Source organism: Erythranthe guttata, chromosome 5, assembly GCF_056151865.1.
Source record: "Erythranthe guttata isolate IM_541 chromosome 5, IM_541, whole genome shotgun sequence".
NCBI classification, from domain to species: Eukaryota; Viridiplantae; Streptophyta; class Magnoliopsida; order Lamiales; family Phrymaceae; genus Erythranthe; species Erythranthe guttata.
This window is the reverse complement of record NC_142537.1, coordinates 17,234,367-17,458,680: the sequence shown is the minus strand read 5'-3', so window position 1 is coordinate 17,458,680 and position 224,314 is coordinate 17,234,367. Positions and strand designations below refer to the sequence as shown.

At 35.6% G+C, this 224,314-nt stretch overlaps 28 protein-coding genes, 3 long non-coding RNA genes, 1 other non-coding gene and 1 pseudogene across 44 annotated transcripts; 15 read left to right on the top strand and 18 right to left on the bottom strand.

Annotated features, from left to right (window-relative positions):
• Positions 1 to 23,884: 23,884 nt before the first annotated feature.
• Positions 23,885 to 24,553, bottom strand: LOC148770800 (DDB1- and CUL4-associated factor homolog 1-like). The gene has a single exon (XM_088818070.1). It carries the CDS (start codon positions 24,425 to 24,427, stop codon positions 23,963 to 23,965), a length of 465 nt encoding a protein of 154 aa, XP_088674196.1. The 5' UTR covers positions 24,428 to 24,553; the 3' UTR covers positions 23,885 to 23,962.
• A 28-nt stretch (positions 24,554 to 24,581) lies between these two features.
• On the bottom strand, positions 24,582 to 29,910 carry LOC105966994 (DDB1- and CUL4-associated factor homolog 1). Its single transcript, XM_088818051.1, has 11 exons — positions 29,561 to 29,910; positions 28,939 to 29,026; positions 28,712 to 28,828; positions 28,429 to 28,619; positions 28,175 to 28,297; positions 27,702 to 28,092; positions 26,987 to 27,469; positions 26,719 to 26,889; positions 26,253 to 26,624; positions 25,930 to 26,048; positions 24,582 to 25,848 (listed from the first exon to the last, which is right to left on the bottom strand). Exons 1-11 carry the CDS (start codon positions 29,803 to 29,805, stop codon positions 24,621 to 24,623), a joined length of 3,528 nt encoding a protein of 1,175 aa, XP_088674177.1. The 5' UTR covers positions 29,806 to 29,910; the 3' UTR covers positions 24,582 to 24,620.
• Positions 29,911 to 33,264: 3,354 nt separating this feature from the next.
• On the bottom strand, positions 33,265 to 38,193 carry LOC105967102 (DDB1- and CUL4-associated factor homolog 1-like). Its single transcript, XM_088818069.1, has 12 exons — positions 38,125 to 38,193; positions 37,952 to 38,034; positions 37,356 to 37,625; positions 37,100 to 37,222; positions 36,629 to 37,019; positions 35,935 to 36,078; positions 35,258 to 35,728; positions 34,995 to 35,165; positions 34,709 to 34,892; positions 34,251 to 34,355; positions 33,995 to 34,174; positions 33,265 to 33,911 (listed from the first exon to the last, which is right to left on the bottom strand). The coding sequence occupies exons 3-11, from the start codon at positions 37,481 to 37,483 to the stop codon at positions 34,008 to 34,010; spliced, it is 1,884 nt and encodes a 627-aa protein (XP_088674195.1). The 5' UTR covers positions 37,484 to 37,625; positions 37,952 to 38,034; positions 38,125 to 38,193; the 3' UTR covers positions 33,265 to 33,911; positions 33,995 to 34,007.
• Positions 38,194 to 38,568: 375 nt separating this feature from the next.
• Positions 38,569 to 42,260, bottom strand: LOC148770799 (uncharacterized). Of its 2 annotated transcripts, none has more exons than XR_016031176.1 (6): positions 41,833 to 42,260; positions 40,822 to 40,903; positions 40,595 to 40,711; positions 40,124 to 40,201; positions 39,563 to 39,671; positions 38,569 to 39,477 (listed from the first exon to the last, which is right to left on the bottom strand). It is a non-coding gene; the product is annotated as an uncharacterized LOC148770799 (long non-coding RNA). The 2 variants fall into 2 exon arrangements; XR_016031175.1 differs by adding an exon at positions 41,245 to 41,341 and having other exon boundaries at positions 38,569 to 39,671; positions 41,833 to 42,258.
• A 1,349-nt stretch (positions 42,261 to 43,609) lies between these two features.
• Positions 43,610 to 52,081, top strand: SKB1 (SHK1 binding protein 1). Its single transcript, XM_012991811.2, has 23 exons — positions 43,610 to 43,897; positions 45,534 to 45,651; positions 45,952 to 46,061; positions 46,264 to 46,353; positions 46,478 to 46,543; positions 46,824 to 46,915; positions 47,009 to 47,084; positions 47,200 to 47,286; positions 47,702 to 47,774; positions 47,915 to 48,006; positions 48,154 to 48,189; positions 48,317 to 48,385; positions 48,928 to 48,996; positions 49,133 to 49,186; positions 49,306 to 49,380; positions 49,590 to 49,682; positions 49,789 to 49,892; positions 50,329 to 50,377; positions 50,472 to 50,558; positions 50,671 to 50,776; positions 51,329 to 51,416; positions 51,563 to 51,656; positions 51,769 to 52,081. Exons 1-23 carry the CDS (start codon positions 43,760 to 43,762, stop codon positions 51,850 to 51,852), a joined length of 1,950 nt encoding a protein of 649 aa, XP_012847265.1. The 5' UTR covers positions 43,610 to 43,759; the 3' UTR covers positions 51,853 to 52,081.
• A 682-nt stretch (positions 52,082 to 52,763) lies between these two features.
• On the top strand, positions 52,764 to 56,455 carry LOC105967116 (pre-mRNA-splicing factor). Its single transcript, XM_012991693.2, has 3 exons — positions 52,764 to 53,376; positions 53,624 to 55,977; positions 56,141 to 56,455. The coding sequence occupies exons 1-2, from the start codon at positions 53,030 to 53,032 to the stop codon at positions 55,944 to 55,946; spliced, it is 2,670 nt and encodes an 889-aa protein (XP_012847147.2). The 5' UTR covers positions 52,764 to 53,029; the 3' UTR covers positions 55,947 to 55,977; positions 56,141 to 56,455.
• A 462-nt stretch (positions 56,456 to 56,917) lies between these two features.
• LOC105967117 (axoneme-associated protein MST101(2) protein) lies at positions 56,918 to 59,760 on the bottom strand. Its single transcript, XM_012991694.2, has 5 exons — positions 59,545 to 59,760; positions 58,311 to 58,431; positions 57,618 to 57,688; positions 57,441 to 57,527; positions 56,918 to 57,328 (listed from the first exon to the last, which is right to left on the bottom strand). Exons 2-5 carry the CDS (start codon positions 58,417 to 58,419, stop codon positions 57,050 to 57,052), a joined length of 546 nt encoding a protein of 181 aa, XP_012847148.2. The 5' UTR covers positions 58,420 to 58,431; positions 59,545 to 59,760; the 3' UTR covers positions 56,918 to 57,049.
• Positions 59,761 to 60,976: 1,216 nt separating this feature from the next.
• LOC105966993 (uncharacterized protein At4g15970) lies at positions 60,977 to 63,946 on the top strand. The gene is made up of 3 exons (XM_088818283.1): positions 60,977 to 61,374; positions 62,020 to 62,394; positions 63,250 to 63,946. The coding sequence occupies exons 1-3, from the start codon at positions 61,090 to 61,092 to the stop codon at positions 63,736 to 63,738; spliced, it is 1,149 nt and encodes a 382-aa protein (XP_088674409.1). The 5' UTR covers positions 60,977 to 61,089; the 3' UTR covers positions 63,739 to 63,946.
• Positions 63,947 to 64,646: 700 nt separating this feature from the next.
• LOC105966992 (uncharacterized protein At4g15970) lies at positions 64,647 to 67,005 on the top strand. Its single transcript, XR_016031170.1, has 3 exons — positions 64,647 to 64,931; positions 65,689 to 66,045; positions 66,517 to 67,005. It is a non-coding gene; the product is annotated as an uncharacterized protein At4g15970 (transcript).
• Positions 67,006 to 72,952: 5,947 nt separating this feature from the next.
• On the bottom strand, positions 72,953 to 76,823 carry LOC105967221 (Nucleotidylyl transferase superfamily protein). The gene is made up of 11 exons (XM_012991819.2): positions 76,369 to 76,823; positions 76,030 to 76,215; positions 75,266 to 75,317; positions 75,096 to 75,161; positions 74,787 to 74,873; positions 74,355 to 74,447; positions 73,907 to 73,987; positions 73,750 to 73,821; positions 73,465 to 73,533; positions 73,272 to 73,382; positions 72,953 to 73,147 (listed from the first exon to the last, which is right to left on the bottom strand). The coding sequence occupies exons 1-11, from the start codon at positions 76,692 to 76,694 to the stop codon at positions 73,097 to 73,099; spliced, it is 1,194 nt and encodes a 397-aa protein (XP_012847273.2). The 5' UTR covers positions 76,695 to 76,823; the 3' UTR covers positions 72,953 to 73,096.
• Positions 76,824 to 77,926: 1,103 nt separating this feature from the next.
• LOC105967258 (eukaryotic initiation factor 4A-3) lies at positions 77,927 to 81,451 on the bottom strand. The gene is made up of 8 exons (XM_012991860.2): positions 81,006 to 81,451; positions 80,160 to 80,400; positions 79,915 to 79,995; positions 79,670 to 79,777; positions 79,264 to 79,383; positions 78,841 to 79,008; positions 78,342 to 78,428; positions 77,927 to 78,230 (listed from the first exon to the last, which is right to left on the bottom strand). Exons 1-8 carry the CDS (start codon positions 81,317 to 81,319, stop codon positions 78,117 to 78,119), a joined length of 1,233 nt encoding a protein of 410 aa, XP_012847314.1. The 5' UTR covers positions 81,320 to 81,451; the 3' UTR covers positions 77,927 to 78,116.
• A 7,260-nt stretch (positions 81,452 to 88,711) lies between these two features.
• Positions 88,712 to 90,375, top strand: LOC105966991 (F-box/kelch-repeat protein SKIP25). The gene has a single exon (XM_088818061.1). The coding sequence runs from the start codon at positions 89,008 to 89,010 to the stop codon at positions 90,235 to 90,237; it is 1,230 nt and encodes a 409-aa protein (XP_088674187.1). The 5' UTR covers positions 88,712 to 89,007; the 3' UTR covers positions 90,238 to 90,375.
• A 9,978-nt stretch (positions 90,376 to 100,353) lies between these two features.
• Positions 100,354 to 102,588, top strand: LOC105967063 (trihelix transcription factor GT-3b). The gene is made up of 2 exons (XM_012991626.2): positions 100,354 to 100,939; positions 101,878 to 102,588. Exons 1-2 carry the CDS (start codon positions 100,505 to 100,507, stop codon positions 102,442 to 102,444), a joined length of 1,002 nt encoding a protein of 333 aa, XP_012847080.2. The 5' UTR covers positions 100,354 to 100,504; the 3' UTR covers positions 102,445 to 102,588.
• A 484-nt stretch (positions 102,589 to 103,072) lies between these two features.
• On the top strand, positions 103,073 to 113,053 carry LOC105967145 (LRR receptor-like serine/threonine-protein kinase FEI 2). The gene is made up of 15 exons (XM_088818046.1): positions 103,073 to 103,152; positions 104,307 to 104,557; positions 106,453 to 106,684; positions 106,973 to 107,108; positions 107,328 to 107,399; positions 107,481 to 107,552; positions 108,277 to 108,348; positions 108,794 to 108,865; positions 108,946 to 109,017; positions 109,899 to 109,990; positions 110,817 to 110,978; positions 111,076 to 111,408; positions 111,605 to 111,850; positions 112,078 to 112,211; positions 112,403 to 113,053. Exons 3-15 carry the CDS (start codon positions 106,591 to 106,593, stop codon positions 112,619 to 112,621), a joined length of 1,776 nt encoding a protein of 591 aa, XP_088674172.1. The 5' UTR covers positions 103,073 to 103,152; positions 104,307 to 104,557; positions 106,453 to 106,590; the 3' UTR covers positions 112,622 to 113,053.
• A 512-nt stretch (positions 113,054 to 113,565) lies between these two features.
• On the bottom strand, positions 113,566 to 116,679 carry LOC105967212 (putrescine-binding periplasmic protein-like protein). Its single transcript, XM_012991808.2, has 7 exons — positions 116,329 to 116,679; positions 115,831 to 115,988; positions 115,468 to 115,716; positions 115,157 to 115,291; positions 114,890 to 115,072; positions 114,573 to 114,734; positions 113,566 to 114,120 (listed from the first exon to the last, which is right to left on the bottom strand). The coding sequence occupies exons 1-7, from the start codon at positions 116,627 to 116,629 to the stop codon at positions 113,695 to 113,697; spliced, it is 1,614 nt and encodes a 537-aa protein (XP_012847262.2). The 5' UTR covers positions 116,630 to 116,679; the 3' UTR covers positions 113,566 to 113,694.
• A 383-nt stretch (positions 116,680 to 117,062) lies between these two features.
• On the bottom strand, positions 117,063 to 118,697 carry LOC105966989 (aspartic proteinase CDR1). Its single transcript, XM_012991555.2, has one exon. The coding sequence runs from the start codon at positions 118,634 to 118,636 to the stop codon at positions 117,254 to 117,256; it is 1,383 nt and encodes a 460-aa protein (XP_012847009.2). The 5' UTR covers positions 118,637 to 118,697; the 3' UTR covers positions 117,063 to 117,253.
• Positions 118,698 to 122,056: 3,359 nt separating this feature from the next.
• On the bottom strand, positions 122,057 to 123,161 carry LOC105967107 (vitellogenin-2 protein). The gene has a single exon (XM_012991682.2). The coding sequence runs from the start codon at positions 123,043 to 123,045 to the stop codon at positions 122,251 to 122,253; it is 795 nt and encodes a 264-aa protein (XP_012847136.2). The 5' UTR covers positions 123,046 to 123,161; the 3' UTR covers positions 122,057 to 122,250.
• A 3,710-nt stretch (positions 123,162 to 126,871) lies between these two features.
• LOC105966988 (UDP-Glycosyltransferase superfamily protein) lies at positions 126,872 to 128,768 on the top strand. Its single transcript, XM_012991554.2, has one exon. The coding sequence runs from the start codon at positions 126,956 to 126,958 to the stop codon at positions 128,615 to 128,617; it is 1,662 nt and encodes a 553-aa protein (XP_012847008.2). The 5' UTR covers positions 126,872 to 126,955; the 3' UTR covers positions 128,618 to 128,768.
• Positions 128,769 to 129,136: 368 nt separating this feature from the next.
• LOC105967106 (protein NUCLEAR FUSION DEFECTIVE 4) lies at positions 129,137 to 133,675 on the bottom strand. The gene is made up of 3 exons (XM_012991681.2): positions 133,149 to 133,675; positions 130,083 to 130,996; positions 129,137 to 129,846 (listed from the first exon to the last, which is right to left on the bottom strand). The coding sequence occupies exons 1-3, from the start codon at positions 133,455 to 133,457 to the stop codon at positions 129,369 to 129,371; spliced, it is 1,701 nt and encodes a 566-aa protein (XP_012847135.2). The 5' UTR covers positions 133,458 to 133,675; the 3' UTR covers positions 129,137 to 129,368.
• A 1,998-nt stretch (positions 133,676 to 135,673) lies between these two features.
• On the top strand, positions 135,674 to 141,021 carry LOC105967173 (Tetratricopeptide repeat (TPR)-like superfamily protein). The gene is made up of 4 exons (XM_012991759.2): positions 135,674 to 138,606; positions 138,699 to 138,778; positions 139,389 to 139,512; positions 140,410 to 141,021. The coding sequence occupies exon 1, from the start codon at positions 136,044 to 136,046 to the stop codon at positions 138,585 to 138,587; it is 2,544 nt and encodes an 847-aa protein (XP_012847213.2). The 5' UTR covers positions 135,674 to 136,043; the 3' UTR covers positions 138,588 to 138,606; positions 138,699 to 138,778; positions 139,389 to 139,512; positions 140,410 to 141,021.
• On the bottom strand, positions 139,327 to 140,720 carry LOC148770798 (coniferyl alcohol acyltransferase-like; annotated as a pseudogene).
• Positions 141,022 to 141,515: 494 nt separating the features above from the next.
• Positions 141,516 to 142,169, top strand: LOC105967078 (late embryogenesis abundant protein 18). The gene is made up of 2 exons (XM_012991639.2): positions 141,516 to 141,662; positions 141,750 to 142,169. The coding sequence occupies exons 1-2, from the start codon at positions 141,576 to 141,578 to the stop codon at positions 142,011 to 142,013; spliced, it is 351 nt and encodes a 116-aa protein (XP_012847093.2). The 5' UTR covers positions 141,516 to 141,575; the 3' UTR covers positions 142,014 to 142,169.
• Positions 142,170 to 154,370: 12,201 nt separating this feature from the next.
• LOC105967186 (pectin acetylesterase 8) lies at positions 154,371 to 157,426 on the top strand. Its single transcript, XM_012991775.2, has 13 exons — positions 154,371 to 154,577; positions 154,727 to 154,836; positions 154,955 to 155,037; positions 155,239 to 155,368; positions 155,469 to 155,548; positions 155,643 to 155,729; positions 155,810 to 155,934; positions 156,060 to 156,120; positions 156,240 to 156,293; positions 156,411 to 156,488; positions 156,606 to 156,711; positions 156,859 to 157,004; positions 157,108 to 157,426. The coding sequence occupies exons 2-13, from the start codon at positions 154,731 to 154,733 to the stop codon at positions 157,234 to 157,236; spliced, it is 1,185 nt and encodes a 394-aa protein (XP_012847229.2). The 5' UTR covers positions 154,371 to 154,577; positions 154,727 to 154,730; the 3' UTR covers positions 157,237 to 157,426.
• A 1,163-nt stretch (positions 157,427 to 158,589) lies between these two features.
• LOC105966987 (pectin acetylesterase 8) lies at positions 158,590 to 162,659 on the top strand. The gene is made up of 12 exons (XM_088817991.1): positions 158,590 to 158,708; positions 158,793 to 158,875; positions 159,592 to 159,721; positions 159,798 to 159,877; positions 160,257 to 160,343; positions 160,439 to 160,563; positions 160,769 to 160,829; positions 160,924 to 160,977; positions 161,104 to 161,181; positions 161,430 to 161,535; positions 161,628 to 161,773; positions 162,396 to 162,659. Exons 1-12 carry the CDS (start codon positions 158,591 to 158,593, stop codon positions 162,522 to 162,524), a joined length of 1,197 nt encoding a protein of 398 aa, XP_088674117.1. The 5' UTR covers position 158,590; the 3' UTR covers positions 162,525 to 162,659.
• Positions 161,271 to 164,300, bottom strand: LOC105967275 (Profilin family protein). 5 transcript variants are annotated; one of them, XM_088817995.1, is made up of 7 exons: positions 163,991 to 164,300; positions 163,800 to 163,901; positions 163,624 to 163,693; positions 163,188 to 163,297; positions 162,996 to 163,110; positions 162,740 to 162,844; positions 161,271 to 161,527 (listed from the first exon to the last, which is right to left on the bottom strand). In XM_088817995.1, exons 2-6 carry the CDS (start codon positions 163,861 to 163,863, stop codon positions 162,760 to 162,762), a joined length of 444 nt encoding a protein of 147 aa, XP_088674121.1. In that variant the 5' UTR covers positions 163,864 to 163,901; positions 163,991 to 164,300; the 3' UTR covers positions 161,271 to 161,527; positions 162,740 to 162,759. The 5 variants fall into 5 exon arrangements, with proteins under 5 accessions (XP_088674121.1, XP_088674120.1, XP_088674118.1 ...); XM_088817994.1 differs by lacking the exon at positions 161,271 to 161,527 and having other exon boundaries at positions 162,637 to 162,844; positions 164,117 to 164,298; XM_088817992.1 differs by lacking the exon at positions 161,271 to 161,527 and having other exon boundaries at positions 162,637 to 162,844; positions 163,982 to 164,297.
• A 7,117-nt stretch (positions 164,301 to 171,417) lies between these two features.
• On the bottom strand, positions 171,418 to 174,146 carry LOC105967074 (coiled-coil protein). Its single transcript, XM_088817983.1, has 4 exons — positions 173,915 to 174,146; positions 173,176 to 173,497; positions 172,342 to 172,521; positions 171,418 to 172,173 (listed from the first exon to the last, which is right to left on the bottom strand). Exons 2-4 carry the CDS (start codon positions 173,410 to 173,412, stop codon positions 171,586 to 171,588), a joined length of 1,005 nt encoding a protein of 334 aa, XP_088674109.1. The 5' UTR covers positions 173,413 to 173,497; positions 173,915 to 174,146; the 3' UTR covers positions 171,418 to 171,585.
• Positions 174,147 to 175,428: 1,282 nt separating this feature from the next.
• LOC105966986 (uncharacterized) lies at positions 175,429 to 176,137 on the top strand. Its single transcript, XM_012991552.2, has one exon. It carries the CDS (start codon positions 175,526 to 175,528, stop codon positions 176,120 to 176,122), a length of 597 nt encoding a protein of 198 aa, XP_012847006.2. The 5' UTR covers positions 175,429 to 175,525; the 3' UTR covers positions 176,123 to 176,137.
• Positions 176,138 to 177,464: 1,327 nt separating this feature from the next.
• LOC148770797 (uncharacterized) lies at positions 177,465 to 178,508 on the bottom strand. The gene is made up of 2 exons (XR_016031292.1): positions 178,169 to 178,508; positions 177,465 to 177,838 (listed from the first exon to the last, which is right to left on the bottom strand). It is a non-coding gene; the product is annotated as an uncharacterized LOC148770797 (long non-coding RNA).
• A 6,687-nt stretch (positions 178,509 to 185,195) lies between these two features.
• LOC105961801 (uncharacterized) lies at positions 185,196 to 186,908 on the top strand (the record flags this gene model as incomplete). Its single annotated transcript, XM_012986066.2, has 1 exon — positions 185,196 to 186,908. A coding segment is annotated over exon 1 (1,641 nt), but the record flags the coding sequence as incomplete, so codon positions are not given.
• A 16,294-nt stretch (positions 186,909 to 203,202) lies between these two features.
• Positions 203,203 to 207,678, bottom strand: LOC105976399 (uncharacterized). Of its 8 annotated transcripts, none has more exons than XR_016031160.1 (9): positions 207,475 to 207,667; positions 206,328 to 206,487; positions 205,864 to 206,095; positions 205,381 to 205,416; positions 205,168 to 205,269; positions 204,878 to 205,021; positions 204,315 to 204,374; positions 203,841 to 203,915; positions 203,203 to 203,420 (listed from the first exon to the last, which is right to left on the bottom strand). It is a non-coding gene; the product is annotated as an uncharacterized LOC105976399 (long non-coding RNA). The 8 variants fall into 8 exon arrangements; XR_016031161.1 differs by having other exon boundaries at positions 203,203 to 203,417; XR_016031166.1 differs by lacking the exon at positions 203,841 to 203,915 and having other exon boundaries at positions 203,203 to 203,417; positions 205,864 to 206,111; positions 207,475 to 207,678.
• A 4,185-nt stretch (positions 207,679 to 211,863) lies between these two features.
• Positions 211,864 to 216,446, top strand: LOC105967177 (Long-chain fatty alcohol dehydrogenase family protein). The gene is made up of 3 exons (XM_012991764.2): positions 211,864 to 212,164; positions 212,464 to 212,733; positions 214,402 to 216,446. The coding sequence occupies exons 1-3, from the start codon at positions 211,982 to 211,984 to the stop codon at positions 216,238 to 216,240; spliced, it is 2,292 nt and encodes a 763-aa protein (XP_012847218.2). The 5' UTR covers positions 211,864 to 211,981; the 3' UTR covers positions 216,241 to 216,446.
• Positions 216,447 to 217,506: 1,060 nt separating this feature from the next.
• On the bottom strand, positions 217,507 to 217,970 carry LOC105967072 (peamaclein). Its single transcript, XM_012991635.2, has 2 exons — positions 217,818 to 217,970; positions 217,507 to 217,721 (listed from the first exon to the last, which is right to left on the bottom strand). Exons 1-2 carry the CDS (start codon positions 217,900 to 217,902, stop codon positions 217,537 to 217,539), a joined length of 270 nt encoding a protein of 89 aa, XP_012847089.2. The 5' UTR covers positions 217,903 to 217,970; the 3' UTR covers positions 217,507 to 217,536.
• Positions 217,971 to 218,660: 690 nt separating this feature from the next.
• LOC105967256 (peamaclein-like) lies at positions 218,661 to 219,455 on the bottom strand. The gene is made up of 2 exons (XM_088817930.1): positions 219,295 to 219,455; positions 218,661 to 218,977 (listed from the first exon to the last, which is right to left on the bottom strand). Exons 1-2 carry the CDS (start codon positions 219,368 to 219,370, stop codon positions 218,793 to 218,795), a joined length of 261 nt encoding a protein of 86 aa, XP_088674056.1. The 5' UTR covers positions 219,371 to 219,455; the 3' UTR covers positions 218,661 to 218,792.
• Positions 219,456 to 224,314: the final 4,859 nt, after the last annotated feature.

Sequence of the window (224,314 nt, the reverse complement as noted above, 5' to 3'; positions counted from 1 at the left end):
ATGTAATCACTAATTATTATTAACATCAATATTTTAAAAAGGGGAAAGTACAATTTGCACCCCTGAACTATGGGTCATGTCACAAACACCCCCTAAACCACAAAATGTAACAAATCAACCCTTCCGTTTCAAATCCGTTTGTATATGCTGATGGGCCTGTTGACTTTTACTTTTTTAATAACTTTTATTGTTGTTGAATTTCTTTTGACTATTTTACCCCTTGGTATGATGTGCTTGTATGCATGTGTATATAATATATCTATACCTATATATACCTGTTTGATTTCCATTTTAACTTTAAAAACTAAATAAAACCATTAACAATGAAAAATCGATTGAATTCTAATTTTCGCCCAAATTAAAAAAAAAAATCAAAAACAAAAACTTCTGAAAATTATTGGGCTAATTTCGCTAGCACTACAATTGAACAGATGCATCTCAAAGTCGAAGTAGGAACATTTAGAAAGAGATTTTGCAGAAAGAAAGAGAAGATTCACAATTAATCTTAGATAATGGTGAATGAGGAGAGAGAGAGAGAGAGGACTGGTGTAGGAACTTCATTGGGTGAAGACAGTGGTTCCATGCTCGACGAGTGTGTAGTCGATTTGGCAGTTGAAGATGTGATTGAACAGTCGGCGCGTGTGACGGAGTTTTGGCTGCTACCAGTGGCGAATCCAGGATTTTTGCCAAGGGTGTTCGGAATTAAATATAGTAAAAAAGGTAAAAGTTTACGGGGGTTCGGGGGCAGCGCCCCCGATTTTTTTTTTAATACTATGCACATTAAATAATAAAAATATGTAATATTTTCAAATTTAAAGGGATTATTTTACAAATTTTGGGCTGATTTAGGAAATATTTAGACATAAAATTGGTGAAAATATTTAAGGAGTGGTAAGCATATTAAAGTTGCAAGTGACAAAATGTGTATTTCATTAGCAGATTTTGAATTTAAAAAAAAAATATAGTTGTAAATTTAGAAAATAATTGTAATAATGCATATATGTATATATATATAATTAAGAATTTTGGAATAATTTAGATTATATAAAATATTAAAGGAATGGTAAATAAATTAAAGTTGCAAATAGCAAAATATATGTTTTATTAGGAGATTTTGATTTTTTTGAAATATTCAAAAATACCCACATATTCAAAAATTTTGGAAAACAATTGAAATATTATTGGAGATTTTGATTTTTTGAAATATTCAAAAATACCCACATATTCAAAAAATTTGAAAACAATTGAAATATTATATGTATTAGAAATTAAAAAAAAACAAGCATATATATATAAAATTAAGAATTTTGGAATAATTTAGATTATATAAAATATTATAAGAATTTTGGAATAATGTAGATTATATAAAATATTAAAGGAATGGAAATTAAAGTTGAAAATAGCAAAATATATGTTTTATTAGGAGATTTTGATTTTTTGAAATATTATATGTATTAGAAATACAAAAAAACTTTGAAATATTCCAAATAAAAGGGTTCAATCTGAGTCTCGAACTCTGCACCTCTCTGTATTTGAAGGGAGATCCCTACCAGTTCAGCTACAAGATCTCTTCAGCAATTTTTACATTTACAGTTATATAATATATAAATATATAGGGAATATTTTTTTTTCAAAATCAAGGGTGTGCAGTTGCACACCCTAGGACCACAGTGGATACGCCACTGGCTGCTACGGCAGGGGCCGACAATGGTGTGTAATCGGACATATGGATGGAGAACGAGACATCAACAGCCTCAAATCCTTGCTTGCACAATTAATTGAGGGATAATTTCTGTTCTTTTGGCCAATTAATTGAGGTTTGTCCCAAATCCTTGAATTTTGCGAACCCATGAACTGTACGTGGTTTTGCTCTTCTGATTTTTACAGACTAGATTATAAAGATTTGTTTTTTTGGAGAGAGGGAGAAGAAGTTCTGAAGTTAAGATTGTGTGATGGAGTGAAAGATGGTTTTCCTCAGAGGGGTTTTGAGGGGCACAAAGGTAAATGACTTAATTTGCTGAACAAAAAATCGTAAATGACTCAAAACTTAACGGTGTTATTGTTTTCAACGTTGACCCAAAATATCATGGGCTATTTCGTTACGTTTTGTAGTTCAAGGGGGTGTTTGAGACAAGCCATATAGTTCAGGGGTGCAAACTGTACTTTCCCCTTATAAAAATAACGAGTCTTATTATATAGGGGCTATTTGACAAACACCTTTATTCAATTTTAACTTTATAATAAATCCATTTTTAATAATTGATATTTGACATAAGTCCATTTAACTTAAATTATCTGAAATGCCCCTAGCATACTCTCTCTCCAAAATAACTCCTCATATTCATTGAAATCCACAACAAATCCTATCATACTATTATATATGATTTAGTTTTTTTATTATTCTACTTAAAAAAAAGTTTTTTTATTCTTTTTTTTTGTTTTTTTATTACAATGTTAAAACAAAATATTGTTTTTATTTAATTTCAATATTGTTATTTTATTTTTTATTTTTTACACCGGGTTTAAAAAATATGAATTTTAACGTCTAATTTTTTTTATTTTTTTTCTTTTATATATTTTTTTTATTTTTTCCACCAAGTTACGAAAATTAAAATCCATTATTTCATCCAAAACTAATCCAAATTTATCGAAAAATACTGTCAAAATTATTGTAAACTTCACTGTAAAATCAACGTAATTGACTTTAATATTAACATAATCCACAACAAACTTATTGAAATTCACTAAAAACATACTTAATTCACTACTAATACAACACAAAACTAAAAAACAAAAAAAACGTAAATTCACTATTCGAAAATCCACTATTTGAAACGTAAACCACTACTATGTCCAGGAAGAAGTGCAAGACCAGTACACCACCAACAAAGCCGACGAGGGTCACTAAATCAATATGAATAAGAAAAAAAAGTTAATTAGCAAATGAAAACCAATTTCCAAATAAAACCTTGGTGTCACACCATCTTGGTAATTATGGAAACTTTCATAAACAATTTTTTTTCAACCTACTAATATTGCATCAATTTGTTGAAACGAAAAATAATTGAGCGAACAACAATGAAAACCACTATGCATAAACAACTATATAAACATGAAAACCACTCTGTATAAATAGCTATATAAACATGAAAACCACTTTATATACTTATCAAAATTCACTACAAATTCATCGAAAACCACTTTGTATATACTTATCGAAATCCAATATGCATAAACCACGATATAAACATGAAAGCCACTCTGTATACATAGCTATATAAACATGAAAACCACTTTATATACTTATCAAAATTCACTACAAATTCATCGAAAACCAATTTGTATATACTTATCAAAATCCACTATGCATAAACAATTATATAAACATGAAAACCAATCTGTATAAATAGCTATATAAACATGAAAACCACTTTATATACTTATCAAAATTTACTACAAATTCATCGAAAACCACTTTATATACACTTATCGAAATCCACTATAAATTTATTGAAATCGACTATGAAATTAACGAAGTACACTATACAATGCAACAGAAGAACAATAACACAGACATATAAGATTTATGTTTTGGTTTAATGTTTAGAAGAACAATAATAAAAACAAAAGTCCACTAAAAAATGAACAATAAAGTCCATGATTTATCCACAAATTGCCAATTAAAGTTGTTTTTATATTACTATGTTGTTTTTCCGATGACATTATTCATTATATATCAATTTATGTTTTCTAAAGTAAATTAAGATCGTAAAAACAATAAAAAAATAATGAATGAATAGTTGTCTACATTATTTAAACAATAAAACATTAACCAAATTCAAAATATCCTTTTTCAAAAATAAAAAAAAAACAAATCCAGATCCAAAAGCCCTTCAGCTTAATTGAACCAAATACATAAAACAAAACAGAAGAAAAAATTGATAATAATTAACCAAAAAATATAATAATTGTTACCTTCTTATCAAGTTGTGTAAACGTTGATTAAATAATCTAATGATTGTTACCTTCGTTGAAAGAAGGCTGAAATTGCTCGGATTGAAGCCCCTCGCGACAGATTTGATTTGACGAAAGAGATATGAGAGCGATCTATGAGTTGTGGATGTCGTTTTCTACGGCCAAATCGATCTGAAAAATTGCAGCGGCAGAGGCGAACGTGATGGAGAAGAGAAAATAAAAGAGAGAAAAGTTGGGCGGTGAAAAGAAAAGTCAGAGAAAGATAAAAGATCGTGGTTTTTTCTTAAAGAGAGAAAAAAAACATGGACCCATCTTAATTGTACAATGGATATGAGGGGGGTTTGTCAAATAATCCCTATTATATAAATGTTGTGTCAAAAAAAGTCATACTATTGTTCAAAATGAAATTTTTTCTCCTTTAGCCCATTATTTATAGTCCAAACTCATAATTCAAGACATGAACTCAATTGCAAGTAGAAAATCAAATAATTATCTCCAGCCCACTATTAAGTTAATCAAAGCATATTGATGGAGTGGCGACGGAGGTGGAACTGTGCGGAACCAAGCTTTTCTGAACCGGAACGACGTGGGGATCTAAACACGCATCTATAACATAATCTACAATGAATTTTGGTGTTTCAAGGTCGTTTAGGTCCTCAAAACAATGTTGTTGTTGTTTTAAGAAAGTTTTAAATAATTCATAATTAATTTTAGAAAATTCGAATTTGAAATCCTCAAACTGTATTATTTCCAAATTGCAATATTCTATTGGATTTAGAATTATTTCATTTTTACCTTTTTTGGTGATATTTCGTTTTCCTAGTTTAATTAGGGAATTTAAGCTTTTATTAGTATATATAGTTGCTGTAGGGATTATTTTTCATCATCGTTTATTATAATATTATTTTTAGAGTGGTCACAATTTTCTGGTGGATTACAGAGCTCTTGTGTTATTTCGTATTAATTCGTTGCAATTAATTTGTTATTGTGCCTGCGTTCTGCATCATCATGTATAAATAGATTATTTGTCGGTATTGTTAATTAATTCATTCTTTAATTATTTTACGCAATTTAAGACTCTTATTTATTTTCTCCTAAATATGTGGCTCACTTAGACATCGAAGGAACCAAAAGCTCCAACGCCCTCACGTGTGTGTATTAAATGCTCCAATTTTTCCAAACAAAAAAAAGATTCTCTGAGAAGTGTCATAGATTCGAAGAACATAATTAAGGTGATTCGTATATTTTTAACTGTTGGTGTTTGGGCCCAGATGGTTAACTTAAAACCAGCCCAAGCCCACTTCCAAATGGCAGCCCACTCTCAAAAGGAATCAGCCCATCACCACTTTGAGTACAGGTTTTATTATGACCGTTAGATTATCAAATCTAATCTCAGCCACACATTCCACCATATAAAACCCTCTTCTCTCTCATTCAGCAAAACCTAATTTCTCTCCTTTCTTTCTCCGCCGCTTCTTCTCTCGGTGGTTTTCTTCTGGTCCGTCTTTCATGGCGGATCTGATCTGCTCTGCGATTTCTTCGCTTCTTGTTGCTCGTTTGAGGGCCTATTTATTCTTCTGGCCCCAAAAAGTGAGAGGTACGAAAAAACCAATTATTTACTTCCTTTTCTTCCCAAAATTCTGCTGTGTTTGAGAATCTTTGGGCTGTGTGTCTAGAATCGGGTTGTGGGTTTTTTCTCGGATACAGTCTGTGTGAGTATCTGTTCTTTGAGATTTGGGTTTCTGAGTGAGGGTTCGGGTGAATACGGGTCTTGACGGAAGGTGGCTGTTCGTGGTGGTGTGGCTCGATTCCTGGAGTGCTGGAGGCACCTGGACAGGGACTTGGACGAGAACAGCCTTGAGGACTGAGCCGGAAAGGACCGTCGTCTTCCCTGATTCGCAAGTCGAATCAGTTGGGTTAGCACGAATATTTATTATAATTTATTGTAATTTCTATTTGTGTTTATTATTTTATTTTCGTAGGAATATCTGTACTCCCTAATCCCATTTCCCATAGGTATTTATTTGTTATTAAATAATTATTATTTGGTCTGTAATAATTATCGAGTTCAACGGGTACCCAACAGTGGTACCAGAGCATTAAATTGTTGTACCCGTTGAACTGGCGTACAAAACCCTACCATGGGTTTTGCTCAGGTATTGTATTCTAAACCCCCTATGGTTGGTTTTAATTTTCCTGTTTATTTTTTGGTTGCGTTTCTGGATCTGTGTGTCCAGTTTTATTAATTGCTGGATCTGTGTGTCCATTAATTGTTGGATCTGTGTGTCCATTAAGTGCTGGATCTGTGTGTCCATTTGTGTTAATTTAGCTGAATCTGTGATTCAATCTGTGTGTGCTAAATTCTCGTTTATTTATTCCGCTGCTTACTTGAATTGTCTTCACGATACCAAATCTAGATTTATTTTTCGATTTAGTTTAACCTCTCTCTCTACACAAAAACCCAGCTTGCGGGAACCGCTAGTGCTTCCTGATCTGGTTGGGGTAGTTGAGGGAGGACTGCTAGGTTTTCGTCACTTGCTTTACGTCAACTTTGGTATCGTTTATTTGCGCAATCGTAATTTTTTATCCTGCTGTGTGTTCTGGATAATGGCTTCTATGACTGCTTATTCTGTGGCTCCTTTTGATGGAAAAGGTGATTTTTCAATCTGGCAACAAAAAATGAAAAGTATTTTAATTCAACAAAAATGCTTTAAAGCTATTTCTTTAGAAGATGTTTTTATGGCTAATGCCAGACGTGAAGAATTTGATGAACTTGCTTATGCCTCTATTATTCTGAATTTGAGTGATTCTGTGATTAGAAAGGTAGGAAAGCATGAATCTGCTAGAGAACTATGGGATAAGTTGGAGGAACTTTATACTGAAACTTCCTTGCCCTCAAAATTGTTTTTGCTCGAAAAATTTTTCAGATTTAAACTTGACTTGAACAAAGAGATTGATGTCAACATCGATCAATTTACAAAACTTGTTCAAGATATTAAACTGACTGGAGATAAAAATATTGATGATTATACTCCAATTGTTCTTTTAAATGCCATACCAGAGTCATACAATGATTTAAAATCTGCCATTAAATATGGTAGGGACTCTGTGACTCTTGATGTTGTTATAAATGCTTTGAAAAGTAAGGAGTTGGATTTAAAAGTGAACAAGAGCAATAAATCTTTTGGTGAGGTGAACTTTGTGAAAGGAAAGCAACAAAATCGTTTTCAAAACAAAAACCCGGCTTTCAATCAAAATGCGCAAAGTTCTTCAAATTTTCAAAACAAGAAAAAGGGCAAGTGGAATGGAAAGTATAATGTGAAACCAAATACTCCTAGGAAGTGTTATAATTGTGGTGATCCGAACCATTTTTCTAATGTGTGCCCTAAACCTAGGAGAGATCAGAAAATTGCTAATGTGAATCAAGTTTCTGATAATATGGGTGATGTTTTTATGCTAAGTGGTATGCATGCTTCTGTGAATTCTGTGTTAGCCTCTCTTAGTGAGAATGAATGGCTTCTTGATTCTGCATGTTCATATCATATGACTCCACGTAGGGAAGTTTTTTCTGACTATGTGCAAATGAAAAACTGTGGTGTTACTTTAGCTGATGGCACTAGAATAGTTGTGAATGGTATTGGAACTGTATGCTTAAAATTTGTTTCGGGCTATGTGTTAACCTTGAAAAACGTGAGGCATGTTCCTACTTTAAGTCATAATTTGATTTCGTGTGCTGTACTTGAAGATGATGGTTTCCGTGGGGATTGGGGTGATGGTTGCATGAATATTATGAAGGGTAGCCGTTATTTGTTTAAGGCTTTGAGAATGGGAAATATGTATGTTTGTTCTGCTGAATCTTCTGCATCTGTGAATGTTGTCCAAAATGATTTATCTGAATTATGGCATAAACGGCTAGGTCACATGAGTAATAAAGGGCTTAGTATATTGCATAAAAATCAGTATTTTGGAAATGATAAAGTGTCTTCTGTGACTCTATGTGATTCATGCATTTTAGGTAAACAAACGCATGTTCCTTTTCCTGAAAATCCTTCTCCCAATCCATCTAGATGCACGGAAATCCTAGAATATATTCATGCTGATGTGTGGGGTCCTGCCAGTGTTCCTACACATGGTGGGAACCGTTATTTTCTGTCTATTATTGATGATTATTCTCGTAAAGTGTTTGTTTTCCTGTTAAAGCAAAAATCTGATGTCTTTGATAAATTTAAAACGTGGAAAATGCTGATTGAAAATCAAACAGGTAAACGTATAAAAACACTTAGGACAGATAACGGAACTGAGTTTTGCAACCTAGAATTCGATAATCTGTGTGCTGAATCTGGAATTAGGAGGCATAAATCTGTTGTGCACACCCCACAACAAAATGGTGTGGCCGAACGAATGAACAGAACCCTTCTCGAAAGAGTAAGGGCTATGTTAACTAGTTCTGGACTGCCAAAGTTGTTTTGGGGTGAAGCAATTTTGACTGCTACTTATTTGATTAATCGTTCTCCATCTGTGCCATTAAATGGCGACTTACCTGAATCTGTGTGGTGTGGTAAGAAAGTAGATTTGTCAAACTTGCATGTTTTTGGTTGCGCTGCTTTTGTTCACCATAAAGGTGACAAACTTGAACCCCGTTCCGTGAAATGTGTTTTCTTAGGTTACCCCGATGGGGTTAAGGGGTATAGGCTTTGGTTGAAAGGGGAATTTGGTTACAAAACCATAATTAGTAGGGATGTTATTTTTAATGAATCTGAATTTCCTTGTCTTGCTGTCCCTAATGTGGTTATTCCTCAATCTACTCCAAATGAGGTGGAGCAATTGCCTATTAAATCTGATGATGTGAGTGATTCTGAATTATCTGAAAATCTGCAAGATCAAACTGTCGAAACTGATTTGCCTAACGTGGATGATTTGTCTGATTATCAACTTGCTAGGGATAGACCTAGACGTGAGCATGTTAGGAAACCTAAACACTTTGATGATTTTCACCTTGCTTCACATGTTTTTAATGTGTTTGAATCACTTGATGGAAATGAGCCTAAGTCGTATAAAGATGCCTTAAAATCTGATAAATCTACCGAATGGTTAAATGCTATGAATGATGAAATGAACTCGTTGCATGTTAACCATACTTGGGAACTTGTGCCTAAACCTGCTAATTGTTCTGTGGTAGATTGCAAATGGCTGTTTAAGGTCAAAAGTGAAGTAGATTCGATTAGGTATAAAGCTAGGCTTGTGGCCAAGGGCTTTACTCAAAAAGAGGGTGTTGACTACACCGAAATTTTTGCCCCTGTTGTTAAATTCACTACTGTGCGTATTATGCTTGCTTTAGTTGCTCATTTTAATTGGGAATTGAAGCAAATGGATGTTAAAACTGCGTTTTTGCATGGTGAATTGGATGAAACGATCTATATGAAACAGCCCGAGGGCTTTATAGATCCTAATAAAGGTGAACATGTGTGTTTGCTTAAAAAGTCTTTGTATGGCTTGAAACAATCTCCTAGGCAATGGAATAAGAAATTTGACTCTTGCATGCTTTCTTTGAATTTTAAACGAAGCGACTTCGATCCTTGCCTTTATTTTATGGAGAATGCTCGTATCCCTATGTTTCTGTTAATTTATGTTGATGATATGCTCCTAATTAGTCCTTGCTTGAAATCCATTGATTATATCAAAAAGTGTCTAAGTGAACAATTTGATATGAAGTATTTAGGAGATGCCAAGAAGATTCTTGGAATTAATATTGATAGGGATCGTAGTAATAACACCTTGTTTCTTAATCAAATTTCTTATGTTGAAAAGATCTTGGAAAAATTCTCAATGAATTCTGCTAAATCTGCTTCTGTGCCATTAGCTGCCCATTTTTTGCTAAGTAAGACTCAGTCTCCTTCTACTGAATCTGAAATAAATGATATGCAATATGTGCCTTACTCCAATGCTATTGGATCTGTTATGTATCTTATGGTTTGTACTCGGCCTGATATTGCGTATGCGGTTAGTTGTTTAAGTAGATATATGTCTAATCCCGGTATGCCGCATTGGGAAGTGCTTAAATGGCTTCTTCGTTATTTGAAAGGTTCATTGAACTTGGGATTAAATTTCTCCAAATCTAATAATGGTGTTGAATTAATCGGATATGTGGATTCTAATTTTGCTAATGATAGAGATAATAGGAAATCTACTACTTCGTATGTTTTCACTTTGTGTGGCTCTTGCATTAGTTGGAAATCTCAGTTGCAACGTATAGTAGCTTTATCTACTACTGAAGCAGAGTACATTGCTGCAACCGAGGCTATGAAAGAAGCCATTTGGCTTAAAGGGCTTCTTAAGGAAATTGGTTTCTTAAATGGAGAAGTAGTTGTCTATTCAGACAGCCAATCAGGTATTCAATTGTGTAAGAACCCGGTTTTCCACGAGAGAACTAAACACATACAAATTAAGTACCACTTTATTCGTAACATTGTGGATCGTGGCAAAATTAGACTTGAAAAGATCCCATCCGAATTTAATCCGGCTGATATGGGTACTAAATGCCTACCCATCGAAAAATTTAGGTCTTGTTTGAAGAATCTAAATTTCGAGACGAAAGGTTGATTTACATTATGTATTTCATTTTTTATTGCTTTCGTAGTTTAATTTTATTTTATGCAAATAAATTATGTACTAACTCTTTCTGTTGAGTGCAGGTACATTTACCCGGCAATGATGACCTCAGTTGCTGTTCCGATGACCCATCTGGTCCAGGTGGAGATTGTTGGTGTTTGGGCCCAGATGGTTAACTTAAAACCAGCCCAAGCCCACTTCCAAATGGCAGCCCACTCTCAAAAGGAATCAGCCCATCACCACTTTGAGTACAGGTTTTATTATGACCGTTAGATTATCAAATCTAATCTCAGCCACACATTCCACCATATAAAACCCTCTTCTCTCTCATTCAGCAAAACCTAATTTCTCTCCTTTCTTTCTCCGCCGCTTCTTCTCTCGGTGGTTTTCTTCTGGTCCGTCTTTCATGGCGGATCTGATCTGCTCTGCGATTTCTTCGCTTCTTGTTGCTCGTTTGAGGGCCTATTTATTCTTCTGGCCCCAAAAAGTGAGAGGTACGAAAAAACCAATTATTTACTTCCTTTTCTTCCCAAAATTCTGCTGTGTTTGAGAATCTTTGGGCTGTGTGTCTAAAATCGGGTTGTGGGTTTTTTCTCGGATACAGTCTGTGTGAGTATCTGTTCTTTGAGATTTGGGTTTCTGAGTGAGGGTTCGGGTGAATACGGGTCTTGACGGAAGGTGGCTGTTCGTGGTGGTGTGGCTCGATTCCTGGAGTGTTGGAGGCACCTGGACAGGGACTTGGACGAGAACAGCCTTGAGGACTGAGCCGGAAAGGACCGTCGTCTTCCCTGATTCGCAAGTCGAATCAGTTGGGTTAGCACGAATATTTATTATAATTTATTGTAATTTCTATTTGTGTTTATTATTTTATTTTCGTAGGAATATCTGTACTCCCTAATCCCATTTCCCATAGGTATTTATTTGTTATTAAATAATTATTATTTGGTCTGTAATAATTATCGAGTTCAACGGGTACCCAACATTAACCGAACGAGCTCCAATTAAATGACCTCAATCCACTAAATAATTCAGGTCTACACAAAAAATAACAATTAAGTCCCCCAACCTCCGATGAGTGGAATATAATCAAAAATATAGAGACGAGCATAATATTTTTATTAACCAATTCATAACGTATACATAAAATGTCAATCCAATTTTGATTTACAAACATATTTCAGAAAATAAGTAAACAACAACAACATTTTCTCTATATATGTTTCAAAATTTTGAAACTCCCTCTCTATAAAATAAATAAGGGTTAAATACAAAAACACCCATGTACTATGAATTTTGTATCGTATACCCCCCTATACTACACATAAATACAAACACTCTCCCCCTCACATTACATTTTTTACAAAATATGACGAAAATACCCCTACTCAAGCATGCATATATATATATATATATATATATATATATATTATATATATATACATATATATCTATACCTAATTGGGCCGACCCAATGGACCCCAATTTATTTAATAATTAGGCCCAATACACGAAAGTATTCGGGCCCATTACACGAAAACCCAAGCACCTTCAAAGTAAGGCTTGGGCCCAACAAAATAAGCCCAACTCAATCAACGACATATAAATAGAAGTTTTATTCATTTGTAAAGGTACGTTCTCATTATTGATAATCCACCACGAGTTTATTCTCTCTATTCTCTCTACGATCCGTACATCTGACTTGAGCGTCGGAGGGGTTTCCGCCGGATCAACCCCCGGCTTAGTTCACGTGTGCTTATTTTGTAGGGACCTCAGGATCATCGAGTGGTCAAGCTACTGATCCGCTTTGCTCTCCCAACTCATTTTTCCATACCCCTTAGGTGAGCTATATTTTAGCTTCATCATTTTGGCGCCGTCTGTGGGAACGATGCAAACCAGATCACGTAGCCAACAAGATCCTCCTGAGGCATCAGCTCGGAGAGAAAACGACACAGCTAATAACCTCCCCACCCGTGGAGGATCTGGCATCCCACCTCCTCCACGCGCCGCGGAGCAACTTCCTCCACGTACTGCAGATCCACCTCGCGAGGTTCAGGTGATCCCCCCTCGGGACCCACCACTCGCCGATCCACCTCTCCCTGCTCCTCGAACGGTTCAAATAACCGAGGACGCGCTCCAACGTATGATAGCGGAAGCTTCTACTCGCGCCGCCACGGAGGCTGTAACTCAATACATCGCCACGATGGGAGCAAACGCTCCCAATGCGATACCAGCACCAGCTCCACCTGTAGCGCCACCCGTGGCCCCACAGCCAATAGCGAATCAAATAAGTGTCTCCTCCTCTACCTCGGATCCACGATCCCGAGTGCAATTATCTACCAACCACCGAGGAGCACAGCCCAGACAGCGACGTCCACGCTCACCCCCACGGGGGAATGCGTCACCACCAAGAGTCCCTCTCTTTAATGAGGGAGAAGGCGAAGTAAACAGCAGAATGTCTCGCCAAAACCTTTTCTCCCAACCAAATAATCAAAGGGATGAAAGAATGCCTCCCCCAACAAGACGCAGTCCCTTCACCATAGACATTCTCAACGAGATTTTACCTCAAGGGGTAAAGATCTCGGGGTTACCACAATTTGAAGGGACCACCGACCCACAGGAACATATAGAGAAATTCAGTGCCATGGCAGATTTATATGGCCCAACAGATGCCGCGATGTGCAAAATGTTCCGCACCACTCTCTCCAAGAGGGCAATGAATTGGTTCAACTCCCTGCCCATAGGGTCGATTGACACCTTCGCTCGGTTGTCGACCCGCTTCACCAACCAATTCGCCATCAACAAACAATATGCCAAGACTCCAGCTCATCTTTTCTCTATAGTACAGAGAGATAACGAGACGCTCCGCAACTACATTAAGCGTTTCGTAGAAGCCGTCCACGAGGTCCCCAGTGTAGGACAAGACATGCTCTCCGGGATCATGCAGCAGAACTTGAAACCGGGTAGATTCAAAGAATCTATCGCCGGAGGACCTCCAGGCAACCTAGAAGAGTTGCTGAATCGAGCCGAAAAATACGTCCGGATAGAGGAAGCCTCTACCCATGCTCCTCCTAAAAGAAAAAGGGAAGACGACCGTCAGGACAATAGGAGGCGCGACGATCGACGTCCACCACTACCACCTCAAGGCCAACCCTCTTCCTCCTACAATAGGTTCACTCCGTTGAACACTCGCCTCACGGAAATCCTTCACGTGATAGAGCAGAAAGGTTTAGCAGAACCTCCACGTCCTATGCAGCCAAACGCAAAGCGAGAAAAATCGGATCGCTATTGTCGATTCCATAAGGACAGAGGGCATACTACGGAAGAGTGTGCACAACTTAAAATGGCGATTGAGAGGCTGATCAAACAGGGCCATTTAGGCGAATACGTCGATAAGCCGCGAAATAAACGCCGTGATGATCCTCCACGCCGAGATAATAACCGAGATCAACAACAAAGACGAGAAGATGGGAGTCACCGACGTGACCTAGATAACAATGATAACCAACCTACCCGAAGAATCATCTCCTTCATCTCCGGAGGACCGGCGGGAGGCGATTCACATAATGCAAGACGCACACTCGCTCGATCAGCGCGCATGAATCAAGAACGCGCTTCTCCATCCGAACGCGTATATCAAATACGAAGACCTGATCACAGCATAGTCTTCAACTCCTCCGACCTCGAAGGTCCAGAGGAAGACCATGTCGACGCATTAGTGGTAACAACAACGGTGGCCAACTTCTTGGTCAAGAAAATATTAGTAGATGGTGGGAGCTCAGCTGACATCATGTACCTCCATGCTTTTAAGCAGCTAGGCATAGATAATGCCCGTTTTAGTCCCATCTCCACACCCCTGAAAGGGTTCACAGGAGAAGGCATTTTGTCAATGGGAGAAGTGGAGCTGCCTGTTTCTTTAGGGGAAGACCCCTGTCGAATCACGAAACTAATCAAGTTCCTCGTCGTCGACAGGCCATCACCCTACAACATCATTCTGGGGAGGCCAGCCATCCACACATTCAAGTCAGTACCTTCCTCCTACCATCAGAAATGGAAGTTCCCTACTCCCTATGGAATGGGAGAAGTGCTTGGAGATAGACGTCTCGCTCGAGAATGCTATGCAAGGGCCTTACGAGAACCCTCAAAGAAGCCTAAACCGCCCGGAAAGGGAGACGATACCCAAAAATCCGACAAACGGAAGTGGGTCAATGCAATCATTGAGGACAATAAAGAAATCCTCATCAGTGTACCAGACGATAGCATCAAGCTAGCGGCTGTCGAAGAGCTTAAGCTCATAGAGCTCACACCTGGAGATGATTCCAAACTCCTACGCATCGGATCTGATTTAGATCCTGAGACGGAGCAGCAGCTAATCAACTTCCTGCGACACAATGGAGATGTGCTCGCATGGAAAGCCCAAGATTTGTCGGGCATTCCCCCTCAGGTAGCCCTACATCGACTTAACGTCGACAAGAGGATGAAGCCAGTCAAACAGAGGAAACGAACGTTTGGACCCGAACGCAACAAGCATATCAAAGCAGAAGTGGCTAAACTTCTAGAGGCAGGTCATATACGACCAGTTCAGTACCCTGAATGGCTGTCGAACGTAGTGCTCGTTCCTAAACCCGGAGGAAAATGGAGATTATGCGTAGACTTCACTGACCTCAACAAAGCATGTCCTAAGGACCCATTTCCTCTACCCAGAATCGATCAGCTCATCGATTCGACCTCGGGGTGCGAACTCCTCAGCTTCCTCGATGCATATAAGGGATATAACCAGATCTTACTTGCACCAGAAGATCAAGAGAAGGCTAGTTTCATCACTGACCAAGGCATCTACTGCTATCAAGTCATGCCTTTCGGGTTAAAAAACGCAGGAGCCACCTACCAGCGTCTAGTGAACAAAATGTTCGCAGATCAAATCGGTAAAAATATGGAGGTGTATATCGACGACATGCTCGTCAAAAGTGTCAAGGTCTCGGACCACCTAATTGATCTGGATCAGTGTTTCGCCACCCTGCGAAAATATAAGATGAAGCTCAACCCCCTCAAATGTTCATTCGGAGTTAAGGGAGGCAAATTTTTGGGTTATATGATTTCGCAGCGAGGAATCGAAGCTAATCCCGCTAAAATCGAAGCAATCACCTCCATGGCTCCGCCAACATCGATCAAGAAAGTTCAACAACTCAACGGCTGTTTAGCATCCCTGAATAGATTCATTTCAAGATCAGCGGACAAGGCTCTCCCATTTTTCAAGATTCTAAGGGGAGGAAAAAAGTTCGAGTGGGATGAGGCATGTCAAAAAGCCTTCACTGAGCTAAAGTCATACCTCGCTTCACCACCCTTGCTCACAAAACCTCAGCCGGGAGACACACTCATGCTGTACTTAGCTACCTCGGCTGATGCCATCAGCGCGGTCCTCATCCGAGATGGAGGAAGAGGTCACCAACCCATATACTACATAAGTCGCGCTCTTCAAGGGGCCGAGCAACGCTATACCAATATGGAGAAGCTCGCTCTCGCCCTCATCAACGCAGCCCGGAAGCTTCGACCTTACTTCCAGTCACATCAAGTAGTGGTTCTCACCAATTATCCACTGAAGCAAATACTAAGGAGTCCCGAAACGTCCGGACGATTAGCAAAATGGGCTATAGAGCTAAGTGAATACGGAGTAGAATTCAAACCCCGCCCAGCTATCAAAGCGCAAATACTGGCTGACTTTCTAGTCAAAATGACTTCAATGGAAGAAAACACCTCTCTACCTACTTGGTCTGTCAGCGTGGATGGATCTTCCACTGCCACAGGAGGAGGAGCGGGTATCGTCCTAACGAGCCCTGATGGAGATGAGTTCGAATATGCTCAACGATTCGAATTCACAACCTCAAACAACGTCGCTGAATACGAAGCACTGATAGCGGGAATTCGCCTCGCCCTAGCAGCCGGAGCACGCAAGCTCCTAATCCAAAGCGACTCTCAGCTCGTCGTTAACCAAGTACTTGGAGTTTACGAGGCCAAAGAAGACATCTTGGCCAAATACTTAGCTCTCGCGCACACCCTCTTATCTAAATTCGAGAGTTATGAGATAAAGCAAGTACCTCGCTCCAATAACGTCCATGCAGACAAATTAGCTAGGCTAGGAAGCTCCATGGCCAGCATCGGAAGTCGGAAGGTGACGCTCCTCACCTCACCTCAGCCAGAGATAAATTCGCCTACTGAAATACACTACACCGAGGAGGATGAACCATGCTGGTTCACTCCAATCCTGAATTATCTCAAGAAGGGAGAACTTCCAGCGGAATCCACCGAAGCACGAAAGTTAAAAACGAGAGCCGCTCGCTTCGTCATAGTGGGAGAAGAATTATACAAACGAGGGTTCTCATTCCCTTACCTCAAGTGCCTCGACCCGACCACAGCGGATTACGTACTTAGAGAAGTACACGAAGGCATCTGCGGAAATCACTTAAGCGGGAGAACTTTAGCTCTCAAACTACTGAGGCAAGGCTACTATTGGCCAACGATGCATGAAGACGCGAAGAAGTTAGTCCGGAAGTGTAAACCCTGCCAAGAGCATGCAAATATCACTCACCTACCAGCGGCATTAATGCAACCAATTGACAGCCCCATCCCTTTCGCCCAATGGGGGATGGACTTAGTTGGACCATTCCCACCCGCCACAGGAGGACGTAAGTACCTCATTGTAGCAGTGGACTACTTCACCAAATGGGTGGAGGCGGAACCCTTAGCACGTATCCGAGAAGAAGAAGTCATCCAATTCCTATGGAAGAACATCGTCTGTCGCTTCGGAATCCCACGTTCCATCATCTCCGATAATGGAACCCAATTCTGCGGTGACAAAGTAAAAACTTGGTGCCTCGGCCTAGACATCAAGCAGTTCTTCACATCCGTAGCAAATCCACAAGCTAACGGCCAGACGGAGGTCACGAATCGCACTATACTCCAACACCTTAAGACAAGGCTTGGGAGTGCCAAAGGGAAGTGGGTGGACGAGTTGCCTAACGCACTATGGGCTTATCGCACAACCCCACGAGCAGCAACCGGAGAGTCGCCTTTCAACCTAGCTTTCGGAACAGAAGCTATAACACCCGTTGAAATAGGTGAACCATCTTGGAGAATCACCAACTACGATCCAACAGCTAATGAAGAAGCTATGCGAGGAAGCCTAGACCTTGTAGATGAGCTACGAGAGATCGCATACATCCGGCAACAGATGTACAAATCACGCATGGCCAAGGCATATAACTCAAAGGTCCGTCCCCGCTCTTTTCAAGTTGGAGATTTAGTCCTCCGGAAAGCTGAAGCCTCTCACCCCATCGGCAAGCTCGACCCAAAGTGGGAAGGACCATATAAAATCACAAAAGTAGTCAACACTGGAGCATATCGCCTAGAGAACATTGATGGACACCCTATACCCAGAACATGGAATATAGGGAACCTCAAACGGTTCTACGCCTAAGGTATACACCTGCCTTACTCCAGATCAGTTGAGGTCACCATCCATACCCCTTCTATATGAAAGTTACTTACAAATTGTCATATCTGCAGGCTCCGCGACCTTCCACGTAACTCGTCTTATAAGCTGTTTCTACATGGTTAGAATATTTCTACTATACAACTAGGTACGTTAACATCCCACCTAAACTGGGGGGCTAGTAATTTTTACTTACATCAGCGAGTCATAATTACATCCCACCATCTTATTACAGATTGAGAGCCAATTACGAGGGGATGCATATTACTCAATCAACGGCCCAAAGAGCGAGAACACTCCAAACCACATCGCCAAGGGTAACTATACTTCCACTAGCATTCAGCACACGGATGATCTTATTTACTCCTACTAACGTGAAAAAATAATTCCACTAGCAGGCATGATCACATAGTAACTCGCAGCAACTCACGAGTTGATTTCATATCCCGAAGTGCGAGGAAGAAAAAACATCCCCGTAATATGGTACGTAGATCGGCAATGCACATCCCCTCAGCTTCAATTACTAAGTCTTCAATACAAATGCTTAGACAAAATTCTTTTTTCTCAATTATATTTGACAGGCATAGAAACGCCAAAGGAATTCATTTTACCATCAGCACAGCAAAACGAACGAGTACAAGCAAGACGTGGAAGAAGAAGAACAAGTGTAGTACAATCACTTGGAACAATTTTTATCAAGTCAATTTTTCTTTTTTCTTTCTCGCTCCACCAGTAGTTATTTACCTTTGCCTCACGTAGGCCCATCGCATTAGTCATTTACTTACATTCGCCTCACATAGGCATGTAACAATTCTCCTTTGCTATCGTTGAATAAATAACACTTTTTCGCTTTACTATCTACGCATTTACGTCTATACAAATTATCTCTTACCATGAGTTCAAGTCAAAACCACCCCACAAACACTTAGAGAGATTTAGATAATCCGTATAGCCTGGCCAGCTGGATTATCTAGGTCCCTTTAGCTGTTTCACGAGGTGCTACATTTAAAACGTGGCCACGGACAAAAATATCATAGACCCAAGTGGTCCAAACAAAGGGCACGACCCCTAACAAAAACCTTGGGAGATTGATCCCCTCCTCAAGTACATCGCGTATAATGCTAATGTAAACACATAGAAGCAACGCATTAATTCTCGACAATGTCAAAATAAATAAATCGAAATATAAAACTTCAACGTCAAACGAGGAAGAAATTCAAATAAAATAGTAGTGGACATACCCAACTACATCAGCGATAAAAACAAACTAAGAAATCCATAGCAAAAATTTAAAAAAAAAAAAGGGGGGAAAAATTAACTACTCTAGCAAATAAATCTAAACTCCCCTACCGCGAGCGGAAGACGTACCCACAGTGGAGTCATCCGCAACCATGTCATCCACGAGCTCTGTGCCCGTCACATTGACATCTACCTCATCCTCCTCTTCATCGGATATGCCAGCTTCCATCCCACGAATCACTTCCTCGCTGATACCACCCGCATCGCGCAGATATTTGCGACAAGCACGCACTAATGGCTTATATACCACAGCCAATGCATGCTCCTCAATCATAGCAACACACTCATCACTACCTCGGAAATTAGCCTTGGTCTCCTCCACAATGGAATCTTTATAAGCCGCACCGCCTGATGTGGTGAGGAACCTTTTCCCCGTCGCCTTCTCGATTTCATATTTCTCTTTGAGCTGATCGTAGCATTCGTTCAACTTATGAACATCATCTTTATAAGCCTTCGCATCACCACGGATAACCTCGAGCTCCTCCGTCCTCTCAGCAAGCTCCTCTGTCCTCCGAGCAAGCTCTTCAGAGCGTAGAGCGAGATCGGACCGCGCTTCCTCCAACTGACTTAGAAGCTCATCCTCACGTGCTTGACTTCGAACCCGATCCCCTTCCTTACTAGCTTCCGCATTCCTACCGTGCTCCACGAGGTATCTCCAAGTCGCTACCAACTAAAAAAAAAAAATTTTACACAAGGAAGAGAGGGAGTAACGCCAAATCTTGTTTTAAGTAAACAAAGACTCACCCGACAGATGTCCCCACCGGCTAACTCCAACATGTGAGAAGGACCCTTACCAGACATCCGAGCACGATCATACTCCCGAACAAATCCCTCGGTACTCAACAAGGGCAAATCATGGTCCGACACATCCCAATACGACTCCTTACCGTCGCGATTCACACCATAGGTAAACAATTGTTTCCCTCCTCCACCATGGAAAGCATAAGTCTCCTCTGGATCTACCCGTGGACGCTTAGGCACAGCCACATACTCAGTATCCACCCTCTTTCCCTTGCCACGATCCCTCTTCGGTGGACGCTCTTCCACTACGCCAGCACTGCTACGATCATCTGCTACTACTCGAGGACTTTCTACATGAACCTCCTCGCGAGGCAAACCATTCGAAGAACCTCCCAACTTAGAGGGAACCTTCTTCGATACCTTTTTCGACGTCCCATTCGCCTTCGCTCGAAGTGCCGCAAAGGTGATACCACCATCTACAAAAGATAACAAACACATAAAAAACATGAGGTATACATGACCAAAGAACTACAAAAAAAAAAAAAAAAAAAAAAAAAAAAAAAAAAAAAAAAAAAACAAAACAAAAAAACAATTCAAAGCAACAAAAGGATATACGATGCTGACCCTCCACCGTCGGTATCAAACTCCTCGGATCAAATTCCACATCGCACAACCCAGATTCCTCAATCCTCTTCGCCATATTTGCAGTTATCGCGAAACTCTCACACGTAGGATTCCAAACTACGGGAACGTCAAAAGTGGGAGCCCTCACGTAAAAGAAATAGGTCTTCCATTTCCCCAAAGATAGCTTCACACTCTTCACGAATTGGTAATGAACGCGAGGATGAAAGCAAAAGAAAGGCATCTTAGTGGGCCGATGTAACGTAAATAACGCCTTGAATAAACTCACAGACACAGGCAGACCTACTCGAACCACCCTAAAATGAAATGCCTGGAACATCAGAACAGCAGTGGGCGTTAGCTGACTGTACCCAATCTTGAATTCCTCGCAAACCTTCAACAAGGTAGGATGCGGTGTAATCTGAGATGTGCACATCAAGTACCCCAAAAATACCGTATGAAACCCATCGGGTGGCGAATATAAGCGATCGCCCTTCCTAGGCAACAACAACTCCACATTACTCGGCGCTCCAGATAAACGACGAATAGAATGCAACTGCTCTTCAGTCAATACACTGTCAAAATCAACTAAGTCCAAATTAATTAGCTTCTTTTTCTTTTGCCTTCTACTATCAACTTCAACATCACCCGGCGGAATATCATCTTCCTCCTCCTCCTCGACCATCGGCTCAACTTCACTACTTGACACCGGATGTTCACTCGCCAAAGGAGCTTCATTCGAATCATCGCTATCACTCCCAAAATCCACGACTTGACGCATATAATGACGTCTACTAGAACCCACTTCATCAACAGTAGGGCAAATATTAATATTGTTACGCACTTCTACATCGTCACTCCACGATTCAATGATTTCTCGCCGACCAAAACTTCCACCGTTTAAAACACCACGCGAATCAGCACCCCCGGATAATTGCCCGTCAATTTCGCCCGAATCGGGCTCAGAACCGGGCTGTAACGCGCCCTCACGCGCGCGCGTGGCCCCAAAAGGGGCAGATCCACGCGCGCGCGCGTCACCAGCCTGCCCAGCACCACGTGCAGCACTCCCATTGGCCCCCGCGCGCGCGTCCCCTTCACCCAACCCACCAGACGCGCGCGCGCGTCTCTGCAAACCGCCCCCAATCACGCGCCCACCGCCGCCAAGTGGACCAATGGTGCGCGCGCGTCCATCCAACTCGCCAACCGACGCGCGCGCCCCTCTTTCTCTCTCCTCCACCGACGCGCGCGTGCGTCTATCGGGAGGCGTGCCCGACGCGCGTCCCACCACAGCTGCTGGCCCACGTGGCCTGCCAACCCTCCCTCTCTCCTCCTCGATCCGGGTGCAAGCCGCCGGCTCCGTGGCTTCACTCGGCTTCCCACCCGCCTGGGAGTGCGCGCCCCCTCTCACACACATCCGCCCGGCAGCTTGGCTCGAGCCAACGCCCGAAGCCAAGCTTGCTACAAACCCCCTGTTATTTGATACTCGTGAATTTCCTGCTGCAGATCCAATTTCTACACCCAATGGTACAAGTTTCTCGCGTTCCATACTCACCGTACCAAAAGTTTTCTTACCCCCTTCCACCGGATCTCGAAGTTTAATTCGTAAAGATTTCGAATTACCCGAGTTCGACATGAGATAAAAAATTTCTCCGAAGAAATAATCAAGCAACAAAAAATTTCTACTCTACCGATATAAAATAAAAGAACAGAAAGCAGAAGAAGACCTAAGGTTAAAGATACATACCCATATCTATTACGCAAGAGTTGAAGTAAATTCTTTCCACCACAAAAGGAGTATATTTATTTGGCCCCTGGTATATTATTTAAAACCCTTAAATATATACCTCGCTGCCAAATAAATACAATTATTCCTTATTCAAATTAAGGAATTAATTCACCACCAACGGAAACAATTCACTCCACGACGCAATTAACTCTCGACACGACCCGGGTCCCTCTACACAAGTCTCCGTCTCGAATCGAGAGTTGGGGGGCTTAATGATATACCTAATTGGGCCGACCCAATGGACCCCAATTTATTTAATAATTAGGCCCAATACACGAAAGTATTCGGGCCCATTACACGAAAACCCAAGCACCTTCAAAGTAAGGCTTGGGCCCAACAAAATAAGCCCAACTCAATCAACGACATATAAATAGAAGTTTTATTCATTTGTAAAGGTACGTTCTCATTATTGATAATCCACCACGAGTTTATTCTCTCTATTCTCTCTACGATCCGTACATCTGACTTGAGCGTCGGAGGGGTTTCCGCCGGATCAACCCCCGGCTTAGTTCACGTGTGCTTATTTTGTAGGGACCTCAGGATCATCGAGTGGTCAAGCTACTGATCCGCTTTGCTCTCCCAACTCATTTTTCCATACCCCTTAGGTGAGCTATATTTTAGCTTCATCAATATCTATATACATATACATATGTATATAGGTATATATGTATATATATATATATACACATGTATATGTATATATATACATATATATATATATATATATATATATATATATATATATATATATATATATATATATATATATATATATATAGTTTGAGCCATTTTCCACTATATATTTTACCATTTTCAGTCAACTTTACGTGGGAAAATTTTGGTATTTATATTTTTTTCTCCAAAACATTTAATTGCTTAGATTTTTTTTAATTTTATGAATAAAACCTTTTATTTTTGTCATTTTTGAGTTTCTTCATTTTTTTTCTTAAATGTCTTCCGGTAGTTCAAACATCCTAAGATTACAAACATCTTTACAACTATGATTGTTGAGAATATGAACTACCGGAAGACATTTAAGAAAAAAATGAAGAAATTCAAAATGACAAAAATAAAAGGTTTTATTTAGAAAAAAAAAATATAGTAGAAAATGAATAAAAGGTTTTATTTAAAGAAAAAAATAAAAATATCAACATTTCACAATTAAAATTGACCGAAAATGTTAAAAAATATAGTAGAAAATGGCTCTAACAATTAACAAACCCTTATATTTATAGGCTTAGCAGGGGTATTTTCGTCATATTTTGAAAAAAATACAACATTAGGGGGGTTTTTGTATTTATGGGTGTACATGGGGTATATGATACAAAGTCCATAGTACAGGGGTGTTTTTTATTTAACTCAATAAATAATAAATAAATAACCCTATAATCTAATTTTGGCCTTTATATTTTCCACCACTGATATCACGCCACCTGTCCTCAGAATTAATCTTCGTCTCCAGAGCTGCTTTCTGATTCATCATTATCACTCTCAACTTCCTCCTCCTCCTCGGTAACATCCCAATCAGTATCCTCATCTTCCTCTTCGCCGCCGTCACTCCACCGCTCTCTGTCGCCGTCGTTCCGATTCAGATGCATCTCCAGAAGCGAGGACGCAACTTCTCTCTCCTCGCTACTCAACGCCGCCGCAGATCCGCCGCCGACCCGCTCCGGCCGGCCGATTTCGTAAACCCTAGCCGTAGACCGGCGGTCAATTATGCTGTTCATGGCAACCACGCCGACGTAGGAATCCGTCGGCTCCGTCGCGAAATCCAGCACGCAGCGCTCCGCCGGAATCGTCGCGATGTCGGAGTAGCTCATGGCGTCGACCGTGCGGAAAGCGGAGACGAAATCGTTCCTCATCCGGCGAGCGTCGAACGCTGACGTCACATAATCGATGTTCCTCCTCATGATTGCGTAGATGACGTCACCACCGGAATTGAATTTAATCGTCGTCCGATCCAGTGACGGTACACTTCTGAGAAGCTTATAGTTTCGTAGATCCCACACCTCCGAGTTTATAATTACCTTTTCAGATCAATTGTTTCCTTTAATTAATTTACATTTCATAAATTCCAAACAAAAAAAAATTATTTAATTTAATTTATCTAATATGTACCTCATTTCCAGCAGGATGAAAGCCACCACCACCAAAATCAGTGTACCGCTCAAAGTGGTGAATCGGTTTTACATCTCTGCAATCCCACAAAGCTCCATCCCAAAGAAGCATAGATTTCGTTGCGGCGAAGTGAATTTGTGAATTCGCATTTGCCTGATCATCTAAATATCTTGTGTTGTCATCTTTGAGCATCAGGTTCAGCTTACACGTCTCGATATCGAACAAATAAATCTTGCGCTGAAAAGTCTCCATCGGTACTGCACCGAATAAGGCACCGCAGTTACTGAACTGCGCGCGTCTGATTCTTCCAAACAAATGCACCGGACCATGTGAAAGTGAAGATCTGCTCCATAAGCAAACGTGATCCGAGCTCGACGAAAGAAGAAGTTGAGCCCCGTTTTTATAATGAGACTGCAAAAGAGTCAATTGAGATCGGTGACTGGCGGAACTCTCCGCCACGCTTTTGCTTCCACCGTTGTAATCGAAAATTTTCACTTTACGAGAAGATCCACCCGTCGCAATTTGAGAAGAATCTCCGAGGAAAGCCATACTAGTTAGAAGGGGCTTTGATTCGTCGCCGAAAGTTTTTCTCAGTCTGAATCTACTGTACTTAAATTTTCGATCGTTGCGGTTTGCATCAAACCCTTCACAAAGACTTGTGTATTCACGTGCGCCGATCCTTCCTGTCACATTATACGAAGAATCGGGACACTGTTTTGACTCCAGGCAGGAATGATGGTGCAAGAGTGAAAGTGGGGGCAATGTCGTAATTGGAGCTGAGCATCGTTCGTGTTGCTGCTTCAGATATTGAATGACGAGTGAATGTAACGTGATTCTCTCATGGGTAAAATCGTAATTTGACTTGACTCGTCTTTCTTGTGGTGCAGTCTCGTTCAGCTTTCGCTTCATCGGTACAACTGAAGTGGATGATAATGGCAGTTCTTGTGCATTTTTGGAAGACGAAATACATCTTTGTGAACTGTCCTTCAGTTTGATTTTGAGCTTTGATTTACCATGTGAACTGTTTTTGGATTTCTCGGAAAAGAATCCACCGGGAGAAACTCGAGAAGGCCATTGCATTTGTATAACTTCCGTAGATTTCGGGGCAGATGGCGATAAGTTAGCGTCTTCGAGAAGTGCAGCTGCACTATCTGCTAGGCCCACTTCTTGAAGATACTCATGCATGAGGAGCAGAAGTTCTCTGACATATATTCACATCATTTCAGACAAGGTATTATAGAAGATTGTTTTCTTCTGTATATATAGAAAGAGCTGAATACTTTCGATCGGTTACCTATTATTGTAAGTGATGGGAGTTGCAGCAGCAATGGCGGCTCTTTCGATGCAACTAGCAGTTGTCCTTACAGCATCGTTCGCCGCTAAAGTGCTTGCCTTTGCGCAATTAGTTACCACCTTCAGATTAATGAACAACTTTATCAGTATGAATGTAGTCTTCAGTAATGTATATATATATAAGTAATGCTTACCGCGATTAGCTCAACAGTTACTTGGGCAAGCTCTGCCTCCCACGTATTATGCTCACCACTAGAGCTTTGTTTTCCGGAATCTCGAGTAAGTTCCGATACTTTTTCCGCTACCTGAAATAGACAGTCAAAAACAGAAACTTTGTACAACTTTTTTTTTTTTTTTTTGTGAAATCGAATAAAAGTTTATATTCGAGTGACAATGATTACTGACCCCAAGCTTTAGTAATATATCCGCGATTTCATTATCTCTGGCTAAACCAAGAAAGACTCGGCATATCAGAACACGGAGGGATTTAAATTTCCGGGGTTGAAGAAGCTGAATAAGAGCTTTTATTCCCTTGTTTGCATGAACAGCTTTTCGAGCTTGTCGATATTCTTGTTCTAGCTTCTCTCGTTCAGAGGAAGCTTGCTGATGTGGCACGATGGCTGCATTTGATTCGTCGGTCATCGATTGAGGAGGGCAGAGGAGATTTATCAACAGATGTAGCGCCGGCTCAGCACCCTTGAACATATTTGTCACAAGAAATGTGCAGTTATTGGGATATTAATTAGCAAATCCAAAAAAAAAAAGGAATGTAATAATAATAAATAAATACCTCTGGTTTAACGTCGGCAGGGGTCATTATTGCATCCAAAATAACAGCCATGCCGACTCGACCATCGCTTACTGTTGCGTTTATTATTATTTCACGGCTGTATGGAATTAAAGTTACAATATGCAATACACCGAGTACGTGTGGAAGCAAATCTTGTAACCTATATGTGTTCTGTAAAACAAAAAAAGAAAATTATATATATACATACTGAAAGAATAAATATACATGCAGAAAATGGAAATTTCAACAATACTAATTAAAATCAGACCTGGCACATCTCCAACACGGTAATATGACCTTTCAAACGTAAGAATTCGTCGACGGCGTGCCAGCTCGTCGCCCTTGCAAAAGCGGGCCCCACTTTCTGATCCTTTTGTATTTTACGAAACACAACGTCCAGTGCCTCGTTGCTTAAGTCGAGTTGTCTATACGAAACCCTAACTTTCGAGACGTGTGAAATGGAATCGACAAACAAGTGGAGGTGCGCTTTCATGTACCGGTGCAGTGCAGTGCAAGTACAGTGGGCTTTGTTCTTATTGGAAGCATACTCTTGCAGATGACAAAGAAGCTTTCGCAAACCATCCTTTCTGTCGAATGCTTCGACGAACGCACGGAAAGAAAAAGCGGACGAGATGAATAAACCGGCATTTTGGCTCGATAAATCATTCCGACACTCAAGAAGCTCCAAAGCCAACTCGACAACTGTTTCGATGACGTTTGAAGGAAGATCGCACACGTGTTCCATTATGCCCTGCAAAAAAGAAACATAAAAACATAGTATGGTGTCAAATATTTGCTCACAGATCAAGAAAACCAATAGATACACATGATTACAAAAAAAAAAAAGAAAAAACAAACTTAGAAAATTACGAAAATACCGTTGTTAAATAATTAAGAGTGATAAAGGGCAAAAATGAAAAAAAAAAATGATCTTGAATATACTAAAAACCGGAGATATAAAAAAATTATGCGAAAACAATTACCTTAAACTTATTAATGGCGAATAAGAGCAAAGAGAGACTGAAAAATGTTTGCTTATTTCTCGGAACGTCAACAACTCTCTGCATGCCACCACGGTCAACGAATAACGTTACAAATTTTCGATGAGCCGCAAAGTGACCAACTACCTTCAAAACATCGAGCAAGTATAGTATACTTCTCGATAACGGTACACCCTCGCCAATTTTCACAGATTTCCTTAATAACTCAATGGAAATATCAACCGCCTTCTCATGAAGAAGAGGTTCGATACTCTCGATACGCTTCCCCATAACCGTCAGACACTTAACACATGCTTTCTCCCTTAGCTGTGTAAGTGAATCGAAGCTTGCTATGTAAACTTCACCGATATCGGTTTTCGGCATAGTTAACTTCCTACAAAACGCGAAAAAAAAAATAGTCGATAAGAATCTAGATATATATATTGAGTGAATAAATTAAATGATCATGTATGTACCATATGAGAGCAGCATCAAATGCAGTCTTTTTTACTTCGCCCAAAACCCCACTTCGTAAATATTGCATTAGCATAACCGGCAATCCGTACGTTGTTAAGGCATCTTTCATTCGTAGGCACCCACTAAAAATTTCGATAAAACAAAAATGTTAGAAAAAAACCCACATAACAAGACTATACAAATAGTGAAAAATATAAATTATATATAGAAAAAATTAATAAATAAAATTAAATTAAAGGGATTAAGAACATACAAAGTCAAGCATACGGAAAGAAGAGCAACGGAGTATGTGTGCAATATTTCGACATCTAATATTTGCCGTATCGTTTCAATATTCTCCAATTTGAGATGAGCACCGGAATTTCTTTGTGGCTCGTTCATCGACCAGCCTAAGAAATTATCAACAACGTCGTCTTCGAATATATGCGGTTTCTGTATCCCTTTCTGTGTAAAAATGAATATAAACATGTTAAATAAATAAATGATTAATGGAGTGTATAATATAGCAGCTAAAAATTGTGGCAATAAATACGTACCATCCAAACCAGCGAGCAATTGAAAATAAGGCGTACAGTAGCCGCGTTTACGGATTTAGAATATCTTCTATCGGTCAGAAACTTGAAAGATATCAATCGAAAAAACACGTCGTTCTTCTGCATGCGATAAAAAAAAATTAATTAGCAACTAATTAAGGGCGTTTTGGGATTAAAGAGTAAAACCTGCAGTAGGTATATTTAGCAAAGGAAAAAAAAACGAAAAGTACCCGAATAAGATTCCAAATGCATCCAAGATTATCATGAGAAGAGCTGTTGCCATTATTTGTCGAGGAACGATCTGCGTCTGTCATGTAACTATATATCCGGAAAAAAAAAACGAAAATGTACAGTTAGCCAAAAAAATGTTTGAAGAACGGTAATTAATTAGGTCACTTCTGAATTAAAGCCCTAAAACCTAAAACGAATAGAAACACGGCGTCGACTATATTCACTACTTGAAATGGAAATAAATCGAGAAAGTATAGAAACGATCGATCGGCTTAAGAATAAATGCAATATTAAATTACATCATCTTTTTAAAATAAATTCATTAAATTCTTTACTTATCCTTAATTATAGTTGGCGCGATTTATTCGGTATTCCGTTTACCGTTAGCGATTAGATTTAGCTTCGAGTATAAAATGCATCATAAAATAATAAAGAACTAGCTAGATCTGAGTTTCTCAGCTTCTCTTCTTGAAAATGAATAAATCATAAATAAACATATACATATATATATAGTTATAAATAAATAAATAAATGAAAGATCCAAATAAAGATTAAAAAAAAATACAATGAATTAATATAAATCTGAGGATGAAGTTGCACATAGAGCAACAAAAGTGGTACCTTGCATCAAGAGACTCAATTATGGTGGAAAGAGCATGAAGCACAATTGGGTTAGGGTTTTCTGCATTTTCTGTTATTTTATCCATTAACGACTTTGCTCTACTCATCACACCCTCGATTTCCTCCCACCCACCCACTCCATTCTCCGCCAGCTCAGCCACCTTCACCTCCACGCCGGCGCCGGCGCCGGCGGTGGCGCCGGAGGAGGACTGTGGCACAGCCTCGAATTCCCTGGCAGCATCCATTAATTTAATGCTAGTAATTACTATTTACTACTCACAGAAAAATTGTGTATTAAATTCTAGTCTATCTCTCCGAATACGCTTACAGCTGTGTGTGTGTGTGATTTTAGAGTGCTGATTTGGTCGTATTTATAGGTGTTTCCGACGGTGGGGGGTGGGGCGGGGGTGGGTGGGGGGTGGCGTGTAGAATTACTGCACAATTTTTTCTTTTATATTTCATATTACATTTGGCGCTCTGTGGGCGATGATTACAATGCTGATTTTGTGGGTCCCACCTGAACAATTTTTGTTTTTTTTTTTTCTCTTTTTTTAAACAGTAAAAGTAGTATTAAAAATGTTATTTAACAGTCTATTCTATGTTTGAGGATTGGATAAAGTTTTGAGACAAAAATATACTACTATTTAATATTTATAGTAATTAAACTATTTTTTACAAAATTAATCTGGCTTGATTTAGGCACGATCTTATATTATTTGCATAATGTTTGAATAATATTTTGTGATTTATATATTTTTTAATTCATTAATCTGGTTTGATACTGGGAATTGATTTATTATATTATGATACATTATTACGTAGGAAGTTTAGTCAATTTATACTAGATTTTTTAAATCAACACTTTGAGTCAATGTAATCAATCTTATTAATAAATAATAGGGTTAAATACAAAAACACCCATGTACTATGAACTTTGTATCATATACCCCTGTACTACACATAAATACAAAAACCTCCTTCACATTACATTTTTTTCAAAATATGACGAAAATACCCCTACTCAAGCGTGCGCGCGCGCACACACACACACACACACACACACACACACACACACACACACACATATATATATATATATATTTTGAGTCATTCTCCAATATATATCATTTTCAGTGAATTTTAAGTGGAAATATTTGGTATTTATATTTTTTTTTTCTCCAAAACATTTAATTTCTTATATTTTTTTAATTTTCTAAATAAAACCTTTTATTTTTGTCATTTTGATTTGCTTCATTTTTTTTTCTTAAATATCTTCCGATAGTTCAAACATCCTAAGATTACAAACATGTTTACAATCTTATTACTGTTGAGGATTTGAACTACCGGAAGACATTTAAGAAAAAAATGAGGAAATTCAAAATAACAAAAATAAAAGGTTTCATTCAAAAATCTAAGTAATTAATTTTTTTAGAAAAAAATAAAAATATCAAAATTTACCAAGTAAAATTGACCGAAAATGTTAAAAAATACAGTGGAAAATGACTCAAATAAACCATTATATTTATAGGCTTAACAGGGGTATTTTCGTCATATTTTGGAAAAAATATAACAACATGGGGGTTTTGTATTTATGAGTAGTATAGGGATGTATATGATACAAAGTCCATAGTACATGGGTGTTTTTGTATTTAACCCTAAATAATAATAGCATCAGATTAATAACATATTTTAGGGGCTATTAGTGAGAACTCCATCTAGCATTATTATAATGAACATGCCATGTCTAGCTCATTTTCCTTTATTAGTGAGAGTTCCATATTTTTTTTATTCTCAAATTTACCCTTCCTCTATTCACTACCTATTATACCATACTTTGATGCATTGTTTATTTTTATATTTTAATTCTAATTTTTTTATTTCTTATTTAAAAAAACTATTTTTAATAAATTTTTATTATTTTTTTTAATATTTTTTTTAGTGTATTTTGTGTCTTCAGTTAAAATAACTATATTTCAATAAAACAACTATTATTAAAACAACTACGGTTAAAAACAACTATATTAAACAACTGTTATTAAAATAGTTATGATTAAAACAATTATATATCTCCAACAACTCTCATTTATCAAAAAATCAACTATTTGTTAAATTAACTATTTATTAATATCAACTAAAAGGTAGTAAAAACAACTATACTGTTGTACAAAAACAACTATATTACTGTACGAAAACAACTATATGTCTGTAAATAACACCAACACAATTTCAACAAAAACAAACATTCATTATACTATTTGAACACAAAATTAGCCTTCAATATAAGAATTCAACCAAAATCTCCAACTAAGAAAATTGAGATTCGAGAATTGGGTTAAAAGAAAATCAGAGAAGAAGAACTACAACAATCAAATAATGTTGGCGGTGGTCTCAATTGAAATTTCAGACGCAATATCAACCCTAGCGCCGTTGTGTAGTCTCGTCATTCCTCCCTACCGAAATCCCTAACGCCGTCCTTGACGAGAGAATTCCATAGGTGGAGACTGCCTTCTTTTCGCGACGGTGCAGATAGGAACGCTGATGGGAGAGAGTAGACGACGGCGGAGACAATTGATCTACTGCCGTTGAAGTCGTATTGCCTCTCTAGATCATCGAGAATTGTAGCGGCGGCGGGATCGCAGATCCGAAGTCGGAGACGAGCAGTGACGATAGAGAGGGATGTACAACCAAATTTGTCGCAAGGTTCTGATGTTGTAGTGACGACGGCGCTGTGAAATCGGAGATGGTGGGGGCGGTGGCGACGTCGGGTGAGGCTGAATTTGTGGAAGATGGGGATCTGCGTGAAGAGAGAAAGAAGGGAGGCTAAGAGAGAGTGAAAAGAGAAATAAAATAATAGGTTGAAACAATTAGGTTAGTTTGAATAAGTGTGGGATAATATGGGCATAACAATTAATAATTTAATAAATAGATTTAATTATGATATGGGGGATTATGATTATGACTAATAAAGTAAAAGGGCGTGAATCCCCTCTAATATATCATAATGTATTGGGTTTTTTCACTAATAATCTCCATATTTTACTTCAGATGACATCAGCATATGACATCACCATCCCCCAATTTACAAGTCATCATGTGCAAATGGCCCAATTCAGTAGTTAATTGATAATAGTAATGGGCCCAATTAATAACTATTTCCACCTACCAATTAGTAGCCCAAATAAGTTGATTAGTAAAATTTAATTTCGCTCAAATTTAAAATTCAATGCCGACCCGACGTTTGTGGATCGGTTGATGGTTTACAACCGAATTTTTGGTTCCGAAATAAGTGGATTGGTTGATGGTTGACAACCGAATTTTTTGTTCCGAAATAAGTTGCTGGATTGGTATATCCATCACCTAGTTCACTTTCAAAAATTAAAATTTAGAGTAAAAGTATGCAAATTATGTCCAGTGTACCGTGCCATCATCTTTTATCAGTTCAAAATAATTAATTGTAAAAAAAAAAAAAAAACAGTTCTAAAATTAAAATTAATTCTAAACATGCACATGTCATAATATCATAGTTTCATACACCCATAATCAATCATCACTTCATAACAATTAAAAACAAATTAACGAAATTAATATTAAATTATAAATTATAATAATAAAATAATAAAATATTAATATAATTGATTCATCGATAATTATCGGTCAATCGACTTTTCGTGATATTAGAAACCATGAACCACCACAATTATATATTGGGTTGGTTGAAATTTTCGACCGATCTAACGCATTGTTTAAAAAACAATATTCGTACACAAAATACACATGTCATACTCAAAATATGGACATACAGTGTGCAGTTTGCTCACGAAATATATGCACAAACATAGCGCACATGAAACACACACAAGGCACACAATTTTTTTGTGTGAAAAATATTTGGATTTTGTCCAAAAAGGCGAAAACAATCCACAAGGAGAAATTCGAGATGACGATTGCATTTGTACTTGCACAGATTTTGTCGGAACATCTGGAAACTATGTTCAAAACGGAAACTATATAAGAATTAATAATAACTTGTAAGCAAAGTAATTGTGGACATGAATAAATTGTTTGAAGCGGATAACGACCTCAAGCTTTGATAATATACGTGCAATGGAATTATCTTAGGCTAAACGGAGGAGGACTCGGCATGTAAGAACACGGCGACGCACAAGATCGGCTTGGGATGCGGCTATCCGACGTTGGAGACGCCGAAGAAGAATCTTTATACCGTTATTTGCACGGATAGCTTCTCTTGCTAGACAACAGCCTTGTTCCATGTCGTCTATTGCCCGATCTTTAAAACCGTCTTTCGGAATGAATGGAGGAGGGCAAACCAGATTTACCAACATGTGCAATGCTGACATTTTCACGAGAGGTATGATTGGGAAATCGAAAAAATATATTTATAAATAGAAATGGAATCAAGTTTGCGGATAATACCTCCGGTTCAAAATTAGCTGGTGTATTTATTACATCCAAAACTACAGATATACCAGCTCGGCCATTGCTTAACGTTGCATTTATGATATCTTTTCGAATACACTGAATCAAAGTCAGTATACGCAATACTTCGATGATATATTGAAGAGAACCTTGTAGAGTACGTGTTAATTGTGAGGCCTACAAAACAAATAAATATATTAGGGAAACATGCGATATATACAGAAAGAGAAATTTCAATGATATTGAATCACACTTGGCACAACTCCAACAAAGTAATATGACCATTTGAACTTATGAATTTGTAGACAGTGGGCCAACGACAGTAGATAAATGTGGCACACGCGTATCCTATTGCACCCTGCATAAACATTAGTATGGTGTCAATAATATTATAAGAATAAAAATTAATCTTGAACATACTAAAAATCGGGAAAATATGTGAAAGCACAATAACCTGAACTGAAACAATTGTGACAACAAACTTCATTGGCACTCTTTTTCTAATTAATTATATGTACTTAAAACACAGATTTCATACTCAAATTATGCACATATACTGCACACGAAAGAAATGCGCACACATTTCGCACATACAATGCACTCACTTAGATTTACATTTCGCACATACAATGCATTCCCATATATATACACATACTGAACGAATAAATATACATGCAGAAAATGGAAATTTCAACGATACTAAAATCAGACCTGACACATCTCCAACATGGTAATATGACCTTTCAAACGTAAGAATTCGTCGATATCCTTGTTCTAGCTTCTCTAGTTCAGAGGAAGCTTGCTGATGTGGCACGATGGCTGCATTTGATTCGTCGGTCATCGATTGAGGAGGGCAGACGAGATTTATCAACAGATGTAGCGCCGGCTCAACACCCTTGAACATATTTGTCACAAGAAATGTGCAGTTATTGGGAAATTAATTAGCAAACCGAAAAAAAAAGGAATATAATAATAATTAAGAATCGAGATCATATACCTCTGGTTTAACGTCGGCTGGGGTCATTATTGCATCCAAAATAACAGCCATGCCGACTCGACCATCGCTTACTGTTGCGTTTATTATTATTTCACGGCTGTATGGAATTAAAGTTACGATATGCAATACACCGAGTACGTGTGGAAGCGAATCTTGTAACCTATATATGTTCTGTAAAACAAAAAAATAAAATTATATATATACATACTGAAAGAATAAATATACATGCAGAAAATGGAAATTTCAACAAACTAAAATCAGACCTGGCACATCTCCAACAAGGTAATATGACCTTTCAAACGTAAGAATTCGTCGACGGCATGCCAGCTCGTCGCCCTTGCAAAAGCGGGTCCCACTTTCTGATCCTTTTGTATTTTACGAAATACAACGTCCACGGCCTCGTTACTTAAGTCGAGTTGTCTATACGAAACCCTAACTTTCGAGACGTGCAAAATGGAATCCACAAACAAGTGGAGGTGTGCTTTCATGTACCGGTGCAGTGCAATGCATGTGCAGTGGGCTTTCTTCTGATTGGAAACATACTCTTGCAGATAACAAAGAAGCTTTCGGAAACCATCCTTTCTGACGAACGCACGGAAAGAAAAAGCGGACGAAATAAATGAACCGGCATTCTTGCTCGATAAATCGTCCCGACACTCGAGAAGCTCCAAAGCCAACTCCACAACTCTTTCGATGACGTTTGAAGGAAGATCGCACACGTGTTCCATTATGCCCTGCAAAAAAAAAACATAAAACATAGTATGTTATCAAACATTTGCCCACAGATCAAGAAAACCAATAGATACACATGATAACAAAAATTTAAAAAACCAAAAAAAAGAAAAAAAAAAAAAACTTATTAAATTACTAAAATATCATTGTTAATTAATTAACAGTGATAGAGGGCAAAATTGAAAAAAAGTTATGTGAAAATAATTACCTTAAACGAACAAATTGCGAATAAGAGCAAAGAGATACTGAAAAACGTTCCCTTATTCCTCGGAACGTCAACGAGCGTTTGCATGCCACCACAGTGCACGAATAATGTCACAAATTTTCGATGAGCCGCAAATTGACCAAGTACCTTCAAAATATCGAACAAATATAGCATACTTCTCGAAAACGGTACACCCTCGATATTTTTACTACATTTATTTAATAATACAATAGTAATATCAACCGCCTTCTCATGAACAAGAGGTTCGATACTCTCGATACGCTTCCCCATAACCATCAGACACTTAACACAGGCTTTCTCCCTTAGCTGCGTAAGTGAGTCGAAGCTCACCACGATCAACAAATAGAACGGCAAACTTCCTTGGTATTATATTACTAACTAGTTATGTTTACTTATTAATAGTATTTTTTTATAGATAAATTACACATTTCATACCCAAAATATGCACATACATGGCAATCTGTGCACGAAATAAACACACAAATTGCGCACACAAAAACACATGCAAACACACTGCGCACACAAAAAACACATGCACACATAAATGCTTGAGTGTGAAAATTTTAAATTTGTCCAAAAACAATCAATAACGAACTAATTAAAAGAAACACATGCACTTCACAGCCTCCTTCAACTTGCGTTTCAACGGCGATATAAATTAAAAGAAAATGATTACCTTAAACTTACTAATTGTGAATAAGAGCAAAGAGAGACTGAAAAAGGTTTGCTTATTTCTCGGAACGTCAACAACTCTCTGCATGCCACCACGGTCAACGAATAACGTTACAAATTTTCGATGAGCCGCAAAGTGACCGACTATCTTCAAAACATCGAGCAAGTATAGCATACTTCTCGATAACGGTACACCCTCGCCAATTTTAACAGATTTCCTTAGTAACTCAATGGAAATATCAACCGCCTTCTCATGAAGAAGAGGTTCGATACTCTCGATACGCTTCCGCATAACCATCAGACACTTAACACAGGCTTTCTCCCTTAGCTGTGTAAGTGAATCGAAGCTCGCTACGTAAACTTCGCCGATATCGGTTTTCGGCATAGTTAACTTCCTACAAAACGCGAAAAAAATAGTCGAATAAGTATCTAGATATATCAAGTTAATTAATAAATTAAATGATCATGTATGTACCATATGAGAGCAGCATCAAATGCAGTCTTTTTTAGTTCGCCCAAAACCCCACTTCGTAAATATCGCATTAGCATAACCGGCAATCCGTACGTCGTTAAGGCATCTTTCATTCGTAGGCAACCACTAAAAAGTTCGATATTAAAATGTTAGGAAAAAACCCACATAACAAGACTATACAAATAGTGAAAAATATAATTTATATACACAAAAAAAAAAAACTAATTAATAAATAAAATAAAAGGGTTTAAGAACATACAAAGTCAAGCATACTGAAAGAAGTCCAACGGAGTATGTGTGCAATATTTCGACATCTAATATTTTCCGTATCGTTTCAATATTCTCCAATTTGAGATGAGCACCGGAATTTCTTTGTGGCTCGTCCATCGCCCAGACTAAGAAATTATCGACATAACCACCAGACACTTGACACAGGATTTCTCCCTTAGCTGCGTAAGTGAATCGAAGCTCACTATGTAAACTTCGCCAATATCTTCATTGGTTTCGGGCACACGTGTCCCATTGTCCGCTGCAAAGAACACCGTACGGTGTCAAATAGAACATCAAACTTCATTGGTATTGTATTGATAAATAATTATATATACTCATTAATAATATTTTATAGATAAATTACACATTTCATACTCAAAATATGCACATACATGGCAGTCTGTCCACGAAATAAACACACAAACCGCGCACACAAAAACACATGCACACAAAAATGCTTGAGTGTGAAAATTTTAGATTTGTCCGTAAATAATCCATAAGGAACTAATTAAAAGAAACACATGCACTTCAAAGCCTCCTTCAACTTGTGTTTCATCGGCGATATAATTAAAAGAAAATGATTACCTTTGAACGTACTAATTGTGAATAAGAGCAAAGAGAGACTGAAAAACGTTCGCTTATTCCTCGGAACGTCAATAAGTGTCTGCCTGCCACCGCGGTCAATGAATAACGTTACAAATTTTCGATGAGCCGCAAAGTGACCGAATACCTTCAAAAATCGAGCAAATATAGCATACTTCTCGATAATGGTACACCCTCGCCAATTTTAACAGATTTCCTTAGTAACTCAATGGAAATATCAACCGCCTTCTCATGAAGAAGAGGTTCGATACTCTTGATACGCTTCCCCATAACCATCAGGCACTTAACGCATGCTTTCTCCCTTAGCTGCATAAGTGAATCGAAGCTCACTATGTAAACTTCGCCAATATCTTCATTGGTTTCGGGCACACGTGTCCCATTGTCCGCTGCAAAAGAACATCGTATGGTGTCAAAAATATTAAAAACAAATCTTGAAAATCCTAAAAATCAGAGAATAGGTGAAAACACTTATGAATAAGCATGAAGAGAGAAAGTGTTTGAGCAGTTCTTGGAACAACAAGTAGTCTCTGCATGCCACCACGATCAACAAATAGAACGGCAAACTTCCTTGGTATTGTATTTCTAGCTAATTATATGTACTCATTAATAGTATTTTTTATAGATAAATTACACATTTCATACTCTAAATATGCAAATATACTGCACGCGAAAGAAATGCCACATAATGCACTCGCCTAGATTTGAGTGTGAAGAATGTTCAAATTTATTCGAAAAGAATCCACTTTTAGATGGAGCATCCATTCCATAGGCAAACGTGATCCGAGCTAGAAGAAAGCAGAAGTTGGGCCCCAGTTCGATAATGAGACTGCAGAAGTGTCACACGAGATCGATGAGTAATAGAACTCTCCGTCACACTTTTGCTGTCACCGTTATAATCGAACACTTTCACTTTCCGAGAATATCCACACACGGCAATTTGAGAAGAATCTATGAGGAAAGCGATACTAGTTAAAAGTGGCTTTAATTCGTCACTGAAACTTGTCCTGAGTCTAAATCTACTATACAAAAAAATTTGATCTTTGTGGTTTACATCGAACCCTTCACCGTAAAGACTTGTAAATTCAAGTGTGTCGATCCTTGCTGTCACATTAGATCAAGAATCGGGGATCTGTTTGGCTCGGGGCAGACATTAGGGTGCAAGAGCAAAAGCGGGGGTAAAGTCATAACTGGAACTGATCTTTGGTGGTGTTCCTGCTTCGAATACTGAATGACGAGAGAATGTAATGTAATTTTCTCGGGGGTAAAGTCGTAATTGGAGTTGAGTCTTCTTTCTGATGGTGATAACTCCACAGTCTCCTTTAACTTGCTTTTCATTGGCAATACTGAAGTGGATGATAATGGTGGCTCTTGTGCATTTTCCGAAGCTAAAAGGTATCTTTCTGAACTGTCCTTTAATTTTATTTTAATCTTTTTGTGACCACATGAAGAATGTTTGAATTTATCCAAAAATAATCCACAAGGAGCACGTTGAGATGGCCATTGAATCTCTACATTTATAGATAACATTTAACGCTTATTTATTGATAGTATTTAAAATAAGATACACATTTCATACTCAAAATATGCACATACGCTGCACATGAAAGAAATGCACAGACGTTGCGCTCACTTTCTGAAGTGCGGCTGCACTTTCTGCTAGACCAGTGCTTGAAGATAGTCATGCATAAGGAGCATAAGTTCTCTGACATTTACATGGAGGTACAAATAATTCAAACAAGCATTATAGAATATACCAAACTGATGTATAAGCAGAAAACCTCCTTCTGTGTATATCAAGAACCAGAATTTTCCAGTTATCATATTTGGTACGACCAATTTGGTGCTCTTAAATTGTACTGAACAACAAACTGTGAGGGCTCAAAAGGAAGGTATATATCTTATATAAGAAGCCATATGTGAGCTCCAACATCAAATTGGGCAGCCGATAAAGAATTATCCAGAAAAAAAGAAAAGTAATGTACCAACTTTTTTCATTTGTATGGATCTTCATGACATCTTATTCAAGACGAATGATTAAACAAATTGTTTTTTAGATTATCGACTTTTGGCTATAACAGTTGAAGTGTTGAAGAACCAAAACATAAGACACTGAGATATAAGAAGAATTGAACAAATAAGTGAAAACACAATTACCTGAAACGAACCAACTGTGAATAAGCAGGAAGAGAGACTAAGCAATGGTTGAGCATTTCTTGGAACATCAAGCAGTCTCTACATGCCATCACGATCCACAAATATCTTCATCAGTTTCAGATACTATAATAGTCTTTGACTGCTCCAGATCGCTAAGAATATTATTTAATTAAATTCCTAAAAACAGCAAAAATGTCACATGGGAATCTAGATCAAGTTAATAAATGATAATGGATTAAGTATGTAATAACAAATAAAAGTAGTGATCATGGAAATTTGTAATAACAAAATGTTACGACATGCAGGAGGGTAAATACATGCCAAGACTTGAACAGAAAAGAAAATGGAAAAACGAGCCCGTTGAGAAATAAATAGTAAATAAGAAAATAAATGGAACTTATGACAGTATAAGCAGCTGAAATCGTGGTAATAATACATTGATAAAAATATTTGTGCCAGCTGTATACACACCTCCCAAATTAGCGAACAATCGAAGAGAAACACTGTAGTAGCTGTCTTAGCTGATACATAATATCTAGTATCAGTTAAGAACTTCAAAGATATCAATCGAAGGAATCCATCATACTCCTGCATAAAGATAGACAATAATCAAAAGTTTAGCACCTCTGTGCACCTGAGAGGATTTGGGAAAGAGTAAAACCTGTTGGCATATTTAGCAAAGGAAAAAAATCAAGTACCTGAATAAGATTCCCAATAAGCCCAAGGTCATTAGAAGACCTGTAATTGTTTGTCGAGGAATGATCTTCGTCTTTCATGTATCTAAATATCCACGAAAAAAGAAAGATATAAATACATATACATATATGAAAACAGTTACTAAAAGTAACTCTTGTATAAAACTAAAAACAAACAAAAGTTTGAAGAAGCATAAATACCATGAATTCATTTTTTTGTATTACAAAAAAGAGAGAAGGACAATTGTCGAGTGAGGAATGGATTAGGGAAGTCATGTGTGCAATTACGTAAGTCAATAAAAGACATGTAAAGATAAAGAGATATAGCTTAAGCTTAGTATATCATAAATCACGAACGTAGAATCATTACATTTGGCAAGTCTGTCCTTCGCGCCCCTATATAGGAGCTGAAAGTAGCGTACTTACTCATTCAATGACCTTTCTATATTCACTCTGTGGTTCTTTTCTTTTTCCCCCGTTTTCCTCTTGGCAGTTCAAGCGTAAAGGGTAAAGCCCTAAAAACCTAAATCAAATAGAAACTTTAAATGGAAATAATCGAGAAAAAACAGAAACTCTCCATAAAAAACATCAGCACGTGTACCGATGCGCACCTATGTGAACAAGACACGTGCACGAGAGACAACTTCCAAATGTGCGAAAAACAATCTAAGAGAATACATTAACTACAGTTCCGTTACGAATATCCTTAATTTGAGTTACCGATTTATTCGATTTTCCATTTACAGTTAGTCATTAGATTAGCTGCAGGAAATGACAGCAAACTGCATCACTTAATAACCAAATAAACGCTCAAATCACACTTGAGATCCTTATATAAATGCATCGTAATAAGCTCCGATTTTTCTGTTCTTAAATCTTCCCAATTTTGAAAATGGTTTCTCGAGTGATCCTTCCACTTTGATTGAAAATGAATAAATAATAGATAAATACACAGTTAATGAAACCTAATAAACACGATCCAAATGATAACAATTAAAAACCACCATGAATTACCTGGATGCGATTTGCAACGGGGCTAGGGTTCTTGGGATTCGACGAGATCTTGTCCATCAACGACTAAGTTTTAGCCATCAATGCATCAATTTCAACCGCGGACCCTCTCGATTCTCTCTCCGCAGCTCAGCCACCTCCGCCGCGGCGTCAATGGCGGACGGTTTGAGCTCGAATACCCTACCAGCATCCATTAATGCTAGTTACTCATAAAAAAATAAACGTATCAAAGTCAAATTGTGCAATAAATTTTAGTTTCTCTCCAAATACGTTTTAAGCGGGGAAATGAATCTGGCTGGTGTGTGTATTTAGTGTTTTTTTTATCATATTTATACGTGTTTCGGGCTAGGGGTAGGGGAGCGTCTAAAATGTACAATTGGTATAAGCGGAAGGTACTGCTACTTTTTTTCTTCTTCTTCTTAATTTCACTTGACTCCCCTTTCTTATCTGAGCCTTCAATTACTCCCCCTTGAGTTCAATTTCCTATCAATTATGCCCTCATTAAGCATGTACAATATTTATTACAACTACGAAATATTAAGAACTCGTTTGGTTACCGTTATAAGATTTTATGGACTAAATAGTATGGGCTAGTAATATGTTCGATTGGCAAAATTTAATATTTTTCAAACTCACTACTAAAATTATTAAAATTCGCTGTTAAATGTTATTATTTCATTAAATTAGTAATATCCTCCCTCTGAGATTAATTTCATACGAGTGACTAAACAAGTAAAAAATATTTTAAATTACATGTTAATTTTATTAACTTAAAGGTTTTATAAACAAATTACGTATAATATTTAATACAAGATCTAATACAATGAACTGAACGTCTTACTAAGTAAATAATTAATTACTCAACAAAGGGTTAATTCAATTTCATCTAAACCAATCTAATTCGATATAGGTAACCGAACGAGCCCTAATCTAATTTAACTTTTTATTCTTTACATGTAACGAGTTCGTGTTTGTTTTGCTTTAAAAAATTGAAAATTTCTCAAATAATTTCTAAAGTTTATCTCTCTTGAATACATGATTTGACTACTAAGGTAAAAAGATTTGACTGCTACAGTAAAAAAAACCTTCATAAAAAATTAAACAAACATCACTTTATTTATCAAATTATTCATTTAAAAATACATTTTTTCAAACAAGTTTAGACATGATTTGACTGCTGCATAGTATTTTATCTAAATCTCATGTCATAGAGTTAAAGGATACATGCTTCCCACACATATCTTAAATCCTTATTATTTTATTTAAGATTTATAAAACTTCGTCTATGATAACATCAACGGCTCCGCGGAAAACAAATATAGTGTATCTCGGTCTTCACGACATGAAATCTTGGCTTCGGTTATTGCTTTTGGGTGTGGCTGTAATTACAAATACCACAGGATCCTTAAAGTTATTTTAATATACATTAGGGTTGTAGGTGTAATTTATCCTATAAAACAATATAAAACTGAATACCACACCGAATTAACACTTCGTTAATCGGCATATATGAATTTTCGTTTGGTTTGATTCAATCGGTTTACCGACCAAATGAACACCCCTAGGTAAATTTAACATCGTAAGAGTGGATGCGTAAGACAATACATAATGGAGGGGATGATTATAATTATGTAAACAAGAGGTTTTTTTCGTAATTACACCTTACCTAAGGGATGACCGTAATTTGCAATATTATTTATTATTATTATTTAGGAAAAAAAAGCAAAAAAAGAGGGAAATGATCGAAAGGAGATGAATAATTCAGTTGAGCAGGTAACTCAAAAACCCTAGCCACCATTCACCGCCCCGCATATATTTGAACTGGAAAACCCCTCTTTAAACCCTTCTCTCTCTGTCAATTTATCACATTAAAAAACGAACCTTCTTTTCCAGACTCAGTAACAAAAATCCGCCATTCTAGAGAGAGAAAATGCCGCTGGGAGAGAGACACAGCGGAGACAAGAGCGAGTCTCGGTACTGCGGCGTGGAGACGGATTTCGACGATGACATGCCGAACCTCCTCTCCCTCAACATCCATGGCGGCTTCGATTTCGTCGTTGCTACTCTGGTTAGTAATCTCTGCATTTCCTTGTTGGTTCTTTTACCGTGGTTTAAATTTGTATGTCATACTTCATTGGCTAGATTAGTTCGGAGTATTTCTAGTTTTTTTCATGCCAGGTATTTTTTTTTTTCTCAATTATGCGAGCAATTTAAAAAAAAAAAACAATCAACTCAAAATACTGGTAAAAATGTTAGTGAACACTTGCTATAAGTTCATGTCAATTTGATTTGGCCGGAAGTTAGTTGTTTATGCATTCATGAATGTACCTATTTTATGACTGTATACAGGGGTGATCAATTAGTCAATCATGAATTATTTTTTGTGTGGCTAATGATCAGTAAATTACCTTATAGATTCATGTACTAAACAGTCTCTGGTTACATGAATTTGGTGCATATGTTCGTGCTTAAATGTGCAATCGTCTTTTCTTAAATTTTATTCTTCATTGTGCATGTTTGAGAAGGGTGTTTCAAATTGATTACGATGATCAAACCTTGGAGTTGAGAGTTACACTCAACTTACATACTAAGGTGGCGATGATGGGCCTTTGATTAGATTATTACTGTAGTACTAAAATGATCTGTTTTCATAAATGATGTTGTCGAAACTCAATGTTTAATATTCTATGACAATTTATCAGTCAACTTAAAACAAAGTATTAGATGACCAATTTTTAGGAAATTGAACTATCTGATTTTGATCTCATTAGGACTTTACGTTTTTTTGGTTTCATAAGAAAGAAAATGTTTCTTTTTCTCATGCAAAAAATTGTAGAATGTTTCTGGTGGCCAATTAGCCAGTCATACATCAGCCGAAAGGCTGCCGATCTGTGTGAATGGTCAGTATGCACACCTAAATTAATATGTTGATAGCCTCCTATTAAGAGACTGTAATTTCTCATTGAGGTTATTAACTACAACTGACTTGTAAGAACTAAAGAATAGTTATTGATTTTTCCTATGCAACTTGTACATGTGACCTCATTATTGTATCTTCTAAATAGTGAATTACTTCATTCCTTTCTTTTTAAGGGACGTTTGAGCAAAGAAAAAAAATCATATTATGTGTCATTCTACAAATTCAATGTTAAACAAATTTGTTTTGTCCAAATGGGTAATTTTGCAAATACTCTTAAGGAATTTCCCCCCTAAAATCAAGGCTATTTCATAGCTTCCTTAATTGATGTGCATATACCTCAAACGTCACCTAAAAAGAAATAGAGACGACATTATGAAGGTTTATATATTTCTTCTAATATTACTGATTTGACTGATATCATCACCATAATTAGTATTAGTCGTAACGTGAGACCTTGAGAGAAGCGAATAATATCATATTTGTGTGAAAAAATAATCTTTAATGTTTTATGTCTTAATATTGATTTTTTGCCAGTAGCTTTGTGGTCAATATCGTAATCATGATTTGTGTTTAATATATAGTTGGTTCTTACGATAGCGTACAAAGTAATGGGTTGAGATTCTATCTGCAATGTCCATGGCAAAAAAAAATTTGTGTTTGTCTAAATTGCCTGCATATCATTTATGGATCATTAATGTTGACCATGAAGCAAGCTTGGTGTTAACGGGAATCTTACTATTCTTTCTTTTGAGCAACTTGCGCTTATTTAAATTTCATGATGCAGATGGATCCTAATTATAGGCCCAGTCTAGTCGATGAATGCACTAGCAGATCAACTGCTCTGCCATTTGCTGGTTCAGACTTAGTCCTAACCCCTTCCCAATGGAGCAGTCACGTCGTTGGTTCGTACCTCTTACCTGACTGCTATTGTTCACCATTCCAAATCCTAAACTTTGTAATTAAACCACCCTATATTTGTTCCTTCTTATTCATTGTAGTAAATAATCTCATATATAACATTTTGGCTTTATTTGATCCTCGAACTTTAGTAAGATGATTAAGTGTTCAATTTGAAAATTTTAACCCTTTCTTTTAATAATGCTTCAATTGGCGATCAACTGGAATTTCATTAGATACCTGTCCCCAGTTTGAGTTTATGTTTTCGGATAAAACTCCATCGACTAACTTTTCTTGTTATCCAGGCAAAGTTAGTTCGTGGATTGACTTGGATTCTGAAGACGAGACACTCCGAAAGGACTCTGAAATTGCTTTGAAACAAGAAATAGCCTGGGCTTCTCATCTATCTTTGCAGGTGAATTAAGACTTAGGAATCGTTTCCCTGTTCTGTGAACAATGTTGCCCTTCACATTATTGTGAATGCTGGACTGTATTACGTCCACCTGCATGCTAATTATTCATATGTTTCAGGCCTTTATAAGTGTTCCATCGATAACATACTTTCTTATCGTGCATTTTACCAGTCAGCATACTTAATCTACGTTTTTCGCTTGCAGGCTTGCCTTCTGCCTACTCCCAATAGAACTTCTTGTGCTAATTATGCAAAATGTTTGAACCAGATATTACAGAACTTAGCCAGCATGCAGGTACAGTTCGAACAATGTCCCAAATTTATGTCAATAATCTGTATGAGTTTCTTGTATTGATTATTATATGAGTTATGCGTATGCCCTTTTCCCTTTGTTCTTATCATTTGCGTCCATGTTAAAGTTGTGGCTTAGGATTCCATTGGAGAAGTCTGAGGATGACACAGACTCCAAGAACCCAGATTTCATGGTGAGTAATGATCATTTTACCTGACTTTCATATCACAATGGCTTCCAGTTGGATATTTATATTTCCGACGAATGAGGACGAATGAGTTCGAGTCTCTACACCGTTTGTTTTTATCCTTTTCATTTTCGATTTCAGATAACCAATTTAATTTAGCTCTTTGTTTTAGGTTGTGCTAATTGAACTCTAATCTGACAATAAACCCTTTCTCATCTTTTACGAGTTTTGCAGTTGTGCTTCAACTTGGTCTTTAATCTTGCGTGATGTTTTTTTTACTCTATAGGTTGATAGGCAGATTGATTCATGGGAAATGTGGAATTCGTTTCGGCTTCTTTGCGAACATCATAACCAGCTTTCAGTTGCACTTGATATCCAGTGAGCTTACAGTATCATTTGATTGCCAGCAACTCCTCAGTTTATTATTTATATTCTTGGCGGCTGACAAGTCTTTGTTCTTATTTTGATCAGGTCCTCATTACCTTCAGCTTCTTCAGTTGCACGTTGGTTTGGAGAGCCTGTCAGGGCAGGGATAATCAATACTAATGTATGTATAACTGTAAACTGTACATATTCTACTGCTGTAACTATAAACCTAATATGTTCGCGTCTAAATTGATGTACACAATTTTTTGCTTATTTATGAGTTGTTGTTTTGCCAGTCTTTTCTAACCAATGCACGGGGCTATCCTTGTTTGTCGAAGAGGCACCAGAGATTAACTACTGCATTTTTCAACCACTCTATTCAGGTAGTGTGGTGAAACATTCTCTTAATTTTAATTTTACATCCTTTTAGGATGTCAATGTTCTCTGGCACTTAGTGAGCTACTACTAAAACCATTTTCTTATAGATGCATGGTCTTTTTTGTATTTACTAAAAATGTTGTAACTTGAATTTGCGATCGTTACTAAGGGATTTGGTAAAAGTTAGTGTGATTTTGTTAATTTGATTTTTTTACTGTTCCTCGGCCATGGTCATGTCGCACATATCTCTATTTAGTTTTCTCACGTGGTCTAAGAAAATGAGTAATCTTAATGCTGTCCTCAGCAACTAATCATATGTCAATATGTCATTTAATATTAGTGATTGTGAATTTGGAGTATTTTAACATCTTAATTTGGTACTTTGAGTCTATGTACCTTATTCCTGCTGGTATTATACAGATAGTGATATCTGGCCAACCAGTACACAGTGCAGTGGGTGCTTCGGGATCACGTGCTGATAATAACGTTAAAGGTAAGGTTTTACGAGTTAATTTGAATTTCTCTTTAGTGTGACACGAATTATTTCAGTCAATTGATTTTGTTATTTGAGATGCGTTCTTCTACCAACTTTTTATTATTTCCTATTTATGTTAACGACGAGTTTTTGTTCAGATGGGTTGAAACACCCCCTAAAATCTTACTTAGATTATGTTGCTTATCTGTACCAAAGCATGGATCCCCTTCCCGAACAAGAGCGCTTTGAGGTAGGTACCTCACATCCCAAGCTTCAAAAGTGGAAAAAAGGAAAAAAGAAAAAGAAAAAAAGAAAGAGAAAACACTTGCTGATTGTGTTTCCTAATATTTGTATTCTGTTATTATTTTTGTTTAACTTCTTAATTATGATGTACCAGCTTGGCTATAGAGACTATCTGCAATCACCCTTGCAGGTGAGTTTCTATGTTACTTCAACTTTTTATCACCACTATTCTTCCACCTCGGGATAATTTTTCTTCTTTCCTTTGTAAAGCATGTTCCCCTAACTCACCTATAATTATCTTTTCATCAACTTTGAAGCCTCTCATGGACAACTTGGAGGCCCAAACATATGAAACATTTGAAAAGGACACTGTAAAATATAGCCAGGTATGCCGTAATCTTTGATAAATTTCAACTATTACATGTTGGTGAACTTGGTAGTCATTTATTATATACCGGAATGTGAGTAAATAGTCAAAAGGCCAAAACAGTCTTCCCCTTACAAAAACATCTTCTCTGTTGAGGTACATGTGTTTGCATGCACGCCTGCCGTAATATTGGAAATCTTTACATTTTGGTGAACTTTGTTTATGTACAACGTTTACTGTGTGTATCTGGCGAAGTATTTATTTTATGGATGTCCAGCGCACCAGAATGTGGGTAAACTGTGAAACAGCAAAAGTCTTCATCTTCTTCTGAGACAACTTAATCTGTCAAGGCATTGGATTTAGCATTATTTGATTCATCAAATGATAATCTCTCTTTTCGTTCCCAGTGGAAACATAGTTTTTGATTTCCATTTTCCATATTCTACCTAGTCCTATTCTTTGTTAAAATTGAAGTTGAAAGCAACATAATTTACTCATCCATGTTTGAAGTTTAGTGCTTTACTAGTTTATGGATTTTACATTTGTCATCATATCATGCAGTACCAAAGAGCAGTTGCTAAGGCTTTGGTTGACAGGGTCCCAGATGAAAATGCTTCTACAGTGACGACTGTAAGTTTTTTAATTTATGTGTATAAGCATTTACATTCTCTTAGATAACTGCCAGTATCATATCTATTGGACTAAGCTGGACCGTGTTATGACATAAGCTGGACCTTGTTATGACATGATCTTTTATCTGTTCTAGGTATTGATGGTTGTGGGTGCTGGACGAGGGCCTCTTGTCAGAGCATCATTGCAGGTCTTTTCTTTTGCCATCTGCCAAGAGAATATGTGGGATCAAGAAAAGAAGTTTCAGTCTGAAGCAGACCCAAAACCTTATCTTTTATCTTCTCATTTTATTTATTTTTTAATTGATAGGCTGCTGAAGAAACTGAACGCAAATTAAAAATTTATGCTGTAGAGAAAAATCCAAATGCAGTTGTTACACTTCATGTAAGTTGTAGAATTTCTTGTCTTTGTCATCTTTTTATTATATTATTATATTTTTTTTATTTTTTTTAATAATTTTATTACTGGTTTGGAGTTTTAAGTGTTGTGTCAAACTATGAAGGTTTATTTAATAAGCTGGATTTAACGTTTATGTCTATTTGTGCTATGTGTAAGTTACTAAATCAACTTATAATTTAATGTCTTTAAAACAGAGTTTGGTCAAGCTAGAGGGCTGGGAAAAAACAGTCACGATTGTTTCCAGTGATATGCGGAATTGGGATGCTCCGGAGAAAGCTGACATATTGGTACCTCTCTAATTGTGCAGTTAATCGCAAAGAAAGAAGCAAATGAGATGTTACATTATTCTGGAAAATGTAATTGTTAATATTCTCATATTTCAATTTAATGTAGGTTAGCGAGTTGCTGGGTTCTTTTGGTGACAACGAGCTCTCACCTGAGTGTCTTGATGGAGCCCAAAGATTTTTGAAGGAAGATGGAATCTCAATCCCATCATCGTAAGTAGGCTTCCTTCTCCCACCTTTTGTTTTTGAAGGGCAATTAGCTGTTGGTACAGATGCTCTACTTACGCAGTTATTCTGTGTTGTTTAATGCCTGTTAAAGTCTAGTCCTGGTTTTTTAGCATTTTTTTTAATGCTTATTAAGTATTGTTAGTGTCCAATATGAATAGGTATTATATGCCCATTGTTCACTTAAGAAATGTTTTGTTCTTGGAAGCAAATTCCTGAGAATGTCTTCTAGCAAAACTTGTGCAACATGCTTTTCCATATTTAAAGGCCAACTGCAGGGATATATTTGCAGCAAATATCTCTCGAGTGTATTCTATATTGTGTTGTCTTCAATTTGAGACATATTTGTAGAAAAACAACCTAAAAGTATATTATGGATTTAATAGCAACCGTTACTAATTCCTCTTTTCTTTGGAGTTGGCAGGTATACGAGTTTCATTCAACCAGTGACTGCCTGCAAACTTTACAATGATGTAAAATCCCGAGCACTCCGATTCTCCTTAATTTGTTTTAACTTCCTAAAAGTCAATCACTTACATTTCAATCTTTGTTTTGGGGATGACACAGATCAAGTCACATAAAGATCTCGTTCACTTCGAAACCCCTTATGTGGTGAAGCTGCATCGCGTGGCTAGACTTGCACCTACTCAGCCAGTTAGTTACTTCTCCTGCATCCATATTGTTATTTGTTCAGTGGAAACATTTTTTTCTCTCCTTTATTTCGTAGACTGATTCTACTACTTTACTTTTCGTTTTCCTTAAATAGGTCTTCACATTTACCCATCCAGAATTCTCAACAAAGGCAAGCAATCAGCGCTATAAAAAGCTTCGTTTTGATATACAGAGTGACACTGGCTCATCCTTGATTCATGGTATGTGATTCTGAAGCCTTGCTATTGCTCTATATTTGCTGAATCACAACATTACATGTTTTTCTCCAACTATTGCGACTTGAAAATGACGATAACAAAGAAATGATTTTATATTGCTCGATCAAGTTCTCAACATTTTCATCTCCAAGAGAAAATAGTTACTTGTTGCTAAATTTAACTGTTAGCTTTAACACATAAGTGTTGTTATATTGGCTAATTCATTCTGGGAGATGAGATGACAGAGATATAAACAGAGAATACTATGGAAACAAATATGAAAGTATAGCATATTTTTATCTAATTATTGTATATATCTATCAAATGTCTTCACAAAAAGCATGTGGAATATTTTCGGTTAGCTTTTGTTCTTGTTCATCCGCATGAAAGCTGAGATTTGGATAGTGCTTTTTATGAATCCATCGAGAAAAGAATCCCTTGGTGAAGAGGTAAAATCACAGGGAAGGGAAATACCGAAAGGAGGTATATTCGCGAGGGAAAATGGGTACATAAAAACATACTTAAGTTTTGATCTCTAGTTTTGCTCTTGTGCAGGATTTGGAGGTTATTTTGATGCAATACTTTACAAAGATGTACATCTTGGAATTGAACCATCAACAGCTACCCCAAACATGTTTAGCTGGTACACGGTCCTTACAAATATATTTTAGCTACAATTATGTAGCAAATGTATACATAGATTGTGAGCTTAGGCTGTTTTTTCTTTGTTTATATTTTGTCTCTGAACTAAAGATATAATTGCTTTTTTTCATTTTTACGTATAAACAGGTTCCCAATATTTTTTCCATTGAGGACACCGATATGTATTCAGCCCGGTACTCCTTTAGAAGTTCATTTTTGGCGTTGTTCTGGTTCTACCAAGGTATCTTACCCCTCTCGTGTTTTTTTTTTTGCTGGTTTAACTATCATCTTCATTTCGTATTTTTAACAATATTAGAACTGAATATTTTTGGGTTGAAATGATGATGTAACAGGTTTGGTATGAGTGGTGTGTTGCTTCTCCAACCGCTTCACCGATGCACAACACCAACGGGCGTTCATACTGGGTTGGACTTTAAGGTTTTTTTTCTTCTTTTTTTTTTTTCTTTTTTTATTTTTAATTTATTTTTCTTTTTCTCGAAGTATTGGATTTGATATGTACACAGACTGAAGACAAATTTCATTTGTTGTATACTACATCACATAGTTGATTATTTGTATGCCCTTTTTACGACAACCTTGTGTATGTATGCATGAACATTAGTCCTCTGTGGGCATTTTTTTTGGGAACTCATCAGATAATTATAATTCGAGAAAAATAAAATTTGTTGTTTCATATATATTACATGATATGTGAAAATGTTGATATTAGAATATAGAAAATAATTAAACTGCAGAATAACCCAAAATAATGCTACTACTTTTTCTACCCAAAAACCGAAAATCAATAGTATACAGCTTAGTTCAAGATCCTTCCACACAATATTACTTAAAAAAAGAAAACATCACTTTCTTCAGAATACAAATAAATATATTTTTCCCTCAAAATTTCCTGGAGAAATAGATTAACTATAATTTAATTACTCTTAATAACATCAATTATTTACTATAATATATTGTTTAATCTATTGGAATATGAATTATAAGAACAAAAACAAATAATTAAAACCAATACGTATTATTAGTTAGGGTAAATTACGAAAACCACCCTTGACCTTAATAACGAAAAACACTCCACCTATCCGTAATAACTAAAATCATCATCTGATTCAACCTATCATACCTTTTGTTAGATAGGTGATACATAAAAGAAAATATCTGAACTTGTGTAAAATCTATTCTCTGGAATTAAAAAAATCCGAGAAAAGTCACACTGAAAGGGGTTGGTGTAAGACTGAAACAAACCTAAGGGGGTTTTTGGTAATTACAAATAGATGGGGGCGTTTTTCTTTATTTAGCCTAAGTTAAGGGGAGTTGTTGTAATTTACCCTATTAGTTAATGGGCCAAAATCTGGCCCAAAAATGCAATGTCATGTGAACGAATAATTCATTATCTTCATATACATCGTCCTAATTCAAACCCTCGCCTCTTTCTTCTTCCTCTATCCCCAAATCCCACAGATCGGATAATTAGAAACTGATTTATATAAGGATTTAACTGATAATTCGATCTTAGGGTTTCGCGATTCTCTCTTCTTCACCGGAATTCGAAAATTAGGTTCAATTTCTTGTAGGATTTGAAGGCGCGCTCGTATAATGTACAACGGAATAGGGTTACAGACCCCTCGGGGCTCCGGCACCAACGGCCACATACAGTCGAACAAGTTCTTCGTGAGGCCGAAGACGAACAGGGTCACAGATTCGAGCAAGGGATTCGAATCGGGTCAAGGAATGGCGGGCGTGACCCGGAAAGCTAATAAGGAGATACTGGAGCACGATCGCAAGCGTCAGATTCAACTCAAGCTTCTCGTGCTGGAGGATAAGCTGGTTGATCAGGGGTATACTGATGCTGAGGTGGCGGAGAAGCTCGAAGAAGCGAGGAAGTCGCTTGAGGCGAAAGATGAGAACGAAGATGGGGGAATCTATGGCGGTACATCTGAAAAGTATGATTTTTTTTTTTTATTTAATTAATTTTATTTCTTTAGATCTGTTTAAATTGAAATGTTACTGTTTACATTGGTTACTTTGCTGCTTTTTTAAACTATTTTTATGAAAAGTTTGTTGTTGTTTCTTTTCCAATTATCTCTGAAGTAGGCAGTTAACTGGACTAGTTCAAGGAATTTGCATCGTTGTTTCTTCCGGTGATGAATTTTGGGTAATTGTTTCTGATTATATTTTCTGGGTGATCAGGGTTTCCGAGACGCAGACCCATCAGATTGCTGCATTGAAGGAAAGGCAGATGGAAACACTAAAAGCTGCTCTTGGTATAGAATCGGAAGCTGAGAAAGAAAAGAAACGCCTTGAAGCTGAGGAGGCTTTGGAAATAGAAGAGGGTGAACTTAGAAACATCCACAAAAAGGATGCTGCTAACAGTCATAAGATTAAGCTGCATGAAAAAGATGCAAGAGATGACAAGGATGTGAAAACGAAGCGCCAAGAGAAAGAGAAAACCAAAAGAAGGCATGATGATTCCTCTGATTCCGATACCGTTGAGAAGAGGCATGAGACTAAGGAGAGACAGAAAAAAGGCAGAGGAGCTGCAGGTACCAGTGATGATGATTCTGATGTTGATATTAGGAAGAGAAGAAAAGAGTCTTCCATGAAAGAGTCATTGAAGAAAAACAGGAAAGCTCTGAAAAAACGTGGCAGTAGTTCTTCTGAGTCGGAATCTCAGTCTGAATCTGATTCCGGCTCAGGTTCGGAATCTGACCATGATAAGAAAATACCTCGTCGACGGTATGGTTCTGATGATGGGTATAATTCTGGTGGTAGATCTAAAAGTAGAAAGCAAAATGTAAAGAATCTTCCCAAAAGCAAGCGACACGATTCTGATGGTGATAGTTCTGATGAAGGCCGGGTAAGTCAAAAGTCAAAGAGCAGAAAACACGATTCTTATGAAAAAGACAGCTCCGATGATGACTCTAAACAGCGTCATAAGGGGAAGCAAACTGAGAAAAGTAGAGTAATTGACTCTGATGAAGGCCCGAAAAATAAGAGCCGAAGCGGGAAAGAGCCTTCCAAAAGCAGGCGGCATGATTCTGATGATGAGCTAGAGGAAGATGAAAGAACTCGGTCTAAGAAAATAACTCACCAGAAAACTCCTGTTGACAATAGTAGGAAAATGAGGAGTGAGAAACGAGAGGAAGTCGTTGGGAGGTATGGTCAAGAAAGTGAATCTGATTCTGATGAAGCAACTAAAAAGAAAACAGAGCGACATGATAGATACGAGTATGATGCTAGCCGTTATTCTGATGTTGAGTTTGAGGAAGATGAGAGAACTCGGTCTAAGAAAACGACTCAGCATCATCAAACCCACAGACCACAGGACCCTTCTGCTGACTATCGTAGGAAAGACAGGAGCGATAGACACGATAAAGTCGGAGGGAGGTATGGTCAAGAAAGTGAATCTGATTCTGATGAAGCAACCAAAAAGAAAACAGAGCAACGTGATAGAGATGAACGTGATTTAAATGCTGGGGATGGTAGAAAAAATCAAACTCACGATTCTGGTAAGGATTATAACCGTAAGAGGAATGATTCCATTGAAAGAAACAGAGACAATGATAAAACCCGTGATAGAGTTGGAGGAGTTGAGTCCGTCCCGAAGAATAGAAGTGGTTATGGTGATGAGTCACGGGGCGACAGAGGTGGAGAGAAGGGTTATGCACCCGAAACTGATGACTGGGAGAAACTAAAGAACAAGGTTTCTGCTCGAGTAGACACATTCAAGAAATTGGAGCAATTGTCCAAATCAAAGGGAGATGGGTCTAGAGATAGAAGTGAAGATACGACGAGGGGTAAGAGAAAGACAGATGGAAGTTTGGATGAGCAGCAGCCTGAGCGGAAGTCGAGAAAGCTGGATTCGACGAAAGAAACTGGTTATGAGGGGACTAAAGTTTCTTCGGAGAGACAAAGCAAATCATACAAGCAACCTGTGGAAGATAATAGCAAAGATTCAAGGCCAATAATACCTGAGAAAAGGAGAGATAATCGGGACAATGAAGATGGCCAAAGTAGAAGAGAAAGAGGAGATGATGTGGCATATAAGAGAGATCGTGGAAGAGAGAAGGAAGAGCATGAGAGAGGTGACGTGGCATATAAGAGAGATCGTGGAAGAGAGAAGGAAGAGCATGAGAGAGGTGACGTGGCATACAAGAGAGATCGTGGAGGAGAGAAGGAAGAGCATGAGAGAGATGAGGTGGCATACAAGAGAGATCGTGGAAGAGAGAAGGAAGAACATGAGAGAGATGGCGTGGCATACAAGAGAGATCATGGAAAAGAGAAGGAAGAGCATGAGAGAGATGACATGGCATACAAGAGAGATCGTGGAAGAGAGAAGGAAGAGCATGAGAGAGATGATGTGGCATACAAGAGAGATCGTGGAAGAGAGAAGGAAGAGCGTGAGAGAGATGGAGAATATGCCTCGAAGAGGGCTAGATACGATGAAGGATCTTCTAGAGGAAGAAGATACGACGATGGCAGCAACGATGACAGGCGATCCAGACACCGGTGAGATTCAACAAATCTCATGACAGCAAGAAATGGTGAGTCATTGTAGTGGTGATATATTATGATAACGTGACAACTTGTGTGCATACAGCTTTGCTCTTATAGAATACCTAGGAACTATTTTCTGTTAATAGGGGTTTAAATTTATTATGGATATTATTGTTTCTGAATCTTGATATTTGATTCACTGTACTGCAGATTTTACTTGGTACCTATTGCGTGTTGGAATGGAGTCATGGTGGGTGAGGCTGGCATGTGGCACGAAGGCATCGGACGATAGTTGTATTGAAAATTGTCGAACTCGTGTTGGAAAGAGCTTCCTTGCTCGTATGGTACTATATATGTATGATTTGCTGTGTAAGAATTTAATATTGCTTCCGGATGTTTAAGGCCATTCTGTTTTGCAGTTGTGGTGTCATATAGTAGTTGTATGATTTGGTTTGAAGATTGTTGCACTCTGTTATAAGAACTCCGCCTTTTTGGCTTTCACAAGTGCGAATCTTTGTTTATTAATGACCGAGGGTCTGTGTTGTTCTTTTTCTTCGTTCTAATTGTTTTGACATGTACCGTTTTCAAACATGTTCTTGTGAGTTATTCATATGTATCCTTCTATATAAGTATTATTTTCTTGAGATCTTGAGATTATTGTTTTTATTTTATTTTTGAGAATATTTTAAAGCAATTTGTAATAAAAGAATGAATGCTAGAAGTTCAATTTTTGTTTAATATAGGTGGAATCGTGTTTTGGGTTATTTCTATACTACACCTGTTGAAGGTCTTTTACAGTCTTGGTGAAGGTTACACAAACCAACGTGTATGTATATGAATGGTAGAGATCTACCCAATGTATTTCTACGGGTGTAGCATAGTATAAACCGTGTTATGATATGATAATGGAAGTAATATTTAGTTGTGTGTGACGATCAAGTTATTTCACATGTATATAAATCAAACTATCAGCACAGACTTGAGCAATAAAATCAAAGAGGATCATCATATAACCTCAAGTTAGATGCAACTACAGTTCAAAAATGCTGCAAACAGAAAAAACAAAAACAAGAGTAAAAAACCTCATAAAAATGACGAACCAACAAGAGAATCTTTTCTCTAGTGACGCTTTTTACCGCCGCCGCCGCCACCCTTCTTTTTACCATGACCTTTTTTACCACCTTTCTTCTTCCCTTTACCCATACCACCATGTCTGCCTTTATCTTCAACAACACGTGGGGCAGGGGCAGAATCTTTTAACAGATGTTTAACATTAAGTACACCATTTCTGAAATCACCTTCACTTGACCTCAAAACTCTCTGCTCTGGCCTACGTTTTTGTACTACCTTTTTTGAACCACCGTTAAGATAGGCTCCAAATCTTCCAAGTATTGCACTCTGAAAAAAGACCGATTATTTCAATGCAACTCTGCTGTAACGAAAACATTCGAGTAACATAAACTGCAACGAATATTAAAACGAGGAATTTTTTTTTTGTTGTTAGTATAACCTCTTGAGCTGTTTTTTCTTCTCTTTCCTTTTGTTTCTTCATTGTAACTCGTGCTACACTAAGAGGTAATCTCTGCTTCTTCGGAGGCTGTTGAAGAAACCGTAAAATTTTCACATATGGTACAATGGAGCTTAATGTGAAATGCAAAAGTCTAAGGATATGATATATAAAAATTACCTTTCCACCGAGTGAAACTACCTTCCTACTTTCCATGTCCTTTTTCTGTTTCCATGTCATATGTAAGACACCTGAATTATATAAAAGTTAACACGTTATCAATTCAACATTATCTGCAATGAATCTAACAATGCAAGAACCACATGAAGAATGATCGGCATAATTTCCACATTTTCCTCTTCAATAATTGCTACCATAGTAAATTGTTATTCAGCCTTCGGATAAAATGGAATAAGGATTCAATTTGTACTCGGTACAAGTGATCAAAAGATTCTTTTATAATTGGTCGTAAACTTTAGCACACTTCATTTTTATGCTCAAGAATTATCCAGCCGGACCAGCCGTCATCATATTAATTGCTGTCGAAGGAACACTTAATTTTCAGATTTGAATTCATCCAATGACTGAAAAGATGTAAAAAAAAAAGCAAAAAAATAACATAAACGACTCTCGGAAAAGAAATCAGAACCAAACGGAAAAAAAATATCATTTGCCTGGCACCGAAAAATCAAATCATCACATTCTATACACACACAATTTTTTTTTCAACTCTCAAACATAGACGAATATTGTTGGAACCTGGAGTTAAAAAACTATTACCTATAACAGAAAAATTACCCCTTAAATTTAACATGCTTGATAACAAAAATACCGTAAAATGGGTCAGTGTAAATATCAAGAGACTTATATTACCCAAAGTGTCGATTTCTTTCTGGATGGACCTGATGTCCATTTTTGGTTCCTCGGAAGCCACATCACGAGATGAGGATCCTTTTTTGGCGTCTTGTCTCTTCATAGGCATTTCTACTTTCTTCTGCAAAATAAATTGCATCACAAAACATGTTTTAGCAAATAATATAAGGTAACTCGGAGAAATGGCTATACATGGAAGCAACACATTTCACCTAAATGAAAAGAATTTCTCAACGGAAAAAAAAGAGAAGAAATTAAGAATGTTATAAATTTTCACGAGATATATGGTGTCCTTTATAATTGTCTTCTTTTAAAGTAAGAAAAGTGGGCCAAAGTTAAGAAAATAGATACTTAAGCAACTAAGAACAATTACTCTGCACCGTACACAACATAAACCAAAGCATAAACCAACGAGTGAAAGAGAAAAGGAGAATCATGAATGCCGTATCAGAATTCAGAGGTATTCCTAAAAACGAACTAAATATTTTGTCTTATACAAAAAGAACAATATTAAAATGTAAAGTTAACTTCACCATTATTTTGGACTTCTATTAAACATTTCTCCCCCAAGTTATATTGCTACACACTGAATCGTTACATCTTTCATTACGGTTTTTTTCTCTGTCTGATTGCCTTGCACAATAAAACTAAATTAACATATCAAATTTCAACAGCATCGTGGAGAAGCAGTAGAACTATATATCAATAAATTCAACAGTAACATTAACTAAAAACATGTTTTTAGAATTTGCAGATATTTTCCAACGGCATCAGTTGAAACAGAATCGAACTGTACAGAAAGTTTGGCACACCATTTTGCCAAACCAAATATCAGACCTAATAAAAACAGTGCTTTTTCTCAAATTATTTCCTAATAATCGTTATGATTTTCGGGAAATTTTTTATACGAAAAGAAAAGGAGAAATAAAAATTAATGGCTTCAATACAACACATCAGCAAGAATCGAGCCAATTTTCTAGGAAATCATAACATTTTGAAGGTGCGCAACATCATAACTATTAAATCATCCAATTTTCAAAGCTAGGGTTTTGAAGGGGGAAAACGATTTCTTATAACGGAGGCATAAAATTAACGGCTTCAATCCTACACACCAGCAAGAACCGAGCCAATTTTGAGGAAATCATAAAATTTTGAAGCTCGGCAACATCATGAACTAAAAAACCATGAGAAAAAAAACATCATAAACAATTGAAGCATTGTAATTAGTAATTACCTAATTTTGAAGCTAGGGTTTTGAAGTTTAGGCCTTTTCTTCCTTTGCCGATCAAAAACCTAGTGACGAACGAGTGTAATGGTTCACGACGGTGGCAGGCGGCGCGCCGTCGCTGCGGGACTGAGAATTGAGGGTTTTAAGTGAGGCGGGGTGAGTGTGATGGAGAGGAGAAACTCGCGAATTCAATTATGCATCATTGAACCGAAAAAGTCGGTCAATATTAACTATTGTGTTAAATAACAATTTAACCCCTGTAGTTTGAGCTTTGTGCACATGACTCCCTTATACTTTTAATATAAGCATATGACTTCTCTGTAATTTGAACTTTTGTACGCACGATCCCCTTGTACTTTTAACATAAGGACATAACCCCTTATAGCATTCCATTTGATAAATAATCATATTCATTACGGAAGAATTTTTTTTTGAAAGCACAAGGAGATTATGTACTTATATTAAAATATAAGGGGTTCAAGTGCAATATTTAAAATAAAAGAGGGTAATGTGTAAAATGTTCAAACCACAGGAGGGTAAATGCTATTTACCCTAACTATTTTAATTAATGAAATTTATATACACACTTAAACCTTTATTAAATTAATGAATTTAAAAATAACCAAAATTTAATTATTTAGCTAAATATAAAAAAGTTGATAAATTAATAATTAATCAAGACAAAATTTGATAATCGAAATTTCAAGAACTGCAAAAAAGTGAATTATCGTAATGAATGAGTGTTGACTAAGGGTTGATTGAAGTCAGCCCGATAAAAGCTCGAGCTCAAATTCATTTTTAATTATTCATGAGTTCAGGGGCCGATCACAAGTTTCTTTTATTTTAGGGCAAATTACGGCCACCCTCTGAATTATGGTCAAATTACGAAGTCACTCCCCTCAATTATGTATTATCGTACAAAAAGATCCCTCCAGGCTCCAGAAGTAAACTTAAGGATGTTAATTTGTCCTCTAAGATAAGGTCTATTAACAAAAACCATCCTCATTTTTTATAATTACATCAACACCCCTGTTTGTAGATTTATGACATTAATACCCTTTTGTGAGGAGTGGATGTAAGAAATACATAATGCAGTGGCCCTGGATGTAATTTCTAAAAAATGAGAAGTTTTTCGTAAATAAATTTTACCTCAGGGAGGTGGCTTGGCGTTAATTTACCCTACTTTTACACACCTGAATAAATTTCGTAAATGTAATTATTGTTTGCGAAAAAAAATTATGCAATATATTTCACCGAGTGTATTATTTTACGAGCCCTAACTATTATTGGATGAAATAAATCATCACATGCATGGTAATATGACCTAATTGTTAGTATGAAATAAATCATCACGTGTTATGTTAGGATAGTAATTAGCAATTTCCAGCCCAACAAGAAGAATAAAACTGTTGAGGAAAAATTAGGCAAGGCTGCTTAATTTAGAGATAAAAGATTTAGCATTTTAAATTCAAAAGATTTATTGATACATTTGATCAGATGATATAATCTAATAATCACAGAGACACCAAAATAAATAAATAAATAAATAAAATGGATATCGGCAGCAACCCTAAATGCGACGGAAGCTTCTTCAAGTACTGTGGCGGCGACCACCGCAAGAACCACCACAGTACAGCGGCAGCAATGGTCCATCACCACCACCACGGTTTCGGCAGTGCAGTTGTGAAAATTGTGTTAGTGTTCGTGGTAATCGGTCTAACTTTTGTATTTGTGAATAAATCGGATAATTCGACTCGGTTTATGGACCGGTCTTCTCCTCCCTCTTTTGATGTTGTTGAAGCAGATGAGTTCAAATCTGAAGATTTATCATCCTATGTAAGTTATTCCCACCTTTATTTGTGTTTTTTAAGGGGACTAATAAAATTATAAAAATAAATGAGAATCTGTACATAAATTATTTGTTTATTTAACAAGAATATTTGAATTTTTATATAAATGTTTAAATTGAAAATTTTGGGACATTACATTAATGTTTCATCCAATTTTATTTATTTTTTGGAATACTTTAGGGGACTTAAATGAAAATTAATATAGTATTAATTTTTATTTTAGTAAAATATATTCTCTTTTTTTTTATTGTAACTATCAAATCACGTATAAAGAAAAAGATAAAATGTCGAAGGCGAACAAGCACAAATTTATTTTGGGGAATTAATCGAGATTTTTTCGGAGGGGCAAATTAATCAAGCGATCTTGAATTGTTTTTTTTCCCCTTGTACTCCCTCCGTTTTTAAATAATTGCCGTTTTTCAGTTTTGCAGAAGTATTAAGAATTTCAATAAATGTATCTTGACACATTCAATGCAGTATTAAATTTAAAATAGCAGATAATATGAAATAAAAATATTTTAGAAAGATGTTGTTAATTATAGAATAGATGAAGTAGTTATTATATAAATTATTGAATTTGATTCCATTGTATTTATTTATTTATTATAATATTGTCTTTTCGGGGAAAAAGGGAAAAGAAGAGAATAACTTGGAGAACACATTGAAAAGAGCAGCAATGGAGGACCAGAAAACAGTAATAATAACAACACTAAATGCAGCATGGACCGAACCAAACTCAATATTCGATTTATTTTTGGAGAGTTTCAAAATCGGGGATCGAACACAAAATCTTTTGAAACATTTGGTGGTTGTCGCTTTGGATCAGAAAGCATACTCTCGTTGCTTAGAAGCACATCTCCACTGCTTTGCCCTCGCCGGAGACAACGGCGGCGAAGACTTCTCCGGCCTGGCGTATTTCATGGGCGGCAAATATTTGAAGATCATGTGGAAGAGAATTGATTTTCTACGCACTGTTCTTGAAATGGGATACAACTTCGTCTTTTCGGTAAGTACTCCATGAAACGTTAAATGTTGCTACAATTTTACTAGTACTATTTTAACTTCGGACGTGCTTTTGACTTTTTTCTAGTTAGAGTTTGGCAAGATTCAAAATAAGAAAACTGCAGTTCTTTGAGTTAACTTTCTAATCCAATTTGAATCAGCTAGATTTGGATGTCATGTGATATTCTTATACATGGATAATGGATTAGTTACATTTTGAATTTTAAATAACTCAAAACATCGAAACTGCGGATGATGGAAACTAACTCAAAGAACTACAACTTCGTGTTTTCGGTTTTGTCAAATTCAGCCTAAAAATTTGTCAAAATCCCGTTTGAAGTCTTCACCAAATATAGCATAGAAATAACCTCTAAATATGGTGTTTTAGAGGGTAATTTAGTCTTTCACTAACTACTCTCTCTATTTATTAGAATTAATATTTGATTAATACAATGTTGGAATTATTTATATAAAGGACATTTAAATTAGGGTAAATAACGAAACCCCCCATGAACTTACGCTAAATAACGAAAAACTCTCCCACCTATTATAATTACTAAAAGTGCCCTGAGGTTTATTTCCGACTTACACCAACCCCATTACAATAGACTTTTCACGATTTTCTTTTTATTACAGGGAATAAGACTTTACACAGTTTCGGGTATTTTCTTTTATTTCTCACCTATTTAAAAGAAGGTATAGTAGAATGTACACATTTTCTATTAAAGTGATAATCATAGCCGAGTTTTGGTTATTGCGGATAAGTAAGAGCATTTTTCGTTATTTAGCCTAAGTTCGAGGGGAGGGGGTTTCGTAATTTACCCTCTAAATTATAGATTCGAATCTTTTAATTTTTCAGGATGCTGACGTAATGTGGCTAAGGGACCCGTTTCCAAGATTCTACCCGGATGGCGACTTCCAAATCGCATGCGATAGATATAACCACAACTCAACAGATTTGGGCAATTTACCGAATGGAGGGTTCACTTACGTCAAGTCGAACAATCGGACTATCCAGTTCTACAAATTCTGGTACAACGGGAAAGACTATTTCCCGGGAAAACACGATCAAGACGTGTTCAACCTCATCAAGTTCGACCCGTTTATCTCGGATATCGGGTTGGGGATCCGGTTCTTGGACACTGCTTATTTTGGCGGGTTTTGTCAACCTAGCAAAGATCTGGATTTAGTTGTGACGATGCATGCGAATTGTTGCATCGGGTTTGAGAAGAAGATCCATGATATTGCAATGGTGATTGATGATTGGAAGAGGTATATGGGGAATCATAATTCGGGTCGGGTTTCTTGGACCGTTCCACGTGAGTGCGGTTTGAATAAAACCGAGTAATTTAGAGAGTGCGAGATGTGTAGTTATAGAACGATAATAAGATATTCGTCTTTTTTTCGAAATTGGGGTTTTATTTCTTGTCAAAATAAAGACTATTTAATGATTTTTTTTATTAGTTTCTTGGCAAATAAAAATGAATGGAGATTAAGAAGCAAACTACAATATAACCTCGATAAATTAATAATTTCGTTTAAATAATTATTTTTTTAATTTCGGTCCCAATTGGGAAAGAAAATACTAAATTATTAGTTTGATCATTAAATATTTCACTAAATTAATAAAATTTTGTTAGTTTCGACTGTATTAATTCATAGAGTTTTAACTGTAGGTTGAAGATTATATATGTTTATTAAATTATATATCTCATGGACTAGTAGAAAAATAGCTTTTTACCCAGACCATTAACCGTAGGAAAACGTACCAAATTTGTAGTAAAAAATGTTTTTGCTACGAATTTGCCCCATACCAAATACGGGCATAACACAAACTTTGTACAGTATAACAAATATTTTTTTGCTACGTCAAGTCTTAGTATTTACTACAACTCTCAGATTGGCGCGTAGTAAAAAATACATTTTTGCAACCGATTTCTAATATATCAATAAAACTAAAAAATCATTTCTCTATTAGTGACCCATGATTGCAAGGAAAAGTCTCATACGATATTATAATTAAAATTAAATTTAGCCACCCTGGTTTTGGATCGTGGAAACCATCAACTAATTGCCAGCTTTAGTGGAATAAGAAAACTCTCATGGATTTTTTATAGAAATTAAATAAAAGAATTACCATTTTAAATTGAAAATATTAAATTTCACACAACTTAATTGATACGTGTAATGGTTTGTAGCTAATTAACCACATTTGTTCAGACAATAATCACACATTGATTAATTGAAAAAAAAAATATGGATTTTGGAGGTGGAGGAGGAAGCAGAAACCACAAAGGCACCGGAAACTTCCACGAGTGTGGCGGCGACCACCAATCCCACCACCACCGTTTTGGCGGCGCAGTTGTGAAAATTGTTGTAGTGTTCGTGCTGATCGGTCTAACTTTTGTTTTCGTAAATAAATCGGATAATTCTACTCTTTTCATGGACCGATTCTCTAAACCGAATCAAAAAATTATATCTCCTCCGTCTTTCGATGTTGTTCAAGGAGATGAGTTCAAATCTGAAGATTTATCACCCTATGTAAGTTATTCTTTATATCAACATTTTTTTTTTCCGTATAATTGGACTTTTTTTCTTTTCTTTCGTATACAAAATCAGAAATTGGGGTCAACGTATTAGTGGTTCAAATGAGCTGAGCTGACTCATGGTCTTGTGAGCCAACTCGAAAAGGATGAGCTCGAGTTTGAGCTTGAACCCATGAGCTTGGGCTTTCTAATGTGCCGAAACTTGAGCTCATATTTTTTCGGTTCGAAAGTTCATGAGCCGACTCGTGAACTTTTATTTATATTTTTTTAATATATGAAAACATTAGCATTATTGAAAAATTCAAAATTCAACAATTAAACTTGTGTAATGTTGAAAAAATAGGTTTGATATAAATTATAACACTTCAAATTAATTATAGTATTTTTCTTAAATTATAAATTATAATAAAATATTAATAATAATAATACTTGCTAGCTAGGGTAATGAACTTGAGCTTGAGCCTAAAAAAATTAGGCTTGAACAAGCTCGGCTGAAGCTCGTAGAAATTGACTTGTTCGACTCGCATTCGGCTCAAACTCGACTCGTTTACCCCGCCCCCCGAATATAACCTAGTAGATATATATACCTTACTATTTATTCAAACAAAACCACAATAATGCATGCTGGTATGTGTAGATGAACGGTAAAGATCTGAATATGAACCCCAAATTAATCAAATGTTTTTTTTTTACGTTTCAAGTTTCTCTAACTCAAACATTATTTATTTTATTTTATTTTATTCGAAAAAAAGGGAAACTTGGAGAACACGTTGAAAAGGGCAGCCATGGAAGACAATAAAACAGTAATAATAACAACGTTAAACGCAGCATGGACCGAACCAAATTCAATATTCGATTTATTCTTGGAGAGTTTCAGAATCGGGAATGGGACACAGTATCTTTTGAAACATTTGGTGGTTGTCGCTTTGGATCGGAAAGCGTACTCCCGTTGCATGGACGCAAATCTCCACTGCTTTGACCTCGCCGGCGACGGGGTTGACTATTCCGGCCAGGTGTATTACATGACCAGCAATTATTTGAAGATGGTGTGGAGGAGAACCGATTTCCTGCGCTCCGTTCTTGAGTTGGGTTACACTTTTGTCTTTTCGGTACGCACTCTTTTCTTTTTCTCTAAATCAATATATGCAAATTGCAGCCACCCCGAGAAGGTAGAATTACGAAAACACTCATCTTGTTTGGATAATTACGACCACATCTCAATTATGTAGTTTCTTACACGTCTACCATTATGCAGGGGCCGACCTAGGGGCTTTTTGGTGGGGGGCCAAAATATGTGTGTGAATTAAGAGAAGAAAAAAAGATTATTTTTTTGGGCTAAAATGTACAAAATTTAAATCTTGAGGGGGCCAAAGTCTATTAATGAATAGATAAATACCAAAATAAAATTAAAAAAAAAATTAGCAAAAAATTGGTAAAAAAAAGAACTTCTGCAGGGCCGGAAGCCCCCCCAAGCCTACACATGGGTCCGCCCCTGCCCTCAGGGTGTTAAATTTATATATTGAATGAGGGATTTTTTCGTAAAAAAATTACAAGATTCATTTACTTTTAATTTTTTTCAGGATGCTGATATAATGTGGCTAAGGGATCCGTTTACAAGATTCTACCCGGATGGAGACTTCCAAATTGCATGCGATAATTATAACCACAACTCAATTGATTTGGGCAATTTTCCGAATGCAGGGTTTACCTATGTGAAGTCGAACAATCGGACTATCCAGTTCTACAAATTTTGGTACAATGGAATATATTATTTTCCCGGGAAAAACGAGCAATACGTGTTGAACATAATAAAGTTCAGCCCGTTTATCTCGGATATCGGGTTGGATATCCGGTTCTTGGACACCGCTTATTTTGGCGGGTTTTGTGAACCCGCCAAAGATCTGGATCTTGTTGTGACTATGCATGCGAATTGTTGCGTCGGGTTGGGAAAGAAGATCCATGATCTTAAAATGTTAATCGATGATTGGAAGAGATATTTGGGAAATAACCTGAGTCGGGTTTCTTGGACGGTTCCAATTGAATGCGGTTTGAAAAATTCGACTAATTGAATGATTTAGTGAGAGTATGAGAATTATATGTAGTTTTAAGAAAGACTATAGCAATTAATTTCACGTTCATTTTATTTGTCTTTTAAGCAGAAAATTGTTTTTTCTTGTATTATTTGTTGTTTAAGAGGAGATTGAGGTTTTTTTTTTTCTTTTTTGTCGAAATAATTAAAGAATGTTTGATGAAATCCTTAATCGCGCGTGCGTGTTAACCAAATTTTAAATGACAACTAAATTAGAATTGGACTTCTTTTTTCTAGTTTCTTTTTTTTTTAAACTTTTTTGTCCTGTCGCAGCAGTTACAGTCTCCAGTATTGACTGTCTCAGACAATATTATTGTTGTTAGTAAAATGATATTATTCTGTTAATACTAATATCATTTTCTTCATCTGCAATATTATTGTCTAAGACAAAAAGATTAGAGTACTTCTATATTAGTAATAATCTTAATGTGTTGATCGGTCAACGCCGTGAAAATAGAATAATTCGAAAAAGGAAAAAAAGAATAAGTCAACGCCAGTATGTGCTGGAAAAATATTAGGGTAAAAATTTATGAATGAAATTAATTTAAATTATATTGTTAGGAAATTTTAAATAAAAGACAAAAAGATGATTTTTTTAAGAATTGATGTGCAATTTGCCCTTTAAATATTGTTTGGGAGGTCTTCTCACCCTTGTGGTTTCATGAACATTGATGTTCGATGCTTTTACTTTATTCATAAACTTCCATTATTTTATTTTTATTTATATGGAGGTTAGATATTATCCCATTTAATTATATTTATATATTAATCAATTGAAGCAATCTCAACAAGAAATTAATCACATATAATTATAATATGATAACCCCATTTAATTTATCCCTTCCCTCACCAACCACACACACTCCAATCCCACCAAACAATATCTGTATACTCATATCTACCCCCCAAAGAAAAACATCCTTGTACACTGTACTTTACTACAAACAAACAATTCTTGCTTAGCTTCTTGGACGAAGTCCAAAACAAATGTGTACTAAGGTGGTGTTTGCAAAAGCTTATTTAAAAGTAGAAGTGAGTTAAAATAGTTTTGAGTGCTTGTTTCTAAAAGTAGAGGGCGTTTGCAAATATTTTTTAAAATAAACTTAAATAGAAAAAGCAGGCTCTATGGATGCTTTTAAAAAAATAGCTTAAAACAGATTATTTTAAGAGAAGCAAAAAAAAAAAATTAATTTTGCAAACATCCAAAAAACAGATTATGAGAAGAAAAAAAGCTCATAATTACTTTCAAAAAGCTTTTGCAAACACCACCTAATTAATTACATAAACCCAGGTTTGGCGGTATTCCATTTCTGTAAGTGCAGGCAGGGGCGAGTCTACTCCTTTGGGAGGGTGGACTCAAGCCCATCCTTAAATTACAAAATTTTCCCTATATTATACATATATATATATTAAACCCATCTAATATTTATTAATTAGTCCAGTCAAAATCCAAATTAATGCAAAAAACCCCCAATTATTATTAATTAGTCACCCAAATTCAAATTAATGCAAAAAAGCCCCCTTTTTTTTTTTTTTTCCTATTTTCTGATTTTGTCACAAAAAAATCATAATTTTTTTTCGGGAGCACTGCCCCGTACCCCTTTAAGCCCACCAGGTATCATATTCCTGGATGCTGCCACTGATTGCAGCAGATAGTAAGAAGTACTTCAGTTAATTGACACAGGGAAACACATACATCCTCCTTTATTACAATTACACATGCATGCATGCATCAAAATCATCACACTTATAAGAAAAAAAAAGAAAAAAAAAAAGAAAGAGAGAAAGGTGGTGTAAGCTTGTAATATTGACAAAAGAAACATTATGAAAGAATAGTGTAGAAATATATAGGAGAACAGTCGAATTTCGTCTCTCTTAAACTAATTGCGCTCCGTTAAAATTCTCTTCCAAATCGGGTATTATAACTACCGCAAGTTGGTGGTGGTCTTGTTCGTCTTCGATGATCTCCGCTTCTTCATCGGTAGCGCTGCTTGCGCTAACGGTGATGTGGATGTCGAAACCCGGAATATTAGCTGCGGAAAGAATGGGATGCTGCACCGACAACAGAACGTTCCGGAACAGCGCGGAAACACACGACGTCAGCAAAATGATGGCCGGGTACGAGTACCAGAAGTAGAGGCGAGGGAGGAGGAGCGATGCGAGTAGAGATATTACAATCATGGCCGAGAAATTGGTGGCTCGTACGAGGATATCGTACGACGGAGAATAGTTCAGCGAGATTCGGATGGAAACAAATGGGAAGAGGAGGGAGAGTCCCAAAACAAGGCAGAACTTCGTCGGAGTGGGGTTGACAACGATGCCGAATGGGTCCCACTCCGACGTGTCGTCGGCTGGTTTCAGCATGTTGATTACGAGGATGACAGCGTACCTTAAATCGAGGTAGTAGTAAGACATCGATATATGATCTTCTAAGAGATTATATATCGATGGGGTAGTTCAATCTGTGTGTGTTTTTTTGTGTGTGTTTGTTTTGTTTGCCCACTATTAAAGTGTGTATATATAGGGTTTGGCACGTTGGAGCCATGGGTAATTATAACGATTTACAGAAAATTAGTAAAAAGGGGAAATTTTTTTATTAATAGATTTAATTAAAATAGTATAAATGTTAGTCAAACTTTATATAAATTTACATAATTAGAGTGTCAAGAAATAAAAAAAAAAAAAGAAAAATAGTAAATTCCACTTTTCCCTTGTAGTTTGGCTTGATATCACTTTACCCCTTCTATTCTCGATTGCATCGATTTGCCCTCCTTTATTTGAAAAATTGTTTCAATGTGGCCATCGTCGTTAGTTTTCAGACCTTCGACCTCAATACCGTTTGATCTAAGTCTGAAACTTACAAAAAAGCCACCCCTCCAAGTTTAAATAATCATCAATTTTTTTTTTAATAATTATGGCTGGCGTCGTGGACTATGTTTTGTCGTTGTCTTGAATTTTTTATTATTATTTTTTTTGTTTTTTATAAAAATATTATTTAAACTAGGAGGGGTGGTGTTTTTGTAATTTCAGAGCTTAGATCAAACGATATTAACATCAAATGTCTGACAAATAACAACAAGGGCCACATTGCGACAATTTTTCAAGTGCATAAGAGCAAATCGATGCAATCGAGAACAGAATGAGATATGTGATACCGAAACAAAGTACAAGAGTAAATAATTTACCCTTAAAAAATTAGGAGGTGCAAAACAATTATTTACATAAGATTATAATAAAATTACTTTAGTTTTTTTTTTTTTTTTTTTTTTCTAAGATGTTGTCGCGCGGATCCGCCTGTAGAAATATTGGCCTTTGATGATGACCCAAAAGCCACACATCCGACTTAAAAGTCAATGCAATTCTTTTTCAAGTTTATATATATATATATATATATATATATATATATATATATATATATATATATATATATATATATATATATATATATATATAAAGTTCACTTTAACACCTGAATTATGGAGCATGTTTGTTGCATGCACATACCCTAAATTACTAAATGTATCAAAAAGGTCCATATTATCTTTGGTCAACAGGTGGTGTTTGCAAAAGCTTATTTGAAAGCAGAAGTCGGTGATTGTGAGTTAAGTTAGTACTAAGTGTTTATATTTAAAAGTTGGAGGTGTTTGCAAATTTACTGAAAATTAAATTAAATAGAAGATGCATGGTTATGGGTGTTTAAAAAATTATAGCTTAAAGTTGTTTATTTTCAGAGAAGTAAAAACAAAAGTTCATATCGGAAACACTTAAAAATAGATTATGAGCAAAAAAAACTTATAATCTATTTATAAGAAGCTTATTGTGGACATTGACAATTTTGGCCTGAAAAGTGTTTGTAAATTTATGTCTAATTCTCTCCACCACTTCCCAAAAATATGTCCCCAACTTTAAAATAGGGTTTTTTATTTGTTTTAGTACTTTTTTTTTATTTAATTGAATGAGGGTTTTTTTTTTTTTAAATGAATGAACCGCAGCCAACCATATAGGTGCATTGGGTAAACCTATGCTCTCGTATAATAGCTTGCAAACTATACGAGATAGGTAAACCACACTATGCTAACCATGTGTGATAAGCTCCACCTAGCGACCGTTGGCAAGCGAATTTGAACCTGAGTCAGTTGACAAAGGTTCACTTGCTCCAACTGCTAGACCATCCCCGCGGGACATTGAATGCGGGACATTGAATGAGGGCTTTAATCATCTTTTGAAATTACATTAGTGTTGATAAGCAAATTGAGGTTAATGCTTTGAGTAAATAGCCTACAGTCGATTATATATTTATTTATTTAATTGAATAAATGAACACACAATTGAATATGTAATTAGTAATAGATTAACTAAATTATACATAGATACAATTTTAAAAAAAAATTTTTGGAATTTAAATTGAGCAGAAAAAAATGCTCGGTAAGAAAAAAAAACCACGAGTTGTTTATTTCCAGAAAAAAAAAAATGAATTTAAAATAGAAAAAAAAAAAGTTTTGAGGTTAGGAAAATAAAATTATTAGTTTATTAGACAATCACACCAAAAAATAAATAGAAATAGGCAAACACAAGCCATAACTCAAATACATACAATTAAGGGGTAAAATTGGCCACAAGAAGTACAACGACCAATTTGCCATGTCGGCAAATACACACGATTGCAAATTAATAGTAAGGGTGCATTTAGTACGTTTTGTAATTTATAGGTGTTAATGCGACACACCCTATAATTTAGGGGTGCAAAGTGAACTTTGCCCTTCCTTTCGTAATTGATCTATCTGAACAAGGAACAGTGACTGAAGTAGTATTTTACTCATTCAGCACAAAATACACACAGTACCTAGGGTTAAAACAATTTTGGATAATTTGCATTAGAATTCTTCAAACTGTTTCATTTGAGTTAGGTCCGATAATTCTGAACCCACCTAACTCGCCCGCGCATGTGTAACGTAGGTGATCCAAGTACTTCATCGGAGTTGGTCAACTTCAAGCTCGATTTTGACAATAATCCCATTCGAATTTGAGAAAACATATATAGCACAAATGACTGATTCTAATTAGAGAACCCCGACATAATCGGACATATATAGTTTAGTAGAGAAAAGGAAAAAGAAAAAGGAAGGGGGACAATACATTTCCATAAAGGGCTATTATTTTAGGGTAAATTACGAAAACCCCCTAAATTTAGGCTAAATTACAAAGAACGCTCTCATCTATTTGTAATTACGAAATACCCTTGGCTTTTGTTTCCGTTTTACACGCTACAGCAACCCTCATGGAATCTTTTTTATTTCAGAGAATATTGTCCAAAATATGTCAGTTCTACCCCTGCAAACGTGACTTTTTTTTATGCTAACTTTTAAAGACAAAAGTTACCCTTAGAGGTGTGATAACACTAGAAGATTGTGAATATGTTATTTAAGAAGAATAAAGATTTCGCGTAAAGATAAGGGTAAGTTCTTCATTTTAAAAAGTAGGATAAAGAAATATCACGTTTGTAAATCGGTATTAATCTGAGAATATTCCCTGGAATTAAAAAAATTGCATAAAAAATCATATCATAAGGGAGTCGATGATGAAAACAAACATTATTAGGATTTTGATAATTACAGATAGGTGGGGATGTTTTTTATAATTTAGCCTAAGTCGGAGGTTTCCATAATTTACCATTTTTTTATTTTGTTGTAGTAGTAGGATTGATTATAAATATATATTTTAATTTTTAATATAATTTGTTTTTTTCGCACATATAACTCCAAAGTTCCAAACCGTCAAAAATACCTTCAATTTTATCAGCAGCAGAAGCAGCCAATGATAATAAGTCCTTCAATATTTCTTAATGAATTGAAGTGTTATTTATTAATTCAACTATCAATAGCACAACAGACTGCGGGTAGCAGATCTAATTTATGTTCTAAAAAATTAAAAATAAAAATTTGAACTCTTTGATGAATCTGAGTATCTTAATAATAATAATAATAATTATATCATGTATATATAAAGAGAACAAAAAATTCAAGGGGGGATTTAAATTCAATGAAATTCTTAATCTTCAATCTATTCGGGTTTCAGCTAAACATATTGGGAAGTGGCCGTACTGCCATGAACGCATCCACCATCTGCACAAAATACAAACGAACGATCAACTAAGTTCCATATACAACGAGTATAATCTCATAAAGTTTCAACAAACACGAAGAAAAAAATAATAATAATAATAAGGCGAAGAAATAAAGAATTCACCTCATCGGTAACAGCAGCTCGGGCCCGCTTATGTGTTTCAACCAGATCAGTTAACAGATCAACAAGCCGTTTCTTCACTTCACCCGTCAACAGACGACCTGCACCGTATTCCTGTTCAATTGTTGTAACATTAGCATTAGAGTGATTTCGTGGAGGATCAAAAATATAAATAATCGTAAGTAATACTACTTACTGTTCTTATATGTTCAAGTTCGGCATCATCCTCCAAGAAAAATCCGAGATATTTAATCGGAATATCTACCTGAATATGACATAGGAGAGAGAAGAGGCATCTATAAAATCAAATGCAAATTCATGAAACATAAATTCATAGTTTAATACTATATATCATCTAAGGTTTGTCTAATGAAGGCCTTCGTCCAGAATTAGTTATAATATTTACAGTAAATATTGATACCAAAAGTTCAATGTGAAATCAAATTAGTGAACGTGGAAAGACGTAAGTTTGAAATGATACCTCGAGATTTGCTCCATACTTGCGGTGATTTTCTACTGAATCTTGCCCACCAGAGAATGCGTATCTGTTTACCTGCAACCAAACAAATATTTATAATCGTAAACAACTGAACAAACAGAAGATAAAGAGACGGCACAAAAAGGTTTTGAAGTGAAACCTTGTTCTTTATGTCCTTAGCAGAATCAGTCACGTATATAGCAGAATTTGGATCGCTGGCAGACATTTTACCCGTGTCTCCCTGCAATACATGATTTCATGTAAGAATAATTTTTTTTTATATTTTGTTTATAGAAATAGAAGTTAAAACAAAATGAATGGTCAAGTAGTAAACTACGGCATGAAATTTGAAATAACGTATGGCTTCTGATGGATGGATAAAGTCGATGCAAGTGAGTTACGAGTAACACTTGTTTCCCAAAAATTAACATACAGTCCATCCTTTCACGTTTCACCTTCATGATTTACATTTTTAACATGAACAGAAAATTGACCTTACATTGAAACTTCTCGTCAAAAAAAAAATTGAGAAAAAAGAACAGGCATTTTTTTCTCAAATTATTAGATAATACCCACGAGCATATGAAAAACGAAAAAAGAGCAGTAACCTGAAGTGCAGGAAAGAATGACGATTCAATCAAAGCCGGCTTGTGATAACCTATTCGGGGAGCAACATCTCGTGTCATTCGGAAGTAGGGGTCCTGAGAAAAACTCATCAGAGATTCATAGTTAAACTCAAGAAAGAAAAAAAGATCGATCAGAGTTACAATATCCATTACAGGAGAATGTGAATTGTTTGAGACGCGGTACAAGTTTTCGACGATTTCGATTGTACAAATTCTTACGACTACTGTAGCGTATAAAATATTTAAGGCCCAAAGCCTGGCAAGTAGCAACTTTATGCAGAAAGTGCTATGTTTATTGATCAAACTCCATAAACAAATGAACTTAGCTTCCTATTGTTTTATTTTGTCTGCTTGATGGAACTTCTAAAACTTATCTGAACTACTAAATGTATCTAAGGAGAAATGAGGTCAAACCTGGTCAATTGCGCAAGGAATCAAGCAACGGAGGTTATCTTTCTCCGAGAACAGGTGTGGAAAGGAACTCGGAAAGGATGGAGCTGCCTAACAACATGCAAATTACTGAACTGTTAGCAACAAAGAATAAAGAGAACAAATAATGTAAATCCCGAGTAGAAAAATCACTTAAATTCGATATCCGGCAAAAGAAAACAAGAACAAGAAAACATGTAAATATTACGACCATTATGAAAACAACATTAGTAATGATGACAACAATGATGCAAAGATAATGTAGCTAATCAAATAAGAGGTAGAACTTAATACCTGAACAGGCGGAAAACTGACTTTTCCGATGTGATCTTCTCCACTGAAACCAAAGATACCGACTACCTGCAATACCACACGATTACATTATTTCTAGGCTTGATAACTATGAATAGTCAGAAAATTAACGCAAAAATAAAAATAAAAAATTGTATCGAGTTATTCTTCACCTTATTGTATGTAACGCACTTTGCAATCTTGACCATGTTCTTGTAGAAGGACCTGCACAATAACTTGCACAGTAAATTTACTGCTAGCACAAGTGTCATAAGAAACAAGAGACTTCTTAACCATACAAAATGAAGAGTACTAGGATTCCTGTCATATTTGATGATCATATGATAATTAAATGTGTGGAAAGTTGATGGAAATGTCAATTAAAATAATAAAGATTTTACGGCAATGTCTATTTGCTGAAAAGTGAATTAATGGTGGACACGGCACAAGAATTTATCTTAACTCATAAAAATATATCCAAAATCCTTGTTCGTTTTGCAAGGTTAATGTTCTTAACTCGTCAACAATATATACAACAAATTAATGTTCTTTTGAAAGTAATTACAAGTATAACCTATCATTTTCAAACCAACTTTTGATTTCACCAAAAAAAAAATCAACTCATTGAGTCAACGAAACAAAAACAAAACCCAAAAGACAATCTTCCTTTTTCCCTATCATTAGAGACGACATAATTATTTACATATATAAACGGCTTATATTATTATCCTTCAATAAGCTCCTAATATTAAGTTAATCAGTTCAAATACTATGACTCTATAAACGGAGATAACCGAGTTGAGGAACAAGGGGATTATAGGGTTGCATATCAAGATTGAAAGAAAAAAAACATTTAAACACTACCGCATTACTTCACAGTGCTTACATTGTAAAGATAAATAATTATCGATTACAAGCAAAGAGACGAAATACTCACCCTCCAATATAATCGAAGTCGGAGAAAATAAATGTCCTCGAAACATCGAATCCGCAAGCGATTATATCTTTAGCGTTTTCACGGGCAAGCCTCTGACTTTCCTCCACGGTCAAATTCTTCCACATGCACTTCTCATCGTCTGTCAATTGAATAACAAGCGGCACCTTGAATGCATCTTGCAGATACCTAAAAACCCCAATTAATGTAAAATTATGATAAATTAATTAAACCAATGAAGCATTTAGCTAGTTATCATCAAGAGTTAATTACAGTTAATTAAAAAAAAAAAAAAAAGGAATTAATATCTATTTTCTTAATTCTGAAAAAAAAATCAATTACTTGGTGAACATGAACGGGACGAGATGGCCCAAATGCAAGGCCTCGGAAGAGGGGCCCCGACCCGTGTAAAGATAGAACTTTTCGCCTCTCTCGTACGCATCGAGTAGGTCACTGAAATCTCGGTGGGCGAAGAAGACGCCGCGGCGGAGGAAGACGTGCGGCGGCCGGCCGGTGAGGCGGGCGACGCGGTCGACGAGTGATTGGTCGAGGCGCTGGCAGCCGAATCTGTCGATTAGCTTGTCGTAGTCAATTTTGCCGCCCTTTTCGGCGCTTACTTCCCATGGCGTAACTATCTGCTCCTCTTCTACTTGGTTATTCTGCTCCATTGATGTTGCAGAGTGGAGGATGGGAGTGAGGGGAGAGAGGAATATGCGTAGGGTTTTTCTTTCTCTCTCTCTCTCTTATTGGGAACGATGAGAAACGTAAGGGTGTTTTCGTCTTTTTATATAAACTTCGAAAAGGAAAGGGAATTTCCATAATATTTAATTATTTATTAACTATATAAACTTATTTCCCTAATCAAGGAAGTAGGGGTGGGCATTCGGGTCGGGTTATTCGGGTATAACCCGACCCGGTCGGGTATTACCCGACCGGATCGGGTAATTTTTTACGTAACCGGGTTTTTCCCGGGTTCGGGTACCCGGTGCTCCCAAACCGGGTCGGGTCCGGGTATTAGAAATCCTACCCGGGTACCCGATCGGGTACCCGGTTGAATTTTTTTTTTTTTTTTTTTTTTTTTTTTTTTATATATATATATATATATAAAGATATAAATATATATATATATATATATATATATATATATATATATATATATGTTTGTATGTATATATATGTATATCACTATATCAGTGTATATGTATATCAGTACATACTACATAGACATATATATACATACAAACATATATATATATATATATATATATATATATATATATATATATATATATATATGTATATCTTAAATAAAATTAGTTACTGTATTTTTCTAAAAAAAAAAAAAAAAAAAAAAAAGAGGAAAATAGCAAAACCCGAACACGACCCGAACCCGACCCGAGATAACCGGGTACCCGGCAACCGGGTACCCGGTTATTTCGGGTCGGGTTCGGGTATTTTTTTTTTTGCAAAAAACCCGAATAACCCGACCCGAATAACCCGAATAACCCGACCCGACCCGAATGCCCACCCCTACAAGGAAGTGTATTTATAATAAACTTTAAGAAATTAATGCGTAACTAATAGTAAGTATTTTGATTTATAATAATTTTTTAAAATATATTTTCATTCGTTATTATACAATATATATTATTTGACATTTTATTTAGTAGTTACTTTTCAATTTTATATAATCCAATAATTATTAGATTGTTATGTTATTTATTCTATCAAATAAATATAAAATTTTAAATATTGCATTGGACTTTTCAATTGATATTTTTAGTAAATTATTTGAATTATTTTTCCATGCAATGAAATTAGAAATATAATTATTGCTATGTTTAAAAAGTTAAGATACAAAATAATTGATGTTGAGGGGTAAATATTACATAAACTATACTTTAGAAGTGCAAAGTGTATTTAATCATTTCTTATAAATTGAATTTGTATAAACAAAAATTAACCCCAGTCAACAAAAACCACACCAAGCTGAAAAATAAACATAACAAGGGGGCCAAGAACTCTAACTAATCACTGCTCAATCTCTAATTATAGACAAAAAAAAAAAAATCTCAATCTAAAACCTCATATTAAATAAAATCAGCCATATTCATCGGCATTTCATCGATCTGTGCGTTGTAATACTGCTCGATATCTCTCAAAATCTTGATGTCGTCGCTGTTAACAAAATTTATCGCAACACCCTGCGTAATAAAGAAAGCGAACACGAAAAAAAACGATTATTTCTCCGCATTATTATTCAGAAAATAGAGATTGAAAACATATAGAATTGTTTTAGAAAGCTGTAAGAATACCTTTCTCCCAAAACGGCCAGACCTTCCAATGCGATGAATGTAGAGCTCTCGGTTATTAGGGAGATCATAGTTTATTACCAGTGAAACCTAATAAAAAAACCCGATAAGAAAATAAAAAATAATCAGTAATCATTCCATATATACAAAATACTCCATATCTAACTACAGTTAAACCTCTTCTATGAAGTAATACAGTCGGGACTGACAAAATTCTATTAATTTAGCGAGATATTAAATTATCGAGCTAATAATTTAGTACGTTTGTACCGAGTCGGGACCGTAAGAAATAATTATTTAAGTGAGATTATTAATTTATCTAGTATTAATTTATCGAGGTTCTACTGCAGAACCATGGAAGACGAAAGAAAATCAAAGGTCCCGTAAACCCACCAGGACATCAGAATATTCACACTTCTTCGACAGAGAAAAATCTTTTTTTTTATTCTTTTTTTTTGGTAGGAAAAAAAAAATCGGAAAAAGGAAGGGAAGCTAAAGATACCTGTTGAACATCCAATCCCCTAGCCCAAACATCTGTTGTAATAAGAACTCTCGTCTGACCGGACCGAAATTCACCCATAATTGCATCTCGCTCCCTTTGTGGCATATCTCCATGTATGGATGAGACTGTAAAGTTATTGTCGCGCATTTGTCTTGCTAGCCAATCAACCTGTTGTCCACCGAGAAAAAAAATTACAGTCGGGGAGAATAGTTTTCGCTACGTACTGAAATAAATTTTTGAAATCTTTCATAACGTGTTTTCGCTAAAATTAAAATATTAACAAGTACACATAACGTAATGAACTGTATAAGACAGTGAGTGAAGGGAGAACGACTTGTAATTTTACTTCATAATCGAATAAAGCTTAACAATAGCTAGCATTAAAGTACGTGAAGAATTTGAAACTAGAAAAAGAAAAGTTACCTTATCCTTTGTATTACAGAAGATAACAGCTTGAGTAATGATAAGTTGATCATAAAGATCACAAAGAGTGTCGAGTTTCCATTCTTCCCTTTCCACCGCAACAAAGAATTGCTTGATTCCCTGTCCCAAAAAAATTAAAACAAATCGAAAGTAAGACAAGAATTGCCGAGAGAGAGAGAGGGTTTTATAATTTGGAATTCTTAAAATCTAAATCACACATGCCAAAATAGAGCTACTTTTATGTTGCTTCTAGAAAAGTTACGAAGAAATGTTATTTAGTGGTATATCATATATATATATGATGGGGCGGGTTGAAAATTTAGTAGTAACTATCCAATATTCTTTTAGTCTCGAGCACATAATATGTTTACTCATACAAGAACACGTAGAATAACAAGAAGCCTACCTCCAATGCCAATTCATCACGCTTGACAAGGATCCGAACTGGATCGGTCATGAATTTACTTGTTATTTCCAATATTTCATTTGGAAGGGTAGCGGAGATTAAGACAACCTACATTCACAGAATATCAAATAAATAATCAGCAAATAAAAAGATCTAAAACTTTGGCGATTTTCAGGAAGCTTTATATTGATGAAAGACGCATTATCTCTACTGCCCGTGACGACATATTTTCATGGTATATATACCTGCAGCTCGGCTGGAAGATATCTATAAATATCATAAATCTGATCTTTAAACCCTCTGCTCAACATTTCATCGGATTCGTCCTAACAAAATCCATACAAAGAAAAATTAATTATTGAAACCGTAATCGAGATTCAAAACAACCCAACTAAGCATGAATAAGAATATCTCACAAGTTGACAAAATCAAGAGAGCACCACGCATTATCTATACCAACATCAAAATAAAAGGAGAAAGTGAAACTCACAAGAATTAATAATTTGATCGATTTAGTTCGTAAAGTTCTCCTCTTGATCATGTCGCAAACTCTACCAGGAGTGCCCGACACAACATGAACTCCGTGCTCTAGTTTCCGTATATCCTCGCCCACACTTTTGCCTCCAATGCAAGCATGAGCTTTCACATTTATATAGTCACCAATTCCCAGTATTACTTTCTCTGTTTGGGCAGCTAATTCCCTTGTAGGTGACAAAATCAAGGCTTGAACCCTAATTGTTAAGGAAAAAAGTAAATTAAATCAAATTGAACATAGAGTTTATAAATTTAATTCAACATATAGTAAATTAAATCAAATTTAACACCAATAATAATAATAACAAAAAGGGGCAAATTACGGCCACCCTTGAGTTATAGTCAAATTATGAAAACCCCATCCTGTTTTGGGTAATTAGAGTCACCCATCAACTATGTATTATCTTACAAAAATACCCTTCCAGAGGTAAATTTAGGAATGTTAAATCGATAAAACCGAACCGAAATTTTGGTCCGCCAACATTTAATACCATTTAGCGAACTGAATATACAATTCGGTTCGGTAAATAACCAAATTACATAAATTTTACGTAAAAATATTTAAAAGGAGGGGTGGCCGTAATTACCCAAACATGAGGGATTTTTTCGTAATTTGGCCATACTTCACGGGTGGCCGTAATTTGCCCCAAAAAAAACTATTTGTAACTTAAAACTATTGCACAAACCTAGAAATTTCAAGTGAAAAGACTCAATTGGAAGCATAATCTAAACCTCAAAAACAACATAATTACTGAAGAAAAAGGAAAATCAATTGAAAATTTAAAAAAAAAAAAAAACATACTCGGAGGATTTGGTATCGGCAATCTGACAGGCGGCGAGGGCAATCATGGAAGTTTTCCCCGTACCAGACTGCGCCTGAGCAATGACGTCACGGCCGGAGATAATTGGAAGAACGGCGCGCTGTTGAATGGCGGAAGGCTTCTCGAAGCCGTAGTTGTAGATTCCTCTGAGCAGATCGTCCTTTATCCCCATCTCGTCGAAGCTCAAAATTGGCTTCACACCTTTCGACGTCTCGAACACAAGCTTCGAATCGTCCTCCTCCATCGCCCGCCGCCCGCCGCCGCCGCCTCCTCTCCGAATCCCCGCCGCCGCCATATTGATTTATTCAGTAGCGTCGGGGGAATTAACACCTGGAAAATTGATTGCGCGGAGAAAAAACTAATACTGCCCTAACTCTTAAGTAAAGATTTCGCGATTTTTGAATCTTATGGAATCCGAACTATATATATATATATATATATATATATATAGGTGTTTGATTTAATGTTAAATAACACTTACGTCCTCGAAATTTATATAATCATAGTTAGACCCTTTCGTGTTTTGGAAATTATATAATACCGGTTTTTAAATTTTGGTGATATAAGATTTAACCCCATTTGATGGTTGATTTGATTTGTCAGAAATGTACTTGCCCTACATTAGAATATCAGTTAGATTATATAATCGGCCCCTTTGAATTGTGTATATTTACATAGAGACCCTTATATTCGAAACATATTACATAAACCTCTCTTTAGAAACACCCCCTAAGATTTAATTTTAACTATTTTCTGCATAGTCGCAAAAATAAGATAAAAACCATAGTTTGTTCCTTGAAACAAATAAATATAAACGTTGCAATTTGCAAATATCTAATCTTTAAGTAATTATATGAAAAAAAATGAATTAGAGTTCAAAATGAAGAAATATAAAACAAATAGAAGTAATTCTAGAACAAATATATCATTTATTTAACTATTAATTTTATCGAACTCAACACATGAATGAATTGTGTTTAACAAAATGGCTCAAGCCTATCCTGATTCACTAAAAAAATAGGTTCGGCTCAAACATAATTGGATCGAACAATCTAGTTTCGGTTAGGTCTAACTCAATTGCTACTTCTATTTACATATGTACTCCATTTGTTCCACCCACAATATCCGTCTCTTTCGAGAATTTATTTCATCCCATATTAGGTGTCACTTTACAATTCTAATGGTGCATCAATTATATATTTTTCAGTTATACCCTTATTAAATCTCCGACATTCTTTCAACATTATTTAATAGACAAGGGTATTTTGGTCTATCGAATATATATTTTTCTAAATTTAAGATATATTTGTTGAGTATCTTAATACTTGTGTAAAGATGAAAAACGACTCCTACTTGGAAACGGGCCTCGTAAAATGCAACCTACGTACATATTGTTAAAAAATATTTCGGCCCCTTTTCCACATGGGCCTTGAGAAGGTGCCCAACTTTGCATCGGTAAGAGAAAAAAGGAAAAAACAAATTTAATTTGGCCTTGTTGTAAAGTATTATTATTTAGGGTAAATTACAAACACCCCTCTGATGTATGGTCAAATTACAAAAACCTCCCTCTTGTTTGGATAATTACATCTACCCCCCTCAACTCCTCAAATTTAGTGGAATCTTCGAGATTATATGGAATATTATCACTTTTGTACCCGTTTTATCCCATTCAAACTCTACAATATGAAGCAAGATGATCATAATATGTGATTTTTAGCTTGTATATATCACTTTGTGGTGCATCGGAAACTGTATTTTTTACACAAAACGAGTACAAACTAGAGCACATTTCACGGAATCTAGATGACTATGTTGAATTTGGCACCATAAAGGTGGATGTCTAAGAAAAAATCATAGTTGAGGGGGTTAGATGTAATTATCCAAACAAGAGGGGTGTTTTTGTAATTTGACCATACCTCAGGGGGTGTTTGTAATTTACCCTATTATTTATTTTGTAAATAGGAATGGCACATGTTGCGTGTGTGTGTGTGTGTGTGTTTTTCTTTTCCAACTAATTTAAATAAGCAATAATTTGTTAAAGTTTGTGGGTGTCTTTTTTTTCATCAACTCCTTACTTCTGTCGAAGTGCTTTATTAGGTTAGCTTTTTAGTCCTATTACACATGGAACAATTATAGTCAGCCTCGAGGTTAGGTTAAATTGCGAAACAATCCCTCTTGTTCGTGTAATTACGATTATCCTCTCAACTATGTATTTACTTACAAAAAAAAAAAAAATCATTTACTTAGTAGGTAATTTGACACCGTACTAGTTCAGTGGGACATTATATAGTTGAGGGATATGATTGTAATTATATTATCAATATATTTATATAAGTTTTGTCTTTTATTTGAGAATTGAATATATTTTCAAGGTAATGGTGAAAAGACTTGAGAGATGACTAATCAATCCAACTAAAAGTGTAAAGTTCAGCAAGTAAAAAACAAAGATATGCAAATTAGGTAGAGTTTTCGTACGCAAATGTCTACCTGCTACAATGTTTTTATAATTACAAAAAGGGGCTCCTTTGAAAAATCTCTTTAATCTTTTTTAATCAAGGATAGGTGCAATTACTTTTTTAGTTATTAGTGGTTGATCCAGTATTTCTTTGAGATGCGAGCATTTTCATCCTCGACGTACGAGGGGGAGCGGCGAAGAATGGGGATGGCGACAACGGCAATGCAGAGGCGACGTGTAGCGGAGGTCGAAGGGGCCTAGATGGCGGCGGCTTGTGGTGCAGGAAGAGAAAACAAAAGTGTGTGGATTCATCGTGATTATACCAAAGTTGGGGGTTATCACTAATTTTCCCAACAAAGAAGGGTATAATAGTGTGAAGAAAGAATTTTAGGGCCAAAATGTAATTAATTATAGGGAAAGTACAAATAAAAGTAAGCAGCATTAACGTCAGAGTAATAAAACAATAAAAAAAAAAAAAAAAAAAAAAAAAAACAGGAGGAAAAGTTTATGCAAATTCGCACAACACGTGAATTATTGATTGGCCAGCGGTCCAAAAGAATCACCAAATCTCACAAGCCGACAAAAATAACTTTTTGCACATCCTTAACGCCTGATTGACGTGTCATTGTAATTACTGATCAGCTGACTCAGCTTGACCCCACCCATTATATGAAATTACACATACGTCCCTAAACTTTGGTGTAATTATAAATAGTTCTCTTCTAGTTTTGAGAATTTTATTGTAGAGGTCAATTATTGAAAATGTAAACAATCCCAATTTTGGGTGGGCCTTTTCGATCGGATGTTACACTTGATGAAATAGAATAGGTAATTTTTTCGTTTTTCATTTACGAACGTACAGTCAGATATGTGTAAAAATATGTATGAACCTATATGTGCATGCATATAGCTCGATAAAATTCATTCAGTAGCAGTGAGCAAACCGATTTCCTTTGAATTTGCTGCATTTACTACCTTGTGTTATATTGAATAGTTAAAAAAAAATCATGTGTTATAAATATTTGCAAGGGCAAATTACAGCCACCACCCTGAGATATGGCCAAATTATGAAAAAAATTCCTCTTATTTGGGTAATTACAGTCAGCCCTTCTTTTTAAATATTTTTACATAAAAATTATGTAATCCGGTTACTTACCGAACCAAATCGTATATTCAGTTTGGTAAACGGTATGAAATGTTGGCAAACGGAAATTTCGGTTCGATTTTACCGATTTAACATCCCTAAATTTACCTCTGCAGGTGTATTTTTGTAAGATAATACATAGTTCAGTGGCGGCTGTAATTATTCAAACAAGAGGGGGGTTTTCGTAATTTGACCACAACTCAGGTGTGTGGTCGTAATTTGCCCATATTTGCAAATACCCCCTAATAATGCATTTTCTTTTTAAACAGCCCCTGAAAAGTGAGTTCTAGAATGTGTTTGCTAATAAAATATTATGAATAGTTATTACTTATTTTCATTTTTAGGGTCATATTATGAGGTCCATTTTTTTCTTATTTTATTTAAAAAAAAATATTATATTATTAACAATCTACTTTCCTCTAAACAATAAAACAGCACGCGGTTACGCGCTTTTTCCATGTCTTTTGGCAAGTTAGCACGCTTTTTGATATTATCACAGTTCAAAAAGTCGACCAACTACTTTACGTTTTAATTCACGCCTTTGCTTATGAAGTTTCTCACAGCAGACAATTATTCATTCTATTTTGTTTTTTTAGAAAAAACATAATTTTATATTAGAGATAAATTCTGAGCGGATCAGCCGATATTTAATATAAATCGGATTCTACTAATTTTTTGATATGTGGCAGTTTTAAGTTTTAACCCTTAATAAATCACGCTGATTAGGGTTAGAGGGATTATGGGTTCTGCTGGATTTTCTTTTTCCTTTTGTCTTTTTTTCACCGCCGCCGAGCCACTACGCTCCGGACGTCAAACTCCTCCACCACCGAATTGAAATTGCCTTTCTCTCATCAAATAGCAAATTGCGTGGCGGAGCTTCTCCCATTTGTCTGATAAGCTCCAGTTTTTATTCCATCTGTTTTAGTTTTGTTATCTGATAGTTTACGTAATCGACTATAGTCAGTTATTAAATCAACTGTGTTACTTTTGTGTTACTTTTATAGTCGATTTATTCTTTTTAGGTCTAATGTACGCTTTAATATTGTAATTAACTATAGTCGATAATAAGTCACCTATATAAACAGCGTAGTCGATTTACATCCAATTTAATCCAGAATTTTGTGAGAAAAATATTGGGTAATCTAGAATAAACCGAAATATTATGAATGCAATATTTCATACGTTGTTTGTTTATAGACACTATTTATAGTGTACATGAGACTTTAAAAGTCAAAAGATTTAATGACAACTGCATAAGGACTTTGAATAAGAAATATTATTAAATCAGTAAAGATAATAAATAATAATTTATATAATTTTTAATTTAAAACTTTGAAATCCAACAGCTTTTTTGTACTTTGAATTAGCTGCCTTTGACTCTCGTGATTGGAAGATCTAAAGTGATGAACAATATGTATTTTTTAATTTATAAAATCAGATTTATGTAATTCGTGGAGTTGCTTAGACCTCTAATTCTCTGGAAAATCATGCTTATTATATTAAAATTGACAGTTAGTGAATTTTATACGTGAGAAAAATAATACATAAATACATAATCGTGACAAGAGCCTACATTTGTGGATGCAATTTCTTCTAAAATAAAAAATAAATAAAAAAGTTGAAGAATATTGTAATAGATTTCTTCTCACACCCTAAGCCGTAAGAGGGTGTTTTGTTAAACTTATAAGATGTTAAAATGAGTTTATAAGGTGTTTAAGAGCTTTTAAAGTGTTTAGTAAAAAAATTCAAAAGATCTTAAAAATTCAAAAAAAAAATATTTAAAAAAAAAATACATCTAACTATTTTTTTTAATTTTAGATCTTACAAATGAGTAAAAACATCTTATAAGTTCATTATTCAAACAGTTTTAAAAGTAACGTATCAGCTTATCAACTTTTAAAATAACTTATCAGGCGTAGGGATTATCAGTAGTTTAAAATAAGCTTAGTCACACGGATCCTATGTAGATCAATCATAATATACATTATAGAAACATACAGTAGAAAAGGAGTCGACCACATTCTCTAACATACAATAGAACCTTTTTGGAAAAATCATATTCTTGATCGTTTTGTCCGATTAAGTTCCATAATGTAGAAAAAGAGAAATATATATGTCAATTGTCAAGTCACACCCGATGATAATTGGGTAACCACCTATATGCCCGCAAGGGTATAGTTCAATTGGTTACGGGGCAAATTAGTTGGTGCAAGGTCCTAGAATTGAGTACGGACAACTAAACTGTGGAAATTTCAATTCCAATGAGGTTAGTTCTTCGTGGACACCAAGCCCAGTTCTGCTACCGTAACACGCAGATGAATTACTATAATTTACATTATTTCATAGAAAATCTCTCGGGCCAAGGGATGGGTGCCTTGGGGACGAGGAATTTTCACCTTTATGGTGTAAGCCCCATCTTTATATATTTGAAATAGGCGTTGAAAATCAAAATTTTTCAAAATATATTTTTTGTTTTAAACTTGGATTATTTACTTTAATACTAAAAAAATCAAAATTTGTGGTGTACAATAATATTGGGTAGTAGAAACTAGAAAGTGATAGAACAGTGTGTAGATTTTGATGTCACGATCCCTTTTAATTTTGCAGAAGTTTTTAGCAGTTAGCATTAAATTTGGACGGTTGCAAGCTTTGTGTGTAGCAATTAATTTTGAATAGGAAGATTGCATCCCTCACCGTTGATCTGGTGATCGAAGTAAATTTTCACTAAACACACATACATATGGATGCGTGTGATTATACGCAGATTAACAATTAATAACCATCCGGCATATTTCATCCGGTGTTGTATCAAATAAACTTTATTCTTGTGAGCTTTTATTATTATGTGGTTTAGTTTGACACTCTAATGTTTAAAGTATACGAGAGTGATAGAAGTTAGGCAAATAGGCATTAAACTAGTTTTTTAAAGTAAATAAAATAAAGAATTGTGATTCTTATCTTAGGAATAAAAATTAGTATTAGCTAAGACATTATAAATTTAATATTTATGAAGCAAGATTGAGAAAATTGTAAAAATAGCTAATAATCATTGATTATAAAATTGAAAAAAATACGTATTAATATGTAAAGTGTAAATAAAATATTTGGGAGCCTTAAATTTTCGTAAAAATCCAGGAGCTTAGGCGACAGTTTACTTCGCATCATTGAAAACCGAACCTAGAGTCACATTTAAAAAAACTTACCCGATAGGATACGAGTTTAGGTACTTTTAGATTTTATCCTATTAATCACTAGTCTATAAATAAAAAGATATATTATTCAAACTTAAAATGTATTCATTTTTGTTTTGTTGTTGAAGTTCAAACTTCTAATTTTTTTTAGACAACTTGTACCATAAATTTAAATTCATCACACAAACACACACAAAAAAAAAGGAATAAAGTCATAAAATGTTATCTTGAATGTTTATGTAATTTGTTTAAAATGTCATAAGAAAGTGACTTAGTTGACAAATTTGATGAAATTGTCATAGCTTTTAATGCAATAGTCTACTCATAAAAATATCATTTATTTTAATTTGAAAGTTATAGCGTGTTTATGCATATGATTAATGTGCATGAGTACATTGATTTCATGTAACTGACATAATTTTCTTTTATGAGAAAAAGTTCATTTTTTTATTGAGCAGTCAAATCATGTTTCGAGGAGAGATAAATTTTTAAAATTGTTATAAAATCTTAGTAAAAATTAATTCATTTTCGGGAAAGAATAAAAATGAGAAGGAACCCGAACCAAACATTCTCCCGTTAATCAAAAATATATAAATAAATTTGGCTTAATTTCACTTTGCACCATTGAAAGCATGATTTTGGCACTTTGGACCCTCAAAACATGTTTAATCGTTCAAAGTGCACCCCATTTCTGACCATAATTTTCCGCCGTTAACTTATTTTTTATCGTCAACATGGTCATTTTTGTCTATTCAATTGATTTTTCTCCAGGGTGCAAAGTGCTAATGTATTTTCGAGCGAAAATGACTCTGTCGACAATCAAAAAAGAGGTCAACAATGAAAATTCAAAATGGAAAATAAACTAGGATGCAATTTGAACGATTAAACATGATTCAAAGGTGCAAAGTGTCAAAATAATATATTTCAAGGGTGCAAAGTGTAATAAAGCCAAATAAATTACAAATGAAGAGAATAAAGTAAAGGGGAAAAATAATAAAGTATACACAAGTGGCCGTTACCCTACAACTATCCAACTTTTGCCTTTTATGCTTGACTTCAAATCTTCCCCTACATTTTAATTCTCAATAATTAATTCTAATAAATAATTCAAATAAATAATATTTAAATCCCACCCCCCAACTTTCCCTTTCTTTAAACAGTTCCTCTCTCTTATCTCTCTAATTTCCTCCCAAATGAGCAATCCCATATCCACCACAATTCTTCTTCCAGAAACCCCAATCTCCACCGCCAAAAGGCTGAAGCACCACCACCGCCACCACCAGGAGATGGAGGAGGAGAACAACCACCACCACCACCAACAACAACAACAAATCCGCCACCAGTCCTTACTCCCCGGAATACCAGACGACATAGCCCAACTCTGCCTCTCTCTAGTCCCACCTTCAATTCTCTACTCCGTCTGCCGCTCATGGCGCCGCCTCATCTACGCTCCTACTTTCCCGCCTTTTCTCTCTCTCTACGCCGTCCTGTTGCCCGCCGAAACCGAATCACACGCCTCAAACTCCGTCGAATTCAGCTCCTTTGACCCGATCTCGTCTAATTGGACCGCCCTCCCCCCGCCGCCCTCCGATCCGCCGCTCCGCCTCCTCTTCCGCCACCCTTCCTTCATTTCCCGGAACCTCCCGATCCAAACCCTAGCCGTCTCCGGCAATCTCGTCGTCCTCGCCGCCACCGACGACCGCTTCCTCCCCGCCCTACCCCACCCGCTCGTCTTCAACCCGTCGTCGGAGGAGTGGGCCCGCGGCCCCCCGCTCTCCACGCCGCGGCGGTGGTGCGCCGCCGGCGCCGCCGGCGGCTCAATCTACGTCGCGAGCGGGATCGGGTCCCACTATAAACTGGACGTCGCGCAGTCGGTGGAGAGGTGGGACTTTAGTAGTAGCGCCGCCGCCCAGCGGCGGCGGCGCCGCCGCTGGGCGTGGCGGAAGATGGGGAGGCTGAAGGGCGGGAAATTCAGCCGCGACGCGATCGACGCAGTCGGGTGGAGGGAGAAGCTGTGTATGGTGAACGTGAAAGGAGATACGGCGAAGGAAGGCACGATCTACGATGTGGAGACCGATTGCTGGGGGAATATGCCGGAGGGGATGCTGGCGGGGTGGAGAGGTCCGGCGGCGGCGATGGAGGAGGAGACGATCTACGTGGTGGATGAGTCGAGAGGATCGCTCAAAAGGTACGATCACGTGATCGACGAATGGGTGGAGGTGGTGGAGGATAGTATGCTCAAAGGCGCGCTGCAATTGGCCGCGGCGGGTGGGAGGGTTTGCGTTTTGTGCTGCGATGGGGTTAGGATCGCCGTGGTTGATGTGGCGGCGCCGCCGCCGATTAGAATGTGGGTGGTGGATGCTCCGCCTGGGTTCCAAGTCATGGGGATTCATATCTTACCTAGATTGAGTCATTCCGATTAATTTTATTTTTTTACTATAAATTCTATATAAATATTTTGTATATCACTAGTAAATTAAAATGAAAAATGTATTTAACTGTACTTTGGCAATTCATAAATTAATTTAATTTTGTGGAATTATTATTTATTTTCAGGTAAATTACGGCCACGGCCACTCCTGATGTATGGTCAAATTACAAAAAATCCCTCTATTTTGGGTAATTATAGTCATCCCTTCTTTTTAAATATTTTTACATAAAATTTATGTAATTCGGTTATTTACCAAACCAAATTGTATATTCAGTTTGGTAAACAATATGAAATGTTGGCTTACCGAAATTTTGGTTTTACTGATTTGACGTCCCTAATTTTTTCTCTGTGAAGTTTTTCGTAAGATAATACATAGTTGAAGGAGGTAACTGTAATTACCCAAACATGATGAGAGTTTTTCTAATTTGACCATAACTCAGCGGTTGGCCGTAATTTGCTCTTTATTATATTAAGAATCTCGTGTTACAATATTTCTTAATAAATAGAAAGAAAACGTCTCTAGAAAATAATACTCCTAATTAATACCTTAATTTTCTGGAAAATATATATATAATTTTGTGTTTTCTATGGTGAATAATAATAATTAATAGAATATGTAAATATAGCTAAAAGACAAAAGACAACTTTTCAGAGTGTATTAATAAGATCTCTTTCTTCTATTCATCTATCCAGTCTGTTGCATAAGCCATGTGACTATGTGTATATGTGTGTCAGTGTGTGAGTGTATATATGTGTCTGTATATGTGTATATGTGTGTGTGAGAATAGATTTTTATTGACTCAGTTCAGGTTTGCTGGTCTGTCAGTAATCAATTATTACATGTGTTCTCTTTATTTTTTCTAATAAAAAAAATCTTTGATGAATATTTAGGGACACACAATATATGATTATGTGTAAATAGAAAAACTACACCAAATTATTTTATTTTTGTTCTATTGTGTAATTTTTTTCTTCACAAAATGACCCCTTTTTTTTTTGTTATTATTAAAAAATGATAATAATACGACAACTTTAAGATTAAAAAAAAAAGAGATGATCATCCTTCTTAAAATAATAATTATTATTGCGTATGTTTACTTTGTGATATTTTTATCATACTCGGTGAAGGTTATTGATATGTCTAATTGGGTCAACCCAATGCCCAATGGGCCTATAATTTATTGACTTAATGAGCCACGAGCCCAATATTGAAGACCACTATCACCGAGGCTCAATCACCTTCAAGTAAGGTTTGAGCCCAACAATCTCGACTAAACTATAAATAAATGTTTGAACTCATTCCTTAAGGTAGGTCCTATTATCTGAGCAATACTACAATATGTATTCTCTGGACTATTTATACTATCTGCACGTCTGACTTGAGTGTCAGAGGGGTTTCCGCCGGATCAACCCCCGGTTTAGTTTACGTGTTCTGTGATTGCAGGTATCTCAAGGTCATCAAACTCGTGAGCCAGTGATTCATTCTGCTCTTCCAGTTCATCATATTTCAACACTCTAAGATGATCTATCTCTAGCATATCATTTTGGCGCCACCTGTGGGAAGACAGACTTAATCACGTAGCACGCATGATGGCCTTGAGACATTTGCTCAGGGGGAGTGTGACTGCTAACGACCTCCCACCTCGTGGAGGCTCTGGCTTGCCACTTCCTCCTCCTCGCGCTCGGGATCCACCACGAGACCTTCCTCGGATGTCCCACTAGATCCTCAATAGGATCCACTTCTTCCCTCCCCTCGATCGGTTCAGACCACCGATGAGGCCTTCAACGCTAGCAAGGGTTATGGACTCCCTGGGGGTTTACCTCTGCCCCTAAAATATTTCGTTCGCCAAGGGTTATCGACTCCCTGGGGGTTTAATGTTCGCCCTAAACATTTCGTTCGCCAAGGGTTATCGACTCCCTGGGAGCTTACCTCTGCCCTCAAATATTTCATTCGCCAAGGGTTATCGACTCCCTGTGGGCTTACCTCTGCCCCCAAAATATTTCGTTCGCCAAGGATTATCATCTCCCTGGGGATTTACAGTGCCCCCAAAACATTTCTTTCGCCAAGGGTTACCGACTCCCTTGCGGCCTACCTCCGCCCCCCTCGAACGGTTCAGATAACCGAAGAGGACCTTCACCGTACGATCGTGGAAGCTTCAACTCGTGCTGCCACTGAAACAATGGCACAACCGTGCGCATTCACCTCAAACCATAGGTCTCGAATATAACATCTCAACCGAAGGTTGGGCATCTCATCCCAAGTTTTCGTGATCGCCTCATCCTAAAGTTGGGCACTATCCCACCCCAAGATTGAGCATCTCATCCCAATGGTACAAGATGGTCGTATCCTAAGTTGGGCCATCTCAAGAGCCGGATATACTCTGCCTACTCAAAAAATAGAACATCCCCAAATCCCCAAGAGGTGAACATCAACCACCTAAAGAACACAAAAAAAGAAGAAGATGGAAAAAAAGAAAAAGAAAAAGGGGTCTGACGCGCGCACGACCCAAGGAAAAACAAAAAAAAAAACAAAGGAAAAAGTCAGAACAATTGCCAGTTCGTGCGTGTCTCTCACGCGCCATGCGCGCAGCTTTATTGCGCTCCCTCTCTCACCGCGCGTACGCCGCACGCGCCCGTTCTCTCTCTCCTCCGCGCGTGCAGTGTACGCACCCGCGTGACAACTACCGCACCCCCCATCCCTACCCGCAGCGAGACAACTCGCACGAGGAGCCAACTCGCTCGATACCACAACCCGCAGCGAGATAACTCTCACGAGGAGCCAACTCGCTCGTTACTACGAACCCGCAGCGAGACAACTCCCGCGATGAGCCAACTCGCTCGGTACCACAACCCGCAGCGAGACAACTCCCACGAGGAGCCAACTCGCTCGGTACTACGAATCTGCAGCAAGACAATTCTCACGATGAGACAACTCGCTCGGTCCTACGGACCCGTAGCGAGAGAACTCCCACGAGGAGACAACTCGATTGGTACTACCAACCCGCAGCGAGCCAACTCCCACGAGGAGACAACTCGCTCGGTACTACCAATCCGCGGCGAGACAACTCCCACGAGGAGACAACTCGCTCGGCATTACCAACCCGCAGCGAGACAACTCCAACGAGGAGACAACTCGCTCGGTACTACCAACCCGCAGCGAGACAACTCCAACGAGGAGACAACTCGCTCGGTACTACCAACCCGCAGCGAGACAACTCCCACGAGGAGCCAAATCACTCGGCACTACGAACCCGTTGCAAGGCAACTACCACGAGGTGCCACCTCGCTCGGTAATAAGACTCGATGCGAGACAACTCCAACAAGGAGACAACTCGCTAAGAGCGACCTGAATCCGCATGCTCCCCAATCGTGCGTCCAATGCTCCTACAACTTCGCTCGAGACAACTCCCATGAGGAGACAACTCGTCCGAAATTCACTATATAATCGCAAGCTCAAGTTAGCATGGTTACAACCCTAGAAACACTTAGAGATATTATGGGAATCTATATAGCCTGGCCAGCTTGATTACTCAAAATTTATCTACTTGTTTTCGATGGGTCCTTCATTAAAACGTGGTCACCGTCCAAACATACTTACGACCCACGAGGTCTAACAAGAGGCACGATCCACATAAAATTATCTTGAGAGCCTGATCCCCTCCTCAAGTACATCACGCACAAGGCTATATGTAAACACATACAAGCAACGCGTCAAAACATTGACAATGTTGATAAATAACAACTCCCACGAGTAGAATACTAGCTCCGTGCTACTACATTATCGCGAGACAACTCCCACGAGGAGATAACTCGATCAACTCTATTACCCCATGATGAGACAACTCCCACGAGGAGATAACTTGATTCGAGCTACTACATCGTCGCGGGACAACACCGACGACTCAAGTAACTTATATCGCGACAAATTGGTCGCGCTACGCGCCAACGCGCCTTCACTCCTCTCCGACACACGCGCCAACGCGGTTTTGCACATCATCAGGCCATACGCCAACAAGCGACTACTACAATTTTTACTCTCGACACGATTTGGCACCCATTTCAACATGGCCCCCACATCGACTCGAGAGTGAGGGGGCTTAATGATATGCCTAATTGGACCAACCCAATGGGCCTACAATTTTATTGACCTAATGGGCCACGAGCCCAATATTGAAGACCACTATCACCGAGGCCCAATCACCTTCAAGTAAGGTTTGAGCCTAACAATCTCGACTAAGCTATAAATAAAAGTTTGAACTCATTCCTTAAGGTAGGTCCTATTATCTGAGCAATACTACAATATGTATTCTTTGGACTATTTATACTATCCGCACGTTTGACTTGAGTGTCGGAGGGGTTTTCGCCGGATCAACCCCCGGTTTAGTTAACGTGTTCTGTGATCGCAGGTATCTCAAGGTCATCAAGCTCGTGAGCCAGTGATTCACTCTACTCTTCCAGCTCATCCTACTTCAACACCCTAAGGTGATCTATTTCTAACATCATCAGTTATGTCTGCTGAATTTTTATTGTTGATTTACACACCAATATAAATATGTGTATGTTTGTGTGTATATGAATTGTAAAGATCCAACCAGTATATTTTACCTCAGATGTGACAAATTTTCTTTCAATGTCGACATATTGAATAAATGAGCTATTTAGGTGACAACTTTGATTAAACTAAATAAATAAATAAAAATAATAGTAAATGAAAAAATTACTATAATAATTGTTGTCACCCTAGTTAGATATTATTTGTCTTGTTGTGAGTAATTAGTAATTAACCAATGTTGATATTTGAAGAAAGTTTGGCCGGCCTAAATATGTTAACAATTGAATATCAAAATTCATGAAAAATGCATTTTATATAATTAATTGCTAACTATACTATATTTCCCATGTCACAATCAGCAACAAAATAAAATTATTTATATATATGTTTAATAAATATGTTTATCTTAATGGAGTGGCTGACATGTATACATACAATTATAAGCATGAACCATTTGATTTGGGCATGACAAAATCTTTTTTATTTTATTATTTAATAGAGTAAATTATGTCACTTATGGTCGTTTCATGATTTGGAAATTAGATACCTTCGACCTATTTTAAAAGGGATATAACGAATTGATTTTAAAATTGAAACTCGTCATATTGGCTTTGATACTAATTGTCAGTACATTAAACATATATAAACGTTCGCAATATTTAATGTACAAAATCAGACATTTCTACGTGGACAATTAATATCAAACTCAGACTAACAGAAAATGACTCAATCTAGTATAAATTTAATTTAGGGCATATTACAAATAAGCCCATCAGTGGGAACTTATTCATAAAGAGATACAGACAATATTCTCCTTTACCAATAAGTCCACACATGGTCCAGATTTATGTAAAGGACTAAAATAACCCCTCTTACTTTTATATGCTCCAATTTCATCCTTAACTTAATTTAACTTCAATTTGACCTCAAATTTCACAAATTATTCAATTTTGACCCAAAACTTTTTTTTTTCAAAAACTTTTTTTTTCCGCCGGATTCCGGCGTTGACTTTTTTTTTTTTTTTTTTTTTTTTTTTTTTTTTTTTTTCTTCCGGATTTTTTTTTCCGGATTCCGGCGTTGACCGGCGGTCAACGCCGGTCTCCGGCGTTGACTTTTAATTTCTTTTTTTTTTTTTTTTTTTTTTTTTTCTTCCGGATTCCGGCGTTGACCGGCGATAAACACCGGTCTCCGGCGTTGACTTTTTTTATTTTTTTTTTAATTTTTTTTTCTGTAACTTTTTTTTCCGTTTAAACAACAATATTGCTTTGAATGACAGTAATATTAACTATATTACTGTTAAGGGGTAATATGCTATGAGTCCCTCAAATCAAACCTAATTTGAACTAAATGACAAGTCTAAATTCAATCTTTTAATTAAATCCTCAATTTGAAATAATATATGACTCACATCCCTAAATTTTTTTTAATCCCTATCTTGCCCTTATACCTTAAATAATATAACTTACATATATCACGTTTCTCATCTCAGATTTATTTCTCTTCTTCCATCTTTTCTCTCGCTTTTTCCTCTCGTCTTCTTTATATCGATCTCTCTCCTCTCTCTTTTTCTCTTACATCTCTATCTTGCTTCTCCATCAAGCACAAAGGTCGGCGACCAAGAGAGCAGGAGTGGAGCGACGGAGGAAGTGGTGGAGGCGGCAGCGGCGGGGTATTATATGGCGGAGAAACAGGTTTTTTTTTTTTTTTTTTTTTTTTTTTTTTTATAATATTTGCTAATTTTTTTTCATTTTTTTGTATAGATCTGTGATTAAAAGTATATGTTGATTAATTGTATATGTTTTGTTGATTTTTTAAGAATTTTGACTTGGTTTTGGATCTGATTTGCTATTTTTATTCGATTTGTTACAGGTTATTGAGAACGTTTTTAGGGCAATGATTGCGTGGCGGCACACGTTAGGGTTCAAAATTCCAGATCTAGGTTTTTCAAAAGATGGTAGGTGATTATGGGTGCCGACGGTTGCAGTTGTCGGCTGCCAGGGTTTGACGGCGGCTGCGTCGATTGCTAGGGTTGGCGACGGCTAGGAGTTTTTGGCGGCTAGGGTTTGGAATAGTACACCGTAGTATAGTATAGTCCTGCGTAGTATACCACAGTACACCGTAGTATACTACAAGTTGATGTACTGTATATGAATATCCATATATGAATAGCCAGATGATGTATTGTATATGAATAGCCAGACAATGTACGAAGAAGTAAAACTCCAGTTTTATATGCCTACAAGCATGATAATGACTACAGTAAATATAGATAACTGCAGTTATTGATAGAAGATTTGAATAAAAAAATAAAAAAATAACATATATATTTTTTTAATTTTCAATACATGTTACGTAAAAAAAAGGATTTTTTTTTATAATAATGTATAAAATACTAAAAAAACGAAAGGAAAAAAAAGGACAAATCGGTATTCTGCAAAAATAAAATTTTGAAAAATGAAAAAATTAAATGCAGACTAAGAAAATGATAAATGCAATTTGAATTTATTTAAGGTAAATTTCGAATTTGGTAGGAGAAGGGCATTTTTGGAATAAATTTAATAAAGGATGTGAAGCAAATGTTTAGTTAGACTTGTCATTTAGTTCTAATAAGGTTTGTCACTAGGGACCTATATCTTAAGGCCCCTACTGTTAAACACAGTAAAAATAACTAAACTATAATTTAACACAGTGATATTGCTATATTAATCTCTAGCACATTAATATTAACACAACAAAATTCATTATTATTGTATAATAAAGTAATATTACTATGTTGTCCGTTCAACAAATGTAAACAAAATAAAAAAAACCAAAAGAATTAATATTACTGTGAGTGACAGTAATATTACTATAGCAACAGTAATATTACTATAGCAACAGTAATATTACAATAGTAGACAGTAATATTATTACGTTACTCCGTGAATAACTCAAACAAACAAAATATCCAAACAAAAGAATAATATTGATGTGGTTGACATGAATATTACTATAACAAACAGTAATATTACCGTCAACCACAGTAATATTATTGTGTTTACAGTAATATTACAATAATAGACAGTAATATTAATACAAACACCACAAAAAAATAATAATATTGATGTTGTTGACAGTAATATTATTGTGTTTACAGTTATTTTACTGTCAACGACAGTAATATAATTACGTTGACTTGTCAACAAATCAAAAAAAAATAAAAAAAAATAATAATAAATAAAAAAATATAATATTGCATTAATTTACTGTCAACGGCAACACAATTACATAAATGTAATGTCAACGGCAGTACAATTACGTTAATTAACTATCATTGACAGTATAATTACGTTAATTTACTGTCAGTGACAGCACAATTACGGTCAACGTTTAGCGGCGGACGTGGAAAAACAAAACAAACCAAACAAAACAAAACAAAAGAAAAGAAAAGAGAAAAAAAAAGAAAAAAGCAAAAAAAAAAAAAAAAAAAAAAAGTCAACGCCGGAGACCGGCGTTGACCGCCGGTCAACGCTGGAAACCGGCGAAAAAATCCGGAAGAAAGAAAAAAAAAAAAAAAAAATTTAAAAAAGTCAACGCCGGAGACCGGCGTTGACCGCCGGTCAACGCCGGAATCCGGCGGCAAAAAAAAAATTTTTGAAAAAAAAAATATTTTTTGAAAAAAAAAAATTTTGGGTCAAAATTTAATAATTTGTGAAATTTGGGGTCAAATTGAGATTAAATTAAGTTAAGGATGAAATTGGAGCATATTAAATTATACTCCAAAAAAAAGTCAAAATTGAATTTTTGTGGTCAAAATTGAACTTTTATGGACAAAATTGATTAATTTGGATTACAATTAACAATTGGGTATAAATGGTTGAGGGTAATATTGGGATATACATGAATGTTTCCTTTAGTTATAATAAATATTAAAGGGATGGGCTTATTGGTAAAAGAGATATGTCCCCTAAACCTAGAATAATAAACATGCTTGGTTGGGGACTTTTGCATAAAAATCCCTTTAATTTAAATATACCACGATAAATCAGAATATGGTTCAAAATGAAAGTTTAATTTGTAAGATTTTTAATTATATTATTATTATTATTATTATTATTATTATTATTATTTATTATTATTTTTTTAATATTTTGGTACAATCTATTTGTTAATTCATTAAATAGATGAAGGTGGCCTGAAACAAATGATTGGGCCTTGTTTTGGAGACTTCTCAGATTTAGCTAAAACTAAACTGTGCACAACGGCCCAACAACTGACTTTTATCAATTTTAATTTATAGGGTAAATTATGGTCAAATTACGAAAACCCCCCTCTTATTTGAATAATTACATCTACCCATCAACTATGGATCCTCTTACACATCTACCCTTCTGGTGTCAAATTCAATATAATCATCTAGATTCTGTGGAATGTGTGCTCTAGGTTGTACTCGTTTTGTGTAAAAATACAGTTTCTAATGCACCAGAGTTTGATATATATATATACGCCGGAAAAATACATCTTATGATCATCTTGCTTCAAAATGTGGAGCTCGAATGGGATAAAACGGGTACAAAACTGATAATATTCCATATAGTCAAGAAGATTCCACTAAATTTGAAACTGCAAGGTAGACGTGTAAGAAAATTTATAGTTGATGGGTTGTTGTAATTACCCAAACAGAAGGGGTGTTTTTATAATTTTATCATACCTCAGGGGTGGTTATAATTTACCGTGTATATATATATATATATATATATATATATATATATATATATATATATATATATATATATATATATATATATTCGTGGAATATGGGAGAGATTATTATCTTTTTATTTATAATATATTTAGGTTGTGTTTGCAAAAGCTTTTACAAATATTATGAATTTTTCTTTACTCATAATCTGTTTTTACGTGTTTGCAAAATCAATTTTTATTTTTACTTCTCTTAAAACAAGCAGTTTTAAGCTATAACGTACTAAACATCCATGACCCTTCTTTCTTATTTAAATTTATTTTCCAGTAAATTTACAAACACCTAACTTTTAGAAATAAATATTTAAACCAGCTTAGTTTACAAGCCATAACTTCGATTGTTAAATAAGCTTTTACCAAAAGAAAATTCCATAAAATTGATATGTGATTGAAGCCCAATTGGACTCGATAGTATAAAATTATTTGATCGAGGCCCAAAAGAAAAAAAATATTTACACCATCCTTATCCCAAAATAAAAGAAGTTAAACTAAAGCAATAAACAATTAAAAAGTTAATAAATAATGTATAATAGTCACCATAAGATAATATAATTTTCCAAATTTAAACATGGAATAATGTGAAAGTGATGCATAAAAAATAAAAAAATAATAAAAAATAAAAAATAATGTGGCTTGATTACTCTAATTTAATGAGATTTCTTATTTCATAAATTTCTCCCCCATATATAATATATATATATATATATATATATATATATATATATATATATATATATATATATATATATATATATATATATATATATATATATATATATATATATATATAATATATTAATAGCCTTTTTCTCCGACAGTCAATTCTCGACCAATCTTCTTTCCTCTGTAAAAAAAAAAAGAAAAAAGAAAAAAGAAAAAAAGAAAAATGGAAAATCAGTCATCTTCAACCTGAAAATTGACTGCCAATAAAACCTTAAAAACCTCGAAAAAAAATCGTACAAAAAGGATGTACAACAACATCGGAGATGTCAGCAGCCACCTTCCTAGCAGCAGCAGCGGCGGCGGCGGCGGCGGCGCCGCCGCCACTCCAAGAAACCCCATCATTCCCTACGCCCTGCTCCACCACCACCACCACCAGGTTCACCACCCCATCATGATCCCGCACCTCCCTCCTCCGCCGCTGCCGCAGTTCTCCCCTCCCGGCGGCGCGGACGACGGCGGCGATGATTTTCCGAGGAGGGACGAGAGGGTACCGCAGTGGAGCAACCAGGAAACAAGGGAGTTCATCGAAATTAGGGCTCAGCTCGAATGGGATTTTATTACAGCAAAGAGGAACAAGAATTTGTGGGAAGCGGTGGCGAATCGAATGAGGGAGAAGGGCTACCGGAGAACCGCCGATCAGTGCAAATGCAAGTGGAAAAACCTCGTCAACAGATATAAGGTATTAATTAATTAATTATATACATACATGAATGTGATTTTTGTGTGTGTGTGTGTGTGTGTGTGTGTTTTTTTGGTTAAATTTATGTGCCTTGTTTGAATGATTAAATTGATGTGTTGGTTGATGAAATCAAATTTGTATACGTGATTTCGCGAATCGGGAATGTAGTTTTACCCGATTTTTTTTTTTATCGAGTTTGCGCGTAATTTCTCTGTGTAATGGTATTATGTTATTATTGATGTTCGAATAATGGAATCTGGATTAAATTGAGTTAAAAGCTCGATCGAATTTGTATTCGGGTCGAACGCAAATAACCGTTTCTGTTTGTGCATGTCGAAGCTAGTTGATTGATCGCAGTAATCTCTTTTTCTCGCGATAAAATTTGTTCCAAATCGAAGTATCGTGAGTTCTTTCGTGGTCATGATTATTATAGTCACGGGTGGCTTGGATAAATTGCGAAATCTGAGTTAGTCATATCGTGTTGGATTTCGTGATTTTAAATGTTATTATTGACTCGTGATTGTATCGTGCTTCGGTATTTGCGGAAATTATTATGGGAAAGTGAAATGTTGTAAAAGAAATGATTTGGAAGTTTGTTGTTCCATAAAACGAGGCTCGTTTAAGATTTGACCGTACGAATAATTTTCCCTTTTGTTGGAGTTGTGCTTATTTCTTGGCTCAACGAAACGAGGAAACATTTTGTGGGAAACAAAAGCCCAATTAATGAACCCTCGGCTTTACTTTAGTAACTTCTCCGAGTTTTTATCGAAATCGGAGAACGGTAATATTTTGCTCTTTATATATCTCAATTAAAAATCGGATCTTGAAAGTGAGAATTTTCATAGATGTCGCGCGTGTGTAACGAGTTAATCATTTAGTCAAGTTATTTAATTTAATATAATAATCGTTTCGAATTTGGTGCTCGTTTAAAAATACAGGGGCAAGAAGCATCCGATGTGGAAAACGGTCGACAATGTCCATTCTTCAACGAGCTGCACGCAGTGTTCACAGCAAGGGCCAATCAAATGCCGCCACATGTCGACACTGAGAGTACCGGTATTTCCAAAGGAAAGAAGCGCCTCATAAATATCTCCGAAGATCAATCCCATCATGAAGAATTCTCCGAAGACGAGACGACGGTTCCGAAGAGAAAACCCGGTAGGGAAAAGAAGCAACAAAAAATAGCCGGAAAAAAGGAAATTTATTCGAACAAAAACGAAAGCATTCTCAACGGTCTTCGAGAAACAATGAGGGGTTTCATGGCGCAGCAGCAGAGGATCGATGTGCAGTGGAAGGATACGGTGAAGAAGCGGGCCCACCAAAGGGATATATTCGAGCAGGAGTGGCGGCAGAAGATGGAGAGGCTCGAGCGGGAGAGGCTGTTGATGGAGAGGGCCTGGCGGGAGAGGGAGGAGCAGCGGCGGTCGAGGGAGGAGAATCGGGCGGTGAAGAGGGACGCCCTGTTGACTACGCTTCTTAACAAACTTCTTCGTGACGAAATTTAGCGAATTTTATTGCAGTCGAAACTAATTTTTTTATACATACATAGGTTTTTTTGGTGGATTTCAAACATAGCAATGGAGTTTTTCTTTCTTTTGGAAACTAATCTTAGAGGTTTTATTTATATATGCATAGTAATATTGATACTCCTTTTGTTCATGGAAATTGGAACGGAATTTTCGATTTCTGTCGGTTCCAATTCGATTTTTTTCGACTGTGGAAACTATTTTACGTTCCGATTTCCAAAAATTCCGATTCCATTTATTTGAAATGTTTTGGTTCGGAATTGGAATATATATGAGATTCCGGTCTCAGATCCGAAATTATGCAATATCAATACTACTTTGCATGGGTGTGTGTGTGTGCGCGGGTGTGCAGCATGCATTTTATATTTTAGTTAACTAAAAAAATGAAATTTTCAAAATTTTGCCGATTAGTGTCCGAAAAATTCCAATTTTGGAACGAGTTATTTTAGTTCCAATTTGCGAGATTTTGATTTTCGAATTTTTTTGGAACCGATTTGTGAAGTGTGATATTCTCAAGGGAGCCAAACGATACTAAACACATAGTTGAGGGGGCAAACTCAAATTAACCCCACAATTTAAAAAAAATCGGAATGTCATCCACAAACACGGGGGCGTCGGTCACACGTGCGGACGCATCACAGTGGCACGTGCCGCCTGGCTCAAACTCCCATTGGCTTCTTCTACTTGATTTCGAGGGGTCATTTACATGAATGGTGTAGATGTCCAATTAATTTACAGGAATGGTGTGGTTTTTTACACCTTTACAAATATGGTGTAAATCGCATTTCACAGTGGCGATTTCTGACATTTTTTATGACATCTGACTTAGGCAGCTGTCTTTGTGGGTTGATGCTGTAAAAAGTGGACAAGTTGTTGCTTAAGGGTGCCACCTAGATAATCCAATAGTGTATAATTCATTTTATTTCCCTTATTCATAATTAATTTTCCAATTTACAAATTAAAAATATTATGTTAATATATATTTTGTAAACAAATAAAAATCAGATTATTAATGTATTGTTTTAATATTTAGTTTTTTTCAATTAAAAAATTCAAAAAAAGAAAAGAAAAAAAGAAAAAAAAAAAGTCAACGCCGGAGACCGGCGGTCAACAATGGTTGACCGGCCGGAAAAAAATTTCAGAAAAAAAAAAAAAAAAATTCAAAAAATTATTATTTTGGGGGTTAATGTGATATATTTCTTTAAATCCGGAGTCAATGTGTTTAAAGAAGTTAGAGCATAATGGATGGAATTGATAAGAATTATATTATGGAATGTATTTTAGACTAAAGAAATGGGGATGGATTTATTTGAACGACTATTTTTTTTTTTTTGTGGACCAATGTGCATTTAAGTCCCATGTGATGGGCCTATTTGCCATTCGCCCAATAAATTATTAAAAAAATATATACGAAAAAGATTATAAATAATCTGATTGCAAATTGAAAAAAAAAATATTACACCCACATTGTTTAATCAGATTACATTTTTTAATAATTATTATTTTTAATTAAAACATTATATTTATAATCTGATTATTTATTTAGTTATTTTTAATATGTAATTACTAAAAAGTATAGTTTACAAAATTATTTTTAATTTGTAAATTGTAAAATTAATCATGAATAAGGGAAATAAAATAAATTATACATAATTGGATTATCCAAGTGGCACCCTTGAGTAACAATTTGTCCAATTTTTCCAGCATCAGCCCACAAAGACGGCTGACCCAAGTCAGATGTCATAAAAAATGTCAAAATCGCCACTGTGAAATGCGATTTACACCATATTTGTAAAGGTGTAAAAAACCACACCATTCCTGTAAATTAATTGGACATCTACACCATTCATGTAAATGACCCTGATTTCGAGCATCTATTTTCTCTCTCTAAAAACCTCTCTCTCTCACTCATCAAAACCCAAACAGTCCAACACTCTCTCACTCATCACAGCGCACACACACACACACACGCAGTGACGTCATCATATACACGTATAATTTTAGAGAGAGAAAGTGGACGAAGCGGCCATTATCTCTATCCTTTACCTCTTATCTGAGCTGAAATTTCATAGATCAAATCTGCTACTTCCAGGTAATTTTAATTTTGTTTGTTCAAAGTGAAGAATTGTATCCGCATTACGTAATTTAGTTAACCTGCTTATATAATTGTAACAATCGAAGAGTAGCCCACTGTTTTTAGAAACAGAGATTTAGGTCGTGTGGGTTTGGGGAGAAAAGAAACTTTGCTGTTGCTAGTGGTGCTTGTACTTTGTGCTTCTGAAGGTTGTACGTTGATTTAGCTTTAGAGTGTGCAGTTTTTTTTTTTTTTTGGGGGGGTTTAATTGGGATTTTGGGGAAATGTTTAGAACGTATGGGTGATCGGTGGAAGAAGGGAGTACTGGGTGGCTGAATTATGCCATTGAACTGGTGATTTTTGATCCCGTGTATAATTGGGGTTATCAATTCTTAGATGGTGAAAAGCTTGCGTGCGTTATTCTAATATCGATTTTGGGCCGCTTGCGTACAGTGACGTACCCTCTAATGATGGTGCGATGGCATTCTCTGATATTTAGTGCCGTTTGCTGTTGTAATTCGAAATGTCTGCGCACTTGTTTACTTGTGGTGTCACACGGAATTAACCATGTCACATGATTTAGCTGGTTGTTTCAGTTATAGGCTTATGCTAGTGTTAATAATTTTATTCGACAATATTTTGAGTTCTCGAATGATTTGTTTGCTTGGCATCCTTTTCCTTTCTTCTTTAGCTTGGAATTCATCATTTTTACCTTTGCAGTTTCTCTTAAGGTTGTTCTTTATGGGGGCAACAGTGTTTATATGAAGTTCATGGTTTGAAAAAGAACTATTTATATTATGAATTATCTACCAAGCAGGTAGTTCTTGCGGGGTTCAGTTTCAATTTCACTTTCCTAATTGCAGTGTAGGTTGTGTAGCTGTATTTAGAATCTCGGAGTAGAGGTTCGGTTCGGATCTAGGTTGAAATAGGTTGCATGCCCCTTTATAAATCTAGGACTAGAATATCCTTGAAATTGCGAATATAGTATATGCCTATAAATTACCTTTTTTTTAACCATTGTCATTACTATTATTATATATTTTAGTTTTTGAATTGCAATCAAACTTGTAACGAATTAAGTAAAAGATATCTAGTTTTTGACTCTGAAATGTCAATTTTTAGGTCATGAGAAAGTTGTGAACTGAATGTTATTTTAATGCATAAGCAAATATCATGTGATTAAGATTTTCTAAGATAGAATGTGTGTTACATGCATTAATTACTCGGGAAAATTGGGTAAATTTCTTACTTCTGATACAAAAGTTCTAAAAAGAGGATACTTATGTGATTAAAAATGCGAGGTCTTACTTTTGTAAAATTTTCTCTTATTTGTCTCTTCAAGTTGAGTTAACCTCTTATTCATAAATCCTATTTCTAATACTAAATACAGCTTGCTCCGCAAAAGTTAACTTAAACGTATTACTGCGTGTTTGAGTCGAAGGATCTTATCTGTGAATAATTGTTTCAGTACTTAACAAAGTCAAAATAATTACATTCATAAACCCGAGGCGTTAAAAGCTGAACATATTCTATTTTCAACAAGTTACAATGAAGGCTCATAAAAAGTGGAATCCTTGTAACATGAATAATCTTTTCTTTGACCCTCACTTATGTTTGATGATTATGTTCTTCTTTCGACTTTTCAACCAGTTCTTTGGCCCTGCACCTGTGTGATCTTGTGTGCGATTTAAAACTTCAAAGAACATATTTTAAGTGGTGCTTGCATTACTTTAAAACCAGGAAGTCTTAGTAGTGTCTTTTGAAGCATTATTGAGACATACGAAAAATCTTATCCCACATGGATTTTGTACTCTGGAAAAGAAAAAGAGAATATGCATGAACTTCGTTTTTCCAGATTTTCATTTTTTTTTTCATGTCTTCTATGAACTAACCATATTAATTTTATTTTACAGGAGACACTTTCTTATATTCTCTTCAAGTGGCCGCTCTTTGAGTTATCAACTTAATTACTGGATGACCCGTGGAGTTATTTTACAGCCTCAAACATCTGATGTTTTGTACCTATCTTATTATGCCTGACCAGCAACACAATGAACAGTTTCCCTGTGAATTTTCAGCACTTAGTTTTATGCATGCTGTTGCTTTACAGTCTACCAAAAGAAATTGAAGCTCTCAGTCCTGATGGTACGCTGGCTAATTGTTTATTTGACATCTATTTTTTATGTTAATGAAGTTGAGTTAAAGACTTTATATGCTAAGAGATTGACTAAATATTACAATATATAAATGCAAACAAAATGATGAATTGCAGTGTGTTTTTCTTTTAAAGCTGTATCATTGAGGTGTTGAAAGCCCTTTGCTAGTGCTATTCCTATGCTAAATAACTAAAGAAATGCAATGTTTGAGTCCACTTCGATGGATGTCCTGGAGGCATTTCTTCGAAATGGTTACATTTCACTTTCTGAGTTGCAGGTCAAGCTCTTGTCAACTTTAGGACAGCCATAATTAGTTCAGATGGTATTCTACAGCAGTGGAGACCAGAGGATGAGGATCCGTGTGGTTGGAAAGGAGTAAAATGCGACTCCAAGTCAAAGCGAGTTACAGCCTTGTAAGTTCCTTGATACTGAAGGCTGTTACGAAATCTTACTAAAATTTGATGCATCAGTCTACTTATATAATTGTCATTCGTTAAAGTTGAAAGATATTTGGCAGGCAAACACATGGGCATACATGTGCATCAGTTTATGCCACATATTCATGCATAAATTTATAAAATGAAGAAAGCATAAATTTCACTCCTAAATGTAAATGATTGTTTAAAATGCAGGAGCCTCCCTAACCGCAAGTTGAGTGGCCCAATATCAGCAGATATTGGGAAACTAGACAACCTGCAATATCTGTATGTATCTTTTTTTGCTTCTTTTTCCTTTCACATCTCAACCATAACTTCTACTTATGATGGCTTTTTACTCGTTTGTAGAGCTCTTCATGACAACAACTTTTATGGGGAAATCCCGCCAGAACTGGGGAACTGTACTCAGTTGCAATCAATGTAATATATTTATATTCTGAAATTTTACATTATTCTGAAAATTGTTGAATGTCATATTTCGGAAATTTTGAGTTCTGCTGACACAAAATTGGAAAATGGCCTTTTTGACTTTGGGCTATTAATCGAAGATCTATAGCAAAAATTGCATGTAACTGACTTATGTCTACTGAATCATTTTCTGGATAGCATTTCTTTGTACTTGTTTGCTGACCATGTCGAAGACGAGTTCCTTATCTAATGTATTTGGTATGCAGTGACCTAGAGCTTCTTAAATATGCAACATATGACTTGTACCAGCAACATATGACTTGTACCCCACATGAAATTGTTGTTGATGTTAGTATCGACTGTTCCATAGTTCACTTGTAGAGTGGAACTGACGAATTTGATCAAATTTCTCATAAATAAATGCAAAGATTTAGCAATTTATGTCCTGGCAGGAGAGTTGGTGCTAGAGCAGTGCCTTTTGCGACCCCCATCGAACATATATATTTCTTAGGTTGCGAGAACTTCTACATTTTGTCACCATCAGGATTCTCTATATTTTTTGAATCATCTTATTTGTCTTACCTCCTTCAAAAATCACTGAGTGATAGCTGAGCAAAAAATACCAAGAAATACTGTAATTATTGTTTCTATTCACTTTTCGTCTTAATGTTTAAGTCTATTTATCTTTTATTTTGTTTGGATCAAGTGTGGGATTTTTCATATCCTATTTGTACAGATTTTTGCAGGGTAACTACCTAAGTGGATCGATTCCTGGTGAACTGGGAAACCTGTCTCAGCTTGAGAATTTGTAAGCAACATACTGAAATTGCTGAATACTTGATATTTTTTATGCTTGAATCTTACCTTTCTCATATCCAGTATTGGAGCTATGGCTTGTCCGGTTCTTTCTATAAAGTTTGCATGAATTCGGAATTACCTTTCAAATTCATATTTTCCAATTACTTTAGAGTTAAAGGTGTGATTATAATATATACTCTTCTAATTTTTGCCTTCACCGATCACACAAAAGTATAGAAGTCAAGATCCTCCGAGTGAATTCAGTGGTTAGCTAAGTATTCTATTGAGAAGATTGCAGCTAAGTATTCTATTGAGAAGATTGCTTCCTAATTGTATTAGCAGGATGTGATCATCTTGAACTATATCCGCTTGTGTTTGGTATCACACTTATAGAAATGCATAGATTAGGTGCATTCCTAAAAGTTAATATTTTGTTCATATGCTGCTTTTTGCAGGGATGTCTCCAGCAACTCTCTCAGTGGAAGCATTCCTGCTACACTTGGAAAGTTGAGCAAGCTTTCTAGTTTGTGAGTGACCTGTAAAGTTTTAAAAAATGTCAGTCTAATATTTTTCTGATCGGCCTAATTCATTGTCATGATTTTTGAAGTAATGTTTCCACAAATTTTCTGGTGGGACCTATACCTTCTGATGGTGTTCTTGCGAACTTCCGGAATGACTCGTAAGTGTCAAATTCTTCTATGCTAGTTACATGGCCTTCATACTCAACTTTTCGCCTCCTGATTTGATACACTTAATTTCTCTTCTTGTAGCCTTGCTATTTGTGTGTTTATTTAGATGCTGCATTTCTGTTTGACTGATTGAACTATTCTTTTTTTTTTTCTATATTTACATTGTGAAACTATGAATATAAAAGAATACAGTAGATAACTCTAGAATCAGAGAGAACAGAGGAGGAATTACTATTTTAGTTCTAAAGCCACTTCTCTAACTTCTAATGGTTGCCAAGTATGGAAATGATCCCTTCTTCTGAAGTACCACAATTTTATTTCTTATTAGGTTCCTTTTCCTCCGAGAACAAACAAATCATAGGATTTTTGTAGTGGATAATGAACACAATCAAATTTATAAAAGTTCATCAAGCCTATCAAGTTGAATTTAAAGCTGATATCAGTTAAAACAGGATATCTTTTCTTACTCACAAATTGGAAGTACAAAGCAAGGCAGTTCTTAAGAGGTTAAAGCTGCTAGAAGGATTGACCATAAATGTAATACAGTAGAACCTCGATAAATATATACTCCATAAATTGATAAGCTCGCTTAAATAATAATTTCTTCCGGTCCCGACTCGGTAAAAATCTACTAAATTATTAGTTCGATAATTTAATATTTCGCTAAATTTATAGAATCTTGCTAGTCCCGTATTAATTTAAAGAGGTTTAACATCTGCTTTAGGATTTTAGGCATAAATTAGCTACGGCTCCAATGTTAGCATTTTATTTTGTTTTTCGATGGGTTCATATAGGTCTTTTATGCTATTCCTGTTTATTTTTCCCTTTATTGTATTTTAATCGGTATTTTACTTTCTGATTTAATGTCCAGATTTGTTGGAAACCGTGGGCTGTGTGGTAAGCAAATTCAAAGATGTACGAAAACTGGTAGTGGTTCATCCTTTTCGCAGCCTACAGATTCAGGTACCTTATTCTCTCTGCTGCGTGAGTAAACTGCTCATTTACTGTCATTCTAGTTCTACAGCCAGAGTTCTGAAGTCAACATTCTATAGTGAGTTACGACCATTGGCCCTTCTCAGTGAGCAAAGAAGGGGTGGGGTAGTTTTCCTCCTTTATCTTTTCATGTTTTTTTGGTGGGATGAGAATATACTGGTCCATTGGTTCACCTATCTGAAGATGAAGGAACCCAAAATCCGGAAACCTGTAAAAAAAGACTTGACCACTTTAGGTTCTTTTCGCGGAATTTAGTGACTACAAAACCCTCATCTTACTTTCCCTCCTAAGCGTATATTATTTCTCCTAAGATAAGACAATAGTGGTAGAGTACTAGAGTATTGGTCATATTTCTGGAAATTCTTTTCCCAAACCCCAAGCAAAGTAGAATTTTTGTTCAGATACTTCTATGAGATTACAGATTTTCTGATTGATTACAAAATTTATGTTTTGGCTATTCTTCTTGTATTTTTGCCATTTTATCCCCTTGTTTGGGAAAATTACATTAACTACCCCTGAGGTGTGTGATCTAATAAAAAAAACACCCAACTTATTTTTAGAATTAGAAACACCCCTTGAGATATCACAGCACCCCTTCAGGTTTGTTTTTACTTTGCAAACACCTCCCTTGAAAGGGGCAATTGCAAAATAGAAACAAAGGCAATGGAGTATTTGTAATGCAAACTTAGCTTCTTGTTCGTGTTTTTTCGAATGGATAGCCCGAAGGGAACTTTTTGTAATTAATCCTATCATTTTTTAAGTAGCTGTTGATCTTTGTCTTTTGTGGTGTTTTTAGCCCAATTTCAAGCCAAGAAGAATTCAGGGAGGCTTCTGGTTAGTGCACTGGCCACTGTGGGTGCGTTGCTTCTGGTAGCTCTTATGTGTTTCTGGGGCTGTTACATGTATAAGAGGCTTGGTAAAAATGATGGCAAAAGCCTTGCTATGGATGTTAGTGGAGGTAAATATCTTCATACACATGCATGCAAATCATAGTTTTTTTTTTTTTTTTTTATCTTTAAAGTCGATCCCATCATGTTGTGTTGATATTTTTTCAGGAGCCTCGGTTGTAATGTTTCACGGAGACCTGCCCTACTCTTCCAAGGATATTATCAAAAAGTTGGAGAATTTAAATGAAGAGCATATAATTGGTATGGGGGGCTTTGGAACTGTGTACAAGCTTGTGATGGATGATGGCAATTTATTTGCCTTAAAAAGGATCGTGAAGGTCAATGAGGGCTTTGATCGCTTTTTCGAAAGAGAGCTTGAAATTCTTGGAAGCATCAAACACCGATACCTGGTGAACCTTCGAGGGTACTGCAATTCCCCGAAATCGAAATTGTTGATATATGATTTCCTCTCAGGAGGCAGCCTTGACGAAGCTCTTCATGGTTAGCGACTCCCTTATTTATTTTCAGTATTAAGTCCCACACTCTCGGTATATTCCTCTGAACTCACTGTATTCGAAAACATGCAATTGGGCAGTTATTAGTAACAATCTGTCGCTAAGACTAGCTCGACATGCTTGCTTTCTCTTTGATTTGGGGCCATCGTTTTTATTAATAATGCAATCTCTCTTTGACGCAGATAGAGCAGAGCAACTAGATTGGGAGGCTCGTTTAAATATTATCATGGGAGCTGCAAAGGGCTTAGCCTATCTGCATCATGATTGTTCACCTAGAATTATTCACCGAGACATCAAGTCGAGCAACATTTTGCTTGATGGAAATTTTGATGCTAGAGTATCCGACTTTGGACTGGCTAAATTATTGGAGGATGAAGAATCCCATATTACAACAATTGTAGCTGGAACATTTGGATATCTGGCTCCGGGTATGTGTACAACAATATATTACTGAGCCAGAAAACATATGTTTTTTTTTTCCTGATTTTTTTCGTCCATTGATATACATATGTTTCAGTAGAGATACGTAAAGATCCCGATACCCTTTCTCAGTGTTCTGTTCGTTTATGCTCTTATGAAAATTTTCCCCTTCATGATAATGAGATCTTACAAATCGTTTGATCCTGACTTGTATACTGAAATGTTTATTGGGCAGAGTATATGCAGAGTGGTAGAGCTACAGAAAAGACAGATGTTTATAGTTTTGGTGTTCTGGTGCTCGAGATTGTGAGCGGAAAGCGGCCTACTGATGCATCTTTCATCGAGAAGGGCTTCAACATTGTTGGATGGGTACGATTTTCCTTTCGAGCTTTGAGTGTTGAAAATGTTGCAACATTATCTACTCCTTTGAGCAAAAAAAATTCAATCGTAGTTAAAATTAACCCTATTATAGAAATTGCACGAATAGTAATTCTATGCTCGTATTATTTGTTAAGGTTTTCTCCTCACCTGTTTCATATATTTGCTTTCATTTGTTGCAGTTAAATTATTTAGTTTCGGAAAATAGACCACGAGAAATAGTCGATCTACACTGTGAAAGAGTGCAGGCAGAAAGCCTCGATGCCCTACTTTCAATTGCCATGCAATGTGTTTCTTCAGTACCCGATGAACGTCCGACCATGCACAGGGTAGTTCAAATACTTGAATCTGAAGTCATGACCCCTTGCCCTAGCGACTTCTACGATTCCAGCTCAGATTGAAGGCCAATCTTTTCACCGAACAAAAGAAATCCCAACCTATTTATCTGCAGCAAAAAAAGTCGGAAATCAACAATAACACAGAATATTCTGAATTCGAAATTATTCATTCTTTTTGGCAAAAAATTATGATTGGAATTTATGCTGGTGATTTTCTGCATTTGTCGTCCTCGAATTAGAGCGAGTGATCTGCCTGCCGCATCAGGTTTTTCTTTGTTCATGTAAATTATTATTATTTTCTTTTTCTTTTTCTTTTTTACTGGTCATTTCTCTGAATCAATTGTATATCAAGTGTTTGAATTTATTTACTGTCTCCATATACTGATATGGGTATTTTCGTAATTTGGTTGCATTTTTGTATTATTACTCACATAACAGTCATTGATACAACGCAAGACTGAAAATACTTTTTAGCCTATAGTTTATGGTTTCATATATTATGTAGGCATTTACTTGCATGAATGTCTTAACTTGTTGCTATTTATTACCTATCCTTATTTCCCGATTGTTGTGAATCGATCAACGTAATTTTGTGCAATCTCAAACCTAAACTCACTACTCAATTGAATCGAACCGGAGATAATGTAGTTCGCAGCAAGGAGATGTATATTTCAGATCAATGGAGACGATTACAATCACACGCATTACTCACCGGCACTAGCAGAGCCAAGATTCAAACCTTGCGGGGGTCGAATGCATTAAAAAATATTATGAGAGGGGGGCGGTAATGCAATTATAAACAAATTTTCTAAATCTCTGTATAAAATAATATGAATTTGAGAAATGGCCCCCGTTCTATGCTGGCTCTACTCACCGCAGAAGAAGCATAAACCCTAATTGAGCTAATTCAAGCTCTCTTTCAAGAAAATGCCCTTTCTTCTCTCTAGGTAGTTATAAAGTGTTCTCTCACTTCTCTAGGTAGCACTGATTGTACATCACCAAAAAACTTCTGAAAAAAAAGAACAACTTTTCGACTTTTAATTGAAAAATTAAATAAATTTGAACATTGGAATGACACAGATCAATTTAGCTGAAGGTAAATAACAAGTACAAAAATTCACAGAAATGCTGTTATTTCATTCAGCCTTAAACTGCATTTTCGACAAAAACGTCGTAAAAAAAGAATACATAGGAAAACTCAATCTGTTCACGATATTATGACTGGGTTTCTTCTGCAAACTACTTATTAGCCACTGATAATCGGAAAATGCATCTTCCGATAACGGCTCCAACAGTTCGCACTTGGACAGTATTTCAGAAGGCGGTACATTACAAATGAGATTCGTGTCCAGATTCGGTCTACCCTTTTTACGTTCTTTATGCTCTTCTTCGAATGAGGCTTCGAGCGAAATCGGAGATGCACCGGAAATAGTCTCTTCCTTGAAAGGCGAAGCTCTTTCTGGTTGCAAACAGAAATCGACCCATTGTTGTACAAGCGGCGATGGTCCTCTAATTCTTCCTCCAATTTGATCTGTCACAAGTCTCGATGCAGCTGGTACAACCTGCACCACGAATTAAGACAATAATAGGTGTGGAAATCGAACAGATGGGATAAGAATTAACACTTCCGCAATTTTTTTTTTGTTTTCGGGTTGAAAAGCTAATTAGGAAAAACTGAAATCGAAATTGGGAAATGGAAAACCTTGTTCAGAATTCGGAAATTGTCGGATCGGGACCCGGTGTGGCAATTTCTATTTTTTCAGTCACCTATAATTTAAACTACATAATGATATTTCATGTGCAATTTTTGATTTTTTTTTTTTTGGAAATTAAAATTGGATCGGAACTCGGAACTTTCGGAATTCGGAATGTAAAGTATTATTCCAAAATCGGAAATATTCGCAACAGAATCGGCAGAATTCGGAAATTGCGTTCTAATTTTCACCCCTAACTAGAATCGATAGAGCATATAAGTGCATGATTAAAGAATTAAAAGGGAAAAAAGAATACATACCCAGAAATCCGCCCATAAGCTAGCACCAGATTTAGGAACTATTACGGAAACATTCGACATTGTTTTAGCAACAGGAAGAACATCACTGCTCCATCCAACAGCCACCCATACATCTCCTGCTCTGAAAGCTTTCAGATAGTGCTGAGTATCAAATAATCGTACCTGTGTAAATCAATTTCGTTTAAGCAACGGTCTTTACTCGTTAGAGATTGACAGCAAACGAAAAATGAACATAAAAATTGATTATACAATAATCAAATCTTTTAAATATTTACGCGGTTTTTGGCCAGCATGGAGTGAAGAACCAATTTCGTTACCTGTTGAACAAGCAATTCCAGCTGCTGCAGCACGGCAGTTTTCCCTCCAACAACTTGAGCGTCAATGTTAGTAGTATTATACGAAGCTCCCATATACTTCAGCACCGCTCCAACAATCTCTCGAGGTGAGTCAACCATCGAAATCTTTCCAGCAAGTTTAGGGCTCCATAAATCCGACCAATCCTGCATGTATCAATTAACACAACCGTTGAAACTATATACGAAAATCAAGACTTCGGAATTAGTCGAGGATGAAAGGACAATCACCTCTATTGGAGCCAAATTATGCTTTTGAAATTCTTTTTTATTATACGCTATGACCATACTTCCCCAACGATAAGGCACGGCCCATATTATTCCCTGAGAATCTAAATTCCCCTCGGTGCTCCTGCGTAAATATACCTGAGATTATTTCAAAATGTAACAGGTTCTGATATTCCGTACATGTCCAATTTAAACGGTAATAAGAGATGACGCAAATGACCATATATTATTTCCAAGTAAAATCCAATATGAAGACTCACAGAATCGAGATTTGAGCCCAAAAAAAAAAAAAAAAAAAAGCAATGCATTCTCACCTTCCATTTGTGACTTAAATCACGAAACCAGTCTTGATTTTCGGCTCCTTCTATGGGCTCAATTAACCCCTTGTCAATGGCAAAATTTAGCCACGAATCACCAAGAGTAACAAGATCAGCTGCCACAGCAGATTTAGGATTTATTTTACCGTTCTTTATTGGATTCGAGAGTTCGTTAAATATATCTCTGAGGCTTCGACGGAACGCTGGACGGAACTGCACCCTCTTTCCTTGAGATTTCAAGAATTCCTGCATGTTGAGAAGTAAAATATAATATTTATTCAAGAACAAGAAAGAAATCGAAAAAGAATATACTTCAATTTTATTCTACTGTAATTTCAATGGAAAGATTTAAGAGCTCACCCGAACCCATACGGTAGGCAGTGAGCCTTCCAGAGCAACTATTTTGAGAGGGACAGTCAACGCGTATGATTTCGTTTTCCATCGTTCAAATTCCGATTTTAAATCCTCGTCTTCGATATTCTCCACTTCTTCAGATTCACCCACATTATTATCAGTATCTGTAAATGGAAAAAGGAGATCATACAACACACAAAAGCACAATGGTCCAATAAACTACAGAGAATTGCACAGTTTGAGCAGATTAAATCAATGTACAAGCAATGCAGCAGAAAGTACAATGCTCGAAATAAACTACAGAAATTGCAAAACCTGAGACAGATTAAATAAGCAAATACAGGGGAAAGTACAACGGTCCAATCAATAAACTACAGAGAATTGCACAATCTGAGCAGATTAAACCAGGGTACAATCAATGCAGCAGAAGGTACAACGGTCCAGCAAAGTACGACTACGAAGAAGCAAAGTACAATAATCTGAAGCAAGTGAAGTAAAATTTACCGAGAGTTTCCTGAGGGTGAACTAATGGGGGCGGAGAAGCAGGAGAAATGCAGGCCGAAGATGGGGGAGGAAAGGCCCAAAGGCTGCTCACCCCCAGGCCGATGATAGCAACGGAGGAAACAGAGAGTCGCCGGAGAAAGTCTCCCGCCGGCGAGCATGAATTACTGTTCGATACGGCGGCGATTCTGATTGAGAGGTCTGGGGGTTGATGATTGTTGCCATATGAGCGGATCCTTATACGGGTCGGGTTGGGGTTTGAATATGTGAGAACGGGTAGTGCAGCGAAAGAGAGTACTGGCATTTCTGAGAGAGAGAGAGAGAGGAGGTATTTTTGTGATTCCTCTCTTGATTTTGTATATTATTTTTCTTTAGAATAAAATTGGAACTGCGATTTGTCGAACCTAGTTTGTTTTGTGTTTGATTTGATAAATAATTAAATTATTAAAAAATTAAAATTTGATTTTTTTATTTATTTTAATTTATTTTAGTCTAAATACTAATATATATATATATATATATATATATATATATTATAATAACACCTAATAAATAAACAGTTTGGTAATCGGCATGTAAGAATTTTCATTCGGTTCGATTCGATCGGTTTGCCTACCGAATGAATACCTCTAGGTAAATTTAAAATAGAATAGTAATTTGCTGCAAGTTATATTAATATGTATACATAACTAAATTTAGTTAATTTTTCATTGTGGACACTAACTAAAACATAAACATTTATCCCATCCAACCATTAAACAAACATAAACCATTTACACAAGACGAAGAGACTCAAACATCCAAATTCAAGAAACCCAAATGCAACAAAAGGAAAGCCAAACAGCACTTAACGAAATTAAAAAAAAAAAAAAAAAAAAAAAAAAAGTAACACTTTATTAAGGTGAAACAAATCCGCCACAGATCTTCTTCACTCCGCCTTCGAACAATCAGTCGGCAGAAATTTGACCTCCTTATTCACAAGATCATACCCAATGCGATAATTCATCTGATGCAAATTACCGAAAATAGCCAAATCCTGCGACGGCACCAAAGTCAAACAAACCAAACCCTTCTCCACCTCCACAAAAGTGCTCCCCTCCGGCAACACCACATCTCCGCCGTCAAAATGCGCCACTATCGCCGGCGAACTGAACCCCCCGCCGCTCGGCAGCTCGTAGCACAAATTAAACATCCCCTGCGAATCCGACCCCCTCTTCCCCTTTATAGCCTTCACCAAACTCGCCTCAAGCCCTTCGTAAAACTCCGAGGGCAAAAACGTCAATGTCGTACCCGAGTCGATTATAATATTTCCCTCTTCTGCCCCTGATGACGTGGACCCCCCGTAACCGTAATCGTCGGATGCTTTTTTATTATTATTATATTCCAACCGTTCGTCCCCAACGCTAACGCCTTCCAACGTTAGGTAGTAGAATGTATCCGGGTCTTTCTTAACTAACGGCGTTGAAACGACGTTAGGCCCCGAAACGACGGCGTTTTGGCCGAAGCTTATCTTGCTTGAGGAATTCGAGTCAAGGAAAGTCAAACAGTAGGAGAATTTGCCGCCGATTGATTTCTCGAGCTGGCTGATGATTGAAACCGAGCCGCCGCCTAAGCCGACTATACCCGAGCCGGTCTGGCTGAAAGTGCCGTCGTTTTGGTGGCCGCACCCAAACACGACTTTCTTAAAAGACACGCTTTCTCCAACATTATCGGAGGATCCGAAAGTTAGGGTTTCGACTGCCAGGTCACCAATGCTGTACGACCTATCGCCGTACGACACCTGGTACTGGCAGCCATTGCTGCTGCTGCACGTGCTCGAGCTTCCGACGGCGCTGCACTGCGGCGATTCGCAGGATACCTGTCGGTACGTGGTGGTTTGGGTCGGGTCGAATAGCGGCGATGTTTGGTTGTAGCACTGCTTGCATGGCTTGCACTGCGTCCACGTCAGATCGCTGCCCGTGTCGGCGATGCCGAGCTGCTCCACGGGCGGCGTGCCGATGCTGATCTTCATTAGGTACTCCCCGCCGACGGGGGTGAGCACCCCCTCGAACGAGTCGGACGACGACGCGGTTGTTGACTTCTTCTTCCTCTGATCGGAAGTCAACCTCAGGGACGATTTGCGGGTGAACGAGCGGTGGAACGACTTTCGGAGGAGCTCGAATCTCGTGTGGGAGGGCTCGTAGGTAGGCGATGCGGGTGAGTCGCGGTGGAATAAATCCACCGTGATGCCGGATTTTTTTTTCGATTCGACGAAAAGAACGAGAGCGAAGAAACAAAGTAGTACGAGAGACGAGGGTTTGTAATAAGCCATTATTGCTATGTGTTGTGTGTGTGTGTGTGTGTGTAATAGAGAGAGAAAGGTTGAGTTTTTGGGGATGAACAACAATGGTGGTTTTATAGGTAAAAAAGATTTGATTGAGTGAAGATATAGAAAGTCGTAATTAATTTGGTAAATTATTGTGTGCAATTAATTAGTTTTAATTTTAAAACGGAAAAAGATTAAATTGGAGAAACTTTTCAAATAAAGAGATGAATATGAATATATGATTATGCATGGTTCATGCAATCTTGGATTTTGATTGTATGTATATATTTACAGCATTAAATTAAATTTTGAGATTAAGTTCTATGTACGTTACACACGGAGAAAATAAATGTATTGTAATTACATTAATTATTACAATATTATTATTAATTATTATTACAATATTAATATTATGTTTATGGTAAGTATTTTACTGGTTTTTGGTAAAGCTGGCAATATTCAATTTACCGTGGAAAGGATGAGTGAAAGCAAATGGATATTACCTGGATTTTAAATTGGTGGTCTGGCTTTAGCCTGTAATTTTTTTGAAAAATATATATATGCATATATACTATATAATTAATTGTTATAAATGTTAATAAATAGTGTAAAATCAAAAGAAATGCATCGAATTCGGTGGTGGATTTTTGGAAATTTTCCACGCTTAGAATAATAATCTACACTTACAACATCGAGCAATCGGGCCAGGTGAATCGAATTTGGGTTGATTGAAGATCGTATCATCCGGTCTCTTTAGGGTCAAACTAAAATACCCTCTGACACCATTACTATAGGCTCAAGTTCGACTTATATATCTCTCACGTCTTATCTCTCTCTCAGAAACTCACGATATATATAGATGTTAAAGAAAAATGGTCTCAAAAGGATAAGATAATGTAAGTACATCCATCGTCAGTGGGAGTATCGTCAGAAGTAGAAAAGAAGAATTGAATTCAGTGGTACGACGAGAGGAGAGTGAGCAGATCAGAAAATTAGGGCAAGAGAGAGGCTGAGGTTAAATACTTCGAATGAGTAAACCGGATCCAAAAGTAGGAATCAACGGTCTATATTGAAAATATAGAGGGTTCTCAAGTTCTGATCGAGACTTGAGATTTTGTGTGTTTGGACTGATTTCTTAAGGGGCCACCCCAATAGAAAAATGGGTTAATGGATTGAATTAAATAATTCATTGGTCCAAAATCCAACATTCGTTCTCCAAAAGTGTCTGACAATATAAGATGTTTACTCATTTATAAAATGTAACTATTTATCAGCTATAAAAAATAATTTATCAGATGTACGAATTTATTTTAATTTTGGGATGTTAGCAACCATTATTAATATAAACATAACTAATATTAGAGGTGGCAATTTCGCAACTTGAACCGGATCCGATCCGGATCTATGTGGATCGGATACAAATGGAAACGGATTCAAAACCAATCTATATGAATGGATTTAATGTGGATCGAATTTAGATCGATCCGAATTGGATCCACATGGATTCATTCCATTTTTAATTCAACTTATGAGGTTGAATATCTCAACTTTAAGATTTAATATCTCAACTTTCAAACATATACATATTCACACACATTTTTTATACACACTCTCACACACATGCACACACTCACATACACACACAGTTTTTACACACACACACTGTTTTAACACACGCACACACACTCAAATCCACATACACACTTTTTACACACACTTTTCATACACTCGCACACACACGCACACACTCACATACACACACAGTTTCTACACGCACACACACACTGTTTTACACACACACACTCACATACACACACAGTTTCTACACACACACACACACACACTATTTTACACACACACACACACTCACACTCACATACACAAATATATCTAATGTATGTCAGTACCACACGCACACACACTCACATCCACACACACTGTTTTACACACACGCACGCACACACACTCACATCCAGATACACATTTTTTACACACACTTTTCATACACTCTCACACACACACGCACACACTCACATACACAAACAATTTCTACACACACACACACACACTGTTTTACACACACACACTCTCCTACACACACAGTTTCTACACACACACACACACTGTTTTACACACACACACACACTCACATACATACACAGTTTCTACACACACACACACACTTTGTTTTACACATACACACACACTCATATACACACACAGTTTCTACACACATACACACACACTCTGTTTTACACACACACACACTCACATACACACACATTTTCTACACACACACACACACTCACATACACACACAGTTTCTGCACACACACACACACACACTGTTTTACACACACACACACACACACACTCACTTTACTTTTTACACACACTCAAATCTAAGAACGTCTTGACAATTTTTGAGCGATTAAAATTACAATTAAAATAATATTTGACTTTTTTTTTAGAAAATTGTTTTAGTATTTAATTGGGTTATGATTGGGTCCAACATGACCCACTTCATTTTTAATTGAATTTTCAATGGATCTAAAGTGGATTCACGTGGATTCAGTTTTTAGAAAAAATCAACTTGATCCGATCCGGTTTGTTCCAACTAGATTTAATCTAAACTGGATTCATGTGGACCGAACCGGATCTAATCAGATCCATGGAACCGGATCCAAATTGCCATCCCTAACTAATATATAACATTAAAAATAAATTAATAAAACATACTTAATAATAAAATGTGTTCTTAAGCTCGAGCCATGGCAGATCTAGGTGGAAATCAGATGAATCGCAAACGAATTAGCACTTACGAAAATATTCCGGGTTTTTTTTCTCCAATTCCATTAAAGGAAATTGGAAAATTGGCGATCGGAAATAGGAATGAAAAACCTCAGAAAATTCCAATTTTTTAGTCACCTAAAATATAAAATACTTAATAATATTGACATTATAAGTGTATGTTTCGAAAATTTCAGAAATATATTCCACTTCCGATCCAAAAGATTCCAGAAAAATCGAAAATCGGAAAATCATAATGACAAATAGGTTCTTAAATCGAAAAATTTCGGATCACAATCAGCGGAAATCGGTAGTTCCGTTCCAATTTACACCCCTAGTTCCACCTGTATAACATCTACAAAATCGATTACAATATTGCTGCTGCCTTAGAGTAATTTGACCATAAAATTTTCTAGAATTTCACACACAGGGGGCAAAAAAATCCATAAATTTGCTCCCAGATCATCATAAGACAAATGTTAAATAACAAACAAGAATCATAAACACTCTGCAAAAGTCGAGTTTCAGGATTGAACATTTGTTTTCTTTTTTCTCGAGTTCGTCGTACGTTCACCGTTGTGCTCAAAAGATGTAAATTTTCAAATAACAGTAACAAGAAACACGATCAACATTAAATTTCACTTCAACATCAATGTATTCGAACGAATTGGAATGTCGCATACATCGATTTTTTTCCAAACAACGAACACCGCAGAAACACACGGTTTACTCGATTTTTTTTTTTGTTCGACCAATTTCATATATGTAGAAAGATAACACTTACTCTATACTATATATATATCTTCTGTATGTATAAACTATAACAAGATTTACGGAAACTTAGCATTTTCATCATCACTTAGCTCATCTTCAATGCTTGAAACATCCATTCTGGAAGAATATTGCTTAGCCCACTTCACAATTTTCTCAGCTTCCCTGCAAATTTTTTCTTCCTCCGCCATAGCTTTCTTGATCAGCTTCCTCTGATTATAACTCATTGAATTATTACTCAAATCAGATAAATAATCATCATTACCTTGCTTCTTCCCCCAATTAATCCCCAAATCCAAACCCCTGTTTTCTTTATTCTTTCTTGCCGATTTTTTAGGAGAACACAGAAAACAGCCGCTCTTCGCCGGCGGCGAAACGGACCTACTGGAGAAACCCTCAAAGGAAGAAGACGACGAAGAAAATGATTTGGTACCCTTCTCCTCCATTTTCACTCGTGGGTTCTTCTTCTTCAGGGGCGAGAAGCTCTCGCTGCGAGATAAGCAGTTTTTTTCTTCTGGGACTTTCTTCAAACACTTTGGATGCACCTCTTCGCCTTTGTCCTCCGCGGATTTTTCATCGCCGGAATCTGGTTTCTTCGGTTCGTTCTTCTTCAATTCCGATGGATTTGAAAAGCTGAAGCTCTTCGTTGCTAAAGGAGCGGGCTTCGCCGCCGGTGAGGGCAGAGATTTGAGGCGCTGGAAGCGGGTTTCGAGGTGAGAAGGGAGATCGGTCTTGGTGAAACCGGCGCAGTTGATCGCGGCCACCTGCTCGAGAACTGTGGAATCCATGGCCTGAGATAGGAGCTCCTCCACCGCCTTCTCGCCGTCGCTGTCGTCGGAGAAGAAATCGTCCATTTTTAGTGAGAGTGAAATGATCAGACCGAATTGTAGCAAACGAGGTTTTTTCTTTTGCCCTTTTTTCAAGAAAGTTTTTTCTGCAGAGGTTTCTTCTATGGGAGTCTCAACGGCTAACTCATGAATTTGGCATTTAGTGGTCAAAATGTCAAAATGTGTGGTGACGTTCTTTTTTTTCTTACATGGGCCCCACTTCTGATTGCGCTCCAGCTCCGCCCATTATTTGTTGCTATTTGGTCCTTGGATATTATTTATATTAGCAATTTGACCCCTTGTTTATATTAGCAAAATGGTGCAATATGGCCCGTGAAAAGAATTTGTTTCAATAAATGTGTGACTTTTTTTTTTTTTTGAGATGAATAAATGTGTGACTTTGTGTATCAATAAATTACTATATATACTTAATAACGTTGTAACATATTTGACTAAACTTATTTTAAATAACTGATAAGTTCTTATGTTTTATAAGTTTTTTTAAGAGTTGATAAGCTATTATATCTTATTTTTTCAAATTAATTTTAAAGTGTTTGAATAATGAGCTATTTTTACTAATTGTAAGATTTTAAATAAAAATATAGTTTATAGATATTTTTTAAAAAATATCTTATTTGCTCTCGAACAACTTATTTTTTCGACTTATTATGATATTTCTAAAAACAAATTACCAAAACACTTTGGAGCTTATAAGTTCTTCTAACTGCTTATAAGATTAAGCCAAACACCCTCCTAGTTAGTATATTCCACCAGGTATATATCATGAGATAATTGATTTAGCATTTAGGGATGGTAGCAATAAATTCAATATCTTCCCTAAATATTACATTTTCTTCTTATTCCTTTTCTATAGATAGGCTGAATTTACAGTATTTTTAATGCTCATAGATTTTTTGTACACAAATTGGAAAACAATATTTATTAAGTCAGCAGTAAATAAAAAATATATATATATTTTTTCTTGAAATAAATAAATAATATATATACACAAATGAATAGAAAATATAAATATAAATAATTATAAAAGAAAAATAGGAGCAATAAATAAATAGAGATGTAACAGCTGCTACTATCATATATACAAGTATTTAATGAGGTGAAAATCATATTAATTACCAAATCTCAACTCCATTGTGCAGGATACATTCCAGATATCCACACCAAAATTCACTCATAAATTCCCCCCAAAAAAAAATTTATATTAGTAATTTTATTTTATTTATTTTTAATTTATTGATTTATTCTTGTGAATGGATAATCAGTTTCCATCATCTCCAAAGCCAAAATGTTACCCTTGGAAATCATCCAAGAAACAAGAATTCGATCAAATTAATGGTAAAACGATAAATTCCGGAAAGAATCTATATTACGGAGATTACGGAATGGAGGATAATATTTACGGCGAAAACGGGATTTTCTCGATGAAAGAACAGAAGAAATTTCTCAAAGAAGCCATTAAAGAACAAGAGAAAGCCAATCATAAGATGGCAAAGAGAAAAGGATCTGCAGGGAAGTGAAAAGTATTAAATTTTTTTTTTTTGATAAATATTATTTTGATGTTTTTTTTTTATTATTTAATGTGATTTAGTTCATTAATATTTCATTTTCATTTTTGTATCACTATTTGTTTTTTCAGGCAAATTATGTTGTGATTTTATTTTGTAAAAATATTTTTTTTATGGCTAGCTTGGATTATATCACTCTATTCATAATTCTTTTCGTTTTTCTCTCGTTTATTTATGGTTATTATTTTGTTCCTCTGTTTTTGTTCGGAAAAAAATTCGGGTGCGGTGGCCCCGAATCCCTGTAATTTTTTTGTTAATCATCGGTCCCCTATAAAATGTTCCTGTTACCGCCCTTGACCCAATATCGATGAAATTCTCAATATTATGTCATACCTAGGGTTACTTGTGTATTTTTTTAGTATCTAATGCTAAAAAATAGATTTAAAGAGAATAATTATTTCATATTTAATAATTTTAACATATGACTATCACCTTAAGGCAACATTTTTGTTTTTCCATGTAGGCACATGGTTTTTTTATTTTATTTTTTTATAAATGGTGATTTTATTTAAAAAAATGTATATATAATATTTAGGGTTAAATACAAAAACACCCTTGTACTATGAATTTTGTATCATATACCCCCTGTACTACACATAAATACAAAAAACCCCCTCACATTATGACAAAAATACCCCTACTCAAGCATATATATATATATATATATATATATATATATATATATATATATATATATATATATATATATATATATATATATATATATATATATTGAGTTATTTTCCAATTAAACCCTTTTAAGTTAATTTTACGTGGGAAATTTTTGTATTTATATTTTTTTTTCTCCAAAACATCTAATTGCGTTGATTCTTTTAATTTTCTAAATAAAACATTTTATTTTTGTCATTTTGAGTTTCTTCATTTTTTTTTTTCTTAAATGTCTTCCGGTAGTTCAAACATCCTAAGATGATAAACTTCTTTACAATCCTATTATTGTTGAGAATTTGAAATATCGGAAAACATTTAGGAAAAAAATTAAAATATCAAAAATTTCCAAGTAAAATTTACCAAAAATGTTAAAAAAATATAGTGAAAAATGGCTCAAACAAACCCTTATATTCATAGGCTTAGCAGGGGTATTTTCGTCATATTTTGGAAAAAATATAACATCAGAGGGGGTTTTTGTATTTATGTGTAGTGCAGGGGATTATATGATACAAAGTCCATAGTACAGGTTGTTTTTGTATTTAGCCCTAATATTTATATCAGTGTTTTTTCAAGTCCAAATGAAAACTGAAAATTGATTATGGGCCTAAACAAATTCCTACCCAACAAGTAATTTCTAAGTTTCGGCCCATAAGTATACTTGCAAATTGCAATATCTCCAAAATAAATTAAAAAAAAAAAAAAAGAAAAAAAAAAAAGACTGACAGAAGAAAAAAGTCTTCTTCACGAATTCTAAATATAATTATTGCAATTAAATATTACATTATAAATATAAACATATAAATCTATTTACCGACTTCTTCTGGCTTCACGGATTATATAGTGTGTGTGTGTGTGTATTAAAAATAAATAAAAAATTAAAAAATAAATAGAAAAAGTCAAAAGAGAACCACATGGTGCATGGGCCATCAAAAAATGCCAAAAAACCAGCGGAAACAGTGAGCATGTAATTGGTCAAAATTGCACATTCAAACGTGTCTGCTTTTGCCCGACGACTCTAAATCGTTGACTTTTTACTAATTTCAATTTCTCAATTTTTCATTTTTAAGTGTGAGATGTGGAGTACTACCTAATTAATTGTACCACACACTAAACTTGTAATTTGACTATATGAGTAATTTTGCATTAACTTCAACCTAATATTACTTATTATTTTGTTATTAACTATTAGGAGTTTGGACCAATCTAATACTACTATGCTTACATCATCCAAGTAACAGTTGAAAAATATCATTTTCTTCCTCTAGATTTTCAAGTTAGAGCAAATCCAACTCTCTTTTAAAATTTTTATTGTAAACAATAAACAGTGTTTTAACATACTATTTTTTCCTGACGTACTCCAATTGTGGTTATTTTTATTTTAACATATCACTTTCAAACGACTGCATATAACATAACTGTTCGAGTTGCTCTTCGTAGTAAAATAATTAACTCGACTTTCCATTTTCCAAAAAAATAAAATAAAAAATCTAAACTAAAATGTTTCAAGATGGGATCTATCAAATTAGGACCATAGTCACAACTGCATCTACACACAAGTTTTTCTTTATACAAGACAAATTTAATTAAATTAATTTTTATTTAATTTTTTCTTAATAGGAGTCAAATATTGTGTGATTTGCTTAAGGAATTCACGTGTTTTATTTCCCCCTCACACACATAATATGGAGCGTGAGAAATACTCAAAAGCTGCAAAAGAAAATCACTTTGCTTCAATTATTAGCTTTTTGCCTAACTTCAACTTTAAATCTAAAATCACTTTTCCCCACTTACCTCAAACAACTTCTTCTTCTTCTTCTTCTGTAAACAAATCAATTCATGAAAGAGTTCAATTGAGCTCCAATCTCAGAAAAACAATGGCGGCCAATAACAGCAAGTGCAGGAAACCCTTAATCAACATCCACTCCAATCTCGCAATCACTTTATTCTTCATCGTAGTGTTCACAGTTCCAGCTCTCCTCCTTCTACATACTCACTCCTGCTCAAATCTCTCCGCCGCCGCCACCGCCGCTAACGCCGCCGCCGTATGGTCCGGCGACCTCCGCTCCGCCGAATTCTCATGGAACAAGCTCAAATTCTCCGACGAGAAACCCCAAACACCTCTCAAAATCGCCGTCTTCACCCGCAAGTGGCCCACCGGCGGCGTCCCCGGCGGCATGGAGCGCCACGCCCAAACCCTACACACCGCCCTAGCCAGCCGCGGCCATGAAATCCACGTCTTCACATCCCCTCCCGCCGCCGATTCATCACCGGAAACCTCCACCCCTTCCTCCTCCTCCCCGATCCTGCACCACCACGAAGGGGAACCGGAAAAATGGCGGTACAACAAGGCGTGGGAGCAATTCCAGGCGGAGGAGAGCCGCGGCGGCGCCGCCCCCTTCGACGTCATCCATTCGGAGAGCGTCGCCCTCCCCTTCTGGCTCGCCAGGGGAGTCAAAAACGTCGCCGTTTCGTGGCACGGAATTGCCCTAGAAAGCGTACAATCCAGCATCTACCAGGATTTGACCCGAAAACCCGACGAACCGATTTCGCCGGCCTTCAACCAGAGCCTCCAATCCGTCATCCCAAAAGTCCTGAACGAAATAAGATTCTTCTCGCACTACCAACACCACATCGCCATTAGCGACAGCTGCGGAGAAATGCTCCGAGACGTCTACCAAATCCCATCCAAGCGCGTCCACGTCATCGTCAACGGAGTCAACCAACACGACTTCGTACAGGACACCTCACTCGGCCGGAGATTCCGATCCCGAATCGGAATCCCCGATAACGCAACCCTAGTTCTCGGGATCGCCGGCCGATTAGTCAAGGACAAAGGCCACCCGTTGCTCTACGAAGCCTTCTCGAAGCTCAAAACCAACAATCCCAACACCTACTTAATCGTCGCGGGATCCGGTCCGTGGATGAACCGGTACAAAGAGATGGGGAAACAAGTAATCGTACTTGGTTCGATGAATCCGTCGCAACTGCAGGGCTTCTACAACGCGATCGATATATTCGTGAATCCGACGCTCAGGCCGCAAGGTCTGGATCTTACATTGATGGAGGCGATGATGAGTGGGAAACCGATTATGGCGTCGAGGTTTCCGAGTATTAAGGGGACGATTTTGGTGGACGATGAATTCGGGTTTATGTTTGCGCCGAATGTGGAATCGTTGTACGAGGCTTTGGAGAGGGTGGTGGCGGAAGGGGCGGGGAGATTGGCGGAGAGAGGGAAGGCGTGTAAGGAGTACGCGGTGGGTATGTTTACGGCGAGGAAGATGGCGTTGGCTTATGAGAGGTTGTTTCTTTGTATCAAGAACCAAACTTTTTGTATGTACCCTTAGAAAACACACTGATATTTCTTTTCTTCTTCTTCTTGGCCTTTTTTTTTCTTTTTTTTTTTTGTTTATTTATTAGTAAAAAGAATGATACTATTTGTGAATTGATTCGAAGATGGAAATGTTAATCTTGAAATATATACGTTTAAGAGGTGTAGATTTGACTGTGTTTCCTTAGAGCTCGTTTGATTAAACTTATTAAACAGCTGATAAGTTCTTTGATTAAACTTATTAAACAGCTGATAAGTTCTTACGTCTGATAAGTTGTTTTAAGAGAAGTTGTTTTAAGAGCTGATAATCAAAATTTTCGTTTTCATCCACCATTCAACCTAATTTCTAGAATGCTCTCGTTCACGTGACATCGTTTTTCAGACATTGATTATTAAGTAAACTGTCGAAATTCAAACTTCCTAATTCGCGCGAAAGGAGAAATGCTACTAAAGAGGCAAAAATCTCGTTATCGACTTCCAAAATATCGGTCAATGATGAAAACGATACGAGTACATTAGGGAAGATCAATAGAAATAATTGCAAAAAATACGAAAATACTAAAATTCGGTTGTGCAAGATGTATAATCATCATCAAAACTACTAAATAAGAATAAAAAAAAAAAAAAAACTAGTGCAGAATAAGATATTTTTCTCATTGATATATATATATACTGTATATTCTATATTCAATATGGAACTACTATAATTGAATATTATGTACACATTGCCGAACACGGAGTAATAATGTAATCCGATCGCAGTTCCGCTAATACGATCCAATGGAGGACGATCTTCGAGTCTGTTCGAATCTCTCGTAAGCAAACCTCGTTCTCAAATACAAAACCACACTCGAAATCAACCCCAAAAGAGAGATACACCCCCACCAAACAAACGTATAGAAATAGCACTTAATCCCCATGCACACAACGGAATCAGCCATTAGCCCTAGACCGGAAACTGCACTCCAGTCGTAAACCGTTGCAGCTAAAAATCCATAAACGAGCGATCCGATGGGAATATTTGTGATTAGAATGTTGTGGTTGACACCTACACTTTCTGGTCCGAAAAGCTCGGAAGTTATCGAAACTGCAGCTGCGAATATGAAACCGGAGCTTAGCCCAATTAGGGCTGTGCCTGCTTCTAATGCAAAGGGGTCGCCCCCTAATGCGCCGAGTAGAAAGAAGGCGATTGGTGTCGGGAGAAGAGCTATGGCTAGCCATCCGGTTCTTGCAAAGTAGACCTTCCTGCAAAATTTATTCATATATTTAGGCCTCGTTTGATTTGTCGTACATTTGCTGAGATAATATAGTTAGGCTCTGTTTGGATCAAGGAAAATGCTATGTAAAAAAAATGAAAGGCTAACTAAACACAAAATAAGATCCAATTATTTAATCAATCATTGAATATCAACCCAACCAAATGAGTTTAATCAAACAAGCATATATATAAGCAATAAACGAACTAGAATGCGTATGCTTACGTTCGAACGAAATCCGGAGCAGCAGAAAGCAGGCGGCCGAAAAAGGAGAATGACGAATAGATTGTGATAAGCTTCGAAGTCATCATACTATGCCCAAGCGACTGCGCAATCTGGCCGAGATTATTACTATACACAAGACCGATAGTACCCCCACAAAAGTACGCAACATAGTACAGCCAAAAATCCAATCTCCGAACGAGCATTCGCGCACTATGCTCTTGCCCGAGCATCGCCAGCTGGTCTTTCTCAATCAAAGCCTCACACAAAAAACCGTCACCACCTATATTATCGTCTTCAGACTTAATATTATCAGAGTAATTTAGGGTTACTCCATTTGCTAGGCTATTATGACGACTCAAAAGCTCTTTATGCAGTTCCAAATCATCAGCATCAACGAGAATAAATCCCGACCCATGAAGAGTGAAGCTCGAATAAATGTTTTGCTTAAACCAATTCCGAGCGTACACAACACCAGGTATGCCCAAAGGTAGAATCAAAAGAAAAATGGCACCGGAGAATAAATATCCAGCCTTTAAAGAATCCGAAGGGTGGAGGAATAAAAGATACAGGCCCGTGATTATGGCTAACGTGTTTAGCTTAAGGAACGAGAATTGATCGCGCTTGGTGATGTCGATGGCTAGCGGATCGAGCGGGGGTTGGCGGAGGATTGGGATTAGGGCGGCTAATGACGTGAAGAAAGGGATTAGTGCGTTGAGGAGGAGATAGAGGGCCGGCGATGAAGGGTTTAGGGAGTTCACAGCAAGGTTGTATAGGGCTGCGCTTAGGCCGTTAAAACTCACTGTGAGGGCAAGAGCGAGTGGTCTGTTTGATGGGAAGTTTTTTATGCAGAGGACAAAGCAGACTGTGTTAAACCAACAGATGCTGCATCCGGATAATAAGCATAGTAAGAATACCTGCATGAGAAAAAGGTTTGGTATATAATGAAGTGATCATAACTAAATCAGAAATGAATTGTTCAATAGAGAAAAGCTAGCATTTTGATTCACTGTCAAGCAACTCAATAATTCTTTTTTTATTATTATAAATATATATATGGGGTAAATTACGGACACCCTGAGTTAAGTTCAAATTATAAAAACCCCTTTTATTTGGGTAATTACAATCACCCCTCAACTATGAATTTTCTTACACTTCAATCCTTATGGTGTCAAATTCAACATAATATTCTAGATTTCGTGCAATGTTCTCTAGTTTGTAGTTGTTTTGGGCACAAATGCAGTTTCCGATGCAGTCACAATCTGATGTTTACAAACCAAGAGACACATCTTATGATAATTGTGTTTCAAAATTTAGAGTTCGAATGGGATAAAACGGGTACAAACTAGAGAATATTCCACATAATTTAGAAGATTTCATTAAATTTGACACGGCAATGATGGACGTGTAAGAAGACTCATAGTTGAGTGCAGGGGCGGACCCAGGAGGGGGCTGAAATATCGGGCTAATTTAAGAGAAGAATTTTGTTTTTTGTTTTTATGGACTAAATTGTACAAAATTAAAAATTTGGAGGGTGAAAGTGCAATAACTAATACATAAATAACAAACAAAAAAAACTGCTTAAAAAAAATTCTTTGGTGGGGGGCAACCCAGCCATATGCATGGTTATGCCCCTGCTGAGAGTTTTTTTTTTTAACGTAATTTGACTTTATCTCATGAGTTGATCGTAATTTACCCTAAATACTCACCTTTTTATGTTACAAAGTCAAAATTGTCACACTCAATGGTGACAACAAAATAATTGACAAGCAAATGCAATGTTAATTGGAGGCCATATATTATATATTAATAAATTTTATTCCAGCAAAAATATGTGTGAACTGATGAGCCAACCTCCAATGAGACTTTAGCTAACTGGTTGGTTAGATTATTTGAGGTACATGTATTTGCATATATATTTATTTTCTAATTTTTTTTTTCAAAATTAATACACTTTTAAATATGACAAGAAGATTTAAAAAAAAATTAATCCAGATTCAACGTGGTGTATAGAGTCATACATATTTTTACACATATATGCATGTATGTATATGTCATGATTGTGTATAAATAGGTTTTATTGAAAATTTCTCCACCAAGAAATCAAATAAAATTGCATTCGGTATTCGACAGTTGGAAAAAGATGGTAGTGATATTTGACGGTTAGGTTATAATAAAACCAAAAGTGGGCTCGATTTTGTCGCTGTCACATGTTGTAGTAAGGCCCACTTATAGGCCCATAATCTTCTCCACTCTTAACTAATAGAATACTAGGGTAAATTACAAAACCCTCCTTGAACTTAAGCTAAATAACAAAAAACACCCCATCTTTTCGTAATAACCAAAATCTCTCTATGATTAACTGTTGATCGAGTGTTTTTTGCAGAAAATGTGTACAGTCTATTATAGACTCTGTTAAATAGGTGAGAAATAAAAGAAAATATATGAAATTGTGTAAAGTCTATTTCCTCGAAGAAAAAAACGGAAACAAAACTCAGGGTTTTTTTGGTAATTACGATGGGTGAGGGTATTTTTTGTTATTTAGCCTAAGTTAAGGAGGTTTTCATAATTTATCCAAAATAACATAATGTACTTTTTTTATATAAACATAAATTACATTAAGGACAAATTACCAATACATTCTTGAGATAAGATTAAATTACGAAAAAAACTCCTATTGCAATTACCTATCAATTATGTCCTGTCTTACGAAAAAAAATTTCTCATTGAGTAGGTAAATTTGTCACGTAAAAATGGATATGCAAGACAATACATAGTTAAAAAGTTAACGTAATTATACAAACCCGATGGGTATTTTCGTAATTTGACTTTATCTCAGAGGGTGACGGGTGACCGTAATTTGCCGTGTGAAGCAAAAACTAATTAGGAGATTAGGCGAAACGAAGTCCAAATGCACACGTAATATATGAACAAAATCAATTAAACCACATCCCGAATTTAATGGAAAAATATAAAATTAGGAGAAAAATACAACAAAGGCATTGGTCATGACTCATGCAACAAACCGAAACCACCGGAAAAGTGACGTAAGAGAGAGAAAAAACTAACCCCAAAATACGGCAGAGAAATCACGTTTCTGATCACGAGCCATTGGGCGCCGTACCCAATTAACCCCATACCCGCCGCCGTGAACATCACCGCCCACAGCGGCAGCCACATAAGCGCCAGCCCCGACGACCACCCCACCGCCTTGCCGAGATCCGACGCGGTGGCGAGGTAATTGAGCTGCACCTGAGACACGCCGAGGACCGCCTTCATCTCCGACGAGTACGCCGAGAAATCGAAATTCGTCCCCGTGAACGCCTGAATCCAAATCGTCGCCACCAGAATCATCCACTTTCGCGATTGCCCCGCCATATGGAATGCCGGAAAACGCTGTGATGCACGGCGGAGATTCGGTTGTACGGTGGCTTTTTTTTTTATTAGGTGTTTGATTTTTGCGATTTTTGGTTGGTGAATACGAATTTTACTTACGTGGACGCTTTTATATACGTTCAATTCTGTTTTTCCCCTTTTTAATTAATGTTTTATTCTTTTCTTTTGGGTGCAAACACAATTCTTTTTATTTGGATTACAAAAATATTGGATTTTCGGTTGGGCATAAATAACGTGGTTGTAACAAAGAGCTTATTTCTATTTTGCACCCTTGAAACTAGTATTACGGCACTTTGCACCCCTAAAAATTATTAATCAACATTTTTTTTGCTTGCAACCACAATTCTTTTATTTGGAGTTAAAAATGAATTTGAATAACGAATTTTCAAATATTTTTTGTTATTTTTATAATTATTTACATGATTTATGGATCAATTGTAAATTGATAGTTGATACTTATATTTATTTTAAACATATTTGTATGAAAAAATATAAAGAGAATTTATATATAATATAAATACAATCTTATATTTGTTTATATAACAAATTTATAAAATATATACTGTATCTATGTGCATTTAATATTTACACATTTCTTCAAGTTCTCGTATCCCCGTTTTTAGGACATGACGTTTTCCCACATTCGTTTTCCTGTTTACCCGTATCGCCGTTTCTGTATCCGTACTACATATGAATTGAATGTTTAACTATTTGGCATCGTAAAACAACGATGGAGCCAATCGAGAAATGTCCCTCAAATCTATTATAATTTGAAAAACGGACAAAATATTTTTTTTCCGTTTCACAAATTTGTTAGTTAAAAAATAAAAATTGCATTCTCAAACATTGATTGGCTCATCTTCGCCATCTCAGATGTCAGTTAATTTAAATCAATTGAAATCAACTAATTAAAAATCAATCGAATGCAACAAGTTGAATGAATTGATTTGTTATGCAAATTTGATAAAATCTAGTTAAAAATAAATAAATAGATGGACTTAGCTCATAATAAACATATGTACATATGAACTTTAAATGCAGCCAAAAGTTGGATGAGAAAATATTGTTTATACCAATAATTGTTTAAAAATACTCCTACTACATTTGGAAATTATATATTTAACAAAAAAGAAAAATGTATTTAGACTATATACGTTTCCATATACATGATTCTCAGCTGCAATTGCAACAAATTGGAGGTTATGCACTTTATAAGAAGTCAATAATTTTTTATTTATTTAGAATTTGTAAGATGTCAAATCACAATTTGAAGAAAATGTCAAAGAGAAGGTTAGTTATTATTATTTTTAATTTATTGAGATAAAAAATTAAAACTAAGAGTCCGTTTAACTAAACTTATTCTGAGACGATATTTTTATATCTTTCAAGAAAACAAAACAGTGTTATTTTGCAAAAAGAAATTCATTATGTTCTTCTTCTCTTTATTATAAATTTATGTCAAAAGTTAGGATTTTGTTAAAAAAATTAATATTTCCTTTTTGTATGTTAAAAGTTTTGGATTGTATTTATCTTAGGTATATTTATTTTTATCAAATTAAGATAATCGAACAGTTACAAGCACTGCAATTTAAAAATATTTACTGATAATTCAATTAGTAAGTGATTTTTCTTGTTCAACGACTTTTAGGGTTAATATTGTAAAAATACCCCATTCAATTATAATAGACTTTACCACACGAACTTATGCGTTCAACATTCAGTAATTAGACATGGCTCTTAATAATTTATCAATATTCAACATTTAATACTTCGTTCTATCAAACAGAGCCTTAAATAAAAATGTGGGATACATGTAATTTAAAAAAAAATAACTTATGTTTTGAATATATAAGATATTTAAAAATAAATAATTACCAAACAATTTGAAGATGTTTATAAGCTCGTAAACATCTTTTATATATACATATGTACTACAATTTGATATTTACAAGCCAAGATACATATCTTATAGATCATCTTGTTTCAAAACGTAGAGCTCGAATAGGGTAAAACAAGTACAAATTGGAGAATATTTCGCATAATCTAGAAGATTTGACACAATAAGGGTTGACGTGTAAGAAGATTCATAGTTGAGGGGTTGAATGTAATTACCCAAACATGAGGGGTTTTTCATAATTTGACCTTACATCAAGGGTGTGGTCGTAATTTACTATATATATATATATATCAAAAAAATTATGGGCCCATCGTCGATAAAGCAGATATCCGGCCCAAATCTTCGTCCTCAATAGTTTACCCCTCCCCTGCCAATGTGCTAAAACCCTGATTCTTCATCTGAAAAGGGTCTTCGGTTTTGGTTCTCGGACCTCAAAACCCAGACCCGTTAACCCGACAACCCGACAACCCGACAACCATATTCCTCTCTCTCTCTCTCTCTCTTCGTGGCCGCTTCTATTCCTCTAACCAAAAACCTGTACCGAATTTCATGGCGTCGCCGTCACCGTTTCTTTTCCCATCCAAACCCCCTCCTTTCTCTCTCTAGCACCCCCATTCCACACACACACACATTCGAATATCTTGCAAACCACGTCTACAAAAAAAAATTATATGGACATGAGAAGATTGGCAGCAGCAGCAGCTCACAAATCCTCCTCCTCCGCCGCCGCCACCGCCGCGATATTCTTCCTTCCGATCAGACGCCCGTTGACCGTCTCACCTCACCCAATACTCAAACCTAAAACCCCCAAAAAACCCTCACCGCAACCGAATCTCGAGGCGGCGCCACCTGATTCATCGGCAGCATTGGATCAGACTCTCCGTTACAGGAAAAGCTTAGCTTCCGTTCTGTCCGGCTCAAATTTCAATTCAAATCAGTGCAAAGAGTTGATTTCCCAAATTTCTCCCCGTCAATTTGATTCCATATTTTGGGAAATCCATAATAATATCGAGCCTTCAACCGCATTGAAGTTATTCTACTTCGCCGGCGATTATTGCTCATTCAGTTTCACGCTTAGATCCTATTGCATTTTATTCCACTTGTTAGTTTCGAAGAATCTCGATTCTGCAGCTCGGTTGCTCTTGATTAGATTAATTGATCGGAAGTTGCCCGTGAGTTTGAGGGACAATGTCGTAAATCTGCACAATGAGATCGCCATTGTTTTGGCAGACACATTTTCTGGCTCGGAGAAATTTAGGAGTGGGAATAGAGGGTTTGATATGTTGGTTCATGTTTACGCCACCGAGTTTAAAAGTCTCGGATTGGATGCTGCAATGGATGTGTTTAGGCTCTTAGCTGGTCGAAGGTTAGTTCCGTCTTTCAAGACTTGCAACTTTTTAATGAGCACGCTTGTGAAGGCGGACGAACACGAGAAAAGCTACGAGATTTTTCTTATTGTCTCGAGGGAATCTTTGCCGGATGTTTACTTATACAGTACAGCGATAAACGCGTTGTGCAAAGGGGGCAAGGTTGATGAAGCTGCGATGTTGTTTAAGGTAATGGGGAATTCGGGTGTTGCTCCAAATGTTGTTACTTATAATAACCTTATGAATGGACTTTGCAAGAAAGGAAGTTTCGAAGAGGCTTTTCGCCTTAAGGAGAGAATGTTGGATAATGGGGTGAAACCGACTCTTGTAACATATAGCTTGCTGATTAATGGTTTGATGAAGCTAGATAGATACGACAAAGCTGATTGTGTTTTGAAGGAGATGTTGAAGAAGGGTTTTATACCGAATGTTGTTGTTTATAATACATTGATCGACGGGTACTGCAGGATGATGAATGTGGCAGCTGCTTTGAAGCTAAAAGATGGAATGTTATTAAAAGGTGTTGTTCCGAATTCAGTTACTTATAATACTCTTATTAACGGACTGTGCAAGGACGATCGAATTGATTTAGCCGAGAAGTTCTTGAATGAGATGGTGAAAGGAAGTTTTAGTATAAATTTAGGTTCTATGAATTCCGTTATTCACGGTCTATGCAAAAATTCAAGATTCGATTCAGCGTTGAGATTCATTGTCTTAATGCTCGGTAAGAACTTAAGGCCTAACAATGGGTTGCTCACGACTCTGATAAGTGGGCTTTGTCGAAGCAATAATCATTTACAAGCCCTTAAGCTACATAATATGCTACATGGTAAAGGATTTGCTGTTAATATAGTCACCTCAAATGCTCTTGTTTTCGGACTTTGTGAAGTGGGTAAAATGCACGAGGCGAGATTGCTTCTCGAGGGAATGCTGGAAAGGGGTGTTCGATTGGATACTTTTACTTACAATGCACTCATATACGGATGTTGCAAAGAGGGCAAAATCGAGGTTGGATTTAAGCTCAAGGAAGAAATGTCCGACAAAGGTATTTCACCGGATATCGTGACTTACAACCTGCTGATAAACGGCTTGTGCGAGAAGGGTAAAATGGACGAAGCTCTGTTTCTTTGGCACGAGTGCCAAAGTAACGGTCTTGTTCTTGATATTCGCTCGTATGGGGTTATGATAGGTGGGTTTTGCACTTCAGAGAAAGTCGAAGAAGCTAGGAATTTCTTTAATATTTTGCTCGGAAAAAATATTTCGCCTAATTCTGTTGTGTATAACATACTCATTCGAGCGTACTTTAGTATTGGAAATGAGGTGGAGGCTCTTAAACTTTTTGATGACATGAAAAACAGAGGCGTCAAACCTACTCTTGCCACTTATTCTTCCCTTATACATGGATTGAGTAATGCGGGCCGATTAAACGACTCGAAAGTTTTGTTTGATGAAATGAGAAAAGAGGGTTTAATGCCTGATGTTGTGTGTTACACTGCTCTGATAGGTGGCTACTGCAAATTAGGCCACATGGATGAAGCGAGGAATTTATTACAGGAAATGTCTTTGTTTAATGTTAAGGCGAACAAGATAACATTTACGGTTATAATCCATGGGTACTGCAAGATGGGGAACACGAAAGAGGCGTATGAGATTCTTGAGGAAATGATAAACAAGGGAATTAGTCCTGATTCGGTGACTTATAATGTATTGACGCACGGGTTTTGTAAGGAAGGGGAAGTGGGAGACGCGTTTAATCTGTTGGATCAAATGTCGGATAATGGAATACAGTTAGATGATGTTGCGCATACTTCATTGGTTCACTGGATGTCCCAGCAATCGAAGACGTAAAACGACTAACTCTTGTGTGGTGAGCAACAATTTATTTTGAGAAAATAATAGATATCGCTGGTAATGCCGTGTTTGCAATTTGAGTTAAGTGTTTTCTTAATTGTTTGTTAGGATTTGGCATTTGTTACGTCTGTCAGCTTTGTTGGGGGAGAACATATGCAGCTTTTGCTGAAGTTCTTGATCATCCAATTGTAAGTAATCATCTGCAGATTGATTCTTGAATTTGCCAACGACTAATACTTATTTTACGAATGTATTTGGATTTGAATAAATGTTTCGTCACTATATAGGCAATATTCTACTAAATATTCGATAGTTAGAATAGAAGATTTAGTTAGTGGTCGTAACCATGCCTGGAAGAAGCAAAGGGTAGTTGAGATTTAATTGGCGATTTTGTGTTGAAACACAAGGTTTTGTAATCGGGATTACTTATCGAGACTTTCAAGGATGGGATTAAAGATTAGGTGATTATTTGAGTAAATGACATTTCTATTTTTACGGGTATAAAATTTGTAGGATATCAACTGTATTCTGCGACGGGAAATTCCATTTACTTTTAGAGGTTTTACTTATTTGTTGTTTATAAAATATGATAAGTAGACTGAGTTGGAGAGTTCTGCTTTATAACCTTATGCACTATAAAGAATTTCACGACTCCGATTCGAGTTTTTGCTATTTGGGGGCATGCCCCTTAACTCAAATAAATCAGCTAATCGGTTTAACTATTCATTTAGATGGATGAGATTGAATCTCTGAATATGATTTTGTTCTGATATTTTCTACTCATTGCAATTTCTGCAGATAAAATAGTCTTCTGAGGACAGTATATTCTTGACGTGTTCAGCCACCAGGAATATTCTACCGGAAGATACCACAAGGGCGGGCCCACCAAGACCAAGAACATTCTTCGATAGCTTTAATCCAGGTCTGTGGCACTCTACCCAATCAATCAGATTCCTAACATGTTCTTCATAACCTACCGTATAAATTTCTCGATTAATCATATCTGCTATTGACCCTTGTTTTAAATCCCTTCAAAACTCCCCAAAAACAAGAGATAACACATTACCTATGTAATTAGACATAGAATCTTGATTTTTGAATAATCTTGTTTAGGGGTGGAAATTGGAATGGAATTTCCGATTTCCACCGATTTCGAACTTAAATTTTTCCAATTTTGGAGCAATATTTTCTTTTATTCCGAATTCCAAAAAATTCCTATTTCGATCTTTCTGATTATTTTTTGGATTGGAATTGGAATGCATATGGGATTCCAATTTCCTATCCGATTTCAATTTCAGAAAATAATTCCGAAATTCCCATATTTTTCCGAAAATTACATTTATAATATCGAAATAGTGTGTATTTTACATTTCAGGTTACTAAAAATTGGAATTTTCCGAATTCCGTCGATTCTGATCCAAAAATTTCCGATTTTGGAACAAGTTTTTTCATTCCAATTTCTGAAGCTCCAATTTCCGATTTCTTTTGGAACAAAATCAGAATTGTTTTTTCACTTCCGAAAAAAATCGGATTTTTTTCGAAAATGCTAATTCCGATCCAATCCGTCGGATTTCAACCCCTAATCTTGTTCTTCCATCAACTAACTACCCCATCTTGCATTAAACATGATTTTCATTGATTGCATTTGCCATAACTTTCCAAAGATAAGCCGGAAAAGCCTCGATTTTGGTTCTTTTATTATCGTTGTTAGCTCTTGCGAGTTCTTGCAATCTATCAAATGCTTGATTCTTCTATGTAATGAAGCCGCTTGATCAATTTGCTTATTGTGGGCATGTTTCGTATGTACTCCATTGTGTAGGAGATGAAAGATTCATCCAAAGATGATGGATCAATAGGACAAGAACGGGCCCGGAAGGTTCTAGAAGTTCCGGAGAACACAATATCGGTTTTCCCATAGCTATTTCGGACCAAGTTACGAGAAACTTGCACAAGCCAGTTGTATGTAATTTTGTGATCTGGATTTGTACAGGAAGTTGTTGGTCAAATTGAGACAAGCTTATTTCTTGAAGGGAGTGATTGAGATTGCAAAATCTCGGGTTTTCGAGATTTTGCATTTTCGGAAAATTTACCCACGAAAGGGTAGAAATGTCCGAGGCATTGTGCGAGGGAGTTCAAATTTCAAGAAACTCGAATTCGGTACATAAGTCTTTTTCTTGAACTAATATTTTTCCCCCCATAGTGCAAGTGGGATTTTTGAATCGAATATCCCCATAATAGAATGGAAATAGCATAAGATGCTCTCATATTAGAAGAATTATTTATTTATTTATTTATTTTTATGTTTTAAAGGTAACGAATCTGTGTTCATAAATAATGAATTTGTCTGATTTTACCTTCTTACATGACATGTCAGAGCTTGTATTGATTGATGATGTTATTCATGGTGATAGACAAAAGTTTATTATTGAAATGTTCGCAATTTTATCTTCCGAATTCCGCCGTATTCAGATCTGAAATTTTCCGATTTTGAAACAAGTTTTTCGTTAAGATTTCTGAAATTGCAATTTCCATTTCTTTTTCGATTTTGTTGGAACATAATAATTGAAACTACAGCGAAATTTCGATAAATTAATACTCAATAATTTAATTACCTCGCTAAATAATATTTTTTCCGATCCCGATTTATATAAAAGTACTAAATTTAGTTCGATAATTAATTAATAGAATTTTTATGGTCCTTAATCTATTAATTTACAAAGGTTCAACTTATTCACTTTAAAAAAGAAAAATCGTAATTTTTTTAACGGCCGAACTCCGATCTCATCCGTTCGATGTACACGTATGCATGGACGTGACACGTGGCGCCTCCTCCGACTCCCACCGCCATGCCACCGCCCTCTCACCCGCTCCCTTATAATCATATTCTTGGAATCAAAATCTTCAACATATTATCTATCCTAAAGAATCAAAGCAACTAATAATTATTAAGCAAATAAAAGAAAAACCAAATTAAAGAATCGGAATATGCATTCGGCAAAGCAGAGAGCGGCGGACGCCGCCGCCGTGGCCAAGGAGCACGCCGAAATCTTCAAGGCCCAAGCTGAAGAAAAGGTAAAAATTACAATCTCAATAATCAAAACTATTAATTAGCAAAATATATTGATTTTTTTGGGAAATTAAATTGAATTAAATTTGTAGGCGGAGAAAGCTGTGGCGAGAACCAAGGAGGAGAGAGAGATAGCTCATGAGATAAGGAAAGCTAAAGAAGCTGAAGCGAAGATGAAGATGCACGAATCCAAAGCCCAACACGCCGAGGAGAAGCTGCTCGGAAAACACCACGTCGGCGGCGGCGGCCTTCACGGCCACCACGAACCGGTCGGTGCCGCTTTCCCGCCGACGGGTGTGGCGACTCCTGCTTATCCCCTCGGCGGTGGCCCTACTCACTGGACAACACCCAAGTGAAATACTAGATTGCTTGTGGTTTGCGTGTTTTGTATTTGATAGTTGAGGTTTTATGTAAATCAGTTCAGATTATCTTTTCCTCTTGTAATTGGAGTATAATCAAAATAATAAAATTTTTTAATATTATTTCAATAGGAGAAAGTATTGACAAGAATTTATTGAAAGTCTTAACATAAGTTTTAACATATTTGTGAATTATGTAAATTGCAAGGATCGAACCGTAAGATCTAATGTAATCTACTTTTTCTCTAGGAATTATTATTATTATTATTATTATTATTATTAAACTACAACATCGTGGATCGCAAATTAAAATCGGAATGCGTCTTCATCTTGTGCATTCCACGACCGTGTCTAACCCACAATCGCAATCGCCGTGATATTCTCTGATTAGTATAAATGGCGCAAAGTGAGACCAATCTCCGGTCGGAGTCGAACCGTCTCTAGCAGACAATTGTTGTGATATTCTCCGATTAGTATAAATGGTGCAAAGTGAGACCAATCTACGGTCGGAATGGAGTTTCGACGAGATGAACACGTGGTTGAAGAATATCGAATGGAAGTTTATTATATTTCTTTGTTATGTAGAGAGTATATACGAACTTTTCTATAGAAAAGTTCATACAACTGAATCCTACATAGACAATAAGCATAGAAAAGTTCATACAACTGAATCCTACATAGACAATAAGCAGATTTGTATCAAATTTAGAATGAGCGTGATAAGATTGATATTTCTGCATATCATTCTAGGTGATTCAAAATTAATTTTTCTTCTTTGTTCTAATGTAATTTGGAGCATTTTGTTTATAAGTTTGTTTCTTTACAATTCTACTATATTATTTATACCAATCCATCTCATTAACTGATGGTGGTGATTGATTTAAACATGTGATTGCCGCTGAATTTTTAGAGCATTCCATAAAAAAATTAGTTACATTCTAGATGATATTTACTACGAAACCTTTTTTTAGCAAAAACCCGTCAATTTGGTAACTTCTTAAAAACTACAGTGACAACTTCGTTGATATAAAATGGAGTGAATTGCAAAAGCTACATATGTGTAATCTTCAATTGCTACAAAAGTTCACATGTTATAAAAAGTAGCAAAAAACCTTCTATATAATTTCTTTATTAGCTCACCGCACTTATTGTTATTTTAGTCATTGACCAGAAATGTAAAGACAAATATACCCTTTAATTAATAACATAAAATTACTGATAACTTCTAGAAATTGTATTCACAATACTACTCTTCTTTGTGATAATACCTAGAAATTATATTCACAATACTAGCCTTGTGTCAATTAGCATAATTTGTTTCAATTATTCATTTTCTCTTTCTTTCCATAACAACAATTTAATTCCTAAAAATATGCTATCAAATAAAAAAAATATTATATATATATATATATATATATATATATATATATATATATATATATATATATATATATATATATATATATATATATATATATATATATATATATATATATATATTTCAAATTTATTTTAGATTTTGTTTTTTTTTTAATATTTTTTAATAAAAATATTTTTTAAAACAAAAAATTGAAATTTTTACATCGACTTGTTTACTACGCCGAATATGACTATAGTTGAATGTTTACTACGCCGAATATGACTATAGTTGAATATGACTATATCAACTGTAGTCATATTTTTCCTTTATATTGCAGTTTTTTATATTTTCATGGCGGCGGATACGCAAGCCCATTTTCTTATTAGTTCAAACCCACATAAAGAGGTTTATTAGTTCAAGTCCGTAAATTAATCTAATTTTATTACATCAAGACCAAAGAGGACGAATATGCCCTTATCAACAAATAATACCAAAATGCAAACTAATCCTATTTTTTAATTTGTTCAAGACAAAAAAAAAAAAAAAAAAACTCACGAATGCTGCAACGAGACAGTCGCGACGACCAGTGATACTTCCACTACGGCGGCACCACACGCATCATCACCGCACCACCACCAACAAGTAAGTTCTTTTTACTAAACTTTTGTTTGTAAATTCGAAAACATTAATCGAGCATCGATTCTTGATAAATATGCGTGGATGAACATTAACCTATGCTTACTTCTTGTTGGGTTGCAATGCTTTAGCCGATTTTGGAAAAAAAATTGAGATTGAAATTGATTTTTTTTTTTTGTGTATTCGTTGGTTTCGCAAATCGGTTTACCCAGACCGATTTTGTACACAAAAATTGGCATCATAATGCCGATTTTTGTTAACCAAATCGGAGAGACAACGTTGAATTTACAAGTCAAAATCGGCGTTGTAACGCCGATTTTTTTTTCTTCATGTTTTGTGTTTTTTATTTGGTTTTGAATTTCATTAAGGGTAAATTAGTATTTTTATGTTGGAGGTCTTGAACTAATAAAAAAATGGACTTGCATATATCCGCCGCCTATTTTCAATTTAAAAATTCCGATTTTATAGTATGGTACAGTCATGTTTACCAAATTATAATAAAATGAAGAAGATTGCCTATTGTTTACGAAAACAATCCAATCAACATACAAACAAAAAATCACAATTTGAATGTTGTTATTACAAATCAACTTGAAACGAAAATATAGATCTAGAAAAAAAAAAAAAAAAACCAGAATATCGAACTTAATTTACAATGTGATCGGATAAAACAAAGTTTAATTCTTCTGTATGATAAAACGAGAAGTTTAGCTACCTATTCGTTGGTTGTACTATGGAGGCCCTCCCATTCTTTGTGAAAAAAACTCGTATTGGTTTGCATCTTCTTGAGAATTGATCGGAACCACTCTTCCTCATCATCATATACTCTGATATTCATGATTCGCTTAACAAACAAGAAATTAATAAATTACTAATCAAGTGAATCATCAGTAGTCATATTCGAACTAGACTATAGTCACGTTAGTGCTGCTGCTTCAGATCTGGAGAGAAAAAAAAAAAGAAAAAAAAATCAAAAATAATGAAAGGGAGGGAGGGGGAGGCGACGACAACGACGGTGAATGAAAGAGAGAGCGAGGGAGGCGGCTACGGTGGTGGACAGATCTGGAAAAAAAAAACTATGAGATCGAGAAAGATAATAAAAAAAGAGAATCTCCATGCGCATCCGACGAAGGGCGGCGACGAGGTGGGGAAGGCGCCGCCGCCACCACTTGTACCAGGCGTCGATGTGGTGGTGTTGGACGAGGGTGGAGACGATCTCCAACATCGACGGAGGAGGGCCTCCTACGTCGGGTCTTGGCCAGCCGACGGTTGAAGATATTATTGGTTCTGGCGGTGACGAGTGCATGAACAACGGTGACTTGGGTGGGTGGACTATGATGGTGGTGTGAAAAAGAGGAAGGATGGCGACGGTGGGGTGGCTACAGATCTGTAGAAAAAAATGGAGAAAAAAAAGGAAAGAAATTGAGAAAGAGAAAGGGAGAGAGAGAAGAGTGATAAATAAAATTAAAAACCTAACTTATAGGGTCATTTTAGTCATATCATATATGGTAAGGGGGTCTCACTAATTTAGATTTGGAATTAAGTTATGAGAATTTTTTTTAAAGTCAATTGAGTTTAATTCAAAATATTTTCTAAATGAGGGATTATTGCGTATTACCCTTTTTTGACTATTGAATAATATAAATAGTAAGGATCGGTAGATCGTAAGATCTAATATAATCATATATTTTTTATGGAAATTATTATTATTATTATTATTATTATTATTATTATTATTATTATTATTATTATTATTATTATTATTATTATTATTATTATTATTCAATTTCTTTTTTCCATTAAACTACAACATCTTAGATTGCAAATTAAAATCGGAATACACGGTTCCACCATCTCTAGCAGACTCTCGTCGTGATATTCTCTGATTAGTACAAATCGCACAAAGTGAGACCGATTTACGGTCGGAATGGAGTTGCGACGAGATGAACGCGGTTGAAGAACATCCAATGAATTAGTTCTCCCGAATTTGCTTAAATTGAATTCCAGAAGGTGAGTTCAGCCTCATACGTCAATTTGGAGTTAATTGTATCCAACTCAATATTGAATAATAAGTTTATTATATTTATTTGGTATGGAGGAGAGTATATACAAACTTTTCTATAGAAAAGTTCATACAACTGAATCCTACGTACACGGTAAGCAAACTTCTATGAAATTCAAAATCAGCGAAAGTGCGACTTTTGCTAAGATCGATATTTCTGCATATTATTATGAGTGACTCAGAATTAATTTTTTTCTTTGTTCTAATGTAATTTGGAGCATTTTGTTTATAAGTTTGTTTCTTTGCAATTCTACTATATTATTTATACCAATCCATCTCATTAACTGATGTGGTGATTGATTTAAACATATGATTGCCACTGAATTTATAGAGCATTCCATAAAAAAATTAGTTATTCTCTAGATGATATTTACTACAAAGCCTTTCTTTAGCCGAACACCGTCAATTTTGTAACTTCTTAGAAACTCTTGTGACAACTTCGATGATATAAAATGAAACATAATATGCAACACATACCCCGAGATATATATATATATATATATATATATATATATATATATATATATATATATATATATATATATATATATATATATATATATATATATATATATATATATATATATATGCTTCTACGTACTGCTTAGACTATGGAGCTAGACAGGAATCACCGGAACAGAGAAATATGGATCGACCACCACCACCATTTGATGCTCGATTTTCCTGTCCCGGGCTGGGCCGCGGTTATGAATCGGTATCGGCCCGTTGAAAGCTTTAGCCCTTCTCCACAAGTAACATATAGCATCAGAAAACTTCCATAATATTATTTTACGAGCACGAACATCAATTTCCTTGTAATAAGCATATTTTCCTCGTGTTTTCTTCTCTTGGAACCTACGCTTCAATTCCGGGCTTTCTTGGCCCGATATTTTACTAATCGAGCGTTTTTTCTTCAATCCCATGCAAACTGTATATGTGTGTCAAAGAATATAAATATATAAAAAAAAAATGATTAATTAATTACTTACCTTCTAGAAGTAGAATTTTGTATGAAGGTGAAAATGGTTGAAAGGGAGTGGTAGGAAAAAGAAAACAAGCTTAGAGTTTGGAGTTGTGGTGTGGGTTTGAGATCTTTCCTTAGGGGGGTTTTATATAGAAACCAAAACCCGAAACCGAAAACTGAAACCGAACCGAATTGAAATCGAAATAATCACGAAAATTCACAGGTAGGTTTAATTTCGGTAGTGGTTAGTTTCAATCTGCACATGCATCAAGACATATAACACACACACGCACACACACACATATATATATATATATATATACATATACCATAATATCCAATATGCAATATAGAACTTGAGTTAATTTATTGAATGCAACTATAATTGATTAATTTCAATAGTACTAATAGACTGCTAACAAAATGTTAGGTGCAAACTTTTAAAATGGGTTACACATGCCAGAATAGAGCTCCAATTCTAATGTTTGGCTAATATTATAAACTGCGTTATACTATGAATTGTTTTATCTTGATGTAAGGTGAAATTACGAAAAAAATTCCTTGTGTTTTGGGAAAGTTACAATCACACCCTCTATAACTATGAATTTTCTTACATGTTCACCCTTGTACTGTCAAATTTATTGAAATCTTCTTGCAGAATATTCTCCAATTTGTATCCGTTTTACCCAATTCGAGCTCCACATTTTGAAACAAAATGGTAATAAGATGTGTTTCTTGACTTGTAAATGTCATATTGTGGTGTATCAGAAACTACATTTTCGCATAAAACGAGTACAAAATAGAGAACATTTCACGGAATTTAGAAGATTCGGTTGAATTTGACACCATAAGGATGAACATGTAAAAATATTCATAGTGAGGAATAGTTGTAATTACCCAAAGATGAAGGATTTTTTGTAATTTGACATTGACTCAAGGGTGGCCGTAATTTACCTAAATTAAAAAAAGGAAAAGACCAAATTTCCTAAGGCAAAAAAAAATAAAAAAATCATAATAATATATAACTTGACCGACAAAATTTGTTCTTGATTTTCCTTGTTGCAAAGGCATTTTCTACCATTGGTTATCCAGTACAATAAACCAACTTTGCATTATGATATATCATTTTCTTGCCAGCTGTGTATAAAATCAACTATTTTTATTTATTTTTTCGAAATTTAAGATAGTTAATTTGGTTCCAAATTTTACTGGCATTGAATAAATGATCAACTAGAACATTATACTGTAAAATATTGAAATAATTATCTAGGAGTATTCTAGAAACACATATGAACCATTATATATAGAGAGAGAAAAAAAATCTATAAGCCTCAAAGATAAATTACAGTTAAACTTTTATAAATTAATACAATTGAGACTAACAAAATCTAATTAATTTAGCGAAATATTAAATTATTGAACCAATAATTTAGTACGTTTACACCAAGTCGGAATCGGTATATATAATTATCTAAGCAATGTTATTGATTTATCGAGATTCTACTGTAGTGGTCAACTGGTAAATTTTTCCTTCCACAACTAAAAACATGTTATGGATACCACAATAAACCAAGTAAATTAAATATATTTGATGCAGCAAGGAAAAACTGAACGTCTAAAACATCGAGTTTGATCATTATTGTCAATATCTTTAGATCCAATATCGTCACAAAGAATTCCCCGATAAAATCTATACATATCGTGTAATTTACGAGTTATTGCATGATATCAAAATTCATCCGTTGTACATTTATAGTTGTGGCTCCTTTGTCAAGAAAATGCAATGATAATGAATTTGTACATTGGTAGATTTATGCGATAAAGTTGAAGAAGGTGACCCTTCATCATTACATAATTTTTAGTGTGTGTGATTGTGAATTGGTGGGGTCTTGTTTTAAGGATATTGCCCAAGTCACTTTTGTGTAGAAGAATCTATAATGTTTCTTATGAAAATGAACAATTTTTGTAATAAAGGAATATACAGCCAATTATATCGGTGCACTCTGGATAGACGGATAATATATAATCGCGTATAATAGTTGGCAAACCAAATTATATATGTGCAATTGGTAAATCTACACTCTCGTGTAATAGCTTGCAAATCAATCGAGAGACGTAAACTACACTAAACCAACCATATATGACAAGCTGCATGTAGCGACCGTTGTAGCAAGTGGATTCAAACTTAGGTCAAGTGAATTTATTTCGTACTTGTTGAGAAACTAATAAAAAAGAACAAAGCAAAATGAATTGAGATAGTAATATAGAGAGAAGCAAGTATATTATTCTCTTGTTCTTCTTGTGTGTAAAACACATTACATAATGGCATCTCAAAGGTCATTAGTTACAAGGCCATAATGGCATCATCAATAGGTATTATGGTTTGATAATGGTGGGAGTGATGGTGCTTGATGATGGTGAGTAATGGTGGTCATCCACACCTTCTAAAATTCATAACAGTACTTTATTTTATTTTATTTTTATGATAATAATGGTTTCGTACTTTATTCATTAAAAGATATCACGGGTAGATATTGTGGTGGGCATTCGAATCGGGTTATTCGAGTTTTTGACATACAAATCATTACTCGAACCCGACTCAAAATAACCGGCTTGGGTCGGGTTTTTTTTTCTCTTCCGGCACCAATATTCAATAAAAATATTGTTATTCGACTATAACCTATTACAAAGCCGTTCATTTATTATAAAAAATAGGTGTCAATCTAAAAACTTGAACTACTAAACAAATTGTTGTAATATAAAAACAAGAATTGGAAGCCCAAAATGAAATGTTTCGGATGGAACCCGATAATAAATAAATAAAAAAAATATATTAATAACATAACATTAGATGAGCTGGAAATTGGGTTGGACTTGGGTAAAAGTGGGCTATATAGTTTAGTTTCTTTTTTTTAGTCGGGTACCTAATCGGTTACCCGGTTAGGAATACTAAAACCCGGACCCCACCCGATTTAAGAACACCGAGTTTCCAAACCTGGCAAAATCCGATAGACTTGAGAATTACCCGATCCGGCCGGATAAAACCCGACCAGGTCAGGTCACAACACAAATAACCTGATCCGAATGCTTACCCCTTGGTAGATCAATAATATGTGATCAGTGGCGGATCTAGACAACATTTTAAGGGGTGCAATTTTTTTAGGAAAAAATATATCCAAAGGGATGTTATAATTTTGGGGATTTCAGGTGCAGCGCCCCGAATTTTTTTTTTTTGGGTTATTCACAAAATATTGCTAAAATAAGTATATATTTATAATTTTGAAGTACAAAATATATATTTTAGTAGTTGTATTTTATATTGTAATAACAAATAGAGAAAGAATATCTAAAATTACATAAAACAATAGAGAAGAAAATAAAAATAAGAGGGGCAAAAACACATATTTGTATAATAGTATCTCAAAAAGCAATAAAAAAAGTTGGAATATTTTTTTCTGGGGGCGGCCCCCCGCCCCTTAGTAAATCCGCCACTGTATATGATCAACTTACATTGCTTGTGACCAATATAGTGATGTAAAATTATTGTTCCCTTTGATTTTATCTATTTAGGAAGAGCATCTCATGAATTTATAAACTAATACTCCTCTCGGAATTTGTAAATTGGTATATATTGAAAATTATTTAATACTCTCTCCGTTCCCTATTAACTGTCGTTTTTGGTTTTGCACAAGTATTAAGAAACTCAATAAATGTGTCTTGATTTTAGGTAAAATACATTAGAAAGACTAAAATAACCTTGATTATTTAATGATGTGATAAGAGAGAGTTAATATTTATAGTTGAATTAATAAGGTTAAAATAGGAAAAAATGCATTTAATGCAGTATTGAAAATGTAAAGTGACAGATAATATGGAACAAAAATATTTTAAAAAATAGACAGTTATTATGAAACAGATGGAATATTTTAACAATAAACACAATTTGCAAAATGAAGACAGCTAATTAAATTAAGGGGAAATATGCAAAACCCCCCTCAAACCATAAATATTATGAGTTAAACCCATTTGACTTTTAAGACTTTTGCCCACACCCAAAGTCCAATCTTAATTAGTGAAACCCCCATCAACAACTGTGATAAGACGAAACTACCCTTATCAGAAGTTTTTAAAATAATTGCAATATTTATTTTCCATAACCGTCTCACGTGATTATAGGATTACATTAATTCTCTCCATATATCCCTCTTTCATTCTCTCTCTCTTTCTCACGCAACTTTTTTTTTTTTTTTTTTTTTTTTTTCTTCTTCAGCCCATAATCCTCCACCACTCGCCAATGGACACCACTTACCCGCACACGGCACCGGCGCCGGATTTGATTCTCCTTCCGAAGAGCGAACGAAAAAAGAGGAGAAAAATCAAGTTTTTGAGATGCAACAATTTTCGTGCAGAGGCCAGATCGGAAGATCTAACCATCGGATCGGGTTGATATTTTTACACATGATTCGTAACACATAAATATAACTTATGAACGGTGGAGATCGGAATCAGACGTCTCTAAATATAGGTCGGATCTTAAAACTCGCTGCTGGTTTTTGTTACTGAATAATTCCTAGCAGCTAGATTGGACGCGTTTTTTGTACAACTGCACCGTTGGATGTGGCCGAAATTTGAATAGAGTATTCAGAGTATATATTTTTATATATTGTACGGAGGAGATTGAATTTGGTGCCCCTAGCTCCGGATATAAATTGTGAAAGTATTACAATTTGGTAGTCACATTGTAGTCACATTCTCATATTTTTTTGTAGTGCTGCACATCATGTCGTCAACCTTGATGATTCTGTTGAAGTATGGAGGGTCGTTTGGGGTGAAGATATGCCAGGGTGATTTTGTGTATGAAGACCTCGTCGACTCCCATCCCTCTGTATCGTTATTTTTCTATCTTTATTTATATATTTTTCGATTTTTTTTTCCAGATCTGAAGAACAGTAGTAACATGACTATAGTCATATTTAATGTATTTTTCGAATATGACTATTCAAGTTGACTGTTGATTGAATTGTTTTCGTAAATAATAGGGAATCTTCGTTGTTTTATATGATTTGGTAAACATGACTATGCCATTTAATCGGAAATTTTTAAGTTCAAAATGTAAAAATGCAACAATATAAAGAAAGAATATGACTACAGTTTATAATCACATATAGTCATATTCAAGTATAGTCATATTCGGCGTTGCAAACCTGTCGAGAAAAAAATTTCAATTTTTTGTTTCAAAAAAAAATTTAAAAAACTTTAAATAAAATTTTTATTAAAAAATATTAAAAAAAAAATAAAAATAAAAAATCGCTAAATAAATTCCGAAAATAATATAAAATTAAAAATAAAAAATAAAATCCGAAAATACCTTTTTTTATTTATTTGGTAGCATTTTTTTAGGAATGTAGAAGCTGATTTATAGGAATTAAATTATTGTTATGGAAAGAGAAAAAAAAGGAATAATTGAGATAAATTAGACTAATTAATCCTAATTAGCGGAATTTTGGTGCCTTATTAATAGGAATTTTGCAAATAGTGGTTAATTAATAAAAATACGTAATGGGTATTGGGTAGGATAAGGGTAAGATTGGAAATAAATATTCTAGGGGGTTTTCTCAAAGGAAGAATTATGATATGGATATATCACTATTTTTTATCTATAGGAGGGGTGTACCGCTAATGACCCCTTAAATTAAAGTGGCATTTCAATTCAAAATGTCACACTAATAATAATTTGGTATATAGCATTAAATATTTCAACCACCCACACCCCACCAGCTCCAGCTGGGTTCAACTCTCTATATACACTTTTGACTTTTCAATTTCAATAATCAGTTCATTTTGTTTATAAATATATAAATAATAATAAAAATTATAATTAATCAATAACATAATAAATTGAAAAATATAGTCTCTCGGATTAAATAGGAAAATGATAAGGGTGGGTTTTAAAATTAGTGGAAATACAGGTGGAAGAATAGACATTGCGTTAGGCACCACCACCACCACCACCACCACCACCACCACCAACCTTAAATAAACCACCGTCAATATATCCACGTCATCATTAAAATCATTCTTTTCCCATGCAAAGTATATATATACACACAAATGCATGTGACTAATACTTAGGAATCTAATTTAATTTAATTAAATAATGATTAGAGAAATAAATATAATATATTAAATCTAGATCAAGTAGTTGAGACAAGATTCAATATGCTACACATTCACACACAGAGCAAGGGCGGCGATCTAGGCTAGGCCCCCACCTTTTATATATATATATATATGTTTTTTTTTCCATTTTATATTAGAAAATTATGGACCTACGATCTATGGTCAAATTACGAAAAAACTCTTCATGTTTAAGTAATTACGACAAACCTTCAACTATGAGTTTTCTTACACGTCCACCCTTATGATGTCAAATTCAACATAATTTTCTAGATTCCATGGAATGTTCTCTAATTTGTACTCGTCTTGTGCAAAAATACAGTTTCTGATGCACCACAGTCTGATATTTAAAAGTCAATAGACACATCTTATGAATTACCTTGTTTCAAAATATAGAGTTCAAATAGGATAAAACATGTACAAATTAGAGAATATTCCACATAATCTAGAAGATTCCACTAAAACTCTTCGTGTGATACTCTCCAAAATAATGTTGTTGCATAATTTCTTAAAAAAATGATTTGACAAAATAGGATGGAATTTTTATTTAACAACCGACTACAAATGTGGTGTTTTTAATAGCAACAAATCCGAACTAAAAAAAGAGAGTTAAAAACGCATGCTATGAAACTGAAAGGGTACCAATAAAATTGAAACGATATTAAGCATTTTAATTTTCTAAAACGACAGTTAATTAACGAGGCTCCTTTATATTTTCATCTAGTAATAATAAAAGAATATTTTTGGCCAAAAACCAAAAAAAAAATATTAACTATTTGTTTTAAACAATTGGATACTTAAAAGTCTTAAATTGTAATCTAATTACTATGATTACATCAATATATGTCGTTTTAATTCCAATTCTTCAAATCATAATCCACATCTAGATTTTGCCATTAAGATAATTTAAATAATTACATAATTTTTTTTATACATAAATATAGGTACATACGTATATAACTATAATCAGAAAAATTAGACTAAAGTGTTGCATGCCAATTATTATACGTGTAATCATCTTCCATGTTAACTCATTAATGCAGAGCGCGTGAACCGATAAGATTCGGTTCGATAAACGGGTCGGGTCGGGTCACGACACAGAAACCCGTTAAAGAAAAATAAAACTATATATAAATAAACCCAACAAGAATAAGTGTCGGTCACCTCTTGGGATTTCACTTCCCATATTATTTTATTATATTATATATAGAACAAACTTTCTTCTTCAAAAGCTGTTATTACAGTTAAACCATCCTAAATTTTATTTAATTTTAATTTTATTTAATTTTATTTTCTGGGTTGTTTAAATATTTATAAATCTTGAACTGGGTTTTGCTTAGAGCATCGAGTTCTCCATTCAAGGTACATGTTTAAATCAATTTAATTTTTTATTTTTTATTTGAACTGTTATTTACTCTGTTTCTTGAAATTTTAAGCTTTATTTATTTATTTATTTATTTATTGATTATTTTAATGTATAAATAGTTAATTTTAAATTGAAAATGGTGCAGAAAAATGAATGGAATAATATTACTGATTTGTATGGTGATTATTTTGGGGAGAGGTGAAAGCTTCTTTGTTGATATTACATATGTTGAGAGTGCTGTGGCTAAAGGAGCAGGTGATTAATTAAATTAATTTAAACTCAATTTAATAAATTAAATTTTTTTATTGTTTTATTTAGTTTAATTTTTAAAATTGTGTATAGTTCAATTTTTTTTTTTTTTTTTTTTGTGCAGTTTGTTTAGATGGGAGTGCACCAGCGTATCATTTCGATAAAGGATCTGGAGCTGGAATTAACAATTGGTTAGTTCATATTGAGGTTGGTTTTTTAGTCACATTGTCTTAATTATTAAATAATTTATTTATTAAACTGCGTAAAATGTTTATAAAGTCGAGAATTCGACGTTATTCTTGTGATTTTTCGTTTAATCTTGATTTTTTTTTTTCCGGATGGAGATGCTTGATTTAATTATTAATTCATGATTTAATTTTTCGTTTTTTTAATAATGTCGGAAAATAGGGAGGAGGGTGGTGCAATAATGCCACGACTTGCTTAGCTCGAAGAAACGGCCGATTAGGTTCGTCGAAGCAAATGGCTAAACAGATTGCTTTTTCCGGGATTTTTAGCAATAAGCCCCAATTTAACCCTGGTAAATTAATTATATATGCTTCTGATTTTTATTTCATTTAACTAGATTAACTTTTTATTCTATATAATCTTTATATTTATTTTAAAAAAAAATCACCCAGATTTCTATAATTGGAATCGTCTCAAGGTTAGATACTGCGACGGGGCGTCGTTTACCGGCGACGTTGAAGCAGTTGATCCTGTAAGTCACTTCTCGAAATTAATTTTTATAATTAAAAACTAATTAATTAGTAAATTTCGAAAATTTCTGATTAATTTATGTTGAATTTGATCAGGCTACTAAACTTTACTACAGAGGAGCGAGGGTATTTGTCGCTGTTATCGAGGATCTATTAGCAAAAGGAATGAAGAATGCTGAAAATGTATGATTTTTTTTTCTTCATTTTTTAAAAATTATTTTATTTATATTTTTCGCGAAATAACTCCGATTTTTCTTTTGTAGGCTATTTTATCCGGATGTTCGGCGGGTGGATTGACATCAATTCTTAACTGTGATAGATTCAAATCTCTTCTTCCAATAAGCACAAACGTAAAGTGCTTTGCCGATGCCGGTTTTTTCATTAATGCGTAAGCTTTTTTTTTTTTTTTTTTTTTTTGGTTTTATCGATAATCTTACACCCTTATGCGAGGCCTTATACTTACACTCGGTAGTTATTTTCAGTTTAATTGGTTTTGAATTATCTTTGTAACAGGAAGGATGTTTCTGGAGCTCAGCATATCGAACAGTTCTACAACGATGTTGTTACTACACACGTAATATGTCGCAATTTCTTAAATCGTTTCTTTACAAAAAAAAATTTAATAATTTAATTTAAGATATTCGAAAAGTCGAACAAGATTCCAAGAAAGTACTTATCTTTCTCTGCATGCAGGGATCAGCAAAGCATTTGGCCCAATCATGCACCTCGAAAATGAAACCGAGTCTGGTTAGTACAAACTTCCATTAATCGATGATTTTTTCTTGCGATTATAATTTATACATACGGAATTTTTCGCATGTTGATATATATATTTTTTCGAAAAAAATTAAAAAAAATTTGCAGTGCTTTTTCCCGGAAAACATGGTACAAGCAATTCAGACGCCAATTTTCGTTGTAAATGCCGCCTACGATTCATGGCAGGTCAGCACATATTTTTGTTCGATGTTTACTGAATTATTTAGCCGAAACATATAAATAAAAAATTAAAATCGTCGGTTATTGATTTATTTGATTGATTTTAATGTTTGATTGTACTAGATTAAGAATATATTGGCACCTGGAGTAGCTGATCCACATGGTCTGTGGCACAACTGCAAAACTGATATAAAAAAATGCTCCACCACTCAACTTCAAACCATGCAAGGTATTAAGGGGGGGCCGTGGCCCCCCAACCGTTTCTTAAAAACTTTACATGTTATTTATAAAGATTTGCTAATTTTTTTTTCGAGTAGTATAATATTTTTGCCACACTCGAGATTTTTTTTTGAATATTGTGCATTTTTTTTTGCAGAGTACCGATTAGAGTTTTTAAAGGCGTTGAGTGGATTAATGTCGGCGAAATCGAAAGGGTACTTCATAAACTCTTGCTACGCACATTGCCAAACCGAAACGCAAGAAACGTGGTCCACCAGCATTTCTCCCATGTTAAATAACAAGGTTATCAAACATATTTACTAACTATATATTTTTCTTTTCATTATATATTCGGCAATTATGGAGATGCAATAACACGAAGAATCGTTTTTTTTTTTTTTTGCAGACGATTGCAAAAGCAGTAGGAGATTGGTTTTACGAGAGAAGTCCGTTTGAGAAGATCGATTGCCCTTACCCTTGTGACAAAACTTGTCACAACCGAATTTTCGATCCACAAGACAATTCATTACTATAGACTATATATATATATATATATATATATATATATATATATATATATATATATATATATATATATATATATATATATATATATATATACACACACACACAGAAGAAAGAGTTCAATATTATTTATTAAGCCTTATAAATAAGGGATAATGTATAACCAGTACAAATGAAGTTGTTCTGTGCTTGAGGGTGTCTATTCTTACTACTTTGTGAAATATAATATAAATTTTCAGCTTTGATGTGGCGTTTTTTTCTTCTTTCTTTATTTCAAAAGTATGGTTATAAGACAAAAAAAATTATATATCTATATGAATTTGTTATAGGGCAAATTACGGCCAAACCACCTGAGGTAAGGTCAAATTACAAAAAAATCCTTCATGTTTTTGTATGCATCCACCCCCAATTATGAATCTTCTTACACGTTCACCCTTGTCGTGTGAAATTCAACCTAATTTTCTACATTCGGTGGAATGTTTTGTAGTTTGTAATCGTTTTGTGCAAAAATGCAGTTTCTGATGCACTATAATCTGATATTTACAAGCCAAAAGACACATCTTATGATCATTTTGGTTCAAATGTGGAGCTCGAATAGGGTAAAACGGGTACAAAATGGATAATATTCCTTATAATCTAGAATATTTCACTAAATTGACACCGCAAGGGTGAACGTGTAAGAGAAGATTCATAGTTGAGGGCTGGTTGTAATTACCCAAATATGAAGGATTTTTTTCGTAATTTGACCTTACATCAAGGAGTGACCGTAATTTACCCTTTATTATATGCAAAATATATGAATAATTTGAATATCCGTTCCAACTTTCATAATTCAACGACGTTAATTGTTAACGGAAACTGGAATTCAATACAAGGAAAAAATGGATTTACTTTTTTACGGAGTGTGGAGCTTGATTCGAGCTCCAAATATCGAAAATTCGAACTGTGATTTTATTAATCCATCGAGTTTTTCCGTTCAAAAGGTACACGTTTAAAACATTTTATATATTTTTGTATGTTTGTTAATTATAAATTTAATGATTTTTTTAGTGTCATTTTTCAGCATTAACCTGTTCTCAAAAAAGAAATAAATCCTTTTATTTATGGAATAATTCATTTTTCCTCTTAATTCTTTTAAATTAAAAAATAAATATTGTTCAGATGCAATTTATTGAACTAGTTACCATTTTAAGGTGTAGGCCTATATGTACTGCAGTAAGGTGGAATGTTTGTCATTTCATTTTTCTTTTCTATGCTCTAATATTATTATTATTTAAAAAATAATAATTATTACAATATAATTATTTATTGATTATTATATTCGTATGATTTGAATCGAAAATCGGCAGAAAGAAAGAAAAAAAATGAATGGAAAATTACAGGAATTATTGCACATTATAATTTGTATGATAATTGTGCTGAGAACTGAAAGCAGCTATGTTGATATTACTTATGTTGAGAGTGCTGTGGCAAAAGGAGCAGGTAAAAATTTACCAATTTATTTATATAAAAAACATGTTTAATTAATTATTTATATTTCTTAATAATTTCGTCGATTTTCGACAGTTTGTTTGGATGGTAGCCCGCCCGCGTACCATCTCGACAAGGGATCCGGAGATGGAACTAACAACTGGTTAATTCATCTTGAGGTTGTTCTTCTTGATATTTTTTTGTTCCATTGTAATATGTATATATATAGTTAAGTAATTACTTAAATCGTCTTGAGGTTGATCGTTTGATTAGGGGTGGAAATCGGACTGATTGGCATGAAACTAGTACTTTCCGAAAAATTATATTTTTTAAGTCGAAAAAATATCTTTTTTTGGAAAAAAGTATCAGAATTTCGAAAATTGGAACGGCAAAATTTGTTCCAAGAAAATTTTCGAGTCGAAATCCGCGGAATTCAGAATTTCTATTTTTTTTAGTGACCTATAATTAAGAACATCAAAAAATGTTGAATAAGAAGTCTAATTTTCAGAAAATAATTGGAATTTTCGGACTAAAATCGGATTCGGAATTGTAGTTCCAAATTTTTTTGGAACTTCAAATTCAAAATGAAAAATATTGTTCCATAATCAGAAATATTTTGTATCGAAATCGACATAATTTAGAGATTTCGTCCAATTTCCAGCCCTAATCTTGATCGGTTTCATTTTCCAAGATCTAGTCATATGAGGAAAATAAAATATGTTGAGTTGTATGAATTTGAATTTCCTAATTGATTAACACGTATCTATGGTCGTAAACGAATCGAGTCGAGCACAACACATCATCAAGCTTGTTTGAATTCATATCGAGCTTTTAAATTTGTATTTCTCATTTATTTTCTAAACGAGCTTGATCTCGAGCCGAGCTTCATACCTAGGGAGGAGGATGGTGCAACAACGTCACGACTTGCATTTCCCGTGCAAACGGCCATTTAGGTTCATCGAAGCACATGTCTAATCGGACTATGTTTTTCGGTATTGCTAGCAACGAACCGCAGTTCAACCCCGGTATTAATTCGTTCTCTATACTCTTGATTAAAATCTCCTTAACCAATCACATTATTCCTATAACCAATATTTTCAGATTTCTACAATTGGAACCGCGTCGTGGTTAGATACTGCGACGGGGCGTCGTTCACCGGAGATATCGAAGCAGTGGATCCCGTAAGTCACTACACGAGACTTTATATTGAAATACGAGCTTTACAATCTCTCTCGGTAGCGGAGCCAGCATAACGTCATATATTGGGCCCATCACTATTTTTCAAAAGTTTAGCATTTTGAGTTTATTGCATTTATTACCCCCCATATTATACCAAATTGTTAAAAAACACCCCCCATGTTATAAATACTAGCAAAAAAACCCCTATAACGCATTTTTTAAAGCACACAACCCCCTAAACGGTTCTTTTTTTTAGGGGGTAGATCACCAAAAAAATTGGATCGTAAGGGTTTTACAATAATATCATTTTTCGATTAGTGCACTATTTTTCGTCCCGTAAATACTTTTTTTTTTTCTGAATAATCTATCGAATTCGATCAGGCTACAAATCTTTACTACAGAGGTGCAAGAGTCTTCGTTGCTGTTATGGAGGATCTATTAGACAAAGGAATGAAGAATGCTAAAAATGTATAATTACCATCTCCCGGAATTAACAAACGAAATACTTCGATTTAATTTAGTTTAATTAATTAATAATAGTTCTTGATTTCGTGAAAAAATAGGTTATTCTTACAGGATGTTCAGCTGGTGGATTGGCATCAATGCTTCATTGTGATAGATTTAAAGATCTTCTTCCTATGGGGACTAATGTCAAGTGCATGGCAGATGCTGGTTTCTTTCTTAATGTGTAAGATAATTATTAATTAATGTTTAATAATGAAATAATTACACTCTAATAATATATATATTGCTATTTTTATTTTTTATTTTATATATATATATATATATATATATATATATATATATATATATATATATATATATATATATATATATATATATATATATATATATATATATAGTCAAAAGAGTGATTTATCAAACTGTGACAGGAAAGATGTTTCCGGAAATCGCCGTTTTGAAGATTTCATTAACGACGTCGTTGAAACACATGTAAGAAGTCATCTCGTTTTTTCCTCGTTCATCATTTATCGTTTTTTATTTAATTTTCTCGGATTTTAATCTATTTAATTTGTCTTGGCTGCAGGGATCAGCAAAGAATTTGCCTTTATCATGCACCTCAAAAATGAAACCTGGTCTGGTTAGAACCACTTTCATGATTTTTAATTTTTTTTTTTAATTTTTTTTTATTTTAAATTTTTATTATTTTACAATATCATTATACAATTTATCTAAGTTTGATGATAAATGGACAAAATTTTTGCAGTGCTTTTTCCCTCAACAGGTGGTGCAAGAAATTCAGACACCCCTGTTCATTGTAAATGCTGCCTATGATGCATGGCAGGTCAGCATATATTATTAAAAAATAGAATAAAAAATAAAAATTTCTCCGATTCATATTATCTACTCACCGTTTCAAATTATCTGTCGTTTTTCTTTCGATTTTTTTTGGTCCAGTTTTATCTTTATTATATATGTTTTTTCCTAAAATTGAGCTATCTGTTTGTATTGAGGGAAAACATACTTCATTACATTCTTGATTATTTTATTTGATCGGCTCGTATTTTTTTTTTGTCGTACCTATTAAAGCAGATAAAGAATGTGTTAGCACCTGCTATTGCGGATCCAAGCGGTATCTGGTACAACTGCACGACCGATATACGAAACTGCTCCACCGCTCAACTCCAAACCTTGCATGGTTAGTGTTCTATCAGCAGTTCATTAATCGCAGTTAAAGTCTCGATTTGAATATTCGAAAACGGGATTTTATTTTATGTTTACTTTTTGCAGGATTCCGAAAGGAGTTTCTAAATGAATTCAGTGCAATAGGGACCTCAATAACAAGAGGGTACTTCATCAACTCTTGCTTTGCACACTGCCAAACTGAAATGCAGATTACCTGGTTTAAACCCAACTCTCCCAAATTAAATAACAAGGTTTTTTTTTTCTTTAATTATTTCCTTTCTTTTCTTCTATATATATATATATATATATATATATATATATTCAACGATTGAAATTTTCTTTCGGTTTTGTTTTTCTTGCATTGAGATGCAATAGCACTTGAGAACATATATTTATAGGGTAAATTATGGCCACCCCCATGAGGTAAGGTCAAATTACTAAAAAATCCCTCCTATTTGGGTAATTACAACCAACCCTCAACTATAAATCTTTTTACACGTCCACCCTTGCGGTGTCAAATTTAGTGGAATATTCTCCAGTTTGTACCCATTTTACCCCATTCGAACTCCACATTTTGAAACAAGATGATCAAAAGATGTGTATCTTGACTTGTAAATATCAGATTGTGGTGCATCAGAAACTGCATTTTTTCACAAAACGAGTACAAACTAGAGAACATTCCACGGAATCTAAAAGATTTTGTTGAATTTGACACCATAATGGTAGACGTGTAACAAGATTCATAGTTGAGGGGGTTAGTTGCAATTACCCAAACATTAGGGGTTTTTTTCGTAACTCGACCTTACCTTAGGGGGTGGCCGTAACTTACCGTATATTTATATGTATTTTTACTTATTTTTTTAATTTTTGCAGACAATTGCAAAAGCTGTTGGAGATTGGTTTTTCGACAGAAGTTCATTTCAGACAATTGATTGTCCTTACCCGTGTGACAAAACTTGTAATAACCTCGTTTTGCAACCGCAGAAGGACTCTATAGCATAGATACTTTGTCCAACACACGCAAGTCAGTTTTTTTTCTTTTAAATGTATCGAAGAAGTTTGAGTTCGGGTTTTAAGTTTGAGCTGATGCTTGAACTCGAGTTTTAAGTTTGGTCACATGAAAATTGAACGCATTTTTCGATTTTACAGAAACAAAAAAGCAGAACAGTTCAACAATCAAATCTTTAATTAAAAGAAACGCTCTTTTTCTATCTTACTCGGATCTTTTTCGACGAAATCAAAGGTTTCTTCGACCTAACTGCCCTGCAAATTGATCAACAGCCACCATTGCCCTAGATGCCGATCCAATTGAGCCTTCGTATCTGCCAAAATCATTCATATAAAAGCTTTAAAAAAAAAAAAAAAATTCTGAAATTGAACAATGTCTTAAGAAGTCGGAACAATAAAAAAAAAAAAGATTAATTAATGAAAACAAAAAAAACAGTTTTGGCGAAAACAATTAGGGATTCTTACAGTCCAACCAAGAGGAATGCTGTCGTCTGCACGACAATGGCACCTTCACCAGCTTGCTTTGAAGTGTTCATGCACCTTGCACAGAACCAACTCTCGTGAATCGACGTTACAAGATCTGTCATAATCGAACATTATTTCTCGGGTCAGAATGAACTACTTTGCCTAAAAAAAATAAAAATCGACGGAGCTCACATTCGTTTGGGCCGATAAAGAAGCTCTCAGTCTGGAGTTTATTTCTCTTCACAAAACTGACAAGTTGAATTATTTCAGTAGGATCTACTTTAATCCCGACTTGCTCTGCACTACAACCAATTTAAAAAAAAAGCCCGATCACATGTAGTTTATTTAGTACCAATCCATTACACTGTAAACCGAGGACCGGTTTCTTGATCAGAAAGGAGAAAGAAACAGAGAAGACTGCTTTGATCGAGGATGACAGATAACATGTAACGAGACAAAGCTTAAATCTTGACACAATAATCCTAAATTCAAAATTCATAGATGATCTGGAATATAATTAAATCCCATTCAAACCAATAATCACCCCATCTACATACAAAAATATAACATGTGAAATTTATCAACCGCAACGAAAAACAATTTAAAAAAAAACATAAACTTCGCTTACACAGTGGATACTAGACGAGACGGTCCCGTTGGATCATAGTTCATCAACAGAGCTGCCTTCAAAGGCTGACCTGAAAACATTAGCAACCATGTACTATCAGCTACTACAGAGGCTCCAAATAAATTCGAACGAGAAGTTGAAAACTCTACGAAAAGAATCGTAAATGTCGGGATCACCTGAATGGCCCACATTGTTTGATGCCCACTTATCCCAAAGTTTTCCCACAACATTCCAATCCATTGTACTTTTGTTTTGCAGCGGCCGAAGCTGTGAAGAATCTGTATTATTTTTAACTAAAAATTCAGCTCACATAGACATTTCAACGAACAGTTAGAGTGCACAAAGAAAAAAAACCAACCAAACGCACTGTATCTGAAATGGAAAAAACCCAAATTAAAAAATCGTTTCGTCCCCAAAATTAATGCAACATAACCCAATTGTATTTTACGAACAGTTTCCCATGCTTGTTTCAAGCTGGCCTGTGATTGGTTACCCGATTTGAAAGAGAGTATTTTGTCTATTACTCGCTTTGGTAGTTGACAAATCGCTGAAGCAGCAGCACGCTTTTGAGTACTATTTTGGTAATTGCAACACAAATAACTTTCTTTATTTGCTGTTTTTTTATGAAAAAGAAGAGTTAAAAATTCAATTTGGGGCTGAAAGATTTATGAGGTAATAATGTTCAATATTTTTCATTGGCAAATGTGTATGGGGAAATTGCAAATTTCAATAAATTGTAGTACTTCTCGTTTAGATTTAACTTTTAATTGAGGGCAAATTATGGCCACTCCTCCTGATGTTTGGATGATTACAATTATCCCCTTTAACTATTTGTCTTACGAAAAAACTCGTCATCCAGTAGGTAAATTTGACATTTTAAGGGTGAACGTATAAGATAATACATACTTAACGGGTCGTTGTAATTACTCAATTATAATGGGGTTTTTCCGTAATTTGGACATAACTCAAGGATTGCCGTGATTTACCCTTTCAATTAATTACTCCGTTGACACATGTATTAAGAAAATCAATAAATATGCATTATTTTAGGGGGGAAAATGTAATAGGACTAAAATACTCTTTAATGATTAATGCATTTCTAATGGCCTCTTTTGTCTATGAGCTTGCCCTATAACTTCATATATACAAACCAAAATACATAGCCAAAAAGCCCATTTGGGTATAGCTCAACTGGTTCCGAAGGTAGTAAGTTGCTACAAAATACATAGCAAAAAAACCCGAAAAATAAATAATTAAATAAAAAATGAGGTGCCTTCCGTAACAAAAACTGTCAAAACTATACGAAACTACTGATTTTTTTTTTTTTTTTTATCATCGTCTGAGTTTATGCAAATATTTCATCGACATTTTCTTGCAAAACTGTGTATTGGCAATGAACATTTTGCACAACAATAATATAATAATGTCATTCGAAAACTCCAACTCCATACGTTTCTAAAAGCGGCATTTTTCCATAACATGAACCGTTTTTACCTTCACTCTAGCAAATAGTCAGTTGCCTTCAGCAAGCGTATCCAAAATGTTAAGAGCAACCCTTTATTAACAAATAAGAGTTTATTCTAAAAAAATAGCTTAATACGCATATCACTAATGTATACGCAACTCGAAAAAACAAGTATATCAACAAAACAAGCATTGAGGTGAGCCTGAAAACTCAAACAGGAGACACTTAACCCTTTCCAGAGATGGAAACTATCTTAAGCAGAGTACTTATTTCTTTAGCAAGAATGCAAAAACGAACAAATATATTCCGACACCACTACCACATTAAGTCTCAAACACGAACACATATCATCTCAGTTAGCTTCGGCTGATGCTGCACCAGATGTCAACTTCAGTTTGCGCCTGAAATGCCATGTGTAAAATCACAAATGTCGTCGTAAACGGCAAATGTACAAACAAAGTAACTCATTTAATAAATAGGGGAACACAAATAGATCACTAACTAATATCCAACGCCTTTGACGTAACCATGCATACAAATTACATTAAATTCACATGGTGTCTAAACATACGAAAACAGAGTCCGAATTTATTTCAATGAAACATGTGAATATAGCTTGTGAAACAACAACTTTTGGGATGTTAAATATTATTGGATTGGATAGAAGTAACCCTTTCCAAAAGAATAAAAATTAAAACTACTTCTTTTATGCAGATTGTCAAAGAACATTCATTTCGTTTACGTAAATTGACACCACATCCAGTTTGAATTGCACTCAATGATAAGGAAAGTCCACAACGCACATAGTGAATTTAGAAAATGACGTGTAAATCCGTACACTTCACGAACATAGATTTCATAAATCCGTACAAATATCTTCAACTTACATCAAGATCGGACTAACCGATTGCCAATGTAGAACTTTAAGCATCCACCAAGATGCAAAACGAACAAAAATTTCATAAATCCATATAGATATCTTCAACTTACATCAAGATTGGACTAACCAATCGCCAATGTAGAAACTTTAAGCATCCACCAAGATGCAAAACGAACAAAGATTTCATAAATCGATACAAATATCTTCAACTTACATCATGACTGAACTAACCAATTGCCAATGTAGAAACTTTAAGCATCCACAAAGGTGCAAAACATGAACAGGATATGATGGTAACAAAAATTGAGGCAAAACAGAGTGCTCATTCAAACAAAGTTATAACTCAACAGATTATCAAGTCATATTAAATAAAAATAAATAAATAAATTGACCTAATTAAAAAGGGATACTTTATGAATCACAGGATGTTCAATCAATCTAATAAACTCATTTCCACATCTAGAACCAATCAATCAAAAACCAAATGAAAACGAAACATAAATCTTCAATTTTGCACAAATCCCAACAAACACAGATTTCCCTTTCTGGCATAAGCATTACATCGATTTGGGAATCTAAAAAATAATCCATCTTTTGTTCACGAAAGCAGATAAAAATCATATGATGCAACAAAAAAACTGATAAGCAGAACCTCTGGAGAAAAAATCAGCAATGAGATTAAAAAATAAAATAAAATAAAATAAAAAGTCAGATCCGGATGCAAATTCAACATCCTCAACCAAATCAACAGTGGATCGTCGGAAATCCTTCGCCGCCGCGCGATTGCATTTCACGGTGGTGTCCGATTCAGTTGATGCAAAGCGGGAACCTGATTTTCGCCAAAAACACGACGACGTATTCGTACAGCGTACGATTGACGTACACTTCAAATTCAACGTGGAAAACACGCCGTCGACGAAAAAAGTTCCCGACCTGCACCAAGCGAATCAGAAACCGCCGCAACTGATAAATTCGACGCAGATTTCTGTATCTATAGAGAGAGAAAGTAATTAACCCTAATATGTGTTTCTGTGTTTCTCTCTTCTCTCTCTTATTTTTTCCTTTTTCAGAGAGATGAAATAACGGAATGAGGGTTTCCTTGATGGTTTTATAGGTGGAGGAGACGTTGAAAAGATCTCGCCAGACGTCCGTTAAGTAGACGGCCGGCGGACGTTACGGAAAAAAGTGGGGAAGCTGAGATAAAACTTTAAAGCCGTTAAGTAGATGGTTTAAGATTTGGTCATATTGTTTGGTGATAATTACGGGGGGCAGCCACTGGGCTTGTGGGCCCTACTGTTACAGTCGCATCACGTGCTTGTGGTGTCAGGGGAGGAGGGGGTACACGCACGATTATTCTTCGTTGGCACGTGCGAAACTGGAAAATTATCACTCACTACTCACTAGTTTTTTTTCTTTTTGTTTTGTTTTTTTGTTTTTTGTTTTAGAATGTGGTCAGGTGAATTTTAAAAATAAAAAATAAAAAATTGAAATTTAATTACATACGATATTGATAAAGTTGATGTACAAGTCAAAGTATCTGACCCCATAAACACAAAAGCAATCGAAAAAAATATATATAAATAAATAAAAAAAAAAAAAAAAAAGACATTTGATCAAGTGAAATTGGATTAACTAAAGACAATATAGAGAAGATTATTTATTTGAATTTACAATAAACTTTGACTATAATGGTGGCTTGCTAATGAGATTGTATTATCACCTAATCACTTTCTAGATGTATCATTTTATATACACGATTTTCTTGAGATTTCGTTACTTTAAAAGATTTACGAAAGCTCTAAAAAATTGTATGATTTTACTAAAAAGTTTGACCATAATGATATATATGTATTTTGTTTGTTGATGATTTTATTTTTTCCACCATCATTAATTTATTGGGCAAATTACGAGTACTTACCAGGTAAAATCAAATTAGAAAAAAATCTTTTTATTTGAATAATTATAATTACTCATCAACTAAGTAATATCTCATTAAAAAATCCTTCTTTTAGTAGGCCAATTTGACACTATAAAAACGAATGTGTAAAAGAATACATAATTGAGGATGATTGTAATAACCCAAACAAAAAGGATTTTTATGTAATTTGACATTACTTAGGGTTAATCGTAATTTTCCCTTAAATATTTTAGCCACTTACTTTATTTATTAATTTCTCATATATTCATGCTAAAAATAATATAATGAAATTAAATACATCAAACTAAACGTGGTGTAGATTAATTAAAAAATACACAGTTGTTACTCCTTAACTTAAGCAATAATACAAGGATAAATTACGAAAAAATCCTATGAACTTCGGCTAATTAATGAAAGACACTCACATCTATCCGTAATAACCAAAATCCCCCTCTGATTTACTGTTGATCGAGTTTTTTAACAAAAAATGTGTACGATCTATTATACCTTCTGTTAAATAGGTGAGAAATAAAAGAAAATATTTGAAATTGTGTAAATGCTATTCCCTGGAAAAAGAAAAAATATCCGTGAAAAGGTCACACTTTAAGAGTTGGTGTATGACGGAAACAAACTTCGAGGATTTTTGGTAATTACGAATAGATGGGGGTGTTTTTTTATTATTTAGCCTAAGTTAAGGGGAGTTGCGTAATTTATCCATAATACAATGACTTCAAATGGACTCGGAAATTAGAAAGGAATTCTCAAGTTTCTAGATTTCGATCCGAAAATTACCAATTTTGGTACAATAGTTTTCATTTCAATTATCTACTATCTCCTCCAAATGTTTATAGACTTAACTAACTATATTCGAGATACAACTCAGTTATTCAAAATCAAATTAAATTTATTGAGAGGGTACCACCATAAATTTGAAGTGGACCCAAGCCATAAATTTGAAATAAATCAAATCCAAAGGGGTATCAAATAGTATAAAAAATTAGTTGAAGTGTTAAAGTGTAATTAACAGGTGGGTCTTGCATCTTTATTAGGGCATCTCCGACCGGACGCCATAACGCCATTTTTTCATCTAATTTAGGTGTTTTTAGCCTTCCACCCGAAATTCCTATATCACTATTACACTTAAAATTATAGTGATTTGGTTTTAGCCTCCCACCGTGGTCAACCCCCATATCACCAAATACTCAAATCCTATTTTTCCACCAATTTTTTTGGTGAAGGAATTTTCATCTCCCACCGGTCCACCATTTACCTATTTTTTCCACCAGATCCTATTTTTCCTACCAAATATAGAGGTGAAAATAGGATTTGTCGTAATTAACGCCATTTTATTAAGTACCATATAAAATGACAATTTTAACTAATTGCACCCGATTACCAACTTATTAGCATATTTATCGTAAATACATTAGTATTAATTATTAAATTAGTTTTTAAAATATAAATACATTTGTTATTATTAACAAAACATTAATTCTAATAATATAAATATGCTTATTTTTAATTAATTTGTATATTTTGTTGGTATCAATGTTTATTAGTTCGTTTCTTTACTTAACTAATACGCTAACTGCTATTAATAAAATATTATAATAAGCAACAATAGAATAATTAACGAAACACGCTTTAATTGATGAAATACAGGACGAGACATTTATAGACATTTAATAGAATGATAACATAATTTTTAAATTATATAGTTAAGAAAATTTATTACTTAGCATTGGATCTATAATTAATATTTAGAAAATAAAATATTATAAAATTACGATTAACATTAGATTTACATTTTTGGGGCATATATGGTGAAATGCCATGGGAGACCAAACCAAATCCCATTTCCTATAAGTGGTGAAATGGTGAAATATTATTATTTTAATATTTGGTCTAAATTTTGGTGAAACCCATTGGAGACCAAAAACACCATTTTTCCACAAAAAATGGTGGAAGAGTAAAATGGTGTGCTACCGGTGGGAGATGAACCCATTTTTTCACCACCATAAATGGGATTTGGTGAAAAAATGGTGAGACCGGTTGGAGATGCTCTTATATGGGCACGTAGTTTGGTCTCTCCAATTTGGGCATTGTTATTAATTATGCAAAGTTCAGTTTGCACCCTTGAGTTATGGTGCCTGTATCAAAGACCCCCTGAATTACAAAACGTACCAAAATGACCCTTCTATTTCCAATCCTGTTGTGGTGTTCTGATGTGGTACGTTGACTTTCTCAAATTAATCTTTTTGGCATTTTTACCCCTCACTTGTTATATCTATATGCATAAAGATATACACATTTTATTTTATGTATAAAGATGAATATAATTTGCCCCATAATATTTTATATTTTCTTAACCTATTAATATAGTAAAATATTTAATTTATATTTTTATTTAGTTAATAAAATTGTTCACACATACTCATTATCATCTTCATTTTTGTCCAAAATTAAGATTTATCTCATAATCAATTTATCACCTAAAATTAGAATTTTATTTACTCATAAGCTTTTTTTTCTTTTGAAGAACTCAATTTTGGAGAAGGAGGGATGTGCAAAGAAGAACTTATATTGGGCAAAGACAAAAGGAAAAAATAAATAATAATTTATGTAATAGTAATAAGGGTAAAAAGGTAATTTCCCGCCCAAAACTAGTAGAGTTATTTTTTAATGTTTGACTAGAAAAGACGGGGGCTATTTGGTACGTTTTGTAATTCAGGGAATCTTTGATCATGCAACATAATTTAGGGGTGTAAACCGTATTTTTCCCCTATTAAAATGGATTAACCAGTCCATAATATGCTAGATTTAGTGGAAAGCACTTGCAATCATTAATCTATACAAATAAGTAATAACCACCATGAAACACACATACACATGGGCACATGTGTTATTATGTGTAGATAATAGTGTTGTACCCCATGTATTTCATTGAGTGTAGCATTTACAAAATCGATCGATGCATTAGTTTGGGTTTGATTGTTTATTGGGCGAATTTGGGTGTGATTATGCAGTTGGACCACCTTCAGCTCCTTCATTTCGGCCCTAATCAATCCATCACATTTCAAATTCACTACTCATGTAGATCAGACCAGACTTTGGTGGAAATTGAACGGCTCGGATTGCAATTACCACTCTTAGAAGCAAAAAAAAAAAATTGATTGATTTGTTAAAGTGAAAATTTTAATTCTAATTCCGTCCAAAAAAAAATCGAAAATAATTTGGAAATCGGATAAAGAAAAGAAGTTGTTCTAGAATCCAAAAACTCGGATCGAAATCAAAAGAATTAAAAAATTTCCATATTTTCGTCACCTAAGATATAAAATGTATAAATATATTGATTAGAATTTTGGTACTCAAACAATCGGAGTTTTTCAAAATTCAGATCAAAATATCACATATATATTCCAAAAAATATCAGAAAAATCGTGATCCAAAATTTTGGAATTCAGAAAAAAAATCAGAAAATTCCGGATCCAGAATCGACGGAAATTAAAAAAAAAGAAAAAAAAAAAGACATAAGATAAATGAAACAGGACTTGCCTTACAAGAGGATCACTACAATATGAATACTTACAAAACATCAACAAGGTAACTTTTTAAACTTCACAACAAGAGAGAATTCAAAAACACTACAAACTTCAAAATTCCTACAAAAAGAAAAAAAAAACAAAAAAAAACTCGGAACTACAAAACGAGCCACCTAAAAGCTCGTTTACCAAGACACGAAACCAAAGGGACAAACAAACGCGCAATCCTGGGCAAAGTAGGGTACATCAAAGTACCAAGTATAAACCAGTTGAGGCACAATAGCAGGACCGCATCAGAAGCCGGTTTGTGCTCGATTCTCGTAAATAACCGCCGAACGCTTACCAAAGAAATCGTCACAACGGTCAAAAGCGCCACCACCAAAGGCATGCATGGGTCTTTAGATTCCCACACAATGATTCCAACAACAAGCGACAAAAAAGCGCTGAATAGGCTTCGCGATAGAGCTACGTCTCGTTGACCGGCCCGAACGTAACCCTCATCCGAAATCGAGAGCCCGTAAATTTCCGATCCAGCTTTTATTACATCGTGGATTTCTTCCTTGAACAGATCTTTCGCCACTTGGGTAATGTTTTTGTTGTTGTTGTTGTGAGGTTTTCGAGATGATTTATTATTGGTCTCGGGGGTATTATAGTCATTTGTGGTATCGGCTCGGGCCCTATTGCTCCAAAGTGCTTTGCCTTGGACCTCGTTCAGCCGTTGGATTTCGCCCTTCAAATCTTGAACCTGCAGCAATTAGAGACTATTTCAATTTCATTTAGGGGGGTTGTGTGCTAAGAAAAAGTATCATAGGGGTTATTCCGCTAATATTTATAACATAAGGAGTTTTTTAGCGAATTGAATATAACACAAGGGTACTAAATGCAAATGCAGTATACTCTTTTAATTCTTTACCTCCCCTTGTAGCAACTCGAGTTTAGCAATAGCTTCGTCGTGTTCTTCTTCGAGTTCGACTAGCATCATTTCGATCGTCTTACGTTCTTTGATGGCTAAAGAGAGCTTCTCTTCTAGATCTTTCCGATCCCATATAACATTTTCCAATTCATTTCTCAGCCTTTGAAGTTGCATCTCTAGCTGAATATCGACTATTCCCAAATTAGTATATATACTTGGATACCGCAATATTTTTAAATTAAAAAAAACATAAAAAAATAAATAAATCTTGCACGAAAAAGGTATTTATTGCATTAATTGTATTTATTCTAATTGTTAAAAAACTTAGGGCAAATTACAGCCACCCTGAGTTATGGTCGAATTACGAAAACCCCCTCATGTTTGTGTAATTGTGGTCACCCCTCAACTGTGTATTATCGTATTAAAATACCCCTTGAGAGGTAAATTTTGGGGATGATAAATCGCTAAAACGGAATCGAAATTTCGATACACTAACATTTCATACTGAATATACGATTTGGTTCGGTAAATTACCGAATTATGTGAAAAAAATATTTAAAAGGAGGGGTGACTGTAATTACCTAAACAAGAATGATGTTTTTCGTAATTTGACCATACCTCGGGTGGCCGTAATTTGCCCAAAAGCTTATCATGTTAAAAATATTAGCAATTAGCAAACTATCAATCTAGGGGGTTGTGTGCTAAAACAAAATCCATCAAAATAGAGTGTTTGCTAATATTTATAACGCAGTGCGTTGTTTTAGCAATTTGATATAACACAGGGGTACTGAATGCTATAAGAGGAAAAAAGGACAACGGTTGTAGTAAAATTACCAGTCTTTCTCTATACAAAGCATTAAATGCTCGTATGGGGAGAGATAACGCCGCCATAGCCCAAATCGAGAGGCGCCAGAGTACGATTAAATGTAGCGATAGAGCGAATTTGAGAAGCTCGAGCCAAGTTTGTACAATAATGAAAAAACTCCTAGCTCCAATTTGACAAGATATTTTAGCTAGTAAGAGAGGCTTAAGAGCCAATCCTAGCATCGAAATCGCCAACTCGAACAACATAGCAAAACCCCCCAAATCCAAGAACTACACAATTGCCACCATTTTGTCTTTTTTGTTGTGCAAGAAAATCATCAAAGTATTGAGTCTGCAATATTAATATACAAAAAAATAAAATAAAACACCATTGATGAAATAGGGAGTTCACTATAATTAATAAGGCCTCAGTTTGACTGCCAAGATAGGATAATTGACCAAAATAAACTTGCAATATAATTTTTTTTTTGAGAAATTCAAATCATGCTCTAAAAAAAATAGAGGTCAAATACTAACTCTCCTACTTATTTAATCTTCTGACTTATAATCTTGGTAACCAAACGAGGTTTAAGGATGAAATAAAAGAACTTATCAAGAAATCAAGCAAGCCACTAAATCCAATCAATAATGTAGTAAAACACAATCGAATCAACCCGATATAATGTGAAAAATCCCATCATACAAATTAAACAAGAGAGAGAGAGAGAGAGAGAGAGAGAGAGAGAGAGAGAGAGAGAGAGAGAGTTACCTGGGGTAAAATATGAGAGAAAGAGCTTTCAAAATAGAACAGAGCAGAGAGAGACGCTAGCTGGGGTTGATAGTAACACTGAGAAAAATTTGAAGTTTAAGAGAGAGAGAGAGAGAGAGAAGTGGCGACACGTTTGGGTGCAAGAAAGTGACACGTGTGAGTAATGGGAAGAAAGAGGGGGCCGGGTTGGCAGTTGATAATACTTGCCACTTAAAAATTTCAGATGAGGATTGTTTATCTATCGGCCAACCAATTTTCATTTTTCTAAAGATTAAGACAACCTACGGTGAAGCTGCAGTGTGTGTACTGTGTACTACTTTTTTATTATTATTATTATTATAATCGGAGAGAAGAAGCGCCGCCCCGAGTCTCCGCCGCCAAATCAGTCAAACAGCCGTACGTGTGGATTTTATCTTAAAATCCTACTACACTTCCCAATGCCATTAATTGGAGCATTTATTCATAGCCATGTGGCACCATTTGCTCTTTTTCAGCTTTCTCCACCTCCACGTACCCAATTTTAGTGTGTGTGTGTGTTTTTTTTTTTTTTACTATTTTCAAATAATTTTATTGGGATTTCAAATTTAATTTATTGGGATTTCAAATACTAGTCTTAGGTTTCGAATTTTGAAATTTTGATTTTTTTTTTTTTTTTTTTGTATGGTATTGGATTTTTTAGAATATAGCACATATTACGGATCCCCTGATGTATGGCTAAATTACGGAAAACCCCTTTTGTTTGGGTAATTACATTCATCCTTCCTTTTAAATATTTTTACATAAAGTTTATGTAATTCGGTTATTTACCGAACCAAATCGTATATTCAGTTCGGTAAACGGTATGAAATGTTGGCGTACAGAAATTTCGGTTCAATTTTACCAATTAACATCCCTAAATTTACCTCTGGATGAGTCTTTTCGTAAGATAATACATAGTTGAGGGGTAACTGAAATTACCCAAACAAGAGGGAGTTTTCGTAATTTGACCATAATTCATGGTGGCTGTAATTTGCCCTAGATTATATATTGGTAAGATTCGAAAGATTTTAATTCTCGAAATAATTCTAATTTTATTTTCTAGAAATCATATTTATAATCAATTCCGATGAATTTTAACCCAATAAGCTAATTCGGCCTAATAAATAATATTCGCACCAATTAAATTATATTCCTTCTAAATTAGAAATATATTTTATTTTTACATCTAAATGTAGCCTTCTTGGGTTTATATGCTTGATAATGTATAATTTGCATGCAAAGGTTTATTTACTCTACGCATTTTATGATTACTACATTTATTTTGAAATATTGAAAAGTATTTAATATTTAATATTTCATTAAAATTTTAAATAAAAATTAACAACATATTTGGTTAAGATAGCTTCATATCTAGGAAAAGAAGATACCAAAACCTTCTCCAACAATTAGTGCTAAGAATATAATCAATCAACATTTGCCTTACACAATTCTCTCTCAATTTATCACTTCACAATTCACACACTAAACAAATTAAAACCAAAATAATTATAAAAAAAATATTATTAATATTAATAATAAAACATAAAAAAATTATTTTAATTCCCAAATGTTCCAATTTCTAAAGCACAACAAATGCCGAAGCCACTTTCCGGTCCACGCGACCACACAAACCCACTAATATGGTGCGCCGCCATCATCTGCGCCGCCGTCGCCGTGGCGGTGATAATCGCCGGCGCCGTCGTGTTCATCGGCTACCTCGTCATCAAGCCGAGCGTGCCCCAGATCGGAGTCGCGAGCGCCGCCCTCGACGCCGTGTACTTCGACCAGACGAGCTCCCTCACCGTCCAAGTCACCGTCGTGGTTCGGGCCGAGAACGACAACCCGAAGGCCCGAGCCAGCTTCTCCGGCACCACATTGGGCCTGAGCTTCCGCGGCCAGAAGATAGCCTACCTGGTGGCGGGGGCGTTCGCCGTCGCCGCCAACAGCACGGTGGAGCTCAACTACGTGCCGCAGTCGACTCCGATCCCGCTGGACGCGGAGGACGCGGCGGCGGTGAGCTCGTCGCTGCGGCGGAGCGTGATGGACTTTGAGCTGAAAGGGACGACGAAGACTCGGTGGAGAATATGGCTTGTCGGCTCGGCTAAGTTCTGGCTGCATTTGGATTGTCGGCTCCATTTGCCTGTTAATGGGACTGTTGTATATCCACGGTGTAGCTCAAGGTCTAAATAAATATTTTTTATTTTTCTTTTTGGCCTTAATTTTAAACCCTAATTCATTAATTTTATTTATTTATTTATAATTCTATATAATTGGTTAACTTTTATGATTAACCCTAATAAGATTTAGTAAATATTACCCTTATTAATTAGTAAATTTTTTTAATTCATTGGGGATTATGAGATTAAATTGAGAGATAAATTGAACAATTATTAGTATGACATGCATGTTTGTGAATCGGAGCTGCATGTATCCACCAGTATCCGGACGATATCGAAGTTGGCTACTATTGCCGTGTTTACTAGAGTATCCGTGCGCGGCTGATTATTTTGAATTTGATGCAAACTATTTAAATTTACTATTGAACCCACTCGAAACTAGGGTTAGGACTGTGCTCGAGAGAGCCGGAATTTTTCGCCCTTCAGACCGTTGATTAATGATACTATCCAACAATATTATTATTGGTATTTAGTATTTAATTTATTTAAAATTATTTATATATATATATATATATATATATATATATATATATATATATATATATATATATATATATATATATATATATATATATATATATGGGGGAATATGCCAAACACCCTCCATTGGGTTTTTTATTCTTGATAAATCCATAATTAATTAATGGTATTTGAGATAAATCCATTGTACTTGAAAACCCATATATACCCTCACTCATTAGTATAATTATTAAACTAAATATTACATTAATTAATACCAAATCCCTCCCAAAAATAAATCAAAACCCTAATCAATTCCAAAATCAGATTGCCGTCCCCCAATTCACGGTAAAAAACCACTCCGCCCCTCATCAATGCCCCACAGCACGGTTCTTATTTTTTTTTTTTTTTGTTTTTTTGGTTTTTTGTTTTAAATTATTCCATAATCTACACCAAATCTTCTCCAAAATTTATTCCCTTCATCACGCCAATTCAGTTTTTTTTTTCTTTTTTTTCTTTTTTTTTGTTTACTGGTTTTCTTTTATTTCGATTTAAAAGAATATTTTGTAATTATTTATTATTTTTTTTTCGGTTTTTTGTTTTAAATTATTTTTTTTCTTATTTATAGTTTTCATGTTTTTTATTTTAATTTTAAAAAATGGTTTTATTTTTATTTTTGTTTTTTCAAGGTTTTTTTTTCTTAATTTCAATTTTTTTTAAATGATTTTTTTTTCCCAGTTTTTTTAAGTAAAAACCACTCTATATAAACATGAAAACCACTGTTTATAAACAGCTACATAAACATGAAAACCACTATGTATAACAACTATATAACATGAAAACCACTATGCATAACAACTATATAAACTTGAAAACCACTTTATATAACAACTATGTCAACAAAAAAACCACTATATGTATAGAGTTATATACAAATCTGTACAAAAATTATTGAAAACCACTAATTTTTGTACAAATTTTTATAGTGGTTTATGTAAAATATTGAAAACCACTATAAAAAATCTGTATAATTATTGAAAACCACTCTGTATACACAGATAGATAAACATGAAAACCACTATATAATTAAAGTACTTCATTGCAAACATATCAAACAATACAAACTATCAAAACGATAAATTCTAATAAAACCGACTATGAAAAACACCATCTTCTCTCTTGTGAACGAGCATAGATGTTAGCATGTTCTTCTTATTATTACATTTCTCAAGGATCACTCACCTAGTCATCCCTTCCACAATCACTCCCCCTGTTCAAGAAACAAAAAATAATAATCAAGAATTAATCACTAAATAAACCACTTTTAATTTATAAAAAGATAATATGTTTGGGGTGTCATCATTTTATTGAACAATTATTTACGACTTGCAATACATAAAAAAATCAAAATAAATTAAAAAATATAAACTGGTGAAAAACATGAAGAATATAAGAATGATTACTACCCATTTTCGATTATGAAATTAACAGACGATGAACATTCATTCATACCGTAAATCGAACTCAATATAACGAATTCAACAGAGTACTTATAAGAGAGAGAGAGAGAGAGAGAGAGAGAGAGAGAGAGAGAGATTACCATGATTGCAGTAGAGAATCAAAAAGTTTGTAACGATGAAGAGAAATATATTCTGAAGCCGGCTTGGAAAAAAAATATGTGAGAGAGAAAAGTTGGGTGAGGATGATGGCGGCTTGGAAAAAATACGTGAGAGAGCAAATAGTTTGAGAGTAGGGTTTGGGAGTTTGGATGGAGATTATAATAAATTAATATTAAATAATAGAATTATGCCAAATAGGAAGAAGGGTATAATTGTGAAATTATATTAATTTTTATTAATTAAAAGGGTTTTGGATTTATCTTAAAAATGGTAAAAAAAATTGGACTCATTGTAATGGGAGGAGTCTAACGAGGGGTGTTTGTCAAATAATCCCTATATATATATATATATAGCTACCAATAAGATTTATGTATTAGAAATTAGAATCGTATCATTGAGCACTTAAATATTAAGAATCATGACCATACACTTACATTATTTGAAGCAATTTGTATGATTATAATTTTTTTTTTGATAAAAAAAAAAAAAAAAAAAAAAAAAAAAAAAAAAAAAAAAAATTATAATCATACAAATAATTAGTAAAATAATTTTAATGCTTTTTCAATAAGGAAGTGAGGAAAAATAGTGGGGGAGTCGGCTTATATATCAAAAAGTGATTGCAATTGCAAATTTAATTTATAATCATTTTTGTAGTATATTTTACAAACATTTGTACGTAAATTCATACAATCGCAACTAGCAAAATTGTATTAATTTAGCAAAACATTAAATTATCGAGTTACTAATTAAGTATATTTTTACCAATTCATGACGGAAAAAAATTATTATTTAAGCGACATTATTACTTTATTGAAATTTTACTGTACTACAACAAATATATATAATTGGAGATTCTAAAGTACTCTTAAATCTTAAGTACGTACCAACAATATTGATATTATAGAAGGTGAAGTGACAATTAGTTTCATAAAAAACTAAAAAGTCGACAAGTAGAATCTATAATTGTACAAGTTGACAATTATATATAACTATATTCATGCACTAGATATATTTCGTTCATATATATAATTAATTGTGACAAGTTGACAATTATATATAAATATATACATGCACTAGATATATTTGGTACATATATATAATTGTTACAAGTTGACAATTGTTTGGACAACAAATTAGGCAAGTTGATGATTCTAATTGCATACTTATGTACTTCCACATTCCTCGGATCCAGATTCCACACATGTTTCTATCCAATCGGAAATAAATTGACCAACCCTTATTTTTTTTGACCAACCCTTATTTACATCCGATTCATTCTCGATATATTAGATTCTACATCCGATGAAATATATTATATAGTTTTAAATCGAAAATCTACATAGATAGCTACTGATCAGTAAACACACATACACATGGGTGTGTGTTATTACGTGTAGATCAGTGGTGTAAAATTACTTGGTGTAAGTTTTTGCAAAACCTCTTGTATCTCAACTAATTAATGACATCTTTTTTGAATGACAACAAGTATACCTAGAAAATGCTAAATTAAATCAATTTTAAAAAAAAAATGAAATTGACTATTGTATGCATGAGTTCATAAAAAATATAATGGTGAGATGGAGCTCCTCCAAGATAGATACCATTTAGATTATTTATTCGAGATCGCTACATTAATCGCAAGTAAGTTTGATCGATTTTTTTTTAGGGATAGTTAAGTTATGAAAATCTCCAGGAAAAATATCGAACTGAACGCTAATTGAGAACGCTTGCAGATTTTTTTGATGCAACCTCATTATACGAAGATGAATATGCAAAGTCGGAGTCATGATTTTATCTTCGAGGGGGCCAAATATACACCCCAAAAAAATTCTAAATTGGGGGCCGGAATTTAATGCTATCCTACATAAAAAGTTACAAGTTTATATATAAAGTGCTACGTATTTTTAAAATGACGGGGCCACAACCCCTTACGTTACCCTTACACTAGCTCAGCCACTGTGAGTATATAAATACAGTTAAACCTCTACAAATTAATACAGTCAGCGCGCGCACTAGCAAAATTCTATTAATTTATAGCAAAATATTAAATTATCGAATTAAAATTTTAGTAGGTTTTACCGAGTCGGGACCAGAAAAAAATATTATTTAAGCGAGGTTATTAATTTATCGAGTATTATTTTATCGAAGTTCTGTTGTATAGTACTAGAATATTATGAGTTTTTTTATGGATTGGGGGTTGAGAGGTTCCATAATTAATTCATCCATTAATTAAATAGTTGGTCCAAGTTTATTAACATATAAAATGAAGCGTGGACAGCACCCATCGGTTCTTCTTTTCCCATTTAATAATTTATTAATTAGTGGCAACTTGCTCATACTATATTTTTTATTCCACGTAACTATGTATTGTCCATTCAATTTTAATTTGTTATTTTTTAAATGAAAAATTAAGAAATTTGTTCCTATAGTACGGGTAGAATAATGCTCGATTTTGATGATCGGTTGGCCCTCGAGAATCAATATTTAACAACTATCGTTCAACAGGCTAAGGGATGACTCAGTGCATATGGTTGTAGCAAATGAGTCTGTGTCAACTGATCTAGGTTCGAATATTTTATTGCCAACAATCGCTCGCTGAAACTTGTCTCTCGTATAATTTACAAGCTATTATATAAAGGTGTATGTTGTGTACATATATATCATGTAGTTGGTTGCAGATTCTATCGTTGCCTAAAAAACTTTTAAACAACTATGAATTAGTAGGGGTGGAAAAAGGATTTATTGCAATAAACACATAAAAAACGATGATTAAGGTACATAATTATAATTAATTGTTATTATTGTTCTTTTTATTTATACTAGTTATTAATATATAATATTTATATATACTAAAAAGAATGAAACATGAAAAGCTCACAAGCCATTTGCGTTAGTTATTTAATATTATTCACAATTATGCTCCAAATTAAGTTTATAAACAACTAAAAATAAGCTTGAGTTAACGTGTGTGTGTATATATATATATATATATATATATATATATATATATATATATATATGATATCCTAAAGCTAAATCACGTGTATTAATTAGTTGGCACTAATAAAGTTTAATGCATAATTAAGTAGACGCTTAAAAGTGGGAGTGGAGGAAAGTGACAGTCTACTTGCATTATAGTAATCAAAAGAGGCTTATGAAAATGTATTCTTTTTTCAATGGCCTTTCACTACTACACGTAGAAGAGAGTGGTGGTTTTCTGTCTTTTCTTTCCATTTTTTCTATTATATTTCGAAACAGAAACCGAAAACTCGAAAACCGCTAAACCCCTAAACTCGAAACAGAAACCCGAAAACTCGAAAACTCGAAACCGAAATCTGAAAACCCTAAAACCGAAACCTGAAACTGAAGCCGAGTTTAATATTTCACTTACAATAATATCCCTAGACTATGAATGCTTACAAAATTAAAGGGGCAAATCACGAGTGAAAATATCACCAATCTCAATATTTAATGGAGACAAATTTTGAATATCTAAATCAAGAAATCTATATCGCTTAAATATTAAATGATTGATACAAATTTTAATCCCCTAAAAGTTGATGCAAAACCATATATATATATATATATATATATATATGATATGCCTAATTGGGCCAACCCAATGGGCCTACAATTTATTTACCTACTGGGCCACGAGCCCAATATCGAAGACCATTATCACCGAGGCCCAATCACCTTCAAGTAAGGTTCGGGCCCGACAATCTCAACTAAGCTATAAATAAAGGTTTGAACTCATTCCTTAAGGTACGTCATATTAACTGAGCAATACTACAATACGTATTCTCTGGACCATTTCTATGATCAGCACGTCTGACTTGAGCGTCGGAGGGGTTTCCGCCAGATCAACCCCCGGCGTAGTTCACGTGTGTTCATTTCGCAGGTACCTCAGGATCATCAAGTTGTCAAGCTACTGATCTGCTTTGCTCTCCCAGTTCATTTTCTACACCACCCCAGATGATCTAAACTTTAGCTTCATCATTTTGGCGCCGTCTGTGGGAACGATGCAAACCAGATCACGTAGCCAACAAGACCCTCCTGAGGCGTCTGCTCGGAGAGAAAATGACACAGCTAACGACCTCCCACCTCGTGGAGGCTCTAACTTGCCACCTCCTCCACGTCCCATGGATCCGCCTCGCGAGGTTCAGGTGATCCCCCCTCGGGACCCACCACTCGCCGATCCACCATTCTCTGCTCCTCGAATGGTTCAAATAACCGAGGATGTGCTTCAACGCGATACTAGCACCTGCTCCACATGTGGAGCCACCTATGGCACCACCGCCATCGACTCCTTGGGGGCTTACATCTGCCCCCAAAACATTTCACTCGCCAAGGGTTATCGACTCCCTGGGGGCTTACATCTGCCCCCAAAATATTTCGTTCGCCAAGGGTTATCGACTCCCTCGGGGTTTATAGTGCCCCCAAAATATTTTGCTCGCCATGGGTCATCGACTCTCTGGGGGCCTACTTCCGCCCCCCCTCGAACGGTTTAGATAACCGAAGAGGACCTTCAGCGTATGATCGCCGAAACTTCAACAATATCAACTTCTACTTGCTCCTCTAACGGTTCAGATAACCAACAAGGACCTTCAGCATACGACCGCGAAAGCTTCAACTCGTGTTGTCACTGAAGCAACGACACAACCGTGTGCATTCACCTCAGACCATAGGTCTCGAGCGCCTCATCCTACAGTGGGTGGTTAACCCATCCCAAGGTTGGGCATCACCCTTACCTTTCAACCCCAAGTGGGTTCACATCACATCGCAAGAGACGAGTATAATCTTTCTACTCAAAAAATAGAACATCCTAAGGGGTGAACATCAACCACCAAAAAAAAAAAAAAAAAAAAAAATAGAAGAAGAAAGAAGAAGATGAAAAAAGAGAAGAAAAAAAAGATGAAAAAATAGAAGAAAAAAGAAGAAGATGAAAAAAGAGAAGAAAAAAGAAGATGAAAAAATAGAAGAAAAAAGAAGAATGATGAAAAAAAGAGAAGAAGAAAGAAGAAGAAAAAAGAAGATGAAAAAATACAAGAGAAGAAGAAAAAAGAGAGTAAAAGAAGAAGAAAAAGAAAAAGTAAGCCAAGCCAAGCCGCGCCATCACCCAAGCCGCGCGCGCGCCATCATCCAAGCCGCGCGCAGTCTTCTCCTCGGGGCGCGCGCGCGTCAGGAAGATTTAAAGAAAAAAAAAAAAAAAAAAAAGAGGACGAAGAGTGCGTGAGCAGCACGCGCGCGTGACACCCACGCGCGGCTGCCTAGGAAAATAAGAAAAAAATATATATAATAAATAAATCAAGAAAAGGAAGAGAAGAGGGGAGAGAACACGTGCTTACACCCTTTCTCTTTCCTGCATTAATTGCACACCCACTTTCTCTCTCCTGCATTAATGACGCCACATTTTCTCTCTCTATGCATTAATAATGCATAGAGCGCGCGCCTCCCTATGGCAGCTCTACACTCTCTCTCTTTTCGCATTAAATGCATCTAGAAAGCGCGCGACCCCATACGCGTGCACGTTCTTCCAAGCGCGTCGCCTCCTGATAAGTGTTCGTTTTGCACGATTTATGCTTATCAAATCTTCGAGTTTTGGTCTTCGTTCGTCCGAGTTTCGGCTTTATTTGTTTATATTTTTGCATTTCTTGTTTTATTTCCTTTTTTAGGTTTTGTTAGCTTTTGTTGCCAAGTCGAAGCCATTTGGAAGCGAAACCGATTTTTCAAGCCGAGAAAGTGGTCATTAAGACCCAGATCGCGATCCAGGAAAGCCGGATCGCGATCTGGGGGCAAATTCCAGTAGTGTGCAAAGTCCAGACCCAGATCGCGATCCAGGAAAGTCGGATCGCGATCTGGTGACAAATTCCAGTGGCAGACAAGATTCAGACCCAGATCGCGATCCGCACTTCCTGGATCGCGATCTGGGAGGCGGTTCACGTTTTTTTTAAAGAAGCCAGATCGCGATCTGGCTTCATTGGATCGCGATCTGGCACGTTTTTCAAGGGTAGATATTTTAAATTGCAAAGCTTCTTGAGGAAGCTTTGCAATTTACTATAAATAGAAGCAAGCCCTCACTCTTCATTCTTCTTCGACTTTTTACGGTTTTCGACGGTTCTTCGCGGGAATCATCAACGGGGGTTCCGACTTGGGTTTTTCTTACGCAATTTCTTTACGTTTTGTTCTTCATTTCCTTTGTACATTCTTTTGATACTATGTTTGTTATGAACTAAGAACATTTTCTTCTAGGGTAATGAAGCCTTGTATATATTGATTTCGATCGTCATTTCTGTTATCTTTTTGTCGTGTTTTGATTCCGTTTATGTTTTCCTGTATTAAATGCTTCTGATTGTGTTGATCAGCTCTCAGACTGATATTAAATAGGAATGAACTCGAGAGAGGATTTCTTGTTTGAAGTTAGGAAAACATAGCTCGGGGTGTGGAAACGGAGACGTGATGCACTTCGGGTAGCCCTTAAGGACTTGACCTAAATGCTCTCTTAATAGCAGGTTCTGAACGGAGACGTCGGACCTGTGGGTAGACTCTAACTACACTGGAGACGGGGGTTAGAGTATATTAGCGTCTGGGTTAACGAATAGGAACGTGATTTTAGATAGCGGATTTGTCGATCGTTGTTGATTATATCTAGGTGGATTTGGCCCTAGAAGTCCCCTTTAAATCGAAGTCCCCCGCGTTGAGTTGTCGTTACTTTATTTACGTAAATTCTATATTTGCATGTTTACGATCTTGCATGCTTTTAAATTAGGGTTTCTCACCAATCCACTTATTTACGATCGGCTAGATAATATAACGATAATATAATTACACTACTCAGCATTTGAATCTACAAGGTCCCTGTGGATCGATATCCGGAACCACTGTTCTGCAAAATGCGATACCGTATACTTGCGGTAATTTATACGTGAGGAAAACTCGTATCAAGTTTTTGGCGCCGTTGCCGGGGACCAATTTGATTTTATCTTTGCTGATAGTGTTACCAATTATCTGAGTATTACTTTAGCCATTCACTTGTTTTATTTTCGATTTTTACCTTGATCTTAACCACTCACTTTGTTTATGCCCAGGCGTCGAAATTTGGAAATCATACCTTACGATCCCGAGATTGAAAGGACATTACGTAGACTAAGGGCCACGCGCAACCAACAAAGTGAACCAATGGCCGAAGATCAAGGAAATCCAGAGCACCTGGCCTTTGAGTACGATCAAGAGCCAGGACGAGATCACGAGCAGCCAAGACCGAACCTGCCACCCGAGCGAACAATGCGAGAATACCGAACTCCAGCTATGAATGAGAACTATTCGGGAATCAGGAAACCGACGATAGCCGCAAACAACTTCGAGCTGAAAACGGGGCTAATCAACATGGTCATGGCGAACCAATTCTCCGGAGCAGCCACTGCGGATCCGAATCTCCATCTTGCCAATTTTTTGGAAATTTGTGACACGATCAAAGTTAACGGCGTTTCTGATGATGCCATTCGGTTGAAGCTATTCTCATTTTCTGTCAGAGACAAAGCGAAGAGTTGGCTTCTGAGTCTTAATCCAGGATCACTCACCTGTTGGGAAGAATTATCACAAGCCTTTCTGGCACGATTCTTTCCACCCTCGAAGACCGCACAACTACGAAGAGATGTAGGCAACTTCAGACAGATGAGCCAAGAGCCGATGCACGAGTCTTGGGAGAGATTCAAGGACTTATTACGACAATGCCCTCAACACGGATTCAACCCGTGGGATCAAATGGAGTTATTCTACAATGGGCTCGATCAACCAGCCCGATCTCTAGTCGATGCTGCTTCAGGTGGATCATTACAAAACAAGACTCCCACAGACGCTCGAGACATTGTCGAGCGAATGTGTGAGAATGCGTACCATTGGCCGTCCGAACGGAGTGGTGTACAAAAGGTGGCCGGAGTCCATCAACTCGAACCTTTAGCCGCAGTTTCAGCACAATTAGCGATCCTATCAAATCAGGTCGCCCAAATTTCAGTTCGAGGGCCACAGACCGAACGAGTAGCAGCAGCAAGTACCTCACAAGCCACAAACGACGATTGGGAGCAGGCACACTTTATGAACCACCGATTCAACAATTTCCGAGGAACCAACAATCAGAACCAAAACCCTACTCATTACCACCCGGGAATTCGGAATCACGAGAACTTCTCCTATGCCAATCCGAAGAATGCTCTACAACCACCTCCCGATTTCAACCATCAAAGAGAGCAACGAGGGCCAACGTATGACGAGCGTCTTCACCGACAAGAACAGGAAATGGAGGGGCTGAAATCAACAATGAAGAACATGGAAAAGCAAATAGGGCAAATCGCCCAATCCATGTCCACAATGGCAAAGGGTGGATTCCCGAGCAATACCGAAGTCAATCCAAAAGAAAGCTGTCAAGCCATAACCACCCGAAGTGGTCTGCAAATGACCGATCCTCCTTATCCGACAGACGAATCACCAAGGCCAGCTGTACAACCGACCCCGGTCGAGCCGGAAATCACCGTTTCAGGGAGTAATACAAAAGAGGCTAGTAAGCCCAATAACATTTCTTTTCCTGATAATCCCCCTCTTATGGTAACTCCTATTCCTTTTCCAGAAAGACAGAAGAAGAAGAAGTTCAAGGATCAATTGAAGAAGTTCATTGAAAAGATCAAGCAGATTCGAATCAACATCCCTTTTGCAGAAGCCTTGGAGGTAATGCCAAATTACACCAAGTTCATGAGGGAAGTCCTATCCAAGAAAATTCGAATCGAAGAAGACACACCAGTGACACTCACGGCAACTTGCAGTGCCATTCTTCAGTCGAATCTGCCACCAAAAATGAAAGATCCAGGGAGTTACACTATTCCTTGTATTATTGGCAATTCTACTTTCGATAAAGCTTTATGTGATTTGGGGGCAAGTATTAATTTGATGCCTATGTCTGTGTTTCTAAAACTGGGCTTAGGAAATTTGAACCGCACTCGCATGACTTTACAGCTAGCTGATCGTTCATTGAAATATCCCGATGGGATTGTAGAAGATGTGCTAGTTAAAGTAGATAAATTCATTTTGCCTGTTGATTTTGTGGTACTTGAAATGCCTGAAGATGATGAAGCACCAATCATTTTAGGTCGTCCATTCTTAGCCACTGGTAAGGCGATGATTGATATGGAATTAGGATCTTTAATGCTTAGGGTAAATGGGGAAGAAGTTGTTTTTAATTTGACAGATGCATTTAAACACTCTGAGCATGTTGAGCATTGCAGTAGAATAGACGTGATCGAGGACTGTGTTTCCTCCTTTTTTGATTTGTATGAATTATGTGACTCTGTTGAGCACTGCATTGTTAACTCTATTGATTTGCATTCTGCCTCCCCTGAAACCCCTATTGAAAATGATGTGCTTGATTGTGTGTTGTTTCTTGAGTGTGCCGAGATTTTAGGCATAGACGAGGTAGGGATCGTCCCCGAGATACCAGTTAGTGTGAAAACGGCTCCCGTACTGGAATTGAAGCAATTACCGGATTATCTTTGTTATGCTTTTCTTGGAGCAGACAAGACTTATCCGGTGATTATTTCTTCTAGTTTGAGCGAGTCCGAAACAAACACACTGCTGGAGGTCCTTAGAGAATATAGGTCAGCTATAGGTTGGTCTATTGAGGATATTAAGGGAATTAGCCCGTCTATTGTTCAACACAAAATTCTAATGGAAGACGTCTATAAACCAAGAGTCCAACCTCAGAGGCGGTTAAACCCGTCAATGAAAGAGGTAGTCAAAAAAGAAGTCTTGAAATTGTTAGGCGCTGGTATGATTTATGCAATTTCTGACAGTCCGTGGGTCAGTCCGGTGCAGGTTGTGCCAAAAAGGGGTGGGATGACGGTTATTGTGAATGACAAAAATGAACTTATTCCGTCTAGAACAGTCACTGGGTGGCGTGTATGCTTCGATTACCGATTATTGAATGCAGCCACTAGAAAAGACCATTTCCCCCTTCCCTTTATCGATCAAATGCTAGACAGGCTAGGAGGTTTCGAGTATTACTGTTTTCTTGATGGTTATTCGGGGTACAATCAAATTTCAATCGCCCCGGAAGACCAAGAGAAAACTACTTTTACTTGCCCCTACGGTACTTTTGCATTTCGTAGGATGCCTTTCGGTTTGTGTAATGCGCCTGCTACCTTTCAACGTTGTATGATGTCTATATTTCACGATATGGTAGAAGAGTTTCTTGAGGTGTTTATGGATGATTTTTCTGTGTTTGGATCGTCTTTCGATCATTGTGTGCACAATCTAGAACTTGTTTTGAAAAGATGTACAGAAACGAACCTTGTTTTAAATTGGGAAAAATGTCATTTTATGGTTCGTGAAGGTATTGTTCTAGGCCACAAGGTCTCGAAAAAGGGTCTTGAGGTGGATAGGGCAAAAATCGAAACGATTGAAAAATTGCCTCCACCAAAGGATGTGAAGGGAGTTAGAAGTTTTTTAGGGCATGCTGGGTTTTACCGTAGATTCATTAAAGATTTTTCGAAAATAGTAAAACCATTATGTCATTTGCTTGAGAAGGAAGTTGTCTTTGATTTTGATTCTGCTTGTTTGCAGGCTTTCACGTTTCTCAAGGAGAAGCTAACCCAATCACCGATTATGATTACTCCCAATTGGGAGGAACCATTCGAGATCATGTGCGATGCGAGCGACTATGCTGTAGGTGCTGTATTGGGACAAAGGAGGGACAAAATCTTCAAAGCCATCTACTATTCGAGTCGTACACTTGACCAGGCACAGAAGAACTATTCAACGACCGAAAAGGAAATGCTTGCAGTCGTTTATGCTGTTGACAAGTTCAGACCGTATATTTTGGGGTCTCAGGTGATCATTTACACAGACCACGCAGCTATTCGATACTTGTTCGCGAAGAAGGACGCCAAGCCCAGACTCATCAGATGGGTACTACTACTCCAGGAGTTCGACTTGGAAATCAGAGACAAAAAAGGGAGCGAGAATGTGGTAGCAGATCATCTTTCCAGACTCATACTAGAAGAAGTTCCAGCCGAAGGAAATATTCAGGAATCCTTCCCAGACGAGCAACTGCTCGCCATTAGTACTCACACTCCGTGGTATGCTGATGTGGCCAACTTCCTGGCCAGTGGAATCATTCCTGACGATCTATCGTATCACCAAAAGAAAAAATTCCTTCACGACAGTCGTTTCTATCTTTGGGACGAGCCATTGCTTTTCAGAACCGGCCCCGATCGAGTCATCCGAAGATGTGTTCCGGAAACAGAAGTACGTGAGATTCTCACACATTGCCACTCTTCACCCTGTGGCGGGCATCACGGGGAATCTCGCACTGCCGCCAAGGTTCTGCAGTCAGGCTTCTTTTGGCCAACCCTTTTCCGTGACAGTTACGAGTTCGTGAAACGGTGTGATCGGTGCCAACGAACAGGGAACCTATCCAACAAAAGCCAAATGCCTTTGAACAACATGCAAGAGGTGGAGCTTTTCGATGTTTGGGGCATTGACTTCATGGGACCATTCCCTTCTTCGAACGGAAAGTTATACATTCTGCTTGCCGTGGACTACGTGTCCAAATGGGTCGAAGCGATTGCCACCACGGCCAACGATGCTCGTACGGTCCTCAAATTCTTCCACAAGAACATATTCTCAAGGTTTGGGACACCCAGGGCGATCATTAGCGATGAAGGATCTCACTTCTGCAACAAACTGCTCACTAATCTCACGAACAAGTTGGGAATCCGACACAAAATTGCGCTTGCCTATCATCCACAGACAAATGGCCTTGCTGAGTTGTCAAATCGAGAAATCAAACAGATTCTGGAGAAGACCGTGAGCACGAACCGAAAAGATTGGGCATTGAAGCTCGATGATGCACTTTGGGCCTATCGAACCGCATTCAAAACACCGATTGGTATGTCTCCGTACAAACTCGTGTACGGGAAAGCGTGCCACCTGCCAGTGGAATTGGAGCACCGAGCATATTGGGCAGTCAAAAAGCTCAATTTCGATCAAACAGCTACCGGCGATCGTCGATTGCTTCAACTCAACGAAATGGAGGAGTTCAGAAATGATGCTTACGAAAATGCCAAGATTTACAAAGAAAAGACGAAAAAGTGGCATGACAAAAGAATTACGAAGCGAGAGTTCCGGGCAGGTGACCAAGTCCTGCTATTCAATTCTCGGCTACGACTATTTCCGGGAAAGCTCAAGTCCCGTTGGTCGGGACCATTCGTAGTCCTAAGCGCAACCCCACAAGGAGTTATCGAAATACGAGGACGAGACGGTCCGTCGTTCAAAGTGAATGGGCAACGAGTTAAGCATTACTACCCGATTGGTGCTCCCGAGGAAGTGGAGCGTGTCGCACTAATTTTCTCCCAATGAATCCAAAAGAAGTCGAGCCGTCGACTGTAAAACAGGCGCTAAATGGGAGGCAACCCATTGTTGCTCATATTCTGTCATTTTCCTTTTTTTTCTTGTTTTCGTTTTTAATTTTTTAGCCTTTTTCGTGCATCTTTATAATTTAGGGTTCAACACCTCTATCTCACCCATTTAAATTTTCGTTTTGCCAGGTTTTAGGTGTCCCGGATCGCGATCCAGGTAAGTCGGATCGCGATCTGGGGTGTTTTTCCAGTAGCAGCCAGTTTTGGGCCCGGATCGCGATCCAGGTATGTCGGATCGCGATCTGGGACGTTTTTCCAGAAGCTGAAATTTTAAGGACTAGATCGCGATCCAGGAACGCCGGATCGCGATCTGGGGCCTTTTTCCAGAAGCTGCAAGGTGAGACCCAGATCGCGATCCGGGTATTGTGGATCGCGATCTGGGGACGAAAAACAGTTCAAATTCACAAATCCCCTTTCATTTCCTCATTCCCCCTTTTCTAAATCCCAAACCCTAACCTCTCCCCAACTTCAAAATCTTCAATTTCTTTCATAAAAAGCACATCAATCACACACTTGATCATCACAAATTCACGATTTGCACATTTATTCCAAGAATTTGTGGGTGAATCTTCAAGAAAAGGTAAATTTTCAATCTAATCCTCATTTCTTTTATTTTCTTCAATTCTTTCGAATTTCCCCAAAATTTCATGATTTCTCCCCGTGTTTGTTAATTGTGTATGCTTGTACGTGAATTTGTACTTGGTGTTGGGATTCAAAACAGGAATTCGCGGGTGAACCAATGTTTAGATATAGGAATTGCCCTATTGTTCTTAATTTCGAAATAAATGATAAAATAAAGATTTGAATGACTTGGGTTGATTGTTTAGCTACCTATTGTTGATTGTGGTGGTGGATTCTCACTTGGGTGTTGTGATTGATGTAGGAGGAATAGGTACCAAACAACCGGTGGAAATCAAAAGGATTACCAAGTTGGGCACGCCAAGTGTTCGACAAAATTCCCGAACCAACTTCCAAAGGCTTTCGACCCTCCATCTCGCACAAAGTCGAACGAAATGACGTCGCCGGCCAAGAAACTCTTAAAGACGGGCGAAACCACAAAAAAAGCCCAACCCAAGGAGAAGGCTCCGGCAAAGGGAAAAGCCGCACCGAAGAAAAAGGCACCTTCTCGAGGCACGGGAAGCCAAGAGGGCACTTCGAGCGCACCACCACCATCTCAGGTGCCGGAAGAGCAACAAACCCCACGCACGGGAAACGTGCAACTTGAGATGGGATCCCGTGCGAATCAACACACCATCCTTGACCGCGTAGTCCTCGAACCGGGAGATGAGTTTTTGTACGTGAACGTCGAGGCCAAAAGGGAATTCATACGTCGCCATTGCCGACCGTTTGTTCCAGAAAGGGAATTAGATATCGATGGCATGGAAAAAGAATCGATCATAGAAAACTTTGATCGTCGACAATGGAAGTACTTGGCCAAACGACCGGAGGACTACAACGAGAATCTAGTGAGGCTCTTCTATGCCAATGCCGGTTTTCACCCGGGGTCGGTGGTCGTTCTTCGAGACAAAGAGGTGCGCTATGACGCTGCTACAATCAACAAGTTTTTCCACCTACCCGAAGTCTCGACCGAGCCGTTTCAACAACTGAAGATGGCAACGACCTATGAGGAGCTGATTCAGACTCTTTGCCCTAGGGGTTCGAAGTGGCAAAAAGGAGAGCACTGGTTCCGTCGGGGGGAACTTTCAAGGGAAGCGAAGGTGTGGATGTACTTCGTCAGTAGCAGGCTCATGCCCACAAAGTCGACGGCCAAGACCTATGCCCCACGTCTTACACTGATGTACGCCATTATGAAGAGGACACCTGTGAATGTGGGCGCGATCATACACGCTGAGATCCGACGATGCTTAGGTGATACCTCTCTAGGTCTGATGTTCCCTTCCCTCATCACTACACTGTGTGATCGTGCGGGGGTCCTCACATACTCGGATGACCGGCTCACCAGGTCACCACAGCCTATCTTCCCTTACCACAAGCTCCAGCCAGCGAGTGGACCCCTAGGCGAGGGCGACTCAGACTTACCAGATGCGGGTCCCTCAGGTGTTCATGCGGCTCGACCAGAACAAAGGGCCAGAAGAGGCAGACAAGAAGCAGAACCACAGCTCCCGGAGTATGTCGGCCAATGGATGGATGTTATGGAGGAAAATGTGGGATGGTTCAAGAAAATGATGAAGGCCATGGCTGCAGCGCTTCAGTGCAGGACCGATGACATTATCGAGCCACGGCCGTTCCCACCACGGCCTCGATATGATGGAGCATCAACCTCCGCCGCCGACGAGCAAGCACAAGCGGCAGCCACTACACTGGTGGCACAGGCCTGGGAGGAGTACGAGCGGGGACGACCGGAAGAGGAGGGAGGAGCCCACGAGGACGATCACGACAACTAGGGGACGTTGTGTTTTCTATCCCTTTTATTTCTTATTCTGCTTTTGAGCATAGGGACTATGCTAGAATTTAAGTTTGAGGGTGGTGTGTGTTGAACCTGTTTGTTTTTAGTTCGTTTGTATTGGGATGAGTCGTTGGATTGATATTTCGTTTACGATGTATCTTTGCTAGACTTTGTTTTTATTTTTATTTTATTTATCTTTTTTTGAGTTGGTCTTTTGCATGCATATCATATAATTTAGTTTCGTTTATGTATTTTGATTTCTGTTTTTGTGTTTTGGTTGTCACATGCATTTCATGTAGGATCGAGTGTAATTTGCATTTCCGGGTTCTTTTGAAGCAAAGCAATTAATGAATTAGTAGATGGGCTAGTTGATTTTAAAATTGAAATTATGGATCACCGGCTAATTATAGATGAACCTTCCGACTGCGTTTTTGCAACTTGTGTGGATAGCCTTTCGAATCCTTTCCGATTAAGTTTGAGCGCATTTTTCTGAGGGGTATAATAGCCTGAGGTTTGGGGGGCAGGTTAGAATTGAATTATGTGTTCACGATTTCGAGTTGTTGGCTAGAAGTTCTATCAATGGTCTTTACATTTTTATTCGATATGTAAAAAAAAAAAAAAAAAAAAAAAAAAAAAAAAAAAAAAAAGAAGAAGAAGAAAGTTGTGAGAAAATCACAATATATTGTTGTTGTCGTATCTTATTGAATAAAAAGACCTACTTATGCCCAACTCGAGTTTTTGAATTTCAGAATCAAAACTTACTTTTCACCCACATTTCTACTCAAAACCCTCGATGATTGTGTTTATTGTTTAATTACGGATTCTTGAGTCTATCTTTCATTTTGGTGTAGAAACAACTAATTGCGTCGGTAGGAAAGTCGAATACCTTAAAGCCGTGGGCCATTCTGAGATTTTAGGTTATCTAGCTCGTTTTATCTTTCGAATTAATTGCAATGCTTTGACCAATCCGGCAACTTTGTGGGTGTGTTGTCTGAAAACCCTCACGAGACACAACTCGTCCTTTGGGGGTACCCAGGGGTTCAAAGGCTTGTTGCATACGCTAAATGCAATCGTGATTCCCTACGTTAGTGGCCTAGTTTAGTTTGGTGTTTTTATTTTCATTTTTGTTGTAGTCTCGTTTTGATTTACTCGGGACGAGTAAAGATCTAAGTTTGAGGGTGTGATAAGTGTTCGTTTTGCACGATTTATGCTTATCAAATCTTCGAGTTTTGGTCTTCGTTCGTCCGAGTTTCGGCTTTATTTGTTTATATTTTTGCATTTCTTGTTTTATTTCCTTTTTTAGGTTTTGTTAGCTTTTGTTGCCAAGTCGAAGCCATTTGGAAGCGAAACCGATTTTTCAAGCCGAGAAAGTGGTCATTAAGACCCAGATCGCGATCCAGGAAAGCCGGATCGCGATCTGGGGGCAAATTCCAGTAGTGTGCAAAGTCCAGACCCAGATCGCGATCCAGGAAAGTCGGATCGCGATCTGGTGACAAATTCCAGTGGCAGACAAGATTCAGACCCAGATCGCGATCCGCACTTCCTGGATCGCGATCTGGGAGGCGGTTCACGTTTTTTTTAAAGAAGCCAGATCGCGATCTGGCTTCATTGGATCGCGATCTGGCACGTTTTTCAAGGGTAGATATTTTAAATTGCAAAGCTTCTTGAGGAAGCTTTGCAATTTACTATAAATAGAAGCAAGCCCTCACTCTTCATTCTTCTTCGACTTTTTACGGTTTTCGACGGTTCTTCGCGGGAATCATCAACGGGGGTTCCGACTTGGGTTTTTCTTACGCAATTTCTTTACGTTTTGTTCTTCATTTCCTTTGTACATTCTTTTGATACTATGTTTGTTATGAACTAAGAACATTTTCTTCTAGGGTAATGAAGCCTTGTATATATTGATTTCGATCGTCATTTCTGTTATCTTTTTGTCGTGTTTTGATTCCGTTTATGTTTTCCTGTATTAAATGCTTCTGATTGTGTTGATCAGCTCTCAGACTGATATTAAATAGGAATGAACTCGAGAGAGGATTTCTTGTTTGAAGTTAGGAAAACATAGCTCGGGGTGTGGAAACGGAGACGTGATGCACTTCGGGTAGCCCTTAAGGACTTGACCTAAATGCTCTCTTAATAGCAGGTTCTGAACGGAGACGTCGGACCTGTGGGTAGACTCTAACTACACTGGAGACGGGGGTTAGAGTATATTAGCGTCTGGGTTAACGAATAGGAACGTGATTTTAGATAGCGGATTTGTCGATCGTTGTTGATTATATCTAGGTGGATTTGGCCCTAGAAGTCCCCTTTAAATCGAAGTCCCCCGCGTTGAGTTGTCGTTACTTTATTTACGTACATTCTATATTTGCATGTTTACGATCTTGCATGCTTTTAAATTAGGGTTTCTCACCAATCCACTTATTTACGATCGGCTAGATAATATAACGATAATATAATTACACTACTCAGCATTTGAATCTACAAGGTCCCTGTGGATCGATATCCGGAACCACTGTTCTGCAAAATGCGATACCGTATACTTGCGGTAATTTATACGTGAGGAAAACTCGTATCACCTCCTACTTTGGAGTGCGCACAACTCTCGCTATTCTCTACTAAATTGCGCGCGGATTTCAACCCGCTTCACCTAATCGCACGAGAATTTCAACGCGCCCCACCAAATTGCGCGAGCTCTCCAGCGCGCTTTACCAAATCGCGCACGCTCTCTCCCGGATAAATAAAAATTATTATTTCTCCACACCACGCCAACAATTAATGGTACACCATAGTACCAATCTACTCTCGACACGATCCGGTACCTTTTTCGACTAGGCTCCCACATCGACTCGAAAGTGGGGGGCTTGCGAGACAAACCCGCCGCGAGACAACTCCCACGAGGAGCAAACTCGCTCGGCCCTATACACTCGTTGCGAGACAACTCCCACGAGGAGCCAACTCCCTCGGGTCTACGAAACCATAGCGAGATAACTCCCACGAGAAGACCACTCGCTCCGTCTTATAATCCGTTGTGAGATAACTCCCACGAGGAGCCAACTCCCTCGGGTCTCATAACCACAGCGAGATAACTCCCACGAGGAGACCACTCGCTCCATCCTACGACCCGCAGCGAGACAACTCCCACGAGGAACCAACTCGCTCGGTACTACGAACCCGTAGCGAGACAACTCCCACGAGGAGCCAACTCGCTCGGTACTACAACCCGCAGCGAGACAACTCCCACGAGGAGCCAACTCGCTCGATACTACAAATCCGTTGCAAGGCAACTCCCACGTACAACCACCTCGCTCGATAACAAAGACTCGCTGCGAGACAACTCCCACGAGGAGACAACTCGCTCAGAGCAACCTCAATCCGCACGCTCCTCAATCGCGCGTCATCCAATGCTCCTACAACTTCGCTGCAAGACAACTCTCTCGAAGAGACAACTCGCTCGCAATGCACTACATAATCGCAAGCTCAAGTTAGCACGATTACAACCCTAGAAACACTTAGAGATATTATGAGAATCTATATAGCCTGGCCAGCTTGATTACTCAAAATTTATCTACTTGTTTTCGAGGGGTCCTTCATTAAAACGTGGCCACGGTCCAAACATACTTACGACCCATGAGGTCTAACAAGGGGCACGATCCCCATAAAAAAAAAAAAAACTCTTGAGAGCCTGATCCCCTCCTCAAGTACATCACGCACAAGGCTATATGTAAACACATACAAGCAATGCGTCAAAACATTGACAATGTCGATAAATAACAACTCCCACGAGGAGAATACTAGCTCCGTGCTACTACATTATCGCGAGACAACTCCCACGAGGAGATAGCTCGATCAACTCTATTACCCCACGACGAGACAACTCCCACGAGGAGATTACTTGATCCGTGCTACCACATTATCGCGAGACAACTCCCATGAGGAGATAACTCGATCAACTATATTACCCCGCGACGAGACAACTCCCACAATGAGATAATTCGCTACTACATCGTCGCGGGACAACACTGATGACTCAAATAACTTACATAGCGACAACTTGGTCGCGCTACGCGCCAACGCGCATTCACGCCCCTCCGACACACGCTCTAACGCATTTTCGCACACCATTAGGCCATATGCCAACGATCGACTTCTACAATTTTTACTCTCGACACGATTTGAGACCCATCACAACATGGCCCCCACATCGACTCGAGAGTGGGGGGCTTAATGATATGCCTAATTGGGCCAACCCAATGGGCCTACAATTTATTTACCTACTGGGCCACGAGCCCAATATCGAAGACCATTATCACCGAGGCCCAATCACCTTCAAGTAAGGTTCGGGCCCGACAATCTCAACTAAGCTATAAATAAAGGTTTGAACTCATTCCTTAAGGTACGTCCTATTAACTGAGCAATACTACAATACGTATTCTCTGGACCATTTCTATGATCAGCACGTCTGACTTGAGCGTCGGAGGGGTTTCCGCCAGATCAACCCCCGGCGTAGTTCACGTGTGTTCATTTCGCAGGTACCTCAGGATCATCAAGTTGTCAAGCTACTGATCTGCTTTGCTCTCCCAGTTCATTTTCTACACCACCCCAGATGATCTAAACTTTAGCTTCATCAATATATATTAATCTTGGAAAAATTAAAACAAAATAATTGTTGTTGTAAAGCTAATATAAGATGTAGGAGATATAAGTTAAAAGATATTTGGCGAGAGACTAAATATATCTAAGTGGGGTTTGATCTCTTCATCACTATTTTATATATTAAAAAAAAAGGAATTTTGCAATAGAAAAATAACTTCTATCTCTTTCATTGGGATTTTACACCTAAAGAAATACATTAATGGGTGATGTTACACCAGGTGATTTTTAATCATTGATGTAGTGAGATAACTTCATCTTAAGTACACATACACATTAATGGGTGTGTGCGTGGTTATGCATGTGCAGATTAACAGTTAATAATCACCCGTGGTATTTCACCGAATGTAACATCAAATAAACCATATTTGATAATACGAAACGCGTGTAATACACCGAGTAATATAATTATTAACCGTTGATGTGGTGAAATAACTTATCACTAAGTACACATACATGTGTGTGATTGTGTGCAGATGGACGATTAATAATCACCCGATGTAACATCAAACAAACTGTGTTTTTTTCTGACATGGGGATTGGGCAGCCATACAAAAGAGAATATATTTACACTGTTCTATAGGACCCCAATTAACCTAATTGTGATAAGATTCAGGGTTTAGGATTTCCTTAAACGCAAAAGCTTCTGGATGTTGACTGAAAATATATTCTAAATCAAACCAATTTTTATTTAATTATTTATTAAATAATTAATTAATTAATTGTTGGTGAATAGACAAAAGTGAGGAATATTAAGGCCCTTTTTTCACATGAGTATGTCTGTCTTTTCTCTCTCTCTTTCACTTAACTGATCAAAAACTATTTATGCATTACACAATTAATATGTGAGAAACATTAATTAATTATGATGACATTAAATAATTAAATCCCCAATTAGATAGAAGAATCTCAGTGGAATAATTAAAGCATTTTCTTTTTCTCTCACATCGCTAGCACAAATATTCTTGACAACAGCAGATTACTCCACTCCTTCTCACTCCACAATTCAGTCAAACACACAATACATTTTATATATATATATATATATATATATATATATATATATATATATATATAATGTGCTATATGCACGACTCTAATTAATACAATGTTGAAAGACCGCTTCAACAACGGAAAAAAAACTTAAACTTGTTAGTAAAAATGTGTCATTTAATATTAATATATCTGATAATATGCATTTAATGATAATTACTCACTATTAGAGTGTCACAAATACTATTTTTTTCTTCTTTTTAGTGTTCTTTTTGTGGTGTCTAATCATAATGTTCTTATAAAACCCTCTTTAAACATTATTAAATGTAAACTATTAAATATATATAGGTGATGCGATCTCTTGAGTATCATAAATATTTCCTACGAAACGTAAGATCTATTCTTTAATATTTTTCTCTTCATTATAAAACCCTAGCACAAGACGACTATTTAAATATAAGAAAACCCTAGAATCCTAATCTAACTAGAAAAGATAATTACCTATACTAATAAAATACTTAATATATATATATATATATATATATATATATATATATATATATATATATATATATATATATATATATATATATATATATATATATATATATATATCATAAATATACTAATCTAATTAATTAACAATAAAATACTAACTAACTAATAATTAAACGATATATTAAATAATATATCGTATCAATAGGCTTCACATAAACTAGTGGTTGTAGGAAAACCCATTTAGAAAAAGAAAAAAAAAATAGTGAGTCAAGAAAACATGTTATCGTTACCAAATGTGGTAATATTCGCATGATCCATTATTAATTACATTAATATTACCAAAAATAGGACCCTTGTTGCACTAACCTTAGTTTTCCTTGTTTATAACCAACATGACCATTTTGTGGGCCCTTCACCATTTCCCTTATAATCCCACATATCTCATCAAGAACTTCATTAAATCTCTAATCCCAAGAAAGAAAGAAAGAAAAAAAATTTATTCCAAGAACACCCCATTTAAATTTTCATGGCTTCTTCACATAACAAAAATTGTGTTTTACTTCTATTTATAGTTATTTTGGTTCTACTGCAGCATTTTGGGCACGTATCAGCGTATGATCGGCTACGAAAAATCCAACCACGGGATCCACTCGATCAAGATTCGAACAAACAAAACCCTCCGGCGGAGATTATTGGTTTTCGTTTGAATCGGTACAAGAAGATTCAGACAGATGCTTTCAGGCCAACCACACCCGGTAATAGCCCTGGTATGGGCCACGATACGCCACCGGGCCGGGCCAATAAACCCTAATGGGAGCCGTATTCAGTTATTGTATGCAAGAAAAATAACAGTCTTTTTCTTTAATTTTTTTTTCTTTATTTTTTTTTTGGTTTTAGGGTTTTCTGCAGAAAAGGATGAAATAATTAGATGCATTCTTGAGTTGTGTAGAAACAAGAATGAATAGGTTGCATGCATGCAACATTTAATTTTTTCCATGTTTGTTTTTAATTTTTAATTTTTAATTTTTTCCCCCTTGTGAAGTAGGATTTGTTTATATATATATGATTGTTTTCTTGCTAAGATAATAGCTGCATGTATATATATAATATATATGTATAGACTATAGTGGTAAGATATTTTACGGTTCACGGATTGAAAAAATCTCGATTCTTGACCGTACTCGTTCGATTTTTGACCGGTCAAAAATCGAAAACTGGCTAAATTAGTTTATTTTTATAAAGCTTTAAATTTAATCGAATCCTTTTTTGGGATCATAGTTGGGTGTAGTAATGTGCGTGTTATGAATTATGCTATTGGTTTTCTAATTATTTTTTTATAAATTAAAAGTAAAAGAAAATATATCATGATCTTGTTTTATTCCAATTGTGTAGTGGTCACTTCCTAGTTCAATTATCTGTTGATGTTCCTTTTTAATTGATAATTAATATTAATAAATCCCACCCATCTTCTTTTGTTTTATTTCTCTCTCACACACAATATATATATATATATATATATATATATATATATATATATATATATATATATATATATATATATATATATATATATATATATTTATATATATATATATATATATAGAGAGAGAGAGAGAGAGAGAGAGAGAGAGAGAGATGATTAATGCACCAATTTCGGTGTGCCTTAGATATGATCGTATATGTTAGGGGCGTTAATGAGCTGAGCCGACGTGAGTTTGATGAGCCGACTCGACAAAAGCACGAACTCGAACTTGAGTTTTTCGAGCTACGAGTCGAGCTTGAGGTCTTTTTCAGTGAACTCACAAGCCGGCTAGCGGGTGTTTCTTTTAATTTTGTTTTTATATATATATTAATATTAGTTTAATCATCTTATATATAAAAGAAAGAAACGTTAGGGAAACCTAAGAAACCCTAATGACATTTTTTGTCCCTCTAATTACTTCACACCAAATCTCAACTAGCACTGTCCTGATCCACAACATTATATTTTTATAATTGTTATTATTATTTTTATCACATATTATCCAGTCTATTTTGTCTAATTCTTCTTTACTTCATTTATTTAATTATCATTTTCATATTATGACAATTAAATTTATATATATTTTTTTCAAAATGAGTTCGTATTATTAAATATGTATAAATATTAATGTTGTTACCATTATGACTACTAAATTTTTTTATAATTATTATTGTCATGTATTAACCCAATAATCATTTTAATTTTTGAAATGCTATCCCGTGCATCGCACGGAAAAAATGCTAGTATATAATAATAACAATATAAAAAGTACGTATAAACAAAAAAATTACAATTCTTTTTATTATAATATAAATATTTTTTTTACTATTAATTAAAACAGAAATTCAAAATGAATTTGGGCTTGACCTCGAACTATATACTAATGCAGATAAGCTTCTTTGTTAAAGATCTGATACTTAATCTATCAGAATGGGCCAAAGTAGGGCCCAATTATAAGTATGGGCCTCAAGAACGTTGTAATGAAGCAACAAAGATGCTACATAAAATATGATCTTACAATAATACCCATCAATTAATAAATAAAAGTTGGAATCAGAGTGGCGAATCTAAGATTTGTGTCAAGGGTGTTAGTAATCGAGTATAATAAGAAAATATATAAATAACACTTAATATTAATGATGGATGATCCAGCACATTACCGCTTGATAGATCAATAAAGACCAAAGGCCCAAACAAGGTCAAAATGCGCCATTAAGCCCACTAAGAGAAGAGGGCCTATTAGACTGGTGCCCGTTACGCGAGAGGGACCAAGCTGCGGGTCGCGAGTAACCCGCGAGAGCTAGAGGCCTCTCGCTGACTCACCCTCCCGCCAAGCTTCTCGCCAGGCCAGCCGGAGATGATTCTAGCTGCACATGGGGGTATTTAATGTACGTCCAATCCACTGACAGGCGCAGAGGAATGTCGGACTAAACTGCATTGAAGGTAATTTGGGGTCCGAATGCCTAATTACCGCGATTGGACAGGTAAATTAAATTGAAGAATATTTGACGTCCATCCCTTTCTTTAGTATAAATAGGGGCAGTATGTGCAGGTGAGAAATACACAAAGAAAATCATATATAGCAATTACATATATAAACATAATATCTTCTTCAGGAAGTTACTTACTTGGCCGTCGGAGTGCTAACTTCGGCCTAAGTCCGGTTCTTTTCTTTCTTGTAGGGTTATCGTGGGCCTCATTCCAAGTTCAGGCCTACTCAATTCTCTAAATCAGGCCACCACGAATCCAGTCGAATCAATGGACTAAAAGTGTACGAGGGGCATCGCCTCGATATTTTTTTTTGATTGTATAAACTTAATTATACAAACAATGTATGTAAAAACTTCCAAGTTAAAATGATCATGGTTTAGTGAATTATTGACTACACATAAGGGTCTAATTCCCCCTTAATTATGAATTTTGTATAAGCTATATTAATTTAGATCTGATATGTATTGGACCACATTAATTAGTGTGTAATAAATGGTAGATTTTTATTTTTTAAGTGCATGCTTAAAGCAAATGAAGAATAAATACTAAACAGTTGCCAAATGCTAATACAGTATTATTCCATCCGGTCTTTGTTAAGTGTCGTTTTTAGCTTTGCACGAGTATTTAGAATTTCAATAAATGTGCCTTGATTTTATGAAAAATAAATTAGAAAGACTTAAAATAATCTTAATCAGTTAATGATGTGGCAAAAGAGAATTAATACCAAGAGTTGAATTAATAAAGTTAAAACATGAAAAATGTATTTAATCCGGTATTACAAGTTTAAAGTGACAAATAATATGGAAAAAAATATTTTAAAAAAGAGATAGTTATTATAGAACAAATGAAAGTATATCAAACAAAGACATGTAACATCACTAGATTGTTGTTTTGGTGACGAAATTTATTTTAAAATAAATAATATCATTTAATTAGTAAGTAAGTAATTATTAAAACTAGTAATACACCCGTGCGATGCACGGTTATTACATATTGTTAAAAACCAAAGTGAACTTTATTCGACCAACATCAAGATCAAGAAAAATAAGCCAAATTAAAAAAACATCATAAATATTGTATACAAAATGTGCAGTTGTTATTTAACACCTCAATTCACACATAAACATCACTATATAAATGTTGATGCAAATGAATGGTTTTATAATATTGTTCTATCCTCAAGCATCGAACACTTGTAGATGGTTAACCTGCTGAACACAAAATACGATTAATGGTATTTTAACTAATTATTGCAAAATAATATTGAAACAAACCAAACATTGAGCATAGGATTTTCAGCAAAGTGACACAAAGATATAAACACAAGTTGAAAGTAACGTCCAAAATAAGAATTCCTATAAATACTAAACACTAAAAAAAATTCATGATTTCTAAAATCTCTAGATTTTGCATGATTTCATAGAAAAACACTAAAACAAATCCATTATTTCTAAAATCTCTAGATTTTGCATGATTTTAGAGCAAAAAATGAACAATAAACATCCACACAACAATCGAAATATAGAAACTCAAAGATTTAACCGAGAAACTCAGCCAAAGCCAAAGACAGAATTATTGTAAAAGCAAACAACTTAAAATTTCTAGTCGAATAACAAAGATTTGAATAAAACCTGCAGTGAAACCGAAAAAGGAGCTTCAGCAAATGTCACCCCCTTTAGTTGGAAGAAGAGCTCACTGAGTGCACACTAATTTATGATAAGAGAGGGATTTTACGCTATTGAGAAGAAAAATGATGAAAAAAAAAGAGCACCAAAAATAGAAGGTCTGCTCTCTAGAAAACAATAAAAAAACAGCAAAATTATAAGAACATCCTACTAAAGATGAAGAAAAAATAAGCCAAATTAAAAAAACATCATAATCATTGTATACAGATGTGCAACGGTTTAATTTACACCTCAAGTGACACATAAACATCATTATTACTCTATATAAACGAAAAAGAAAATGTGTATTCGCATAAACATACAGAAGAAAGTAAACGAATCCCTTATTTTAATCACATTAAAGTTATCCTTTGTCACTCAACTTATGAGATAGCAAAGGGGATGAGAATATAAAAACAGATACACAAAAACAAAACTCACCTAGACAACAATAAAAAGTTCCCCGCACTATTGCTCTGCAAGTTCAACAGTTAATCTAACCTGGCCATCCAATAACCCAAATGATCACAGTATTATTAACAAAAAACACTGATACAAAGTTAAATAGAATATGGGATATCTGAAGATTAAAACCAATAACTTTGGAAATCACCATCAGATTTATTTAATCAAAATAATATGTCATGAATAATTTATATAACTAAAACAAATAAAGTTTAAGATTTATATTAAAAATTAAATGATAAAAACTATTGTGAAGATGCTTGAATAAATAATAGAAATAATATTGTGTAAAAAACATTTTCACTGTGATTCTTATGATAAACCCTTAGATAAACCCAATAAATTTTATTGCAAAATGCAATTATCCCTCGTGTCTGTGAGGAACATTTTTTATGCAGTAAAACTATACATTGAAAATTAATGCACCCTGAATGGGTTGGTATAACGCTGCAATATTTGTCCTGATTATATTCTAAAAAATAAGAGAAAATAGCGGATTACCTGCAATTTTTTTTTGTTTTTGGAGGAAAGCAGATTACCTGCAAATACTATGAGAACAATGGATACACCATCAGGTCTTCATCAAGCTGTCACGTCTTCATGAAGCTCCGGCGCAGCGAGCGTCGTTGACAACTTTCTAATTTTGAGAATTGAGAAATAATAGGAATTTTGTTTCTTGTGCGCTACATAAATAAGAAACATTCAATATGAACCAAATAGATAAGGTAAATACATATATCTAATCGTGAAATATATATATATCTAATCGTGAAATAATATATATATATATATATATATATATATATATATATATATAGGAAAACCTCACCAATGTCATGAAAGAATATTGTAAGCTCGCATTTTTTACGGTCATGGTCCATAAAAGCGATCATAGCATTAGCGCATGAGTGCTGAGATATACTCTGTCCACCTAACATATGGAAAAGTGAGGCCAAACAATTATATTAGTCAATTACACAAACATAATAACTCAAGGCAAGGTAAAACCAGCAGAGCATTTATATATCTACTACATACTCACTTTAGATTCGATACTGAATGCACCATCTTGTTCAGGCTGGGGAATAGATTAAACGAATGAATTGGTGAGAATTTTTTTAAACGAATTATTTGATATTTTTTTAAAGCAGGCGCCGAAGATGATAAGGTTTGAAAATAACTCTTAAATTCGTCAAAATTGTGAAGAAGGGGAGAACTTTTAAAAAAATGTAAGAATTGTTGAAAAGAGGTCAGAAGGTTAAGATTTCAAAAAATAATACTGAAACCGATCAAGATGCGTAAAGAGATCAAGAAGGGTAGGAATAAGTAGAAATGGAACTAATCGTAGAAATTAGATGGGAATTTTTAAAACGAAAGAGTAGTTTGATGCAGAATCGGGTTAAATGGTCCAGAATGGTCGGGATACTTTAACTTGACGACTGAGAAATATATTGAAGCAGTGAAAATGGAGAGATTTTTTTTCAAAAAACGTAAAGTTTGCTAAATTCTAGGTCAAAATCCTCACCATCGATTTAATCACTGCCAACCTCTTGAATGTGATCAACATCATCATTTCGATTGTCTCCGTCTGTAGTGACATCATCTCTCTGCCCGTCTATGTCATCACTGTTAACACAATCATCTTCTTCCAATAACTCAGCCTCTGGGATATTGCTATCAACGTGCACCTCACCAAAGGCTTTACGTCTAGCCTTTAGATTATACTTGGTCATCAAATGTGATTGAGTAACATATACCTATTCCATCTGACAACTGTCAGGAAAAACTCGAAAAATCTTACTATCCAAATTTGAATGTATTGTTTCTTGGATTCAGCAATTAGTTAAACATTCAGACTTTTTCTTAAATTAGAGAGTTGTGCATAAAATTTGTTGATTAATCACATTCATATTAGTTATTAAATGCTGGGGAGTTGCATATTCTATCATTTCTGTTTTTTTTTTTCCAATTCATAAACAAATTATTTACCTGTGGTACTGATGCTTCCGCGCCTTCCAAAAAAGGTTGCTACTGTTATTCCAGTATTCCTCATTAATATTTTCATTCTTTCCAACTCTTTGCTCCAAACCAGTTCAGGCGAAATATGCCATTAATGAGGTCTCTCAACCATTTATGAACCGTGGGTGACCTGAAATTAGCAACAATAATTAACAATCAGCAAATATCCAACAGAAAAATGAATCGAAGCACAATAATAAGTTCCAATTGTTGTTTGTGTCGACATCTTAATAAATTATTACTTGTCTTGACAAACCTGCAAGTAAAACAAATACATTTAAAGAGCTTGTAATCTCAATAGAATGAACAAACTGTTGCAGATATTAAATTGTTTTTCATAACACATAACATAAATTTGAAAAACATGGTTAATAGAAATTATTTTAAGACTATCGTGGAATACAGGTATTGGAAAATGTCAGATTAGTGGGTTCTATCGTGGTTTCAGTTTTTCTATGGTGTTGCAGTTTTTATCAGCGCGGGTTGAAGAAAGTAAACTGCAAACGAAACTACAATAACATCTGTAATAAAGAAAAGCGAACATCAAAGAACTGCGGAGTTTATTAATATATTATTGTTAAATTTGGTCACAAAATTCAAAATTCGCTAACCCTCGTGTTTGTGAGGAACATTTTCAATGAAGCAACAAACATTAGAAGTTCTCCTGCCACTATTCTTAAGCGCATAAGAAAAGAAGTTTCATTGCAATAATCCAAACTAATTATTTACTTACCAGCACAAACTACATAAAAAAAATCCCAAAATGATTTCAGGGCCAAAAAAAAAAAGTCAATATTTTTTTAAATATTAAAATTTCAGCCATACGCACATTAATTTTTTTTTATATATTAGAATCCATGGCAATAACAACGCATAGATGATTTTCTAAAATTTTCAGCCAAACGAATTAAGAAACAGTACGGAAATGTCGAAGACTCTCTCAAAATTTATCATCAAGAAAATTTCTCTCCAATCAATAAATACGACATGCATACAAACCTTCAGTATATAAGGCGATTCTATGGATGGAGACAGGAAAAAAAAAAAACAGAACTACTGGTTTTCCAGGGAAAGAAAATAGCAGCCTGCAACAATTTATTCTAAAAAAAAATCTTACAATTGATGTCTGTATTAAGATGAGGTATTCCCCCGGCGATTGGAATTAGATGATCGATGATGATGCAGAAATCAGACGACAGAGAGAGAAGTTATGGGTAGAAGTTTTGTTTGTAGATTTGGGCAGATGAAAAACCGCATTAAACTATTACAAAAGAAATCCGTATAACTATTAGGAATGAAAAACCGTAAAAGAATATTTCAAAATTACAAAATAAGTCCGTAGAACTATAAGAATTACAAAAACTACCCCTAGGGTTGCCTAGGGTTTGAAACCCTAAAAAATGCCACGTGTCAAAATATTAGGCCATAGATTGTCTTTTTATATATATATAGATTTCCAAGGAACTGATGTATATCTGGCATACGTGGTGATAGAAACTGCTATGCAAATTTCTCCCTTTATTTCAAATTAGCTATTTTAGGAACTAATTGATTGGCTTTTTTTTTTTATTATTATTATTATTATTTTTTTATTTTTTTTTATGTGGCAATTACTAGTTGAGGTTAGGTGGATAGGAATGCAGAATGGGAAAAGGTTAGCATTTGTAGGCAAACGTTCATTTCAAGAAACAAAATTAAATGCCTTAGTATCCATTCGGTTATTTCTATACTATACTCGGTGAAGAATTTACACCAGATATAATTTTTATTGTAAATCTATATATACCAATGTGTGTGTGTGTGTTTGTGTATATATTATGAATGGTTAAAATCTACCTGCTATATTTTACCCGATATAGCATAGAATAAATCGTGTCCACTGTCTTAACACTAATGGCTCGTTTGGCTACCGCCGAGGGCAGACTCAGGGGTATTGGATGGGGGGCTAGAATATTTTTTTGAGCTAAAATGGTACAAAATTTGAACTTTGGGAGGCTAAAGTGTATATATTAATAGATAAATAACATAAAATATTCAAAAAATAATAAAAAAAATGCTAAAAAAAAATTTCCTGCAGGGTCGGGGGCCTCCCCAAGGCATACCCTGAGTCCGCCCCTGGCTACCGCTAAAAAGTTATAGGGGCTAGTACCACGTTCAATTTGGCAAGATTCACATTTTTTCAAACCCAATACTGAAATTAAAGTCCGCTATTAAATGTTATTATTTCATTAAATTAGTAGCACCTACCCGAATCCTCTCCTATTAAGTTAAGGCTTAATTCCACTTTGCACCCTTGAAATATACCATTTTGGCACTTTGCACCCTCAAAAAATAATAATAGCACTTTGCACCCTCAAAACACAATAAATCATTCACAATGCACCCTCAATTGAATAATAAAGGCAATTTTATTTTTCATTGGTGTTTTTCTTTTTGGGGTACAAAATAAAAAAAATTGTTGTTTTCTTGAACCTCAAACCTAATTTCGAGCGGACAAAGTGCGAAAAAATAAAAATTACACCGGATTATTTAAATAAACTACATTATCTTACAAAAGACAAATAAAAAAAATAATCTTTTATCACTAAATTATTCGATTGTGGATCTTTTATGTCACTGTTTGTAACATATTAGGTGAAAATATTTGGAAGAAAAAAATAATTTTCAGATAACTTGATAACGTAATAGCTGAATGATTTTTTTTTCGTAAAATATTTTATTTTGATAAAACAATATAATTTTTAAATATGTTGATGGAATGTATTTTTATTTTTGAACTTTATAGTTTCAAAATGATTGATGAATAAAAAAAATATTTGACATTTGGCATCCTAAAAAAATATCACTACAAATATTAAATTTATATTTTTTAGCTTTAAAAAATCATTTGGGGTGCATTATGCATGATTTATTGTATTTCGAGGGTGCAAAGTGCTATTAATTTATTTAGAGGGTGCAAAGTGCCAAAATGGTATATTTCAAGGGTGCAAAGTGGAATTAAGCCATTAAGTTAATCAAATACAACCAACAAAAATGGGAAACCACCCCTATTGCTTTTTTTCTTCATTAATTCATGAATGCCATTTAATTTTTTGGCGGGTGTACGTAGCTCTCTCATTTAATTGAATATTTCACTTTAAATTTGATTTTTTTGTGTTAAACTTTATGATTATTACTTACGTTATGCTTACTTATCATAATTAATAATCCAACAATGCATTTGTGCAGAAGGATTTCGGGAAAAAAAAAAGGGTCTATTAGATATAACCCCCTTACACATTCAAATAATAGGGGTAGACCCAAACTTAAATTTGCCATTTTGATAAAAACCCAAACTTTTCTAAATTACATAAGTACCCTCAATCAAATCCCACAAATCCCGTTACTTTACCTTTTGAAATAATATCAAATCACTCTCTATTTTCCCGTTAATTAATTAGGATAATTTTCCTTATTATATGAAAATGATTAAGGTAAATAATAATATATATGAAAAAATAATAATATATATGGAAACTAAATAATATGTTTGTTTGAAATACTAATCAATTAGGGTAATTTTCCTTATATCATGTAATAGACTATCTTATTGATCTAATTCGACTATCGATCTCGTTAATCGACTATGGATCCCGTATTATTCAACCACATAGTATATTAATAATTTCAATATAGTACATTAATCTGCTATGATAGTATATTACGGTTATAGTAGTGATATGAAATTGTGTTACAAACAATATACCACTAAAATGACAAGAACATTGAGAACAAAACCAACGTAAAGTATTCCAACATAACCAATAAAATAGTACATTAATAATCTCATAATTTCAATCTAGGGGTTTGATAAAATACATAAAACACATCATAACACAATCAAACTAATATGTCGAGTTAAGAAACTCTAGTACATTAATAATCTCATAATAGTATAATAAAATGATAATGGTAGTATCATACGGTGTTCATAATAGTATACTACTGTATTACAACGGTTTAATACTTAACCGAAGTTACCGAGCCATTACATCGTAAACACCTCTTTATAGCAACCAACCCACCAAACCTCAACAAAATTCGTACGAAATTCGCCATCGAAAAAACATAAAATCATGAAACAAAATTAAAAATGCAGAATACTAAAAAATGATTAAATAGACTACAAATACATTTGAATGACAATACATTAATATCATCAAAAATAAACTTAAAATGAAAAATCCATACACTAAATTAAAAAAGACTACGAAATATATTTTAATGTACTACCGAGCACACTAAAATCGACTGTTGTAAATAAATAAACCAACTATCAATATGGATCAAACTCATGAACTCGACCACATCAGACATTTATTTAGATTATTGCATAAACCAACTACGACGCTCAACTAAAACAACTCTGGTCCGACTGCGTGAACCATCCTCTTATAACTCTGTGAATCCTCTTCCAAACAAATATCATCAGCCAAAAATAACGATGTATATGTGACGACGTAATTTTGTTAAAAAACGTTCTACTTAATAGAATCAAGTATCAACACAACTCTTAAAAATGTCTAACCACCGTACACGACAACCCTGGACCTATAGCGAAAATAAAAAACGAAAAAAAACGCATTCATACCCGCTTAACAACGTACAACAATGAACGCTCAAATCCGATCCTATTTCCACGCCGGTGAAAAAATCTTCAAAGACGATAGAAAAACGATGAAACGCTGGAGAAAATCTTCAAAACAGATTATACACGATTTGATAGAAACGGCCAATAAACTCACGTAAATTTATTCCGTGATTTGAGGCAACGTATCAGCAAATCTCATATCACGTAGTTAAGGAAATAAAATACCGTTAAAAAATAAAACAGGGGTATTAAAGGGAAATTTATAATATATTTTGCCAAGTTGGCAAATTTGGGTGTATCTCAAAAAGGGAAAAATTAATTGGATCTACCTCATTAGAAAATATGAACAAGGGGGTTATCCCTAATAAACCCAAAAAAAAATCACATTGCTATAAGTCTGAAACAAGTTGAAATTTTAGAACTATTATTATTTTTCCTTTTCAAAAAACGAATTAAATAATAATTTACCCACCTACAATAATAATTAATAACCCCACCTAAATAATAATTTCTCTCAATCCCAACTCGTTGAAAACATATCAAGCTATTAATTCGATAATTTTATACTTCGCTAAATTAATATAATTTTGCAAGTCCCGACTGTATTAATTTACATAGGTTTAACAAATACAAGTTCAATGAATTTGTATTCATGGTAGTGAAATTTATATCTCAACTGTTTTTCTCCCTATTAATTTTCAAATACAATATTAAAGAAAAAAGTTTTGGCATTTTAATTTAGGAGATTTATTTTTATTTCATTTTAGAAAAAAAAAAGATATTTTTTCTAAAGACAAGTTGGCAAAATTTCAAAACCGGCCAAACAGAGTTTGGCAAATCTATATATACTGGGTAATAATAATAATAATAATATCCGTTGAGAACTCTCTCTCTCTCTCTCCAAATCTCTCTCTCTCTCTCTCCTCTGCGTATCTCTCTCCCTTCTTCTCCAAATCTCCCTCTGTATAAATACAAGAGAGAGAAAAACGGAAAGATGGCGAAGAGTAACAAAACGACTTACAAAAACGCGTTTTCAAAACGCGATATGGAGGCGCTGACTGCTTTATGCGACACTTTTTTGCCCGCCATTGACGTTTCTGATCACGATCTTCACCTTCCTCAATCCGTCGCTAATTTCTATCAAACCTCAGCTTCCATGTCTGAAACTCCACCCCTCGTAAGCCCCTTTCTTTTTTGTCCTTTTTAATTAACGGTAAATTACAAAAACACCCCCACGTATCTGATTAATTGTTGATCGAGTTTTTTAACATAAAATGTGTACAATCTATTATACCTTATGTTAAAAGTCTATTCCCTGGAGTAAAAAGAAAAACTACGTGAAAAGTCACACTAAGACAGAAACAAACTTCAGGGGGTGTTTTGGCAATTACGAATAAGTGGAGGTGGTTTTTGTAATTTAATATAAAATTAGGGGGGGTTTTGTAATTAATTTTTTTTTTTTTTGTTGGCATGCAGGTGGCTGAATTTATAGCAGAGAAAGTGAAGCATCCGAAGATTTTGCTAGCGAAAGTGGCTGTAAAGATGCTTTCGACGTGGATCGGAACGTTCATACTGTGCGGGAGAAAGAGTTTGTCTGATGATTTTCCGTATCTGCAGAGATTTTCGAGAGTTGAATATTTGAAGAGAGAGGAAATACTTCTCTCTTGGTCCAACAGCTGTTTCTCTCTCTTGAGAATTCTCTTCTCTGCCCTTAAAATCTTCATTCTTTTCACTTTCTTCACTCAGGTAATTAATTTCTATTTTTACTTTATTTTAATTACCTCGTTTTATTTAGTTTCCGCCTTTTATTTCACGTGGTGTAGCATATACATGGCCAGAATAAAATGCGGAAACAAAATAAAACAAGGTAATTAAAATATATATGTGTGTGTGTGTGTTTAATTTAATCAGAGCTGTCTGGTTAATTTCGAAGAAAAACCATTCAATGCGAACATGCTTCATGAACTGGATGATGCTTTTTTGTGTGGATTTGAAATCAATAGTTTCTACTTTCCATAATATATATAAAAATATGATCTTTAATTTATTTTTTATATTGTTTTAAATCTTGAAAAAATTAAGAAAGGAAGAGGTCAAAGTAATATATATAATTCACTGAAATAAAACTCAAATATATTTAATTCCTTGAAATAAAATCTCGTAAAGTAATTTCCAAATTCTTGGATATTAAATGTGGTTGAAAAAGAAAAAAAAAGTGTCTTTAAATATTGATTTTATGTTATAATTAGATTGCCAGCTAGCACAAATAAATAATGTTTGAAGAAATAATATTTTCATTTTAAACTTAGGGTTTTGTCATATATTATTATCTCATGTGAATATATCTTAGTTACAAATTATTTGTGACTTTAGAATACTAATTAATTGCAGTTTTCTCAATTTCGCCATTTTATTCACTCTTAATCTAAAACTAGTTGAAACAAAATTAGTACAAAAAAAAATATGAAAAATCTATATTAGTCACATTCTATGTTTCGTTTTTCTATATTTATTAGCTTTTTTAATACGAGAGCGACAAATATTTCAGCACCGATAAGAGTCGCATATCGCATATCGGACAAAACTAGTAACAACTGGCCAATCCATCCAAATTAATCTTATTATAAATTCCGAAAACCCTACAATTTATTTAATTTTATTATTTTTTATTTACTGAGCTTAATTAATTAAATATATATATACATATATATTCATTATTTGTGTGACAATGTATATACCTAAGTTGGTGTGGTCCGGCAGAACTAACCAAATTGAATGCAGGCAAGTTGACAGTAGTGAAGCACAACTTGAGACTCTATTTGAGCTGCCTTACCCTACTTTGTATTTAAGAACCTAACTTTTATATACTTTTTTTATTTTCACTCTTTTAATTACACATGTGCATGGTCCAATATACGAATCATTTCGATACAACGAACACTTCGAAAATATCTGGTGATGTATGTACGCTATCTGTGCATACAATGGTCGTTATTTAACGCAAGTTACGTAAAATATTTGACGTAAATGTAAAATATATCCTAAGTCACTAAGAAAAAATAAAATTTACGGGCGAATGTTGTACTAGGTTTAGTATCTACGAAACATATACGTTTCACCCGAGAAAATTCAATGTTTAAAATTATATTTTTTTATTCCGTTAGAATTACTCGAATATCTTCTTTTTTTTTTGTGTTCTTATATCTTATCACTGTCTGTTTTCATAAGATTTTTTTTTGTTTATTAATATCTATATATTTCTTTAACATATTCATATAGATTTACTATATATTATAATTTATTTATGAGAATCTCCAGATATAATTTAATTTTACAAATAACTAGTTATTTTCATATTTGATATATATAGTTAGATTTATATATATAAATTATTCCATTTAATTTGCATGACAGGTGGATGAGAAAGAAGACAACATTTCCTGGAAAGCAATTGGCTACTGTGGCCCGGACCCGGATTTCAAGACCCGAAAACCACAATATCAAGAATGTGAACAAAAGGAAGAAAATGATCATAAAAGTATAGAAGAAGATTTATTCGGACCCTTACACAAAGGGATCATCAATTTCAGCCACCAACCAATCGAAAAATCCCTACGCAAACTCCGAGACTCGGGATTCACCACCGCCGTCGTCTCGAAACCCTACTCGGAAAAAAACACGAGCGTTGGATCTTTATTAAATCCATCGTTCGTGCTCAAGTGCGACGCGGTGATTGTTGGCTCCGGCTCCGGCGGCGGAGTTGTGGCGGGAGTTCTCGCGAAAGCCGGACACAAAGTGGTCGTGCTCGAAAAGGGAAGCTATCTAGCAAGAAGCAATCTCTCACTACTCGAAGGGGAAGCGTTGGATCAAATGTACCTAGGAAACGGGATCGTAGCATCCGATAATATGGACGTATTGTTTCTCGCGGGGTCCACCGTCGGGGGAGGGTCCGCGGTTAATTGGTCCGCCTCGTTCCGGACCCCATCTCATGTCACGAAAGAATGGAGCGAAAAGCACGGACTCGAACTATTCGGATCAAAAAATTACGAAAACGCCCTCGATGTCGTGTGCGAGAAGATGGGGGTACAATCGGAATTCGACGACGAGGGTTTCAACAACATGGTTTTGAGAAAAGGGTGCGAGGGCTTAGGGTATCAAGTCGGGAATATTCCGCGCAACGCCCCATCGGACCACTACTGCGGTTGGTGTTGCATGGGTTGCAAAGACGGGAGAAAGAAGGGAACGTTAGAGACGTGGTTAGTGGATCTTGTGGAATCGAAAAACGGGGCGATTCTATCGGAATGCGAAGCCCTAAAAGTGATCACCACCGAGGGCAAAACGGTCAACAGGAGAAAAAGGGCTACGGGGGTTGCATTCACATTCCGAAACGAAGAAGGAGGACAAGAAATTGGGATTGTGGAGGCTAAAGTGACGGTCACAGCTTGCGGTGCAATGTGCACACCTCAACTACTTAAAAAAAGCGGATTGAAGAATAAAAACATCGGAAAAAATTTGCATGTGCATCCCGTGGTAATGGCATGGGGCTACTTCCCGGAAGATTCGTGGCCGGAGACGGAGAAGAGGAGCCACAAAGGCGGAATCATGACGGCAATGTCGAAAGTTGTCTCGAATTTTGAAACGTCCGGTTACGGTGCGGTGATACAGACGCCCTCGTTGCACCCCGGATTGTTCTCCGCGGTGATGCCGTGGGTTTCGGGGAAAGATTTTAAAGACAGGATGGTTAAGTATTCGAGGACGGCCCACGTGTTTGCGTTGGCTAGGGATAAAGGGAGGGGAACGATAGCATCGCCGAGCGACATAAGCTACGGATTGGACGATTTGGATCGAGAGAATCTGAGGGAAGGGATCGAGAGGGTTTTGAGAATATTGGCGGCGGCGGGGGCGGAGGAAATCGGGACCCACCATAGGGACGGGGGCGTGTTGAAAGTGAAGGGGGCGAGTCGTGAGGAGTTCGAGGGGTTCGTGGAGAGGGAGAGTATGAGGCCGTTGAGGAATCTTTCGACGCCGATCGCTTCGGCGCATCAGATGGGGAGTTGTAGGATGGGGGTGGATTCGGGGGGGTCGGGGGTGGACCCGAGGGGGGAGACTTGGGAGGTGGAGGGGCTGTTTGTGGCAGATTCGAGTGTTTTTCCGACTGCTTTGGGGGTGAATCCGATGGTTACTGTTCAGGCGATTGCTTACTGCACTGCACAATCTGTTCTTGAAATTCTTGGCGGGAAGAAGTTTGTGTAGCAGGACAAAGTGTTTGGTTTGTGATTAATTATTATTCCTGTAAGAGTAAATAAGGAAAAATGTGGTTTTCTTGTGTAATAAAACTGGACGAAGTTCTTGTTGGCATTTTCACATACACCTTGTGGGCAACAATTACAAACTAGGGCTTGTGATTTGATCTGCATAGTAGTAACTAGAAATATGAATAAATATTCTAATTTATAAGTGATCCGCACATATTTAACTGAAAATAGAGGTGGTACATTACGCATCAACTGTTGTACCATAACGAACTGTGATACTCCACAGAAGAAAAGAAGAAAAATGTAATATTTTTTCCTGCAATTTCATCGTACTCCACAGTTGCAGAAACACACGAAGCTGCCCTGAAACTGGAGTCTCTCTTTCTCTCTCTAGATCTCCGACAGCTATTTGGGCGAACTCCACCAAAATCTCCAAACCCTAAACACGAACATGGGCCTCAAATTCATCCATCTCAGCCAGAGATTAATCCAAAACTCTTCATTGTGATGCGTTCACGCCGTCAAGATGAGAATCTGCAGTTGAAGAAGAGGATATTTGGCGGTGACTCTGTTTTTGGACGAAGATCAAGACTTGGTTTTTTTGATGCGCGGCAACTGTTTGATAATATGCGCAACTGAGAAGTGACGCCAATCATCAGGTCAGAACCCCCAACTTATTTAAGAACTTTGCTTCACTAAATTGGTATGGGTTTGTGCGCGTGTATTTAGGACTCTAGACTAATCGAATGGAGCCAAACACGTGATTATGCAAGCATGTTTTTTTTTTTTTATCGAGCTTAATATCTAATTCAGCGAAAACATGTGTATTGTTATTTCTGCTGAATGGTATTGTTTAGTTTGTGTGATTCTGTTATTCACGAACACAACAAATTTTACCGTTTGAATTACGGCCGAATACATTGTGTTAGCTGTTCAAAGTTTATACGTAGATTTTGTGAATTACGTGAAATTCTAAACGATGCTTATCTAGGATAGTTGATCGACTTCTGGTTGGAGACAAGATTCATAGTATGCTTTGGCTAAGACAAGGTTCTATTCTTTCGGTAATAAAAAGAATTTTAAACAAAGAAAGATAGATAAATGTATATTAAATCCGACGTAATCGAAACAAGATAACCCGTTATCGAGTGTTTAAGCAAACCCTACATCGTCTTATTAATATAGACAGAAGTAAAACATACACAAATTGACAATACAAGGAATAAACTCGAAAAAGAAAATGACGATCTTCCAAATGAAAAAAAAAAGAAAAATTAAATATAAAAATCAAGAATCAAGGGCACTTGGATTTGCCCTTGGAATTCAACTTGTCCCTATAACAAGGGCACTCGGATTTATTTCCGTAAGTACCAGACGGGACACAGTTACATACTGCACAGCAAATACCGCAATACTTGATGCACCTCTTCTTCAGTCCAGCCTTCGAGCACCTCTCGCCACATTTCGAGTCACAAAAGCCTTCACAATATTCGACAAAAAAACAAAAGAGTTTAGATTATATATAGTGAATCGATAGGGTTCGATTTTATATACTATTTAAGATCGAGTCCTTACTTGGATATGTTGCTTCTGTTGATTCAAGAAAAGCGGATCCGAGAATTAGTGTGATGAGTAACAAAGTAGTGATCCAAGACTTCATTGTTAATGACTCGATCGAAGTAGTATAACGAGATAACTTTTGAAACCCGAAGAAGATTAACCAAACGGGAATCGAAAATTAGTGACGAGTGTGATGCTAATGATGGAGTTAGTGTTCACATATTTATACACTACAAATTGTTTCCTAAATGTTATTATTTTATAGAGGTGTGTTTGGTAGGTGTAAAAAGCCAAGATAAGCCTCTAGCTATATACATATCAAAAGCTATATGTATATAAAACTATATATACAGTCTGTCAAAGTAGCTTTGGTGGTTTTGAGGATAGTACCTATCTTAAGTATCTTAATGTCTCGTTTGGTTGGCAAAATAAGATTAGTCAATATTAGATTAAACAATCTAATGAATACCTAATTATATTATCGGATTCCGGAACGTTCATTAAAAGAGTTCCACAAAGACAAGATAAATTATGATAACATAATATTTGTGGGTCGACCCGATAAATTACTGTTGATACCAAATATCAAGACAGTAGAATTATTTAGTTAATAATAGCTAATCTCTCCAAACAAACGAAACCTAAGTAATTTTGTCAATTTTTACTTTTTTTAATGATTTGTGTATTTTGCATGCAAAGTTTGCTGTTGTACCTAAACTTTGCATTATGGATGCAAGCTGGAAAGATGCTCCATTTTTTTACAATATAGGAATAAGGTTCAAGACTATAATTTTAAAGCATAAATACAAATGATTTGTAATATACTATATATATAAATAGAAGTTTAATATTAAAATATTTTTATTACAATATTTTTTTTATTACAGTTTCAAATAAAAAAAGCCCACGACAGAAATCGCTGTATTATTCGAAACAATTTTGGTAGAATTGTCGGACAAAAGCAAATACAACAAACGAGAGGTACGAAACTTAAGGGCACTTAGGGTTGCCCTTGGAATTTTTCATGTCCCTATAGCAAGGGCATTCGTCTTTGTTCCCGTAAGTTCCGGAAGGAACACACTGGCATTTCGAGCAGCAGATTCCGCAATACTTTAGGCAATTTTCCTTCGCGCTAGCTTTAGAGCACCTCACTTCACATTTCGGGCTGCATTGAACTTTTATAAGTTCAAATTCAAAACACGAAAAAGAAAAAACGTTAGATTTTTATAAATGGTGATGCAAGTAATAAAAAAGACTATTATTTCACTACAAATGGTTAATTCACTAGACTCGTGAATTAACGGGCTAAAAAAAAGCTCCAGCTCGAGTTCGAACTTTTTGAAGAGGTTCGCAAACAGATGGATACTTATTCCGAAAAGGGCTTCAATTTCAATACTATATATGAACAACAACTAATTAAAATTCCATAGGAAAATATAAATTAAACAATTAAAAGATGTCGCGGAAAATTCAATTAATGCAAGAGTAATACTTGCAGCAGTGAGTTCGAAGAAACCGGAACTCGTCACCAGCATAGCAAACAAGAAAGCAGCAATCCAGGGCTTCATTATTGATTTTCTCCCAAAAAATATATATATAAAAAATAAAGAATGAATTAAAATTAAAAATTATTTATGAAAAAATTGAGGGATATTGAAGAGGTATATATAATAGCAGGAATTAAATGATAGTTGATCAGCTATCATGTTCAAATTACCATAACTTCTCATCTTCATCCAAATAATAGAGGTGCCTTTAGGTAAAGGTAAAATTCCAGTGGCGGAGCTGGTATACAGCTAAGGGGGGCCATGGCCCCCGCTTTACATTTCTTAAATTCCTATTATTTTATATATGGAGATATAAAAATTTTCATGTATAATTGCATAAACGGCCGCCTTTAGAATTTTTTTAATGCATTCAGCCCTCTCGAACTTAGAATCCTGGCTCGGCCACGGGCACCATGAAATTCATTAATTATTCATATACTACAAATATGCATACAGTTTCTATACGTCAATGCCATTAGACAGTCTGTCAATCTTTCTTTCAGATCAATTATTTTTTTTGGTTAGAGGTCCTTTTTAATTTGCTCACTTTTTAGTTTCTTTTCTACTTGTTTTTATTTTTGTTATGGGGTTTTGTTTGCTTTCTTTACTGGTTTCTTTATTTTCTATTTTTGTCCAAAATTTAAATAAAAATCATTAGGATAATTACAGAAATTTGGAATACAAACAATTAATCAGGAATTTATCATGAATAATTTCTTTTCAATAATTTTAAAATCCAAAAATTCTCTTTAAATTATATGTGCAGTTCATGTATTAGTATTATTTTATTTTAATTTAATAAAAAATAGGATTTAAATGTTCTTTTGATTTATATAAAGATATAAGAACTTTAAGCCCCGTATTATTTAGTATATATATTTTTTTTTTGAATATTGAGGTCTATAAATAATTTAGGATAAATTACGGAAACTCCCTGAACTTAGGCTAAATAACGAAAAACACCCCCACTATCCATAATAACCAAAATACCCCTCTCGTTAACTGTTGATCGAGTTTTTTAACATAAAATGTGTACAATCTATTATACTTTCGGTTAAATAGGTGAGAAATAAAAGAAAATATCTGAAATTGTGTAAAGTCTACTCTTTTAAATAATAAAAAAAATCCGGGTGTAAAATAGAAACAAACTCTCAGGGGATTTTTGGTAATATATGAATAGATGGGGGTTTTTTCTTTATGTAGCCTAACTTCAGGGGGGGTTTCGTAATTTACCCAATAATTTATCTTACATATTAAAAATATGGTTAATTTCACTTGGACCCCTCCTAGACAGTGAAATTGCAAACTCAACCCCTCCTAGTCAAAAATAGTTCTTACCTCCCCCGTTAGATGTCTCCGCATACTCTTTCGTCCCTCCGTCCAAGTTTTGGATGGAAAGTGATGATATCATAAAAATAAAACTAAGTGAACTTCCAATTTTGCCCCTTTTAACCTAAGTAGACTATTATGACTTTTTTTATGGATTGAAATATCCTTATAGTTTCTTGTAGAGAAGGTGTTAAATTAATTAAAAAAAAAGGGGGGGGGGGGGGGGGGGGGGGGGGGGGGATTCAAATTTATAAAATAAATAAATAAGGGGAGTCAAATTGATAAAATAAATATATAAGGGGTGTCAAATTTATAAATTGTGCATTGATAGAATTGGCCCAAACAGAGTGGATCTTCTGGCCCGGTAATCTCGACCCACAATCGAACATTCCACATCCAAATTGAGACTACTTTCTCTCTCTATAATATAATCTTTTTTTTTATTCTCTCTCTCTCTCTATAATATAATATTGATGTAAAAATATGTCATTAGTGATTTTAAATTTTAATATATATTTCGTGACATAACCCAAAAATTAATTAAGTGTATTTTTTTTTAATTTTTATCGTCACATTTGATCGAAACATGTTGTCAATACGTGGCTGACTTTTTGGAGTACAACTCTATAATGATCTCAATTAGTAAATTCTAAAAACAGCTGACTAAATTTAATAAATAAATAAATATTTGACTTAATTAGAGTTATTATTAAAATAAAGAAAAGCCTACTCCAGTTACATTCACTCATAAACTTTAATTAATTAATTCACACCTAATTTTGATTCCAGAATAAGTTTATTGCGTTTGCATGAAACTATATTTTTATTCATGCAGCAGATTTTAGAACTAAGCATTTCAAATAATTCTAAAATTAAGATTTAATTCTAAAAGGAATTTATACATAAATTGATATGCTGACTCCGCCACTGAATGTACACGTAGTGATATTCGAACGCGAATCTCACATATGTAATACAAAGTCGTTTGTATGTATAATCCAAATTAGATGATGCACCAAATACATTGCACCTAATGCAGTATTTGAGATAACATCATTATCATAAAATTTTATAATTATTTCATGATTAAGAAATAAAGAAATAGATATTTCACGCGTAGAGCTAATTCAACCATGTCATATATAATTTATAATTAGTATATATACATATATAAACTAATTCAACCTATAACAAAATTGCTCACAAGTGCATGCCACGTACCATGTTTTAAATGTGAAGAATCTAATGGTCATTGTAACTTTTCCATGGATCTAGCTAGGTACAATTATTTAATTAATTAATTAATTAATAATAATAATAATAATAATTTCACAAAAATAAAATAAAGGAAAAATGATATTATATATCAAACGGGACCATATTTAAGAGCATTTAAAGATTATTAATTATTAATAGTTTGCAAATACTTATGGAGGTTGACTTTGAGAAACAACCATTTGTTTTAGCCTCGCATGGTTACGTTACATAATATACACGTGTCCAAGGTACATCATTTGACAATATATACATTCATATTAAATAATTACTAATTTGGATTATTGTATAAAATCAATGGATTAGATAAAGTTTTTGACTTGATTTGTTTTTTGGCTGACTTTTTTTAATAATATAGCTAGGGTATGCATGAGTTATGTGAAAATGAGTGATATATTAAAATAAATAATTAATGTAGTTTGGCAGGTTGATTAATGACAGATTATGAAACAATAGATTGTTTAGTCGTTGAATTGTGAATGTCAACTCATGATTACATGGGATTAATTAGTTAGTTAGCTGGATAATATAAGAGAATGGTCTTTAATTCGTGTTGATACATGAACATAGATATTACACATGATATATAATTCTACAAACTCTTATCAAAAAATAATAATAATAGTAATAATAATTCTACAAAAATACGTCATTCCGAGAGCTGAAAATCGGACGCAATGGATCGAAAGTGGTTTTTCGGAGAAAAAATATTTTTTTTCGAAAGTAAAAAATGAGTTCTACTTTCCGTATTCAATCCGATTTTGTAATGCCTCGGAATCGGTGGAATTATAGATATTGCAGAAATTACATTACAATTACTTGTTACAAATTCGGATATAATGAGAATTTTTCGCAATATTTTTCGAAATTTTGCAAGAAAATGCGACATCGAAAAGAGAGTTTGACAAAATGCAATAAATTAAAATGCATGTAGGAACAACAAATTGAAACATACATTTTTCTATAAGAAAAAATACAACATAGAATTTCTGATACCAATTAATATTTTATAAGGTTTTAATTTACTTAACCTTTCGATAGTTGTATTTTTCTCATATCAAATATAACATTGTTACACGTGGAATTTCGAAATATATCATAAAATTATAATATATATTTTGAAAAACCATAGAATAATAGAAATACCATTTTTTTTTTCATTATTTTTTTCCTTGAAAGGTAAAAGTATTGCATAGCTTTCAAATTTTTTGGTGCATAGAAATTAATTAGATGTTGAGATTTAAATTAATTGACCTTTTTTTTCTTTTCTTTTTTCTTTCTGTTGTAGATTATGAATAAATAGAAAAGGCAACAAAAGATATGTTTAACTAATTTAATTTGTTACATCTAATTAAGAACAGTGACAACTCATGGATCGATACAGTATCCCTCTCAACTATTTTTTTTTTTTTTTTTTTTTTTTTTTTTTTTTAATTTTTTAATCTAAAATCGTGGTAAACGTGTTAATGTTTATTTTTTGGTCTAAAATCGTGGTACGCAATTTGTACATTTCCAGTGATGGATACTTTAGTACTTGATTGTGGGTTACTACACTTGTCTGAAAATGATACAACATAAGGATTGTACAACAGCTGAAAACTACTTTTGAAAATGATCTGATTCCGGGTCGAGATTCTACTTGGATGAAATGCGGGTCGGGTCGGGTCGGGTCGAATCAATCCAAAACCCAAATCTTGGAAATGGGTTGACCCGAGTTCGTTGGGACTAAACCAGTAAAGTTTGTAAGTTTGCACCAATTTCATATTTGGTCCTCCATGTTCACAAAAACACATTTGATTCAGTTAGTTTTAATGGAAAATTGACGGAAACGACTAAAAGTGTTGAATTTTTTAAACATAAGGGATCAGATGTGTTTTTTGTGAACATGGGAGGACCAAATATGAAATTGGTGCAAAACTGGGGGATGAAAACTGTATTTTTTCCTTTATTTATTTATATAAGTTTGAAGTGTTTAATTTACTATATCTAGAGATGAAAGTCGAATGGAACAGATGAGAATTAACCTTTTTGAAAAATATTCAATTTTTTCGAAGTACAAATATATTTCCGGTTCGAATTGCAAAATTTTCAGAATCTCGAAATTCGTTCTAAATCCAAAAGCTATGAAAATTTTGGAATTTCCAGAAATCATATGAGTTTAAAAATTAAAAACTTTCATAAATTTTAAAAAATAAGAACATCCACTCTCATAAAATCATAACACTAAAACTACTCATATGATGAATTATAATATTTTAAAGATAACTATAATATTTTAGGCACATATTTTCTTTTGTTTATAGGCACTTTATTTTCAAATCCCACAAACTTTTAAACCTTGCTAATGATAAAAGTCAAAAC

Coding starts and splice junctions, on each gene's coding strand:
- LOC148770800 (XM_088818070.1), bottom strand. CDS start 24,427: ATGAGGAGGAACATCGATTATGTGACGTCAGCGTTCGACGCTCGCCGG.
- LOC105966994 (XM_088818051.1), bottom strand. CDS start 29,805: ATGGATGCTGCCAGGGAATTCGAGGCTGTGCCACAGTCCTCCTCCGGC. Junction 28,829..28,938: donor GCATTTGGAATCTTATTCGG/GTACTTTTCGTT, acceptor TATCGCATGCAG/AAGAACGACGTGTTTTTTCG. Junction 28,093..28,174: donor TTTGATGCTGCTCTCATATG/GTACATACATGA, acceptor CGCGTTTTGTAG/GAAGTTAACTATGCCGAAAA.
- LOC105967102 (XM_088818069.1), bottom strand. CDS start 37,483: ATGGACGAGCCACAAAGAAATTCCGGTGCTCATCTCAAATTGGAGAAT. Junction 37,223..37,355: donor CTTTCAGTATGCTTGACTTT/GTATGTTCTTAA, acceptor CGAACTTTTTAG/TGGTTGCCTACGAATGAAAG. Junction 34,175..34,250: donor CTTTGTTGGAGTTGTGCCAA/GTGTGATTCAAT, acceptor TTTGTTTTGTAG/GCCTCACAATTAACACGTAC.
- SKB1 (XM_012991811.2), top strand. CDS start 43,760: ATGCCGCTGGGAGAGAGACACAGCGGAGACAAGAGCGAGTCTCGGTAC. Junction 43,898..45,533: donor ATTTCGTCGTTGCTACTCTG/GTTAGTAATCTC, acceptor TTCATGATGCAG/ATGGATCCTAATTATAGGCC. Junction 49,683..49,788: donor CGGAGAAAGCTGACATATTG/GTACCTCTCTAA, acceptor AATTTAATGTAG/GTTAGCGAGTTGCTGGGTTC.
- LOC105967116 (XM_012991693.2), top strand. CDS start 53,030: ATGTACAACGGAATAGGGTTACAGACCCCTCGGGGCTCCGGCACCAAC. Junction 53,377..53,623: donor TATGGCGGTACATCTGAAAA/GTATGATTTTTT, acceptor CTGGGTGATCAG/GGTTTCCGAGACGCAGACCC.
- LOC105967117 (XM_012991694.2), bottom strand. CDS start 58,419: ATGCCTATGAAGAGACAAGACGCCAAAAAAGGATCCTCATCTCGTGAT. Junction 57,689..58,310: donor GAAAGAAATCGACACTTTGG/GTAATATAAGTC, acceptor TATATAATTCAG/GTGTCTTACATATGACATGG. Junction 57,329..57,440: donor AAGAAAAAACAGCTCAAGAG/GTTATACTAACA, acceptor GTCTTTTTTCAG/AGTGCAATACTTGGAAGATT.
- LOC105966993 (XM_088818283.1), top strand. CDS start 61,090: ATGGATATCGGCAGCAACCCTAAATGCGACGGAAGCTTCTTCAAGTAC. Junction 61,375..62,019: donor CTGAAGATTTATCATCCTAT/GTAAGTTATTCC, acceptor TCGGGGAAAAAG/GGAAAAGAAGAGAATAACTT. Junction 62,395..63,249: donor GATACAACTTCGTCTTTTCG/GTAAGTACTCCA, acceptor TTAATTTTTCAG/GATGCTGACGTAATGTGGCT.
- LOC105967221 (XM_012991819.2), bottom strand. CDS start 76,694: ATGGAGCAGAATAACCAAGTAGAAGAGGAGCAGATAGTTACGCCATGG. Junction 74,874..75,095: donor TCAGTTTTCCGCCTGTTCAG/GTATTAAGTTCT, acceptor GCATGTTGTTAG/GCAGCTCCATCCTTTCCGAG. Junction 73,988..74,354: donor CATTCTTTCCTGCACTTCAG/GTTACTGCTCTT, acceptor CATGTATTGCAG/GGAGACACGGGTAAAATGTC.
- LOC105967258 (XM_012991860.2), bottom strand. CDS start 81,319: ATGGCGGCGGCGGGGATTCGGAGAGGAGGCGGCGGCGGCGGGCGGCGG. Junction 80,401..81,005: donor GCCGATACCAAATCCTCCGA/GTATGTTTTTTT, acceptor CTTAACAATTAG/GGTTCAAGCCTTGATTTTGT. Junction 79,009..79,263: donor TCTGTAATACAAAGGATAAG/GTAACTTTTCTT, acceptor GGTGGACAACAG/GTTGATTGGCTAGCAAGACA.
- LOC105966991 (XM_088818061.1), top strand. CDS start 89,008: ATGAGCAATCCCATATCCACCACAATTCTTCTTCCAGAAACCCCAATC.
- LOC105967063 (XM_012991626.2), top strand. CDS start 100,505: ATGTACAACAACATCGGAGATGTCAGCAGCCACCTTCCTAGCAGCAGC. Junction 100,940..101,877: donor ACCTCGTCAACAGATATAAG/GTATTAATTAAT, acceptor TTAAAAATACAG/GGGCAAGAAGCATCCGATGT.
- LOC105967145 (XM_088818046.1), top strand. CDS start 106,591: ATGAACAGTTTCCCTGTGAATTTTCAGCACTTAGTTTTATGCATGCTG. Junction 109,018..109,898: donor GCGAACTTCCGGAATGACTC/GTAAGTGTCAAA, acceptor TTTAATGTCCAG/ATTTGTTGGAAACCGTGGGC. Junction 112,212..112,402: donor GCTTCAACATTGTTGGATGG/GTACGATTTTCC, acceptor CATTTGTTGCAG/TTAAATTATTTAGTTTCGGA.
- LOC105967212 (XM_012991808.2), bottom strand. CDS start 116,629: ATGCCAGTACTCTCTTTCGCTGCACTACCCGTTCTCACATATTCAAAC. Junction 115,717..115,830: donor TGCCTACCGTATGGGTTCGG/GTGAGCTCTTAA, acceptor CTCAACATGCAG/GAATTCTTGAAATCTCAAGG. Junction 115,073..115,156: donor ATAATTTGGCTCCAATAGAG/GTGATTGTCCTT, acceptor TGATACATGCAG/GATTGGTCGGATTTATGGAG.
- LOC105966989 (XM_012991555.2), bottom strand. CDS start 118,636: ATGGCTTATTACAAACCCTCGTCTCTCGTACTACTTTGTTTCTTCGCT.
- LOC105967107 (XM_012991682.2), bottom strand. CDS start 123,045: ATGGACGATTTCTTCTCCGACGACAGCGACGGCGAGAAGGCGGTGGAG.
- LOC105966988 (XM_012991554.2), top strand. CDS start 126,956: ATGGAGCGTGAGAAATACTCAAAAGCTGCAAAAGAAAATCACTTTGCT.
- LOC105967106 (XM_012991681.2), bottom strand. CDS start 133,457: ATGGCGGGGCAATCGCGAAAGTGGATGATTCTGGTGGCGACGATTTGG. Junction 130,997..133,148: donor TTTCTCTGCCGTATTTTGGG/GTTAGTTTTTTC, acceptor TTTCTCATGCAG/GTATTCTTACTATGCTTATT. Junction 129,847..130,082: donor GCTCCGGATTTCGTTCGAAC/GTAAGCATACGC, acceptor TAAATTTTGCAG/GAAGGTCTACTTTGCAAGAA.
- LOC105967173 (XM_012991759.2), top strand. CDS start 136,044: ATGGACATGAGAAGATTGGCAGCAGCAGCAGCTCACAAATCCTCCTCC.
- LOC105967078 (XM_012991639.2), top strand. CDS start 141,576: ATGCATTCGGCAAAGCAGAGAGCGGCGGACGCCGCCGCCGTGGCCAAG. Junction 141,663..141,749: donor AGGCCCAAGCTGAAGAAAAG/GTAAAAATTACA, acceptor TTAAATTTGTAG/GCGGAGAAAGCTGTGGCGAG.
- LOC105967186 (XM_012991775.2), top strand. CDS start 154,731: ATGAATGGAATAATATTACTGATTTGTATGGTGATTATTTTGGGGAGA. Junction 156,294..156,410: donor CGAAAATGAAACCGAGTCTG/GTTAGTACAAAC, acceptor AAAAATTTGCAG/TGCTTTTTCCCGGAAAACAT. Junction 156,489..156,605: donor CCGCCTACGATTCATGGCAG/GTCAGCACATAT, acceptor TGATTGTACTAG/ATTAAGAATATATTGGCACC.
- LOC105966987 (XM_088817991.1), top strand. CDS start 158,591: ATGAATGGAAAATTACAGGAATTATTGCACATTATAATTTGTATGATA. Junction 158,709..158,792: donor TGCTGTGGCAAAAGGAGCAG/GTAAAAATTTAC, acceptor GATTTTCGACAG/TTTGTTTGGATGGTAGCCCG. Junction 161,536..161,627: donor TCAACTCCAAACCTTGCATG/GTTAGTGTTCTA, acceptor TACTTTTTGCAG/GATTCCGAAAGGAGTTTCTA.
- LOC105967275 (XM_088817995.1), bottom strand. CDS start 163,863: ATGGATTGGAATGTTGTGGGAAAACTTTGGGATAAGTGGGCATCAAAC. Junction 163,694..163,799: donor AAACAATGTGGGCCATTCAG/GTGATCCCGACA, acceptor TAATGTTTTCAG/GTCAGCCTTTGAAGGCAGCT. Junction 162,845..162,995: donor GCATTCCTCTTGGTTGGACT/GTAAGAATCCCT, acceptor TGATTTTGGCAG/ATACGAAGGCTCAATTGGAT.
- LOC105967074 (XM_088817983.1), bottom strand. CDS start 173,412: ATGTTGTTCGAGTTGGCGATTTCGATGCTAGGATTGGCTCTTAAGCCT. Junction 172,522..173,175: donor CTTTGTATAGAGAAAGACTG/GTAATTTTACTA, acceptor GTCGATATTCAG/CTAGAGATGCAACTTCAAAG. Junction 172,174..172,341: donor TCGAGTTGCTACAAGGGGAG/GTAAAGAATTAA, acceptor TAATTGCTGCAG/GTTCAAGATTTGAAGGGCGA.
- LOC105966986 (XM_012991552.2), top strand. CDS start 175,526: ATGCCGAAGCCACTTTCCGGTCCACGCGACCACACAAACCCACTAATA.
- LOC105967177 (XM_012991764.2), top strand. CDS start 211,982: ATGGCGAAGAGTAACAAAACGACTTACAAAAACGCGTTTTCAAAACGC. Junction 212,165..212,463: donor TGTCTGAAACTCCACCCCTC/GTAAGCCCCTTT, acceptor GTTGGCATGCAG/GTGGCTGAATTTATAGCAGA. Junction 212,734..214,401: donor TTTTCACTTTCTTCACTCAG/GTAATTAATTTC, acceptor TTTGCATGACAG/GTGGATGAGAAAGAAGACAA.
- LOC105967072 (XM_012991635.2), bottom strand. CDS start 217,902: ATGAAGTCTTGGATCACTACTTTGTTACTCATCACACTAATTCTCGGA. Junction 217,722..217,817: donor AACAGAAGCAACATATCCAA/GTAAGGACTCGA, acceptor AATATTGTGAAG/GCTTTTGTGACTCGAAATGT.
- LOC105967256 (XM_088817930.1), bottom strand. CDS start 219,370: ATGAAGCCCTGGATTGCTGCTTTCTTGTTTGCTATGCTGGTGACGAGT. Junction 218,978..219,294: donor CTTCGAACTCACTGCTGCAA/GTATTACTCTTG, acceptor AACTTATAAAAG/TTCAATGCAGCCCGAAATGT.